Source organism: Lissotriton helveticus, chromosome 1_1 (genome assembly GCF_964261635.1).
Source record: "Lissotriton helveticus chromosome 1_1, aLisHel1.1, whole genome shotgun sequence".
Taxonomy (NCBI): domain Eukaryota; kingdom Metazoa; phylum Chordata; class Amphibia; order Caudata; family Salamandridae; genus Lissotriton; species Lissotriton helveticus.
The window spans coordinates 1742140504-1742428861 of NC_136057.1; the positions used below are offsets into that span (position 1 = coordinate 1742140504).

Sequence of the window (288358 nt, forward strand, 5' to 3'; positions counted from 1 at the left end):
CTGGATTGCAGTTACACTGCCTAATTTACCATACAATATGGGTTAGACACCACAGACTCCCTTGGCAAGACAATGGTCTTCACAGTGGCTCTTAGGCACCCTCTTCATGACATATTGTCTGAGTTGCTACTGTTCGTATTATTGTTACCCGGCAAGGCCTTGCTCTGAGCACAGTTAAGGGCTATTTGACTGCCATATTGGTGTATTTGCTTTTGCTGAATCAGCCATTTCTTTTAGTCCCCTGTTGTGTCTCCTAAAAGGTTTACATAATAGTTTCCCCCTACATGATACCCCAGTGTGGCTTGAACTTATTTTAATTTGTTTGATGTGTTCTCCTTTGAACCAATGCTTAGCTGTCCTCTCAGACTTCTGATCCTCAAGTCATTCTTTTTGATGGCCATTACATTGATCAGGAGTGTGAGCAAACAGCAGGGCATCTCGATTTATGACCGTACACGACTTTCGACGTACGTGTCTCTTTTCTGCCTAAGGTGGTGACCCCATTTAAAGTCTGTCAGAATCACCCTTCTAACGTTCTTGGCTTCCCCTCATCCTTCTAAGGAGTAGGAGAGACTTGATTGTTTGGGTCCAAAGAGAACTTTTATATTGATCATACCAAAGATCACTGACTGAACGATCAGCTTTTCATTGGATTCACTGGAGCAAAGAGGGGCAAGGCAGTGCAGAAGGGTATCATGTCTTCATCAATCATGTTCTGCATTTAAAAATGCTATGTGTTGGTGAAGAAGCAGCCCCCAGAAGGCCTAAGGGTTCACTCCACCAGAGCCACCGCCGCGATTACCACGTTGGCATGAGTGGTGGCTTTCCTTGATGCATGCCAGGCGGCTACGTGAGTGTTGCTCTATAAGTTCACTAGGCACTACTGCTTGGACTGTTGGGTCTATTGTGATGGGCATTTCGCCCTCCGTGTCCTACATGATGTTCTGGTTTAGGCCAGTTCGCAGTCCCTCTGGGAAAGGTTTTTGCTGTGGTATATATTTCAAGGTAAGGAATCTGCGGTTGGAAGTCTCTTTTGGAATAACAAGTTACGTACCTTTGGTAACGCTCTTTCTAGTAGAGAGACTATCTAACCGCAGATTTCTTACCGACTATGTCCACTTTGCAAACTGAACTCCATCCTCTGAAGGGGTCCCCACTAGGTTCAGCACACTGGTGACAATCATTCTTACGTGGCTCTGTGGGCACAGAATATGTAAAAAAAAAAGAAACTGATGACAGCGTGCTGGGTTAGCACCTATATAGGCACCACACACAGCACATCTGGTGCGGATGGCGTCTATGTGAAGCCATTGGTGCCACATACTGGTGCTCAGAGGTACTGCTGAAGAATTTCTTGATACAATCTGATGCCTGGGAATTTCTTTATGGTTAAGGAATCTGTGGTCAGACACAGTCTGTACTACAGAGTGTTACCAAAGGTTAGTAACTTGTTCTTTACCTCCTGACCACCAAGCTAATGATTGAAAAATATGTTGAATTTTTTCTACAAAAACTCTCAAGGATCGAGAGGGTAGACTTTTTATGTCCCCAAAAATAAAATTCAGGTGACAAACTTCAGAAGAGGAATGCAAGGGTACCTCATAAACTCCAGGACCAGCACAAAAAACAATTCACTCACACTTTGAGAACTCTTCAAACTCAATATCAGAAAGAAAATCTTCCACTTCTCTGAAACCTCCAATAAAATGAACTAGAAGTCTGTGGAAGAAGCTGAGGTCACTCCTGAAGTAATTGTGCTGACTGAATAAATTCCCGAAGTCAGCCCTCAAGTCATCCTGTGAGCCCCAATTCCACAAAAATCATCTCTAAGAAGGTTAGTTGCAAACAAAAAATAAATGTCTACAACATTACCATTGGCAAGACCAGCAATGCCGTAGACTGCACTGTCGACAAGATCATAGTTGGCGAAGAAGGTTATTGTCTGCTCATCACCTGACTTGTGAATCACCATTTATGTAAACTTCAACTAGACAGTAGGCGAGAAAACATTCGACCGTTTTGGCTTTAGCATAAATGACTGCTTTGACAAATATGCCATCTACGACACTGTAAAAGGCAATTCTTACAAACTTATAAACTATGACAACACTGTTGCTGATAGCTCCATTGATTAAACCAATTTTACTAAATACACACATCTTCCATAATTTCCTTAATATCTGAAAAGGGCATCGCAATACCACTTAATGTCTGAAAATGCATTGCTAACCAAGTTACATCAATGTCCACTGCAACGGCTCCTGGATGCGGAATGGTCTGATAATGATCCATTTGGGACCTGCATAAAGTCCAACATAATTGTAAAGAAAAGGCCAACACTCAGGCGAGGAGGAATGTAGGAAAATGGAAGATGTTGTATTAGTGTTCCTGGGTACTTGGAGGAACCTAATAGCAGATGTTGCTGTCAGCCCTTTGAAGACCATAAAGGTGATGATGATGATGCTTGGCAGTAAGGGTATGATCCTTGAGATTTGACTACTCAAACATAACATGAATCTAAGCTCTTGGGGCCTAAAACTTTGAGATATCCATAACTCATCCTTGCACATTCTTAGAAACGTTTCCTTAAATCAGTTAGGTAAGAAATTGGTGTATTATTTGGGGTAGGTGACTACCCACCTCAAGAAATAATTTCAGCCCTTGTCAGGGTGAACCACTATAATTACAACAAAAAAATCGGAGCTCAACCCCATGGTAGCTATGGGACAGAGTAGACCGGCCTAACTTAGAGCCAATGTGTAAAGTTTTATGCAGTACCAAACCAGTAATAAAGTTGAATTGCAAAACAAAAAAACAAAAAAAACAAATTAGAAGAATAGAGTAAAATGTATCAAACAAATGACAAAATCCGAAAAGGGGAACTGGAGACATGAGTTTTTAAATTTTTAAGTAGAAACAGTACCAACAAGCACTGGCGTTGCCAATAGGTTTCGCATTTGGAAAGTTGGAGCTATTGGTTTTGTAAATGACATTGTATATTTATATATTGTTATTGACAATGCCAATAACGATATATAAATATAAAATGTCATTTACAAAACCAATAGCTCCAACTTTCCAAATGGGAAACCTATTGGCAACGCCAGTGCTTGTTTTAATTTTTTTAACTGCAACTAAATGATACCTATATACATTTTCAATGATACAGTAGAAGAAAATAATGCAAAAGTAGCCCAAAAAGAAGCCCCCCGCCAGGCATGGATTTTTTAAAAATGTTTTAAATGAAAATAACAGAAAGACACAATGCTCGTGTATTAGCTTTAACATTTCTTGTCACGAGTGCTTGCCACTTTTGTGGTTTTAAGTAGAGGATATGTCTCTATTATTGTTGTTGTGTTCTCATTATTACGATTTGCTAAAGGTGTTGATAATGAAAATATCTTGAATGTTCAGTGGTTTCGTGCATTATTGAGGTTATATGGGGTTCTCTTTGTGGTTAGTGGATGCGGGGGCGCAGGGATCTGTGCTTGACTGTTTGCACTGCCTGGATGTATGTGTGCGTTGCTAGTTGTCGAGGCTTGTGTTTATCTCACTGCAGTGATGTTGACAATGACATAATAGCCTATACGTGTCTCCTTGCGCTTTCTGATCACCCACTCCATCCACTTTGCACGACTCCTTTCTGTGGTCGGTCGTAGAAGACATATTTTGGCATACACTTTGTACTGTATTCCTGTCAGAGGCTCTGATCAAACAGAGAACCAGCACATGACAGAGAAGCACGAATGTTGGCAAAATAATGGACCCTGCCTCGAACCAGACCCCATGTGTTTATTTGGAAAACAAGGTATGCACAAAACAGTGAAACTGAAACAAACACGATGGAACACTATCTGAACAGGACGTTTCCATCTTAACAGGCCTTGCCAAGTCAGGCTAAGGCCACCTTGCTGGTCAAGATGAATGAATTGTCCTTCCACTGCCTCCCGCTGAAGATGTGAGTGCCTTGTTGAGTGCCTTGTTGAAGAGAGGGTCTGGGTGCATGGGTTGCTGAGTTTCAGTTTGGGGCGCTGGTAACCACCGATACCCTCTGCACGGGGCACAGCAGATGTTTTATGTGCGCGGAGGGAAGCCGTATGGGGGCGGCAGAGCCTGGTGGGGGGCGTGAATGCGAGCGAGAGGAGAAGTGTGGCAGTTAAAGTGTGCGTGACATCACCCCCTAGAGTACATCGGAGCAGGATATGGGGCGGTGACATCCAGTGGAATAATTGCTGACTTTTTTATTACAGAACTATGTCTCACAGGAATGTTTTCTGTTAATCGTGTCAGCGATGGTGATATCAAATATTTTGCAAACCTGTAATTAGTTAGAAGAAAGCGTCGTTTAAAAACGTGACTTCGGTGTGACTAAAGGCACAGCAGATGTTTTATGTGCGCGGAGGAAAGCCGGATGGGGGCGGGAGAGCCTAGTGGGGGGGCGGGAATGCGAGCGAGGGGAGGAGAAGTGTGGCAGGCGGACTTCGGTGTGACTAAAGGCACAGCAGATGTTTTATGTGCGCGGAGGAAAGCCGGATGGGGGCGGGAGAGCCTGGTGGGGGGCGGGAATGCGAGCGAGGGGAGGAGAAGTGTGGCAGGCGGATTAGGGAGATGCGCGTGCTTGTGTGGTCACGTGACCCGCTTTTGTGGTCACGTGACTCACATGCACTGTGGAAAAACCGCAGTGGTTTGACGAGTCGATCGAGCCCTTGAATTTTCGCCTATTACATTCGCAAGCGAATGATAATAGGCGAAACCGAAAAAGCACTAAGCGTCAATGTCAGTCACTGTAGACCGGGACCCAGGTGCAATTTAAGGCGAACCATGAAGGAGCAGGAATTAGATACAAAGATTTTACATTATGACTTTAGTCCTTTAAGTCCCAATCCTTCACAGGAGTACATTTCTAAAAAAAACAGGATCTCAGGTAAGGCATTTCGAGTCTGTGGCAAAGTTGCATCGCTACTGTCTCTGTTATACCTATTCTGTGTACCTGAGGCTATCTCCTACTGCTACTTGTGGCATAGTTGTCCTTGTGCAGAGTTCTGCACGAGGTAACGGGAGGATGAAATGCAGGCAGTTATGATGGTTCTTATATTAACAGAATATGTTGTTGCAATTATTCGGAATCGGCTTAACGTGTTGTAATTAGTGTTTAGAGCAAGGTGATGGTTCAGGGGCTTTGTTGTGTTTAGCACTGACTGGCAAATACTTTAACTGAACACTGATTTCAAAAGTGGCCAGCATTGCTCTTTTTTGCCTGTGGAATCTTTTCTCCCATGTGTTGTTTGTCCTTCTTGAGTAAGGTACAGGATTGTGCCTAAAAACTATTCATACAATTGTTTTTCATTGTGTTTAAATAAATACCCTGTCCGGCTGGACAGAGGACCAATATAGTTTCCTATTATGGCCTATATTTCATTCACATTCTTTATTTTGATAAGCTTAGGACCTTTGTCTTCCAAAGCATAAGTCTCCTCTGTAGCATTTTAAGGGGGTACTGTTATTTAATTTGTTGGGGTGTTGGCTATTTCACTTCTTACATTATACTTTGGGTTAATATGGTTTTTTGCTGTGCATTATCCTGGAGGAGTAATTGTTCTTTACTATTTGGAGGTTTCTACATATTTCTATTTTGTTTACCCAACTAAATTTTTTTCAATGGAAGTGCATTTATTCTCTTATTCCCCACCAACATTTGAAGTGAATTATAGAATGGTAAGGACTTTGAACTAATCCGGCATTCCTGCTAAAGAGTACACCTTGAGCCGATATAAGTGCATGTCACGATATATCTACGTATAATAACGAACTCTCATCACCGTTGTTGAAGTCACCCGATATGACCTCCCCTTCTACCGCAGGTCAAAAGAACGTGGTCAGGCAGGCCCTGAGACCGAGGCCTGAAGCAACTGATGTACAGATCACAAGTGACATGACACGTTACCCATAGACAAACACGGAAACAGGAAAACCCAGATCGATCCCACAGATAGGAAGCAACACCACATTGGTCATAGAAGATTGGCCCCAATAAAACACGTTTAGCTGGAGGGGCATGCGTTCCCAAAACACCATAAAGTCAGAAGCCACACTAAGTTAGGAACACTCTACCAATCCGAACACAGCATGCGCACTACATGCAGTGATCACGTGCTTCCCATGGCGGACATCTGTCCACATACCCACTGGCCCCACATTGTGTCCACGCAAGGTTGAGACCCACCTACGCTTCTTATCAAATTACAAGATTCTTGGCCCTGTGACTATGCCCATATTTCTGTCGCCTACGGAATGTACAAATTACTTTATGACGCTTCATGTAATGTTTAAGATGACGGCTTAAACCAATGTGCTTTAAGGCCCTCTTCAGACCCCGACTCTGTTGCCTACTCTCCCGGCTGCTGCGTTTAATTAAACCAATTGTTCCTGTTTTGCCAAAGGTTAATTCACATTCGAGCAACAGAACAATTCCATACCACCTTAGTTATGAGTCAACAGAGTTTTACACTTAGTCTTCCACGGGCTTTTTGCTCTGTTGGTATAGAACCTGGAATGCGTTGGAGTAAGTTGAAGGAGCACTTTCTGAATTATATTGCTACAATTGATGAACATTGGATGATGTCTATAGAACATAAGAAATAAATCCTACTACATTCTTTGGACCTGTTGGGTCTTAAGAACTGTTTACAAATGTCTAAAATAACACCTGCTTCGGGGGAAGGGGGAGATGTAGATCGGTTTAATGCTGCTATTATTGATATGGATAACCATTATGCGCCCAAAGTATGTATTGGTATCACAAGCTACAAATGGTTTCAAAGGAAACAAAACAAAAATGAGCATATTGATGAGCATTTGAATGAATTAAAGAAATTAGCCACTGATTGTGCTTTTGGGGGATTGTTTTAGGATCTAATCAGAGATCAGGTAGTAATGCATGACATCAATTCTGTAATCTAGGAACGACTATTGGTGAATGGTGGCACTGATCTGGATACCATTTTAACCATTGTAAGAAAAGTGGAAACTTCTAGTCAGTGTGTTAGTGCATTAAAAGTTCATTAGAAGAATTTGATGTGGTCAGTATGATCAGCTCTGTACTGAATAAAAAAAATTGTATGAGTAACCAATTGAAAGAAAAACCTTAGGATCAACATAGATGTCACCGGTGTGGTAGTTTGAAATAATTTAATTTCTTTAAAGGGTGTCCTGCTAAAAAAAAGTCAGATGCAGTGCTTCTGGTGTGTTGGGACGCTATACCAAAGTATGCCGTCCGTGAACCAAAAGTTTGAAATATGTGGAAGTGCCAGATTCAGAAGAGAAACATTTGGATGGAGAGGATGACATGAGTAGCTTAGTAAAACATTAAAGATGGGTGTTTTTAGGTTGGTACATATAAATCAGAATACCAAATGTCCATTGGTGGAGTACAATTGAGTATTTGTGCGGATTCTGGACCTCTTTTATGAATGTAAATGAGGAGGTGTGGAGGGACAAATTTGTTAATAGACTTGGGAATACATTCTTTCCTGCTGACATTCACCCAGAAGGGTATAGTGGAAAAAGGTCAACGTTTTGAGTTTCAGACAATTTAAATTTGAATTTATGAAAAGAACTGCTTATGGAAAATTGCATTTTCTGTTTTGGGGTAGTGGCACCAAAAATACAACATATTATTCTTGACCCCTACAGCAAAGAAAAAGTTTTAGTTTTTAATGAATGTGTTAAAACTGGAGAGATAACGTTGAACACGTTTCCCATAATTTTTTGTAAGAGAATCGGCTGTTTGCAAGCATATGAACATAAAATGCAGCAACTTCTAGGCGGTTCACCGCATTCATGGTCTACAGCGGTTATTTTGCCCATTTTTAAAAAGGCGGCTAAGGATACTATCGCCCAATCTCAGTATTAGACTTGGCTGCAAAAATTATGAGGAAGGTGATTTTACAACGCTTAACAATATGGTTAGACGCAAGTAATATAATATCTGACCTGCAATACAGTTTCAGGAGAGGGATGGAGACAATGGACCAATGCATAAATCTACTTATGATTATCGGCAAATATTCACTGGCTAAAAAGTGACATATGCCCATGGCTTTCATGGACTTAACATTCACTTTTGACCGAGTGAATAGGTTAAAATTATGGCCTTTATTATTAGAGACTGGAATGGATGCCGATCCAGTGGCTTTTCTGCATTGGTCCCACCTAAATTTAACAGCCTCTGTCAGATACAATGAAGACGGTTCCCTTACAGAATCCTGGGACGTTAAGCAAGGGGTGAGACAAAGATGTATTTTGGCCCCTGTTTTGTTGACCTAATATGTTAATAATCTGGGGGCTCCCCTACAAACAGCTAGCAAAGACATTCCTTGAGCAGGCGCTAAACTCATCCCTGCTCTTTTATATACTGATGATGCAGTTTAACTTGCAAGGACACCAATGGCGCTGCAAAGACTTGTAAATTTGTTTACTGATTTTATGGTCTCATTTGACCTCTCTATCAATATCTCGAAGTCCCATATAATGTCGTCTGGCAAAACAAAGCGTGACAAGCGTACGCTCTTATGCACAGGTTAAGAACTGACAAATGTTGCTACATTTCCCTATCTGGGTATCTTGTTTGACAAAAAGGTTCTTGGGTAGCTCAGTGAACACAAAAAAAACCCACCCTTTCTAGATCAGCAGGAGCGGCAATGGAGTTTGCCAGGGGAATGGGGAGCAGACCACTATGACCATTACTGAACGTCTATAATGAGAAATGTATACCAATGGCTACGTATGGCATCGAGGTATGGGGCTATAAGGAGGTTGATGATCTGCAGGTGACTGAACATAAATACCTGTGGAAACTATTATCTGTACCCTCCAACACCCCATCTTTTATGGTGCATGAAGAACTAGGATCGGGTCACATCTCTGACCGTATAGCAGTGGCCCCTTAAATATGGTGGCTAAAAATATGGTCTAGTCCCACACCCATGCTGAACCACACTGTTTTAGAAGATTTTCTGTGACTCAACAGGGTGGCTGACATTTCTTGGCTGTGTTACATCTCACAGCAGCTGGAGAATATAGGGCGCCCTGAGCTTTTTACACATCAGAGACAAATGCACCGTGGTGAGTTGAAACTAATTAAAAGACAATTTTAGCGAAAAGGATGGCGGAAAGGGAAATAAATTAACTTAAAAAGTTCTGGGTCTTTAAAACGACCCTTCTGGTCTTATATTAAAAAACTACACCACAGTTTTCTTTTAATCAGATTTAGGTTCCATTGTATTCACTGGTGCCTCACGGTTCCTAAGTGTTTTTCGAAGCCTGGGGCTTTGAAGCCCTGCCCTGGTGATGATTTCTCGGACCAAGATCTCCTACACTTTATGTTCTTCTGTGGATTTTATAATGATCTTCGGTCAAGATACATTTTACCACTTTTAAAACATTGTAACTTTGCACAAGTGAGGCCAGCCCTGCTATATCTGCAAATGTTGTCCTCACCTTTGATATGTTTTGGGGTTGCAAGTTTCTTAACAGGAGCTCTACTGCGAAGGAAAAAATGTGAACACGCACTGATTTGTTTCTAGAATTGTTATATTTTAGTGGGCATTGTCTTTAATCCGTTGGCCGCTGCTGCGATTTCGCGGCAGTGTGGCCGTTTTAAAAAACGGGCGTGGCTGCGTCGGCCGTTGAACTTGCGCAGCACCAGCCAGGTAGTGCTCCGAACGTTCAGCGGCCGACGGCAGCTCTTAACGGGTTAATCATTTGTTAGTACTGTAACAGAATGCACTTTATCCAGGTCTAAGAAGGCACAGTAGTTTTGACACGTAGTAGTTTTTTATGTTTTTATTAAAACTAATATACACTAGCTTTATCATTTACACATGGAAATTTGTACATGAATTATCGGTTTCGCTCTTTTATCAAGTATTGTATACATTTTTACTATTTTAATCTTGGGCTGTGCAATTGTGCTTTTATGGTCATTATTAGCTGAATAACATTGTATTTCACTTGACTTGAACATAAAATCATTTTAAAGGATGGGGCTTGTCCTAAAATACATAGGGTTAGAAGCATTCAATTTGTGTTAATGAATGGATGAGGTTATGAAGGAATTAGAAAAGTTAAGTGGATATGGACATTATTGGAGGCATCCTTTTGGATTTCTCCATTGGTGGTCGTGCATTGCAGCAACTGCAAATTAAGATGCTGCGTAGACCTACATCATCTTAACAGTATAGTCGTTGGTCAGTTTGCATTGCCAAGAATCAACGAGATGTTAATGTTGCTTAATGGTACTAAGTAGCTTTCCATGGGTGAATTTTCATTAGCATCTCATCACATTCGTTTTATTGCTGAATTTAATTCTTTGACTGTTTTTTGTAACTCCTATTTGCTATTTTCAATATATACGCATACTTATTTATTTATAATGAGTTTTATATAGCGCTGGCTAGACCCATAGGTATCGGATCGCTTTACATGAGGATCAGCGAGTTACATATTACAAAATTACAACAGTTACAGGAGCCAAGAATAAACAAAAGGAGAAAAACAGTGATTAGATAATAACAAGAGATAATAACGCATAAGCTGGAAAGGGGGGATAGCCATGGGATCGCGGAGGGAGGAGGTGGGAGAGGGAAGTAAACACAAGAGGGAGACTAGGAAAAAACTATGTCCAATGCCCGGCTGGGTAGGTGACGGCCGAGGGGGTGAACCAAAGCCTAACTCCTCTATAGCTGCCTAAACAGTTCCACCGGGCATCGCCATGTTGTTCGGTCTCCGTGGGGAGTCCAATCTTAATGGTTTCCGCCCGGGAGGCATAGTCATAGATCCATCTGCAGCACCATTTCCAGTGACCCTGAGCGTAATTCAAACATCAAGGCAGTACTTGTTCCGTGGCGCTTTTCCAGCTGGTTCCTCAGACCGTGCTGCAGCGCGTTCCGTGTCTCCCTCAGTAGTTCCTGTACTCCAATGCGGACCATCCATGAGGATGGGAGATGTTTAGCAGCCATCTTAAGGTCAGTCAGACAGAATATGCATGCATGTGGCTGTTGGACACTTCGCTGATTCCCCCTGTAATTTTCTCGGTGTGAGTGAATCTGCAGCAGGACTGAGTAGAAAAAAAGTCCCATTACTAATCTTTTGCACTGTGGAGACCTTGAAATAAGCACTGAAACCTTGCTCCGTCACCATTTTAGGGTCAGACATTGCCTTTGATTGGCCCACCATCAAGCCTCTCAGCATGTGTTGCAGGTCCCGCAACACTCCGATCCGGTCGACTGAGGCTCAATTTCGGTGGCTCAGTCCTTCATACCGGGGATTCATCTGTGGCTGCTGCAATGAGAGCACCAGCAGAGCGGTCACCACAAGGCCCGTCGTGCTCCGACGGCATGCCCACAACAGGCACCACTTCTGGGGCTCATGCTAGATGTCTCCTCCAGTCCGACGGGGACTACACCTCAATCCTCCTGCGACTCGGACACTGGAGATCCAGCACGTCACCCGCTGTCACCGGATTATTTGTTCCTGCTCTGAGTGCCAGCCACAGCCCCCTCTTGGGTCTGCCGCCCTCCGGGATCTAAACACGCGGGGGAGGCCTTCTGCCCACAGGACTGGACGCGGGCGGCACGCCGTCCCAGCCGATCCCATCTCTTCTCGGCATCCCACAGTGCAGCGGGGGCCGCAATGCTTTGCCGGGAGCTGCGCGCAACACTCTCAGACACCCCGATGTTCCCAGATTACCGGGATCGGGCGGATGGCAGCTGGAGCAGGTCCGGATCAGGAAGGCCGCTGCGGAGCTTCTCTACCACGCTGCCATACCGCATAGCCCTTAGCCTGGCTTCATCTGCTGACGTCTTTCAAAGACTAATGTTTCAACTATTTGGTAAGATTGAAGGTGTAAAAGTTTTCCCGAATTACATTTTTATTTCAGGTTGTATAAAATCTGAACATGATTCAGGACTAAAAAAAGTTTTGAGCATGTTTGAATCTAAGGTGTGGACAGTAGCATTTTCTAAATGTTTTGCTGAAGACAATGTTCTTTAGGCTGCGTCCGAAAAGCAGATGGTGTAAAACTTAAACAATCCTTGAATTATGCCATTCAGTATGCTCCTGTACCTTGTAACAAAGACCACCTTAGACCTTTCATTGGTTTAGCTGAGTTTTGGTCAAAATGCATTCCTAATTTTGCTCAAAAAACATATCACTTTAGACAGCTTCTTAACAATAAAAATACGTTTGTGTTGTCCGCTGATTGTGAATTGGAGTAATAAAAAAATCTACTGAGACCATTGCTTCTTTAAAAGGATTTAACTAAGGAGTGTGTTATTGATTATGCTTTAATATCTATTTCTCCTACTAAATCAAAAATATTCCATAGTTGAGAAGGAAACTTAAGCATATGCATGGGCATCTAACCATTTCAGAGCTTGCATTTGGAGTAAACCTTTTACAATCTGGTCTGACCACAAACCTTTGGTGAAGATACTTAACACAGAAGGTACTGTGAAAATGTCTTCCAGATTGGGAAGGTTATCTGTCAAATTGCAAGATTATAATTACAAGATTGTTTATATCCCTGGGAAGCTAAACGCTATTGCTGATATTTTTTTATTTTTTTATTATTATCAAGGATGCCAAAACAATTGGAGTAGTGTGAAGGTGATATTTGGAATGGATTTCAAGTAGCTCATGTTCTTGATTCTGGTTATGCTGCAATTGATAAGAAAAAGTGCCCTAGTGAGTATAAAACTGAACCCAAGAGAGGAGTAAGGCCCTTTTGGACAGGACTTTGGCAGGGCGGTAAAGTAAATATTAAGGAAAAAGTTTACCAAAGGTCCTATTTTTTGTTTAGAAAAATCACACCATATACCTTTTGTGATTTGGGTTGTTTATTTACCAATTATTATTTCTTTCGTTTTTTTTGAGAAATACAAAAAGATTCCCTCCTGTTCTTTGGAGAATCTCACATAAACTTTTACACAAACATTAAACATTTCCTACGAATTACATAAACACAATTGCTAGCCATGAAACAATCACAAAATGACCACATAAAACATACGATATGTCAATAGACTATTCAACATTGACGTTACACCAATAAACAAGTAAGCCATTGAGTCAATGTTTGATGTTAAATAATATTTTTCTAAATTAGCCAAAACTGACGGTTGATTGCATATGCTTAAATAGGTTTTGGCATAGGCAAGGATCAGTATACATTACTTGTTTATTGGTGTAACGTCAATGTTGAATAGTCTATTGACATATCGTATGTTTTATGTGGTCATTTTGTGATTGTTTCATGGCTATCAATTGTGTTTATGTAATTCGTAGGAAATGTTTAATGTTTGTGTAAAAGTTTATGTGAGATTCTCCAAAGAACAGGAGGGAATCTTTTTGTATTTCTCAAAAAAAACGAAAGCAATAATAATGGGTAAATAAACAACCCAAATCACAAAAGGTATATGGTGTGATTTTTCTAAACAAGAAATAGGACCTTTGGTAAACTTTTTCCTTACTAGTGAGTATAAAAATCATAATATTTTACAGGCAGTTTTGGATTACATACATAATGGATGGCCCAATAAAAGTACATTGCATTCTCTTGTTAAGTCTTTTTAGGAAGGGAAATCTGAAGTGTCCATTATGGATGATATTTTGAGAAGGGAAAGGGTTGTATCTCCGAACTCTCTATGCCATGACATTGTTAGTTTGTGCTATGAAGGCTATTTTGGTAATTTAAGGACAAAACAAGTTGTCTAATAGCAGCATTGGTGGCCAGGTATGGACATAGAAATGGAAAGGTTTGTAAGCTCTTGCTAACCTTGTACAAGGCTTGATAAAACTAAAAAAAACTTTTATACCACCTGTATAGGTCTATTCCCAAGTGTCAGCGGGATTCTATTGCAGTCAACATTGAGTCCAGGGGGATTCCCAAAGATACATCATTAAATTTATTTATTGATCATCTCCCTGGCCTGGGTTTAAGGTAGTAAATAAGCAAGATAGCCACCATCTACAACTACTTTTATCCCCAACCCACCAACTTTGACCTCAACAACCTTCTCCAACCCACGGACTCCAGCCACTCAATCGCTACATGGAATCCTTTCACCATAGAGCTCTCCACAGCCATAATGTCTTCCATACACTCTGGAGCACCCACAGACCCCTGCCCCCACCATTTCTTCAACCTTGAAACCAAAGAAATCAGCGCAGAACTCACCAACATTCTCAATGCCTCCATCACCACGCCGGCCTTCCCAGACAATTGGAAACACCGAGGTCAGACCCCTCCTGAAGAAACCCTCAGATGACCCACGCAAACTAAAAAATTACCGGCCCATCTCACTGCGTCCGTTCCCCGCCAAAGTTCCCAAGAAGGCCAGAAACCACAAGCTCACCAAACACCAAGAAAAAAACAACCTGCTCGATGCCTGGCTTCCGTACCGACCACAGCGCCAAGATGCCCTAATAGCTGCCACTGATGACATCAGATCCATCCTCAACCAGGTTGAAATAGCAGCCCTCATCCTCCTTGACCTTTCATCTGCAATCAACACTGAAGCCCAACGCACCCTCATCAACAGACTCAACTACATCGGAGTCCAGGGAGATGGGCTCAAATGGATCGCATTCTTCCTAACAGGACAAGAGAATCACATACCACCCTTCACCTCGTAACACAGGAGCATCATCTATGGCATACCCGTAAGGATCTTTTCTCATCCCACCCTGTTCAACACCTACATGAAACCCTCGCCGACATCGTCAGAACCCACGGACTCAACATCCAATACTACGCAGATGACACCCAACTCATCCTCTCTCACTGAAGTCCTCTCCACCACTAGAACAAACCTCAGCAACGCCATGGCCGGTGTCGCCGATTGGATGACGGCCAACTGCCTTGAAGCTCAACATGGACAAGACGGAAGTGCTGATCTTCAGGAAAAACACCTCCCCATGGGACAACACCTGGTGGCCCCCTGATAGCTCAGACCCACACCAATACCTACAGACCACGCCTGCAACCTCAGCATCATCCTAGACAGAACACTCACCATGAAGGGCCAAATCAACACAGTTGCCACCTCCTCCTTCCACACCCTCCACATGCTGCGAAAAATCTTAAGTAGATTCCACGTCAACATCAGAAAGACTGTCACTCAGGCCCTCATCACCAGTCGGCTAGACCACAGAAACGCGCACTACACCGGTACTACCACCTAACTCCTACAGAGAATCCGACCATACAGAACACGGCAGCCAGACTCATCCTCAACCTCCCCAAGTGGACCTCTGAAACCTCCATTGGCACCCCGTCCAGAAGAGACACCAGTTCAAGATACTTTTTAACGAAGAGTGGGAAACCCACTAAACCCTTGATGGCTTCGGCAACAAATATTGGCGGGTAAATGAGCCTACAATGGCTTTATTTAATCACGCAAGCGTGACTAAATTTGGGATCTATGCATGGGCGTCCGCAGAAATTTTTCTAGGGGGGGGCAAAATGTTAACGTCATTACCATCCTCCGACATGATGTGTGCCAGGTAGGGCAGAAGAAACACTGGGGCGCAGGAGGGGCCATGGGGGGCAGAAAGCAGGCCATATATGATCTCATACACCATAGGGTTGTTGTGCCACAGCCATCTTTCTTTTGTGGCACCCCAAAATCCATACCCACCCTGGTCTCTAAAATTACCCCCTAGCACCCCAAAACCCATACCCACTCTGCACCCTAAACTTACCCCCAGAAACCCAAAACCCATGCCCACCCTGAACCCTAAAATTACCCCCCCTGGCACCCATAACCCATACCCGCCCTGACCCCTAAAATTGACCCCTGGCACCCCAAAACCCTTACCCACCCTGAAGCCTAGAATTACCCCCCTGGCCCCCCCTAACTCATACCCGCCCTGGCCCCTAAAATTTACCCCCTTGTACCCCAAAACCCATACCCACCCTGAACCCTAAAATGACCCCCTAGTACCCCAAAACCCATACCCACCCTGATCCCTAAAATTGGCACCCATAACCCATACCCGCCCTGAGCCCTAATACTGTCCCCCTGGCACCCCAAAACCCATACCCACCCTGAACCCTAAAATTACCCCCCTGCCCCCTATAACTCATACCCGCCCTGGCCCCTAAAATTTACCCCCTTGTACCCCAAAACCCATACCCAACCTGAACCCTAAAATGACCCCCTAGTACCCCAAAACCCATACCCACCCTGAACCCTAAAATGACCCCCTAGCACCCCAAAACCCATACTCATCCTGAACCCTTCAATTTCCCCTGCCCCCAAAACTCATACCTGCCCTGAACCCTAAAATTCCCCCCTGGTAGCCATAACCCATACCCACCCTGACCCCTAAAATTGTTCCCCTAGCACCCCAAAACCCATACCCACCCTGAACCCTAAAATTACCCCTAGCACCCGAAAACCCATACCTACCCTGAACCCAAAAATTACCCCTGCTCCCCCAAAACTCATTACCACCCTGAACCCTAAAATTACCCCCTAGCACCCCAAAACCCATACCCACCCTGAACCCTTAAATTACCCCTGCCCGCCCAAACTCATTACCACCCTGAACCCTAAAATTACCCCCGGCACCTCAAAACCCATACCCACCCTGAACTCTAAAATTACCCCTGCCCCCCCAAAACTCATACCCGCCCTGAAACCTAACATTAACCTCTGGTACCCCAAAACTCATTACCACCCTGAAACTTAGAATTACCCCCTGGCAACCCAACACCCATACCCGCCCTGAACTCTAAAATTACCCCTCTGGCCCCTTAAAACCCATACATTACCTGAACCCTAAAATTACCCCCTAGCACCCCAAAACCCATACCCACTCTGAACCCTAAAATTACCCCCTGGCATCCCAACTCCCGTACCCACCCTGAACCACAAATGACCCCGACGCTTCAAAACCCATACCCACCCTGAACCCTAAAATTATCCCTGGCACCCCAAAACCCATACCCACCCTGAACCCTAAAATTACCTCACTTGCACCCCAAAAGCTGAACACTACGGGGCAGATTTTCAAGCCCCTTGTGCCACTTTTGCATCACTTTTAACATAGGAAAAGTGACGCAAAAGTGGCCCAAGGGGCTTGTAAATCTGCCCCTACAAGCTTACACTACATTTGCATATTCAGAGGGGACTGTCTTCCTTGACGTTTCCATCCATGTAAGTCTACAACACCGTTCACTTAGAGTAACCTAGATATGCAGCCAGTAGTCAATGCCGGTGATGCTGTAGAATGCATTAAAGTTACTGGAACTTACTTAAAAACTGCTGCCTGCTCTTCTGATACTATTTGGTGGAGTCGGGCTAATCAGCAGCACTGTCGTCCTGGCATCCAGCCCCCCTGAAGGTCTCACTGTGTAGATAGATGAGGGTCAATGTCTCCTGGTTTTTCCTTGCCTGGGCCTCCTCTGCTTCTTTGTCGGTGCACTTGGATGCAAAAAGAGACAGATCCATGGCCCTGTTCACCATTCATCTGGTGAGCAGCGCCATGGATGTGTATTCCATACAAGTGCACAGACAGCAGGGGGAAAGGGTTGGCAGTTCAGGCGACGCTTTTCCTTTGTAAAGTAATTCCTGCTGGCGTCATAGCCAGGGTTTGCTGTCTGTGCACTTGTATGGAATACACATCTTTACAAGTGCACAGACAGCAAACCCTGGGCTATGACGCCAGCAAAAAATTCCTATACAAAAGAAAAGCGTCACCTGCCCTGGCCGTCCCTTACCCCCTGCTGTGCACATCTTCCTACTCCCACCCCATGATGAGGCAGCTAGAAGTCCGGTTGAGGCTTCCTGGGCACACAGACAGCAGCACTGATTACTTCACAGGTCTTTAAAAGACCATTTACTTGTTAATGAGGCTTTGTTGTGTTTTCACCCCTTCTTGGAGTTGGCGTTAGGTTTAAAAGAGGAGGTGAACGAGGGATTGAAGACGCCGCGTGGTGATATGGATTGGTGTTTGGATTGGATGGAAGAGATAAGCAAGTTCCTCTGGGGAGGGCCGTAATGACTTGCTTGAGTGCCTTAATGACTTGCTTCGCTTGCTTGGTGCCATTAGAGCTTTGGCTCACAGTAGGGGGTATTTTAATTATCTGGTTACTCCCTTGGTACACACTCTCTCTTATAGGGCAGTACAACGCTGCTTTGTTTACATTTGGTCAATTAATGCTCACACGTTAACTTAGTAACAAACTGTGAGGCACTAGTAACAATAAGGCGTTGCCTGTAGTCCCTGACTCCGGTGGTTTCAGTGACAATGGCAGTACTTGATACAGGGATTGCTTAGTTACCCCTTAAAGCAAGGAGGTAAACGGTAATTCAGTGAGTTCGCAGCAGTACCTGGCTCTAGTAGTGTTAGTGACCATGTCAGTACTTGTCACTTTGATTCCCTTGGTACCCCTGAGATCCAGAGGCCCTGAAGAGCTAGTGTGACTGAGGCCTCTGCTGTTTTCTGGGACTGTGGCCCTGTCTGAGCTCAGGGTGTAAGTTCCAGCAGAGGTGGGAGGGCGGTGCAGTGAGTGTCTGTGTAGTCAGGTTTGCACCAGACACCAATGCTTAGTGTGATACTTCAAGGTACTTTAACGCTGCCCTGCTGGGTCAGGGTTGTGAAGGGATCTGACTCAGTACTGGTGAGTGGCGGTGCAGGGACATAGTAGGTCCTGCAGACAAGTGACCAACGCATTGTCTCACAGCATGTCACATTTAGGGTGTTAACTGAGTGACTGACCAACGCACCAGGGTGGGAAAAGTCCATCTCAACCCTGCCCTGCTGCAAAACCTTACACTGCCCTGTAAGTATGTGTCTAGCTGAAGCAACAGGCCACCGTGTTTACTGAATCACTCATCCCCAGTGGGGCATCAACCTCTCCATGGATGTGGGGGGCGGGCTGTCACTCAGCGTTTTCTCAACCACAGCTTCGCCTCTGTGGTGAAAGTGTTACCCAGATGAAAGTTGGGCGGTCGTAGTGACACTTTGTGCCAATTATGCCCGTGGCTAAATTAGCCCAGTGGCAGCCCAGCCACCTTCCATGGTTTAGGCCACAGAACAAGGGGTCTGGCGGTGAGCACCGGCATGGGGGCAAGCTGGCACTGGTGCCAAATACACCCGTCGGGTGTGTAAGGGCCTGCGCCAGGCTTTTGTTCATAGCTATATGGCGAAGACACGCGTTTGGGCTGAGAAGTAGTCCTTTATAAAGTCTGTCTGCCTCGTGGAGACCTTACTACTACAGGCGCTATTCTTTAAGGTTCGCGTTTCATTGTCCCTGGAAGACTGACGGGCTGGGTCGTCCCTGCTGGGATTCTACCCCGTGCACTGCATCCGCTCAAGAACCAGTGCAGTGGTGCTTGAGAACCTCCTGAGCTATCTAACCAGACACAATAATGCATTTAAAACAGCAATCCCTATTGAAAGCTGGCCAGTCAGACGCTACAGATAAACTCTTCTGGAAAAGAGCTCGGAAAAGCCCCCCACCCACCACCTTCAAGAGCAGTAACATATAAATCCTTTTCTGTCTTTGCTCGTGAAAGGCTACCCCATGGCAGAGGGCTTTGTATACCTAAGAAAAGCAGTGCTTTAAGCTCCACTAGAACATGCAGTTCACTCTCCAAACACCCAGAAAGAGCAAGTGTGATGATTCTCTCATGCACCTCTCTACATTGGTCACCTGACCCCAGAGTCACACGTGTAGACATTAATTTTTTAACCCCGGCCTGCCGATCTACCCATTTCCGTAGGCGTCTGCAGTGGGGGCAAGGAGGGGCACTCCAGGGGGGGGGCAAGCGCCCCTCCTTGCCCCCCACTGCGGACGCCCAAGGATATATTTCGAATCAATACAGATATATCGGTTCCCGATAAGCTCATAAATTGAAGAGTATATCCAGGTTTTAAGTAATATCTAACCTTGATTGCTGAAAAGTTGTAGGCTTTTAAGCCACTTCATATTGGTCTAGATGCACCAATAATCACTTTCAACATTGTTGAAGGGTCATTCATCTGCACATTTTTTTTTTAAAGTCCTGAAGATGGTCTAGTGGATGCAAACAGTGATAGACCGAAACGTCGACAACTACAGCATTTTAATTGAACATTGTATCAAAGGCAAAGTTGTTTGAATAAGTTAGCCATATTGCCTTATAATTGTGGGTGAAAAGGTGTCCACATATGTAGAAAGAAAGATATATACATTTGTGACTTCTGGTTACTTTGTGTCTTGTATGATTCTGTACCCTTTTTAAATTTTGAAATTTGATGAATATAAAATACAATTTTTTAAATATATATACCTGTGTGACAAACTACTTTGATAGAGCTTGCCAACATTGAATGCAATAAGTATACACATATCTGATTAAATATATCCCTTGTAAGTTCAAGATACTGATACACGTCTACAAGGCCCTATTCAACCAGCATACATCAACCACCGCCTTGACTTCCACCAACCTGCCAGACTCCTGTGCTCTACCTCCTTAGCTCTCTCACACTCCTGCAATTGCCGAAGCCACAATGGAAGTCGTTCCTTCTCCTACCTTGCCCCAAAGGCCTAAAACGACCTACCCCTCCACCTACGAACATCACCCTTCATGGCGAAATACAGAAGTTGACTCAAGACCTGGATTTTTGACTGAGATCAGCGAAACCTCAGTGCCCGGATACCATCTGGGGTAAAGAGCAGGTCTTTATAAATAACTGATTGATTGATCCAGTGACGTACACAGGGAAGATATTCCTATGGATTCTTCACAGGGACTTGTTATTTGTGTTCGGGAATAGGCAAGCCAAGTGCAAGTTATATGTGGTTGAGTATGAACCTTGATTTTTTGGTTTTGCCAGCACAGCTCCTGCGCTGTGCTTGAGAAATCTATTGTTTTTAATATAAACTTAAAAGGGACTTAAATCCCGCCTCCTCTCTTTCCTGGCTTCTCATTGGTTACTGTGTGTGCCACTTACCATTCCTTCATTTCTATTGGCTGTAGCATACTTTTCTGCATTTACCAATGCTTGTTCCTCGTCTGCTTCTCTTATCAGTTTCCCGCTGCCGAAATACTGTTAACATCCGCTTTGGTGTAACTATATTTTCATAAAGTTTTGCCTTTTACTCTTGCAGCATATTTATGTAACAATTTATCACCGAGAGAGATTAAGGGCCAGATGTAGGTGAAATAGATTTACCGATTTTAAATTACCGAATTTTACCGATTCGGTAATTAAAAATCGGTAAATCTATGGGGTCGACATGTAGGTATTCCAGATGTGCTGGAATACCGAATCGGATGATTTCGGTATTTACCGATTCGGTAAATACCGAATCGGTAATGCCCATTCATTCCTATGGGCTATGAAGCCCATAGGAATGAATAGGCATTACCGAATCAGTATTTACCGAATCGGTAAATACCGATTTCCACAAGGGTGCAGGGGGTGTCACTTTGACACCCTCTGGCACCCCCAAAACAGGCTCGGGTGCCATGTGGCAGGCATACATGCCCTAAGGGCAGATCTGCCTGTCACATGGCATAGGTGTGCATGCACACATGTGCATGCACACCGGAATCGGTATTTTACCATCAAATTTATTTGATGGTAAAATACCGATTTGGTAAGGCTCCTGGGACTCTGAAGAGTCCCACCTACATATGGGTAATTTTACCGATTCGGTAAAATAAAGCCCCCTACATGCCAATCACCTATTTACCGATCGGTAACGGCCGAAAATACCGATTTTCGGCTGTTACCGACCGACCTACATCGGGCCCTAAGGGCCCAATGTAGGTAGGACTCATTTACCGAATTTTACCGATTCGGTAAATAAGAATCGGTAAATGAGAAGGGGGGACATGTAGGAGCATCCAGATGTTCCTTTTACCGAATCGGTAAAAATCTGTATTTACCGATTCGGTAAATACGGACCGGTAATGCCCATTCATTCCTATGGGCTTTGAAGCCCATAGGAATGAATGGGCATTACCGATTTGGTATTTACCGAATCGGTAAATACCGACTGACACAAGGGTGCAGGGGGTGTCACTTTGACACCCTCTGGCACCCCCAAAAGAGGCTCGGTGCCATGTGGCAGGCATACCTGCCCTAAGGGCAGGTCTGCCTGTCATATGGCACAGGTGTTCATGCACACATGTGCATGCACACCGGAATCGGTATTTTACCATCAAATAAATTTGATGGTAAAATACCGATTCTGTAAGGCTTGTGGGACTCAGAAGAGTTCCACCTACATATCAAATTTACCGAATCGGTAAATATACTGATTCGGTATTTTACAGAATCGGTAAATTAACCGATCGGTAAATTTACCGATTCTGTAAAATATGTGGCCCTACATACCATTTCTCAAATACCGGTCGGTAACGGCCGAAAATACCGATTTTCGGCCGTTACCGACCGACCTACATCTCTGGCCCTAAGTCATTTGCTTAGAATCACAGGATGTTGTGCAGCAGACTCAAACCAGGATCCCCAGCTCTTGAGTCAGCAGCTCTTGCCGCTAAGTCACATCCCCTCAACTCTCGGGTTATCTGTCAGTGTGTTCTTGCCTTCTCCGGGACGATAATTGATGAAAAGCGCTCTTTATTGATTACGTAGGCAAAACTGATGTATTACCGATGCTTGATAGTATTCTTTCTTTTGTCATGGCTCTTTACACATTAGCACCTTTATGAGCACTTTTTCATGCACCATATGGAGCAACGGCAATAATATTTTTTGAATGTATGCATCATTGATGAAAAAGTACATAAAATGAATTGATTTAACATTTCTTTGAGTAGTGGATTTATTTTCTTTCTCTCTCTCTCTCATAAATCGATTTGTGATGATTTAAATACTAGATATGATATCGTATTTTTGTTTCATTTTTATTCTTTTTCAACAGGACCAATTGTTGCTTTTAGTGAACCTTGGCAAACTTTATACAATACAGAAGCCAAAACTATTGCCGTTTTCAGTGTTTCTGTTGGCTTCGTTCAGCCATAAGTGTGTGGGGAATGTGAAGGCTCCAACTTGATGAGAAATATTTAAGCTTCTGTACTGGACTAGGGCAACATTTCCACAGCCCAGTGTTAACTAGTTTTGGTGAATGCGAGCCAAAGGCGGAGCTGTGTGATATATCAAATATATGTTTTTCACCCACAGTATTTCCACTTGGAAATGTGCTCTTCGGGCCCCAATGAAGACCGGAAAATCTACTTTGAAAATTACCCTGTTTGTCGAGAAAATACACACAAATCACAGCCTTTATGTTTTTTAAAAGTTTATTTTCTCCAACACAATCTGAAATGAGGCGTTTGCCGTTGTTTGCCTTACATCAGCAGAGACACCAAAAGCGACAAAAGGGTGGGAGCGGGTCGAGGAGAGGGTGACAAAGAATGAGCTATGGGCACCAAGCCATATGTATCTGCAGACCCTCGGTTAACTGGCATCTCAGTGGGCATCTTTATGTTGACTGAAAGGCGTGAAGTGGGCACAGAGAACATTGGCTGAAATAGACAAGAATGTCACCATGTGTATTGGCAGCTAAGGAACCTGAGGCAGGTGTGTGGGTAACAACATAGAGAGCACAAAGTCAGTGACTGGGCAGGATGGCTCAAGGGGACACATTTGTGGTTGTGACTAACAGGGGATTATATAGTATTGTGGATAGAGCGGGCACAATAAAGTATTTCGGCTGTTTTCGTCCTGAAGGACAACTGTTAGTGGAGTAAGAAGGGACTGGCAGAACCGATTTACCTCCCACATTTATGTCAGTCAATCCCTTATTGGAATCCCACTGCTTCAGTCCATCCTTCGTGGACGTCTTCAGTCACCGCCGGCCATATGCTCGGTTTCCCTTCTTAAACACTTTTCTCACCCATCACTCTTTCTAAAGTACCTTGAATACCTTGACTCTGCTCTACTGCCTACTCAGCTTCCTTGCACTCTATGTGATACCCTTTTGCCCGCTCCTTGGACGGTCTTCGATGGCTCACCCATGACCATATGGACTAACCAGGGCTTTAAGTGGGCCGGGTCTTGCCTGTGCTCAAAGTAAGTGCTGAAACGGGTCCCTATTGGGCTCTCTATTTTTGCCCTCACCCTCTGAGTGAAAAAAACCCTTAACTCTGCAGCAGTGCCACCCTTCACTGCCTTTGATGTAACTTCAAAGAGACCCGGTATAGTTCTTTCACTGTCTCATCCTTTCAGAACTGAAGCATTTACAATTTTCTATTCAACGAAGCCATAGTTGTTGCTTATTTCTCTTATGCACCCAACAACCATTGGCAAAGCCAATAGTCCTGGCTTGTGGTAGGTGTGATGTTACTTTCTGTATTATGTATCTAGTTGCAATAAAGCAGCAAACTACCACTTGGAAGCCCCCTATGCTATGAAGAGACTTTAAACTTACTGTGTTTTTAAGCCACGCCCTAAATTGCATCTGCCACGCCCCTTTGAGAGACCCCCCCCCCGCCCAGTTTATTCGTCCCACTTAAAACCTTTTCCCCTAGGAATTTATGATCATCTGGCCTATCAGAAACTCTGCAAGCGTGCGCTGCGAGTCTTAAAGGAGTTGTAAAATGCGAGGATTTCACTTAACCCCTCCCCCTTATGACCAGGTGGTGGTGTTTGGAAAATGTGACAGAGCATACCAGCAAATAAGTTATTTTCTGAGTATTGTCCTTAAGGTTTAAATCCTGCATTCAAAGTCCCCCTTTGGTTAAGGCTTTTCCACAGCTTGCTTCTTTTTTTTGTATAAATGGATCAGAGGCTACCACCCCAAAACTGTGAGGTTTAGATAAACAGCTCCGGCTGAAATTAGGGGGTGGGATGGCAACAATGAACATCCGAAGAGCAACACAGTCCGAAGAGCAACACAGTCCAAAGAGGCACAGGTTTTGGGAAGATATTCTGTACAGAAACTGATCTCTTTAGAAGAAAGAAGGTCACAGGATGAGGCACAGAAGTGGGAAAGCTTAGAGGTAGAACTTAGATTACTGGCACCAGGCAGAAGTGATGGGCGCAAAAGATAACCATAGGTTCAAATAGACCTTTCATGCCACATGGGGAAATCACGCTCTCGGGCCAGAACAAAACTGAAGATGAAATAACCTTGTAATCCATGACCAGGCGAATCAAACGTTAGGCTAGAAGTGCCTGGCATGTCTCATCTGTTGTCAGCATCTGTTTTTCTTATCCTAAGCTTTGCCTTAGAGGCACCGGGATATTAGCCACCCATCAGTGGCAGAGAAAGGGACCCTGTCAGTGAGGGACTAGCAAATATCCTTCAACCTTAAAGTTCTTTTCCAGTAACCTGTTCCTGTCGGCATTCAGGGAGTGAGGTGAAGACCTGTGATGCCCTGGCGTCGGCCATCTTGGAGGCTGACATGTACCGGAAGTGGCTGTGACACTATCACTCGGTGACCTTGTGCCATGCACGCAGTTACATGAGGTAGATGTGCCTTTCATTGACGATGGGTTTTTGGGTGGAGAGGTTAGGGGAATTGTATACTTCTGGGGCCACATCTAGTGTCGGATGGACGCAGTTACCTTCCAAGGTGTGGTATCACACTAACTCGTCATTAATCTGCAGGCTACAGGACTGGCGCTGACTGCAGGGGAGCTGCAGAGGCAAGGCTGCTGGGTAATGGGCATGGGGGATTGCATAGTTCAGAAGCAGTTTATACGAGGCTGGGGAGTATTCCCCTCCATGAGGGAAAAGCAGGTAAGAAAAGGAGCTAAATAGGGGGTCTTGCCGCATGTGGACTTTAAGTTAGAACCCACTCCCGCTGCCCTCGACGTCTTCGATGAACACAGAACGCTTGTGCCTGGAGCCGACCAGCTTCTCGAGGAACGGGGAAGGGGTACCCTGGCAGGGCCCGGGCTCTCCTGACGTGCCCTCCTTGGTGACGTCTGGCTCTTCCGCACTCTCCCCTTCTTCTGAGGCGGCCTCGCGGGGGGCCAGGTCAGACTTGGTCAGCGTCAAGCATTGGCAGGGCTCTTGCACAGCTGTGAAGGAGTCTCCCCAGATGGTCTCGCATAGTTCCCGCCCGTTGGCATACATCTTTGAGAGAGACGAACACGCAAGGGTTAATTTAAACATAAATCAATGTATTGCATAACAAAAAACACAAAGGAAATGCTGCATCATCCTGTGGCAAATCCGTTGCATGCACACAGCAAAAAAACATTGACACCACATCTTCACCAAATCTGTGCTGTTCTGTACTGCTCACACATATATCAAATTGGAATCCAGTGTTCCTGAGTCAGAGCATTAAGAAATGACAGGAGGCCTAATCCAATGTCAGCATATGTGAATCGGCTGGCTCAGGATATACCAGCACTTACTGCTTACTCTTTAAAGAGTTTACAAGTACAGGTAGCACAACGCCGTGCATCTATCTGGCTTTATTTTAATTACCAGCTCCATCGAGTTCACATACTTTAGTGAGTCATTTTTAATTTGCTTGTCTTATTGCAGGCTGACGCGGAGACATACATGGGTGGGCCAAGCCAGGATGAGGAACTCTTACATGAGATTAGACAGGTTTGATCTACTCAACAGATTCTATTATCAATTTTACATCTCTCAAAAATCCATCACTTTTACCAATTATAAAAAGCACTGGTTAAGAAGAAAAACCAACATTTGCCTAGAAGAGCTCCAATCGTTTTTAGGTCTGGCTTGGCAGTCTTGGTTACTGTGAGAAACCGGGTTGCTGGTTGAGTGGTATGTGAGCCCCGGTCAAGCAGCAACCACAGTCCTTGTCAGAGTAAGACACAAGCAAACCCCAAATTAACCTGTGCTCAACCCCCTGGTAGCTTGGCACAGAGCAGTCAAGCTTAACTTAGAGGCAAACATTACATATATCTCCTAAATGCATTGAATAAAGAAATCAATCTTTTATTTCTTTTTTTCACTGCAGCAGATGTTTTCAATGTTTATTGTTTGCAACACATAAAAGACTATTTTAATTCTGAAAAGAATTCTAACTTTCCACACTTTAATTTCTTGATCTTACACGGTATACACAGAAAACAATACTATATTTTTTTTTAAATCACTACAATAGGTTTTTTTCAGTGTTCCATTGAGGGCTCAGAGTGCAAGTCAGGCCCATGGGTTTTGCCAATACTTGTTTTAAAAAATCTAAGTCTCCACCAATGCAGATAGATCTTGGCTGTTATGGGCTGTGCACTTGATCATGGCCCTTACTGAGGCGTCATTAGGCATTTCTGCTGTTTCTTTTGCTTTAGAAAGCATCTTGAAAGTACCTTAGTACTGATTGACACTTCCTTTTATCTTGCAGCCCAGCATCTCTGTCCGGTTAGGGGTACACACTCAGCATTACAGGGTGGGCCATGTTAAAGCGCACAACAGGGGATGACGCATTTTAAGTGCTTGTTGAATCAATAATCTGCTCCTTCCTTCCTGAACCTCTTTCCTATTTTTCATTCTTAAATTGTATTATGGGCTACAATTTGTCCAGTGTTTCATTTTGGATCATGTAAATCACAAAGTGCTAAATGCTGAAGTCTGCTAAACTTTTCTTCATTAGGAGGTAGACATTACTTCACTCCTCGTGCTAGTACATAGTCTACTGGTGGGCCTTGAGGAGTCCTGCCTGTGAGGGTAGCAAGTGTTTGCTTATGTTATGAAGCAAGCTCTAAACTCTTGCTGAATTATGTGCCTGCTGTAGTCTGTTGCATTAGCTCAAATAAAATCCTGTCATTCCCCTCTCAGGCATCAGTCTTTGATCAGCCAATAACTGCGCTGGCCTTTAGCAACACTTTTATTATGGTAAATATTTGCTTTCATAATAAGGTGCATCATTAGTGCAGGGTAATTCTCTGTTTCACTATGCACACACATTTTAATATTTATGTTGTATTTATACATGGGAGAGACAGATGCACTCTTTCCATCTTGCCTTTTCAACTGAAACCACCTGCTGGCTTGTTTCTAGATTGCTAAAGTGCTAGCTTGCTTCTTTCCTGCTTGTGGCTTTATACTGCTTGACCCATCTGATGGTGGAGTGACTTCTTAGGAAGACTCTCACCTCTGACACCTTTTCCTCTTCACAAACTTTTGCTTAAATGCTAAATTAGGGATGCCACTTCTAGAATTAGAGTAGGGATAGACGGAACTAAATGAATTTCAGGAAGGTTAGTATGCCAGGGCTGATTCTGAGTTCTTCTGTTAGGTTGGTGGTAAGTAGGAGAAAGCTTTATATGGTGTTTTATATCACTCCAAAGATCCATTGAAGGGCATGTCCTTCAGCGATGTTTACACATTGCCAGCAGCATATCCTGTCAACCTTCACAAAGCGTGCCTTCGAAGCACGACACTGGTGCCAATGGCTCTGCCAAATGCAGTTCTTGATGCCAAACTGACAGAATAATTAATTGGTTAGCCAAAGGCTTCAATCCATTTGGATACTGGTTGAAGCCCGTTCAATAAGATTTATTGGGGTAAGATACTTGGGAAGGAAATTTGCTTTCGCAAGGGTTCTGATATCGCCAGCCCAGGTTAGAGAATCTTCAACAGACTATTTGTTTTACTATCAATAATGTGCAACTGCAATTCTAGTACCTCAGCTGTCCTCCGCACCACCACTGTAAATGATTGCAGTTTCAACTGTCTGAGGCCCATGTGGCAAGTCAAGCTCTCTTTCAGGGGAGGTGTCAAGCCCACTGACATTTTGTAAGTCAAGGTATGAGCATCATCAGCATAGTGAGGGCGAGCAAGCCGTCCCCCACCCCATCATTATCAGTATCCTCTAATGCTTCCTGTTCTGGTACGGGATGAGAGCCAGATCTAAAAAGAGAATGGAGCCTCCGTATTAGTGGTGTTTTGTTAGAAGCGTGGGGTAGAAATAGGTAGCATGACAACCAGTTGCACTTTCGTTGTTTTGCAACCCAACATTGGGCAAGTTTGGACTGATACTGGGTCGGAGTCTGACATGGGTGTCGGCATCGATTGGCACTGGTTGCTCTGGCAATGGCATCAGTGTAGCAGAAACCCACGCCGACCATGGGGTTGTTGTGGAAACTTTTACTGGCGTGGTATGTGCCCAGTAACAGCAATGACTGCCTAACCAAGGCTCACATCACTTTTTTGGTTGTATTCAAATCACATTCAGGAAAACAAGAAGGGTCGGGCAGAAATTTAGGAATTATGAATATCATCTCCATCCTTTTTATATCTTTTCACACTTTGGCTCATGCGCCTTAAATATCATAAGCATTTTCATCTGAGCTTCCAAGTGGGCAGAATGAGCTAAACCGATTTTAGCTACAGCCTCATAGGGGTTTCCTTTGTGATGTTTTTGAAATTTTACTAGAGGGAGGAAAACAATTCCCATTTCTGTTTAGATTCAGTGCACTCACTAAGTCGTTTTTCATTGAGATGCTTTTGGCCATGTTCCATTGGTGCACATACTGCCGCCTTCCATATCAAAATTGCTGTGGATCGCTGTATTTAGCGATTACGCCCCTTCCGATGGTAGCTGCTGCATTGTGGTTGTCTGCAATGTGGTTGTCTCCAGGAGTTTTCTTGATTTTGCACACATTATGGCCACCCATCCTAGTGCCCCACTATACCTAGAAGAAAGGGACCCAGGGCTTATCTGCCGTATGAAAGAATCCTTACCGAAATTGCCTTCCTGGTCGAGAAGTGGAATAACCATTGCTGAACAGGAATAATCACACAATCGTAAGGTGAAAGTTCGAAGTCCTGTTCTCCCTGACCCAAATCATATTTGTACCTGGTCCCTCACATCTGCTCTCGTGGAGGAGATTCTTACTGAAAACTAAAATGCACCTTGGCATACACCAGGCCATAAATGGATGCACTGTATTTGAAAACCTGTCCATAGGCAAGGCCCATGGGGATGATTGTTCAGGACTGATTGATAGTCCCTCTGCTCTGGGAGAAGGGCTACTAGTTTTTAGTTTAAAATGAAAGGAGCTGGCAACTAGGGCGGTGTACATAGCAGAGCGAATACCTGCTTTTCATTTGTGGTTACAGAGTGAGTGGGAGAATGTTAACATAGCTCAGGGAGAAGATGAAGGAATTATATTTTTAGGATTTGGGGAGCTTGCCAGGCAGTATTATTGTAAGAACATATTTAGGCTGTCCTATTTTCAATGTTTATTTTTGGTGGATTTCGGTGGTGTTTTCTCAGTATTTTACAAACCTTTTTAGTGTTTATTGGTGTTTATTCATCTGCCTCATCCCCCCCATAGACAAAACCTGTGTTTTTTCAGTGTTTACAAAGCAAGTTGCTTTCTAGCAGTGATTGTTTTAAAGCACATATTCGATTTAATGGAGAAGTAATACGGAATATGTAGTATCTTCCCATTGACAATGTGTCCAAAGGTCTTACTTTAGATTGTTTGAAGCATAGAAAGTCTGTGTATTGCACTCTCACTCACATCTCATTACCTAGCCTGCTCAAATCACATTACCTCACACGTTCAGTCTGAATGTACTTTGTCTAGTTTACAGAATGGTTAACGCATTAAAAAAGTAAAAGTGCTATCTTCAGAAGTTTTAATACACAAATTCCTGCACACAGCAGAGAGTCATTTACCTACGCCTTTCTACATGTTATGAAATAGTAGGGGTAGTCAACCCTGTCAACAGCATAGTACCTTGTGAAATCTTTACAATTTTGAATTATTCCAGACCAGTTTGTAGTCCTAATTCTAAGGCACCTGAACCTTAATTTTTAAAGCATGTTCATCCCTGCTTTTCTGCACTCTTTGCCCAAAGGTGATGCTGCCTTTGTTTCAACAGGCATAGCTGCCCAATGTCCCCATGGCAACTGTCTCAATTGAAGTAAATCCTGACCTTTTAATAAATATCACATTATACTTTGAGACTTGACAATTTCGTGTTAACATTTTAACTATGTACTCGAAAACTCCAGCAGTAAAGTGCAGCTGGGTATAAAGTCAGTATTAGCTGAAGGTATCACCCTTAACAACGGTAAACCTTGCAGATAGAAATGTTGTTGATATATGGGAATTCTTGTCATGTTTTCACTATTATCCCATGTGCATGGTGACAATGCTCCTTTCACAGGTGCCTGACATTACAGCTAACATTAAAATGATAAAACCTGGGCTGTTTGGTAGTTGATCTGTTATCAATAGTGACCTGTTAGAAAAGGGGTCTGATATATCAAAGGGCTTCTAACCATTTTGTGTTTGTGGGCATATGTCATAGTATATATTGGCCAAGATTCTTATTAACCTGCTATTTCACCAAACAGTGAACGGATTAAACACTGCCAACACATCAAATATGATTTTAATATTGTCAGATTTGCTACAGTGTATAAATAAATAGATTAGACCTAAAAACTGCTTTTAAACCCAGTATCTTTAATACAAACACAAAAACTGGAAGAAACATAAGGAAGACAGATCATTAATTTAGTGGCAGCCCTAGACAACAGAACTCAATCAGTATATTACTAGACCCTTATTTCATACTGATATCTTGTATAATAAAGTTACATCGTATTGGCCCCATCAGAAGAATTAAATATCACCCCTTCACTCTCACTTTCCTTTTCTTTAATGGCATTTTAGCTTGTGGTTGTCCAGGTGTTTAACAGTGTTCATATGTTTACATTGATGATGGTTGGTTCCCTATCGGTGGGGTTTTATCAATTATAGGGTTGGACCTAAAACAGGATAGCCTAAACACATTTTATCTTGGCACTGCATCAAGATCATCCTTTACTATGCCTCTTTACTTTGGAAATAAAATGTATCCTGATACTGTATCAGGCACATCTTCATCTGTGTACTGAAACTGAGATATCATGTTTAGGTCGAAGCCTATCAGACAGCGCAGCTGTCTGGTTGCAAAGACATTGGGGTCATGCTGAAATCTCCGCTAGGTATGCATTCAGCCCATTGCTTACCATCGGCTTTGGGTTTTGTAACTCACAATTGCTTGATTTCTATATGTTGGTTGTATTTGTTTTAGGCTGTCTGTCTCATGGCACTTAGCCTGTTTACCACCTTTCTGACATGCTTCTTGTATTCTCCCACAAGTACTCGCTTTCCGGGAACAATTTTTTTTACCGTCAGGCACTCCACTAGAGAATATGTGTTTTTTAGTTGTCTACCTTGTATGCTATTTCAGGAAGCAGGAAACCTTCTGTATTTCTTTGAAATGATTTTCTTCCTCTTATCTTTCTCCATGACTGATTCTACGTATCTCTACCACTAACAGTTCATCAATCTTGCATGCCTGTGAGGAACAATGTTCTGTGTACCTGTGTCTACACCTTATTGCAGTGTACGACACTCAACTCAACACCTACTCCATTCCACGACCTTCCAGTCTAGTCCACTCTACATCACTCATGACACTAATCCATTTTACTCCACACTACACCACTCTGCTCCACTCTACGCCATTTCACAGCACCCTATGTCCCTTTACTCCAATCTGATGTTCCACTCTATAACACTCTCCTTTAGGCCACAATACTCTACGGCACTACACTGTACAACACTCTCTGCCACTCCACTCTACTACACTCTGCAGCACTCCAGTCTACTGCACTCTGAAAAACTCTACTCAACAATACTCCACTCTACTCTTCTCTATTCCATCCTACCCCACTCCATGCCACCCCATTCTACGCCCCTCTCTCTACTCCACTCTGCTTTACCCTATGCCACCCCACTCTATCCCACTCCACTGTATGCACGCTATGCCACTCCACTCTCCTCTAAGCCACTCTAATCTACGCCTCCTGACATTCTACTCCACGCCAAAGTAGTCCCCTCTAATCCACTACACACCAATCTACGCCATGCCACTCTACTGCATGCCACTCTACTGCATGCCACTCTACTGCATGACACTCTACTGCATGCCATTTTATTGTATGCCACTCTACTCTGTGCTAGTCTACTCTATGTTGTAGCATGCAAGAGACTCGTCCATGCAGACAATATTTCGCATGGAGCATTTTTTGCTTGAACCAGTCTCCTCATTGGTCTCTCGTGAGCTTTTTTACCCAAAGTCACACAAGATACCAGCAAATCACATTCCGCCTTAAGAGACATTTTGCTAATATGATTTCGCCCAGCCTTAGCCTAGTCAACAATCTCTAATGACTCCCTAATGTGCCTCGAGACAAGTTCTAAGCCTGAACTGATGTGACCACACCACTCCTGTCTTAAAGGCCTGGCACCTGTTGCAAGAAAAAATATTCTTTAAAGCACTCTTCATCACCCACAGGGCGCATCACAACACTGGACCAGTTTTTGTCTAATTCATATGTAAGTGCTGCACACAAACGGGAAACAATAGAACATGAATGGCATCGTAATTAGTCATTCCTCTTTGCAGAAGAAACAACATATGTAGAAGATCATTCTAGTTACAAACTTACAAGCAGTGGAACACCCTGCCCAGAAAAAATATGGACAATCAGTAACCATCTAGAAACTAAATAAAAGCTTGGGTTCATGACTCAACCTCTAGCAGACAGCTAGGCACTACTAACTGCTCATAACGGTTTGGCCGTCTTAGGCCAGCCAAACCGACATGTGTACTTAGCATTTCTCCACCAGGCTGTGTTGTACAGCTGAGTGGAGAAAAGCCACAGGCTCCCACTCACTGTCGAAGTGGCAAACCAGGCCGCCCAGAGTAATCCCATCACTTTTTTCATGCTGGGAATACAGAAGCACTGGGATTGGCATCTGGGAGTCTGCGCAGTGTGCACTGGTCAAGGATCGAGAGAGGAGCAAGACGGACCGGACTCAGTGTCAGGTAAGTCTATTTAAAAAAAATAAAAAATAAAAAATAATATATATATATATATATATATATATATATATATATATATATATATATATATATATATATATATATATCTTATTTTATGTATTTACACTCTGCCGCCCTACTATGTTGCATCAGGAACAGCCACCACTGTTTATATCAAAGTGCTAGAGAGTTAAGTCAACAACACCCTGGATGAAGTAGAAAACAATGGGATGGCTCCAAGTTCTTTCCCACAACAGTGCGGAGCCCAATCAAGTGACGCCTAACGGTCAAATATAGAGAAACTTTAATGGTTCTACGGCTGTGTATGACAACAATGTGTAGACGGCAACTGCGTTCATGCAGGATGTATCCATCTCTTACACTCTGCAACGTAAATGCTTTACTGCTGTTGAGTCCCTACGCGGCATCCCTGTTCTGTCTCTAGTCCTTACTCATTGCACTATTTTGTTTCACACAAAAGCCAGTCTGCGACCAACATGCTTTCAATTATATACCGTGGGGGACAGCCAGGAAACTGACAACATTCAGGGCGCTTCTGTGGCCTAGCCACAGGCATAAAGTATTCTATGTGGCGCCGCGGCCAGGGCGACTGACGCTGGAATCTGGGGACCGCGGTTCGATCCCCGGCTCCGGCGGCAGGTTAGCCCAGCACCATGTGACTCTGGGCAATAGCTCGCTTAATCTTCCCGACGGCCCCCAGCGCCTAGAGACCCTTACGGGTGATTGTGCGCTTTACAAATGTGGACTTTACTTTACTTATAAACTGGCCCTATAAGTACCTACTTTGTCAACAATCAAGAAAGTGCTTTAGGCCTCACAAGGTTTATGGACAACGCTATATTGATATCAGTACAGTACATTAGAATCAGAGGACCAGGCATCTTCATCCACTTCCTTCTTAATGGTTGACCTTTGCACCTCACCTGTCCATAGCTGATGCAGTCCCCAGTACAATTGTTTCCATCTGGTCCCCACTGCCAGTCAGAGACCCAGTTGCGCGCACAGGTCAGATCCTCCTTGCATGCGTCATACCTGCAATTTGAAAGAGCAAGATTTAATGATACGTGCATGGATGTGGATAACAACCTTCTCTAGAAAGAAGGTCCAGACAATTATTGACTTCAAAAGAACCCAGAATGGTGTACTTTCTTTTAATCTTTTGTCCTCATTCTGCAATAGATTGTGTAAGGAGTTGTCTGGGACCCTTACATTTCTGGTTCCGACCCTTCACTGCCCCGTGTTTTCGGATCTGTTTGGGACCAGAATGTTGTACTGCACATTAGTTGCTACCACCTACATCATCTGTTATTTTGTTTTTTATAGCCCACCGTGTTGGGCTCCTACTCTAGGCGTGTGTGTGTCTAACCTACAGATCAGACTCCTAGTTCATAAAGACTGACTCAGTCTTTCATCATCCATAAATCAATGAAATTAGTGCAAATGAGGTACGTAGTTTAAGGATGTTACTTAACAGTAACACTCGTTTTATAGCACAAAGCCCTGGAAACCAACCAACCTGCTTTTAACATGTGCAGAACTCTGCTGCTTCTTCGTAGCTCTCTCAGGAAAACAAGATACTAAGATTTCTTTCAGTTCTTACATTGACTCTCTATTTTTGGTGATATTACTTTTGCTATTCTGTTCCTCCCCTATAACTGTCTCTTTAGCAGAGTGTCCCTTGTTGCCCAAGACAAATGTGATCTGTATATTTCCTCTGCATAGCCATTCTTCCACACATACCAACTATATAGTAAGCAGAATTTAAAAAACACAACTCGCAAATTATGTAGCCTTTGTCTTTAGGAACAAGTTTTGCCTCCACTGATTTTTTTTTCTGTAAAGCATCATAAACCTGATATTCAATTGACTGTTCTGTGGAATTTGCTGTTTGTTTATACTGTTTTTTTTAGATCTTGCCTAGACAGCGCTTGCCTTGTCTCTTCGAGACATGCTGTATTCAGGTATGGACTTCGAGGTCTGCCCATCTTTTCAATGGGCTCCTGTTACTGTCCATTGTAAATAGTGGCTTTTGATTCGTCAATAGGTTTACTAGTCCCTCATTAGTACCTTCTTTTATCCTGTTGTAACCTCCCATGAGGACTACCAAAGCAGGACTAGGAACCAAAACTGGGAGCGGCTGAGCAAAAAATGGCCCTGTAACAAAAACGTCCCCAGCCCTAGCGCCTCACCGGGGAAAGGCCCGTGCCCACTATGACCAGTCCGGCCCTGAGAACTACCCTGTTACATGTGTTATTAATCTACATGTTTTAATTACTATTTCCTTAAAGCACTAAAAGGCAGGACACGATCTCCCTCAATGCTTTTTTATTTTGTTAACGAGTTCGGCACACCTCAGCTGCAGTAATGGTGGGCGTGCCTTTTTTTTCATATTTGCCGCTCGCTGAACTCAGCCACATTTCTTTTTTTCTATTTCTTTACTTTTGGTACAATCGCGGCTTGCCCGGCTTTAGCTTTAAACATCTTAAGCTAAAGTATGGGTGCCGCGATTGCGTCAAAAGTAAATAAATAGGAAAAAAAGCCATCTGCACACCTTTTTTTTCTATTTATTTACTTTTCATGCAAGCGCGGCACCCGCGCTTTAGCTTAAGATTTTTAAAGCTAAAGCGGGGTGTGCTGCGATTGTAACAAAAGTAAATAAATAGAAGAAATAAAAGTGCGTCTGTCATTTCTTTTCCATTTGTTTACTTTTGTAGCAACTGTGGCACCTGCGCTTTAGCTTTAAAGATCTTAAGCTAAAGCACGTATGCTGCGATTGCTTCAAAAGTCAATACATAGAAGAAAAAAATGTGGACACATGCCTTTTTTTCTATTTCTTTACTTTTGTTACAATCGAGGCATCCGCGGCCACACACCTTTTTTTTCCACCATGTCTAGTTTATTGTTCTTAATTTATTTACTTTTTATAAAAAATATGTCCAATTCATATTGTAGCAGGCCTCAAATAGTGGATATTTCTCAGTTCATGAAATCACAACAATCATTCCATCTCTACTCTATACTTTTTGTACTTTTAACAATCATTACTATTGAATAAAATCATTTGTCCTAAAAGCATATTCTGTACCATAGTTTTGACATCCTCATTATCCTCTAGCACAAAAGAACTGCATCATTGTCACCGGTTCACAGCACATCTACCATGTGTTTTGGTGGCTTTCTACAGCCTTTGACTACCTTCCTCAGGATGTCTTTTTCATTCACAACCTGATATACATGTACAGATATGGGTCTCGTTCATCCAAGACTAGATTCAGACTTCAAATCGAATCACCCCCATCATTTGTTTAGTTGTCATTCTTGCATTCTCTTCCCCAACAACAAGAAACACCTCACAAGAGGCCTTCTAATTGGTGAAAGCTTGGTAGCATCTTGGATGAATCATTGTTTATTGTCTTCTGCACTGGTGGATGTTTAGAAATCTAATGCTTTCTTGCAGGATGGCATAGTTTTTAAATCACAAGAGGTATCTTTCCTGTATCTTTTGCTTTTAGTGTCACGGATAGTAGCCTATAGCATGTAGGGTTACGGATTAACTCTTTGGTATAGGAAGCAGAAACAGTGCGTTGGAACATTAAATACAAAGCTGACTTTAAAAAACAATATATTTGTATTTGAGTTTGAGAATGACACAAAGTTGTCACATAAACATATAAAACAGAAAAAAAGAAGCAATATTCCCCCCCACGCACTTCCTCTTCCCACCCATCTGAGATTCCATGAAACAAACATATTATATTGGATTAATCTTTTAATTACTGTCCCAGCATCCAGGATAGGCTTCCTTGGTGTCTGTGTTCACCTCTTTACCTTGGGAGTGTCACACCACTTTCAGATTCTATTTTATAATTTCCTAATTCCTACATCTCTAATCTCCTGCCGGCCATCCTTCTCACATTTTTTGAATTTTTGGGGGCATCTTCTCCCTTGTTCTGCGTATGTTCATGCCCAGTATCCAGTCTCGGATTCTGCGGCATGTCATGCTACCCCAGTTTTCGCAATTTCCCTTCTTGCCAGCAAACTCCCTAGATTAATCTGCAGTCTTTTATGGGATGTTACCTTGAATTCCCTCCATATTGACAATAGTACTAATTGTACTGAAAGCATGTGCTTCAGTAGACACTCCTGTGGCATCCTCCAATGTTGTCCCCCCCGGAAAGTTTGGAGTTTGAGGCAGTCCCATAGTGTATGGAAAAAGGTACCCTTTTGTCCAAAGTTTTAAACACATGTCCTCCGTACTCTACATATTTGAACAACAGTGAACTGGTGCATTCAATTCTATGTAGTATATTTTAAGCTGGATGAGGCGAAAATTGCCTTAATAGCCACTTCTTTAGGGAATTGTAACACGTTTCTCCAGTTGACGCTGGCTTTTTAAGATCGGCTTATCTGGTTATGCAATATTTTTACACACGAACAAGCATACAAAAGAATAGGCAATCACCACTTGGACGCCTAGCTGTCTTAAGTAACAGCTCAATTTGGAACCTCTGTCACATTTTTGCAATCATTCTTACATCCTGTTGTAGAACAAATGCCATCATACCTTAATGATACCGAGAACGTGCTGAATCAAATTAAGGATTTAGCTTTTAATTCAACTAAGGAAATCCTGATAATCCTCACTGTAGAAACAATCCGCAGTAACAGCCTCACAAGGCCACGCTAATTGAAGAGTTAGTAAGATCAGCTGATTGAAGGCACATTACAAAAATTAGCTTTGTCATGAACATAAAAGAACTTAGTTTAAGAAGGAGTATTACTAGAACAGGGGCACAACCTTTGACAGTTCGAGGGTCTTAATCTACCTAATCTTTTCCCACTGTTTTGTGACAAAACATTGTCTAATCAGGCTCAGGTCCCTTCATGAAAGACATAGATTTGTGTTAAATTGTGTTAAACTGATGATGTGATGGTAATTTGGACAGGCAACGTGCAGATGCCCGGCACTTAATCAAATTCCTGAACACCATAGATCTGCATCTCGACTCTACTGTTACCATTAGAAGAGTTTGACATTTTTGGATCTGTGAATTACAGCAATGAATGGGTACTTTAGATTGAGTTTTATAATAAACCAACAAGTACGAATTCTTTACTCAGATTTTGTAGCTAACATTCTAGAGCCATATAGGAAAATCTGCCCTTGTTGCAACTGTGGTATCTCAATCGCCTGGACGTCCGAGTATCGTGGTACCATATGTGGTTCCACGGTTCCTGGGTCCCCAGAAACACCACATTAAGCCGCCCGCATGGGTGGGCTGTGAGCTTCACTCACCTGGGGCTCCCTTCCCTTGTGCTTCTGGGCTCCATCTCCAAAATTGAAACCACCTGCCAGAGCTGCCTCTTAAAGCTGCCCAAAAACATGTCAGATTCAGGTTTTTGATATTGTTTCTTTCCCTTGTCCATGATAGCTGGTTTTTTTTTTTTGCAGAGTTTTATATAGCGCGAACTAGACCCGAACCGAATCAGGTATCAGAGCGTGTTTCCAGTTACGTTACATGAGGACACACTTTCATTTTTTAGGCACGGGGAGATTAAGTGATTTGCCCAGAATCACAGGAGGTTTTGGCGTCGTTACCGAGACTCGAACCCAGATCCCCAGGTCCGAGGTCGAGCGCCCTAGCCGTTAGGCCAACTCCTCTCCCTTGATGCCTTTCTGGTTTTCCCATTCCTTTGTGTTTCTTGTCGTGTGACGTTGACTTTTTCCTTTAGAGAAGGTGGAAGCGTCTCGAAGGCACTTGCCTACCACGTATGTGTTTTCACACGTGGGCTTCCGGAAACAGTCATCTTTACAATGAACAGCAGAAGACCCGGGTGGGATTATAGGTAAGCTTGCAGACTTGAACAGGTTAGGACGCCTAAAGAATGGAACTGTTTCCGGCATGGATCCTGGTATAGACCGGGCCGCTGTCTTTCATCTACAAACTCTGGAATTGGACCAGTTAAGGACTGAGAATGGTGCATGCCACGAAGCAGTCTGTTCCAGGTTTTGTGACCTTCCTGCCATCATTGTTCAACTTCTAAGTATTCTAGGGATCCTTGGAGATAATGGGGTTTGGATGGCCTGGTGGTTTTATTTGCCTTTTGTCCTGGACAATTTTCCTCTGACAGAGCCAAAGTGGGGTGTCTGTTTGGTTCCTTGACCGGTGCAGTTCTCGAATGGACAATTCCTTTAGTTGTCACAGAACACCCTTGTTTAAACAATTATGGCAATTTCTTGGCAAACTTCAAGATGATGTCAGAGAAACCAACCGTGAAACTTATGCAGTGGACGCCTTATGTGGACTGTCCGAGGAGAAATTCTGAGGTACTGTCATAGTGTAGAAAGTGTCATGATCTTGCTGCTAATAAAAACCTGGATGGAACGCACTTGGATGGCCTTATTCTGGAGAGGGTTAAAAGAGGAGTTAAAGGATGAGCTGACAAGAGTTCCCAAGGCTTTCTCATTTGCTGAACTACTGAATCAAGTTCTGATTGAACGCAGACTTAAAGAAAGGAGAATGTAAAAAACAGAGTTTCACTTCTACTCATCTTCCCCCAGATTTTAGGCGGACTGAGCCTACCAACCCTTCATCTGACGAACCAGTTCAGCGTGGGTCAACTAGAAGACCATTGTCCAACACCGAGAGGGGTCAACGACATAAGTGAAGCATGTAATGTCTGTTGGGTAAGCCCAAATCACCTTCTGCGTGACTGTACTGTTCAACTTCCAGGCCACAGGGAGAATGACAGATTCTGTTATTTGTAAAGGAAAAGGGGGCAGAAGATTCTACTCTCCTTAAAGTTTTAACTCCTCCAGTGGGTCCAGTTCACACTTGTTCATATTGGATTACATTCAAGCCAATCTCAGGCAGTCCATCTCTGCTCCAGCTTTTTAGATTTGGGGTCTCCAGAATGTACATGATTTTGGGACTTGAGCTGCGCCCAGCGACTCGAAATTCCAGTCAGGAAGAAGTTACCTTTGGATCATGTACAAACAAATGATGGATTTCCATTGATGTTGGATCTGGTGACCTCCATCACTGTTCTCCTTTTAGTGTATTTGGTCAATCATAAAGAAATGGTTGTCTTTGATCTAATCATGTCTCTGAACTATGCCACAGAGCTTCAAATAAACTGACATTGTCTCTCTTTTCTCCCAGTTTTGTAGAGGCAATTGCTATTCAGATGGGGGCTATTGGGCTCCACTGGTACAAGTACTTTCTGAAAAACAATCTTATTCCACCCTGGCCCAGACCTTGTCCATTCCTATGGCTTATTAAGATTTCTTGATTTGCTTCAGAAGCCTTCTTCTGTTACACTCCCTCCACATTGTGTCACTGCCTCCACATAGGGATTTGAATTGTGCTATCGCTACAGTTCCAGGAGCCATAATTCCCTATGGCAGAATCTATTCTATTTTTCCAGCTCGAGAAGCGCGTTCTGAGAAAAGATTTGGATGACAACCTTTGGAATGGCCTAATTGTCCGGTCGACATCCCCTCCTGGAACTCCTCTGTTGTTCTTCCCAGAGATGTCCTAAGACCTAAGAACTTTGAGGACAGTTACCTGTTTCTATTCATCAAGGACATCCTTGAGTCCGTTCAGAGTGATAAATATTTCACAAAGTTAGTCCTCTATGGAGCTTACCATCTGCTCCAGATAAAGAAAGGTGATGAGTGAAAGACTGCCTTTTGGACATGAATATTGATTCATGCCCTTTGAGCTTACACATGCTCAAGTAGTTTTTTAGAGATTGATTAATATCATATTCTCCTTCAAATTAATATTCTGCAATTGGGTCACAATATTGGAGTAGCAGGTCATCACAGTGTTAAGTCAGCCTTGGAACTAGTCCTGCATTGCTCCTAGTGGCCTGCTGTTCACAGTGATGTATAGCTTCATGTTAAATCCTGTCAAATGTGTGGCCGATCTGAAGCAGTTAACGATGAGCCTTTTAGGTTTTGGCACTAAATTTGCTCTATCTGTGGTATCCATCAACTTCTGTCCTTACGTTACCATCTGCAATCTAATGGACCGATGGGAGGGTCAACCAGAGTGTTTAACAGTATCTGAGGTGTTTGTGCAATGCCACTGAAAACAACTGGGCAAAATATTTAACCGTAGCACAGTTTTCGCATAACAACTCTGTTTAGTCTGCTACAAAACTTCTACATTCTATTGTCTCCCGGGTTCCCATCCTCTTTCCTTTCCATCTTCTCCATCGCCCACTCCTCTTGTACCCATTGCTACTGATTTCCTATAGACAGTTGCCACTCCTCTACTGAGATGGAGGAGTGTCGCCCCACTGCTTTTAGAAGTAGAAATGAAGGAAAAATAAAATGAAAAAAACTGGATATTATTATAATTTTATTTGTTCCAGCGTCTTTGTGGGGAGGGGCTGCTCTGTTCTCAGAGTAGGGGAAGGAGTGGTGGCCCGCTCGGGCTGGACAAACAGTCATGCTCACTTTGCATGTTCTCCATGCAGGTTGCCCAGGCCCCCATTTCTGATCTGAGCACCGAACCATGGCGCTCAGACCAATCACAACGCTGCATTGCAGCGTTGTGATTGGTCAGGGGAGCCTGTCTGCCTCCTCTTCCGGCGACGACTACGAGGGACGATGCGGAGAGATGTGAGGAGGTAAGTTTCCTTTTTTCATCTCCCCCCTTCCCGCCCCGCCAGCCGCTACTGCCTATAGAGTCTTGACTCTGATAAGAAAAGTGTATGCCCAGAATTTACAAGATTGTAAAACTGCTATGAAGGCTAGAATCAATAGATTAAGAAGACCGATACCAAACCTTAAGGTGGGAGAGAAGGTTTGGATGTATTCCAGATTCTTGCCCACTAGAAAATTACCAGTCCGGGTTTACCCTTGATTTCTTTTTTGGTCCCTTTGTAATAACCAAAAAATCATTCCTGTTGCCTTTTAGCTTTGTCTTCCTAACATTGGAAGATTCACCCTCCTTTTAATTTCTCCCACATGAAGCATTTTGTGACATATACTTTTCATCTGCGTTCTCCTCCCATCTCCGGTATCAGTAGATGAAAAACTAGGGTACAAAGTTAAAGAGATCTGTGTTTCCTATTTTCAGATTCTGCTTATAGTTCTTTATTCACCAGAAGGGCTGTCCTGCTAGTCAGTGTCTTTGGGTTCCTGCTTTTTCAATCCATGCCTCTAGGTTGGTTTGTCAATGTTTCTGACCTTTCCTTCTAAGCCTGGGGCCCCAGAGGGTGTATACTGTTGCAATCAGGTTGTCTCAGCCACCTAGGTGTCCCAAGAATCGTAGTCCCATGCGTAGTCCCGTCTGTTACTGGGTCCCAGGAAAGACTGCATAAAGCCCTCAGCTGCGGTCTGGGAGTTTCACTCACCTGGGGCTCCCTTTACTTGTGCACCTGGGCTCCATTCTGTTGCTCTTTGCTCCAAAATACCAATCATCTGCCTGAGGATTTGCAACTGCCTAATAAAGCTGCTATGCACCTAGTCCTGTTCAGGTATTTGTTCCTGTTTTTTCTCTTTTCCACTATGGCTGTTTTTTCCTTGATTCCTTTCTGGTTTTGTTATTCCTGTGTGTTTCCTGTCGTGCGATGTTGGATGTAATTTCCTTTTCCTGTTTTCTTACTATAGACAGGCTTTTGTAGTAACAAAGCGGTGTTCCTCCTCTTGTTTCCTCTGAGGATGAGCTGTATTATATGTTCTAGTTGTGAGACCTCACCGTGTAATACACTCACAAAACTGTCTGTGGTCCAGTCACGCTCATTTGTAAACCTCTTGCTCAAACCTGGGCAGCTGTGGCTTCGAGCAACAAGGTTTAAACAAAGGAACTAGTGTAAAGTATTTGGAAGCATCAAACAACAGAATAAGAAAGTAATATAACACAAATGAAATCTGACATTAATTTATAAAGATAGAGTATATTTTTATGAATTTTTAGTTACCAGGATTAACAAAATCCACCGAAGGGTTCTAGAGATATAGATTTTGAGGCAACAAAAAAAATCTCAGCTTTTAAATCCAAAGCGCAACCAAGCACTGGTAACTGTAAAGTTTGGAAACTTTCGAAAATTTTTAAAGAGTTGTGTTTGACTACTCTGGTCTGGAATGAGCGACCAATTTCGACAAGGAGAAATTCAGGGGAGGCAATGAGGAGTATTTGGACACAGTTACCTGGTCACTCAAGCAGTCTCAAGACTGGGATCTGAGGTTCAATGTGCTATATTTATGCCCAGAAAGTGCCTTGGGAGTGATGCGGTCACTAGCCAATGGGCTACCAGGATCGCTACGGCCTTATGACGACTTTCGGCTATGTGTGGCATCTAGCAATCCCAGAGTGCACTATTCTGCCCACTATTTCTGAACCATTCCTTAGCTTTGAAGAGTTTGGCAGCCCACCCTAGAGGTGGGGCTACCTGGGATCTACACAGCCATGGAAAAACACGGTTTTGCAACTAGTTTCCTCTCTCTGTTCCAGTCGCCAGCCCGTCTACCTAAACAAAGTGAAGGAGTTCATTGTACGATGTTGATCAGGCCAATGCAATAGCCTAAAAAAACACAAGTGTCCCTGCATCTGCTGCTTCAAGGCAAGTAGCAAGTGCCAGGAAGATAAATGGGCTATAATAGGGCCATATCATCTGAGTGTATGCGATGCTGCTCTTTCCATTCGTGGTCCATGAGGAACTCCTTCACTTACACACAAGTGGTATGTGGGCTTTTTTGACACATCAGTTTTTACCTGACTAATAAAGACCATTTGTCTGACAGTATCCACTACCCATATTTTTTCCAAGCACTGTGCTTTTGGACCCAATTTTATTATTGAAAATCATAGGTGTGAATTCAGACATGTTCGACAAAGGCCTTGAAAAAGTCCATTAGAACCAAACACGTGTTAACTGTAGGAAAAACGTACTCCTCTTTTGGTTTCCCTGCGCACCAAAATATAGCTTTATGATAAGCCTAACTACATTTGTCTACTGAACTTTAGTGCAATACTGTTATTCTGTGTGCTTCGTTGCCATATTTTGCTCAGTGTTGGAACTCTAGGTGCACACGAAAGAGGCCTGATTGATGAGGTGGAATGGGGACAAGTAACTAATGGCTAAAGACTTTCACCTCACAGCTTTTATGAGCTATTTGTATTGTGTCTAGGATAGAAGATTGAAAGTGCACCTTTATGACCTTGAGTATCTAGAAATATCAGAGCAATTGTTGCATCTCCTCCATAGTGCATTTTTACTTTTTGTCGAGTGTTATCAAATATTAATGTAGTACATATCCATGTTATATCAGACAGAGGATTGTTATCTGAACATTTAACCATTAGACTGAGACCACAAATTGCATATTCCAGGATTCCCAAGGAGAGCTTCCATATGCAACACTAAGGAAAGTTTACATTTGCACCATGCACCATGCACCTAGAAGTCAGTCCTTCCTCCACAGCTACCACCCAAAAGATGCAGGAACTACAATAAAAAAGACGAGGCAGACGACTTGCTCTTAATTGTTTGGGAAGGAGCCAGGGATATAGAACTGGAGTATTAAAGTGTTTACATTTGTGGCACAGTGATGTTATGAGCTGCATATGCAATTGGCAGAATAATGTGAGCTGCATATTTATTTGGCACAATGGTGGCGTGCCGGGCTCTCTATGTATTTGTATTGTAATGAGGTTAGCTTCATGTTCAGTTGACACAATAATGTCTGGAGCTGTCTATGGTTTAGTATCGAGCACCAGAGGTTAAAGATTTTGACCTTAGGTTCTGGGCCATCCCAGAAACCCCTCTTGAAACTCCCTTTTTGGATGGCCTCTGCCTTCCTAGGTACTCACCACTCATCACAGAAGTGCAGGCACAGTGGTACACCCATGATGGCTGTCGGGCGTTGTGGGTGTGGCCAGCGGGCCGCCTGGGGTGAGCAACGATAGAAGCATTCGACGCGCCTTAGGAAACCTTCGCACCTGTGTAGTAGAGAGAAGATCTGGGTATATAAATAGGGCACAGCTTCAGTAATCCAAATGGGCATATAACTGATCCCCCAACAGGGTGATAAAGAATTGGCAGCCACCATGAAGTCTATAACAATGCATACATCAAGCCATTGTAGTCCCATAGCATATACCCAAGACACCTGAACTGTACACACTAAGCTACAATAGACTTGCAGAAATCGGACACCACTTGACCCATGCCAACTTCGACCTGAAGAAACCTGATACTGCATACACGTTGCCTACTTAGACCACTAAAAGCTGACACTGCATGCACGGTGGCAACTTAAAACTTGAGAAAAGGTACACTGCACACACCATGCCAGATTTGACTCCCAGAAACTTGACATTTTTTACACCAGGACAGTGTAGACCAACAAAACGTGAAGCTGCATAAACCTTGGCAACTTGGACCAACAGATACCGTACACTCACCTTAAGTAAGGCTAGGAAGATAGGAGAACTCATCCTATAGGACCTAGGATTACTACACGCTCACAGACTTTGTTGCATTTATCTTTCCTTTAGGTCTTCGGTCCGCCCTGGTTGTCACTGTTTGCGGGGAGGGAGCTAAAGGCTTTACTTTATTCAATATTAGGTTGGAATGCAGCGATCTCCATTTCAGGTCGATTAGAGGTCCAGTGGTACTCTGGTCAGTGTCGGCTCCCTATATAATGGCAGCCAGGCGCGGACGTGCGCCAAAAGTGTGCCAAAGGCAAGACTGTCTGTGCCCAAAAGTCGCCAGGCCGCAGGGACCCTGCACCTTTGACCATTGAGTATGACCCCCTCTATGATTTGCTACACTAATAATGAGCTTAAAAAGCTTAACGACCTGGTGGTCCCGCATATAGGGCCATATGCATGACCACATTTTTCCATAGACACAGAATGGGCTAAACCCTGATGCATCTGGCCCATACTATCTTCAATGTGCTCCCCAGTTTCATGTCATGAATGTGGATTCTCTTCCATTACCAACTTTGGGACCTGGACATCTAGTGATAGGGAAGGCCCTAACCTAGAATCTGGGCGGGCATGTGAAGTAAAGACCTCTCTTCCCAGGACTCAAGATTTCCTGAACGAATCATATGTAGAACTCCCTAGTGAACATCTTACACTAAAAGGACTTTACTGTAACACAAGGTCCATCCCTAAGCATGCGGCAGAGATGTGGTATTTTTGCACTTCTTTGCAACCTGACATTGGATTTGTCACGGACTCCTGGCTGCACCGATTGGCTCTTACTTGTATTCCTATTGCGTTTCCTGACAAATATAAGTTGGTTACACTTGATAGAGAAACCATGAGGGAGGATGAGTTGCTATATCTCAGGGGCGTAACAAAGGCCCCCGGGGTGTGGGGGTCCCCCAGGCTTATCCATACTGAGGGGTGTGAGGAGCCCCCTCAGCATATCTTGGACGGGAGCACCCTCAGTTTTGGTAACGCCACTGTTACAGCTTTCCTGGACTCTTTGAAGGTGATTGTCGATTCTTATCTTCTTGATCGAATGGAGTTATGTGTTTTCAAGTTAGAAACCACTCACGGTGATCTCTGGAAGGGTGCTCTAGTGTGCTGCCCTTCTGGCTCTAAGAAGGACTTTAGCCACAAACTAGCAGAACATTTAGCACATCATGTGCTTGCCGTGGACAATTTCCTCTTGGTGAGAGACTTTAATTATCACACAGAAATTGTCTCTGACACTAAAATTTCCCTCCTATTGACTAATCTCGAAATGATAGCTTCACATCAGAAGGTTGTTGGTCCTACCCGAATTGCTGGCCATACATTGGGCCTCGTCTTTACTAACTCCCAGCACCTCCACATTGACTCCCCAGAGCTCTTCATCTGGACTGATCAGTAGTCCATCAGTTTTCAGATTCTGGTTATGGGTAGTCACCTAAAGCCAAAAAGATTGGCTGTATTATGATGAGACCCTGGAAGCAGTTCCTTCCAGTGTTTTTGAACCAGCCTTTTGTGCTCCAAATCTAGAAAACACTCCAGATATAAATTCTGCTTTAACCATTTTATATAGGTATCCCTTTTAAACAGAGTTCTCCTAAGACCATCAGACATAATGCCACATGGTACTCAGTTGAATTGAGGCATGAAAAGACGAGCTGTAGAAGATTAGAACGAGGATGTTGTGCCTCGAAATCCACCGCTGATAAAAAGAGATATAAATTAGCCTTAGGGGCAAACCATAGTAACATCAGGGAGTGTGTATGCTAAGACTTTACACCATTAGCAGGATTAACCAAGCTGGAAATTCTGCTAAAGAACCGTTGAAGGTACAAAATGAATTTACCAAGCCACTTTTTTGCACCTTATTTATTCCAGCTTCTCACATTTTATGTGATACCCTGGTGAATCATTTTGAGGCGAAAATATATCAGAATTTTTTTTACCACCTAATTACCCTTCACTGATCTGTGCATTAAAAAAATTCTCTCCCCTAGGATTCTTTTGCAGTTCTTAATAAGTTTGAGCATATCAATCACGTGCATGTGTCAGAACTATTTATCAAAGTTAAATCAGGTTCACCTGCAGATCTCTGTCCTCCTTATATAATGGCTGCTCTGTGTACTCTACCCACCCCTACCATCACGTCCTTATTTAATAAATTGTTAACCTCAGCTGTTGTGCCACTTGAGTGATAATCTGCACAAGTCACACTCATTCTAGAGAAACCTGACGTTGACTCAAAAGAGCCTGCAAAAGTTCTGCCTTTTTCACTCTTTCCTGTCTTGTGCCAGGTTCTTGAATTCTATGTGAATAAACAACTTTCATCCTACTTGGAGGACCATCATCTTCTGGACCCCTTAAAGCCTGGCCTTAGAGCTTTTCATAGTACTCAACCAGCCCTGGTGACAGTAGTTGTCTCTAGCAGTCTATCTCTAGATGCTGGAATGCCATCTGTAGGAAAGGGCCCTTTTGTATAGTCACCCTCCCACTTTTTACTCCAATAGTGATGGTAATGACTCTGAAAGTGCACTTAATCCTCCTTCCAAGGCCCCAGTGTCAGTGCTCTCGCCCTAAAACTGATACAAGTGAATTGGCAACCCCAGTTGGATAGGACTTTAACGCTCCCACAAGTCCCTAGTATAAAGTACCAGGGGTACCCTGGGCAAGGGTGTTACAGGAGTCACTGCATTGTTTGTGTGACCCAATTAAACTGATGATAGCAGGACTGCCATTGCAGACTGCAGGAGTAGTGCAAACTGCTAGATCTCAACTTTTCCACCCACCATGTGTGGCAAAGTCAATGCACTATTTTTAATATATGTCAGTCACCCCTAAGGGAGGCCTCCTAAGCCCAGGAGGCAGGGTGCGTAATATTAAAGGCGAGGACATATCAGTTCAAGCTTACATGTCCTTATAGTGGTCTTTACCATTTAAGGCTACTATAAGTGATAATCAGTGGATAGGATAACATGGGCTGGCACCAGTGCATACTGGAGGTCACCAGCTCAATTATGGTTAAGCCGAAATATGTAATATTTGGTATCAAACAACGTGTCTCAACATTCCTAACACAAATCATGTTTCGAATATGATATTTCAAGCACCCAGATGGCTACCTTAGAGGTTGCCCACCTGGTTGCCAGCCCACAGCTGCTGCCGCCAAGACAGGAATCTGTCCCCCTGACAGGAGGTTTGAACTAGCCCAGGAGTCAAACAATAGCTTGGACGGGAAGGAGGTCAAACCTCCCTCCCTGACAGTGGAACATCAAGGCGGTGCGCTTCAAAGCCTTCACCACCTGTTATAAGCAACCAGACTGTCTCCCAAAGGAGGAAACAGCCTTCCCCCAGACACATTTGCACCCAGGCAGGCAGGGAAATTAGGTATTCAGGAGATGCATATCCCCAGGGGCCTAGCCACACATCTAGGGTGGCTACCTGGTCTATACAGCTAAGAAAGGTTTCTGCCATTTTTTAAGTAGCACAATAGAGGATTTTGGGGTAGAAACGGTAACCCACAACTCTGGATGTGGTCAGCTTAGGGGTGGATTAGCTGCTGGGTCTGGTAGCCCATTGGCACCTGTACCCACAACCCTAATGCCCATAAATCTAGGATTTAAAGGCTAACCCTGACACCAGATCCTCAGTTCTGATCTGACTTGCAACAAAGGTCACAAGAAGAGACCTGAGTCTGCGAGAACAGGAGCTGCACAAACAAAAGGTGTGATACTCTGCACCTGTGGCAACCTTCCTGGTACTGCACGACTGTGACTCGTCCTGGACCAAAGATTGGGTCTCCTAGACAGAGGGACCCCTTTGAGAGCCAAAGGCAACTTCAATATCCTCTGGACTTATGACACTAGTCCCCTGCACCCCACAGGTAAAAACAACATACCAGAACCAATAAATTGCTGGCCTTCAGGCCCTTTGAGGGATCGCCCCCAAGAGTAGATAGTTCAATGCATTGTGGGAAACGTAGTCGTGAATTCCAGCAAGTTTCAGGCAGCTACCGGTTTCCTCTGAACGTCAAAATGACTTTCTGCTGACCTTAACTACTGCTTCCAAGACTTAATGCTCATCAAGCCAGCAACCACGCCCTTTACTTGACGCTGCACATCAGGGGAATCCTGCAAAACCTTCATCCGACATCAGCAGTGGCTTGGTTATAGACTTTTTGCACCCGGTTCCCAACCAGCACTGTGTAAGCGGTAAAACAGGCTCCCCCTTGGCTCCTGCTTCAGCTACAAGGACAGCCAGGATAACTCTGCACCCGGGCTTCTTGAAACACATAAAATCGAACTGACTGTCATGGCTTGTTCCTGGGACCCGCATCACATTTACCCTCCTTGGGCTCCATGCAACTCGACCTGCAAGTGATGGATTGTCACTAGTGCTTTTTCCCATTGACCGCAATGATAACAGTTTGCGCTGATTAAATTTTGCTTCTAAAATCCACAACTCCTATTACAGTTATCCAATTGACTTCATTTTGATGTCCACATTTTTATAAAAATCTCCTTTATTTTTCTAAATTCATGTTGGATTTCTTTCGAGCTCTGTCAGTTACTTATTGTCCATGTTGGTACTCTGAAATGCTTAACACATTTTCCTCTAGTAACGCCTGACTTCTCTTTGCCACTTTACCAGGACTGAGCTAAGGATTTATTATTGTGCATCCAAGGGCCATCTGTGGAGTATTGTGAGTATTGCATGGTGAAGCCTAACCAGCATCACCACATAATACTCCACCTTCCTACATAGGCTATGTTGGTCCATCTTGACTTGTCTGCAGCGTTGGATACCGTCTCGGATTCCATCTTTATTCAACTTTATGATAGGTATCCAGGGGACATCCTTAGACTAGCTTAAAGACTTTCTGAACAACAGGACCCAAATGGTCTCCTTTGACACCTTCCATTCAGAGATATTACCTCTGGGTAAGGGGTGACCTAAGGATCGTCCTTGAGCCCCACTCTTTTTAACATCTATGTGGCGTCCCTTGCCCAGATAGTTGTCTTTTTTTTTAATGCTCTCCTAGGCAGATGTTACCCCATTAATCATCTCCTTTGGGCAAAACCCAGATGATGTTAAATAGGTTTATCGACTGCATGAAAAAATTTGCCACATGGCTAACCCATAACTCTCTACAGCTAAGTGGCGACAAGACGGAGATCTTGTTGTTCGGAAAAGCTCAAACTTATTGGTTGGATGATTGATGGCCCACTGAGCTATGATCAGCGCTGTCTCCCAGGAAGACGGCTAAAAATGTTGGTGTCCTCCTTGACGAGGACCTGCCCATGAAGGGTATGTCCATTTGTGGTGCATGCTTTGACACCATGCTCTTACTCAGGAAAGTATTTCAGTGGTTCCCGTTAAGATCCAGACCTCTTACTCAAGCTTCAATAAACAGTTGTCTTGTCTTGACTATGGGAATCCCTTACGGTTAACATCCAATGAGTCACTTCTCTCTAAACTGTGGGCCGTTCAGAATACAGCTGCCTGGTTAGCAAACTTCCTCCAGGCTTACCATCAGCCTCCTCGCTTATTGCTCTCCATTGGCTCCCAGATAGGAAAAGATGCCTGTTCAAACTTCTTTGTCTGAGACATAAATCTTTGGCCGGTTAGGGTCCAGTATGTCGATGGGAGAAACTTACTTACTACTGCTCAGTAGAAACCTGAGGTCAAAAGACAAACTGCTATTGTGCTCCTGCTGTATCTGTACGTCCAGATACGGCGGTCGATCCTTTTCATACTTTGCCCCTTACCACTGAAGCAGGCTTCCCTTATATATTCGCTCCCGTACTGACTTCACAAGTTTAAAAAAACATCTGAAAACCTGGTTGTTCTGACCGGCTGTTCTGTCCTGACTCTGTTAAGCGCAAAGATACTCCTTCAGAAGTGAGTCGTTGCGCTATACTAAATGCCCATAACACTGTACACACCATGCCAACGTAGACTCAGAGAAGCCTTAGACTGTACACATCATTCCTTTGGAGACCCTCAGAAACCTGGCACTGTGTTCATCATGCTAACTTAGATCAACAAGAACGTAACCCTGCATAAACCATGTCATCATAGGCCCACAACAACCTGATACTGCCAGCAACATACCAGTGTAGACCCACAGAAACCTGACATTGCACACGCCATGCCAACACAGAGTTAAAGAAACGTGAAACCAAATGCGCCATTACCAACAGACACCCAAACAAATCAGGCACTGCATGCAGCTTACCAACATCGACTAACAGAAATCTGTCAGTGTGCACACACATCATGCCGGTACAGACTCAGATAAACCTGACACTACACACACTCTGCCAACTTAAACCTAAATGACATTGAGATTACGCACATCATGCTAAACGTGATCTAGAGTGTCTTCACGTGCATACACCCTGCCCACGAAGACATGCGGAAGATTGACACACGATACACCATTTTGCAGTCCCACACATCCCTAACTACCTCAAACACCACTCCAACTTAAACCCACAGATGTTGGACAACACTTTCCATAAGTCAACAGAGACCCCAGAAACCTAACCATTTGCCAAGTCACCAGACTGCTATGACACCAAGCATGGCTTTAAGTGGGATGAAAATATTGGGGGGGGGGGTCTCTTAAAGGGGCGTGGCTGATGCACTTAAGGGCGTGGCTTAAAACATGTAAGCTAAAAATCTGTGCTGAGCATAGTGAGTCGCCCAACTGTTTTCTGTCACTGCATCTAGACATAGATATAATACAAGTAACATTACACCTACAAGCCAGGACTATTGGCTTAGTCAATGGTTATTAGTTGCATAAGATAAGGAACAACTGTGGCTTTGTTGTATATAATATTGAAAATGCTGCTCTTCTGAAATGATGAGCCTGTGAAAATACTATAACAAGTCTCTTTGAAGTTACATCAAAGGCTGTGAAGGGGGGCACTGCTGCAGTTAAGATTTTTTTTCCACCCTGGGGGTGCGGGCAAAAATGAAGAGCCCGATAGGGACCATCTCAGCTCCTGCTTTTTAACGGGCCCACTTAGAGCCCTGACACCATGACAACAAGGGGCCAAAGGTGCAACTGATGTGCAGCCAACATCTTTCCAGGGATCCTTCCGCTCTGCGTCGCTCTTCTCTTACGCAGTCTTCAGTGCGCCAGTTCTAATGGCCCCACTAGAGTTACTGCAATCGCATCATTTCCAGAATCCCACCTGACGCTAGAGGTCGCGACCCCACTGACCCCGCCTCCGTCGGGCTACTTACGAGGCGCTGAGGCTCCGGCAGCGGTTCCAATGGATGTCGTTGACGCTGGACACCGGAAGGCTGGACAGCTCTCGAGCCACGTCCGCTGAGCAGCAGGCGCCTACCGAGGACACAAAGAGGCGGGAGGTTAGACACAACATACCAGGCCAAACAGTCAGCAGAGTTTTAGAAGACCCCTGCCTCTGTACCATATAATCCAGATTAAACCAGCTGCCGCTAAAGAGATTTTGGGCACAGAATGCCATAGCCACCTTTCTATGCTCTGTTTCTGCTCATCTCAGTCGATTTAACAGTGTGTTACTTGGACAGAAAGGCCCCATTTTTATTTAATACACGAAAATTACTGTGCACTCGGCATTAATGACACCTGTGCATTAGCTTCAAAACCACGAATTTCCTTCCCTTGTTGGAATGTGAGCTGAACAGCAAGAAAAGGCGCTTTTAAAGAAGCTTGTTTCAAATCAGAGTGCCTTCTCGGTTGTACCTGCTCACACCCCAGGTTACTGCAGTACGCCAGGGTTGTATATCAATTGAAACTTCCTTTTTTAATTTCGGTTTATAAAAAATCATTCAAAAATAGATATCTTAAACCATTACAAAACAACAGTACTTGTCTTTAATTGGTAAACAATGTAAAAAGTGTTCTGTTGTAACACTGAAAGCATTAAGAGGTCCAGTTTCCTCTAAATTAAATAATGTCTGCGTCTCTTTGATGGTTCATTGTTCTGCTCCTTGTGTCTACTTTCCCATTTTTGATTTAGAATAAACATTAACACTTCTCATCGACCACTCTTTCTCTTGTATCGAAGCGTTGTGAGTAACACTTTGAGACAGCTCTAGGCACTGACTACTTCCTTTCTCCACTTTAACGGATACCATACTAACAAGCATTGGCAAAGCCAATAGGGCTTGCCTTTAGGGGGGGGGGTATTGACTTTTTTCGGGGATGTAGGACAGCATGGCTTAAAAAAAAAAACCTAGAACACGACTAGTCGTCATTTTCTAGATGTTCGCATACCTCAACGACAAAATGACAATTGCTTTTTTCTCATTTTGCTTGCTGATCCGAGTTGTATAGAGGGAAAACAAAAGGTGCCTGGGTGGGGGAACAACACGAATGGAAGGGAAATCAAAACAGAGGGTGGGTGGGGGTCAAGCAAGATGTTGGGTGGGGGGTAGGAGGTCAAGCAACACAGGAGACGCAAGTAGGGGAATCAGCAGTGAGGGCAGGGTTGGGGAGAAGCAACACAGAGCCTGCTGGTGGGAGAAAGATCGAGGGCGCGGGTGGGTCGGGAACAAATGGATGAGTGTGTGCAGTGTGGAATTGGGGGGGGAAAACCACATTAGCTAAAAAGTACTGCGGGAGGAGTATAAGCACAAGCAAGGGTGTGCGAGAAGCACGCAGGTATGGCAATATCAACACAACCGCGGCGGAGGAGAAAGAGTACATGCGGGAGACAGCTGGAAAAGACATGCACTCTAGTCAACCGCTCAAACAAAAAGAAAATAGTTGTGCCCAGAAAGAAAGCAGTGGAAGGACACAAGTAAAGCGTCCATGCTGCACTGGAAGATAGACACACAAAGTGGAAATGAAGGCCGCACGCACTAATAAATGTGAAGCATGCAAATGAGAGACTATGAAGCCAGCCAATGATAAGCCGTGGGTGGGCATTCGGTCCGTTGTAAGCAAACAATATGTCTCACAAGTGACAGTGCATGTGCTGTTTCAGATGAGACCTAAAAAGTAGAGCAGTAGTTCCCTAAATGTAAGCGGCGAAAGTCATCCAATAAAAAGGATGGTAAAAAAGCTATTCTCGATGGGGTGAACGCAAGAAAGCCACTGAATAAGAAGCAAGCAAATGAGATAGAAGAGAAAGCCAACCAACACTTAGCAGCAAGTAAACATGCCTGGGACGGTACACGTGCACCACTGCAGAGGTGTATGAAGAGTGGCTAGTATGACGTGTGCTTTTACTTCCTTCTGGTCTGGTGTTGCCCAGGCAACCTTTGCTCAACATTGCATTGGTGTGCATGATATCTTCATCCCGAATATACTACGTCCGATATAACACAATGCCCGAATGATTGGCTCCATCAATGCTTATTTGACTTAGATGGCAAAGTAAATGACTAGTAAAGAACTGAAGAAGTACTTAGGAAAATTAAATCTGAAATATCTTCTTAGAATATGATGGGGTATTTAAAAACAATATTTGTATATAAAGTCATAACAGCCTGTTTCTAACCACTAGCCACTATCTTGTTTATTGGCTGGGTCGCTAATCAAGAAATTAATCTTTATAAAATGAGCATGATAAAGTCTGGGCAGACGCAAATTTAAATACTAATAGACAATGAAAATACATAACTGACTTGCCTGAAGGAAGAAGGTGGTACAACCTTTAAGTGTCAGTAAACGTGTCAAACTCTTCAACTAGGCACGGTTTGATCCAGATCGTAGTTTCATCACCATATGAATTGAAGACTGTTTACCTAGTGACTTCTATTGTAATGTAACTGGAATCAAACGAGAGTGGAACAGAAATCAGACACAACGAACATGCCACTTAGAGCACGACGTCATGTAAACCCGGAAAGCACCTCATAATCCCGCTGACCAGAGGTAAGGCGGCATCAAGACTATCAGTCATACTCGATTTCTAAATATTGATGCTTCATTTATGTCTATGATACAGACCTGAGTTATCCTGCTCGGAAAATCTGTCAATGTTAATCTTTCATAAACTCGGGCTGTACAGAATTATCAGGGTGCATCTCAAGAAGACAGACTTGCCATACTCGACTAAAAAAGGCACCTTTCTAGAGATGCTTTCAACAACTCTGCCTTTAGCCTATGGGTGGCTCTTGTAGCCAGAATCTTGGAGTCCTCCGAGCCAGAGGGTAATACATAAAGCAGGTTTATTAGACTAAGAGAGGCATCCAAAACCTAATGCAGTCAGAACACAACTAAAATAATAACGTTTTTGTTTACTTCCTGTCTAAAAGAAAATAATGAATGTTTCAAATGGAGCTGGGAAGGCCATTCCTTATCAGATGAGCACACGTGAGCAGCAGAACTACAAATCAAATAATTGTAAAAAAATATTTTCCCTTTAGCGCTTTGGTGTGTGTGTGTCGAATCCAAGGTGGTGATACCAAAATCCTTCTTAAGCAATCTGTAGCGAGACCGGCAAAATAAATCCAGCTGCTGCGGACCAATGAAAGGAAAAGTAATAAGGGCAGTAAAGCTAACCATTGCTGTAATTGGGGGGCTCAAAGCCCTTTTTAGGTCGAGCCTGGGCAGCGCATGCGCTGCTCTGCTAGCATGCTGTATTCAGGTATGGACTTGAAGCTATACCCATTTCCCGCCCATCTTTTCCATTGGCTCCTGTTACTGTTCTTTCTAAGTCTTTGCTTTTCATTCATGAATAGGTTTAGTAGTCCCTCCTTGGTATCGCCTTGTCTGAATTTGTAACATCCCATGAGGACTGAACTTTTTACTTGTGTTTTTACACAGTCTGCTTTGTCTAGTCTGTGAACACTATTTTCTTAAATGATTTTCTCCTATTCCACCCACGACGTGCTTTCCTACAACGCTGCCCGCTGCCCGTTTTTATATTTGAATTAGGAATGGCTGTCCAATATAACTATAGCGGCCGCGCTTCTTTATTTATTTATTTTGGTAGCACGAGCCGCTTTTAGTATAGCGGCTGCGCTTCTTTATTTAATTTGCCAGCATAGTCCGCTGTAACTATGACGGCCACGCATCTTTATTTATGTAAGTTTTCAGAGCGATCCGCTTTAACTTTAGCATCATGAGTAATAAAGGGGTGGGCCCTTAAAAACTCGGGGACCTGGGTCCATAAAGCATTACAAAAAAAGGAATGGGTCCGAGTTGTGGTCTTATTGGTGACAGGAATCACTTCAATATTTGTTTTTGTAGACAATCACCACAAACTTTATACCAAATGAAAAGGAAATTTTTAAAGAAGTTTGCATTATTCAAAACCTCAAGTGGCATTTATTTATGCAAGATTATTATTTCAATTTTTTCAATTTTTTGCAACAGTTTCATCACGTGCATATAGAATACTTCAATGCAATTGTAAGGTCATTACATTCAAAGTGCTCTCTGTGAAGAAGGGAAAGGGAGTGAAAAAGTAGTGAGGGACTCGGTAAAGGTGCTGTGACTTTTTAAGAACATCGCGTTAAAATCTGAAACGCCTTTACATTCAAATTCATGCAACAAGGTTCCCAAATTACATCACACATAGGTATAAATCAATTCCTTTTTTAATTCCTATGGTGTGTCGGATTGGCGTAGTTCTACGTTTCGACCCCCATGTACTCTAAAGGGTTATTCGGGCCTCATGTTGGGGTCTTCGTCAGGACAGTGGTAAGAGAGCATCGAAGGACGGTCGCCGTCTGTACCGTCTGTTAGTGGGCCTTGGTAAGCTCCTATAATTTTTGGACAGTGTTCCTTAGTGCGGGGTACACGTCATCGGGTCAGGTGTAAACACAGGGATCGCTCCTCGCGTCCCAAAGAGCAGGTCGCGTCTTTCTATTCATGAAAAGGGCAGCTGCCGTCTGTCTCCCTGGCTGTCTCGCTGCAGCTGATTAACTTTAGCAGCTGCAATACAACACCCTTTTTTTTGGGATTGAAAGCTCCCCATAACATGCTTTCAGTTTAATAGTGGCCACGCCCCTTTCTTTAGACGCTGCTTGCCGTATTTTGATTACAGCGAGCCACGCCTAAACAAAGAGGTGCTGCCGCCATTTACTGAAAGCACGGCATGGGGCGCTCTTACCAAAAAAAAACATTTGTTTTCACTTTAATGGTAGCTGTACCCCTTTCTTTAGACATGTGCTTTCACTTTAATGTTAGGCACCCCCCTTTTTTTAGACATGGCTCACTGCAACCTGAATACAGCGAGCAGCATCTAAGGAAAGGGGCGCGGCCACCATTAAAGTGGTCTCATATTTCCGAGAGTTTAAGCTATTGGCATTAGAAATGACTATACCTTTTATATATGTGTTGGTTTACAAAATACATAAATAAAAGACATTGTCGTTTACAATGCCAATAGCTTAAATTCTTGCGAGACCTATTGCATTGCAAATACTTGTGACTGTTGCTAAAAAATCTTACAAGCGACCGTTGTCTCAGGCAAGACCTAAAAATATCAGAATACATAATTAAGTAACAAAACATTTCATGGCTCCAAAACAAAGCTCCCAATATACTGGTCTTCGGAAATGACGTACCTTCCACAATAGGAATGCTGGATCTTTTTATCTTATCGTACACAGCTATGGGCACCTCTGGGAGTACCCCCGCTTGTGCTGCATACCAAAGTACTCCTGGCCGTGTTTTCCTATGAGAAGCCAAGCCTTAAGCCTGCTCATCTGAGGAGACAAGCCCATCTGACCATTCTGAACCTCATTTTCTTCTCTGAGAAGCCTGGAGAGATGGCTGGGCGCCATGTTTTAAATCGAGCGAGGCTTTGATTGACCATGTTGAGTTTATTTTGAATTCAAAGTGAGCCATTACATCAGGAACACACATCGTGAACCCCAAGATCTGGCAGAATGCCTTGTCAAGCAGAGGGTGTCCTCGCTGATGATGTTGAAGCTGAATGGATAATAAAGCTCAGAAGGCCCCCAATTGGTAAACTATCCTGATTTTATGACTTGCATCGCATTCAGGTCAATATTTCTCGAAGTCAAATGTTGTATAAAATTTCTCAAGTGCTGCTAAAAAGAGCCAAGTTCCGCAACTTGCTTACCTTGGCCTTTTATTGCGATTGAAACAGCAAAGCGCAAGGCATAGCAACAATCCTTGCAGTCCAGGGCGCAGCAAGAGGAGGCCAGCATTGTGAATGCGTAGGCTTGTTATCTGTGTTTGAGCATTTTTACTACAAGTCCTCTTTTGTGGGTATTTTAAATGTATTGACAAAAGAAAGCGATTTCATGGGTTTCAGACTCTGATAATGAAACGAATCAGCGCAACCTGGATTTTAATCTGCTTTGAAATCTGATCGAAAATTGTGTGATTTTAAGTTAATCACTATATCTCCTCATTCCCCAAATGTAAATGTGTGGGATGTAACACACATATTTGTAGTTGTTTAGGGTATTTAAAAGACTGTGGTCCATTACTGTCAGACGTTTGTTCTAAGTGAAGTACCTCAACCCCTTTGACAACATATTAGGGCAGATTTACAAGCCGCTTGTGACACTTTTACACCCCCGTTGTGTCTGTGTTTGTGACTCGGCGGCGGCATACACAATGCGCAACGTTGTGGCCCATTAACAATGTTACGCACCTGCGTCAAATTATACCTGCATCAGGTATAATGTATGCAGGGTGGGCGTTCCAGTGCAAAATAGCCTTGTATAAGTGACGCAGTCAAATCTACAAGATTTCAGTGCGCCAGTTCTAGGACGCTACTGTGTCAAAACCCTATGCCTGTTTAGAGCAGGCATAAGGAGTGACGCAGTGTATTGGTAATAGGCCTCCCTGTGCATTGCTGGAGTTGCCTCATGCTTGCAACAGGACTCCAGCAATGCGCGACCTTTGCGGCAACAGATGCGTTCCAATTTGGGACGCATCTGTCAATCCATGCACCATGGTGTGCCGTATTGTAAATATGGCACATCCATGGTGGCGGAAGAGTCTCACATGGAGGCGCAGGCAAACTGACGCATCTGTTGAGATGAGTCAGTTTCTTGTAAATCTGACCCATAATCTCTAAAGGCCACTAATGGTCTTTGAAGGTAGGTAAATGCCTCCACTGAAGTATAAAATGAAGTTATTGAAAACAAATGTGAAAGTTGTATTAATTGGATTTACATGAAAATGATGTTGATTTCCAGCCAGGAGGGGGGATTGAGAGCTCACCATACCCGTAATAAGAATAGCAACCCACGCTTAGGGGTTTATTTGCAAGCCCCTTGTGCCGCCAGTGCGTTCCTTTTTATATGGGAAAAAGTGACGTACCGGTGGCGCAATCGGCTTGTAAATAAGCTCATTAGTTCCAAGAGTATTGGGGCTTTAATAATGCCAAATCATGTTTGCATTATCCAGCAACATAGATCAGGGAGTTAAACCTTTGTGTCCGAAATCTGCTGAGATCTTGATGTCAGAGCAGGACAAGCTTAGCCATATGTACTGTCATTGCGAACAAAATGATTACGGTGAAACTGGTTAATATATCAGTGCTTTGACAAAGCAAAAGTGTGGTACAAAGTGCTGTATAAAATGACTCTTATATTAGATAGTGACATAACGTGGATTAAAGTGCAAAATTAGTTTCATGATAGAGTAGAATACACAAGGAGGTTTTTTTAACGTGTTAGCTAGATAAACTTTCAGATACATTTATGCCGAGCCTCAAGAAAGTGAAGTCTGCGATGTCTTCGGATTCTGTACAGCAAGAAGGAATTTGAAACTGTTCTTTTATCTTTTTTTCCTGAAGCCCATGATTTTGGTCTTTATATCTCCTTTGATATAGGACATTGCCAGTTATAGGCATTGATAGAGGTTGATGTTTATGTGGAGTTGGAGCAGCTCTGCTCTGGTGGGTGCTGGCATGGCCAAGCTATCTACACATAAAAACGTTTTCTTCTGACCAGTTCGGCAGGAGGCTTAGGACCCGGGTGCCCAGAGCGAGCTCACTAGTCTCATTCTAGCATCAGGTCACCACGGATCCATGTGAATTGGTACTGTAGAGGCCACTTTATATAACTATCTCTAAGATCTGCTTGATTGCAATTGATATTGAGTTGACTGAAACCCCCTGAACTGAACTCCAATGTTGGACTTGACAAGGATTTGCACTGGCAGTGTCTTCGTCCCCCAACCATCTTTGGCGAGGTGCTATTAGGCTACCTTCTCAAAGCAAATGGGCCACAGTTTTGAAATACATTCTAGGGCCACATGCAGGTAGTAGCACAGCCAACCGCCAATTATTGCTTGTCCCTGAATCGGCTCTGTTTAGAAGTAAAAATACTTGACAGTTGAATTAAGTGCCAGTTTTTAACAGTTAAGTGTATATCAAAAATATGTACCCTCGCCTACCTCAAGATGATCAAATGACTACAGTTGATGTTTTATCATCCCTCCCATGGTGCAGCCATAGACACCTAGCCAGTGAATGCGACTTCTGGGCTTTGAATTGCCTTTGTGGTGCAAAGCATACCCAGCGCTTGTGTGCAACAGATATACCCCTCAAAGGCCATGGCCCTGTTATTTTATGAATAAGTATGCCCCACACCTCCATTTAGGACCCTTGTTATCGGCTCAGCAGGACCCTCTGTTGATTTCTTTGTCTGATAGACCCGAAGAGGTGGGAGCCTTTTGTGTTTTATTTCCCTGGTGGTTGTCCTCTCTCCCTTGGTTTTCGAGATACATTGAGAACCATCTGATCAGTATAAAGAAAGGGTATACAAAACAGTGATGGATGGAATGTTTGAATTAGTCTTAGCCACTGGTAATCACCCAGACGGCATCACACTCTATTAGTATTTTGCACACCATGCCGCCTCAGTTTGGACTCAGCTATATGCAAATCATTCTTGACCCAGTTCCATTAGGAACAGTCCAGCCTGAACTGCCAAGCCAGGTCCTGCCTGAACCGGAACACCAGCAACCCAGGAACGGTTTCACCCCAGTTATGGGGTCATCAGCTGGCTACAGCTTGGTTCCAGTGACGCAGTGTCCACGGGCCCCCTTCTGGGCATACACGTCCCACTTAGGGCAACACAATAAGTATACAAAACACTTCTGGACAGAATACACTGGAGTGGCTAGTCCAGGATACTCAGGCTATCATACCAATGTTTCAGCCTCTATCCTGGATTTCGGTGAGACTGACTCTGAGACTGCTGGGCCTCATGGTCTCCTGCAACCTGCTGGTAAAACATGCCCATTGGCATATGTGGGCTCTGCGGTGGGACCTGAAGTCCCAGTGGGTTCAGCATCAGGGGATTCTCCCCAACCTGGTACAGGAATGGGTAAGTGGCGGAACCCTCTTCTTTCCCCATCCAGATCTCACAGTGGTAACAGATGCTTCACTTCTGGTTTATGATGGCCACCTGCGAGAGGTGTAGATCAGAGGACTCTGGTCTCTAGTGGAATCCATGCTCCACATCAGGCTGTAGGAGTTGAGAGGTATCTATCTGGCACCGAAAGCCTTCCTACCGACCATCAAAGGGAGGTTGGTTCAGGTGTCCACTGACAACACCACTGTGGAAATGTACCCCTTTTTTAGGGGTACACTGGTGCAGGGTCACCCTTTTGTCCACAGGTTCAAAAACCAAAAAGTAGAGATCAGCACTGGAGAAGGAATAAATAACAAGTTTATTAATCACTCATGAGTGGGACCACGTCCACACAGCACTCTCATGTGCTGGAGGAGGTAGTACACTAAAGTCACATAACACAGGGCTTTTATACAGGTTTTCTGCAGTGCAAGCATATGAACATAAATAGGAAGGACACGTTTTTTAAATACTTTTCAGCAAACAAGAGCAGATGAATAACCACTTGGGAGTAGGAGTGCTTATGGCAGCAGTAAATGATTGACAGACAACAGATGTACTGGCAGCTACAAACTATCAGTATGTATATTGCTTTTAGCATAGTCAGGAAGTCTACTAAAATAGATAGCACAGGCGAAGTGAAAAGACGAAATAATTAGGAAGGACACTTAAATGGACACCTCAGCCACAATGGCTGCTGCTTATGCCAAATATAATATTACACGTTTTCCATACCACCTCCATGTGGTATTGTGACAAACAAGGCGGGATGGCAGTCGTGGACCCTGTGCCAAGAGACTCTGCCTCTTTGGAACTGGGTGGAGTGCCAGGCCATTTTCCTGGTTGTTCAGCACCTGGCAGACTCTTTAAACACCAGGGTGGACAAGCTCAGTCAGAGGTGCCTGGCAGACCACAAATTGTGTCTGCATCCGGAGATGGAACGCACTCTTATTCAAAAGTGGGGCATGTATTGACTTGATGTGTTCGCTGCCACCGAGAATGCGCAATGTCATCACTGGAGCTGGGGTTTCCAAGGTGACTCTCCCTCTGAGATGCATTTCGTCTTGAGTGGAGTTCAGGACTTCCATACGGCTTTCCGCCAATACCACTACTGCCCGAGTCCTCAAGAAGATTGCCACTGACTAGGCCCAAGTCATCCTTGTGGCCCTGGCCTAGGAATGTAGGGTGCGGTACCCAAATCACCTGAGCTAGAGTGCTGCTCCTCCGATTACCCTGCCTCTTCAGGAAGACCTCCTGTCGCAACAACAACCTGTTCACTTCATGTGTGGAGATTTAGCTACAACAGTTGAGTGTTTGACTTTTCTCCTGAAGTCTGTTATGTCATCTTTCCAGTCAGGGGTCCTTCCACTAAGTCCATCTACGCCTGCTGTTGGGAGAAGTTTGTGGCATTGTGTTCCACACGCCAGGTGGATCCCCTTTCGGCACCTGTGTCAGAGGTTTTGCTATGTGGTTTTTCCTTTGCCGGCAAGCCCTTCCCTTGAACACTGTAAAAGGTTGTTTGTCTGCCATCTCGACCTTCCTGCGGCTGCCTGATCAACCTACTCTCTTTGAGTCACTGCTTGTGACTTGTTTCCATAAAGGTTTACAGAATATTTTTACTTGTGCCCCAATGGGATCTAAACCTTATGTTGATGATTCTGATGTGTACTGCTTTCGAGCTGCTCCATTCTTGTCTTTTACAGCTCCATACCATCAAGACTGTTTTTCTGTTGGCCGTTACATCGGCCAGGAGAGTCACCGAGCTTCAGACTCTTTCTGTAAACCCTCAATGCACCACATTATTTCCAGACAATGTGGTCCTCAGAACACTTGCCTCTTTCCTTTTCCTCTCGAAAGTGGTCACCCCCTTCCATGTTGGTCAGAGTGTCATTCTGCATGCTTTCTATGCCTGCCTCACCTTTCTAAGGAAGAGTCGAGACTCCATCACCTAGACCCTAAACGAGCTCTCTCCTTTTACATTGATCATACAAACCCCCACAGGATGGGCAATCAGCTCTTTACTGAGTTTGCTGAAGCAAAGAAGCGCAAGGCTGTTCAAAAGCGCACCGTTTCCCAGTGGATTGTACTGTGTATCATAATCTGCTATGCACTGGCGAAGAAACAACCACCAGAAGGGCTGTGTGACCATTGCACCAGATCAAAGGCTGCCACTACTACATTAGCTTGCGGGTTCCCTGTCTTGGACATCTATCAGGCAGCCATGTGGTTGTCTCTGCATGCATTTACCAGACACTGCTGCCCAGACCTTGACAGCCAGGTCCGGTGTGATGGACATTTTGCCAGTTTGGTCCTCCAGGTCTTTTTGGTCTAGCCAGTTCGCAGTCCCACCTCCAGGGACATATTGCAGGGGTATATATTCTAAGGTAAGGACTCTGCAGTTAGAAGTTTCTATCAGATGAACAAGTTACTTACCTTTAGTAACGCCTTATCTGGTAGAGACTCTTATCTAATCACAGATTCCTCACTGGCACTGTTACCCTTCCCGCTCGGCAAACTGGGCTCTGCCCCAAAAGACCCTTCTAGATTCTGCCCATTGGTCACAACAGATACATTGGTTTTCATGTACGTTTTTGGCAAGGAAACAGTTACAAAAGAAACTGGTGTCAGCTCGCCGGATTGGCGCTTATGAAGGCACCAGAACATCACTTCCGACGCAGAGTCAACTGACACCACCTACCGGAGTGGCGATATACTGCTCAAGATTTTCAGGGCCCATCTGAGACCCGGGGAATATTCTAAGATGAGGAATATGCACTTAGATAGTCTCTACCAGAGAAGTCGGTAACCAGAGGTAAGTAACTCGTTCTTTATGTTCATCGCCAGTGCCAAAAGGTGGCTAGCCGTTCAAGGACGACTTAGAAAAGGGCAGGTCAATTTGCTATGGATGAGCTATAGTATTACCTCGCCTTATGGATACATTTAAATCCGGAGACCAACTGTGTCAGTGGTAACCTAGCACCCACTCTAACATGAAATCTGATGTGGAATCCAGCGTTCTGTTCTCACCTCAACGTTTTGTAGCTCTATAAACTTCTTGAATAAACAAATCATAGGCAGATATTCACCCGTTGGCATTGCAGGGTTGGTTGTCAAACTCCAGGAGGCCCTGGGTCCCTGGCAGTCCGTCCCTTCTGCCACATACAGATCGAAGTTGACCGTTCTGAGTCTATTTCCATCCGATTTGCTTCATTTGAATCGCTTAATCAGCAGAACTAGAAACTAAAGCAGCTTATACGAGTTTAGGAGCCATTACAGCTCCCTCCCCACCACCCCACGAGCGTATGCTCTTGCATCTTAGCCTAGTTGGCATCTCTGCCAGCTGGAGCTCGGCCCAGAGCCCGTGTGTGGGTCCAGCAGGAGCCGCAGAGGGCGCTGCTGGGCAAGACAGCGGTCCCGGGAGCGCTCTGTAGGGCCCAGTGCTGGAGGGCGAAAACAGCTGCATTGGCAGAGCCGTGAGGGGACAGGAGCCGAAAAATGGCGGCGGTGTTGAATGATGGAACTGGGGTGCCGGAGCTTTGTGGGTTTTCTATTACTAAATGAGTAGGATATACTGGGGGCGGGGGATTGGGTGCCCCAGCAGTGCTCTGTGAGGGTGCAGCACAGGATATCCGGGGGCACGTTTGTGGTGATCAGACAGAGCTGGGTGTGGATCCAAGCAATGGACCAGCAGAGGGTCGTCAGTGCTTTAAATGGGCTGGTACTGTCCGGTACTGAGTACATTTACTATCTTAATTTGAAAGGGAGAGTACCAGCCCTTCTCGGCACTGCTGCAATACATTTAATGGGGGAGTACCGGCACTTTACTCAGAAGCAAAGGGCTACTCCAAATAGTGAGCACCTGCACTTCTATATGTACCATTTACATCACCGAGTGCTGTAGGGCAGGATCGGTGATAGAGCTGCCTGTTGCTTCAGGAGGGACTGGGTTGATCCATTCCAACTCTTGCTGCGGGGTGTGCGGGATGCCCCATTAGTGGCGGGGAGCGGTTTGGCGGATGTGAATAGGATGGGGTGCACTGATAGAGGGGTGTATGTGCTCTGGCACTAGAATAGCAGAGGGCGATGCAAGTCTGGAGTGAGACACATATGTGGTTCACAGTGATGCAGTGGCAGAGGGCGCTGGGGTTAGGCTCGGGCACTAGGGTGGGGTCGAATCAAAGGATGTGCATCGGAGTGAGGTGCCTGGTGCATCGAGAGGGTGCAGTTTGTATACATTGTCGTTCTTGTCAGTGATTGGCTTGTGAGGCCCCGGGAGAGGAGGGTTTAGAAGATGTGATTAGGATTGAGATTACAAGGCAGTTGGCTTCAGTCTGGACAGGTGCTGACCCTTGGCCCCCTGGCCGGCTGTCCATCGGACCCAGGCCCCTCCGATCCCTTGCAGGGATTTGCCTGGTTGGCCCGGTGACAGATGGGACTGTCAAATACGTACTATACCTTGTTTATTCTGGGTCAAGAATCCCAGACCTGTGACTGGATTAATTTTTCAAAGCTGTGCTAAATAAAGACCCTGGGCTCGTTCCTGCCTGATTAATGTCTCTATTTATTTTGCCAACCAAATAGGTGATTCCAGAGACAGTGACCATTAAAATGCCCCTTTGCCCTGGCGAATGACCAGCAGTTTGCACATTGGTAAAAAATATATGGCATTTTATTTTTTGAGTTTTATATAGCGTGAACTAGACCCGAAGATAACATATATTTGAGCGCTTTACAAAGCACCAGTTTCATTACATAAGGACACATTCATTTTTGTTAGGCACAGGGAGATTAAGTGATTTGCCCAGAATCACAGGATGTTGAACGTCGTTGCCGAGACTCAAACCCAGTTCCCATCCCCAGCTTCGATGTTGACCGCTCTAGCCGTAAGGCTACATCCTCTCCCCTTAGGGGCCATGTTTCTTAGGCTAACCAACAAGGAAGATTCTGCATGAGGATTCCTGCTGTCCTCTGTGTAAGTCCTAAGTCCTCTCGGGTGTTGTGTCTAACTAACTGGTATGTACATAAAGTTGTTTCTTTTTTATTAAACGTTCTCGCTTAAAAAATGAGTGGTGTGTGTGAGCTAGCGGCTACTTCGCAATATTGGGTAATGTTCAATGTTGTGCTGTTTAGATTTGTTTGTTTTACTTTGTCCACCCAGTTTTTGACATTGTATTGTTCACTGTCAGCACGAGGCTGCGCACATGCCTAATGGTTATATATCCAATAACAGTGACTGCTAGGTAAAAAAATATAAATCGCTATCTCTCAGGTGGTAGCTATATCTTTATGAAACACGAAGAGCATATATCAATATTGGTACATATATTACATCTGCAAATCATCTGGTGACATGGTGTTTCTACGCGCTTGACTAAGATGTTAGTCAGCTAGAAACAATTGTTCACAAGGAACTCATTTGAAAGAAATGTTTATCATTTGTTGCAGATATATGAATTTTTGCAAAGTCTCCCATGAGCCTAAAGAAAGAGTGGTACCATATAGAGGGTTTAATTAATATTGACCTTATGGTTTTTTCTTTGATGTTTGTTAATGAAATAGCCCAAAGATGTATTAGTTGGGCTATGTATTGCGACTTATATAGCGCACGTATCACCCGAAGGCATCAAGGCGCTTGCTTAGGGAACCCGTCCTGGTATTCCCCTGTGAGATACCCCGGCAGGGTATCCACAAGGTGAAAGCCAGGCATCCCGCCACGAGGGGCCGTAGTGGAGATTAAGCAAGCTATTGCCCAGAGTCGCAGAGTGTGATCCCGTGAGTCGAGTAGGCACCGAAGCGAGAATTGTTGAGTCCGTGGAATTTTTGAGCCCGAGTCCCGCCGAGGCGGGGAATCGAACCCTGGTCCACGGCCGATCTCAGCTTCCGGGTCTGCCGCCTCTAACCACTGAGCCACGCTTCTCCTACTACAGACCCTTGTCCCACTAACGACTTGGAGCCGCTATGAGCGTGGGCAGATGACCCACTACCCACCAGCTTCCCTCTAACGCTTGGTACGGCCTTAGGCAGGGAAAGCTCTACCACCCACCATCTTCTCGCGGACACTGTATGATCTTGGCCATGATCAGTGGAAAACTCAGTATGACCTCGGGCAAGATGTTTTTTGCTGCTGTTACGCGACAGGAGAGGTGCCCTGAGCACAAAGATTAAATGATGACTCAGAGGCTCAGAGAACCGCATACGGAACAGACCCCGGACTGTGGTAACGAAGAGGCCTCACGGCAGTAGCGAAGGCTCCGTGACAGTTACGAAAATGTACTTCGATGCAAGATGTGATTACAGGGAAGTGGGGAGCAGCAAAGATAGGCAAATGATCGGCCACTTCCGCTGACGTCTTCAACTATGAAATCATGTAGAACTTAATTTTATGAAATGCTTCCAGGAAGTGCGTGCAACCGTGCACGCTCCTTCAGAAGCCCGTGTGAATTTAGTCAGCGGAACGCAAATAGATTAAATGTTTCACCAAAGCTGATGATTCAAAACGGTGATAGCACTGTGTGCAATACCAGCTCTTTCTAACAAGCATTGGCAAAGTCACAAGGTGTCGCCTATTTGAAATCCATTGGCTGTGTCATTGTTTTTTAGACATGTTTTACAGCAGTGTGGCTGAAAGTAAAAACAAATAAAGCTCTAAGATGCAGTCAACGCTGGCCGCGTCATAGTGCTTTTTTTTTTAAATTTCAGCCATGTGGAAAAAGCATTGGCAAAGCCAGATAGCTCCACTGTTTCACTTTGCCCATGTTTTTTAAGTCATAGGCGAGATTTATTGGCTTTTTGCCAATGCTGTTCTTTTCTTGACAAGGCATTGCTATCTGGGCTGTTGTATCCATGCACAATCCCAATGCGAGGAGAGTTAGTCCCCATTGGTCAAGGGAACAGAAACCTTGTCACGAAGTTCCTGACAAGGTGCATTCCTGCAATAATTCACGTACTGGGCCAGGATTGTGTTTACCAAGGTGGCCTTTTTATGCACAACTAGAAAAATAGATTGTCTTGCATCATAATTTCACATAATAAAATCTACAGTATACCTGAAGTACTTCTTTAATCCCGGCGGTTTCTTCATATGCAAACAGTTTAAAGATTGCATTAGGACAGCGTAGATCTCAGAGAGGCGCCACCCTTTTCTGTCAGACACATTGTTAATTTCATTTTACCCTGCATCCCATAGGTGTTTTTCAAACAAGAGGATGGTTTGTAAGTCAGGTTTTGTGACGTTGCCTCAGTTCTTAGCGGATGATGGGGGTTATGATAAGCTTCTCTATGCACTGGGCTGGGGAGTTTATGTAGAAATGAAAAGATGAGCTTTCTTTGATAAGCGTAAGTTTGTGTGATTCACGAGCGTGGTGCGAGATTTGTAATACCAGAGACAAAATTAACGCAAGGAGCTGAGAGAAAACTTTTCAAAATTTAATGTAAGAATAAATGTACATCAGTGATTTCTGTGTTGATAAAGATTTATTGTGGAAAATACTTATAGTTATACTGAACTTTGGGCAAGTGCATGGCTTACTATTGCTTGGCGTATTTGTCACTCTTTACTTGCGTTTTGTTCAGTAGCTTTCTTTCCTTTTTTTTGAAGTAACTGTTCTTTACCATCCTTTTGATTGGATGACTTGTATCCATCTACTCCTCATGTTCAGTGAACTATTTTTTAGGTCAAGCCTAGCTGTCAAACTGTCAGGGTGGAAAGAAAAAATATTGTGGGCTTACTAAGAAAGTACAGGGGAGTATAGCCACCGCCCCACCATACCTACCATTGGTGGGTTTTATTGTCCCTCTCGTTTATTTGTTTCTTATCCAATGGTTTTCCTTGTTCCAGCTTGTCCATTTTGTGTATGTCCCTCCCCTGGTGCATTGCCGCTTTGCCTTCTCTCTGACTGGCTGGCTCCTAATCTTCCATTGTTCGCTTATAGGGAACTGCATTTTTCTTTGTGATTAACCACTCCTTGAGAGTGCATGTGTTTCCCAGCTCTCTCCCTCATGTGCTTCTCCCCCATGTCAAATACATGTTCCCACCCTCCGTGTTGCGATCTGCCTCGTATTACCAGCTTTCGCTCTCTCGTGCTTCTCCCCATCAAACTTCCTTTCTATCCCACACAGTGTTGCTAGCTCACCCGTGTGCTTCGCCAATATCGCGTAGCTCTCCCACATGTGCTGATTCATCCAATTTGCAAATCCATTGCCCCCATGCCCACAGTCTTTTTTTTGTTATTTATCTTGTGGGGCAGGTGGAAGGACCAGGCAGCAAATTGTTGCCTGCCCCTCTGCCTAAAAAAAAGTGCTTTTCTGCTACTTCTTTTTTTTCATTTATTTTATTTACCAATCCAACTAGGCTTGGTAAAGAAGCAAAACTGGTACACGCTTCATTTTGTAGGCTGTTGCCTAAAAAATGAAGCATCTGCTACAGCTGCGCTATTGCACCTTTTTTTATTTTGGTCATACTGCACAGCATTTTGTTGTAGCGGTACAATGTCTTCAAAGGTATTGCCGAAGGCAGAAGGTTACAAATAGAAACCCTAGTGCCGTTGCCAATGCTTGTTACTTTTGCCTTTAGCACTCCATGACAGTGGATTTATTTTCTTACTCTGCTTTCTCCTTGCATCCCTCTGTCACCTTGCTTTCTTCGTGTTGAATCTTGCCCATTGCTTCCTTCCCACCCCTTTACCCGCTGGGCTTTTTGTTTCTGTCTTTTTTTTAAAAACACAGTTCACTTTTTCATTAATTTAAGCTCCTCAGCTCCCTCTATTGCTCCCCCACCCCAAACCCTGTTATTGTCGCCGCTCAACAGCATTTACTTTCCACTGCCTACCCCACTCTCCACTATTTCTCCCTACTTCTTCCTGGTGTGTCATCTTTTTAGGTTTCGCCTGTCGAAAGCTGCGCAGCAGCCTTTCGCGCAGGGTGAAATCTTATGTCTTTACACTGTGTGGCTTTGTTCCGCCTCTCTGTTCCATTGGCTAGCTCCATAAATGGAGGCTAGCCATTGGAACAGACATCTGTCCGTCATTGTTCGAGGCGATTGGTGGGCGTTCCGTAGAATTTTTCTCTTTTTGCCCAAGTCATGCGGCGGTGGGCGGTGCTTTTTTTTTTGTCTCGGCATCCTTCGTCACACCAGCCTGCTCGCTCTCCCTGTGAGGACGCAGACCCGACCCGCTCCCTACTCCGAGCAGGGGTGGGCTGCGCGATTTCACTTTCCTTGCAGGTAATCGGCATTTTCACAATTTTTTTTTATCCCGTTTCCGCCCCCCCCCTCCCACTGTCCGTGTGCCCGTTCCCGCCCCCCCTCCCGCTGTCCGTGTTCCCGTTAGCTTGAGCAAATAATTGTTTTTATATATCTTAATCTGCACTGTTACAATTTAAAGTACCGAGGCTCAATCCGGACGTGCCATGCACAGTAAAAGTAAAGCTACGGTACAAATTATCCCTGTCATGACGTTTTTTTAAACAAATCATTGCGTTGATGTGAGTAAATTCGTCGAAGAGAACCAAGACTAAAAGTCCCACAGCGCCTGCAGTTGTTAAGTGCATCCCAAGGGCTGGCGCAGTACGTCATCGATGGCATTGAATCATATTGTAACCTTGCATATCATCAAACCCCATGGAGGAGTTGCATTATTTTTTTGGCCAGCGAAACAGTAACCAAACAATTAATTTGTCAAGTTACTCTTCTTTTTACTGTCCTTTTTTATCTGAACGCACCCAAAGCCCCTTTTATGGTGTAGTATCATCACAACTTCATAGCTGCAGTGTGGCGATAGCAGTTTGTTTCCAAATTGAGGGGCTGGTCACATCCTGCACGTACTGCAAGCTTGAGGTCAAACACCTCTGACCCTCCCCCCCACCGAACTGCATCAGTATTCACGGCTTGTAGCCCCACCCCCCCCCTCCCACCACTCTAGTTCTCCGCCCAGCCTGCGTCACATGGCCAAACAAAGGCCTGACTCAAACCAACACCCGGACATGAACGACAACCGTATATGCTGGCTGTAGTAGGTCTTGAGAAATGTAGCACCAGAGACTAAGTAGCAGGCGCACAACACCCATTGGAAGATTCAAAGCAAAGGCCAAACTGTTGGAAGCTCCATGTTATACAAATCTTGGTTTCATACATCTGTAGGTCTGTGAAAAACCCGAAGATGAAAGTTTTCTTATAAAATCCCACCTGTTCCTTTTGACTGCAACGTGTAGGCAAATTCCATATGAATTTTGAATGTACTCTGGGTCACGCAATTTGTGCCTGAAAAACTTCATAGGAGAGCAAAATGAATTCACCGGCTGTATATTGTTAGTCTAGATGACGTAAGCAGTACTGGATACATCAAAGTCCAAATAAAATAATGTAGTTGAGCACGGCACTCATGGGCTAGGGCCGTAAGATGTGAAGATTGCGCTGTCATTTTCGATCGTACCTAGTGCATTTTGGGTGCTGTAGTTTTGATTCTGATAACGATTTACAGCAGAAAGGCACGGGTCGGAAACACTGTCCTGGTGGATAAAGTCAAGTCTTAAGGAGCTAACCTAAGTGTTTTTAGAACTGTAGGTGGCGCTAGAGACTCACAGCCCCAGTCCCCCATAAGGAAGAAGCCACAAGGGTCCGGCAGCTGTAGTCCCGAGGCGCGTCTTTCTAGGTCACAAAGGACAGGCTGGTCCTGTTTTAGATTTCTCGAGTGCCTTTCAGGAGGGACAAGTTGCACCTTTTCTGTGGGTGCAGTGCTCCAGGCCTCTAGGGGAAGGCTGGGGAATAGAGCTAAAGGTCCCCAGAGGCATGCTGTCCTGTCAAGGGGGCCTTACTTCTCAAGGCTCGGAGAGAAGATAACGCACATAGTTTGCTTGTATCTGACAAGCCATACGTTTAGTCTGTATTAAATCTGTCCCAGAATCCTCCGGTGGCCTGGCTGTGCTTGCTTACCTGCCCCCTGGCTGTGCTTGCTTCCTTGCCCCCTGGCTGTGCTTGCTTCCCTGCCCCCTGGCTGTGCTTGCTTCCCTGCCCCCTGGCTGTGCTTTCTTCCCTGCCCCCTGGCTGTGCTTGCTTCCCTGCCCCCTTTCTGTGCTTGCTTCCCTGCCCCCTGGCTGTGCTTGCTTCCCTGCCCCCTGCCTGTGCTTGCTTCCCTGGCCCCTGCCTGGGCTTGCTTCCCTGCCCCCTCGCTGTGCTTGCTTACCTGCCACCTCGCTGTGCTTGCTTCCCTGCCCCCTCGCTGTGCTTGCTCTCCTGGGTGTGCGTGTGTGGCTCTGGGTGGGTGTGTCTGTGGCTCTGGGTGGGTGTGTGTGGCTCTGGGTGTGTGTGGCTCTGGGTGTGTGTGTGTGGTAGTAATTGCTGTCTGCTGAGCTCGTCCAGTAGGGCACAATAGGTCTCACATTTGCGATAGATTAAGCTATTGGCAATGTAAATGACAATGCCATTTATTTATCTGTTTTCAAAACCAACAACTAAATAAAAAAAAATGTCATTTACAATGCAAATAGCTCTAACTTTTGCAAAGGCGAAACCATTGCATTGTAAATGCTTGTTTAGTTTACTATTATTTCCTTTTGGGAAGGCCTGGCAGATGGAATTTGCTGCTGGGACGCTCCTTTTTGAAACTGCGGTTTTCGCCCACATTTAACATATGTTAGTTATTAGTATTCATTTTGGGGGAATAACGTGTATTTTGGTGCTTTCTGCACAAAAATCCATATGTCACAGTAAATATAGTACTCATATCCCATGTTAAATTCATCTTCCAAAATTTAAGAAAGGATCCGGCCTTCATTGTACCAGGTGTGGTAAACAGCACAATCACTGCGCAATCAAGAGTTTGTGCAGGGGTCGGAAACCTCTGGCCCACTCATAATGAGGGCCACAGATTTCTTTTTATCTCCATGACTGTAGGATTTATTAATATTGTTAGACATTTTTTCACTGCATTACTTTTCTGTGTCAAGAGCCTATCAGCGCCCGGTCTGTATCCAGGGGTGCGAGCGCCACGCCAGATGTTCAGATTAACCACTGAGTTATGCAAGTAGGATGACTCAAACCACCGACAAATGTGGTGTTCTGGAGGCCATATATCCGAGTTCGAGTCCAGGCTTTCCCAGACCAAGCCTTCTATCCTTCCATGGCGGGTGAACGCTATGCCTTAAATTTGGCATTAGGAACATCTGTTTATTCCAGATTTGGTAATTGGGAAATGCAATATGTTGCACTCTTAAAATGTGTTACTCTTATTCACAATAACATTGTGTGCGTCTTCTTTATGAAAATCCGTTTTACAACATTATCCTGAAAATCTGGCATGCATTTGGGCCTCTCAGACCTGTGCTGCGCACCCTTATTATTTTTTCTTGATCTTCCATTGACTTTCCATTGAAATCAATGGAAAGTCCATGACGAGTTACCCTTGTCATTAGCGCTGAAGTGGTTAAGATTATCTTCTCTGACCATGGTGCATTTTCGGGGGTTGCATTTAACATACATTCCTATCTTTCTTGAGGGGTAAATGCCGAATTATTTGTCCTCAAAACACGCAGGGCCATATTATCAAGAAAGGGCGATACATTATCGCCGCTTTTAACGGCAGGAAACTGCTGCTAAAGCGGGGATAATGGGCTTGATAATATGCCCTTGTGAATTCCCGTAGAAGCCCAGGTTAACACCAGAACCTGAGCGTCTATGGGAATTCACAAGGGCATATTATCAAGCCCATTATCACTGCTTTAGCGGCAGTTTCCTGTCGATAAAAGCGGTGATAATGTATCGCCCTTTCTTGATAATATGGCCCCCAGTTCTGTTGCATTAGGTCCACGCAAATTACTGTCTCTGGTAAGTACGAGGTAGGAAAGTTGCATGCATAAGCAAGATAACAGCCAATCATTTAAAACTTTCAAGATCAGTATGCAGAGGGTATGATAAATAATCCATCTGTTGGAAATGTTTATAGAGCCAAGAGAGATTGCCCCACTTATTTTTTGTCAGAAGTTGTTACCTAGGCTAAGGAAACCCATGATTTGAAATATTTCCGCCCACTGCCAGGACTCTAATCCAAAATTGAATCTTCACCCCGTTAAAACTCGAAGTCGACCATGTCTCATATAGAGATATCCCTGTATGTACACCATTCAGCTCCAAAGGAAGTTTTCTCTATGTTTCCTTCAGAAAAATTGGAAATCTTTGCAATTGAACCAGAGGGTAAATACCCTCTCTTCATCCCTACGAGGTTTGATGGTTCAGAATGAAACCCCCACCTCCTTTTTTGCCTCCCTAAAACTTGTGTCCAGGCATAACTTTTGATTTTTGCTTTGAGGGGGCAAGGTCTACCCTTCTTCCACTTGAATCCCAACAGTTACTGACAATGATGAATGTTGAGACACCACTGAGATACGTCTCCATTGTCCTCAGCACAGAAACATCATTGGGTCCCTGAATGTACTGGTGCGTTGATTACTAATAGATTGTGGAGGTGTCAGTCTATGTGTGAAGAAATCTGAAGTTGTTGGCCAATCAAAACCTGTTCAGATTGCAGGATCCCTCCTCTTTGAAGCTACCACGTATTAGACCTGTACCACCTGCTGACTTCAATGTCTTTTCTGGAGAGATGCAGAGAGGAGGAAGAGATTACGATTGTCTCTTTCTTTAACGCTTTCTTAGTTCAATTGCTTTAACCCTGCCAAGACAAAAAAACCTACCCAAACTATGTCCAAGTTGAAGATATAACTGTTTAGCCCCTTCGCTGCAGGGGTTATACCCCCGCTGTGCTGGGGGGAGGGGGGCGCGCACAGCGCCCGCATGCTCATGACGAGCTCAGCTCGCCATGAGCTACGGCGCTCTGGTGCTCATGACGAAAGGAGCTCGTCACAGGTGCATTGGCTCCCGTGGAATGCTCAGCACAGCGGGGGAATTCTCCCCGCACCTGAGCGTTCCACGACTCATGACGAGCTCAGCTCGTCATGAGCACCGAAGGTGTTAAAAACACTACATCACAATGCTGCAACTATCCAATAACCAGCTACCCTTTCTATCGCTTGTTGACTTTATGTTTGCCTTTGACCGTGCATGGTACTCCGCTGCCTTTTGACTAGATTCGCACACTACAAATTTCACCTACATACAAATTTTTGGAAAAGAAGTAGGAAGGCTCGTCTAATAACCCCTTCTTTATCAGCCAGCACAGCTCTGTGAAGGTTACTACTGCCAGGAATAGGTCCTGGAGTCCTCCATTCTTGCACATTGTGCTCCGGGAGTCGACAGATCATTGAATAACAAGGGGAGAAAAGTTTGTTCCACCAACATTTTACCATATCTTGAGGATGACCATTGTTGCTAAATAGTTGAGGAATGGTCTAGTATAAAGTAGATATCTGGGAATTCATGGAACATAAACTCACACGTGTCCTCGCTCTGTATCAAATATATCCTTTTGCATAGCTCAAAGAAATAGTCAAGACCTCACAGAATGACACTGTCATTTAATCTTGCCACTCCTAGATATGGGATTTTAGATTTTGCCAGGATGTTCTAGCAACCATATGTCAAATATCACTTGATGGGATCCTGTGATTTAGGAGTAGGACAGATTAAGCAATGCATCATATACTGACCATATAAACTGCTAATCTGGTGGAAACACCATCATAGGGCACTCTTTAAGTCATACAGCAATTTAGAAGTTCTGTAGCAATGGAGTTGTGATTATAAGGGTTTCACCATGTTCTTAAACTTGAGTAGTGACCAGTCTGATCCAGAGTCTAAACTGACAGCAATTCGTAAAAGTGCTCCAGGATCATATTGAATTTGAAGCTGAGAGAATGTACACATGCTTGGTCCAACAGCTATGCAGACTACTAACCCTTTACAAATTAGTGCTCCTATACCTTTCTACAAGTTGCCTGTGGCTGGCTTCCCAGAACCATGCCCGGACTGGCCATAGCGGGCACCGGGCAAAACCCCGGTGCGCCGCACGGATGGGGGCCGGTTTTGGGCCCCTGGGGGCCATTTTTGTTACAGGGCCGTTTTGCAGCATAGCTGCAAAATCGGCCCTGTAACAAAATTGTCCGAAAACCGGCCTCGGCAAAGTGCTCGACCGGCCCCCCTTCCCCCCCTCCGAGTGGGGAGGGGGGGGGGGCGGCCGAGCACTTTGCCAGGGCCGGTTGTGGTTCCCAGTCCGGCCCTGCCCAGAACTACCTACTGATGATGCCAATGAAATACAAGTGGTACAGAGAATGGGGTTTGCACTTTCTAGGTGCCACCATTTGGACCTCCCTTTTGAAGTCCCTTCGCCTCAGACAGGTGACACAAAGTAGTGTCAACCAGTGGCGGCTGGCAGGGAAGTGGAGTGGCATGGCTTGAACCCCCTAAAAAAAAACACGTACCTTTTCACAGTTGCTGTCTAGCCTCCATCGTTGCTTCTCTTTTTGGTAAGTCCCGGAAGTGGGAAGCATACAATGCAGTGTTGAGATTGGTCTGAGCTCTGTGGTTCGGTGCTCAGAGGGGACAGCGAGCCTGTGCATGTTCTCCACCCAAGCGGTGTATCACAGCCGGTGGAGAACATGCAAAGTGCACCATGATGTTTGGCTGTCCCAAGACGGCCGACCAAACCGTCATGCGCACTTAGAGAGTGCCCACCAATCCTAACACCAGCCCACCCTGCCCTGCCCTAACACAGCCCAGCAGCTACGAAAAAGAAAAATGATAATAGCCATGTTATCAATTTATTTTGTAATTTTCCACTGCTCTGAGAGCAGTGGGGCGATTCTCCTTCACCTTAGTGGAGGAGCCGCCCCTGTTGTAAACGCATGATTTCCCACCCTTTCTGGCAAGAGTGGGGATTTGCCTCATTGTAAGTCTCTGGTTTACTGTGCCATATCCCTTACCCCACCTAATGTATGACCACAGGGAATAATGGGAATGAAGTAGCTGTGGGAATTCTTAAAGATGCAGTCAGGTTTCTATTAACTTTTCAGTTTAAAAAACGTGGAAAATTGTGCCTGCATTTTGTAATACAAAAAGATAGAAAGTGTTGCCTCCTATTGGCATGTTGTATGGAATCTCTGGGGTCTTAACCCCCAATAACTTTCTAATATGGCATCCCTTAGGAGACTGCAACCTTGCATCCCGGCAAGCATTACTTCCCACCCACCAGCGAAAATGGGGAATTAGAAAAGGGGCGAGGTGTAAAAGAGACAACATACTCCACAATATCAAAGCACAGCTTAGCATAACAAAAACAACACCCCCAAACCCGTCAGCAGCGGATGAGGTAGGAATCACGTGGATCATTAAAAACCCTCTAAAGTAGTCTGTTGAGGACAAACAGCTGATGAGACAAAGAATGCGTTTTCCGTCTTCTCGCTAGCAAATCTTACTTGGACTGCACTTGTGTGAATATGAGGAGGACGTGTATCTTTCGCTGATACATAATGTGTCAGAACTCCCAAGTAATGTAGCATAAGTCATGTAGATAAGTGTCTTTTTTGATAACTTGCAGTTCTTATAACTGCAGAGTCATCACCCTTAGCGCCAGACTGGGCCTGGTAACTTTCATACAGCAGTGCTCCTGAGTCCTGTGTACCAGTAGGCCCCACTGTGTGGGTTCACATGGATTTCGTTCCCTCCAGAAGTGATGAACGGAGCCGCGTATAATCGCAACCCCTGCCCGCTGACATCAGTTACTTTCTTTCTGCACCTTTGAAAGCAGATCCGAAGTGTCACACCCTGTTTTCCTTGCTGGTTTGTCAAGGTTACTTCTTCACAAAAGTTTCAGAGGAAATGTGATCCCTCCAAGAACTGCAGGATTTCAACCATGTCAGGACTGTCACAAACAATTGTATGTGAAAGACCCGCTTGAAGCATTCCTTTATTGTTTCAACTGGGGACATAACCCAAAGTCCTATGAAGACTCCTTCAGCAGATGATGGGGGTGGTGTGCCCCCTAATATCATGATGCCAATCTCTACGTTGGCTTGCAGGAGGCCTGCGGGCTGGATACTTACTATGTTTTGGGTGGATTCTCATTGCCCCTTCTTTTGTCAGCCCAGCGGAGGAAAGGGCTTCCTTTGTTGTTGCGATTAGATGTGCAGCTGAGGTTTTACACTCTGGGACATAGTTGGTGAGATCATGGAGGCAGTCCTTCAATACTTACGGGCATCCCTGGTGCAAACAATTCAGGATGGTCAAGAGGCAGCAACACACGTCATTAGGTTTGGCCTGTATACTCCGGATTGTATGGGTTGAGCAGACTGCACCAGTGTGGTGCTCCTTCACCATACTTGGATGAGATTTAGAACTTCTCTGGGGATGTCCAATCATCCCTTATGAATAAGCCTTTTGACAGGTCTAGCTTGTTTGGGGTGAAGGCAAATTCGGCCATGGAAAGATGTAAGGGAGAGTCGAGTCACAATACATTCCTTGGGACTTTTGTCACCTGTAAGGCAGTTTCCCCCAGCAATTTCGTTCCTTTTGTGGATACTCTATTGGGTTGGTGTACAGACAGTGCTAAGCCGCCTGCCCCTGCAGCAGGCATCCCAGTGCTTTCAGGGTTGGGATGTGGTTCGAACATATAGCGCCTAGTTCACCAGGTATAATGAGCTTTCCTGGCCCCTGAACTCTCTAGCATCAGCCTCCAAACCGCTTTAGTTTGATCTTGGTGACACATGACCACCCTATAGGAGGCCTGGCCCAACACCTTCTCCAAGGGTGGCAAAGGATCACAACCGATAGTCCTCTGCATCACGACCTGCTACGCAGTAGCCATAAAACAGTCCTCAAAAGGACTAAAGGATCATTCCACCAGGGCTAGGACTCTGTTGGCACAGGAAGTGCCTGTTATTTACATTTGTAGGCTATGACACAGGTGTCCACAGACACAGTCGCAAATCACCACGTTCTTGACAACCAGGTCTAATGGGAAGGGCATTTCGGCCATTTGGTCCTGCAGGACTTTTAGGTCTGAGCCCATTCCACAGGCCCTTCAGCTTCGGTATCTTTTCTAAAGTTGAGACATCTGCGGTTAGAAGTATTGATTCGATGAAAAAGCTACTTACCTTCAGGAGCACTCTTTCTGGTGGGTACTCCATCTAATCGCTGATTCCTCACTGCACTCTCGGCTCACGGTTCTGTGGAATGGTCTCTTTTTCCATCTAAAAAGGTCCAGGGGAAGAAATCTGTATACTAATACTCTGATTGGCTTTTTGGCTCCTCGCTTAAGTGCACAAACAGAGTAAAGAAAGAAACTGACAGCAATTTCCATGTACTGGAACACTGCTGTGTAAAAGTTTCCGATCAAATCTGGGGCCAGGGTATATTCTAAAGGTGAGGAATGTGCGGTTTGATAGAGTATCCAGCATCAAGAGCATAACCAAAAGTAAGTAACTTGTTCATCTTGCCGTCTCCCCGGCTCCTTCTGCTCAGATTGGGAAAGATCTGAAAATTAAACCACTCTGTATGGAACCTCCAGGGGTTACAGACTTTCTTGGTAAAACATAGATAGCATGACATACAATACAATAATATATACACCACACTATCCAATTTAAACATGGAACAAACAATTGCAATTAATCAAGAACAAAGAAAGAAATTGACAATTCAAGTGGTAAAACCACAAGTGGCTGACATGTAGTAGATGTTTGAAACATGTTTATGGCAGATTTTTAACTTTTATATGAATAAAATGATACTTTTTTAACTGTTCTGTGTGGTACACTGAGTTTATGTAGTTATTAACTTTTTCATGTATAGGACTTGTTTTTCATATGGTCCCGAGTTGCCTAGGAATGTTACTTCAGTTATAATTGTTTCCCTGTCCTAGGACCTCCTAGAGTTTTCAGGGGGTCCCTTATTTTTTTAGGTCTCGCCTGTCGATGCGCATGCGCATCGAGCAAGCGAGACTATAGGGGCTCATCGACTCTTTATCTAACTTGCAAGGAATCGTGGCGATTCCTTGCAGTGCCCGTGACTTTTAAGCTCAATGCGCATGTGCATTGAGCTTAAAAGCGCGTGCACAGCCGCCCGCATTCCTCCGACACCTTTGAAGTGAAGCTTAGCTTCACTTCAAAGGCCCGGCTTCTTCACACCCACATGCCGCTCTGCCCCGCTCCGCCCCCTCCCCTGAGTCATCCTGCCTGCCCAGACTTCTCCTCCCCCCCTCCGACGTTCCCCCCGCCCCCTCCCGCCACGCAATGCCGAGCTTGTTAGAAGATTCTCCCCCAGGTGAGTTTGCTATCTGGATCATGTAATGTATGGATATTTTTCTTTTACAAAAAGTTCTGCTTTAAATGTTTTGCTGGACCGTTTTTTTCTGCTAGAAAGATCTTTGCCGTTCTCTGCCCCCCCCCTATTTAAAAGTGCTGTTTCTTAAAATTCTTGAGTAAGTTTACGGACCCTCCGACTTTCTAATTTAACTTTTCTTTTGCGGGTAAACGTGTGTGCTAATAAAAACTGATGACTGTTCTAGTGTACGCAGTTCTAGCATTATATTCCCGAACCTATACATTTGCTTGCTGCGAGTGTCTCAGTATCTTGTAAGGGTACAGCAGGTGTTCGATACTGCCAAACCACGATGTGTTTGTTGGCTCGTGATGCCAAGTTGACATGCACCATATAATCTTATATATTACGGTGCGTTCATCCTATAAAACCGTTCTGAACCGAAGCTTTCACCTCAGTAAGGTCCGTTGAGCACTCCGGCGGTCCTCGTATTAATATGTTCATTCTCCTGAGGTCATATAGTTATTGCTGACTGCGTTAAGAGCCAAAGGCCAATGTGAGCGTTAATAGAGTTCTACTTTTCAGTAAGTTTTCAAAGGTGGAGATTCATTTCCACTGCGAAGGTGAGTTACCGAGTCACTCGCCTCGGCCTTTATTTTGCTTTGCATTCTGGAACTTGTAGTACTCATGTCATAAGATTATAGGGAAAACCAGATGTAGAGCGTAAATAAAAAAAAAATACGGACTGGATGAGGCCGGCAGGCGTGGATCCGGGAAACTGGAGCAGGTAATGCCTGACCCTTTATTGCTTGGCAGGAAGTGTAGAGACGCCTCTACTTGGTCGCTACTTCCAGCAACGCGCACAATCGGCCACGGGGTAACCCCAAGCTTCAGCATGCCCTGCACAGGTTCGTACCTTATACGAAGCAGTCCTCGAGTTTCACCAAATCAGGCGTAAGTAGGTCATTAGAACTGTCGCCCCCCCCCCCCTTATTCAGGTGCGCGCAGTGCCGTAAACAAAATGGAGTAGCAGGATTCGAGTACAAGAATACATTTGTTAACTTTTTTGTTAGGTATATTTCACTCTCATTTTATATCCATGAGAACAATTTAAACTATTACACTAGGCCAGTCCAAATTGTCTGCAGAACATGAACAATAATAGAAATTGAAAGCAATTTTCACCGCTTTCAGCTCGTTTCTGCTGTAAACTGATCGCAAACCCTAGTCAGTTCGTCATCTTCTGTTCACCCTGTAAAAGTGTAGGTGCTCATGTTTTTTTGCGAAATGCAGGACGCTAGCCTCGCCCCCGTCTCAATGAAAGCTAGAGTGCTCGCAGTAGGGCTAAGGGCCCAAATGCTGTGCACATGAATACATAGGTCCAGGTGTCTAACGTTTCTCGAAAGGAGCTCGGCGCAGGCGTTGCCGAACACCGGGGTGTCCGAGTCACCGTTTTTTTCTACTATGTTTCTCCGCCTCGTTATTTCCCATTCTCTGGCTTTCTCTCGCTTGCTCTGGGCCAAAGTCTGACGAGATAAAATATAGCCCGGCTCTGCAACCACCGGTACAAATTAAGAACTCATTAGAAGTGTTCGTTGCATGTCTGGCTTAAGAACTGAATTGGCGAGGTCTGGGTAATGAGTCTGTGGGGCTATGTGTGTACACTTTAAAATAAACTTCTCCTAAAATCCTGCACTACGCACAGAGAGGTAAGTTCCAGTTTGAGTATGCATGAGAAGGAATTGGAAACAGTGGGGTCATTTGGTAACATGGTGTTACCAGGCCCTGCAGCCAGGTGGTACCCTCTGAATAACCAGGCACCCAGGGGTCTAGTTTGGCATTCCGGATGCAGGCTCGGGACGTGAACATTGGGAATTGTTGGATGGGATACATGGTATTTAGTTAAGTGAGCAATGTCCGTCCTACAGCTTGTTAGGTCTCGCCTCTCAATCCACTCCTGCTGCCATATGAACCATCGCGCTGGGGGCAATGCAGTCCTCCATGCGCACTGCTGCTAGGCCCGCAAGGTGGTACCTGGGCTAAACATTGGGTGTAGCCACACCCTATTGTAATTGTATACCACTCTTCACCCTCACTCACCCTCACTCACCCTCACTCACCCTCACTCACCCTCAACCCCTCACTCACCCTCACTCATCCTCACTCACCCTCAACCCCTCACCCTCACCCACCCTCAACCCCTCACCCTAACTCACTCACACTCACCCACCCTCACTCACCCTCACTCACCCTCACTCACCCTCACTCTCACTCACCCTCACTCACCCTCACTCACCCTCAACCCCTCACTCACCCTCACTCACCCTCACCCTCACTCACCCTCAACCCCTCACCCTCACACAGTGCAATAGGTCTCGGAGCATTTGAGTTAGAGCTTTTAGATTTGTTTATGGCTTTTTTTATTTATAATTCTTTAGCATTGGCTACAGGAAACAAAAATGCTAAAGATTTACAAAAAAACCCATAAACAATTCTAAAAGCACTAACTCTAATGCTGCGAGACCTATTGCATTTCCAATGCTTGTTTAATTTATGAATTCCCTAGTCACAGATACTACTCATGATAGATTAGATTATGAATACGTACCATTTCCTAATGATCAAACCATCTACATCACATGTGTGTGCCTGTGTAAGCGCTCGCTGGTATCAAAGGGGTTAAAAGGTCTGGAGGGCAGCGCGCACGGCCACGATTAGTAGCTCTCAGCATATGTGCGTGGTGAGGCTTAATCGGACTTGGCATATATAGGACAGATGGTCATACTTTGCTCAGTAATCCAAGCTCGCCATTTCCCGTCTCCTTCGCGCGAGGCTTGATGCACCCAGGTGCCACCCGACCCCCTCCCTCCCACACACACACACGCACACACACCCCAAACAGACCGAGTTGACTTACTGTCGGAGTAGAGCTGGCACTCCCAGAGCTGGGGCTCGGGCCCGGGGGCCACTTTGTGCTTCCCGCCGGCCAGGCAGCTGTCCTCGGCCCGTGAGGTCCCGCAGAGCAAGGTGGAGATCCAGGCGGCGGCCAGAGCGGCTTGGAGGGGGCTCATGGTGACCTGCAGGACAGAAAGATGGAGAGGGTGAGCTCTGGATGCCGGGACACCCCATGCATCCACCCGCCGGCCGGCGCGCTCTTCGCGCGCTCTCTTTCATTGCCCCCAGTCTGAACCACCTGAGAGCTTTGCCCTTAAATTGCACCTGAGCCCACACGTGCCCATGGAATCCGCTGAAATGTAGGAAGGTGCAGAAAACATGGCCGCGCCCACCCACGCGCCAGTTCTGTACACATACAAACATCTTCTTCAACTCTAAGGTGTACCCCAGGCGAGCGGTGGACATTAGAAAAACCAAAATGCATTCATACTGTTTACTCACACACTGCTGGCGCCCTGTCAGGTGCCTGCCATGTATGTGGCCAAATCCAGAATACTTCAGAAGTTATCAACGACTGCCTGTTCACCGATGTCCCATTAATTTGTGATAGCGTTGCATTTTTCAAATGGCCACCCACAATTTTAGCCTGCCTGCTTTGTCTGTGGACCTTACTTTACTCCGAGTGTAGTCTTACTCGCCACATGAGTTCCCATCCCTGTTTGACTATCGGCTTCATGGTTTGTGGGTGCTGAGGTTTAGTAATTGAACAGGAAGTGGGGTGAGTCGTGCCTCCTCTTAAAATAGGTCAGGGGTGAAGGAGGTCGGCCATGTTAGGAAGGGATGGGAGGCCTAGAGCGCTAATTTGCTTAGAAGGTTCTGTTAGGGAGCTGAAGCTCACTATGTTACTCATGTGGTGAGGAAGAGTTATGAGGAGGTAATGTACCTGTTCTGTGTGTGTGATGGATGCCGCTAGTTCAGCACCCTGTGCTGTACATTTTCCGTGTGAGTGAAACTTGCTCTGCTACTTCCTGTACTGTACCCTTTCCGTGGCGTGTGTCTAATGAGTGAGAGAGACTTGACACTGCTGCTTCCTTGCTGTACGTTTTACACAGCTGTTTGTGTGATGGTTGCCTGCGGTACCGTGCTCTATGCCTCTGTGGAGTAACCGGTTTGTGTGTGCCTATGCATGATGGAAACTTGCACTGCACCTCCCTGTAGTTTGACTGTTCTGGGCAAGAGGAGGTTGTACTGTTTCATGTGCTGTGCTGCTGTCTGTCCTGTGTGTGAAGAGTGGATTACTAACACAAACTCGTTTCTTAGATTTTCAGTACCCTGTAATTCATCTCTATGATGCTTTTTTTAATCCACGCTTTCATAGAGTAGACACACTTTCTGTATTTGCTTTGAATATATAGGAGTTCAGTTTCCTGGATGTATTGGTCTGTAGTTATTCTGCTACCCCACCCAGGGATGACAATTTTGCTAGTTTTGTAATGACACTATTAGTGGCTCTGAGGCAGATGTGAATACCCCATATTATCCCATACTGGAGGACGAGGAGCAGTGCAACAGGAACTGGTGGACAGATTGACTACACTTGTGTAGTGCGTTCAACCAATATCAATCTCAATGCGTTGATCTAATTATAACTCGCATACCACCAAGTGTTAGACTAAATTGAAACTAAAGGTGAGCGGGTAGGCCTAGATGAAGAACGGTTTTGTCTATTGGTTATACCCAACCACAAGGCCATTCTTAGATCAAGGAGTCGGCTTGTCCACACTCATAGTGAAGACTGGAAAACAGTGCTGACCTTAGAAGCAACTTTGTAAACAGGGATAGATATTTTGTCAGGCCCGCTTTGCATCCATGTTTAATAGAAAATATTATGAATTAAGCTGGAGCCAAGCCATGAACCATTTGAAAACCAGATCTCAGCAACTGAATACAAAAGTTTTGTTTAATGTTTTTATTTTTTTTGCTGTAGTTTAGAAAACCCAACGTATCCCCTAGATGGATAAGTGTACAAAAGTATTTAAAACCCGTGCACCCAGTAGTCCACTTGTAAACAGCTCCTCTAGGACACTCACCAATGGGAACAATAAAGCATGGTGATAGAGTACGGCCTAATAGTTTGCATTCCCTGATGCGGCCACCAGCCAGTGAATGGGAAATAAATCTGAGCAGGTTACACAAAGATGGGTGGGACAGGGACCCTCCTGACAACTACTAGAGAGTGAGACCTAACCTGACCTCGGGGGTGGGTGGGGGATTGTGTTGTTACATTTCAATGTTGCAGTTCATTGCCTGAGTAGAGTTAGAAATAAAATAGTACTTTTTCTTATAAAAACAAGTATTTAGCTAGACGTTGATTTATTGTTCGTACTGTTTGCACTTTGAGTTATGAGTCATGTTTACTAACCTGTATCTACATTCCCCCACACTCTTCACTTTTCCCCCTACCCCCGCCTCCACGGAGGAGCCCTGACTGCTCAACCACATCTACCAATGAGAGTCAAGTGTAGAAGGGTACTTGGCCCAGTTGAGCTTGAGCTATAGTAGGTCGAGCCCTGGGACATCAGGAGTAAAAGGCCTCAGACACTATGGTTGGGCCCAGTCCCTGCATGCCGTGTGACCCTCTGAAAGGAGTTCTGATAGTGCATTACCCCAGTTTTTAGCAATATCTCTCTTGCAAGCATCCAACCCATATTGCTCATCATTTTCTTATTTTTTAGCCACTTTAATGTCTTCCGGCATTTCAAGTAGGGGTAAGCTAGTTCCCAGCTTAAACTGTAAACCAGTAGTTATCCAGTCTGCGGGGACACCTCCCCCGCCTCCCGCCCCACACACATTATTCCCGCTCCTAAAGACAGGATCCTGGGGCACTGAGCTCTGCCTTTTTGGCTTACAAACATTGGAAAATCTTTCTAAAACATTTACTTTGTCAGTCATATGACATTTTTGCAGCGCTTAGAGTGCAGTTACATCTTTTTCTTGTCAAGAGTGTCTTCATTTTTGTGACGCGCCCTTCCTGTGGAAAGAGAAGGTTCAGACAGTTCCTCACTCTATCTGTATTGTTTGGCTACCGAAAAATCTCCACCCAGAGACATGTATCCACTGTCAGAAGTTTTCAAGAACTCCTCTCCAGGACAGTGAAAAAATCAAGCTACACAAGAGAAGGCAATATATAACAGTTGGTTCAGCAAAAGACTTTGGGGAAGTTCAGCCTTTCTCTAAAGAGCCATCCTCTCGCTCCAAGGACTCCCATAAATGATGATCAAGAGAGAGACATCAACAAAGGAATAGGAGATGCTCCTGATCGACGTCGAGAAGCATGGTGTCGAGGACAGAAGAGCTACTGGTGTACTTGCCATCATTGGGTCTATACCTCACATCACACCAAGAGCTATCTCCCAATCAACCTTAATATATCACCACCCTGGCTTCAGAGTTTTTGACACAGGAGTGTGCCACATACATCTAGCTGAGAGTGTTCCCGCACCTATTCACCATCGTGGGACACACCTGAGTTTCAGAACTCAAAGACTACATCTCAAATGAGATCAATGTCAACTTATTTTTCTCCATGCACACTGTCTGTGCCACCGACTCCTCCCTACTACTCCTGAAGGGCCCCGGAGAAGCTGACAACATCTCTGTAAAGATCTAGGAGTCCAAGAAGTCATCGTTCCAGATCTAGGTGAACCTCAAAACCCAGATCCACATTCAGCCACTCTAGAAGATCAAGCAGAGGTCAATATCTTGGCACAGAAGATTTCCATCTTGGACAACTACTACTTGCTCATCAGTCATAGGCTATTCATGCACTCTGACAGATACACCTCCATCAAGAGGTTCTCCAATAAATGATCATCTAACTTTTAACAAGGTTTTCATGAGAGGGGCAGAAAAAGTAAATATTGATATACCTATCCCCTAGTACGTCATCATCTGTTATCTTTGAGACGTTCCATCACAGAGCAGCAACAAGGTCATTACTACCTCTAGTTGCCGGCCTCTTGGAATCTGCGATGCAGTTATTTCCTGTGCCTGCATCAATGAAGTCTGCTCCATCTAAACTTCTTAAAAAATATAGGCCTCCTGACCAGGACCTACTGTTCCATTAGAGCAGACCATCCTCCAGATTCGGGCATTGTAGTAAGAGAAAAAAAGTCTCACACTGTTGCTCCTGCCTCTTCCATACCACTGGATAAAGAAAGCAAACTAATAGATGCGCTGGGGTAAAAAGATGTGTGGCACATCAGCATCTACGATGAAGTTGCCAGTGCTTCTGTTCTGTTGGGAAGATATGATCGATCTCTGTAGGATTCGCTACAATGATTTACAGAAAAACTCCCAAAAGAAGGCAGGCAAGACTTTCAGATTTTAAATGAAGACGGCCTGGTATCAAACCAGATAATAGGTGCAGTGGCTGACATTTCAAATCTGGCTGCTTATGGATATTGTCAAGGGATCTGTGCGGATGTATGACGTTACAACGCATACATTTACAACGCCTACCTTTACATCGCAAGTTTTACAACGCATACCATTACAACGCATAATGCTTTTGGGCGCTGGATAGTGAATAGTTTAATTTATTATTCCAACTCCAGTCCCCGTGAATAGTAGGGAAGGTGTTGGATAGTACATTAAATCTATTCCCTATCCTAGAGCGCCCCCCAGCGCAATGCGTTGTAATGGTTTGCGTTGTAAAAGTTGCGTCGTGAAGGCACTGCGTGGTAAAAGTTGCGTTGTAAAGGTTGTTCACCGATCTGTGCACGTAGAACAGCTTGGCTCAGACTAACTGGACTCAAACTAGAAGCACCACATTTCATTTTGAATTTTCCATTTTCTGGAAACACACTCTTTGAGTATTTGTCGGTAACAAGATGTCCAGAATGAAGATAGAGATGGACACGTAAAGGCTCTTGATCTAGAGAAGCAAAAGGAATTCCGTAGTAGGTATAGGCCCTACGATAGGAGATATTTCTGTGAGAGGGTTCAAACCTCTCAGTGGTCTCTCCAGCAGCACCAACCACAGCAGAGACAACCCTACCATCCTCATAAATCCTCCAGAGGTATGGGAAACCAGGCAGCAATAATCTTCATCTGCTGGAAAACCCCTGGCCAAACAATGAGAAAATACTTCCTTCTTCTCTGTCAGTCACTCATATGGGGGGTGGGGGGGGGGGGAGTATTGTCAAACATCTGGAAGAGTTGCGTTTAATCACAGAAAAATGGGTCTTGAATAGTGTTCAGAATAGATATTCTATTTGCTTCAAATCCCATCACGCTCCACCATCCAAAACATCGGCATATCAATAAGACCTACTGCAGAAGGAAGTCAACAATCTATTGCAGAAACATGCTGTGGAGGAGGTTCCTCACCACCGCAGTGGATTGCCAATTTATTCCTGGTATTTTTTGGTGTGAAAAGAAATACCAGAAGAAGATTTTACACCTGTTCTTGATCTTCGAGTACTATGTTATGTTATGTTATGTTAAAGTGGCTTGTATAGCACGCAGCTGCCCCAGCGAAGGGGCGTCCCGGCACTTTCAGCTACAGATTGTAAGGCACACAGTAACCAGAAACATAGTAACACCCAGAAGTACCATAAGTTAGGCTAACAGGAAGAGGAAAGTCTTGACAGCTTTCCTAAAAGCGAGTAAACAGTCCATACCATGGATCTGTTCCGGCAGGGAGTTCCACAGCCTAGCTGCCAGGTAGTGGAAAGAGCGCCCTCTAAACAAGTACATCAAGAAATACGAATTCCTAATGTTGGCATTACACCAGATCTATCCTCACCTACACCAAGGAGACTGGATGTGTTTAGTAGACCTCCAAGATGCCTACTTTCACATTCCGATAATAGCAAAACATTGAACGTTTCTTTGATTTAGAGTAGGCTCATAACAGTACCAATACATAGTTCTACCTCTCAGACTAAAATTAGCTCCTCGAAAATTTGCAAAATGTATGGCAGTCCCATCTAAGAAAACCAAAAATATTCATCCATCCATACCAAGATGACTGACTACTAATAGGTATATCATCAACGGAGACATGCGAGCACTTCCAACTTTGTCGCAAAATGCTAAAGTGTGTGGGTCTTTGAGTACATTTCTGAAAATCTACAGTTTACCCAGTACAAATAATACAACCTTGCAGCAATACTGGACACAGTGTTGCAAAAGTTTATCCTTTGGAGGACAGCTTATCATCAGACGGTCTGCAGAGCCACAATCTCTTACACAGTCTTCATCCAACAATAAGACAGATCTCCTCCCTGCTGGGATCGATGGTATCTTACATTTTTCTGGTCCCACATGTAAGACTTCACATGAGTCCCTTGCAACAATGTCTGGGGGACCAGTGGAATCAGTTCTCTGACCACTAAGAAAGAAACGGACCCTCTCATAGAATGTCCTTCGATCTCTCCCATGGTGTAAACAATCAAAGAATATTTTGATGGTATTACATCAGGATCTCCCAGTTCAAACATTGATCACAGACGCATCTCTCCAAGGATGCGGAACTCATATGGGACACTTGCAAACCCAAGTGATATGGTCAGACAAAGAAAAGAACTATCATATCAATCTTTTAGAATTGAGAGCTGCTTATCTGGCTGTGAAGTCTTTTCTTCCATCAATAGAAAAAAACTTGCTTCTTGTTTAGACTGACAATACAACAATGTATTATCTGAACAAGCAGGGAGGAACTCACTCGAGACCTTTGTCCCTCAAAGCTCAAATCACATGGAAATGGTTAAAAGGCAGGAATTTAACAATAATTGCTGTCCACCTTCCAGGTGTTCAGAACAACCACGCAGATTCACTCAGCCAAGTATTTTAAGAAAAACACAACTGGGTTCTATACAATGAGGTATTGAAAGATGTTTTTCAAGACTAAGGCTATCCACAAACCGATGTATTTGCGGGATGCAAACAACAAAAAATGCCAAGATTATGCAGCTAGATTCTACCAACCAGGGTAGAAAGGGAATGCCATTTTGAAAGAATGGTCAAGGAAATTTCTTCACGCATTTTCCCCAATTACTCCCATACCAACCAAATGATATATGTCCAAAACCAGGATGATAATAATGGCAGTGGAATGGCCTCGTTAGTGGTGGGTCACAGACCACCTTCACCTGTCAGAGATTAGTATCACAGGAGATTGACTTGCAGACAGGATCTCCTATACAAGTTTGGGGGCCAAAACCTGCACCCCAACCTTCCATAACTGGACTGGACTGCTTGGCTCCTGGATTCCTTCAATATGGTCATCTAGGTCTTCCACAAGACTCCATGGACATACTACGAGAGGCTAAAAGACCTTCCTCAGGAACATTGTATTCCTTTGGGTGGAAGAGATTTTGCTTATGGTGCATCCAGGACAGCCACAATCCATCCTTCTGTCAGGAAAAAGTAATTATAATTTATATACTTCATCTGGCAATGCATGGGTTACAATTTTTGTCTTTTTAAGTACATCTTGAGGCTATAACTGCCTATAGCAAATTTCCATTACAAACCTCTTTCTTTAGATTACTTGTAATTAAAGACTTCCTAGAAGGAATTATGAAGGTCGTTTTTAACCCTGTAAAGCTTTGTGGTATAACAATAATTTGCCGATTGATATGCTAATGTATAGGTTCAATTATGTCAATGTCTAGTTTCTTTTATAATGTTGTCTTTTATGATTTCTAAATTGAAATAAAGACTTGTGAAATGAAAAATGATTATGAAGGTATTCCCTAGGATTAAATCACAGTCTACACCGTGGGTGGGACTATTCAGTGTTTTTGACTTTCATGAGGATTCCACTTGAAGAGAACTTGTATTACAGGTGAGTAAATTTTCCTTATCTCCCAAGAGCCCCACTGGGGTTCTGTGCAATTATCATTATGCAAGTTTTAGAGCCTCAGAACAGGCGTAACCTTAATTATTGTAATAAGAACATGTGAAGAGAACCATCATAAAAGATATCACCTTCATTGAAACATCCCTGGACTCCCTTCCATTTAGTCGAAGGAGAAGAGGAACAATCAGAGGTGAGAAGAGAGGAGAAAGAACGGAACCAACTAGCCCGAAGATATCTTCTTAAGATTCCACTCCTCCGCCCTCCCCCAAAGAAATTCGCTTGGAGGCACAAAATGAGACAGAGGCTAGAAATGCTGCTCCAAGACCACTCAATAATGTCTGCTGTTGTGGGGGTGACAGACAGTCCCTTCATCCTGTGATCCAAGTAGTCATCAGACCCCTCCCCCAATCTGACAGAATGACTCTCCTGCAAATTAATTAAAATGATCAGAATCTTCAGAAACCCTTATTTTCTTTCAAAAGGGGCTCCAACCTGAGGGACAGACTAGTACACACTAGACCCCTTGAGGTTCAACCTAGAGCAGTTGGAACAATATGGAACCTCCCTCCAGTCACGGGACATCATCCCTGTGGAACGTGCCAAGCATGTCAACAGACAAGAAAAACAACAGAAGTGGACATTGGAACATCAAGACCCTGGAGGCAATTAAGATTCACTAATTGCAACAGTGACCGTCTGGTTTATCTGATTACTTGTCCCTGTGGACTCAAGTATGTTGGGATGACCACTCGTAAGATACGCATAAGAATATCTGAACATAAAAGCACCATCCGGTGCAAACGACAAGCCACCAAACTGACGGCACATTTTCTGGAAGTCAATCATCTGTCCACTGATTTTATTTGGACAGTGCTTGAACAACCTTTTATTCCTTCTTACACTGCAGATGTGGCTAAATTCCTTTTGATAAAAGAACAGAAATGGGTGTTGAAGCTTAATACCCATAATCAGGGATTAAATGACGATATTCCGTGGTCTGCCCTTAATTAGAACATCTCTCAGAGGGTTGGATTGAGGGGTATATCACATGATTACTATGACAGCATGATCCTATCTATCCAATGTTAATTAAATCCTGGCATTCTTTCACATATTTATATATCATTTATATATAATCTACCAGAACCCTATTTATCTAGTGAGAGAAACTTTATCAGCCAATAGTTCCCTGGATTTAATTTATCATGTTGATGCAGAGAAGGGTTGATTGTGGACTCCCTGGTCTGCTTTTGCTGGGCGCCTACATCGTTGACATACAATTTATAATAAAAAGACAATGTGCTGTGATAACATTCAACAGCAATACAGGAATCTATAAACCTTTTTTTCTAGGTGTAATAGTTTTCTATATAACCCGATCGTTTCTTTCTTCACTTTCCTTTACCTCCGTTTGCTTTACAAAATTTGATCGGACTTTTTTGTAAATACAAAACGGGTAACCAATGAGGAGAGCGCTTTCAGTAGCCGGCCAGGCCAATGACGAGACAGAAGGTGCCGGTCACGTGTACAGATGACCTATCGGCTGCCTCCTCTTAACCACGTACTCACTATCCGTTCGGTGCCTCCCCAGTCGGTTCAGATGCCGGCTACGGAGTACCGACGGATAGGTGAGTTTGTGAGGCGGCCAATTTCGTGGTTTCTTTCCCGACTTGTTTACGAGCAGACTTGCACATATGCAGCAGGCCCGTTCCGTTATTCTTCTGGAAAGACGTGCACTCTCGATTATTTCTAGTGAGGCACAGAACTATGCTAGTCTCTTCGTTTTGGGCCACTTGGTACATATTGAGAGCTCTTTTTATGTGTTAGGCGATGGTTGCCCCAGACTTACTGTTCTCATACCATTGACTAACTTGATCATAACGAAAGCAGCAGGGAAGGGACAGTCAATAAAACTATCTTTCGTTTTGTGCCGAGGGATACACTAAGGCCCGGTGGGTTTGTGACCTCAAGGGTAAATGTACATTAAGGCGAACATGTTTTCTTTTTACATGTTTCCTAGAGCGGTGCTTCACGTTGCCCCTGAGCCACTGCCAGGTGAGGTGAGGCTTGCACATCTCACAGACTACGGTAAGATGTGTTATTGGTATTGGGCATATGAATTTTATATCCTAAATACTGAACAATTAATTATACCACTTGATGGGTGCATTTTAGTCATTTTTTGTGACTATTTCTAAGGCCTGAATGATGGTTGCCTAGTACTAATGATTCGCGGAGAGCATAAAGTTGGTTGTACTACTGCCTTTTGTTTCTTCTGACCCTACAGTGAATGACACGAGCTGTGAGCGAGGACAAGACAGCTTCACCTGGATACTGCAGGTGATTCTTAGTGATTGTCCAGTTATATTCACTTTTGTTTTATTATTTGTTGCAGTAGCAATTTAGTGTAAATAGGTCCTGAAGAAAGCAAGGATCACTATGTCCGAGAATTGCTGAAACATGTTGACCTGACTCTAATTCAGACAGTATATTTTTCAAACTGTCTTTACACATTTAAATTGTTTTTAATTTGGAGAGGCGAGCATCACCCTAATAAACATGTATTATGTGCTCCCTGACCCAATTTTAGACACCTTTTTCTAATTATTTTCACCTTCATTTTAGTTTTTGCACTGCACTTCCCCAGTCATACCACACTTGCATCACTTATCAGTCTCACTAAGTGATTAAACCATACTGTTGCTATATAGGAAGGGAGAACTATTAACCATCTAGTCTCCCTCTTCCTTTATATTCACAACTTGCATCAATGGTTCCATGAATATTCCCAAATGATGAAGGGCGGTCTCGTGTGGTGACTGATGGATACTCTTTGAACATCGAACGAGTTGTCACTGCGTACCTTTTTTTAGGGTCATCTTCTGGTTTGCTGTTCAACTAATGTTTGCCGACCGCGCACCCAGCCTTTGGCTTTTTTAGACCCTCTTGAACGCTTTAGTTTGTTGCATTATCTTGGGGATTGTTCACAGAGCTGGTCTTTAAATATTCTCCCGGGTCCTACCTCACCGTTTTGTTGTTGTTGCCTTCATCCTGTGATCCAAGTAGTCCTCAGACCCCTCCCCCAATCTGACAGAATGACTCTCCCGCAAATTAATTAAAATGTGCTTCTATGAGATCTAGCTTCACTAACCGACCTCCCCCCTGAAGGACATTCCTTTGAGGGAAAATACTAACCCCAGGCAAAATTTCCATTATAGAAGTGCAATCTCAATTAATTTTGATAATTTCATGTTATGCCTGTTCTGTGAAGTTCCCTGAAATATGCGATTATGCCACATCACATAATTATTCGTCGTTTCGCCTCAAAAATGTAGGATGTAACCACAAGAAAAACGATAACCACCATAATATGAGCAGTAGTTGTTTGAGGCACTAGTGTTTTTTGGCCTATTTATTTAGCTTGAAATGTGTTCTTGCGTGGGGTCCATTTTGCCTTTCATGCTAAAATATAGTGTCAAATGCTGGTTTTGCAACTACCCGTTTTTCACGCATTTTCATACAATTTTCCTGAAATTTTATGTAACTACGCAAATTTCACACATCCCTGGTGAAAACTCTTCATTTAAAAATGCCTGGAAGCAACAAATGTGTTCAACTGCCTCAAATGTATTATGCGATGCTACATTTTGTCCTTCTTTTTCACTAAGAGCACTATGCTTACAAACCTTTTGCATCTGTACTCCACTATCACCAATTGAACTTCTCAAAAATTTGAGCTATCTCGTCCTCCATGAGTCTCAAATCCTCCTGGGAATTTTAACTCTACAAGCTCCTTTATTTGTGCAGGTTCTCTCTCGAATTCTGTCCTGTTAACTTGAAATGTCTCTAGCAAATGAGGAACTCCTGTGAATTGAAGTCAATTCAACAGAAAGCCCTTCAACCTGCTTCCCACTTTTCCATGTGAAGAACCAATAGAAACCTCAGCACTCACCTTGTGCAGAGCCTGTTTGCTGGCCTCTGCCTCTGGAGGCTGTACTCGTTCCACCACAGCCATTCAAGGGAAAGAATCCTGATGGGCACTGGGAGACACAATATGCTCTTCTTCGCCGAGAATACTGCGACTTAAAGAAGCCGTGGCTGAGAAATTGCCATCTCCTCCTGTCCGTGCAATATAAATGACCTCCTCTGAAAATCATGCTCATGAACATTTGTGCCTCTGGTGGTTAGAGTTGCCGCACATACCCCTAAACGTTTACCCATTCCATCGAAAAAAAGAAATCTCGTCTCCTCACCCACTTCTTTCCTTACCAAATCCTGCAACGTGGGTCTAATTTTCATGAGAACCACCATATACTACTTAGAAATCATACCAGCATTTGCTTTTCCTAAAATGCAAATTGCCTTTTTCTAAAAGAGTCATATCAGTCTGCTTGTCTTTGAAATATGCATTTTCCTTTGTACCAAATATATATATAAATATATATATATATACAAACACACACACACACTTCACTCTCACTCACTCACTCACACACTCAATCACTCACTCCCCTGACATCAAAGAATGTATCTTAGCACTGCTTGAGTGACCTCTCCAAACATTTCCTTTGATCTCTGCCAAGTTTAAATATGGTAAGAGCTCTGGACCTAAGCCATTGCAGATGCATAGTAGATGTAATACATCCTCATTGATGTCTCCGCATAATCTGCAATGGTTTGAAGTATCTGTGTGTTTCCACGGTGGAAGATGACACTATGCGGGTAGAATTCCTAACCTCAGAAGCAAGAATCTTTCTTTTGTGATTCTCGAGAAACCTGTTCCTAGATATGGTTGGGGCTTTGCCCTCCCATAGCTCTGAATTACAAACCAGCCGTTACCCCTCCTGCTAAGGGCAGCTTTGTCCTCTACGAGGGATACTCTCTTTGCTGATTTATTTACCAGGGCCTTGAAACATTTTAAAGATGTACTAGTTTCCCATAGATCCTGTAGAGCAAGCAGCCTAATTGCTGATTGAAGGTAAATCATGGCTGGGCTGTCATTTTTCCTTGTGATTTCCTTCCACAAGCATGAATTCAGTGTGCCTGGCTCAGCTCCCTTTATTGTGAACCAGCATTTGGCATAGGCGCCCTTCCGTGAAATTTGCTGCTTTTGAAGCCCACACTCTAGCCTTATTTGAGCTGGCGAAGTGAACTGCGGGAGTTTGAATATTATTCTTATTGCCTTGGCGACTACATTGTCCAAGGTAACCTCATCTCTCCCTCTCATTGGTTCACTGCCGAAAGTGATAGAAGGAAAGAGTCTCGCTCGGAGCACTTCTAGTAGTGGAAGAAGACTGGGACCAGTTATTTTTTGCTTGATATTTTTTAATGCAACTGCCAATGCGGTCCCTCTACCTTTGATGGTTGCTTTCTGTTTGATGAACGATCCAATCCTGTCAAATATTACTCCCAAGTACTAGTATTCCTCAGCCGTCTCGAGCAACCTGCCCCCATCGTCCATCTGGGATGGCGTTTGATGTTCCGTTGGTTTAATACCATAATTTTGGATTTTTCAAGGTTTATACTCAACCCATTCTTGTCAGCAAGCCTCATGTTTTATTTGCCACAACATTGTTGGTGTCCCAAGAGAGCCACTGATGCCCCAAGTGTTTCAGGCTTGATAACTTATTTTCTAATTACAAATTGAATCATATATTAGTGCAGAATATTCAGCGAACAGAACTGATAGTCCACGCATAGTTTACAAAATATGAGATTACAGAGATGTGCTGCTCAGCCGAGTGCAATGTCCCTGCTAGATGCAATGGAAAAATGTAGTTACCCAAACCAAAAAATATACATGACAACCCCTGCTCCCTTTTGAGAGACCGGATTGAATCAAACCCTTGGCTTTCACCTGCCGTAGAAGAGCCTGGAAATTTTCCAAATGCTTTGAATATGGGTTAAATAATCTGCGTTTCTCTGTTCCTGACGGGCATATACTGGGATTACAAACTCAGCCACCATTTTAGAATACTTGCAAACCACCCGAAATTGAGAACGCCTCACTAAAAATAATATGTAGAATTATAGATGGGTGGGAGTGAATTACGGAAATGTTTTTCACCGAGGGCTTTTAGAACCTTGAGGTGAAAAACATACCCACAATTTTCTTTTTACTCATCTATAATGTTATGTATGTTCCCCAAAATTGTCTACCCCTGCTTTCAACTGCTACTCGGTGGCAGAGGAGAAATGGGGGAGCCATATATAACATGGCCTCTGTTATGTATCCTTGTCCCAAAAGTTGAAAAAAAGGAGCCATCTATAACATGGCCTCTGTTATTTATCCTTGTCCCAAAAGTTGAAAAAAAGGAGCCATCTATAACATGGCCTCTGTTATGTATCCTTGTCCCAAAAGTTGAAAAAAAGGAGCCATCTATAACATGGCCTCTGTTATGTATCCTTGTCCCTAAAGTTGAAAAAAAGGAGCCATCTATAACATGGCCTCTGTTATGTATCCTTGTCCCAAAAGTTGAAAAAAAGGAGCCATCTATAACATGGCCTCTGTTATGTATCCTTGTCCCAAAAGTTAAAAAAAATTACCTGCCATCCATGACCAACCCCCATGACCTTGCCTTCTCCCTCCTGCAGCTGAGCTTTCTGCTGTCAGTCGAAGTAGGTAAGCAGCACTGCGCTGACAGACTCTCAGGGAGGGGAGTAGCCAGTTTTGTTATCAACTATTGATATGTCATAGCAGTGTGTTATGACATTTAGAAACTGAAATACATGATAGAGGCATCTGCGAGAGCCATACATAACAATTTGATTTTATAGAGAGTTTCAACTAACATTTTATTTTTGAAGATTATTGTTGTTGTTAACATGTTCCTATTAGCATATTTATTGGTCTCAATTTACCTACCTCTGGGGATAAATAGGTGCTTCAAACTTGTGACTTGCAGATCACAGCATGCCTCAGTAGGGATTGGGTAACTCACGAGCCATCCTGCTACGTAAAGAGGGCAAAATATTGCTGCCATCTTACAATTTGTTTTGGTATGACCCTGTGGTACGGGAGCACCCGTCCTGCGGCCTGGCGAGGGTCCAGGTGCCCGTGATGGGGTTCATCGGGCCAAGGGAGGCTCGCCAACCTGGCAGGGATTAAAAGCAGGGACCGGGCCAGGTAGGTGGGTGGCTGGCTAAGTCCTTTCCACTGCATAGTAAGAGTGGAACGGACTTAGCCAGCCACCAACCCACTTGGCCTGGTCCCTGCTTCTGATCCCAGTCAGGTTGCAGAGCCTCCCTTGGCCCGATGGACCGCCATCACGGGCATCCGGACCCTCGCCAGGCCGCAGGACGGGGCCTCCCGCACCACAGGGTCCTAATTCAAGATGGTCACTAAGCACACCAAATTGGCCGAGCTATTATACTCTCCACAAACTCCTCTACACATTTTTATGTTTTGGAGGATTTGAACTATATTTGACCTCCAGATTAAATATCATTTTTAGGATAGTTGGCAGGAAACTCCAGAAGAGTTTGCATAGAGGTGGCAATCAAGTCACAGGTCCTGACAACATTTCATTTTCCCTAAGGCCAGCTGACTGGGCTTTACCACTGAGCAGTGGAGCAGACCATGTAAAGCATGTCTGTGGTATTAGGTGTGCAGGTATGATCCGTGCTCCGGGGGATTGGTGAGGGTGTTTCTGTTCTGGAGAATTTCGGTGGCTTTTGGGGTTTGGATTATAACCTGGGTCACTGGAATTATGTGGCAGAGAGGACCAAATCATGCAACATTTTTGACTAAATTAGGTGTCAATAAAAAGTAAATTATGCTGCGGAATGCTGCACATTTTGTGATCTTACTTCATTATTTTATCATTTTACACATGTTAACACTGTCTGCGCAAAGGTTAAGTCTCATTAATACCAGTTTTAATAAGCCAATTAATTCTAAATTTCAGACCTTGTAGTTTTTTGTCATAGCATCTACAGAATAGATAACTGGTTCCTCTACGAGTTTACCATAGAAAGATCCAGCAGGTATAATTGCTTGGCCATATAGATGGAAAAAAGTAGAAGCCATAAGACACATTTATTAGACCTACTGCAAGCTAAATTCATGCCCTCTCTTATCTGTGGCTACACAGCGTTCCCAGATAAACTATCTTCCTGCTATGATAAGGCCCCTTGTAATGGGTTTCAGCTGTTTTTCCCTTCCACAGCTACCAAAAGGTGCCAAATTATCCCCGAGCTCAGATTAGTAACTCTGAGAATGCACTTTTGAAGCTATGTCTCAGGGTTCAATTGGTTATTTAAGATTTCCTAGAGCCTGCAATTTGGCTGCAGGTAGAAAAGAACTAAACAAACCAGTGAGCCTGCAATGCAAGCTCAGGATCAGCATCCTAATTTCAGTCTGAAATTAAGGCCTTGCTAGATAACTTCAATGAATTTGAGACTGGACAGTTTTTATGAAGGCTGTGATGGCAGTTATATTACATGCAATTCCACATTGGGCCCGGAACCAGATTATTTAACTCATCTTCTCTCATAGGGAAAGGGAAAAGTTTTTGAGATTTAATTGTCTTTAACTCAACATTTTTGAGTAGAGACCTTTTTAGGACGTTAGCAAAGGCCGATCATTCAAAGCAAAGTTGACTACCTCTGCCATCACGGTTTTGAGTCGTTAACCCATTGGCTTCGTGGTTTATTTCTCGAAATGAACATTCGTACCTTTTGTGGTGCCTGCGCCCTGTGCTGCTGCTTTCCGTGGTAATACTTTAAGAATGGTAGGTTGTTTTGTGAAATGTATTGACTACTTGATGAATTCTGATTTATTTTCTTAATTAATCAGCTGGTAGTTATCCTTACAGCCTTTTTTGTGTTGGTAAGCTGATTCTCGACATTTGTGCTCTTTTTTCATTGTATGATTTATAAACACCGAGCACATAAAAAGCATGAATTAAATCAAATGCTGAAATGTAAAGTGTTTCAGTAGTTGATGCTACGACTGCTAAATGTTTTATTATAAAGATTCACTCTGAGTGGAAGCTTTTTTCGGTGTTATTCTGTTGGCACCGCGTTTCAATAATCACACACTGTTCTTAATTATTTTATAGTTAATATGTTTACTATTTTAATTACCAGGCAGTAAACAAATCATCTCCAGTGTAAGCCTAGCACCACAGTAGGCTCATTAAGCTACACATTCATCCTCACGCTGTCTTTCTGTCGATTCCTGAAGCAGGCACACTTTCAATTTGGGACGGGAACAAAGCTTAAAAGTTCTCTTTTTCTCACATTCAGTCAACAGTGTAGTAATTGAACCCACCCTTTAAAACTGTTGTTCAGTCTTCCCACATAAAACAATAGCCCAAGATGGCAGAGTGTTCCCTCTGCCTCAAATCTGTCTTCAGCATCAAAGTATGTATGTTTTCGGGGTTGTGTTTACCTCTTTTTCACAGTTTTTTAAAGCTTTCTTTTGGAAGCAGACTAAGAACTCTTAGCCGGGAATATGTTTTTTTAAAAAATATGTTGAAATTGATGTTTTTAAAATACATTTTTTTTGTGTTAAACACCCATAGTGCAGTAACCGCATACTGGTAAGCAGCAAGGAGTTTGACGCATAGGAAATTGAAGACACGTCACAGATGAACAAACCGAGATGTGCCTCACTGCCACAAATGTTCGGCGGCCTTATTTGTGGTATGCGAGCACAGGACATCAGATGAATGAAGTTGGAGGCAAGTGATAGGGAAAACGTTATTTCAAGATGCGTAAATACTATAACATAGGTAGTGTAAACAGAAAATCTATGGACTCCAGTTCCATGGGCGGTTCTAGGATTTGTGGGGCCCTGGGTCAAAAGGGAATGTGCGGGGCCCCTCTAATTTACACGAGTGACACATTCAGGGCTCCAGAAGCTGCTTTGTGCTGACTCCTCCTGGCTGCAGCTCCTCCTCTCTGCCACCTACAAGCACCTCTTTTACAGCTCTTATGGGCTGAAGGTGTGAGAATTGCTTGTGGCTGAAAGTTAAAACTGTGTGGGCGCTAAAATGCTGGACAATTGGCGTCCCACAGTGTCTCTGAATGGTCTCATTGCAATTGTCTCCCTCCCCAAGGCCTCCCGGCACCATCCCTGTGAAGTCCGGGCTCCCGGAACCATACCAGAGAAGCCTGGGGATGGAGGGCCCTCCCATGGACCCTAATTGCAAGGAGATATATTTCTTTCTTTCAGTTGGATCGGCAGGGAAACAAGAGGGCTGGTGCTGTGTTGCACTAGTGCGGGCCCCATGCTGGTCGGCTGAGTGCGAGGCCATGGGCAGCTGCCCACACTGCCCATGCCTAGCGCCGGCCCTTGCTCTGTTCCAACAAGGCTCAGCACGAAAGAGAAACTCAGTCTAGCGGCCATTCATGTGGGGAAACTGCGTCCGGAAGACAGTTAGTACTGATTTCTGGAGAAACGCTTCCGGTATGTTCTGGGCACCAATGTTTAGGACATTACTGGGAGGGATAGTGAATGGCTGAGGCTGAATGCACTAGTGAAGGAAAGTAAAAATGTAAAGGAGGCAAAGCAGCATCACCATTTTAGACAGGACGACCCAGCCTGCAATGGCCAACGGAAGGGTTGTCCAAAAAGAGACGTGGGAGTGCAGAGATCTTATGGCCTTACCAAGGTTGCCCTTAAGGATGTCCTCCACCCCTGCAGTAGATTTGAATTCCCAGATACTTAAACATGTTTCGGGCCCAGGTTAGTGCATCACCCAACAGTATGTCTTTCGGGAAGGTGTTAACCTTGAGGCCAGATAGACTGTGTAACAAATCCAGTATTGATGTTATAAATGTTAGCGGTTTCAGGTGTCCATAGACGTCCCTGATTTAGAGAATCATGCTGTTGTTGTAGAGGGAGATACAAATAATGTGTCTGGTTGCCCAACTGGATCCCCCACACCCAGCCCAGTGCTCGTAGTTGTGCCCTGAGCGGTTCCAATGCCCGAATTAATAATAAAAAAGGGGTGTTCCTGACGAGTGACCGAAGATACTGAGTAAGGATCCAAGTTTTAGAGGCTAGTCTTGATCCTAGCCAAGGGCTTAGTGTAAAGGAGACAAATTCAGTTCAATAACTGGGGACCAATGTTGAAAGGGCCAAGAATATATACTCCCAATTTTCTGAATCAAAGGCTTGTTCTAGGTCAAATGAGAGGCAGACCACATTGGGCCAATTCTGGGAAGCCTACTCCATGACCGAATAGAGACGTCTAATGTTCAGGGAGGTATTCCAGTGCAGGACAAATTCATTCTGGTCTGAATCGATCATTTCTGGCAAGATGGGTAGGATTTGGTTTGCTATGATTTTACCAAGGATCTTGTAGTCCGTGGAGAGAAAAGAAATTGGTCTAAATGATGAGGGGAAGGTACGGTTTCAGCTGGGTTTCAGAATTGGCACCACCAAGTACTCACACAGCATATGCCAGAGCAATCCTAGTTCCATTTGGTCTAGTGAAACAATTGTAGGAGTCACAGCATCTCAGAAGGCTCATATGCTGCATAGAATTCAAGTGGTAGTTCATCACTCCTGGTGGAGCGGCCCCTCAGGAGGGAATGGATCACCCCCCCTAATGTTGTGTCTGTAATGGAGGCTGCCTGGGCAGCCCTATGTCCCACTGGTACTCGATGCAGAGTAACATCCCCTAAGAATGAGCAATGTGTGTCAATAATCAAAGGCTCTCCCTCCCGATACAGCGCAGTGTACAAGGAGCATAAAGGAAACTTAATCTCTTCCTCTGTAGAAGGTGCTACACCTCCCTGGGTGTGGTGTGACTAGTCGAGTTAACAGTCTCCCTGGTCTATCAGCCTCTGTATGAGTCTGAGCCAGATGTGCTGTCCAGTCTAAACATTGGAGCCGTTCCATTAGTGCTGCATGACGGTCCATCCCCCATCTAATTCTTCCCTAAGGGTATTGTCGGTGCATGCTCTCACCTCAAGAGTTCCCAGGGATATCTCAATATCTTAGAGCTGTGAGTCCAGGAGCTAACTGGCCCCGTGACTGTTTTTATGCAAACTCCACCATTACAGCTTTAAAGTGTTCCCATTTCATTAGGAGGCAGGATGATGTGTTTACACTATCTGAAAAGTAATTAGTGATTGTGTCCTGGATAGTAGATTTAAAGGCCACGTCGGGACTGGGGGGTCAGTACTTTCCCCCAATTGTGTATTGCCCTGCAGTGGGCTATTGTCTGAAAAGGTCCTACACTGGCAGGACTTATGCAGGACCAGGATGAGGAAGTTTGTCGAGCTTACTTTAGAGTCTAATCGTGCATATAGTTTGTGAGGCGTAGAAGAGTATTCCTTGAGCTCTACCTAGGACCAATGTTGCAGCTATTTGAATAAAACTCTGGCATTCCGGGTAACCGGTGTACCTGGTAGGATGGGGCTGGGATCTCTCTAGGATGAATCCAGTACACAGTTAGTCACCTCTCAGCAGCCATAGAATGTCGACCCATTGAGCATGTTTGGCAGAGAGTGTATCCAAGAACTGTGGCTGGTCAAAGTTAAGTGCATTGTGGCTCCCCAAGAATACAGGCAGACCTTCAAGTAGTCCTTGCAACAGATGTATCGACTTTACTGGTCGATCAAGGAGTCCTTGTTTACAAAGGGCACCCCAGAGCACCTCCCGATTGGTGCACCCTTAGAGAATGAGTATGAAGTATGAAAGAGCTGGCCCTGCCATCCTCAATGAAGGCGGTTGCCTTTGCATCGGTCAAGGTGAGTTTCTTAGAAGAAAATGATGTGGACTCCTGTCTTCTTCAGCCGTGATTTAATCTTGTAGCATTCAATTTCAGGCCCCAGGCCCCTGACCTTCCATGTTAAGTATTTGTAAGCCTCTTTAGGTTTGCTGTGTGTGTCATTACACATATAAAGAAGGGTAACCGGGACGTTGCACAACGAGTGGCTCTAAGTAGTAGAGGTAGGAGTCTCCTGTAAAGCAATGAACAAATCCGCAAAACTTGTGGGGCAAAGGCCAACAGGGCATGTGACCAAACATAATTGCAGTACAACTAAAGGAAATTCCGTAATTCAAACAACTGTATGGCAGTTGCCAGGGGGAAACGTTTACCGAGCAGGGCTGTCAGCTCAATAAGCCAGCCGGCCAAGCAAATATAGAGGGACAACATAGGCCATCTGGCATAAAAAAAATCAGCTAAGTGCTCTAACAGACAGGATGTGTAGGCAATATAGTTCTAAGAATTTTGCTCGCTGATATAGGTGTAGTTTGAAAGCGAACCTGGGAGGTCCTGACAGTGTGTCACAGAACATTATCAGCCATCTGAAGAATCACCCGCAGGTCCCCTGAGGGCAATAGTGTTGAGTCGGAGTCCGAAGAAACCACACAAGGCCCCCCACTGAAGGGCAAGGCTGATATGGATCTCAGAGAGGCTGCCAATCTTAGTGCCCCTTTCGACCCTCCAAGCTTGGTACTTAGTAGGAGCCGCAGTCACCACCCGCAGTCTTGGTACCCACGGTCCAGGTGGGTCCCACATGGGGGCATAGGGGGTACCAAGATGATCCTACCCCTCTCCCTTCGAACACATACAGCCATGATGTTGCTCCAGCCAGAACATCGCATCTTTGTGGTCGTCCAAGAAGTGTGTTCGGCCGTCAGCCACCACTCTCCGCTTCACAGGGAAAAGTAGAACATATTTGAGGTTACCTCTTCACACTAAGAAAGGCAACCCTGCGACGCTGGACAGCAAGGGTAAAGTCAAGGAAGAGCATAACGCTAGAAGAGTCCACTGTTATTGGGTCTCTAAATCTGGCCTTCCATAGCATGTAGTCCCTGTCATGGAAATTCAGGAGCCTGGCATCTATCGGCCGAGTTGGCGATCCAGGAGAAGTTTTCCTGTTTGGGAAATGGTGGGCATGATCCACCATTTACATCGAGGAGAGCCCATCTGGAGCAATTTCTGTTCGCCGCTAGGACTCTATGAAGGCTGTTGTGCCCTCTCCCTCCATGCCCTCCGGTAGTCCCTATATGCATATGTTGTTCCGTCTGGCCCTTCCCTCAGCATCCTTGGCTCGGCTAGGCTCTTCAGTAATTGGACGCAATCTGTGAGGTCTCCTAGGTAAGTCGTATGGCCCTCCACAATTGGGGCACTGTCCTTCAGAGACAACATATTTTGTTGCACCTTCTCAGGCAATTTGCGTTGGTCTTCTCTCAGTTCCCCTAGATCATGAGCCCAATGTCTATTTTGAGTTCAAGGGTGGTTTGCAAATTCCATATCTTCGCCAGGTTAAGTCCAGTTTGACAGAGGTGTCCGCGTTGGTACTAGCTGGTTGGGAGGAGGCATTTGAGTACCTGGATGAGCCCTCCAGTGCCATTATCTCCTCAAGTGCGTCTTGACGTGAGGCAACTGAGCTGGCAGTCTTCATCCTACTCATCATGGAGAATCGAGTCAGCCCGCAGGGCTCATGCTGCCAGGAGGATACCAAATATGGGAGGCCCTGTTTTCCAGTCCCAGATAGGCTGCAAGGCAGATTAGTGTGGGCGCAGCAGAGTAGCTGGTGTTGAAGTGCCCCAGAGGTTACCGTCTTTTAACAGAGCCATTACAGTGGCACGACCAGCCCCATTCTCGGCATAGACTGACTGCAGTCCCAAAGGCACCCTCTCAGGTATTAGTGGAGCATATGAAGTCAGGTGGTTTCTAGGGGTGGCAGCCTTTCTCCATTCCCTCAACGTGAGTAAGAACCCCTTGTGGACTTGCAAGATTCTTGAAGTGAGGAGGAGTGCAAAAGGCACTGGATTTATGTGTGATACTGTGAGTGGCAGTGTAGTTGTGTGAGAGCCCCTCCTAGTAAGAGTTAGGGGCTCTTATACCCACACCGGACAAGCACCCGAATGTTGGGGCACCATCTCCCAGGGCCCCAGGTACCGACTCTGTTGCACCTACTGGATCAGTAAGGCTGCAGAGCATGTTTTGTAATGCTCCTGCAGCAGTAATTTGGGGTGGAACGCACCCCTCCATGACTGGCCACGTTTACTCCAGGTGGCGAAGTCAGAGGTGCCTCTCCTCTCCCGAGCGGGAAGACAGTCAGGGTACCCCTGGATTCTGCAGGAGGGAAGTTGCCGGGGCCGGAGAGCAAGCAGACATGGCTGTTGTGGCACCCGCTGAGGGAAGCTCCTCCTTGCCGCTCCGGCCTCAGACATGGTGTTGCACAGCCCGCTGCTTCAAACGAGCCATGGTGCTCTACCGGGCCACCAGACTGCTAGCTCCGTCCTCTTTGCTCCGTCATTCTCCATGGGTGTCAATATGTCGGCATTTGGGGCTAAAGAATGAATGTTGCCGGCCCAAATCTCCTCTTGGCTGGAGACGCTATCTTGAGCGGCTAGCCATGCCCCCTTCTTTGCCAGGAAAGATGCCTTGCGTTGGTGATGTTGACTTGGTCCTCACTGAAACGAAAATGATTCATGGCCTTGCTGATATGTTCCATAGATCAGAGAATCATTTTTAACTTTACTCTTGAGCACGGAATTGGGTTGGACCACAGTGCAAAAGTATGATATTTCCTCTAAATAATCTGAAAACCATTAATTTATATGATAATGTAGAGGACTCTTTAGGCAGACTCTTTGTAAAAGTGCTTGTTGAGTTGTTGTTGGTCAGATCACCAGCAGTCACGACACCCACATTGGAGTTAAGATGCTCCCTGAGTGCACATCTCTATTCAAGATTGGTGTGGGGCTAGGGGGCTTGACTAAGTTGCACTGTGAACAAAGGCCAGTCTGCATGAGTCTGTAGTGGTGGAAGCACAACCATACTTTAACCTGTCCCATGCCAGTCCTCCAGTACAGTATCTATAGCAATTTAATACTCCTTGGGCCATATTACCAATGTGAAGTATTGCCGCTTTTTCGGCGAATTGTGCCGAGAAAGCGGCGATACTTCTAGCGCCCTATTATCAAGGGCATGCAAACGCCTGCCTCAAGCCCACTTTGCATGTCAGCGAGAAACATCGCTAATGACATGCAAAGTGGGCGTTCCCACGTCCAACCACATGTAAAATGTGGTTGGAGGTGGTAACACCCTATTACCAAGGCAGGCGTTGGGAGAAGGAGACCTGCGATAAACTCGTTTATCGCAGGTCTCCCAACGCCTGCTCTGATCAGGTGTTAGGCATTGATAACATGGGGGTGTGGATCATAAAGCTGAATCCACCCCCCATATTATCAAGGCACACATTAGCGCGTGAAAACAACGCTTGTTTTCACGCGCTAATGTTCCCTATCGCCGGCTATCGCCGGATTTAATATCGCCTACGTGTTGCGCGTTGATAATGATGCGCTAACACGGCGATAAAATCCGGCGATAGCCGGTGATAGGGAAATGTGCGATGTGCGTTTTTTAACGCACATCTTGGTAATATGGCCCTGAGAGTTTTCCAATAGAATCAACCTGTTAAACAAAACAACTCTGCAGAGCCATTGGTACTGCTGAGTAACTTTTTCAAACCTGTCTGTTACTCACAGAAACCACAAGTCAGTGTTTTAGCTGTACTGCATGCTCTCAGAATTAAAGGAGAGTTACTTGGGTGTGCAGCATGTTCAAGCACTCCTAACCCGACCCTTCTTGTCCATGTCCAGAACGAGAGGAAGCCGAGTGTGATCGGATTATCCAAAGGATGAATCCAAGTGGATAAAGGGAGTGCCCCGGCTGTGGCACTCTCGTGGAAGGATGAGCGCAATGGGGCAAATATTTCAAGTTGATATTTTGGAGAATTTAGAAAAAAAAACATTTTTTAAAGTAATTTAGGGACATTTATTTAATGCAACTTTGGAGAATTTTTGTTTCATTTTTCGGGGATATTTATTACATACTGATTGTCTTTTCGCATATACTGCTAGTTTTGAAAATGGTTGGTGGCGATAATAGAGCCAATTTTGTAACTTTGGGTTCCCACTGGTATTTTAGGGTTATTTCATGAGGATCATGGAAGATTTTAAATAGATGTTTTGTGAGTATTTCTTGCTGCCAAATTAGGATAATTTATTAGTTACTTTGGAAATCCTTCTTTCTGACTTTTGGACATGTACACTGATTATAAGTGGATCTCTCCGGTGAAGAAACGTGATTAGGTTTCTCCATGCACAGCACTTGCGAAATCTCTTGTAAATAAAAACATATGTTAGAGTCAACCCATTAATTACCTTTACCTGCCATTTGTTGACTCCCACATTACTCTTGTTTCACTGCTTCCTATGTGTCAGAGGCTCCTCCTGGCCTACGACGTCCTCCTGTGCTTCGGAGCACTCATCCAATGCTGTGGAGCGTGAACCAAGTACTGCTTCCTGTGGCCAGTGTCCTTCCACTGGCCAGCAGGCTCCCACAGGTACTCTTTTTTTACTTACTGTTATGCACTTTTAGAGAGTGCATGCGTCTGCAGTCCCTCTCCTTCACCCACCCTCCTCCCTATCTCCATGGTGTCACTCTCCCTGTGTAATCTGCCGCTGGGCTTTGTTTGAAACAAACTACCCCCGGCACCTGCCCTCCCCAGCTCTCCATGAAGGGTAAACAACCTTTACAACGCGGTCAAAACACCGCAGTGCCATTACGACGCATCTTTTACAACGCAAGTCGTTACCACGACTTGCGCTGGAGGGCGCTGTAGACTAAGGAATAGTAGATTTACTATTCCAACACCTTCCCTACTGTACATAGGCTGGAGTTGGAATAGTAAATCTTACTATTCCTAAGTCCAGCACCCTACAGCGCAAGGCGTGGTAACGACTTGCGTTGTAAAAGATGCGTTGTGATGTACCGCGATCATTTTGATCGCGTTGTAACATCATACATCCACATGAAGTCACCCTCCCCGTGCCACCTTTTGCTGACCATTGTTTCTAACAAACGCTCCCCTACTCTCTGAGGTTCCGCCCTTCCCGTGTCACCTCCCGCAGAAGTTATTAAAAAAAAAAACATCCCGCCCCCACCCTCCTCCTGCTTTCCATTGTGTTACCCTCCTCACTTGTGTTGCTTGAACCCCCACTTCCCTCCCCAGCCTCCTACACTGTGTTTGTTAAAGGTTGCACAATATGGCTTAAAGCAGATAACAGACTGGTCATTGCTGGCCATTTCATAGTGCTTTTTTTCTTTTCTTTAAGTTACGTTGCACATCAGCTGGTGCTGCTGTGCAACTATGTAAACAAAATTGACAAAGCCAATAGATTTCGCATAGGAGAAACCTATTGACTATGCCCCTGCCTGTTTTTAAATAGACATTACATTGCATGTGTGTTGGTGTTTTACAGGGGGCATAAAAATCCAAATTGCAGCATTTTCATGATTTTGGTGGGGGGAGCTTTGTTTCTAAACAAATCTTCTGATCTGCAATTTCTTCAAGAATGTAATATTTTATATATTTTTTTCATGTTGGTGGTCTTGTGCGGCAATCAGAACATTTTAACAACTACCTGTAAAAACGAATATGTTGCAATAAATACACAAGACAAAGTGCTTTCTAGTGGTACATTTATTTTTGTATACATTCTATTATTTATTGACTTATATGAAGGGGCCTGCTTTTTAAGCTGTTTTGATGAACTTGACTGATTTATTTGCATATCTATTTTTGCATTTTGTAACCCAGGTTCTCCTTTCTTGTAAGGATGACATGGTGAGACACAATCCTTTCTCCCGACCTAAGCCTGGCTTCGACCCGCCCACATGAACATTCATGCATTTCAACTGTAATATGTTTTCACCAATCAGCTGAGCAAAACATGTCTTTCAGAGGCACATACTGGCTTTCTTAAACATCCATGGAGATGGGCTGACAACCTTCAGCTCGGAATGTTTTCTAGGTTACTTTTAACTACTTGCAAGGCCGATTCTTTGTCCCAAAATATATTCTTGTATTTTACCGAGGTGTGAGCCCCATGAGCTAACTATTTAAAATAATTAAGGTTGGTGACGGGGAATGTGCATTTGCAAGTCACCAAGTAGCTCATAAGTTCATTGGGTGCACCAAAATATTTCTCTTACAAATCCGCGTGGAGGTGTTAGCTAACTCCATTGCATTCAACATGGGCTAGGGCGCTAGTCCTAGCAGCCCAAGGTGCTCTGGGCTGATCTCCATTGAAGCGTCCTGTGATAGGTTGGAGCTGCACCCCAGAGAGACAGTGCAGAATTCCAGACAATTACATTCTGACTATTGCTAACCAATAGGAACACTGAGCAAGATGATGCAAGCATATTCAATGTCATGCTAGATGTAATGGACAGGTTACTGTGGCAGCCATCTTAACAATGACATAACATTCGACCAAGCGCGTGCGGTCTGTTGTCTACCAGATGCACCTGAGTGGGGCTGCTCAGGCCAGGTCCCCGGATGCCCTCAGCAGAGTGTACTAGGAGCTGTGACTGAGCTGAGGCTGAACAGATGGTCCTTTATAGATATAGGTAAAGACAGGGATGTAAACCAAGGTTGAAGGTGACCAAGGACAGTTACACCAGCCAGGCTGGTGACGTAGGATCCTGGTAGAAGTAAACAAGCTTTGAAGGATGCTGTGCTGTCATTAAGCATATCAGGACCGGCTGTACCGGAGATTAGCCCTACACAGTTCAAGTGATTGGATCTGTGCCAGCTCTAATCTGTTGTGCATTGTATCCAAGGGACTGTAAATTCACAAAGCCCTGGGCGCTTAAAAAGGTCTTTCTCAGATCCACAGAGTTTTATTGTGAAACACAGCAGCTAGCCGCCCCTTCCCTCGTCCCGCAAAGCCTTTCCTGAATTTCTGCCTAAAAATAGTCAACTTATCGAATCCCAGTTTCGGAAGGGGCAAGCCGGTGTTGGCATCCACTGATAGCCGTGAGTTGCTGCTACTTCTAGTTGCCGTTGGTGGCTAAGGCATTTCATGTTTATTTGGCCCTATGCTACTATATGTTTGTATGCAAGGGTGGTGGTCGATGAGAGGACAGAGAGTAGTTTCCGAGCTAACAAGGGCGAGGTGCTTCTTGACAGAGCTGCAGGAGTTTCAGGAAGGGGGTGTGTCTCACATCTGTGGTTGTGATGGTAAGCTACTAGAATCTAAAAAGTTAGACGAGCTGATAAATACTTAACACGCATTGGCAAAGCCAGCAGATCTTGGCAATCTGGGAGTTATTGGTGGCGTCAATGTTGCTATCTAGGTGAGAGCTATACTTGTATTTTTAAAAAGTGCATGGCTATTCACAGTGAGCTTTTAGCAACAACTCACCCACACATCTAATTGAGACAATAAAAAATCAAAAAAGGGAATTCATGAAAAACTGTGTTTGGGGGATGGCTAAACACAAGAAGAGGCATGAAGCATCCATGCCATGGACAAATGGGTAAAAAGGATTTCAGAGCGACGATGGAGCGAGCAATTGGTAAGCCTATGGGCGGGCTGAAGCCCACAGATTGAAAACAACATGTCTCTTTGAGACTGTGCTTGTGCTGTCTAGCCAAGATGTAAAAAGTATTTGACGTTACTGGATCTGAGCTGGTGCATTATTCGTCACGCTCTTTTGCAGTGCTTTCATCTGCAGTGTGCCTCATCCCACGTGGCCACTTTATCTAAACCAGGAGACCATTATGGAATGCTCAAGATGGTCAACACGTTTCTTAGTGTGGCGGTCATGCTGGAACTTTAAAACAACAATAGACTATTTTTGTTACCTCTGCAAAAGTGGACGCCCACATCTGTGTTTATTTTTGATATTGTATGGATTATGCATACCAAGTTTAGACAGCAGTCTGGACATACGCTGAACTATGATCTGATACAGGCAGGGTCAAGAATATCATGGGACACTTATGGTAGAGAATCCCCTACTCCTCTGTTCCCCCCATCTTACTTATTCATTGTATTATCTCAACTAATTGACTGTGATTTATGGATTCTTGAATGCAAAGCCTGCTTAGTTTTCTGTTTGCTTTTTTTCACCACAGGGTAACCAATCTTGCAGCAGAACATCTGGAAGAAAAATCCTCACCTGGATCCAACACTTCTCTCTGGATCCAACACTGCTCAGATAAATGTATCGTAGGTTATTGCAGTTCTCCCTGCAACACCCAAAACCAAGAAATAATATTCACAATTCCTACAGAACAATCAATCAATCAACACATCATGCAGCATGTCACACATATTCCCAACAGCATTCACCATCAAACATGGCACCTCAGTAACTTCGGCCCAGACATATGCATGCAGTGCATTACACCTTTAGAATGGACCCGATGCATATCCTGGCACTATTACATGCACACTACTGCACCAAAGATATATCGATGGCTCGGCATTGCCAAATCAGCTGCGAACTCCTACGCTCACAGACCTTTTGGAACAAGTTGGCTTACATACTGTAGCCGGGCAATAGACAGGGTGCATCCACTGAACTGAAATAAACTGTAAAGTCCTTCAGTACATCCATCCATCTAGATTAGGCATAAAAAAAATCACTGAAAGGATGAGATACATCCCATATGGTCCACTGCCCAATATGAACCAATACTACCTCCTTCTCTGGACAGCCAGATACTTGCTGACTAAACACAATGACCGCAAACCATCTTGGCTCTGGTCAACGAGAATCCCCAAACCATTAATCGTACCTAGACTCTGAAAGTGCAGTGGAGCCATACAACTGGGCGAAGAGTTCGATGCAAATTCTGGTAACATGCCATAAAACCCCGGGCGGTTATAGACACATTTGAAAATCTGGAAAATTTCAACGTTCATTCTGTCACTTTAACAAAAAAAGAAATAGCCATTCTGAGTTCCAATTGCATGTGTTTGGGAATTCTTTATGCACCAACTGCTCGCTGTTTTAGCTGTATCACAACATATGTTAGAGTATTAATAACCAGTACACATTAAGCTCAGTAGGAGAACAGAACCACACCCGTCTGATCATATGTGTACCTGGATGGTGTGATTGAGATATGGGACATTGCTTCCCGCAGCCACCGCCTCATGATGTTGTTGTGTTGCACATAGAACGGAGAGGGCTTTGTCCCACACATTCTTCTTACAGCATCCCTTACCTAATCACTTACACCTTTCTTTACTTTAAATCTAAGGTAAATAACTCCTAAACCTGACATCACACCTTTCCTTACTGCAACAGACCCTCCCACCAACCCTAACATGAACCCTTGATCCAGGCTGACCATACCAATTTCCCTTCATGCCTGTACTTAAATCATTCTTTAACCGTTAACTAAATTTAAACTAATCCTAACCCTGTCACTTGATCCATCAACCCTGTCACTTGATCCATTCCTAACTCTTACCCTAATACTAACTCTTACTCCTTGCCCTTATTCCAGTGTGTAACCTTACACCATCCCTCCCATCATACCTTACTCTAACCCAGTAATCCTAACCCCTAAACGTGAGCTAAATCTACAAATACATTTGTCCCTCACCCCATCCCTTATGCCAACAAGCTAAACATTTTTTACTACATTTTCTTTCAAACTGTCAACGACGTTTAAGAGCCACTGATAACTTTAACAAGGCACTGTAGGACCTTATACTGGGCTGCCCTGGAGAAAACCTTGTTGGGCCCTTGGCCTCTTCAATCTGTTCATTTGGCAGAACAAAGTCAAATACTAATCCTTAGACAGGTTTTGAGCCAGGTTTTAGAATCCCTCAACGCGAGTGACCGGCTGGCATTCCTTGATCTCCAGCACATCTACTTTCATCTACCAATCGAACCCGCTTATGCACGTTCCCTGAGGTTCACCACGGAATCTCAGATCTGTCAGTTTATGGGTACTGCTATTTAGGTTGACCACTGCACCATGGGGTTTTGCAAAGGTCACGAGCCATGTGTTTCCATCGTTGGATGCCTGGCTGATGATGGTGGGGTCTCCTGCACTGGTCATGGAATATATTCATTAACCTTCTCTGTGACTTGGGTTTCACTATCAGTGCCCAAAAGTCCCATCGCCCCCCACCCCACCCTACATAAAGGCGGCTGTGCTGGACACAACCTTACATGAAGGCTTTTTCTACACGTTAGAGATATTTTGACATTCAGGATATAATTCCAGTGTCTCTGGCTCAGTCTCCGATCCCAATTCTATAAGTCCTTTGCCTCGTGCACCCTGTTGTTGCCACATGCCAGATGGCGGATGAGGGTCCTTCGCTGGCGCCCCAGGAAGCAATGGCTCCATCCTCAGGGGTGTCTCTAGGCTCGAGTGCAGATTTGAAAGTCTAGCCTCCCAGATCTGCACTAGGCAAAGCTGCAGTCCAATTAGTGATTGTATGGCCCGACAGCCAGGTGTGAAAATTCAGGGTCACAATCCAGCTATGGGATTTCCAGCTCTGAGAGCCTCTGTAGGGATTTCAGGCTCTAAAAGCCAAGAAACATGCATCCAGCTCTTCCTACCACAGTAGGGCATTCAGGCCATATCGGAAGGTGTTTACGGCTCCGCAGCCATGGTATGATTTTGATGCACATGCAGCTGGGGCCAGGACAGCATGTTCTTGGTCTTCCCCAGGCAGCCAATGAGAGGATTTCAGACATTACTAACCATAGTAGTCATTTACACTCTGCGGAATCCAGGGCTGAAATTTCAGGGTTTTTTAGCAACTGAGTCTGTTTCAAGCTCTGGTTGGCTATCTTGAAATAGTGGGCCCATTGCTAGGGCAGGTATTTCAGGCTTTGCATCTCAGATGTTTATTTCAGGACTGGAACACAATACACCCCAATCCACTAATGTGGGGTTCTTTTAGTCGAACAGCTCAACCCTGCTTCCAATTTCATAAATAAAACCTTGCTGAAAGACTGGTTAGGCGGATAACTAAAGTATTTCAGTCAGTAGACAAGATTGTATCCTAGAATTCCTTCCTGTCAGATCTACAAAGTGGAAAAAGGAATTACTTTTGTAATGGTCAAAGACAGTTCCTCAATTCCCTACAAAAGAACGTGGGTCTGATGTATATTATAATCTCTGTGAAGCACCAGAGTTTGTGTACGCTTTAGAAGTAATTCAACCTTAAAGAAAGCCCCTTACAACCTTATTGGTTCAAATAACTAAATTTTACAAAGTGATAAGGGCTGTGAACTGGAATTTTAGGTTCCTCGTGATGGTTTAAGACTCTGCCATCTGCGTGGACGAATCTGCCATCTGCATGGACGAATTTGTGTGTTGCAGTAGTCCACTTGGGATTGGCAGTGCTGTTTTGAAGTTATGGACAATCAAGCCCACAGATCATCATCAGGGCTTATAGAGAACACAGCACATTTGTGCTACAGGGAGCTCATGAAAGGCCAAACAGTTCCTAATTATTCAGATGACTGAGTCAAATAAGTTGGCTACAAAGGATTTAGAAATAAACCATTGCCAAAACTAGGAAGAGGAAAGTGTGTGTGCAATGATTATGTGCAATAGAGTACATTTTGCATTACAGTTGTTAATGATAATTTCTTCAGCATGACATGCACTCATTGTGAGCCTCTGAACAAAACAATTTTCAGGGTTTATTCCACAGACTACTGGCAGTCAAGCGCGTATCTGATTGAAACGTGGGGATTCATTCCACCGTTGTGCACATTGAACATTAAAGACTCTGCCAACAGGAGTTGAACCTATGTAGTGAAGGCTATGAAAGGTTGCAAGATCAGAAGGTATCCCTGAGCCTATATTTAGAGAATATCTTTCCTAAAACCACAAGACCTGGTGGCCGGCTACCCTCGGAAGCCCAAATATCCCCTCAGACCACGCCAAAAACAACTCATCACTCACCATGAACCGACAGGATAACGCCATCACCTCCAGCTGCTTCAACACCCTCCGCATCCTCTGCAAGACCTTCATATATACCCCCCCGAGTCAAGGAAGACAGTCACCCATGCACTCATCACCAACAGACTGAACTATGGAAATGCACTCTACGCCGGCATCAACAAAACCCTACTCCGCAAACTACAGACAATGCAGAATACAGCCGCCAGACTCATCCTTGGCATCCCCCGACACGCACACATCAGCCAACACCTATGAAGACTCTACTGGCTCCCGGTGAAGAAAAGAGTCTCCTTCAAAATCCTCACCCATGCCTACAAATGCCTACACAATAACCAACCCAAATACATCAACAACAGAATCAACTTCCAAGTACCCAAAAGAAACCTCCGATCTTCCAACCTCACTCTGGCTGAAACCCCGTGCATCCACAGAGCCAGAGCAGGCAGAAGATCATTCTCTCACATTGCAGCCAAGACCTGGAACGACCTACCAGCATACATCAGGCGCACTCCCCCCCCAGAACATCTTGAGGAAGACCCTCAAGACCTGGCTCTTCAGCTAACCAGATCTGCGGACCCTCCCCTCGGGAAACATCCTTTACAACGCAACTTTTACCACGCAGTGCCTTTACGATGCAACTATTACAACGAAAACCATTACAACGCATTGCGCTGGGGGGCGCTCTAGGATAGGGAATAGATTTAATTTACTATCCAACACCTTCCCTACTATCCACGGGGACTGGAGTTGGAATAGTAAATTAAACTATCCACTATGCAGCACCCCGAAGCGCTATGCGTTGTAATGGTTTGCGTTGTAAAAGTTGCATCCTAAAGGCATGCGTGGTAAAAGCATGCATTGTAACGACGTACATCCCTCCCCTCAGCACCTTGAGACCCTCACTGGTGAGTAGCGTGCGTACAAATTCCCCCCCTGAAGAAGAAGCAAAGGAAACATAAGAAACAAGGTAAGTCTCCTGGCCCAACCCAATCTTCAACGGGATCTTCATCCTTGGAGTCTGAGTTGGTCCTGGTAGAGCCATCTGACCACTCTCCAGGTGACTCAGCTCCTGTTCCACAGTGGGACCTATCCCCGGAGTCGGATCTCCTGGTGCCAACTTCTCTGGCAGTGATGCCCCTGGATCTATTGATGCTGGATTTGCCAATGTCTATCTTTCCAATGTTGTCTACATCCTTACAAGAATTCCCTGCACCAGGTACGGATCCTGCGATGTTTCTTAACACCATGTTTGGCATCTTTACTAGGGTCTTGAACCAATCACAGCTGGGGCGCCATTTGAATTCCCCATGTTTGAGCGGTTCAAAGTTTGCTAGCTGCTGAAGAGACTACAGAGGAAAATTTCTGCAAGGGACAGGAGGAGTGTCCTATGCTTGTGGGACTTTGGAAGGTAGCCCAAGAACAGGCCAACAGAGGATTGGCCATGAAACACTGTGTTTGCTGGGAGGATGGCCTACTTTGTAGTGAGCCAGGGAATCTTGAGCCGGGTACTAGAACGAAGCTATTGGTTCCATTAGTGCACAGGAACTTCCTGTTGCCAGTGTTCCATGAAGTGCCCTTAACAGGAGACTTAGGGATTACAAATTCCCAGGATAGGTTGAACCCTCTGTTCTACTGGCCAGGGATGCGCTGAGACACAGAAAGGTTCTGTAGAATCTTCCACTTGCCAGGTGAATGGTATGACAGGAGCACAGTTAGGGCCTCTGCCATTGTAGGTGTTCTCTATGAGCGGGTGGAAATAGACATCATCAGTTCATTTGACCCCCCAGCCTCACAGTCAAGTAACAAATATATCTTGGTTCTGGTGGATCTTTCCAAGCTTCTAAGGAGCATGACTGCACTAGTAATAGCATGAGCTCACCAGGAAATCTTTTCTAGTGTTGGATTTCCAAGGATGGTAATGTTTGAACGGCTGATATATTGATTGCTTGACTTTAGCCTGAATTATTTCTATTCACACACTGTCTTGTCCTGATGAGGCTGTAAGTTGTGAGGCTGAAGCACGTCTGACTTTATGCAAGTCCACCCTGGAAGGCTAAAGAAGGAATTCATTATTTGAATGTCATTAAATACTACGAGGATTAATCACTCACATACAACCTGGCAATCTGTTATGTGGTGGACTATCTAAAGGCGGACCACGCTTACTTATGTTGTAAGACTGAAATACCTATTGTTCAAATTGTGATAATAACAAAGACAGTGTGGCAACATATTGATAGTTTTGAATTTGGGAACTGAACATAATGCAGAATAATGTTCATTAGATGAAATACATAGAATTATTTTTGCCTTGACTCTTACATATGGGGATTTGAAAGGAGTATATGTGGTTAGGTAATATAAGCAGGGAATATAAAAGAAGAGTTTAGTCTACTAATAACATGTATTATTGTTGACTAAGTACCCCAGATTTATCTGTCCCGCTAGAGTTTCTATGTTTTGCAAATAAACTGGTAGGCAGATACTATTGCTCCGCTCTTGGAGATCCTGTGTTCCTCTCCACGCACTCTTCTTCTGAGAGTTTGGTCATACAAGACTCCTTCTACGTGGGCCAGATGGTAGGCAAATTTCCTACAACTCCTTCGGACAGTGACTCTAAAAGATTGTGAGCCTGGAGGAAGAACATTTTCTTAGCTGGCACTATGACACTGAAACATTGAACGCTAATTGCTTTTTAGCATGATATACACATGATTTATGGGACATTGCCCTGCACGTTTCACTGCATGTGCAGGAGGACTTATGCCAGTACTCTCAAGTAGTGTTATGTGACAGATAAAGTGCTTCTAGGCATATCATCGTCGTGCCTTGATACTGCCGACTCGAAGGTGAGAGCTATCAGTACCTCAATCTCTCTTCGATCCTGGATCAGAAATTTGGATTCGTCTAATAATATGCAGGCAACCTTAATGTATCCTGCATTTTATGGTGCCTGTTTATTTGGGTAAACAACTATGAAACAACCTCTTATCAGACCTTTCTTATTTCAACATTGGTAATCACTCAAAAAATGACATTTCCCCAAAACAAAATCTCATCACATAAACTTTTTTCTTAGTTTTATTATTTATCAAAACATTTGTGTTTTTTTTTATTTTTTTATATGTTTTAAACTCATGTGATCACAAAAAACATTTACAAATGAATACAAATTCATTTAAACATTTAATTTAATTGAAAATTAGAGAATTAAATCTCTCAATTGTGGAAACCCCCATATAAAACCATCATACCTCCATTCTCACCTTTCAAACATACTATCAACCATACCACACAAAAACTGACAATAAAATACACATCTGTAGGTGGGATCCTACTCGCTGTTACTGTCCAACATGATTGTAGAAGTCAAAATTAGCATTCAAAAGTCTGTTCAGTTATTACTGATTAGTTCTTCTTTTGTCTGGTTCTTGGGTAGGATTCCCTGATGTGTAATAACTGGTCTACGCACTTTTCGGTGAAAAAAACAATTTTATATCACCTTCTTCAGCACCAAAAAAACATTTCGTTACATCTGTGTAGTGACCAGGGGGTTCTATGCGTTGTTTAACGTAGAATTATTTCAAGTTCAAAAAGGGATACTTAATTGTCCAGATAGAGGTCATCAGTTAGGTATACTTTATTGTCCAGATAGAGGTCATCAATTAGGTATACTGTCAGGAAGTCAAATTTCCCTAATGGTATATTCGTATCTTGGGGAGAGATTCTCTAATTGATCAAGGTCCAGTCTAATCATGTACTCGGATTGTTATATATCCACCATCTCTGTGGAGATGTTATAGTTCCATCTATATAGTGGTAATGTGAGTGGTTTCCCAATGTCTCAAAGCAGGCCCTTTATCCTGTACTTCGAGGAATTATGTTTACTTGGTGGTTAGTTCAAAAAGTTTCAATCCGTATTATTTCACAGGTGCAACCGTCCACTCCAGAATGCGCAACAGCAGGGAAAATATAGGGGTAACACTTACTATTACCACTCCAGTCTGTGGAACAGTAGGAAACCCGCTGGATTTCAGAGAGATGAAATGTACTATTCCCACGCCAGAAAGTGCAACAATAGGGAAAGTGTTACCTGCGAAGAGGTTCATTTTACTCCTCCTACTGCATTCTAAGCAAGAGTAGGGAAAATGCTTCACTTCAAACACATTACATATAGGTATAAAAAATAATAAACTCTTAATTAAAAAAGTAATTAACATAAAACATCGGTATACTGAAAAACAAAAACACAAATTACATAACTAGTAATCAATAAAAATGATCAATTAATAAATAATTGCTATTCAATTATTCATTTATGTATTAACTTCACGCCTTATTCGCCTACAAACCTAGCAGCCGGGACCTAAAACATAACTAAAAAAATAGTTATTCATTAGCTTACATATTTAAAATAAATGTAATAATCAATTGAAAATTAATATTAATTGTTTATTAATACTTAACTTCTCATCTTAGACCCCTACAAACCTAAAATCCTGAAACTAAAATAAAATGACATTAAAAACGTATTTCACAATTTAGATATTTAAAATGTAATTAAGTAATTGATTTACAAATAATAATGAATAGCTCATTATACCTTAACAGTCCACCCTGTACCCCTACAAACCTAGCATCCCTCAAAATAATAAATAAAATAAATCAGTATTCATATTTTACATAATAAAAAATCTATTAAATAATTAATTAACACTTAGTAATTATTTGCTAATTAATTAATACTTAAGTAACATCCCACCCTAAACCTCTACACATCTAGCAGTCCACAACTAAAATAAATAAGTATTCCATAAATAACAGTTAAAAATCAATGAATTAAGATTTAATAGTTAATTGTTAATTAATTAATACTTAACTACCCACCTTATACCCCTACAAACGGAACAGTCCTCAAATAACAAAAATAAATCAGTATTAAACAAATTACGTAATAAATATCAATCATACCATTAAATAAAAGGTATTAAATAATCCTTAATTATTACATAATTAACTTTCCACCCTCTCCCCCTACAAACCCAACAACCCACTACGATGCTATAAATTATTATTAAAAATGTATAAAAAATTCGAAATCACTTAAAATTACAATCTATATCTTAAAAACATTTAATACCTTTTACATAAACAATATTAACATAAAATTAATACATCAACTGAAACGCATTAAATTAATTTTAAAACAATATTCTTACCACTATATTAGTGAAAATTATATTAATAGTAGCAATATTATTTACAATGATATTGCTTACTTCAAAAAACAATATTCTTGTCAACGATATTTGTGCTCCACAATATTTGTGGGTCAAGATATTTAATATCTGATATTTCTGTATCCCAATATTTTTAGATCAATATTTTGTCCTCGCTTCATTCACTAGAAGAGGAGCAGTACCGATAAACAAAGGCTATAAGACTGTAGACCGAGCTGTTAGGTTGGTTATGGATAAATGTAATTTCTTTTTTGTGTGGGTTCTACTTCATGAAGTATTTTAACATCCATGACTGAACTGCTTCAAGTGCTTGGGGTGACTCTCGGGCAGTCAAACTAATTTTCTTGAAGGCAGAACAGTATCTGTGTGTCAAGTAGAAGACAAACAAATAAACACAGGTAGAAAAAATTTATGGGGACATACGAAGAACCTGTAGTAGCCCCCAAACAATGGGGCTGATTAGGGTGGCGGCAGGCTTACGTCCGCCTGCCACCCTATCAAAACGAGACCACCCGACAGGCTGTCAGCAGTCCCGATAGAGACATTACGATGCGACCGCCATCACACTGTCGCAATGCCTATCCTTTGCATTGCGGCGGGTGGTGCTGGCTGCAGCACATGCCGCAATGCATAAAGGGGACACCTGACATATCCCTGCACTATGTGGCAGGCAACATGCGGTGCCTGCCACATGGTGCAGGGATATGTAGTGGGGCAAAGCCCACAGTTTAGGGCCAGGGGGTAAGGGGGGCCCACTAAGGGCTCCCAAAGTCCCTTTCCCCCTGCTTTTTCTAAGGCTGGCGGAAAGGGACATCATAATCCCTATGGCGGTGCCTGGTAGGCACCGCCACCGTTGTAGGGATATGATTCCCCTCCAATGCACCGGCGGGCTCTAGGAGCCCGTTGGATGCATGGCGGTCAGACCACCAACTACCGGCCCGCCATGGTAATATGGCAGGTGGATAACATAGTCCCGATGGTGGTGGGACCGCCACTGACGGGCTGTCGGTGGCGGTCCCACCGTCATCATAATCGGCCCCAGTGTTTTAATCTCACTGAAATACGACCCAAGTTGAACTCCTGGAGTCCTCTAATAAAGAACAAACTGTATCCACTGTAAGGATGTACCTTGGATGGCACGATAAACCTTGAATGAACAGGCAATGTCAGAAGCAGGAGACTGTTCCAATAGGATTACCGTACTGACACCACTACCATTTTCAAGTACTTAGATCAACAACGACAGACATTACCATTGATTCTGTACTCACTTGTTGCCCACAACTAGCCTTGATGTCATCCAGAGTTGGTCAGCATATAGGATCAGTGATGCAAGTCTAAAATCTAGTGACTTGTTTGCATCTAATTGGGGTTTCTTAAACAATGGCTGGGCTATTACAGCTTTAAATCCAGTTGGAACAATGCCAGAACTGAGAGATCAATTTAGTGTCATAAATAGAATCAATACTTTCTTAATTTTTTTTAACAGAATCAAGAATCCTTCCCGGGCCAATATCCAGTAGCAAATTAGATATTTTACTTTTAATTATAATACCATTCATATTTTTTATGACAAGAGACTCGAATTTGCAATGGTCCTTGTTGCACCTTTAATAATTCCTCCTGAATTTTATCGGTCTAGTCATGGTTGTGAAAAAACTGGAACATATTGTTCACCAAAGACTGAGTAGGAATAACTACTTTGGAAGAGGCCAGAGTAGTAGAAAGAGATTGCAGATTTTTAAAAATTGCACTGAAAATAATTTCAACTGCAGATATTGTCTTGGATTAGTAAGCATTTTTTTTTTAGAAACTCTACTTAAATATTTGTATTCCTTCATTTGATGAGTCACGTTTTTTTTGTCTTGTTAAATTATAGTTTTTAAGTCACAATTTTTTAAAAATACATTTTGTTCAGCTTTCTTCAAAACCTTTTATCTGCTTTTAATTAAGAGGTGGACCACTCACAATTGAGGATTTTCATTTTTCTTGTCGGTGCACAATAGCAGTTAAGCTGACATGAATATTAAACTTACTGTGGTCTCTGGATAATCTGTAGCTTTAATTGCTCCTTAAGTAGATAGTACGTCCTCTAAACTTAAGCTTAGTGTATTAAGAGAACCTTATTCCACTTAAGAGCAACGTGAACAACATGAGGGGATTAGGGTGAGGTGAGCAGGGTAAGGATTTTAACTGCTGGCGGTCAGAGTGGGGATTTAAAGACTTCTGTGTTTCGAATTCAAGGGTTTGCCCTCATGCTGCACTTTTTTTAGAGTGCCGGGGTATTACTTTGAGCTTGTGGAGCCAGGGTAGAGGTGGTGATGGGTAGACATTGTAAGCCCTACCATTATAAGAGCCAATTTAAGACTTCCAGTTTTGAATTATGTGCAGTCAGTACATGAATGTAATGCTCGTTCACCTTGGGTCGAGGTTTTTCAAGTCTGGTGGTCAGGAAATTGATTTCTCAGTCTCCATGCAGAGTGGGGAACTGCAGACGCTGGCAAGAGATAGGACTTCCAGGCTCAGCCGAAAGGGTAAGACTGCCATGCTGCCTCCATATGTGCCCTGTTTCTGGCCATGCTGCCTCCATATGTGCCCTGTTTCAGGCTCTGGGGCTGGGGTAGGTGTTTCAGGCTCTGGGGCTGGGGCAGGTGTTTCAGGCTCTGGGGTTGGGGCAGGTGTTTCAGGCTCTGGGGCTGGGGCAGGTGTTTCAGGCTCTGGGGCTGGGGTAGGTGTTTCAGGCTCTGGGGCTGGGGCAGGTGTTTCAGGCTCTGGGGCTGGGGCAGGTGTTTCAGGCTCTGGGGCTGGGGCAGGTGTTTCAGGCTCTGGGGCTGGGGCAGGTGTTTCAGGCTCTGGGGCTGGGGTAGGTGTTTCAGCGACTGCGCCTCGGTTAGGGTTTTTGGGGTCGGCAGTCAAGTAACATTTAAGGCCCTGCCTCAGGGTAGGTGTTTCAGGTTGTGTCCACACCTTAGATTTATTTGGGGCTGCAACCAGGATGAGGATTTGAAGTTCTGTATTCAATTTGATTTTAGACTCTCGTCAGAGCCAGTGGAAGGTTTTTAATGCACGTTTGACGTGGTTAGACGTCATTAGGTTCAGATATACAAGTGTGAGAACTCGTTCTATCACTTACTCAGCACCAATCCTCCGAACTAACCTCAATTTCACGATCTACTTTGATGACCTCCCTTCATCGCATCTCACCAGCAGGCAAGGGACCGTGTAACTAGCGAACGAGAGCTATATAAAACCGCATTATATACAATATATTACACGCCCTTCTGGTTCGTGCTTTCTCCAAGGTCTTAACCTTACAAAAACTCGTGCTAGCTGCATTCTGGGGGGTTTGAGCAGACACTCTGCATCCCCCAATCCTCGTGTTTGGTTGCACTCAGTACTTTAGGAAACCACACGTTTCATCATTGGCTAGGTATCTCCAGGAGCCTTCGACACGTCTGAGGCCACTGAATAGATTCGGTCAGCTGCATGGCTCGAGGCAGGGGACACTGATGTAGCCCCGCCTTTCTTTCCACCCCCTGCCCCTCTAGAAAGCTCCTCTGCCCCCGCCTGGCCTCACCTGCTTGTGGTGGTCTGTGGATGCTGCTGGGGGCCCGGTGGGCCAGTCACCCTCTCTGTCGGTGGATTCTGCGCGGATGCGGTTCCGTCAATACTGTTCTAGTGGGCCGACGGTCAAACACGGACACCGCTGTGGCTGGACCGCGGCTGCAGACGGGGAAACGGCCACTGGTCTGCGGACAGCGGACAGTCCGAGGACGGATACAGACAGCGCTGGGTGCCGCAGTCGATGGACCAGGGATGTTGCGTCGCTGGGCAGCGGGTACCGTTGCTGGGCTGCAGATGCCGCCTGATAGATGCTATTGGTGGTGGGCTCCGGGGGCTGCTGGAGTTGCACACCCCTACTTTGCTGGTCCGCTTGGGTCGGTCTGTGGCGCGGCGCTGGGGGACAGACAGACCTGCGGCTGGGTGCTCTCGCCTCCTCTGCTCGTGTCACTCTGCGGGCCGAGGGATCACGGAGGAGCTGTCACCCCACCTAATGCCCCCCCCCCTCCTGCATCACTCCACCCCACCCTCTCCCTGACACTCTGCAGCATCCAGCAGCGGCTGACTCTTAAAAGGGCAACGTCAGCCGCGGAGAAAGGCGTTCTCATGACCGGTGCGCACCCATCATGCCTGTCCCGGACTGGGGCGTGAGGAGGCAGCCTGTCTGTCTGTCCTCGTCATGCTGGGATAGTAATAGGCAGGCACTTTTTCAGGATACCAGGCGGCCGTGATAGGCTGCCATCTAGGGCTCGAGTCGGGGGTACACCCAGGTACACGGCGTCCGCCCTCTCTTTTTACAGGGTGGACGCCGTCCCCCCTGCCAAGAAGCTGGGCCCCACAGAAATATGCTGAACGTGTCCCGGTGTAATTTTCATATACCAAGACACGTTCAGCATGTGACGTCATGAGGTCATGTGCATATTGACAGTCCCCCCACTTCCTTTCATAGGACTTGTGCCCTGCTGGCATCCCTCCTGTCTGACCTGGGTATACGGGGGTACCAGCGAGGAGGTACCCCATTAAGGCTCATCTGGTGTGTGAAGGGGGCACTCTGCCTTTCTCTTCTGGGTATATGGAGGGAAATAGGGGCAACTCTGCATTCTTTCTAAGACATGTGGTGGGAGCTGCCTGCCCTGGGTATGTGAATGGGGTGAGTGGCACTCGCCTCCCCTGTCTGTTCCGGATGTGTGGCTGCAGCTATGAGCCACCGCGTGCCCTTGCCCTGGGCTTGTCAAGGCAGCATGGGGTAGCTCCGTCCCTCTGTCCCTGGCTAAGTGCAGGCATCGAGGGGGCACCCACGGGCCTGGCCGGAGTATGGTGTGGCAGTAACATGTTGAGGGAGCTGACGGAACCCCGCCTGTCTTTGCTGGGTATGTGGAGGTAGCGAGGGGAAGTGTGTCCGGGGTGTGAAGGAAGCGATGTCCAGTCTACTGTTGACTCGGGCCTGGGTGATCGTCCTTCTAGTCTCGGTGGGGATCCACTTGATGAGTCTGGAGCATGCGGAGGGTGTTGAAGCAGGAGGAGGAGACGGCGTTGACCTGCTTCGTCATGGACAGGGTGGAGTCGAGGATGACCCCTAGTTTGCGTGCGTGGTCGGTGGGTGTAGGGGGTGCTCCTAGTGCAGTTGGCCACCAGGAGTCTTCCCAGGCTGTGGTGGTGGATCCGAGGATGAGGACCTCCGTCTTGTCCGAGTTCAGCTTCAGTCGGCTGTTTCTCATCCAGTAGGCGGCGTGGACGTGGGCGTCCAGTTGTGGAGGTTGGTTTTGGCGGTGTGGGGGTCTTTGGTGAGGGAGAAGATCAGCTGGGTGTCGTCAACGTAGGAGATGATGTTGAGGTTGTGCCTATGTGCTATGTGGGCGAGAGGTGCCATGTAGCACAGGAAATGACAGGCAGGGACTCCACCTATTTGCCTTATGTATGCGGGGGCAGCAATGATGAGGAACATCAGTTGCCGGTCCGGGGTTTGTGGAGGGAACTTGGAGGCACCCCAGCTGTTTGTCCTCCGTATGTGCATGAAACAAAAGATCAACCCAGCTGTCTGTCCTGGGATAGTGGCGGCAGCGAGGAGGAGCAACTCACTGGTCTGTTCGATTTATGTAGCGTGGAGGGGGCGGCGGCAGGATTCATGGACCTCTCATTACCCCTACAAACAAAGCTTCAAATAGCTATTGACATCCCTTTACTAAGCACCAGACAGAGTCCATGGTGTTCAATGCAGGAATCACCTTCTGAAATCATTGCGCCCTCTGGACAGTTCCCTCAGAAGATATTTCTCCAATATTGAATCCTTCATAGATTCACATGCTTGAATCATCCCTGTTGTTGTGCTGGTAGTTCTAGAGTAGACCTAGAGATCAGTACAATATTAAACACAGACAGAAAGACTTCAACATAGTCACAACAGTAGCCTTCTCATATCATTTGAACAGATTCGAAACTCAGGCAATCAAAGCAAAGCACTGTATCACCCATCCCCACACAGGCCACCTTAGTTCAGATTTCTATTGTAGGTCATGTGTGAAGGGAGTTTCCCTGAGCTCTACTCAGTCTGTCAGATAAGTTGACTTTTCCATAATGTTTCTCTATATTTCCAAGAGACTTGACATCACATCTGCAAGCTACTAAGCTTACACAAGTTCAACCATCTCTGAATCCTCAAAAAAGACTGTCTTAGACTATGCAGTGGCAATAAATTACACAAAAAGGGGGCACCTGAACAATAAATAAACAGGCAGAAGAATCAGGGAAGCAAATGCATGTACCAAAAAAACACAAACTGCCTGGAAAGGTTCAATTGGTGGAGTATCTCGCCATATTTCAAAGATGCTTACTAAGTCATCTCGGAGGCATTGTGTGTGTTGTGTGTGTGTGTATATATATATATATATATATATATATATATATATATATTCTTGTAGATTCTGCCTCAGCGTGCTTACACCACAGAATGACGGACCACCACGCAGCAAGTAAATATTCCAGGAAGTTTTATTCTCTCCTCTCACATTCTTTCTTAAGCATGACGCATTTTGGTTAACAAGTAACCTTGATCACATAGCGATTATGCAGTAACCTTCCCATTAAATACTTGTTTTTTTACACCCATTTGTACCACGTGATAATAAAAAGTGAGAAAATACTGATGTGGATAATACATTGTTTTCTCTTTCTGGCATGCTTTACAACCTTTCAATATTGTAAATTGCGATGATGATAAATATATATTCTTTTGACAAGCCATATCATCCGAGATGTGCAAAATATATGCCATAAATATTAAATAATTAATACATATGAACAGATATGCTATTTCATAACAATTTAAAAACATCTAAAATTCATTTCATTTTAGAGCATTAAATATAGCAGTGTCAAATACTGTGTGCAAACTTCGCAATTTAGTTTTAAAATTCTAAAACACCAATGTTATTAAAGAATATCAGCATAAAATGCTTTAAAACCAAAGTAGTGTAAAAAATTACGCAAATACAGTACCTCGAGGAATCGCCTCGTGTATGTGCAAATGATTTTTTTGCCTGTCAATTATCATCCTCAACGTTGTTATATTGATATAGCATACTCAATATCTTGTGAATTTATATGATTCTGAGTTCGAGCCCGGGCCCAGAAATCATATGTGTTATATGTATTAATCCAAAAAGTGCTCTGTTTTTGTACAAAATAATGGATACAATATAAATATATTTAAAATATCTTAGGACTAAGAGATCGGCTTCTGCGTTTGCATAAAATGACTTTTTTTACTGTTACCGTATTATATCTTCTGTTTTCATAGAAATGTGTGCAAGTCTTCCGTGTTATTCAGACCATTTGGAGATTTGCTGTTTATATTTAAAATATACCTCGTCTCCAACTGTCTTAAAAGTTTTTCCCTGTCCCCACCTCTCTTAGGTACCGGTACTGCATCAATAACAAAGTAGCTCAAGCAATTGATATTTTTGTCATGTATTGCTTTAAAATGCCTTGCCACGGGATAGGTGGGGTCACTATTAATGATTGCGCGTATATGCTGTAGTATTCTTACATGCACTGGTTTAATGGTGCTGCCCACATATCTGAGCCCACACGTGCAGGTAAGTATATACACAGCAAATTCTGTGCGACAATCATAATTGCCTTTGATCTTATAGTCTTCGTCACAAAAGGGGGTATTATACTTAGTAGTATTTTTACCAAAATTACAGGCCCGACATGTTGTGCACTTAAAAAATCCATGTTTGGGTGGCAACCACATGGATGCAGGGGCCCCTGCTATCTGTGTTTGTGACACATACGCGGCCATGTTTTTACATTTTCTGAAGGTAACCTGCAGTTTTTCTGAAAGGTTTTCTTTTAAAATGTTGTCAGTTAAGACAATTGGCCAATTTTTGTTTAAGATAGCTCTTATCTTACGTTCTTGTCTACTAAATGTAGTGATTACTCTTGGTGCCTCTTTGTTAGTTCCAATCTCATCTTCTTCCTCGATGTCAGGGGGCAAAAGATCTATTCGGGGTTTTGCATCAGCTTTACTAGTGGCTTTCTTAAGCATGTCCTCTGCATAACCCCTAGCTCGCAGTCTTTCTAGACTTGAGGCTTTACATTTTTCGTATTCTTCGGAGGTACTGCATATTCGTTTTAAACGCAATACTTCCCCGTAGGGTATACTGGCGATTAGGTGCTTTGGGTGCGCACTGGATGAGTGGAGGGTCGCATTGCCTGCAGTTGGTTTTCTGTATGCGGTAGTAATTAATGTGTTTTCAACCACCTGCACTTGAACATCTAAAAATTCAATTGTGTTCTTACTGCAGTGTGACGTGAAGTACAAGTTATAATCATTCACATTTAGTTTTTCAACAAACTCTTTTGCACTTTGACCATCTCCCCTCCACACAATAAAAACATCATCTATGAAACGCATCCAAAGACAGACTTTTGATTCCATTTCCAGTTGGTATTTTTTCCACAGGACCTGCTTTTCCCAAAACCCAACGTGCAAGCACGCGTAGCTCGGAGAAAAGCAGGCCCCCATTGCCACCCCTCGTTTCTGTCTGAATACATCCTTGCCAAAGGTAAAGAAATTGTTATTTAGACACCAAGTGATCAATGATATGAGCATCTTATTATGAAGGACATATTCTGCAGGACGTGTATTTAAAAAGTGTTTTACACCCTTTAGACCTTGTTCATGATCAATGCTGGTATACAGCAATTCAATGTCTAATGTTAGTAACATTAAATCGTCAGTCCATAACATCTTGTCAATCCGTTTTAGGAAATCGCCAGTGTCTTTTATGTACGACGGCAAACTTTTTACCAGTTCTTGTAGATAAAAGTCTATATATTGTCCTATTTGCTCCGTCATACCATTGATGGCTGATATTATAGGGCGACCTGGTATGGGTGTTTGTCCTTTATGTAACTTTGGCAGCAGGTATAAAAAGGGCATTGCTGGATGAGTATTATACATGAACTTAAATTCTTCACTGGTTATTAAGCCTTCATTTTTCTATTTTTGCAGTTCCCTTTTAATACTGTCCTTTGCTTTGTTGTACATTTTCATTGATGTTTTTTCATAGCAGTCTATATTATCTAGCTGCCGCTTTGCCTCTGCCTCATAGTCTGTTTTGCACCAAAGGACAATATTACCTCCTTTGTCTGATTTTTTCACCACTACTTCTGGATTTTTATTTATTTTTTCCATTAATTTGGTGAATTCAATCTGTTGCTGATTAGGTCTACTTTTGTTGCGATTAATTTGGCAATTTAATTTCTTCATTTCTTCAATAACACGGTCATGGAATACATCGATTGCATCTTTTGGCATGAGCGGAATGAATGTCGATTTGGGCTTAAAGGGGCTTTCTCCCGCTCCTTTCTGAAGTAAATTCATCTCACGTAACTTTATTTGCGTGGATAATTGTGAATCACTTTCTTCTTCGTTGTCTAGTTCCTGTAACGCCCATAGCGTGGGTACTTCAGAGGCCCGTAGGTTTGAACCTGTTGTGTTGAGTGTTTCTGATTTTTTCTCATCCCAAGCACTTCTCATTGCAAAGAATTTTCTCAATTTCAATTTTCTTATAAATTTGAAGATGTCAATCCGGATAGTGGCATAGTTAAAATCAGTGTTAGGGCAGTAGTTAAGGCCTAATGCTAGCAGTTGTTCCTCCGCTTTTGTAAGGACCATTGTCGTCAAATTAACCACTGTATGTGCGTCAACCCTCACTTCTTGCGCCAGAAGTTTTTCTTGTTTTTGGGTTTCCCGCTTGCGTTTCCTCCTGATTGTGCGTCTGATTGTGTTCCGCCTTTGCCGACCTGATTTTGCTTGTTTCGTTGCCTCAAGCTTCTCATCCTGGCAGACGCTAAAAAATCCAATTCTTCCTCCATGCTTAGTGCCACAAATTCAGTATTTCGGCTACCGTTACTGCCCGCTCCATCACTTGAACCACTTGTCAATGATTCTGCATCAGTGTTGGTGTCATCTTCAATTACATTAGAAGCCCCAGTTTGCAAAGTATTCGGTTTCATGGTCTGCTTCTCTTTCAGTTTTCGAAGATTATCATATTTTTTTGAGAAAGTATAAATTTGCCCTTTTTGGTAGTCTTCCAGATCTCTAGCAAATTTATGTATTTTCCTCGCAATTATTATTTTTTCTTCATATTTTTTCAAACGATCTTTAATTTCATTCCTTTTCAATATAATCCAATCTTGTTTATCTGACTTGCCCAATTCATTTTCAATGTCCTCAATTTCAGCCACTATTACCAAGCGATCGATCTCAGCATATTTAATCAATATATGTATGAGATTCATAGATGCTTGTAAGTTGCTCTCCCCCCATTCACGAAGCATCGCTGGGTTAGGCTTTTCAAAACTAGGAGCCAGTAATATGCGTAGTCCACGTGGGACTCTTCCTGCATCTGCATATTTTGTAAGGGACTTATGCTCCCACCATTTCGTAATTTCAGTTTTCATTTTCTTTTCTAAATCTTTAAGAAGCGAATTGAGGTCTTTATTAGCACCCTCCTTGGGGTTATTCGTCGTTGTATTCATGGTGTTTGATGTTTTCACGGCGTCAAAATATGCATCCGCATTAGCCTCTCTCTCTCGTACTGCGTCGTTAAGCATGTTTATAGCTTTTCTGTGTTATGTGTTTTTAATTATGCCAGCATGTACATCTGCAATCTGGCAGTGTCATCTTCCAGGATTTTATCAAAAATATACATTGTTTATTGTAGTCATCATCATATAAAATACATATATCTATAGTATATTTTAGTTTAGTTTAGTTTATTAAATTAGCACAGTTAATTAAAACCATTGCAATAAGATGTATATCTATACGTATCACAATACAACACATTCCTAAAGTCCATAAATAATAACTGAATGATGTACCATACATTTAGGCACTATAGCGCAAAATTCACTGATACTCGAATTCAACGCCCATACAACTCTCAATACATTCATTCAACAGATATCCTCACACATCTCAACAACCCACAACTAAACAAGACTGCAATAAACTAAGACCAATACTAACAAAACACACTAGTGAGAAACAAATATGACAACAAAAAATGACAACAAAAAGGAGAGAGAAATATTCAAAAATTCCATTATTTTCCATACAAAAATGTAGAGACTCGTTTCTTTAACACACAATTGCTTGAAATGTCATACTTTAGGTGTCCTTCAACAGTGAAGTTTGTTGCGTAGAAATGTGCAGACGCGCGTTTCGGTGAAGACCTGCAACCTTGGTAACACCATCTTCGGGTTGCTAACATAATCAATAATAGGGCGACAGTGGGTACATCCAATGCGGAATCTAAAAATACACAATAGTATCAAAAGCACATATATATGAGGCTAATCAATGTCCGAGGCTAATTACAGCTTATAGCGAGAATGAACGTAAGATAAGATCTATCATCAATAAGAATTGGGCAATAGTTCTTACTGACCCCGTTCTTAGAATGAACTTGCCATCCAACCCTACTATCACCTTCAGTAGAGCAAGGAACATGGGAGCAGTATTAGATCCTACGAGTCCTGAAATTAAAAGTAAACCTAACTGGCTGAAAACTAAAGACGGATTCTTTAAATGCTCCACATGTCGTGCGTGCAAGTTTGGAATAAATACAACAGAATACCACACTCCATTCAGTCCTATACCACATAAGATATTGGGGAACTTCAATTGTAAAACTGAATTCGCAGTTTACGTTCTCACCTGTACCTGTGGGCTTAACTACATTGGTAGTACTAAGCTGCAGGTTCATGAGAGAATCCTTCAACATCTACGTGCCATCTTGCATAGTGATCCCAATTATCCAGTGGCACGCCACTTCAAACAGGTACATGGAAATAATTTATCTTGTTTGAAGTATTATGTGGTATCTTCCGTCCCTAAACCACGCAGAGGAGGGAATAGAGAGGCCTTGCTTAGAAGATTAGAAACCAAATTCATTCTTAACTTCGATAGCAAATGCCCAAATGGACTGAACAATACCGAAGACATGTACACGTGCCTGTAATAAATGTATTCTGATTGTTCTGAGTGGGATATATCGTATATCCCAGAATTTGTTGCTGGTCTGAATGCAGATAACTCTATATATTTTTTATTACGCACATATTGTTATTTTGAGACATAGATAGGAATAATTGGTAACTACCGATATATGATGTATGTGGACTGCCAATTCCTAATTTCACTTTGTCACACTTTGGCTGAGACAAATTGATTAGATGTAGGGCATCATTAGTATAAGAGAAGTAATCTCTTCAACCACAGTTGAAGATGATTAGAATTGCCTCCCAATAGTTAAGCTGTTACCATCTTGCTACACATCTTTTCTGGAAGTCATGTCCCAGCCTTGGTTTGGTTGCAAGACGCATTTTTGTCTTGCAATCATTTTATCTATGCACACAATAATGCACTTTTTGCACATGGTTTATTGCACATTTGCTAGAAAAAATTATAGTAAAAAAAGTTATAGATATTGCTGCTATGCTCTGCATTAATTTGCACATTCTTCTTTTCAGTGTCATGCATCAGCGAGTAAAATCATGCATTTATGCAGTTATGTTAAATTGCACTATTGCACTTTATATTTCTTATGTATACATGGATTTATCCAGGGATTCTAAATTGTCAATCGGACTCTTTTTTTGTGATTAGATTATGGTTACAATCAAATGCTTTCATGATGCTAGTTTAATAACTAATTAAAAATTTTCGTGCTATCTGATTACATAGTCGGAAATGTTATAGTAGGTCATGATAAATTGTCCTGATGTTATAAGGAACCGAATACATGAGCAATATTCCATTGACTGTTTTGTTAAAAATCACGCAGTCTGTTTGCTATGTTTATTACTAACCTGCTGAACATGTGACCTGAGTGGGAAGGGCATATTATTTAAAAATGGCTTCAATCATTTACAGCCTTTATGTGATCAAGGGCGCCTGAGCCCGAAACGCGTCATCTGTCGAAATGCTGCTGAAAAGGTTGAATTAAAACATCTTGCCTAAACAAAGAAGTGGTTCGTTTCTCCTTCTTCGCCGCCGAGGTTTTGGTGGAAGTGGACGGAGTTGTATACTTACGATATATATATATATATATATATATATATATATATATATATATATATATATATATCCAAAAATTAGCAGGGTAGCACAAGTTGGAGGAAGCCACTCGAGAAAGGAATCTTTTCACAAATTTATTCAGCAGTCTGCAAACACGAACAACTCAGGCGCTGTCATCAAACTATTCTTGCTGGACCGGTTTCGGGAGCAAAACTCCCTTCTTCTGCAGCATGTAGGGCAGAAAGTGAGCACAGTTCACGTGCACACACCACCTAATGTATACCCGCCCATGGGCGTGGTTAAACACACGGTATCCTGGCTCTTGTAGTGTTGCGCGAATGTCTTTCCCAAGTGGGCTTGCCTCACTATTCCAACTTAGCCCAATGTTCCCCATGTGGGTAGATGCAAGCCACGTGAGCTTTCATGCCCCGCTCTATGGCTGCCAAATGGAAACAGGGCAAGCGTTTCCTGCACACGCCAGCCCGCTTCTCGACCATTTTTCAAGCACTGTTGTGTCCGAAAGGCTCCGCTCATTGAAATGGGCGGTGGGCGTCACTCCACGACCGTGACCAGCCGTTAACATCCAAAAATTTGCAGGGTAGCACAAGTTGGAGGAAGCCACTCGAGAAAGGAATCTTTTCACAAATTTATTCAGCAGTCTGCAAACACGAACAACTCAGGCGCTGTCATCAAACTATTCTTGCTGGACCGGTTTCGGGAGCCAAACTCCCTTCTTCTGCAGCATGTAGGGCAGAAAGTGAGCACAGTTCACGCGCACATACCACCTAATGTATACCCGCCCATGGGCGTGGTTAAACACACGGCATCCTGGCTCTTGTAGTGTTGCGCGAATGTCTTTCCCAAGTGGGCTTGCCTCACTATTCCAACTTAGCCCAATGTTCCCCATGTGGGTAGATGCAAGCCACGTGAGCTTTCATGCCCCGCTCTATGGCTGCCAAATGGAAAAAGGGCAAGCGTTTCCCGCACACGCCAGCCCGCTTCTCGACCATTTTTCAAGCACTGTTGTGTCCGAAAGGCTCCGCTCATTGAAATGGGCGGTGGGCGTCACTCCACGACCGTGACCAGCCGTTAACATCCAAAAATTTGCAGGGTAGCACAAGTTGGAGGAAGCCACTCGAGAAAGGAATATTTTCACAAATTTATTCAGCAGTCTGCAAACACGAACAACTCAGGCGCTGTCATCAAACTATTCTTGCTGGACCGGTTTCGGGAGCCAAACTCCCTTCTTCTGCAGCATGTAGGGCAGAAAGTGAGCACAGTTCACGCGCACACACCACCTAATGTATACCCGCCCATGGGCGTGGTTAAACACACGGCATCCTGGCTCTTGTAGTGTTGCGCGAATGTCTTTCCCAAGTGGGCTTGCCTCACTATTCCAACTTAGCCCAATGTTCCCCATGTGGGTAGATGCAAGCCACGTGAGCTTTCATGCCCCGCTCTATGGCTGCCAAATGGAAAAAGGGCAAGCGTTTCCTGCACACGCCAGCCCGCTTCTCGACCATTTTTCAAACACTGTTGTGTCCGAAAGGCTCCGCTCATTGAAATGGGCGGTGGGCGTCACTCCATGACCGTGACCAGCCGTTAACATCCAAAAATTTGCAGGGTAGCACAAGTTGGAGGAAGCCACTCGAGAAAGGAATCTTTTCACAAATTTATTCAGCAGTCTGCAAACACGAACAACTCAGGCGCTGTCATCAAACTATTCTTGCTGGACCGGTTTCGGGAGCCAAACTCCCTTCTTCTGCAGCATGTAGGGCATGTAGGGCAGAAAGTGAGCACAGTTCACGCGCACTTTTTGGATATATATATATATATATATATATATATACCTATCTATCTATCTATCTATCTATCTATCTATCTATCTATCTATCTATCTATCTATCTATCTATCTATCTATATATATATATCTAGATCAAGTCCGGTTTTCCGGACGAAACGCGTCATGCCGCCATCCCCATTGATGGAATAAAGCACACTATTTTTTTGTAATTCCTTGGTTTGTGGTCTGTACCTGGCTGCGTCCGTTGCTGTTGGTGTTCGGCGCCTCAGGATTGTGGATTTCTATATATATATATATATATATATATATATATATATATATATATATCTATATTTATCGATACAATTCCAACCACTTCCAGAAGAGCCCCTGGCGAAGCAGGAAACTCAGGCCTCTGCAGCAAAGTTTTTCAGGCAAGAAATACTTTATTTATCACCCCTCACGACATATATATATATATATATCCACAAAGAAAACTCCACACAACCTCCAGCAAGCAATGCAGCCACGCCGGCGAAGAAGGAGACGGACCACGAGGCTCAGGTACGATGTTTTTATTTTACCACAACAGCGAGCAGCTACGCGTTTCAGGCTTAGAAGCCCTTGTTCACACTGCAAATGTCTGAATGTTTGTTGCGTTTTTTTATATACATGCTAAGTGCTACACACCCTTTTCCCCCCATAGCGTCACGGATCACATGATCATGGTAAGTGAAAACATACTTGTTGTTAAAATTATTACTGAATAATTCCTTTTATACGATATAAAAACAGATACCAATCATGGATATATATATATATATATATATATATATATATATATATATATATATATATATATATATATACACACACATTAGATCACAACTGATTAGAGAATATATATATATATATATATATATATATATATATATATATATGTTGTACAGAAAGAAATATATGGACTTAACCTTATAGCCCCTTCATTAGATGATCTGAGGATCCAAAGGGAACGAAAAAAAGGGAAATAGAAAAAGGAAATCAAAAATAGGCATACAATGCCCGAGAGTTTGTCCATGTGAACAGAGGTAATCTGTAAAGATCGCCAAACCTAATCCCAAGAAAGACTGAAATAGCGCCTATAGGGGTTATAGGATAGCCTGAGGAAACAGCTGCAAAATTATGTTCCAATAAGGGCATGTACCTGGCTCCTGGCATACCACTCCAGGTAAAAGCGGTGCTTCCCTCTACCCTAGTGGATGAGGAGGGTGCTAGGTTAAACAACTATGTCCACTACTCCAGTTTACAACTTGATTAGGAATAAAACAACAATTAAAAAAACAAGACTGAGTAAGTGTTTAGTCTATAAGCCACCAAAGAGTATAATTATAATAATCCACATTTGTAAAGCGCACAACACCGGTAAGGGTCTCTAGGCGCTGGGGGCCGTCGGGAAGATTAAGCAAGCTATTGCCCAGAGTCACATGGTGCTGGACTAATCTGCCGCCGGAGCCGGGGACCGCACCGTGATCCCCAGATTTCGGAGTCAGTCACCCTAGCCGCAGCGCCACACCTTTTCCTATGTGGTGTGTAGCTAAGGGGTTAATAATACCTTCATTAGGTGTAAACGTGAACAATCCAAACCTATGGCGCGAAAAGAGAAGCTGGAGCAACTTCAAGTGACTGCTACTCATGCCGTACAAGTACACATCAAGACTGAATCCATCTTGATACCTCTAGGGCAGCAAATAAAATAATGCACCATCTGTAGCAACACCAAGTAAACATAAAAAATAAGCAGTTGGTACATAATAGTATATATGCAGAAATATGAAAATGAACAGAAATATAGTAAACGGAGACCAATCGGCCGAGTCAATGTAAATGGCTACGGAAGAAACCCTGGGGACAGACGGCGCATAAACTGCAGTGGCAATAAAACGGGCGTGGTCCATTATTAAGGGTTCGGAGGCCCTATCCCACTCCCTTTTTTCCAAGCACGATGAGTGTTTGTCAGGCTGAACAAAGGTGAACTTGACACGTACTCATCATGTTCGGGTCAGGTATCCAGATGCTTTCAATGAGCAAATGGGCAGGCTCCTGGCAGCCTGAGCCAAGCTTGCTGGCCTGAAGATTTGTGGGTGTGAGTATGTGTGCGCTCTTGTAAGTGGATTGGTGGAAGTGAGTGTGCACATGTGTGCCCGCCCCACTGCTCAGACACATTACGGACCACCACTGCAAGAAAAGGCTTCACACTGGAGATCCCCACGAGGAGTGTGTGGAAAGCCTTCATCCAGTCCACAGGGTACAGCACAGGAAGATCTACAGGATATTCTCTACTAAGGTTCTTAATGACAGAGAGGAGAGACTGTTATTAAGGCTACAAAAGTCAAAGTCTGGAGAAGTCCATACTTCTGAGGAAAAAGGTGAGGTTATCTCCAAAACATCAGGTAAATTGCAAACAGGGCACACATGCACTCTGTATGCTCTTCAAAAATAACACCTGAGGAAAAAATCTTCAACCTCTGTAGAACCACCTAAAAGGATTTAAAAAGTCCACAAGAGAAGACAGTCCAGCCTCGAATGTAGTGCTTCTGACAGGAATGATGCCATCTAAAGCGACCCAAAAGTCTTCTTCTGAACCATCTACTACTTAGAAGAACGTATTTGTAGAGCTATCAGCAAAACACAAATATTGACATCCTTACTGTTAACAAAGCCATTGCGAGCATCACCATAAGTTACACCATCATTGACAAAGAAGGCACAGTTGACAACACTAGTAACTACTCTAAGAAAGCATATTCAAAGACAGAGCAGTCAAAGAAAACACACACTTCAACATAGTCGATGAACATGCCAACATCAATGGGACCACAGACGACATCGTCAATGGGAATCTCTATTGATGAGAACACTGTTGACAACAGCGTTCGGTACAATGCCATCAATAAAAATTATCCAAGGCCATGTCATTTACCACTGCACTGACGACACTATTGACAACTACAACATAATTAACAAGAACAGATATTAACCACACCAAAACCCACAAAAATAACCCTAATTTCGAAAAAAGTATTCCAATTACATGAATACCAGAGCCCACTTCACCAAGTAGGTTTCACCTTATCTGCCACACTATCAACCTGATATGGAGGACTCAGATGATGAAGGACCCTTTGGACCTGCATACAGTCCTACACAGTTGATGGGGAAGTACCAAGTCTCCAAACAAATAGGGGGAAGGAGAGGAATTTTATTTGGTCCAGCATGTGTCCTCCCCAGATGTATTGGAATCACAAAAAATGAATTAGTGTGCTGTTTTGCTGGGCCACTTCATCTTAATTAGAGAGAGTGAGAATTGTAAGGTCATTGGGGCATCTCATTTAAGATGCACAAGTCCTCTCCAACGTCAGTGCCATGCTTCATCATCAGGCTGTGCTGCTCGCTGGGTGGTGCAGCAATATCCTGTGGACCCCATTTCAGGGCTCTTTACCAGAGATCTTTCTGATCTTTTTGCCTGGTGTAGTACCAAGACCAGGAAGAAAAACAACGTGAGGAGGTGGGGAACGTATTTTTAATGGACCCTGATCACACATACAACTCAGACACCATAGGGTCTTGCTAATATTTTGAGGAGCATCATGATGATAAGGGTGGATACAGGAGGCATCACAAGGGTCTTCTGGCCTTTTTTGCCTAGTGATGGAGTTGGGGGGGGGAAGGGGCGGACCGATCCAAAGAAGCTTTTTTGGGCCAAAACAGAAACCAATAGAATGTGAGGGCACGATAGAAATGTAACACTTGGGTGAATCGGCAAGTTAAGAATAGCCTCTATTAATATATGTGGCCTAAATAACCCACAGAAAAACACGCAGAATCAATGTAGATGTTCAATTTTTGAAGGCTGATATTGTATGCCTTCAGGAGACTCATGTTGAAGCAGACAGACGGGAGGTTGAGGAGCTGGCAGGTTTTCAACGTATTTCTAGTACTTCACAGAGGACGCGTACAAGAGGGGGGCAGTCATGGCACGAAAAGGGATAGTCAGATTTCCGCGGTCTAGCTCAGATAATATGGGTAGATGGGTGATTACCCAATGTTCTATGGAACATAGTATGTTCACTTTGTGTCCCATGTATGACTCATTGCTTGATGACCCGGCGCTTTTTGAATGGTTGAATATCAAATTACTGGGGTGGCTGCTCCCCTTAATAATTTGTGGAGATTTTAATATTAATATTAATTTTCAAAAGGATAAACAAGGGAGAGAGGGGTATCATGGCCGCAAACCTGAAGTTTTTAAATCTTTATCTCAGTTATGTGCGCTTCATGGGCTGTCAGACGTTTGAGCGATTCAAGAGCCCGGGGATCCGGGCTATACCTACTTCTCTGCTCCCCACCAAGTACATGCTAGTTTGGATTATTTTTATGTTTCCCAGGAGCTGGTACAGTCCTGCAAGATATATTAATACCCAAGAGTCATCTCTGATCATAACCCCCTTGTACTGGAATTGAATATCAAAGCAAATCCTTCCCTGGTGGTGCGCGATGGACATTTGATAGGGCTATGATCTGTGAAGAGGAATTTATTCAACATATAAAAATTTGGATCCCTAGGTTGAGGGAGGAGAATAAGGGGAGTGCTAGTATTGACGGAGTCTGGGATGCCCTCAAATCTCGGATAAGAGGGGAGACATCTAGGTATGGGTGGGCAACCAACCCAGAGGAAGGAGAAGGAAGCTTCTGAAAGATCTATACAAATAATTGGCAGCGTCAGAAACACAATTAATAGAGATGATTGTAGGAGGTGGAGACACGGTTAAAGCGTAATCTAGAGTCTTAGTTGGGAAATCCGCTGTTATTGATATTTCAGCAAACAAAATCTGAAGGGAGATATATGGCCTGGTGTAGTAAAGTATACGAAAACAACGAAAGGGTGGGTCATTTACTGGCTGTACACACCAGGGAAAACAGTTCAGGGGGGCATTGCTGAAATTAGAGACCCGATTGATGGTCTAATCTCTGCGCCTGCTGCAGTGCGCTCCTCGTTTCAGAGGTTCTACCAGCTGCTATTAGACCGAAGACACTCACTGTGAGGACAAAGCAATAGAGGAATATTTATTGGGCCTGCCAGGGGAACGATTGTCTCTCAAGGAGAAGGAGTTCTTAGAGGCACCTATAATAGAGGATGAGTTAAGGAGGGCAATTGATTCACTTCCAGCAGGGAAAGCTGTTGGAACGGACTCAATCCCGGGTGAATTTTATAAAACATTTGCTCCCTGCCTACATGAATTTATGAGGGAGATATGTTTAAGTGCACAATCAGGGGGTTCGCCCCTGAATCATGGAAGTCAGACAATATAGTAGTGTTCCCAAAGAAGGGCAAACCCATTAACGACTGGGATCTTATCACCCGCTTACGCTGGTTAACAGCGATATTAAGATATATGCTAAAAAATGTAGCTAGTCGATTGTCTACAGTAATTAACAGTTTGGTTTCCCCGGTCCAACATGGATTTGTCCCTGGCACGGTTGACCATATTCAGAGAACCATTGCTTTATTTGACTCCTCAAAGATTGCTGGCGACCCTATGGCATTACTCCTATTGAAAGCAGAAAAGGCCTTTGATAGGGCTCCTGGCCTTTTTTGTGGACAATTTTGGAGAGGAAAAGTTTCGGTAGGAGTTTTATCAGCGCAGTACAAACCATGTACAGGAATTCAGTAGCTTGAGTAGCGGCAATGGGCGGTATGCCTGATTTAATCAAGATCACTCGAGGTATAAGTCAAGGTTGTCCCTGCTCCCCCTTGTTGTTTGCATTCTATATCGATCCCTTAATTTTGAAGATCGAGGGAAACATCTGCATTCTGGCCAAGCATAATATTGGAGGGAACACAAAGATCTTAGCTTATGCAGATGACTTGGAAATTACTACCCCTAACCCGAGGAATGCCCATATAAAAATCGAAAGGGAAGCTACCAACTTTGGATATATCTCAGGTTACCAGCTTAATCAAAGTAAGATGCAAATTGTGATGAATGCCACGATACAATTATATGATTATCGAGTAGTCCCGAATGCCAGATATCTTGGCGTGGAGATCACAGCAAACGTGGAGAAAATTGTTGAGCTAAATGTGGACCCAGTGCTCCGGAAATTCAAAACCGACTTTGCCAGACTGAACAATTTGAGACCTACATTGATGGGGAGAAGCTATGCTATTAAGATGATCTTCCTACCAAAAATCTTATACTTCTTCAGAGCTATTCCCTTAGAGATTGACAACTCGTGGTTCGAAGTCTTGAACCAGTTGATCTCTTGGTTTTTTTGGTCCGGCCAAAGCCCTCGAAAAGCCCTAAAATTCCTGCCCCTCCCAAGAGATGGGGGAGGATGGGTCGTTCCTAACTTTCAATTATATTATTGGGCAGCAATGCTGCAGCAGATGGCAGGCCTATTAACAGGGGACAGAGCAGAACTAAAGGAAGAGCCTTCTGTCTCCATATATGAATTAATATTAGGAACAGAGGTTAGAGTGTGTCTAATGCGCCATATTGACTTTGCTTATTTTAAGAGGGTTAGGTTTAAGATATTGATAGGCGCATTTAAGGTATGGACAGCAATCCGGAAGAAGCTTGGATTGGGCCAGGTTCACAGATACACTCCCATATATAACAATGACTTACTCCCAGCTATCTTTCATGATGGGTGTATGAAATATTGGGACGGGAGAGGATTGAAGAAAATTAGGGACCTAGTTGCAGAGGCAGGGATACTTCCTTTCGATGTAATCAAGGATAAATACGGGATAGGGAACAACACATTTTAAAAATATCTACATATAAGAGATTTCTCGAATAAAAAGTCTGGGGGAGTGGCTGGTTTTCCACGGTCACTCTGATAGATATATTGCTGAGGTCTCCACCTACACTGACAACTATATATAAATTGTTAAATAAGGAAATGGTCGACGATCTTACAAAACACATGGACCGCTGGTAGGACCTTTTACAAGCTGGGACTGGAGAGTGTGAAGACTTGCTCCACTTAGCTCAAACAGCATTCTTTGAAGCCAATTTGCAGGTGCAGTGTTTTAAAACCTGGTTTAACCTATATTTCACCCCGGCACGGATATCCAAATGGTGGGGGGACTTCTGGTCTTCACTGTCCATGTTGTGGGTACTTTGCCGCTGACAGCATCCATTTGTTTGCAAACTCTTCCAAGCTTAATATTCTTAAAACAGGGATTTCTAAACATCTGGGAGATCAGCTGGGATTAGCGATTGATCTGACCTCCAGTTGATAGTCTTAGGTGTGACCGATATGGAAGTGCCTTGGCCGACCCAAATATTCTTATTCACAGCTATGACTGTACTAAGACTCTGTCTGGCTAGACCCTGAGCCACCTTCTGGGCACCAATGGTTGGATAGACCCCTCACGGTATACCGATGAGAGATGGCAGTATATGAGCGAAGGGGACATAGAGTTCAGAAGAGAGTTTCTAAAATCTGAGCCCCTATCAGTCTGTGGATTAACGAGATTGAGGGAGCTACCGAACCCAGCTCGGGATAAGAAGAATGGGTGCTCTTTCACTGCTATCTTTTTATATTTCTTGTTTGATTATTAGTGAGTCATGTTTTAAGTGTAGGCATGTTTTCTTTTTTTTCTTCTATTGCCCAAATATGTATGTTACCAAAAACAGATCTCAACAACAATTTTGATACGGATCGAGGGTGGGGAGTGGGGTGGGACAGGCTAGGAAGGGCGAGAAGTTCTTATTGTTTTTGGATTGCGAAATGTATATGAAAAGTACAAATATCACATAAAGGCCCTACCAATAATAAACCGTATTTTTTTTTAAAGATTAAAAGAGGTGAAAACTTCAGCCACATAGGTGGCAGTAATTCCAGAATTCAAAAAGAAATATGAACCACCAGAAAATACACCTGCATGTGTAATTGGTCTCTCCTGTGCAAACTCCGTGGTCATGCAACCTGCCCAAAGATGCTCCAGAAACATTACTTTGCCTTGTACAGCACCACCTGACCGAGAAGGCAGGAGAATGAACTACACTGGCGTACCTTTTCCAGCTACAGCAGCTACCTCCATCAGAGCCTCCAATGCCTTGGCAATTCTTGCCTCAATCAACCATCCAATGTGGTTGGACATTCGGACCAAATCTACAACACCTACCCGAGGACACCAAATCTGCAGTGAAAGCTATTCTACAGTAAGGTGAGACGACGTCTTCAGCAATGACAGACACTGCAAAAAATATCGCTTTCACTGGTTTTAGGCACCTTGCTGGAGCAGCTGTGTGGCAAAGGCATGGCTAGTTATGCTTCTTTCAGGCTCAAAGTACATAGTAAAATTTTGGACACGCCATACAATAAAGAGCTTTTATTTTGGCGGCATGTGGATGAGGCTCTCTAGTCCAGAAAATTAGATACTTAAGATTAATTGGGGGAGTTCAACACAGGCCTATACCGTCCTTTTGAGGAGCACAGGGTAGAGGCTTTTACTCCTATCAAGGGGGATAACTGTTATATATATATATCATCAATATAATGTCTGTCATCAACCCTATTGCAAGACCTACCAACAGCAATATAGGACTCCACCATCTATGTTCTACCATAAACAGGCTGCCAGTAAAAGGATTACAAACCAGCCTCATGGCAATGAAGGGTCAAGAAGTCAGTGGCAGCATATTAGTGATGGCCACAGAACATCTGACTACACCTGTAGGAGGTAAGATCCTTCTTCATTACTATTAATGGGCAGCAGAACATCGGACCATTAGGTGGTGGATCTTGTAAAATATGGTCACACTCTGGAGTTTATCCATGAGCTTCCAATGCCACCAGCGCCATTCAAAATACCCAAATTGACATCTTCATCTAGTGCGGAAGAAAGTCAGCACCATGGTACAAAAAGGGGCGATAGAGATGGTCCAGTAAGCCCAGCAAAAAATGTGTCTTTACTTCTCATTTCTTCCTAATAAGGAAAAAATCAAGCAGGTGCAGACCAATGTTAGATCTTCGGAATCTAAGCGACTCTCTTAAAAAACAAAACTTCTTTAGGGTTATCATACAGGAGCTTCCTCAACTTCTCCAAAAGTAGATTACATAAATGATATCTTTAGGTGTACAAGATGTGTATTTACATATCCCTACTTACCCCGCTCATCAAATATACTAAAGATTCCAAGGGGCTGATCCCCATTATCAGCAGAGACTCTTTCCCTTTGGCCTCATTCTGAGGTTCTGTGAATTCCGAACCCGTGGGTTCCATTTTGTGTATGGCAGCCATTTTGTGGTTGCCCTCACATAGGCCATGATTGTGGCTGAAACAAGTCTTTTAAGGACATGTAGACCTTAGCTTGAGTTTGTGCTGACTCCTGTTTGACCTGAGTGAACTGACCCTGTTGCCTGAAGCTGACCTTGTTAAGCCAGTTCCTGCCCTTTAGTTGATCAAGATTGAGGATCAAATACAGGACATTGTAGAGTTTGGTATGCACACACACACCCCCCTTATCTGTTTTCTGTTCCTTCTTTTATGGTCTGTTTATGATATGGGTTGTGGTCCTTTTATTATGGGTTTGTCCGGCTTGTGTAAGAAGGAATGTTAGGTATTTTGCATGCTTGCAAAAGCTAGGACTGCCCTTTACTTATATGCTGAAGTTTGTAACCCTGAGAGCATATAAAAGGCCTCTGTTTTCTGTATTCCTCAGACTACCTCATTCAGTTGCTACGGCTTCTGTGTGACGTGGCTTCACTTATTAAATTTAATAAAGATGTCTTTTCATATTTTCAGCTTCTGTGCCAAGTTCTTTTTTTATTAGTAAGTATTCCCTGAGAATGAAGACTACAGTTCTTCAATATCTGCCCTGAGGATATGCACAAAGTGAATGGCACCAGCATCTATTCATCTCTGAAAACAAGGTCGAGAGGCTTTTCCCTATCTAACGGATGAGCTGATCAAGGAAAATTCTTTAGAGTGCCCCCTGAATATCAAATCAACAGTATCAATGAAACTGAATATTGAGGACAGAATATCGTAAATAAAATGTTGATGGGTAATTAAGTCTAGATTTTCTGTACCTTAATCCACAAATATGTAGCTACGGGCTACATATATCTTCAAGGTATGTAGATGTAGATTTAGGAATAGTACATTTATGAACTTACCTTTCAGTATTTTGTCCCTAGATATTCTGGCCTCCATATTAATATGACATAATATTGTTGGCATCGATTTTCAGTAGTACAATCTTTCAAGTCTGCCTTATAATCCACCAGGGAGTGTCTGCAGCTCTTTGCCAAGTTAGGGCTTCCACTAAACTTTTATGGTCTGTTTATGATATGGGTTGTGGTCCTTTTATTATGGGTTTGTCCGGCTTGTGTAAGAAGGAATGTTAGGTATTTTGCATGCTTGCAAAAGCTAGGACTGCCCCTTACTTGTATGCTGAAGTTTGTAACCCTGAGAGCATATAAAAGACCTCTGTTCTCTGTATTCCTCAGACTACCTCATTCAGTTGCTACGGCTTCTGTGTGACGTGGCCTCACTTATTAAATTTAATAAAGATGTCTTTTCATATTTTCAGCTTCTGTGCCAAGTTCTTTTTTTATTAGTAAGTATTCCCTGAGAATGAAGACTACAGTTCTTCAAATGGCGCGGCCAACGTGGTCTTCATCAGAGAAGTGACTTTCTGTGGGAGTGATCTTGTCAGAGGACTGAAATCTACTGAGGAGGACAGAACAGGATTCTACTAAGGAGGTACTCTGTGCACAGGGATTCTGGAGATTCTTTGATTCTGCAGCCCAGTATATTTCTGATCTTTCTGATTTTGATCCTCCACATGATGTCACTCCTGACAGAGAACCTTTTTGGCGTGAGTATTCTAAAAAAGACCGTTAGGTCATGTAGAACTTGACAGTTAGAATTTGGATAACCTTTTGATAAGTAAAAATAAGAAGTACAAGTGGTTCGCTCCCACAACTTTGTTTGGTTTCTTGGTTTTGATTTGGTTATTGCAATTACCAAAGCCGAGGGGTTTGGTTTCTTGGTTTTTGATTTGGTTATTGCAAATTACCAAAGCCGAGGGGCTTGTATATTTGCGAGTGTATTGGTAGAGATAACCCCTTGAAGTTTGAAGCTAGATTAGTGAGCTATAAAATGCCTAATCTTAGCAAATTTGGGACTGTAGCTTTGGAACTTTGGAATTTGTGTTGGCCAACTTTGGATTTGTATAGGTTTGGATATGCGAATTGCAATTTGTGTAGGCAGGAATGAGGAGATATTTCTCCATTTGGTTTAGTTGAACGGTGCACGTACGAAAAGTACCTTAAGCACCACTTTGATTATAATACTTGCGTATTCCGCAGTATTTTTGGCATGCCTGTTTGTAAGCTCACATGGAAAAATGTGTTGCTTTTTTGGAAGGTACCATAGTGTGATGTGAAGTAAATTAGCCGGCCCCCCTAAAGGGATATCTAAATAGGTTTAGATTTACAAACATATTTCTTCCTTGGTGATTTTGTATCCCCAGGGAATTAAAATATGACATAATACATATAAGGATCCTTTGTTCTGCGCAGTTTTATGAATGAAGATATGCAGAACGATTTTGTTTGGTGTTCTGCTAGCCAAAGCTAGTGAATTGAGTGTATTTTCGCTTCTTGGACATACATCAGTCTGTTGGGCTGTTTTTGCCAGTCTTTTGAAACACAATTGAGAAGCGTTTCTTGTAAATATGACTTACAACTAGTATTTGCAAATGGTTTGGTTTAAGTACAGTCTGTGGGCTGTCCTTGGTTTCTGTCCTGAGTATTGATTTTTGGGTTAAATGTGTGTTTAAATGTCTTTGTGGGTTTCCCATTAGTGCAACTTCAGTAAGTACATAGCGATGGCGCTATTCACGAAATGCATGGCTAAAGAGCGCTGTATTGTGTGTCCTGAGTGTTTGACCCCCTTTCTGTTTATGTCTGAAACAAGCTCAATGTCTGTTCGTGGTTTTTCTTGATGTTTTCAGTCTATTGAGCAACATTTTTTAAGCATATTCTTGGGTCTGTTGTTAAATAAAATGGTCCTTTTTAGAAAGAAAAAAATGGCGCAAACATCTTGTCATGTTTCAAGTTAGGCGTCTGTGCTTGGGCTTATAAATAAATGCGTCTAAAAATGATAGGCAAGGGATGCAGCTTGCTCTTATATGTGGAATTATAAAAAATAATTGGGTTTATTAATTTTTTTTATTAATTATGAAAAATAATTATTAAAAATAAGTGCTATAAAATTCGTTTTTTACTATTCATGAAGCTTAATGCTCATACCATGACATCCTAGCATTAAAATTTATTTTAAGTTGTGCTATACCGCATAAGGAGAACATTAGAATATGGAATTTCACTTAGCGCAGGCGTACAAAACTCATTTTTCTAAAGATTTACATGGGATATGTCTGATTAAAAATCTCTGTAATTTGTAAAGAACATTCTGAGGATGATTAACATGTCTCACAAGTATAGGATATTTATTTTTAAGTGCCCCAAACATCAAAGTCGAATTTGGGTAAAATAGACCATTTAAAACAGCATTCTTGCCATTTATGATAGCTTTAAAGTGCTTTAGGCTTTAGTAAATGCATACATTTAGGTGTAAAACAAATTTACAGACTGTCCCCATTTGGGGTTTGCTTTTAAATGGCCCAGTGAGATTCATTTAATGTTGCTGAAATGAGTACCATTGCATAGGGTAATAGCAAACATCTGTTCTAAAGATGGTATGTGATGTTATTATGTTTTACGAATTAGTCACAGTAACTGATTTAATAATCTAAGTATAGAAATAAATTGTAGCCCCTAACAGGAGTAATATATATATCATGTGTTTTAAATAGGGTTGGTTATTGCAGGTTAGAAAGAGTTGGGAAGGTTTTTTGTCTTTTTTCAGCCTTAAGAGTGAGGAAGAGATAGAGGGCTGAGGAGCCCGCAAGGCAGATTGTGACCTTAAGGTCAGTAAGGTGGGAGTTAGGAGTAAGTGTAAACAGATGGAGAAATGATTGCTTGGAAAAGCAGGGCCTCAAAGGGTGTTGGCGCACGGGACACGCAGAGTGTCAGTGAAAGAATTTTACTTTTGGAAAGTTAAAAGGGCTTCATGTTGCAAGCTGCCTGACAAGATGGTAACAGTTAAGTAATGGAAATTAATTTTTGTGTCTGTTAATGTGTATTATGTTTTGTCTTCTGATTAAAAGTTATAATTGATGTCTGTTTGTCATGAGAAATGTCTCTCTTTTGTGTGTTGCGTATTTTTTCTTTTTGCTTCTGCACACAGATCATTCATGGATTGTTCTGGGTGATTTTAAGGCTGACAAGACACGTGAGTTTGGTTGATTGAAAAGAGATGTGTTTTTGCGTAATTTCTTTGAAAAGAAATGTTTGTGCATTTTACATATTCTTGCATTTTATCCTTTTATGAATTGTTCCTGCTGGTCCTATGTGTCAGAAGTGACACACAGTAAGTTGCATTTGACAGCCAAATCTCCACTACCTGGTGATTTGCTGTCAAAAGGAGGGCGAGGATTTTAAACCTGACAAATTAAGCAGGCCCGAATATTGTTAGTACATGACCTGGTGTTGTGCGTCACCGCTCATTTATATATGCTATTGTTTTGTCTATGCTTTTTGTGCTTGATATACAGTGAGTATATCTGATGGCTTGACATGTCCGTTTTGTGCGTTTATTTTGCATGTTTTTGTTTTATGTTGCTGCTTATAATACTATTACAAGTTTACCTGTGTTGTGAAGGGATATACATGACGATGTGTATCCTGCACAACAGTTGGGTAGATTTGCTCTGACACTAAATTTCACAGAAAGACAGACAACACTTCATCAGTGTATGTCAAATTTGGCTTTAATGGTATTTGAAGGAAAATAAAAAAGAGATATACAGAATCAAAGTGTGTCACATGCTGTTAGTCACGTACTGCCCCTCCCCTTAAGGAACAGGCAGCCCTAAAATTATGTATCCTGAATTGGACGTAAGGATAAATTATAGATCTGTGACTTTTGTGCATGGTGACCTAATTTTTATATTACATTATTCAGTTTTGTTCTGCGTCCTAAGTAGTGTATGGCTTTGTACCATAAAGGAAACAAGGTTTCATTTTCCCTGAAGAAGGAACTGGAACATTAGCTGAGATTACCGCATATGGTGTAGCGGCCAGCGGTAGAGTTTAAATTTGTGTATTATTTTGACCTTTTGTGTATCACCCATACTCTTGGTATTGTGTCACAAGCCTGACTATCACCCAAGCACATCATGCCTAGTTATTGGGATTTTAGCTGTGTCCTAGTTCCATTTCCCTTTTCCATATTCTTTTCACCAGTTAGCCCATTTCTTTATTGTTGGTGAATTATTCAGGTTCACACTTTCAAATTGCAGTAATGTACCATGGACCCCCATCTTATGTATAATTCCCTTTTGTATAACCAGACTGTTTTCCCTGATAATCTGTATTATGCGATTTTTCTTTTGAGATGTTCTAGATAAGGAATTTAGGAACACCTATATGTAATCATTGATATAAAATGTGTTTACCCCATTAGACGATGCCACTATGTGTGAGGACATCCATTCAGATAGAATTCCCATGTCGCTATCTACCCTTAGATGGTGAAGGATATGCTCTCACACGGAAACCCAATTGAAGAGCCTAGAGGCACTGTTTTGCCTACTGCCTTTGTTTTTGTATTGCCTTTAAGAATGACAGTGTATTTCAACGCAGAATTGTCCCATGGCGTATGGCCACTCCTTTGAAGATTGCAGGCCACCTGTTTTCAGTCCCCTTGTTATACAATGAACTGTTTAAAGCATCGCACTTGCTCCATCAGACGGCATTGGACATCACAGAACCAGAATTTCAGTGCAAAAGAGCGCCTGTCATGTACTGGTAACCTCTGACAGTGTGCAGTCCCTTGGCCTGAGTTTTGCCCCCCCCCCTTTTTCCTTTGCTCCAACGGAAGTGCAGTGCACCGGAGGATCCAAGATTGGCAAAAGGCACTCCATTCTGGTGCCCATGAAAGAGCAGCCTGAGCGTCCTCTGACACTGAATGATGAGTGTTGGAGTCTGAGAATGGTCCCGGGTCTGCACGAGATGATTTGTGCTCATGATCAATTAAGATCATGCTATTTGTAGTGTCTGCCGCAGAGGAGAGATACTGGTGCACTGTCTTAAGACATTGAGACTTTCGAATGAGCTATGAGTGTTTGCCAGGAGGGCACTCCAACGGATACTGAGAAGCACCATTTACATGAAAGGCCTGAATGAAGAAGCCCATGCGGAAGAAAACAACAAAAGAAGATTTGATGGACAATAGAAGCCTGCCAGAGAGGCTTTTGAACGGTCTCTGGGCATAGTTGGTTTCACAAGTGGTTTCCGTGCGATTGCATATAATGGGTGTTAGGAGACTAATTTTTGCTGTTTTGCTGGCATTGTTTTAAAGTAGTATTCTGTTTAGTAAAAGCAGAATAAAGTCCATTCTCTGTGGAAGAGTATTCCCTTTTCACCTCTCGCCACTGTTTCACCTGAACATATAATAAGTTACTGAAATGCATAGGAGCCATAGAGCCATAAAAATGTTACTAGATAATTTTAGTATTTGCTTTCTGCTTAGGGTTGTGAAAAATGATACATTTTGTTTGTAATAGTGGTCATTACTTTCTCCTGTTGTCTATATGATCTTAAAACGTGTTTTCTAGTGTTTTTAAGCATGATGTTGTCTCTGATGGGTGGGATTGTTTTCACTACCCAATTGACTTCTGCACCCACCTCCCAACCTATGTCTTTTCCTACTACTACTTCTTTGCATTCTTTTCATATCTTACCTGAACACGAGCAGATTAGAAGGTCGCAATTTGTGAATAATTCCTTTGTACAGCTTCTGCATCAACACCAGTTAGTAATGAACACCACACATTGTTTGGTGTGTGGTTTGGTTTTATGCCACATACTATAGATAGAGGTATTCCCTATTTGGTTCTGTCATTTAGTTACAATGGGTCTGTATGGGCATATCAGACGATATTTATTTATGCCAACGAAGTCTATCCCTTGCGTTCCATGAAAGATAATTCGAGTAATAATGCCTTAGTGAAGGGAATAACGGATAATATTGACATCGATTCAGATACAGACTGAGTGATTGCCTATGTAAGGGCAAAAGGAGGGTCTGAGGTTCTGTGAATTCTAAACCCGTGGGTTCCATTTTGTGTATGGCAGCCATTTTGTGGTTGCCCTCACATAGGCCATGATTGTGGCTGAAACAAGTCTTTTAAGGACATGTAGACCTTAGCTTGAGTTTGTGCTGACTCCTGTTTGACCTGAGTGAACTGACCCTGTTGCCTGAAGCTGACCTTGTTAAACCAGTTCCTGCCCTTTAGCTGATCAAGATTGAGGATCAAAGCACAGGACATTGTAGAGTTTGGTATGCACACACACACCCCTTATCTGTTTTCTGTTCCTTCTTTTATGGTCTGTTTATGATATGGGTTGTGGTCCTTTTATTATGGGTTTGTCCGGCTTGTGTAAGAAGGAATGTTAGGTATTTTGCATGCTTGCAAAAGCTAGGACTGCCCCTTACTTGTATGCTGAAGTTTGTAACCCTGAGAGCATATAACAGGCCTCTGTTTTCTGTATTCCTCAGACTACCTCATTCAGTTGCTACGGCTTCTGTGTGACGTGGCCTCACTTATTAAATTTAATAAAGATGTCTTTTCATATTTTCAGCTTCTGTGCCAAGTTCTTTTTTTATTAGTAAGTATTCCCTGAGAATGAAGACTACAGTTCTTCAATATCTGCCCTGAGGATATGCACAAAGTGAATGGCACCAGCATCTACTCATCTCTGAAAACAAGGTCGAGAGGCTTTTCCCTATCTAACGGATGAGCTGATCAAGGAAAATTCTTTAGAGTGCCCCCTGAATATCAAATCAACAGTATCAATGAAACTGAATATTGAGGACAGAATATCGTAAATAAAATGTTGATGGGTAATTAAGTCTAGATTTTCTGTACCTAAGTCCACAAATATGTAGCTACGGGCTACATATATCTTCAAGGTATGTAAATGTAGATTTAGGAATAGTACATTTATGAACTTACCTTTCAGTATTTTGTCCCTAGATATTCTGGCCTCCATATTAATATGACATAATATTGTTGGCATCGATTTTCAGTAGTACAATCTTTCAAGTCTGCCTTATAATCCACCAGGGAGTGTCTGCAGCTCTTTGCCAAGTTAGGGCTTCCACTAAACGGTGACAAACCTATATGGTTCCACACAGGAAGATCCAGTTTCTGGTTGCCATTTTAGAAACAGATGGAAACAAAACATTCCCATCCAAGAGGAGAGTAACATGTCTCACTGCCTTAGTCATACAACTGCTGCAATAAAGTTTGGCCGCTCCTCTGTGCCGCTTTTCAGGTCCTTTTTATGGGTGTTGTCATTCTGCATCACTTTGATCTCACATTGCCGTCATCACATAAGGCCATTTCTAGAGACATTAGAAAGGCAGTGACTGCTGAAGGTGGGTTTATTTGATGACCTGATACAAGAAATGTGTTGGATGAAACAGGCTGTAACCTGGTGGGTTCAACACAAGAACACCAATGCCCGTTTCTTAATGAAAACGGATGCTGCACTAGAAGATTGGGGTGCGCACTTGTAAGAGTTACAAGTCAATAGTAATTGGTCTCTAAAGGAAGCTCAACTTCACATCAATGTACTCCCACTGGGAGCAGTTGTTGAAGGATTGCACTCTTTCTTCCAAGAATAAGCAATTCTCAATGTTGATATATACAGGCAACACAAAAAGTATGTATTATATCAACAAACAAGGAGAAACACTATCCAAGGATATTACTATCAATACAAGATCAGAACATATGCGATTAGGCGATACAACATCATATTCAGATGCAGGCAGAGCATGTCCTAGGCATAACAAACTCCTGAGCAGACAGTCTCAGCAGAACAACAAGGGAATGACATGGGTAGGAGCTACACCAAACTTAACTGTACAGCATATTTCCACCCCAGGTCCAATGAAAGCTGGATCTGTTTGCTACCAGTGAGAACCAAAAATGGCAGTACTTTGTCAGCAGGCACTTCCAGGGTTACAGGGGGAATGCGTTTTTTATAAATTGGTCAGGGACTTATGTAGTCTTAGCTATTCAACCAAGCTCCACTGCTGGATATCAAGAAAAACTCAGTCTTCAAGGCTCTCTGTTGTCTCTGCCACAAGTTTCTTTATAACTCTGTTTGTAATAGATATATATCCACCATTTCTTTTGTTCTATCAACTTACTAGGTTCCTTTGCTCCAGCTTCCTTCACTTGGTAAATATTCCAAAGTTCAAGGAAGCTTGTATCGGAGGTGTCTTATGATTGGTCCCCAGTTCTAAGATCTGGAATGCTCTTCCAGTGCAATTTTAGCCAAAACGAATCTGTTAAAGTTCAGTGAATTGCTGAAAACAAGGTAGACCCTATGAGGCACTCCCTCTGCAGTTCTCTTTTTAGTGCCAGGACACTCTTTTTACGTGTACCCACTGCTCTTTACAAATCCCTTAATCAATGAATCAGTCATACCTAAGCATTTCCTCCACTTCCTCTGATTCCAAAAGTATTAACAAAGATGGAGATATTACCGTGCCATCTCATTATAATCATGCCATGGTGGCCCAGACAGTACTCGGTAACTGAACGGTTCTCCTCTTGTAAAAACCTTTAAATTGAGTTGAAGACAATTCAGAACCTGCTCTCTCAATGCAATGAGTATATTCTTTATCTGGATCTACATTCTTTGAATGTGTCGGCCTTTCTCTTGAATACAGTGAATATCATCTCATTGACATTCCAGATGACTGCAAGGAAATTCTGTCTAGAGCATTATCTATCATTAAATGTATTCAGCAAAATGGAAACATGTCTGCATCTGGTATGCTGGTCACACTTGTGCACAGGATATCTTTTCTTTCTAAAAAAGATATTACTATACTTTCTACATTTGGCAAGATCAGGTATGAGTCACGCCTCAGTCAGGGTAAATTTGGCTGTCATTTCATGTTTCAGAAGAACATGAACCATCACTTTGGTCTAATTGACTCATTAAAGAGTTTCTTAAGATTCTTTTGTAGTTTTTCAGCAAATAATACATCCTCTACCCTCACGGCAGTTGAATATGGTATTATCCCAGTTGATGAATAGACCTTTCGAGCAAATACATGGGGGAGAACTAAAGTATCTCTACTAGAAGATAGCTTTTTTAGCACTAATATCAGCTAGCAGAGTCACTGAAATAAAAAATGTTACAGTCAAGAAACCATTCCTCCAGTTCAGAACAGATAGAGTAATACTAAGAACAAATCTGCATTTTAAACCTAAAGTTCCACCCCCGAAACCTCAGCATCGTACTTGACTCATCCCTCTCCATGAGCAGACAGGTCAACGCCGTCGCCTCCACCTGCTTCAACACCCTCCGCATCCTACAAAAGACCTTCAATTGGATCCCCCAAATCAAGGAAGAGCATCACCCATGCACTCATAACCAGCAGACTGGACTACGGTAACGCCCTCTATGCCGGGATCAACAAGTCTCTACTCCGCAAACTCCAGACCATACAGATCACCACAGCCAGACTTGTCCTCGGCATCCCTCGACACGAAAACATCACCTAGCACCTGCACAACCTCCATTGGCTCTCCGTCGAGAAAAGAGTAACCTTCAAGATACTCACCCACGCCTACAAATGCCTCAACACAGGACTCCAATATCTCAACAACAGAATCTCCTTCCACGTACCCAACAGGAACCTCCGATCCGCCGACCTCGAACTCACTGAACCCCCGTGCATCCGCAGAGCAAGAACGGGTGGAAGAACCTTCTCCCACATCTCAGCCAAGACCTGGAACGAGTTGTCGATCAACATCAGCTGCGCCCCCATCCTGCACATCTTCAGACAGACCCTCAAGACCTGGCTCTTCGATTGACCAGAGCTTCTTCTACCCACCCCCTCCCCCCTTCCAGCACCTGGAAACCTTCACGGGTGAGTAGCGTGCTTATAATTCCCCTGATTGATTGCTCTGATTTTCATGTGAATGAACAAGTGATTTTAAAAACATAATTTTCAAAGCCAAGTGCTGCAGCAACATCCATCATTTTACGCTCATCCATTCATCCATCCACCCTCTCATCCATCCATTCATCCATCCATACTCCCTTTTAATCATCCATCCTTACATCCAGCCTTTTACTCATTCATCCATGCATCTATCCATCCACCCTTCACTCCCCCACCCAGCCACCATTTTACTCTTACATCCATCCTTTCATTCAGTCACCTTCCCACCCTTCTTGCGTTAATAATGAGCCTTGCCTTCAGACAGAAGAGGCCCATCAAAAACCCCATCCCTCAGAAGTTGTTAAATGGGGGGGGGGGGTGGGGGGGGGTGACTACTCAATCCTGCTGATCCCTAACTCAACGCTCTGTGGGGGTCTCGCTCTTTGGCAGTAACAAAGAGGGCTCAGCTTTTCCTCAAGTTATTTCTCTCTCAGGGACGGCCTTAGCACTGGTGGCACCCAGTGCAACTATGTTTGTTGGTGCCCCCCTCAAGACCACCTCTGCCACGGATTCCCTCACTACCACCATTGGATAGTGCCCCTCAACTCTCCATAACCACTGTCTCTTAGATTCATTTAGTTTTATAGCTCCACTCATACCAGTTTCAGATGTCCGAACACTTTACACCACACACGCATTGCACAGAGACATCACACATGCATTGCACATGAGACAATCAATCATCGCTGTGTAAATCACTGTATAGGAAATGTTACATATGACAGAGGCCTTCAAGGAGTAGTAGTTGCATTTCATCCATACTGGTAGGCAGTATTGTTTAAGAGGCCTTGGACTGGCAAAGCACAAATTCAGAATTTAAAATGTAACACCATTGTTAGAGATCTTCTTTAACCCCTTCGCTGCGGCGGCAATTCAGCCGCAGCGCTAGGGGGGTGGGGGGGCCGCATGGCGCTCCCATGCTCGTGACGGAACCGCTCCGTCACGAGCCTCGGGTGCGCTGTGCTGATGACGGAGGGGTTCCGTCGCGGCCCCGCCCGCTCAACAGAACGTTCAGCGCAGGCGCAGAATCCGCGCCGCGCAGGCGCGTCGAGCGGGCCGTGATGGAACCGCTCCGTCATCAGCACAGCGCGTCCGTGGCTGGTGACGGAGCGGTTCCGTCACCAGCATGGGAGGGGTTAATAATAAGAATTGATTTCTACACAAATGAACCCCTTTTGCAATATTATGACAACGAAAAACTGCACAAAAAATGTATAGCTCTAATATTTTCCTTGCAGTTTGCAGGCAGCTGTTTGATGGCAGTTAATAGCTCACTGCTCTATATTAGGATTTTAACTTCCAAACTGCAAGTAACAAAAGGATATCTGACAAAAGTGGTAACTCATTGACCTATTTATATTATATGCACTTTGTGATGTGCCTGGGACACGTTCTTTGCAGCACGCATATTAATGCTCTGCACTATGATGAGTCAAAACTTTCACTAGACAAAGCTCAGGTCTCTCTCAAAGAAGAACATTAATCACGCAGTTGTCATTTTAATTGATGCCTGAAAATTGCTGGGACACTGTACGCGGCATCAGGTGCTTTTAAAAGAATGAACATGGCGCCTCCACCTCAAGTCAGCGCCCGGTGCGGTGGCACCGATCGCACTGCCCTAGAGCCGGCCCTCTCTCATAGGGGCCGATTACGATGTCCGCCCGCCATCGCATAGGCAAAAGGGACCGCCCACCATAGGTGCGGCAGACCCGCAATACAAATTACGATGCGCCCGCCGTACTTTTACATTATGGAGTGCGGCAGCACCCGCCACAATGTAAAAAGACATGTTTTGCATATGTATGTACAACGTGACAGGCAGCGTGCGGTGCCTGCCACCTTGTACATGCAAATGTAGGGGTGAACCATAGGTACCCCCCACGTGCAGCACCCCACCCCCTCACCCCTGGGGGGCCCACATAAGGCCCCCAAAGGCATTCAACCCCTGTCTTTTTGTGGTGGAATCTCCACCCAAAAAGACAGGCATCCAAAGGCACAGGGCTGTGCCTGCAAGGCACCACCATTATACCCCCATTGTACCATGTCCCGCAAGGCGGGCGGAAAAGGACCGCCTTGCGGCACCACGGCGGACAGTCTTTCCGTCCGCCGCGGTACCAATCCTATTCCCACCGCCATCCTGATGTGGCGGTGGGAATGTTGAGGTTGATGGCGGACCGCTCGCCATCGTAATCGGCCCCATAGTTCTGTGGAGGTCTCCCACCGCAGCATAGCAAGGGAACTTAAGCTCACAGTGGCTCACCCCTGGCTCTCAAAGTCAGTAGTCTCGCCCTTTAGCAGTAACCTGAAAGGACCAGCTTTTTACTTCCGATCTCATTAATCTGTGGAAGTTTCTCTCAACTGCAGTGATCCTCAGGCCTCAGATGCTTGGCCCTTATGAACCCCAGTTGTCAGTTCTGTGAGGGTATCGCTCACAAGATGTGAACTTGAGTCAGCACACTCGTCTTTTGCGGATGTGTGAAGGTCCTCTCCCCGGTAGTGGCCTCGACCCTCATACGTTAAATTCCCGCATCCTGACTGACAAGTCTGTTTCACTTAATAGCACAGCAGTGGCCTTACTGTGCCTGACTCCTTTCTGCAGAGCGATGAGCGGTGACATGTAGGTCTTTGGGGGTCTCGCTCGCTTGTGACCTGTCTTATTCTGGAGCCGATTGGCAGAACCTTGCCGGAACCCAGCAGACGAGCACTATGGTCTGTTAGTGAGGGCGGGCATTTTTCTGAATCTAAGGTTTACTACGGTCTGTGGGCGAATTCATGGAACTCTGCTGACCTCTAGCGGAAAAAGCGGGTACAGCTGCTCTACAACAGCATGAAAAACGGATGGATGCAGAAGAGAAGAGCCGGGGCCAGTGGGTAAAATGTCGCAGGGATTCGGTCATGCGTTCAAGACCGCTGATTAGGGCTGCTCCCTGTATTGTGGATGCCAGTCTAATGACATGGTGTTTAGCCAGATATCACCGGAGAAAGTGCTGAAGGTAATCCATTTGAGTTAGGGTGACCAGAATTTGAGAAGCAAAAACCGGGACAGGTCATACATAGAAGTAGGACTAAAGCCTTTAGTCTTATTTCTTTAGCTGGCATGTCCCGTTTTTTGCATAGTCTTTAGAAGAAGAAATGGTCTATCTATCTATTTATCTGTCTATCTATCTATCTATCTATCTATCTATCTATCTATCTATCTATCTATCTATCTATCTATCTATCTATCTATCTATCTATCTATCTATCTATCTATCTATCTATCTATCTATCTATCTATCTGCTAGATCTATAAATCTCATAAATGTGTGTATTCTGTGTATACATACACAAGCACACATTTACAAAGCTATGTTTATATAGCCTTAGCCATCGCAGGACCTCCACCCTGCGCCCCTCCTCCCCACCCTGTGTCTCTGCTGGGAGCAGGCAGCAACCTACTCCAGCGGTGCCAGGTAGAAACAAATAAATGATGTCATACTTCAGAGGCACCTGAAAGGAGAGAAATATCTATAAATTATGCTGTATAGGAAGACTTGACCTTTGTACCAAAACCAGGACTTGACCTTTGTCCCAAAAACCGGGACATGTATTTGACATTAACAAAAGTGTTGGGATACCGGGACAGTCCTCTGAAAACTGAGAGCATCCGGGGAAATCTAGGACATCTGGTCACCCTAATTTGAGTGTGATGTAGGATGGCATCATCCTGGTTGTGCTCTATTTGTTTGAGTTGTTGGAATTTTGTTTAGTTTTGTCAATCTGGTTCTTAAAGTTAATTGCTGGGTGTCTGCTTGTCCTGTCCACTGGGTGAATGTCTGATCTTTATTATTAATCCACACAAAAGAGCAAAAGGCGAAACCCCCCAAAAGAGAGCGAACTACTCCTTATCTGAAATATTATTCACATTAAGTACGTTCTCAAAGGGAGTGTGACATAATGAAAGATATTACAGACAGGATTAGGTAATTAGTGTCAAAGTTAGAAGATTAAGTGTGTTGTTGAGGATAGGGGAGATCCTATTTTGAGGAGGGTGGCATGCTTCATCAGAGTGTTCCCTTCTCACACTGGGGCTGCAAAGTCCCAAGTGTGGGCTTCAACTCTCCAAAAATGGAAGAGGCGCTGAGGTGTTTTATATAGAAGGGACCGGAAGTCACAGCGGGTGAGGGGCAGAGTGCAAATTAAGGAAATTGTTGTGTGAAAACGTTAAAACTGTCTCCAGGAGACCCTATAACTTTATTGTGCGGTGTCCTGGGACAGGATTAAAAGCAAAGAGGACTAGGGATTATAAAAAAATATACCCCTGCTGGAGGTCAACATGTTTCTTCCCTGTTATGACCTTAACCGGGGTTCATGGGCATTCGTCAGGACCAGAAATCAACCTAGTCACTCTGCATATAAACCATATCAATTGTGTACAGACAAGAAAAGACGTTTATACTGGCTGTCAAAGATTGGTAGCCAGTATATACAATTAGTGAGAAATACATAGTCTCATCTGTAAAAAGAAGAAAAGAAAAGGAAAACAAAAACCAGAATTATTCTGGCCGTCATGTATACATATGATATTTAACGAAAAGGAGAAGGAAAGGGATCCCCAACAAAACAGTAGATCCAGGTGTCAAAATGATTTAAAGCTACCTGATCAAAAGCATTAGGTTACCTCTCTTCAGCCAAAGGGCACCCCACTTGACACTCGGCTAAAGAAGAAAGCTCAGAGAAACATGGCAGTGACAATGTGGCTTGAAACTAGTCCATTTTATTACAGTTCAATGTACCTGACCATGATTTATTATCCAATTCAAGTAAAGCTGTCAAGCAATAAGGAGAACACAAGAGAGTTACACGGCTAACAGTAATGTGGCGCACTGCAACGTTATCCTCATTTATAGGTGCTCAGCTAATTCAAAAGTGTGAACGTACAGAGTGCTCAAGGTGAAAACATTAGTTTCGCATCCAGCCCGGTCTGTCTCTTTGTCAAAGGCTGGACCTCAGTGTTAAACTGCCAAATCACGGGTTAAGGTCTACAGTTATAAATACAGCAGAATTTGTATCACCAAAAGTGCCCCTACTACGAATCTCAATGCAGCCAGCAAAAAGCGTATGTTAATCTGTGCAGGAGAACTCCCCCGAGATGCAGTCTGAGCTCTCTTTTCTCGGGGTCCCAGTGATAGAAAGCAAATGCCATTACAGCAAAAGAAAAATGGGAACTGATGTCATCATCCGATGTCCTGTGTGTCACACGTCGGCTGGACTCATGGGAAACGTAGTTTCCTAAGCCACGCGTGTGCGCACCAAAGCCCTCCAATTGCGGCATATACAGAGCGGGCAGATCTGAATGTCTGTCCCTATTATAGAAAAGTAGTACACCAACATAAAATGAGTCAGAAAGTGTGGCAATGATGAAACCAGACTTGTCTTGTTGATAATCAGTGGCAGAATGGTTACACCCTCAAACCATACTGTGACAAGAAAGGGTCATAGTTATAATGGTTGCCTTTGGACAAGTCTCTCATAGATGGTAATGTCCAGGCTATATCGGTGTGTGTACCAAGTAGCTGGTTATATACCAGATCCTAATAATTAGATATCCTGTTTGCTATAGTAGGTATACCGTGTGGAGGGATGTAAGAAATATGAGAGTATGCAGAGTGCAAAAAAGTGTAAAAAAGAGGGGAAAACAGCCACACTTGATCAAGTTATCTGCCAAGGCTAGTCCAAGGAATATAATCATATAGTCCTTGGGTGTCGCTGTAAAGCCTGAAAATCCACCTCTTCTCCCTTTGAAACAGGACGGATTCCCAAGAGCCCTTTGTTCTCACGTAGTGAGGTTTATCAATGATAGTCCATCAGATATCACTCTCTGTATGGCCCGCATTAAGGAAGTGTCGTGAGAGTTTTGTGTTATCTTTTTTACACCATATAGAGCTCTGATGTTCGACTATCCTCTGTTTAGCTTTGTAGGTGTTCATACCCACCGCTTCAAATTGCAAGGACAATGCAGCATATAGATCACTCCCTCTGTATTACAGTTCGTCAGGTTGCGTCATTCCCAAAGGGTATTGAGACCCAGATCTTTAGATGTCAGGGCTGACATAAAAGGAACTGAGCATGTCCCACATGGGTAATGTCCTTTGGTAATTTGCCATGTTCTGTGTCCCTACGCCTCATCCATCATATGTTATGTGTGCATGATCAATATGCATATGTTATTCCCCATTTCTGATTAAAGACGCAATTACAGTTGTGTCCACCTCTAGTATGATAGTTTCCAGTCCTCGTGAATACTACGAATATCAGGCCTATGTAAGTAATGTTGCCACGTTTCTCAGTGTGCACGTTATTCAATTATAAAGTCTCCGTTTCCAGGCCTCAAAAGGGCCCGGACCACAGATTCAGCTCCAGTCTCCTGAAAGCCTCGCTGAGGAGCGATACAGCCCCCACCTGTATCCTCGACCCTTCACTTACTTCCTGCCTCGCAGTGCCCGGTGCACCCCGGCTCTGCCTCTGAGTCTGCCAAAAGTATGTTATAGTTCCTGCTATCAGTTCAGCCCTCCTCCTCTGCATTCCTAAGCTACTGAACTGCATCAATAGTTTCCGTCATTGTCTAGCCTATTCGGCTCCACGTTAGAGAAATACTGTATTTAATGGTCATTTAATATTCTTCACGCACTACATGTAGAATAATGCATGGTCCAGTCTTAGAAATCAGGTTAGCCTCTCCCCTCATGACTTCTAGTTTATATCAACATGTTCCCTAAACATTAGATATCAGATAGGGTTTAGGTACATGTCGCTCCGACCCTCCAGACTCTAGTCTCTGCTCCTAGCACAGAGTTCGTAGCCCCCAGCTTCTCCTAGTAGCACGTCATTGTTAGTTTTCGCGCACCATTAGGTTAGAGGTCCCGGCTCCCTAGGTAGCCCCCTCCAATGTTTCTGCCCATTCATGACATATTCTGTTACGTTTGCATCACATGTCTATGTATACTCCCAGTTACACCTCTTATTTCTGTTATCTCTCGCGACTGCTACGCGTCACGCCTTCTGCTCCACCTACTGTTACGCCTACTGCAATGTAATGCTATGTGTTTGCGCTATGTATATAAGTCAATGTTTTGTTATTAAATGTTAGCGCGCTCATCCCAGACCCAGCCCCAGCAGCTGCTGGGATCCTTTTGTTCTGCTGGGTCACCCTATGCAGGTTGTCCTGATCCTGTCCTTATGCTGTAATAAACCTGCAGAAACTCCTACTACCTCGAATCTTGACTCTTATTTATTGAGCTATCTGTTATGCTATAAGTCTAGTCAAAAATAGGGTATTATTTATTTATTTACCACATAATGGCGCCCGAACAGGGACTTGCCCTTTCCCCACGCGTCGGTGAAGCCACGCCGACCCCCTGACCCTCTGCAGTCGTGACGGAACTCTTCTGCGCAGTGGCAGATATTTCTGCTCAAGTATCCCTCAGGCCCACGGAGGAGACGGAGGAGGCGGTCCAGCATCCGAACGAGACGGTGGAGGAACGCGGCGAGTCCCGACCAGAGCCCAAGCCGAGAGTCCAAGGTCCGAGGTATCCGGAGGTCCACCCGTAATTGAAGTCCGAAGTCCGAAGTTCGTCGTCGTAGTCCAGTCCCGTCCGAGGCCTTCCGTTCCGTGCTGCCCGGTGAGTACCATTGCTGGGGTAGTGTCTAGACAGGGTCAGTCTAAATTGACTCTGGTCCGTGGGTTGGTGGTACCCAAGCCCACAAACGAAGTGTTCACCTAGGTGGATACGGGTCTTGATGTGTTCCTTTATGGGACCGGTATGTTCCGTACTGTTACAGCAGTGCATCCAGTAACTCTAGTCTGTTCCGTTCTCGAAAATTCTGTTCTGTTTCTGTTTTCAGTTTTTTCAGGTAGTATTCTGTTCGAACTGTTATTTATAATGTTGTTTAATGTATTTCCAATGTCGTGGTATGCCTGAATTGTTTTCCCAATTGTTATTGTTTTTCGTGTATTGTATTGTGTTCCGATTCAAGTTTAGAATGCCGCTCTTTTCCAAGTTACGTCAGTTAAAAACTAGAAAGGGTCTGCTGGAAGCAGCAGTTCCTGTTCCGCCTAGGGACAGTCCAGGTCACTTTATGTATCAGAAACATGGCATAAGCGCCATATTGTATCTAGATTTATGGGTAGAGTATACCAAACAGTTAGAAGAAAAGTATAGATGGCCCGTATCGGGTACATGGGATGCCGAATGTATCATGCGAGTAGAAGAAGCATTATGGAAAAAGAAAGCCAGACGGTCACAGAAAGATGCCATCGAGTTATGGCGTAAGGAAGCGCATAGAAGAACGGAAAAGGAAGTCAGAAAGTCAGAGTTAAGTAGAGAATCCCAAGAACGAGCCCAAGAAAGAGAATTAATCGAGATAGGTGAACAAGTCAAAGCCGAACAGTCAGACAGACAGAGGCATGCCCTTATTAAGGGTATGTATCCTCTCCTTGCCGAAGGCTTGCCAAAAGCGACCCCAGAGGCACCCAGTAATTTCCCGCCACCATTAGTTCCGACCAAGCTACGTCACAAACCGACCGCAGCTGATATTTTTATTTCGTCCTATTTGGACGACACAGTTCCAGAATATGCAAATCCAGTTCGCGCTCCACCTGTCCCTGTAAATCAGGCACTTCCCGTTCCTCCAGACACCGGAGTACCTGTTACGGTACCCCCGGGTCAGCCTGCCATACAAGTTCAGCCCACGTTACAATTACCGACCCTGCAAGCACGAAGAATGTCAGTCGACGATTCTAGTATAGGGGCCGCAGGAGGAGGTCCTCCTCAAACCCCGCCGCCACACAAGCGTTTATCAGCACTCGAATTACATGCTCAAGCATCACAGCGTACTCCTAAAAGTAATAAGTCTGTTACAGAAATCAGACAAGCCCTTGCCGAATGTGTTTATGACACAGTCCCAGGCGAGTATAATATGGTTTTATATTCCGTACGGGTAAGAAGGGTGACCGAGTATCTAGTCACCTTACCTAATATGAAAGAAGATCTAGACAGAATATATCGTTTCATCCGTACAGGGGATGATCCAGAAAGTATTGGCGAGATTATGTCTCAAAGGAAAGCCGAGATTCAGCTCATGATATTAAAGTTCCTGATCAATTGTCTAATAAGAGAACAAGATTACCCGTCTAAAGATCCCGCCGAAATGAGAATCCTAACAAGGTGGAGTGATAATATAGCCGAGGGTAAGCACAAGACCATTAGTGCCATGGAAAGTATGTACAAGAAAATTCGTAAAGAAATAATAAGGTTACACGAACAGCGTAAAACAGCACAAGTAAGCGAGAAAGAAAGTATCTCTGATCCTGAAGAGGAAGACGAGAATCCCGCCAGAATAGCGTATGTAGGAAAATCCAGATTTCCAGATCGCCATTTACGTCCAGAACCTAAGTCTATTTTTCATCATCCAGCACGAGAGCCTCGCTCTCTAGAACAAGTATTTCAAGCTACCGATCACATTCTGAAATCACGAGTCGGTTACAGTGAATTAAGTACCATGCACGAACAAGAACTAGCCCGATCAGCAGTCCGATGGATTACTGATTCTACCACTTTTCCAGACGAAATAGTGGCACAAGTGTTTCTGAAATTGCCCCCAGCCGAGCAACGACTGGTGGGTATGTATATGATCCAGCACCTCATTACCCTGTATGAGGGTCAACATTCTGATCCAGGCCCGTTACATGATATCCTGAACGAGTTACTCCAGTACAGATGGAGAGGTCTAGGTACCGATTTAATTAGTGTCATTCTAGAACAGCGCCACAAGTATAGAACGTTCTTGAACCCGCATTTTGTTCATGTCTCACCCCCAGAAAGTAAACCATTCTACATAGACAGACAGAATCCGCTACGAGAAGTCCACCCAGTCCAAGGGGCGGGTGGCGTAATGCAACGAGTGTTTGTATACACTCCGATATCAAAGATGGAACTCCTTGAAATGAAGAAATTAATTCCCTGTCATGACAAAGATCCAGCGGGGTTCCATAGAGAATTAAAAGACATGCTCCGTATGGGAGAATACACCTACCCAGATATCATTAAAATGTTAAAGGTTCTGCTACCCGCAGGGGTGTATGAAAAGTTAAAAGAAAAAGAATGGGAGGTGGGAGAGAAAAAGATCGATTGGACAGCTCTAGAAGCTGAAGACAAGGCACGAGTACCAGGTACCGGTCTTGGAGATAAATGTAAAGAATTACCAGAATTATTGATTCAAGTTTTACCCAGATTATTGACAACTAGGAAAGAAGACTGGGATGCAATCTCAGCCTGTAAACAGAAACAAGATGAGGATATTAGTGATTTTTATTCTAGATTTGAGAAATGTTTCAGTATTAACAGTGGTCTCAAGACAAGTAGTGAGTCATACCCTCATCTTTTCGTTACTAAATTAGTCGAGAATTCAAGTCCACAAATTAAAAACCGAGTTTTGAAAGTCGAAAGCACCTGGCAAGCAAATAGTCCGTCCCAGATGCTCCAGATGCTCCAGTATCACCAGAATAGAATCAGAGAAGAGCAAGAACACGAAAGAAAACGTATGAAAGACACGAAAATGAAAGTGCTAGTTGCACAATCTATTCCTCAAGACAGTCAGAAGAGGGGTCCGAATCAAGCCAGTCATCCTACGGCTCCCGTTAAAGGGAACTGCAATTATTGTAAACAGCCAGGTCATTTTATAAACGAGTGTGCAGTTCTGAAACACAACATAGCTACTGGTAAGACTAAAGAAAGACCACGTCCGCCAAGACAAGAACAAGTTTCACAGACTCCTCAGTCACAGAATGCACCACAGACAGTTACAGTACAGCAGCCTATTGCTGCAACACAGCACGTTACATCGCAGATGTACCAGTATGCACAGTCCGAGTATCCAGAGTACCAGTCATATTCATGAAACAGCCTAGAGAGGGAGGTAGGCTTGCCTCTCATCGAGATACCTGTAGACCAAGAAGGTCCCTATGTTCATAGTCAAGTATTAGGGAAAGACAGAAAGTTTTTGATCGATACAGGGGCAAGTAGGACCACAATTAGTCACGCCGAAGTTCCAGGGGCTCCGCTCTCAGGCTCAAGAAATGTTTCCCTTGGATTTTCAGGAAAACCCATAGTTAATGAGATATCAAAGCCAGTTACTCTAGAAGTAGGTCCATTGTCCCGTACTACTGATCTGTTACTTACTAAGTCATGTCCAGAAAATCTATTAGGCATTAAGACATTGAAAGAATTAGGTGCAGTTATTTGCTGTTCCCCAGAGGGAATACGTCTGTTCCTACGTGACTTTAAGGGTCACTATGTATTACGAGATTTTGATTCAAGATTGTCTAATGTTCCACAGCATTTATGGGCGCAAGGTCCAACTGATGTAGGTTACATGCAAATCACACCCCATCGTGTGACTCTCAAACCAGGTGTAGTGTTACCACGAATCAGGCAGTACAGATTGCCACCTGAGGCTGTAGCAGCCTTATCCAAAATTATTGACGAGCTCATGGCTCAAGGAGTAGTTGTAGAAACTGACTCCAATGTATGCAATTCTCCGATCATTCCAGTCATGAAACGTACTGATCCAAATGCACCCCCAGTATATCGATTAGTGATTGATTTACGAGAGCTTAATAAATGTATTATTCCTCAGTACCCAGTTGTCCCAGACATTTCTTCCCTGTTAACTGCTATTGATTCCGAAGCCATGTTTTTCACTGTTATTGACCTCAAAAATGCATTTTTTAGTGTTCCAATTCATCCAGACAGCCAGTTTCTTTTCGGATTTTGTTTAAATGGAAGGAGCTATATGTTTACACGCGCTCCTCAAGGTTTCACAGAAAGCCCTAGTATTTACAGTCAAGCACTCAAGAGACAACTAGACAACATTCACATGCCAACTGACACTGCCCTGCTCCAGTATGTCGATGATCTACTGATCACAGCCCGTTCTGAACGTGACTGCGAGCGTGCATCACTTACAGTTCTGTATTTTCTTGCCGAGATGGGGCACAAGGTGTCACCTTCGAAGCTTCAATTCTGTGTCCAGCAAGTGGTATACTTAGGACACTTGCTGTCCAAGAGGGGTAGGCAGTTGACACCCGACCGTATCCAGTTAATAGCGAGTCTTCCCCGGCCCAGAACCCAGAAGGAGGTACGTGCCTTTATCGGCCTTACTTCTTATTGTAGACAATGGATTCCCCAGTATGCATTTCTAGCCAAGCCACTGATACAGTTAACGACACAGGAGGCAGCCGTATCGACTGTCCTCCCTTGGACATCTGACCATACACTTAGTTTCAACGAGTTAAAGAAAGCCCTATGTCAAGCTCCAGTTCTAGCTACACCGAACTACAGTAAGCCTTTTACACTTTTCGTTACAGAACGCAAAGGTACAGCATTATCTGTTCTCACACAAGATCAAGCAGGTCAATACAAGCCCTGTGCTTATTTTTCGAGCACATTAGATCCAGTCGCCCAGGCGTTGCCTGCGTGCCTCAAGTCAGTTGCAGCCACAGCACTAGCTATCAGACAAAGTGATTCTATAGTTTTAGGACATTCCTTGACAGTACAGGTCCCACATTCAGTAGAAGTTCTTTTAAACCGAACACAAACTCAGCACTTGACAATTGCACGTTTAACAGGTTATGAATTGACACTGTTCCAGCCACACATAGAAATTAGACGCTGCAACGTCCTGAATCCTGCTACACTGTTACCATCAGTTAGTTCAAATCCAGACACACATGACTGTGTGGAAGTAGTTAACATTACGACAAAGCCAAGACAAGACCTGACAGATATTCCGTTACCAGATCCTGACCTGACACTTTATGTGGATGGTTCATGTATGAGAACTAGTACAGGAGAACTAGTCGCCGCGTATGCAGTGACTACTGACACTGAAGTTATTGAAACACACCGTATTGATACTCGGTCCGCTCAAGCAGCAGAGCTAGTCGCTCTGACACAAGCCTGTATACATGCCAAGAACCTGAAAGTTAATGTTTACACAGATTCACGTTACGCATTCGGAGTTGTACACGACTTCGGAGTGCTCTGGCAGGAGAGAGGTTTTATGACTTCTCATGGAACCAAGATTCAGCATGGTCTCCTTATTCAAGCCCTGTTAGATGCCATACATTTACCGACATCTATTGCTATCATGAAGTGCAAAGCACATACGAAAGTTACAGACATTATTTCCCAAGGTAATGATTTAGCAGACCGCACAGCCAAGCTTACAGCACGGACTCCAGACATTCCAGTTAATCAGACACATACTCCAGATCTGACTACATGCATGATAGTTAAGGACCCTACTCAAGATGTCATAGATATCCAGTCACATGCTACTCCCGATGAAATCAAGAAATGGTCTGTACAAGGAGGGATCCAGACAGATCAAGGATGGTTAACGAAGGGTAGAGCCACATGGTTTCTCCCCGATTCTATGGTTCAAGTCATTATCAATACCGCACATAGTCCAGCACATTTAGGAGAAAAAGCCATGTTAGACAGTATCCAGAACATTTGGTTCAACAAGCATTTACGAGCTGCAGCCAAGCAGAAAGTCCGTACCTGTATGATATGTTGTCAGTTTAATCCAGGTAAAAGTGTCCCGGTGGAACAAGGTGGTTTCCAGCCCCCTGACCACCCTTTTGAGGTCCTCCAGATGGATTATATTCAAATGGAGCGATGTCGAGGTTTCAAGTATGTCCTTGTAGTTGTATGCGCTTTGACCAGATGGACAGAAGCATATCCAGTCCCAGATTACACAGCCGCGACCACTGCCAAGCAGTTGGTTCGTGAATTCTTCCCTAGATATGGACTCCCTAGAGTCGTATATTCTGATAACGGCCAACCATTCTCATCCGAACTCATGAAACATGTTTCCCTGTTGTTAGGGTACCAGTGGAAGTTCCATTGTGTACGCCATCCAGAAGCAGCTGGACTAGTCGAAAGGCATAATCAGACTCTGAAAATTCGAATTGCTAAAATCTGTAAAGACAAGGGTGTGGACTGGTTAGTAGCTTTGCCAGTCGCTCTGTTTTACATGCGTATGGTCGCACATTCCAGATCAGGTCTGTCCCCGTATGAGGTCGTTTTCGGCCGCCCCCCTAACATGTGGGGTACTCCTAGACCCCGAAGTATTACCGATGTTTCATGTAATATGCTGACAGATTACCTAGCTTCCTTGATGTCTGCCCTCAACTCATGTCGTTCACAGGTTGCCGCCGCATTTCCAGACAATACCGAGGTGGCACCGCACGAGATCGTTCCAGGGTCCCTTGTGATGATCAGAAATTTCGACAGATCAAGTCCGCTGGAACCACGTTGGAAGGAGCCACGTCAGGTCCTCTTGACCACCCGAACTGCCGTCAAGTTGGAAGGCAGGAAGGGGTGGGTCCACCTTTCTCATGTAAAACTTTTCAAAGGACCGAAACCAGTCTTCAAAAACATTTCCAAGAACATTTCCCAGGATTCGAAGGATTGCCAGAACATTGTTTTAAAGGACTGTCCCGCACAAGACATTATTACAACCCCTCCCTTGTTAGAGAAAACTCCGCAACAGGAGTATAAGTTAAAGCTCAGGTCTAATAAGTCAGCCAGTTTGATTGTATAAGTCCTCCCCTAGGTGAAACGGTTAGACTGTTTCTGACATGTATAAAATAGACCCCCATAGTGAGAGAGTCAGTCAAAGCTCAATCAAATGTATCGTTTTTCTGAGTTTCATATTATTTCTCAGCATAATGATTTCCTGCACCAGCTACGCACTTTTCCTGTGTTTTCCAGTTCCTCATGTAAATATGTCTGCTCATGCTACAGTAGAGCACACGTTTAGTGATCTGCCTCCTCACGAATATTCATACCGCCTCGCCATGCGTAATAACACATTTATCCGTATGTTACATTATTCACACCAGACCAGCAATGCCACTAATTGTTGGGTGTGTGGTCGACTCCCCCCTTTCCAGACACCGAAGGGAGTTCTGCCACTCTTTCCTTATCCATTCTCACACAATGGTTCGTGTGGAGCATGGTCCACGTTAACGTCATCCTCAACAGATATGTCTTTTCTTAACAGTACATGTTTCCCAGACAAGCAAGGTCTCCCCCACAGAACAGGTTTAGATTTAGAAAACGAAGTATATAATTTAGGAAATTATTCGTCGAATTTCATGGTTCTGAATGTTCAGTCTGATACTACTCCAGACTCACCCGCTATTTCAGTACTACCAGTCAAAGGCGAATTATGTGTCCGTAGTTATGGTTCTGTACATATAGGTCATAGTGAATGTACTACTGTTATCAAGTATAGTGACAGTGGGAAATCTATTTTCAAAGCTTCACGTCATTCTTATTTTATTTGTGGTCAAACTGCATATGTCCGTCTGCCCCTCGATTGGGAGGGAACCTGTTACATTGCTTTCCTACTGCCATCTGTTTTTCTAGCCCCACCTGACTATCATAGGAATTCTTTCTTAGTACACACTAGACACAAGAGAAATCTCCCGATTGTCGATTATACTGAAACCGCCGCAGAGCAATTCATTGATATAGATAAAGGTGTTTTCCCTTATTTAGGTACAGTTGTAAATAGTAAGCTAATCCGTAGGTTAACAAGAACCCTTGAAGCAGTAGTAGATGAGACAGCCTCCGCTCTAGGTAACTTAACTGAAGAACAATCCTTTATGAGAATTGTCGTTTTACAGAATCGTCTCGTCCTTGACGTCATACTGGCCGATAGAGGCGGGGCCTGTAGAGTTCTCGGATCCAGTTGTTGTATTTTCATTCCAAATAACGCGCCGTCTGTTTATTCAGCTATAACCAGACTCCATAAAATTGCCCATCTGTTACACCAAGATCCAGGCACCTGGACATGGTCCGGTTGGTTCTGGAATATAATTTCCGCATGGGGTTGGAAAGTCCTGTCCTTTCTAGGTATTGCAGTAGCGATCATATTTAGCTGCTGCCTCTGTATACAATGTGGCCCTGCGATTTGCAGCATGTGTGCTACCTCTTGTATTCCCAGTTCCAAGCCCCGTTCTAAATCCCGTTCCAAGACAATTCGAGACGAGCAAATGGTACTGTATGAAATGATAGACGGTATCATGAATATTGATGTTTCCTGATGGAAACGTAGTGACAAGGAGGGAATGTGGAAAAGTAAATTTTGCCATGTTCTGTGTCCCTACGCCTCATCCATCATATGTTATGTGTGCATGATCAATATGCATATGTTATTCCCCATTTCTGATTAAAGACGCAATTACAGTTGTGTCCACCTCTAGTATGATAGTTTCCAGTCCTCGTGAATACTACGAATATCAGGCCTATGTAAGTAATGTTGCCACGTTTCTCAGTGTGCACGTTATTCAATTATAAAGTCTCCGTTTCCAGGCCTCAAAAGGGCCCGGACCACAGATTCAGCTCCAGTCTCCTGAAAGCCTCGCTGAGGAGCGATACAGCCCCCACCTGTATCCTCGACCCTTCACTTACTTCCTGCCTCGCAGTGCCCGGTGCACCCCGGCTCTGCCTCTGAGTCTGCCAAAAGTATGTTATAGTTCCTGCTATCAGTTCAGCCCTCCTCCTCTGCATTCCTAAGCTACTGAACTGCATCAATAGTTTCCGTCATTGTCTAGCCTATTCGGCTCCACGTTAGAGAAATACTGTATTTAATGGTCATTTAATATTCTTCACGCACTACATGTAGAATAATGCATGGTCCAGTCTTAGAAATCAGGTTAGCCTCTCCCCTCATGACTTCTAGTTTATATCAACATGTTCCCTAAACATTAGATATCAGATAGGGTTTAGGTACATGTCGCTCCGACCCTCCAGACTCTAGTCTCTGCTCCTAGCACAGAGTTCGTAGCCCCCAGCTTCTCCTAGTAGCACGTCATTGTTAGTTTTCGCGCACCATTAGGTTAGAGGTCCCGGCTCCCTAGGTAGCCCCCTCCAATGTTTCTGCCCATTCATGACATATTCTGTTACGTTTGCATCACATGTCTATGTATACTCCCAGTTACACCTCTTATTTCTGTTATCTCTCGCGACTGCTACGCGTCACGCCTTCTGCTCCACCTACTGTTACGCCTACTGCAATGTAATGCTATGTGTTTGCGCTATGTATATAAGTCAATGTTTTGTTATTAAATGTTAGCGCGCTCATCCCAGACCCAGCCCCAGCAGCTGCTGGGATCCTTTTGTTCTGCTGGGTCACCCTATGCAGGTTGTCCTGATCCTGTCCTTATGCTGTAATAAACCTGCAGAAACTCCTACTACCTCGAATCTTGACTCTTATTTATTGAGCTATCTGTTATGCTATAAGTCTAGTCAAAAATAGGGTATTATTTATTTATTTACCACACTCTGGACCATAAGATGTTTTGGCCTATCTGAATAGAGGGAATGCAGGGACGAGTATGAACCAGCATATCGCCAATGTTTCTACTCTGCTTCAGGGCAAAGAGAGTTTTCGGTAGTTGGTTCTCACCATTGTTCAAGATGGCCCAATTTCTGTTGATAGATTTCTTCACTGTGTCAGTTAGATGACTATAAGTGCTTACATACACCAGGCGGTCCTTCGGACTTCTTGTATATGTATCAAATAAGGCTTCTCGATTATTGTTCGTAGCCCTTTTGCATGCTCTCGGTATCAAGTTCATGGAGTATGCGCGCTGTGACAAGTGGGAACTTTTTGTGTTCTCATGTTGCTTAAATTTAGTAACCTCTGTGCAATTCCTACGTAATCTAAGGAATTGACCTACCAATAGGTTGTGTCTGAGTGCATGGTGATGGAAACTGGTAAAACTCAATAAGGAGTTGCAGGCCATTGGCTTTTTATACAATTCCGAGTATATTCTGCCATCTTTAGGGTACAGTTGTAAATCCAAGAAGGGCAAAGAGACCTTACTAAATTTCAGGTGTGGATTTCTCAAATTGAGCCAGGTCTCAAAAGTCTCAAGGGAGTTCGAAGAGCCCTCCCACACTACTAGATTATCATTGATATACCTCTTCCAAACTTTGAGGTTCGATGCAAACAGATTGTCTAATGGATAGATGTTTTTGATCTCAAAATTATGCATGTACAGATTGGCACTACTTGGGGAAAAAGTGCTGCCAATCGATGTTCCTGTTGCCTGCCAATAAAGTTGTTCTTCAAACTGAAAAAAATTCTCTTTCAGGGGCAGGGTGGCACATCTCATCATAAATAAAGTAGGAGTCAAATCCTCCTGCTGTTGTTGATTCAGTAATAGTCTCACTGTTTCTAGGGAAAGATCCTGCGGAACATTGTGTAAAACGATTTAACATTGAAAGACTAGGAAGTCTGTGGGGTTTATCTAATCTAAGTGCGCATGTATGTTTTGGTTGGCCTTAAGGAGTGGAGTGCGCTAGCACTCCTCCTCCCCCTTCCATGCCCCGGCCCGCCCCTCCCAATACTGCTGGCTGAGAGCCGGCTAATGTCAACTAAAACGATGCAAGAACATCGTTTTATTTTACATTTGCTGGCTCTGAGGTGGGTAGTGGGGCGACACTCCTCCGCCATTGCGGAAGAGCCACCACTGTTATGTAGGCTAATATTTATGCATTTTAAAGGGGTTTTCTGGCTGTTTTTCTGATTGGTGAGTTAGAAAAATCTCATTGGCTTGGTTCTAGTGGTGTATTTCAAGAACCCAGATCCTCTTATTACCAGGAGGGTTCTGTTGCTCGCTCATTCTGTTTGCAAGGATGGAGGGGAAGAGGTCTACAAAGCGGAGGCATGTATTATCAACTACCTCTTCATCTGATGAGGAGAGTTCAATTTTGGCTAAAATACCAGCTAGGGTCAGGAGCCCTGGCCCTAGAGTTCCACCTCATGTCTAAAGAGGAGATTCAATACATGATTGAGGTTGCTGTATTCAGAGCAATGGAACTGCATTAATCAAGACCTGTAAAGCCTGTCATATCTACAGCTGTGGTGTCAGACAATGAGTCTGCAGCCTCAGACCTGGATGCTCCATCTCTATTTTTAGGCAAATATGTGGATCGTGAGGAAATATGGGACATTCTTGCTAGTGATTGTGAGAACCTGGGTTGCCCTTCATCCCAGTGAGGAGAGGAAGGCAAATCTCTCTTTCCACAATTTGTTAAATCATCCAGGTTAACAAAGCCTTTTCATGGTCCAGTCAGAGATATGGTGATGGGGGGGGGGGGGGGGGTGTGTGGAAAGAAGTTGATAAAGTCCTTGTTCCACTTTTCTTGCAAATGTTGTACCTGTTGGAAGGTGAGGGCGTTCTCCCACATACGGTGAAGCTGGATACGATATTAGCCACTTTGATTGGCAAAGCTGCCACCAACCCAGAGGACTGAACACCCAGATATGCTGTTGATAAAAGGGTGGATTTGAGCCTCTAAAGGCATTATCGGCAGATAACCTGGATCCTAAAAGACGTACTTATTTGGCCTGCTCTTTTTTTAATTCAGTATTCTGATAAGCTCCCTGTGGCAGTTCAAGGTGGTCTAAAGTGTTTGGACCTATTGGCTGCAATGCAACAGCAGGTGAGACTGCTAGCAGGCATGTCTTGTGACGTTATACACTCATCCACTATGTTAATGGAGGTCTTGATTGTAGACAGAAGTTATCACTGGTTGAAACAATGGAAGGCAGATTTGGGGGAGAAGTCCTCCCTTCTGAAATTCCATTTGAAGGACAGTCTCGTTTTGGGGATCAGTTGAATGCGATGATATCTAAGGCATTCAAGGATCGCAAGTACGCTATGCCCTACACAAGAGATTCTTCTGCTGGGAAAAGTTGGAATAGTTCTTCTACATCTTCCCTGAATCATGATTCTTGCTCTTCATCATTTTGGATAAGGAGATTCCAACCTAGCTTCTCACCTAAATGCAATGTCCCTAACCAGAAGGGGACAGCAAAGAAGAATTCCTGACAATCAACCTGCTCCCAGCTCTCTGCCTGTAGGGGGAAGGATACATCATTTACTGCAGGTTTGGAAGCAGGATTTTACAGATCAGTGGGTCCTTAAAATTGTGAGAACAGGCTATGCAATAGATTTTGTGCAGAGGCTCCCGGATATGGGCGTTCTTCATACCCAGGTGCCTGTTGCTAAGGTAAAGCGAAGGGCTCTGCTGGATGGAGCCAGAGTTTAATTCCAACGGGAGCAATCTGCAGGGTGCTTCCTTCATAAAGGGATCTTACTCAATCCTTCTCTTGGTGCAGAAGGCTTCAGGAGTATTTCGCCCTGTTTTGGACCTGAATCGCATGAATTCATGGATCAAAATGGTTCATTTCCGAATGGTGATGCTTCAGTTTATCCTTCTAATGATAAGTTCACAAGGTTTTTTGCATCTCTGGATCTGCTAGACGCCTTGCTTCCCAGTCACATTTTCCCACCAGAAATATCTTTGGTTTTCTATAGGAGAAGAACAATTCCAGTTCTGTGTTCTTCCGTTTGGTCTCAAAACATCTCTGAGGAACTACACAATGGTCATGGCCCCATTTATTGCCAATCTCCACTCAGAAGGGGTGTAAATGTATCCTTACCTAGACGACCTACTGGTGCAGTCTCCAGGAAGGTCCCAGCTGTTGAGTCATATGGAACAGGTTCTACTGGTGTTTCAAGACCACAGGTTCCAAGTAAATTGGGGAAAATCTTTCCTGGTTCCATCCCAGGGTATAATGTTCATCAAAGCCCTTTTCCAGACTCACATGGGAATGGTGGGGCTGTCAGAAAGAAAGTCCTGAAGAAAGAATGTGTGCAGTCTGCAGACATATGTTCAGAGCTTATTAAGTCAGGCATAACCAAAGGTCTTACAGCGGTTAAGGGTTTAGGGACACTTGGCCTCAATAGTTTTTCTGGTCCCCTAGGCCAGATATCACCTGCACAAGCTTCTCAGGTGGATTCATTCCAATTGGCATCTGATATCCCACAATCTATCAGATCACATCAGAATGACAGAACAGACTCAGACTTATCTGTTATAGTGGCTGGATCGGGATAATCTCCTGAAGGGTGTTTCCCTGTCTCCTGCTGTTACAGTGGAGCTGACAACAGTCACCAGTCTTTCAGGTTGTGGGGCCTGGTTGGACACTCAGCAGATTCAGGGCTTTTGATCTCTCGAGGACACTCAGCCTCAAACTGGAGAGAAATTAAAGTCATTCGTCTACCTTCCTACTCTTCCGTCCCTTCCACTGACAATATGCTGGATCTTTTTGCTTCTTCAGGGAATGCCAAAGTTCAGACTTTCTACACAAGGGGGAGGTATCCACAGGCTTGGGCAATAGACAGAGTGACGTGTCCTTGGCCTCACACTCTGATTTATGAAGTTCCTCCCTTCCCTTTGAACAGGTCATTTTTGGTGAGGGTCAGAGGAGACAGTGCGCAGGTGGTATTGGTTGCTCCCCTAGCGTGAATTGGTTTCCGCTGTGTTGGGAGTGCCTGAGGAATTGGCTGTTACTTTACACAACAATCCTGTTCTCTCAGCTTATGCGCTGGACATTGGAGAGTTTTTTTAGCTGGTGTCTGTGCAGGGAGTTTGAACCTGCCTCCGCTATTCTATTCCTGCCATTCTTGCAGGATGGGTCTAGTCTAGGTTTGACAGTAGCGACAGTGAAAGTTCACTGGGCAGCTATTAGAGCCTTTATGGGTTTATGGCGGAATTTGAAAATGAGGAGGGTCTGATGCCCAGATTTTTCCAAGGTTTATTAAATCTCTTTCCTAAGCCTTCACAACATTTTCTGAGTTGGAATCTTCAGTTGGTGCTGGATGCCTTAGCTGGTCCTCCTTTTGAGGTGCTTGAACTAGTGTATTTGAAAACACTGCCCTTCAAGACATGTTTTTGGGTGGAAATATCTGCTGGAAGACTAGGGGAGCTGAGGGCTTTGTCTTGCTGGTATCCATTCTGTAAAATGTTCCAGGATAGAGTAGTTTTGGTCTCGGTTTCTTCTTTCTCTCCCAAGATTAATTCCACTTTTTATTCTCAGTATGAGACGGTTCTTTCAGCATCATGTCCATCTCCAAGCTAGAATGAGGATTGTATCTTGCATTGCCTAGATGTTGGGAGGTCTCATCCTGAGTACTTGCAGAAAGTGGAATCCATTCAGAAGGGTGAATCTTTGGGGCATATTCTCAAGGAACCATCACCGAGTTTACAGCAGTTTATCACAGCCAAAGCCGCGATAAATGTATCTCTCCATTCACAAGCTGGTGCTAACAGCCCATATCACCAGTTTACCTGCGATAGTAGCCGGCATCTATTGCTAATGAGATGCAGAGTAGGCATTCCCGTGCCAAAAGCAGCGACAACACCACTCCGCAACATTCTCAACGATCAGCCAGATCGGCGATAAGATCACAAAACATGCTATAAGGTGCGTTAGCTTTAAGAAAAAACAATGGCTCCTGTGGAAAAATAGGAACTATTTCTGATGAAGGTAACGCACAATGGCAAATGAGGGTGATTAGTATGGATGTCAAAAAAAGGAAGCTGTATATACACAATGCAAATGCTATAGTCATTTATGTAATTCTATAAATCAACAGTATACATACAAATTCTGTAGCATTATAAACACATATGCAATCCAAGAAGTGATGTTGTGTCCCAAGTGAATTCTATCAAAAAAGAACCTAAGCTGCTAAAGTCAAACATAATAACGTGTAGATAACATAAGGTTTCAAGTATATATTTCAGTTGGAAGAAGACGACCTAGTTATAGGTATTAACAATTGAAGTGTAACAGTTGGAGTGTATAGACAACTGTTGGGCAAGGTCTGTCTCTTTATCTTTGTCGACAGCGTTCCGACCTGAATAGGGTGTCAGGTCTCTTCAGGACTGTTCAATGAGGGGCATCTGTTGCGCGGTTGCCTTGCTTGAGGACTGTGCGAGTGTGGCACCGTGAAGTGAAAAATGAATTACAAGGACTTACAGGGATCCCGTCCGGCACCCCTGTTGAGGGTGTGCAGTGAGCAAGCAACCGAGATGAAGTATCGGTCTGTGGATCCGTTAGGAATAATTAAAGATGTATCAGAGGAGAGGCACGACACAGGAACCACACGAGGGCGCTCCTGCTATTAATATGGCTGGCGAAGTGATGCTTTGCAATCAATGGAGTAAGGCTCAGACGATGCTGGCTCTTCGTGAAGTGTCAAAAAAGTCCGGACGATCCCGGCGATGTGTCCTCTCCTCACTGCGTGGTAACAACAATAAGGTGCGTTAGCAGCAGTTAATTAACACCTGCTCTGACCTAGTGTAAAGTCGGATGACAGCCTGCACCAGAAAAGGGAGCCCAGCCCAGAGCCACACCTAAAGGGCAACAGATGCCGTGGAGCCAACGATCATGCAGGCCGGACACCCAAGAGGGCCACAACACCCACCGCCACCACCCCCAACCCCCCCCCCGGCCCTACCACGGGTACCCCTCACCTCCCCGGGCCAAGATATTGCACATCAACGTCACAAAATCATGTACAAAATCATTCGCCTGATTTCGCACATTTACAACAATCAACATACATGTGAGTACAGAAAATCTGATTTATTCATTCACCATTGAAAGTCCAAACAAAATATCACATTCAAATCTGTCTCCAAACAACTATTCTGAAGAGTCATGGTGGGGCATCCCTGGACAATCTGTGAGTCACAGCCTGCAAGACAATATCCAAGATAAGAAGGTGTGTCAGGCACTCATCAAAGAGCAGAGAGAGAGAGAGAAAGAGAGAGACTGAACAAGGAGCGCAAGGCCAATTGGGCCCTTGACTCATTCATACATGCAAACTGCTGCGTGTGTTTCACAATTGGTGCACCCCAAATCTAAGGCCTATCATCAGAGTCAGCGTGAAGGCCACATCACATTTAAGAAATGCAAGCAGTACTCAGACTAAAATTAGGTATGAAAGCTCCTTTGCCTCAATACACAAGGCGGAAGGGCAATCAAACCTTCGACCTTGGTCCTGAATGCAGCTGGCACAACCAGCGTTAGATACCATACCAGCCTCCGATGACTCCCACACCACGAACTGTGCTAATAATAGACCAATGTGTCCACACCCCACACACACATGTCCCTGCTCTAGCTACACCCACAAGTGATACCCTTGACACATTAGTTAAAAACAACCCATATGTCCAAACGTTGCACACACATACAACTCATTGCCCAGAGCTGTGGCATATCTTCCACCGAACTGCCACCGGTCTGAGGATTGCCAGTGCTACGAGACCAACAAACGCAATGGCAGGCCATCCCGGGCACATGCACAACCCCTGTCATATTGAACTGTACCTTTTAAGATTGCTGCATCTATTGGGATCACTGCCAATGCCAGTGTTATGAATCAGTTTCCGTCTGAGTTTCCATCTTGCCTACGTCACCTGCGTCCAGCCCTGGTTCCACTGTTGATCATGCACATTCGAGTATCCCATGGAGGTCTGCCTATCTAACGCAACAGTAGAAGAATTGGATTATGACTTGACAGTGCGGCCCCTGTTGGCCCACAAACAGGAGTGTCACCGGGATACCCGTGCATGGGATGCCTTAATCTTTGGTGTATGTGCTGGCAGTTGTGCATGGGAGATTGCACAACTCCCCGTGTGCAGTGACCACATCGAGGCGCTCCCCTATTGGTCTGTGTTGCGGATTGGTGAAACTGCGCGGACTCAGTACATCAGGACGAATTGAAAAAGCTAAGAACAATAGTAAGGAAATATTTACTATCATAGATAGATTCTTATCACCATGTGCCGCGCAACCTCTGCTGCCCCTATCCGAGCAGTGGTGCAAAGAGCTCTCTTCCTTCTTTATCGATAAAATTGCTAAAATCCAAGAAGACCTGCGTGCCGCTTGTGACGGCTTTTGGTCCCCCCCAGTACCCCCTCCTCTACTATGCCAAAGCTGGTTGAGCAGTTTGCTATTTTTTCTCCCTCAACTGAGTCCGACATTACTACAGTCCTTGCGACCTTGAAGTCAGGGTCGCCCTCCGACCCCTGCCCAGCCAGGGTCCTCGGGGAGGTTGCTGAAACAGTTGGCAAGGAGGTTACCCAGATTGTTAATCTTTCTTTCTCCTCTGCCACTGTCCCACTCTGTTGGAAGCAAGCCAAACTGTTGCCGCTTCTAAAAAAGACTGGTGCCTTCTAATTATCGACCCATCTCATTACTGCCTGCTTTAGCAAAGGTCTGTGAGAAGATCGCCTTTAAACAGCTGGATAACTTTATCGAATCTTCCCAGGCACTACACCCAGCCCATTCTGGGTTTCGGGCTGCCTACAGCATCGAAACGGCGCTGGTCGAAGTGTCGGAGGCTATCCGGGAGTGCCTTGACGGAGGTGGCAGAGCAGTTCTGATTTTATTGGACCTCTCTGCCGCCTTTGATACGGTGCCCCATTCTCTTCTCCTCACTAGACTCGCGGCCATCGGCATTACTGTCCCTGCACTAGATTGGCTGACGTCCTTTTTGGATAATAGGTCACAACAGGTCTGGATGCCTCCTTATGCCTCTCTTCCTAAAAACCTCACTACAGGAGTCCCTCAGGGGTCTACTTTGAGCCCCCTGCTTTTTAATGTTTATTTAACGCCCCTGATCTATCTCGCGGAACAGATGGGGGCCAAAATAATGGTTTACGCCGACGATACCCAACTCTTGTTCACTTGGCCAAAGGACAACTTGGATTCGTCGGCGGTCCAACTCTGCCTTTCATCCGTCTTCCACTGGCTAGCGCTTGCCCAGCTCAAGTGCAATGAAGACAAGTCGGAGGTTCTCCTTTATGGCTCCTTTCCTGATAAATTCAGTGACCTTCTATGGCCTTGCGACCTGCCCTGTCCAAAATCCATTGGTGGCCCAGCAAAAAACCTTGGAGTTTGGTTTGGGAATGACCTTAAATTTGAAGTCCATATTAAAAAACTTACGGGGTTTGTTTTGCCACTCCCAAAGCCCTACGCAGGTTTTTTCCCCTCCTTCCGAGAGAGGCAAAAGAGACGGTTTCGCGAGCCTTAATACTTTCCAGGCTCGACTATGCGAACGGTCTGTTTTGCGGTCTTCCAGCCTATCTGATCCAATGTCTCCAGGTCATCCAAAATGCGGCCGCAAGGCTTTTGTTCAATCTGCCCAAGAGGTCTAGTGTTCGCTCGTGTCTCTGTAACCTCCACTGGCTTCCGGTTGCGCACCGGATTATGTTTAAAACTCTTGTCCTTGCTTTTCGCGCGGTCCATCTGACCGGTCCTATCTATCTGAGAAAAAGATTTGCCCTGTACACCCCTAATCGAAGTCTCCGCTCGGCCAATCAGTGTCAAATGACGGAGCCTAGATTTAAGTACTCCCGATTAGGTGGCCAGTCCATTTCAGTCAGGGCCTCTAGGGCTTGGAATGCTCTCCCTTTTCACCTCAGGGTCGCTCCTACCATTACGGCCTTTAAGAAGGGGATGAGAACTCACCTGTTTAGTATCACTCTGTAATTAGGCTATTCTTTTCCTGCCCTCTGAATCTGTCTCACTGCCCGCGCCAGGATACTATTTTTTTAGTAATAGAGCACGTTACAAAACCCTTTATATCATATCATATCATATCTGCCCGGACCAGTTAATGGATTGGCTCTCCCTGGTGTTCCTTGAACTCGACAACGACGTACTCTTGGAACAGATTGCACATGAAACTGCGCTTGTATTCATGGACGAGTAACTACGTTCCTGCAGCCACATCTGATTGTCAGCCACAGCACAGGTCCCCACACCTTGTTGTATCTTGGATAACGCACACATATCCCACCACAACAGTGCACATGTCTGCCTTCGCCTGGACTCAGATAGCATGTGAGTAGAACTACACGTGTGCACACACACCTGTGCAAGGTGATGCAGTCCCATAGGCGGAGCAGCACAGCAACGTTTGGCGAAGGTTATTGGGCTGCATCACTGTGTGCTACTGACACATCAGGGGTCGGAGATGTGTGTGTCAAAGTTCCCGCTGCAGTTATCTGGGAAAGTGTCAGCAATGACAAGAAGAGGAACGGCAAGGCATGGAAGATCCCAGCTACATCTCGCTAGTGTTCAGCCGTGGCAGCCATACTTCCAGCCAGCATCAGCTCCATGGTCCTGTGCATCTGAGCCAACTCTGTGCTGTCTTCACTGGTGCCTGTCTGACTAGACAGTTCTTGTATCCGAGAAATGGGCCCAGCTATGTCAGCCAAGGTTTGATGGGGAGCATGGTGCAGACAGTGGGTGTCCGTTAGGGACTGTAAGTGGTCCCTGATGGGACTCTGATACCCACGTATGGCATTGAGTTTGGCTGCCACAAACTCGAAACCCACCCGCAGCTGATCAGCTATCTCCTCCAGGCAACCAAACACATGGCGTTGGAATTCCATGTATTGGTCGGGGGTCCTGGTTGGACGGCTGTGGTGATGTGTGTTTTCTGCTGTGTGGTCTGTGCAGGGGGTGGGGTCACCTTGAGGCAGCTAGGCTGCCCAGCTCCTGGGGGTGGGATATGGAGGCTGTCCATTAGCCGTTGGAGGCTGTCTGAGCATATGTGCAGGTTTTCCTCTTCATCATCACTGATGAGAAATGTTCTCTTCTTTGCAGTAGGTGTAGAATGTCCCTCTGCAATGTAAAAGGGAGATGAAGGTTAACTGAGTGTCCCATGCATGTTGACGCTTTGTAGATGTTTACATACAGACTGCATGACAATGTACATTGTGACTGTTTTGGTGGAGCTGGCTATTTGATGGTAGACAGTGCAAATTTTGACTACATGACGGATGTGTGGTCATACTCCTACATTATCATCTCACATTGTCATGCAATGCCAGATGTGAGTGGCCAGTTACTACGCACAAGCAGAACCTGTTGTGTCCTCTGTCCTGTGTTGTAGGTGTTGCACTTTGTACCACATTTCCGTCAATGTTGAATTGCTGTGATTGCTATATGTGTGTTCTGCATTGTGGGACAGTCGCCCATACAGCTCAGATTTTGTGGACCTTTATCCCTTTGAGGCGGAGTGCCTTTGACTTGTGTGCTTTTCGGGGGCTGGGATGTTTGCGACCTGGGTAATTTGTGCTCTTGGACAGGTTTTGTGATCTTGTGCATTGTTTGTCTGCTGATGTGTTATGAACGTCATGGGTTGTAGGTGCACGTGGATGTGTCAGAGTGTGATCTGCTCCTTCATGGATGTGGTCCACACTGGGCCGCCTCAATGTCGACTTGTGCACCATGTCAATTATTGTGACTGCAGCCATGCTACCGGTCATGCAGTGTCACTTGCATAGTCAGTGTGGCTCACAGAGCTGCTGCTTTTCAGGATTCTGCACATGTGGACGGGGCCCTACTTGGTGTTTCTATGTGTGCTGCAGTGTGCCCTGGGTATCAGGGACATGTTCCACTATCATTGTGCCTGTGCAGTGTGCTACACATGTTTGTGCATGTGTGCCATTGTGCCCATCTCCCCCATCCCCCAGTCCCTGGTGGTTACTCACCCTGTTGCTGTTGGGTCAGGTCATATTGAGCTGTGTCAAGATGCCCAACTTCCTGCACCATCTCCACACTGGTGACTGTGGCCACCATTTCCTCCGGCTCATCCAGCTCCTCCTGTGGCGCAGCTCTCCCACCTCCAGTCGTCTTTGCTGCCTTCCTCTTGGCGGCGAGTTTCTGTTTGGTCTGGCTTTGCACGTCATGCCAGCACCTTTTGACTGCCTCCATTGACCTCCTCGACACCCCGACTGCATTGACGTTGTTGACGATGGACTGCCATATTTCGTTTTTGTTGCCAATGAGGCAGTGGAGGTGAGGAAGAGTTGTTGGTAGTGTTCCGTCACCTCTGTGACGATGATCAGGTCTTCCTGCGGATTGAACCCTGTCTTCCTCTTCTCGTTGCCCTTCCCCGAACACGGGGTTCCTGGCTGGTCCTCCGTGGGGATTTTGGGGTTTGGGGTTTGGGTTGTCCTCTGCACTCGGTCTCGGTCCATCCATGGTGCTACGCACTTTGCTTTTGTTTTGGTATTTTTTTGTTGTTGCTTATATAGTGCATTTTCCCGCACGATGCATGGGAATTGCAGGCCTTTCGCTGGTTGTCGCTGATTTTTGTATTGCGATTTGGGGCATCGATACTTTTTTGCTGTTCGTGTTTCGCATTTTTTGTGCATCGCGTTGATTTTTCACGGTCATTTGTCACGTTATCCTGCTGCTATCGCATGGTGCCGCCAGGTTGGGAATCAAACTTTAAGACAGTGTTATTTTATTGAGATAGGCTGGATATGTTACGTTACGCTAAATTTGCGATGTTCATCACACGTTCTTGAGAATATGCCCCTCTGTTTGTTTTGGCCTGCGAGGAAAGGGGAGAAAGCAACTACATGCAGTTTGAGTAGATGGATTTGTTATCTCATTTTCCTGGCATGTGAGGAAGAAGGTGAAGTTCCTCTTCCTGGGTTCAGGGAAGGTTCACACAGCATGGCCACATTGATGGCTGAATTGCAGGGGGCATCAATTTGGGAGATTTGTATGGCTGCTACATGACCTACTCCTTCCACCTTTCTTACACATTATAGGACTCCTGAATTGGAACTTCTTAATAATGTCCTTGGTCACAGAGTGCTGCCCTCTATGAAGTAATGGAACAGGTTTGTGTTGTTATGATGCAATAAATAGTATTTCTGTGGTTTTGCAACTCAGTTGTCCTACTGTGTGCTTGCTATGTCTCGCTCATTCTGAAGAAAGACAAGGGAGGGACGTGGAGGTAATGCTTCTATTACTTACCGGTAATGGCATTCTTCCTAGTCCTTCGCCCTCCCCTTCTTTCAGAATCCCTCCAGATACGGAACAACTGAGTGTTTCTCATTAAGCTTGTTTACGTAGAGGGGGAAGGGGAGGAGAGGGAGGCGTTTTTATATTGGGAGGTGGTGCCTGATTAGAGGCAAGGAATCCTTGCTCGTTCTGAATGAAGGCGAGGGAGAAGGACTAGGAGTAGTGCCATTATCAGTAAGTAATAGAAGCATATACACTGAGACACTGCTCAGTCGTACTAAGTAGAGGGCAAGACGGCTTCTTTTCCAAATCTCAAAGTACGCTCTCCAAGCAGCATATCTTCAAAATTGCATTTAACTTGTTCATTTTAACATGTACCAACTACGCTGGTGACCTCCAGGCTTAACACCTTGGGTCAGATTTACAAGGCTCATTGTGCCGCAATTGCATCACATTTTTTTATGCAACGGTGGCACGAACAATGCAGCCTATTTACAACGTGACGCATATAGGGAGATGCATCACATTGTAAAGCCCTGTGCCACATTATACCTGTGTCAGGTATAATGTATGCACGATGAGGGCTCCCACGCAGGAAGGCCTCGTAAAAGTGACTCAGTGAAATCTACAAGTTTCACTGCGCGACTTTTAGGACGCCAGTGCGTCAAAACCTTACCCCTGCTTGAAGGCGGAGAAGGCTTGCCTTCTGTTGTTTTCCACCTCACAATGTTTTGTATCCAGTTTGGTGATATCCAGGCTCCTTTTCAGGATTTGCCCCTCTGAGGTGGCTAGTTTATTTGTCAGATAAGATTGTGCCTTGCATTAAAAATTGAGCTGGTCTTGAAGAGGATCTGGGCTGGAAGGGGGGAGGCAGTGACGTCTTTTAACATGGCGATACAAAAGGGGATGATGGACGGAGCGCTTAAGCAAATCAAACACTCACCCCCAGTCAACTGATCTGGGTTTAATCCATCACCATTCTTTAGCCCACTCAGCCACCCCATTTCAGACATGGCTATATGCAAATCAGTCTGACCCTGTGCCTCATGGGAACAGTCCAGCCCGAACTGCCAAGCCATGTCTTCCATGGACCGGAAACAAGCATCCTGGGACCGGTTTCGGATTCATAAGCCTCATCAGCCAGGCTATCTTGAATCCAGTGGCCAAGTGAGCAAGGGACTCACGTCTGAGCATACCCTGCCACACTTAGGACGAACAAAGCGATACAAAAGGGGATGATGGACGGAGCGCTTGAGCAAATCAAACACTCACCCCCAGTCAACTGATCTAGGTTTAATCCATCACCATTCTTTAGCCCACTCAGCCACCCCATTTCAGACATGGCTATATGCAAATCAGTCTGACCCTGTGCCTCATGGGAACAGTCCAGCCCGAACTGCCAAGCCATGTCTTCCATGGACCGGAAACAAGCATCCTGGGACCGGTTTCGGATTCATAATCCTCATCAGCCAGGCTATCTTGAATCCAGTGGCCAAGTGAGCAAGGGACTCACGTCTGAGCATACCCTGCCACACTTAGGGCGAACAAAGCGATACAAAAGGGGATGATGGACGGAGCGCTTGAGCAAATCAAACACTCACCCCCAGTCAACTGATCTGGGTTTAATCCATCACCATTCTTTAGCCCACTCAGCCACCCCATTTCAGACATGGCTATATGCAAATCAGTCTGACCCTGTGCCTCATGGGAACAGTCCAGCCCAAACTGCTAAGCCATGTCTTCCATGGACTGGAAACAAGCATCCTGGGACGGGTGTCGGATTCATAATCCTCATCAGCCAGGCTATCTTGAATCCAGTGGCCAAGTGAGCAAGGGACTCACGTCTGAGCATACCCTGCAACACTTAGGGCGAACAAGGCGATACAAAAGGGGATGATGGACGGAGCGCTTGAGCAAATCAAACACTCACCCCCAGTCAACTGATCTGGGTTTAATCCATCACCATTCTTTAGCCCACTCAGCCACCCCATTTCAGACATGGCTATATGCAAATTAGTCTGACCCTGTGCCTCATGGGAACAGTCCAGCCCGAACTGCCAAGCCATGTCTTCCATGGACCGGAAACAAGTATCCTGGGACCGGTTTCGGATTCATAATCCTCATCAGCCAGGCTATCTTGAATCCAGTGGCCAAGTGAGCAAGGGACTCACGTCTGAGCATACCCTGCCACACTTAGGGCGAACAAAGCGATACAAAAGGGGATGATGGACGGAGCGCTTGAGCAAATCAAACACTCACCCCCAGTCAACTGATCTGGGTTAAATCCATCACCATTCTTTAGCCCACTCAGCCACCCCATTTCAGACATGGCTATATGCAAATCAGTCTGACCCTGTGCCTCATGGGAACAGTCCAGCCCAAACTGCCAAGCCATGTCTTCCATGGACTGGAAACAAGCATCCTGGGACGGGTGTCGGATTCATAATCCTCATCAGCCAGGCTATCTTGAATCCAGTGGCCAAGTGAGCAAGGGACTCACATCTGAGCATACCCTGCAACACTTAGGGCGAACAAGGCGATACAAAAGGGGATGATGGATGGAGCGCTTGAGCAAATCAAACACTCACCCCCAGTCAACTGATCTGGGTTTAATCCATCACCATTCTTTAGCCCACTCAGCCACCCCATTTCAGACATGGCTATATGCAAATCAGTCTGACCCTGTGCCTCATGGGAACAGTCCAGCCCAAACTGCCAAGCCATGTCTTCCATGGACTGGAAACAAGCATCCTGGGACGGGTGTCGGATTCATAATCCTCATCAGCCAGGCTATCTTGAATCCAGTGGCCAAGTGAGCAAGGGACTCACGTCTGAGCATACCCTGCCACACTTAGGGCGAACAAGGCGATACAAAAGGGGATGATGGACGGAGCGCTTGAGCAAATCAAACACTCACCCCCAGTCAACTGATCTGGGTTTAATCCATCACCATTCTTTAGCCCACTCAGCCACCCCATTTCAGACATGGCTATATGCAAATTAGTCTGACCCTGTGCCTCATGGGAACAGTCCAGCCCGAACTGCCGAGCCATGTCTTCCATGGACCGGAAACAAGTATCCTGGGACCGGTTTCGGATTCATAATCCTCATCAGCCAGGCTATCTTGAATCCAGTGGCCAAGTGAGCAAGGGACTCACGTCTGAGCATACCCTGCCACACTTAGGGCGAACAAAGCGATACAAAAGGGGATGATGGACGGAGCGCTTGAGCAAATCAAACACTCACCCCCAGTCAACTGATCTGGGTTTAATCACTTTGCCACTGGATTCAAGCAAGCCGGGCTGAAGATGGTTGTAATGCCAGAAACCGGTCCTCGGAAGCTTGTTTCCGGTCCAGGGAAGGCATGGCTTGGCGGTTCGGGCTGGACTGTTCCCATGAGGCACAGGGTCAGACTGATTTGCATATAGCCATGTCTGAACTGGGGTGGCAGAGTGGGCTAAAGAACGGTGATGGATTAAACCCAGATCTTTTGACTGGGTGTGAGTGTTTGATTGGTTCAGATGCACCGTCCATCACCACCCCCTTTTGTACCGCTTTTGGCCGCCATAAGTGTGGCAGGGTATGCTCAGACGTGAGTCCCTTGCTCACTTTGCCACTGGATTCAAGCAAGCCGGGCTGAAGACGGCTGTAATGCCAGAAACCGGTCCTCGGAAGCTCGTTTCCGGTCCAGGGAAGGCATGGCTTGGCAGTTCGGGCTGGACTGTTCCCATGAGGCACAGGGTCAGACTGATTTGCATATAGCCATGTCTGAACTGAGGTGGCAGAGTGGGCTAAAGAACGGTGATGGATTAATCCCAGATCTTTTGACTGGGTGTGAGTGTTTGATTGGTTCAAATGCTCCGTCCATCACCACCCCCTTTTGTACCACGTCTTTTAACATGGAGTTGATGTGGCTGAAATTCGTTGAGCACAATGTATGTAGAATACCTTTTAGGGGTGCTAGGGTTGACTGCCACGCAGGGCATTGTCTTCCAGATGGGGAGGATTACGACTTGTACAGTTGTTCTGAACGCTTCTTCCGAAAGAAACAGCTTCACTTTGTTCAAAACGTACAGTTGTAGCCAAGCTGTCTAGGTCGCTGTTTCAGACTCCTGCCTGCTGACTGGTGTTCGGGGGCTTCGCTCATTTATACTGACCTGGCTCGTTCTGGACCCGGTTGGCACAACCTGACCTGAACCTGACAGGCGATCATTTTGATCAGTCAGCAAGAGCTGCTCATTTTCTGTAGTTTTCTGCATTTCCTGAGTTATTTGTGGATCTCTGCGGACCTCTAGTGCCCAAGACGGGTAGCGCTGCTTTATACAGCTTTAAAAACGTGCAAACGAGAGGAAGTGGAGCTGAAAGGAGCCAGCCTTCTCCTTAGCACTGGGTCTGATCCTTATTACAACAGGCCACTGACAAGAAGATGCTCTTGGCCTCTGGGGACAGAATGGGCCAGAACCAGAGAGCACTGGGTCCCAGGCCACAAGCAGCAGGCTGACTGATTTCTGTGGAGGTGCAGAGCTCACGGTCAGGCTTCCAGCCCTGGCTGCACTGAGATCCAGGATACTAGGGACAAGTCAGTCCAGGCCTGGGGACAAAAGCTTTCCTGGCTCAGATTGCCCCCATCCTGTGTAGCACAAGCTTCCACAGCACGAGGGCATACATGCCAGTAGACCCGATTCAGGAGGGAGACTCTCGATTTCTAAAGCTAATAAAAATAGCTTTATATTGTCTGTCTCTTGCCCAAAATTTCTCCAGGCGTCAGATTAGATCCGGAAATTTTTCGTGAGCAGTAACCCTGCACACTGGTAGGTGGCGTCGTTTGGCTCAGCGTGGCATTTATTTAGCCTTTATAAGCGCCAACTAGGCATGCTGATGGCAGTTCTTTTTTTTCCGTGCCAGCCTTCGCAGATCTGGGAAGAGATACCCCTTAGTCACTTTTTGACTAAGATTTTTTTGCTATTTTGTCGAAAAAAATGTTGAGGCCCTACCTTCTGGTGTGGTAGGAATGTTATCAAAGAAGGCCGGTTTTAAGCCATGCGGTACCTGTCACGGACAGATGTCGATAACGGCCTTGCACCTTGTTTGCCTATTGTGTCTCGAATGAGACCATGACCCGAAAGCCTGCCCTGACTGCTGTGCCATGGATCCAAAGTCCTTGAGGGAACAATCCTTCAAGCTCCTGATGGCTTGACACACAACACCACAACTTTCAAGGTTCCAGTTGAGAGGAAGGTCCCGGGAGCAGTCGCGGAGTCCAAGGTCATTGTTACACTCCAAGTCATCGAGCCGTTTGGGTATGTCTCGATACCACAAGAAGAAAAATAATTCAAAGTGTGCTTTGATTTCACTGATTCCATCAGCCAATGAGACAAGGGAGCGTCCCTCGAAGCCTGGCTCAGCAGTTGAGCCAACACCTGGGTTGACTCCGTTTCTCCCCGCATTTCCAGGAGCCAGAGTGAACCCCGCTCAAATACAAGATTTTATGAGGCCACGCGCCTCATATATCAGCGGCCCTTTCCCTCTGGCATGCAGCCAGGCACCAAGGATTCTCATATGGACTGGATTGGCACCAGTTGTGCCATGTTTACCCTTTCCTGGCACTGGTCCCGAAACCGATGCTCCCAGTGTCCACCGGCAGCGCCATATCCATTCTCATTCCCGACTTCTACACTGAGCCGGGCGCGGTGTCGTCCAGTGTTGGGTTCGGCGATGACTGGATCCATGCCTTCCAGGGCAGACCCTGACTGCTAATCCTATGGGTAAGGACTCTGGGAAGAATACCTGCCTTATGACTCATTGGACTGATGTGAGGCTCTGGTGAAACAAGCGGACTGAATACTTCTCCAGATACTGGCATGCTGTCTCCTCCTACCATGGCTATGGAAGAGGGAACATCATCCTGGAGCTTAGCTTGCCCTTGGTGGCAGTCAAGACTAATGTCTTGAGGAAGTGCCTCAGCAAGGAGTGTCCCCTTTTGAACTGCTTCTTCCCTTTAATGAGGCACTTACTGATGTCCTGCTTGGGACCTGGTCCAAACCCAGCACAGGGGCTCCTGTTAACAGGACTATTGCCTTTTGGGCCGCTATTCTCATGCCCTGTGGGATATGGTTGCGGAGGTGCTCCAATGGTTCTATAGGAAGCCTGGGCTGTGCTCTCCCACCAGGCTGTTGCCAATGGGAAAAATGCAGCTAGTTTCACCATTAGATGTGGATTAGACACCATCATCTCACTAGGCGGAGCGGTTTCGTCGACAGTGTTCTAGCAACCCCATACCTGGTTGAGGACTCCTGGTTTTTCTGAGGATGTCCAGACATCACTCATGTACATGACCTTTAATGGCTCCCGTCTATTCCGGATCAAGGCGGATTCGGCGTTGGAGTGTGTGAAGGACAGCATGGCTACCTCATCATCCTCAATCTGCCTTTCGCTCCTTTTTTGGACACTGAAGGGGTGTACAGCCATGTCCATCCCTGCTTAGTCACTGTTACACACAAGCTATCCAGCCTCTGCATAGATGTGTATGCAGTACATACTGACCCCATGCGTCGGGTGGCCAGCGGTGGGGTCATTCCACCACCCGCCAGTGGCTGCAGCCTCCAAACCCTCATCGTCTACCCATTTACCACCATGGGCACCCAGTGGGTGGCAGGATTCGCCATCACCTGCCTTGCTGACATTCCATAACATCGGACAGGTGGGTTTGGCAGATAGTCCAAAGGGGCTACTGAAGAACCGGGCCTTTGGGCCTGGCGGCGCAGGGCACGCCTAAAATCTTCGAGTTCACCTGCCTTGTTGCACAGAGACACGGAAAAATTATTAGCTGCAGCTAAGCACAGTTGTCCCAAAAGTACACCAAGTAGGTTCTCAGGAGACTGCCACTTTACTCCCTGGCTCACAAGCTTTTATCGCCAAAATACATCTGTACAAACATACACCCAATGCACAAAGTTTTAGCCAATCAGAAGAGTTTGAAAACAAGGTGTTGTGCAACTAGAATGCTCTCTGCTTAAATGTTGTGTGTTATCCAGCCCCCAAAGTTAATCAATACTGGTACCCATGGTTCAGTGTAGCAATGACAGGACATGTCTGTATGCTTCAAAAGAAAGGTTGTGAAATAGGAAAACACAGGGAGAGAATAGCGAAGGCCAGAAGATAAGATATGGCGAGAGAAGAATACTAAAGGCTAACAGATAGTTGATACAGGGATTAGGTAGTCCAGACAAGGATTAGTTAGGCCGGCTGGTGTCTGAGATTGGTTTAATAAACAAGGACAGAGTTTTTTTTTTGACACGTTGCAGTCCAAAGGGCAGAGACACTTCGTTCATCGAGCAGCCTGTGTAAAGGCAACACAAAATGGCCGCGAATGTAAGATGGAGTCTAAATTAAAGAACCTCACTACTCTCTCTCCTTTGAGGCTATCCCCCCCTCTATGCCACCTATTTATGACAGGCTGATGGAGGACCACCTTTCTCTACTCTGCCAGTATAAAATGGCTCTTTTGGCCAAAGGAGCACTAGAGAGAGCGTGGATGCCAGAAGTGGTTCGTGGTTGCTATTCCTGCTACATTCTGGTGCCCAGGAAGGACGGAGGCCTTTGTCCTATCCTAGTTTTGTACTCTCTCAACTTCTTCCTCAAAAAGGAGCAGTTCAAAATGCTCACTCTAGCTCAGGTCCTATCTGCCCTGGACCCAGGAGACTGGATGGAAGCGTAGTACTTGCAGTACACATATTTTCAAATTCCCGTCCTGCCTGCCCACAGGTGTTACTTGTGGTTCACAGTGTGCCACAAGCACTTCCAGTTAGCTGAGTTCCCCTTTGGCCTCACCCCTACCCCTCGGGTGGTCACCAAGGTGATAGTGGTGGTTGCAGCAGAGATCAGGGGTAACAGTCTTCTCCTATCTCGATGAATGGCTGTTGAAGGCAGGCTCGCCCCAGACTGTTGTCTCCCACCTCCAGACTATGACAGACCTCCTGCATTCGCTAGGGTTCACTATCAACGTGCCCAAGTCACACCCTCTCAGACTCCTAATTTCATCGGAGCTGTTCTGTACATGGTGTAGTTTCAGGCCTATCCTCCTGAATGGCGAGTCCAGGATATTCAGGTTATGATACGGATGTTTCAGCCTCTGACCTGGATTTCAGTGAGACTGACTCAGCGGCTGCTTGTCTTCTTGCATCCTGCTGGTGACACATACTCAGTGGCATATGCAGATTCTGCAGTCAGCCTGAAGTTCCAGTGGATGCAGAGTCCAGGGAATCTCTCCGACAGGATCCAGATCTCAGAGCGAACTGCGAAAGATCTGCAGGGCTGGTTAACCAGCCGCAATTGGGTCAGCAGCAGGCCTCTCTCCCTTCCCCAACTAGATCTCATAGTAGTGACATGTGCGTCACTCCAGGTATGGTACAACCATCTCGGAGAGGTGGAGTTCTGAGGACTCTGGTCTCTGCTGGAATCCACATACGCCTATTGGAGCTCTGAGCCATTTGGCTGTCATTGAAAGCCTTTCTATTCTCCATCCACGGAAGACTAGATCAGGTGTTCAAGTAGGGTGGTGTGGGGTTGTAAACCCTTTTTCTAGAGGCCCTGTGTCTCTGGACATAGCTGGAACAGCAGGACATATCCCTGGTGGTTGAACACCTGGCTGGTTCTCTGAACGCCAGAGCAGACAAACTTAGCTAAAGATGCCTTGCAGATCACAAATGGCGTCTCCATCCAGAGTTGGTGCAAGGTGTCTTACAGCATTGGGGAGAGCCTTGGTTAAATCTGTTCACCACCACTGAGAATGTGCAATGTCAGCAGTTCTATGCACTGGAGTTTCCAAGACTGCTTTTGCTCAGAGAAATGTTTTGTCTTGAGTGGAGCTCAGGCCTACTGTAAACCTTTATGCCCATATCACTCCTGCCCTGAGTTCTCAAGAAGATCAAGAATGACCAGGCCTTGTGACTTTGGATTGGGCATGGAGAGCTGAGCATGGACACCAGTCCTGCGATCAGGTTGCCTCTTTGGATCTTCTATTGCAGCAGCAGGGGATGGTTCTCCACCTGAACATGTCAATGCTCCTCCTTCTTGAGTGGAGAATGAGCAGCAACATTTGACAGCTTTTGCCAAGGTTTGCAATGTTATCTTGGCAACCAGGTGTCCCTCCATCAAGATGGTTTACACCTGATATTTCTACAAAATGTGTGGCATGGTGTACAGAAAGACAAATCGATCCCCTTTCTGCCCCCCTTTCTCAGGTTCTCCTGTTCTCCCTCTCCCTTGCCAGAAGGGCTTTGCTCTGGGCACTGTTAAGGGATATCTTCCTGAAATCTCTGCTTTTCTTTGCTTGCCTGACCAATTTTTCCTTTTGCAATCCCTATTGTACATAGGTTTTTGAAAGGTTTACAACATATGTTCCCTCCCTCCCTTTCATTATGCCTCAGTGAGACCTTATTTTGGTCCTGATGTTCTCCGTTTGAGCCCTTACATAACTGTCCTCTCAGGCTCTTTACCATCAAGACGGCCTTCCTGGTGGCAATAAGATGTGCTCGAAGGGTCAGTGAGCTTTTGGCCTTGTCATCCAAGCCTCCTTATCTTAACATCTACCCAGGCAAACTCGTGCTTCATACGAGAACCTCCTTTATTCAGAAAGTGGCCACTCCATTCCACGTAGGCCAAACCATCACTCTGCCTTCTTTTTACACTCTGCCTCATCCCTCCAGGGAAGAGGAGTGACTTCATTATCTGGACCAAAAAGAGCGCTGTTGTTTTACCTTGACTGCAAATAAAAGTTCCGGGTGGACAACCAACTCTTTATGGGGTATGTCGGAGTGAAGAAAGGACAGGTTGCACAGAAGAGGACTATTTCACAATGGATCCTTCTCTGTATCAAAATCTGCTGTGCACTGGCTAAAATGTAACCCCTGGAGGATTTATGTGCTCATTCCTCCAGAGCTAAAGCTGCCACAACTGTGTTAGGTCACAGAGTTTCGGTCCTAGGCATCTTCCAGGAAACAATATGGGCTTCCCTGCACACATGTTTACCTAGCACTACTGTCTGGACAGTCAGGTCTGTAGTGATGGGCACTTGCCCATTTGGTCCTGCAGGACTTCCTTGTGTGAAATTGGTCTTCAGACCCACCTCGGGAGGTATTGCTTGGGTATCTATTCTAAGGTAAGGAATCTGCGGCTAGAAGTCTCTATCAGATGAACACGTTACTTATCTTCAGTAATGCCTTATCTGGTCGAGACTCTAGCCACAGATTCCTTACCAAAGACCCATCCTTGTTTAGCATACCTTCCAGCTCAGGGGCATCTAATGAGCTGTGAAAATCTGAGGCAACATTTCAAATTCCCATATGCCCCCTCAGCATTCCATTGATGCTCCAGCATTGTTTGTCCATGCACATAACTCTGAAATGAGACCTCTGAGACCATCAAATATCTCTAGGTTCTGATGAACACTTGCTGAATCTCCTCAAATGCCAGGCTGGATACCCAAAACATTGAAATGGCTTTAGTGTCTTGATAGGTGGTGCCATGCCTCCCCCTCTGAACTGGTGCTTACACGGATGTGATAGGGGAAGGCGACAGGAGTATAACCCGTAGACCAGATTGAGATCTGGGTGTACATATGTATTTAACAACAATATCTCAATCGGATTCAGTAAAACAACAGGTATATATGTACGTACAAGACATTACAAAAATGCAGGTAAAGGAATAGAGACTCAGAATTTCAGTTTTTAGAAAGTGCATATAGCATCATATATTTTAGGAGCACATTGGAGCTGATGGCCTTCTCAATGACCTTAGCTGGGAAGGGACGCAAGGTTATGGGTCTGAAGTTCATGATGTCTGTCAGGTTGGCGGATGGTTTCTTTGGCAGGGAGTTGATCTTGGCTTGTTTCAAGTCATTGGGGGAGGTGGCAGTTTCGATGGAGCATTTGATGGTGCAGTGAAGCTGGGGGGTGATGGAGGCGGCTGCTGTATGTAAGATATGGAATGGACAGGAATCCAATGGGGCTCCTGAGTGGATACTCTTCATAGTCTTGAGTGTGTCGTCTGTAGTGGGCAGAGTCCAGTTGAGCACGATCTGTTGCAGTGTGGCGTGGTTGCATGCAGTGATGATGGACATTGTGGCAGGGTGTCAAAGCTGTCGTAGATCTGCCTGATCTTGTGGTGGAAGAAGGTGCCGAGTTTGTTGCAGAGGTCTTGGGATGGTGGGACGTCTGTGGTGTTACTGTTGGGCCTGGCGAACTCCTTGATGATGGCGAAGAGTTCTTTGCTGTTGTGTGCGTTGGTATTGATTCTGTATGGAAGGCCGTTTTCTTTGTGATTTTGATGAGAAGGTGGTGTGCCTTGATGGTGCATTTAAAGGTTGAGTGGGTTTCTGGGGTTTTGTTGTTCCTCCAGCTCTTCTTGAGTCGTCTGCAAATGCGTCTGGACTCGTGGAGGGCGAGAATAAACCAGCTGGCTTTCTTGGAGTTTGGCTTGCCTGGTGTCTTCTTTTTATTTAAATCTTTTTATTGACATTTTCATTTTCATCTTTAACAATGCATTACAACAATAGATCAGCGACACTGTTTAGCAGGAGAAAATACTTTGGTTTATCAATTAATGAGGACACAGCAGTGATAGTATATGCTCAATGAGTTCTGCATGTGGGATTAGCAAGACCACAGCTTTAGGACACATAAGTGGAGGTGTAACCGCATAATTGTCATCATGATGTGTAGTTTATTGCTGATCTGTGTGCGGGGCTATGCATCTCTGAACAATGGGCGTAGGGTTAAAAAAAAAATGAGGACAAAATAACTCAACAAAGGTGTGAGGAAACCGCCCGTGACCTATAGCCGCAAAATGTTACCTCAGGTGTTTGTCTGCTTGTAGTGTGCATTAGGTTCCTATAATATGTCTGGCTGAGTAGGGATTAAGGGATGTTGCCCCATCAGGGACGCTGCGGTAATGATAGCAGAATGTGGCATTAGACCTGTTTAGGCTTTCGCCTCCTCTTGTGTAACCTCAGCATCCATCTTCTGTAGAACATTCACAATATCCCCCCCCAACCACTAGCTAGGGGAAACTTGTGAAGTCCCAGCAGATCTTCCCTCTGCAGGGCCACGCCCTCCGCCTTGGCCCAGTTGAGCAAAGAACGGTGTCAGGCTTCTGCATGAGGTGCTACCAGTGCCTTCCATCTTTTAGTGATCAGGCGTTTTGCTGTGACTAGGCCCAGATCCAAGAATCATGAGGTATTCCTGTATTTCCTGCTCCTCTTAAAAAGGTGCAAAATATATGCCTCACAGAGAAAAGGGATGTCGTGCAGGGTGCAGTGGGCTAAAGTGGTCGCTATGTCGGTCCAGTACTCTCCCAGGGTGGGACACTGCCAAAGCATGTGCAGTAAGTCCAGATTGGGCAAATTACATCTGGGACATTCTGTATCAGTGCAGTGGGAATACTTATTTATCTGGGCAGGGGAGAGGTATGCACGGTGTAGAATGAAGTATTGTATCTGCCGAAAGAGTTGGTTGCGGGGAATACGAGTCAGGCCTTCCAGTACTGCCGCCCATTCCTTCGCCGAAAAGGCACGCCCTAAGTCTTCTTCCCAATGTTTTTTTAGGGGGTCAGTGAGATCGCTGTGTGTTGACGGAGGGACGAAGCGAACTAGCGTATTAAATGCCCCCCTTCGCCCATTATATGCAAGTACTGAATCAGGTGATGTATGGGAGGTTCTGTTGCTAAAATACCCCTCAAGTTATGAGCACATAGTGTAATAGGAAATGCCCCGGGGAGAGGCCTTCAGAAATTAGATCTGCATATGGTATTAAAGTGCCATCCCTAAAGAGGTCCACTGTGTCGCGAATCTCCGCCGCGTCCCAGTTGGGCAGCTCCGCTGACGTTATAGGCAAGCCTCCCCTTGGTGTTCCCAGTAGAGGAATAGCCGTGGCATATGGTATGGTGTTGCGAGTAATGTAAAGGCTTCTGCGGTAACATTTGTACACTATGGATAGTAGCCAAGAGCTTGTCTTCCTAGGCCTCACGCATGGGTGGAACATGTAAATTAGGGTGTGGAGTGACATTGGTGGTTGCAATGTGGCTGTATCTGAAAGGTGACGTGAAGCTAGCAATCTGGCTACCCATTGCAGCTGTGCAGCTAGGTAACAGTGCTCGAGATTAGGCACAGCGAGCCCGCCCTGTCCCGCTGGAAGGTAAAGCTTCCTGATGGAGACCCTGTGTCTAGATGTCCCCCAGAGAAAATCCCTGATCGTAGTCTCCAACTTGTTGAAGTAGGAGGGGGGATGTAAAGAGGCAGGGTGGTGAAATAGTGAAGAAGTCATGGAAGGATCACCATCTTCATAAGGGCCACTCTGCCTGAGATAGACAGTGGAAGAGTTATCCAGAAATTCATCTGCGAGTGGATAGCGGAAGTGGCCCTGGTAATGTTTCCTTCGAATAGATCGGCATTATTCCGATATACTCAGACACCCAGGTAGCGGAAGGCATCAATATACCACTTCACTGGGACTCCGCTCAGTGAATATCTAGGGTCTGAAGTGGCCAGTGAGAATGGGAAGAGGATGGACTTTGCCACGTTGACCCTCAGCCCTGATACTGTGGCAAAGTGCTGAGTTTAGCGAGGATGGGATGGAGTACAGATCTCTTACATATAACAAGATATCATCAGTGTACAAGGAGATTGTATGAGTGCCATCACCCAGGGGAATGCCCATGTCTACTCGAGCATGGATGTACGCCCCTCAGGGTTCCTCAGCCAGGGAGAAAAGGAGTGGGGAGAACGGGTCATCCTTGACGAATCTCACAGCCCACTCAAATAGGGTCCGAAATATAGGGCCCAGTTTTCACTTGGATCATTTGGCGTTCATATAGTAGTTTGACCATGTTACTAAAGGAAGAGCCTATACCGAACCTGGGCAGCACCATAAAGAGATAGTCACCGGCTCCCGTCCCCTGAAGAGACCCGGGGGGCCAGGGAAGGAGAGAGTGGGGCAGTCATGCTTTACACTATAAAGCCAGGCGGAGCCCTGACGGAGCGACCCTCTGGGAAAGGGGGCACAGCAGTGACGGCCTCATCGACCGCTGCACCGCACACATGAAGCCAGAGGGCCCCTGTGCGCACGCCGAGCCCGGTGTCCTGCACAGACCGAAAGCGTGGGTGCCCTCTGCAAAAAGTGATATAGCTTGAGCAGAGAGCCCGGGTGCAGAGGTACAGAAAGAGCCCCATGCCCTGGGCAGCCAGCGAGCTTGGTGTGCCATACGCAGAGACCAAGTGACCTATGCGCACATGGAGCACAGGCGGCCATATACGCATGCAGAGCCTGGGTGCCCTGTGCAATAAGGTAAGCTGCACATGTAAAGCCTGTGTGCCACACGGACATTTACAATCTAAGGTGCCCGTGCACATTTGCACCTGAGTGCCCAGTGCGCGCACACAGTCTGAGGCGCCCTGCTCATAGGCACGGCTTGATGCGCCCAGCCAGGACGGCTCTGTGCCCTGCGCTCCCATAGATCGCGCTTTGCCCGGCTCATGAGGCAGGGGCGCGGAGTCCTCTCAGCAAATCTCTCCCCTTGCCTGCTTTTTCCCTTACATATATGTTTTTAATGCATGCAACTACGCTCCAGCAACTTGTAACTATGCTCTGAAACTGTGTAACTTGTAACTATGTAACTTGCGACTATGCTCTGAACCAATGCTTGTCCTCATGTAAAGCGCTCTGATACCTCCGGGTCTAGCCAACGATATATACAACTTTTCAAATAAAAAAATAAAATAAAAATAAACTCAAGAGAGTCGAAGGCTCTCTCGAGGTCGAGAACCAGGCAGCCTGGAGGAGGCCAGTCCAGAGGAGCATACGCTGCTGCTCTGAAGTAGTGGCGGAGGTTGAGTGAGGTGTTCCGGGCCGGAACAAATCCATTCTGGTCCATGAGTACTAAGGAGGGCACATTGGGGGCCAGTCGGTTAGCGAGGGCTTTCACCAGAATTTTTTTAATCCGTGTTTAGGATTTGCCTGGTGTCTTCTTGAGTGGTGCTAGAGTGTCATCGCAGTTGGAGATCCATTGATAAAGGTTGCGCGCTGAGTTGTTGGTGTTGGCAGAGTGGTTATAGTGAGGGAGTTTACAAGACGTTCTTCGGTGGTCTTGTTCCAGCTCTGATAGGGGGGTGATGAGGGCACTGGTGTGCGGTAGGCATGGCGAATGCGAAATTTACACAGTGGTGGTCGTTCCAGAGGAGTTGGGCGGTGTGACTGTAGGTGAAGTTCCCGCTGGTGGAGATAACAGGGTTGCGCTTGTGCCCGGCTGTGTCGGTCGGTGTGGTGACTAGCTGCTTGAGTCCGATATTGTCGAGATTCTCCAGTAGGGATGCAGCGTTCTGGTCACTGGGGTGAGGGTTGCTGACCTATGCTGAACTTAGTCGTGGCTGCTCCATTCTGCATTCCGGTTGTTGTTGTTTTCCTTAGAGGTGTATTTGTAAGCTCTTTTTGCTGCTAGATTCTTAAAAGTGACAGTGGGCTGACTAGCGTGAATTGTTTTGCCACTAACTGGCCAGCCCTCACATTTTTCATGCTAACGTGTATTTTATTATTGCCCTGACTGTAGTTTTAGCGATATTTTTTGTGGCTGCTAGCCGATTCTAACGCCACGTGGCGGCATATTGAAAATACGCCGCAAACATAGCGTTAGGATTTGGCGATCGCAGCGGTAAAATAATTGCCAATAAGCAGCATGAAAACTGCTTAGTGGAAATCCTTGTAAATATGCCCCTTTGTATCCAAAGGTCGAAAGTGAAGCAGACTGACTCCATTCCTATTCAGACTCGGAAGTTGTCCTTCTTTCTTGTTCCGGAACATCAACAACGTCCCTACTTCTTCTAGGACGCATTCTACAGGATGCATTTTATTGTTCCTGTTTCAGTACTTTTGACAAGTCTTCGGCAACTTGTCATATTAGGCCCCCCTCTGCCTCGACTCTCATGTCGGTTACCTTGAAAGAATCGGGTTTTCTTATTAACACGAGATCCTTAGTGAAAAATAATATCGCTTTTTGCGACTTTGTTTTGGTCCAAAAGCCCACATGGGTTTTTCTGACCGAAACCTGGGCAACTGAGTCTTCAGGACCAGATCTGGTTGAGGCTGTGCCGGATGGATACTCATTGGCTAGATTGGATAGAGTAGGGCGCAGAGGAGGTGGCCTTGGAATTCTTTATAAGACTTCACACACCTGTCACACTACTCAACTTTCCAGGCCTTCTGATCTCTTTCAAGCCCTGCACTTTCTTATCAAATCTCCGGAGGCTACGCCTTTTGCAGGTATCTTGGTATACAGACCTCCTGGGTCTAGAGCAGACTTCAGCCAGTCCCTCCTTAACATCCTGGAGCCCTACTTTGGAGCAGCCAACCTAACAGTCTTGGGTGACCTAAACTTTCATTTAGACAACTCCGATTCGAAAGATTCTTTGGATCTCCTAGACTCACTATCCGCATGTGACTTGGTGCAACTGGTCAAACAACCTACGCATCAGGCTGGCCATATACTGGATGCAGTTTTTTCTAATGATGATAGGCTTAAAACCAAAGCCTCTATTCCACTGTCCTGGTCGGACCATTTTGCTGTCCCCTTGGAGCTTTTGGTCGCCTCTACACCTACTAAGTCAGGTGTTTCCAGCCACATCAAGCTTAAGAGGAAAATCAAGAATATCACAAGCACCTCGCTGGCTCCACTCCTGCAAAACTATAAATCTAACCTCTATGAGTACATCAATCTAGCGGCTTCGGAACTATCCAAAGCCTTTAGTGCAGCAGTCGATGTGCTTGCTCCTCTCGCCTCTTGCTACTCTGCAAGAAAGAAACCTTCTGCACCCAGGTTTTCAGAGCCTCTTAGGCTCTTGAAACAAGGGTGTAGGAAACAAGAAAGGCTTTGGCGTTCAAGCTGGAACCTAAAGGAGAGAGATAAACACAAGCTGCTCCTTAGGGAGTACAAGCTGGAGATCATCAGAGTTAAGCAAGAGTACTTTGCTAACCTGACGATGACTCTTTCCTCTCCCAGAGAGCTTTTTAAAATAGTGGACTCGCTCTGTGCATTACAGATACCGGACCCTGTTGCAGGTACCCAGGAATTCTGTGATAAAATCGCCAGATTCTTCCACTCGAAGATCGCGGATATATACCTGAATCTGGAAGTACAAAGATCTGTTACACCTCCCCCACCTGCTCCCCTCTCTCCACTCTCGAAGGAGATCTCTCTAACTTCCCCCAAGAGCTTGGTAGAGTTTCTGCCTTTATCCTATCAGGAGCTTGAGCTGCTTCTAAGCAAGACAAGGTCGGGATCCCCTTTGGACCCATGTCCCCTTAAAGTCCTGAAGGATTGCAGAGACTCCCTGCTCCCCTCTCTGCTTGACATCATGAATAGGGCTATGAGAGAGGGTAGTTTTCCATCTGAATGGAAGAACGCAGTGGTCAAGCCCCTCCTAAAAAAGCCCACACTTGATCCTGAGGTGCTCAAGAATTACCGCCCCATCGCTTTGCTCCCTGCACCCGCAAAGATGCTGGAGTTGTATCTTAATCAACATCTGGCGGCCTTTCTTGACTCCTCAGATCTCCTGGACCAATCCCAGCACGGCTTCAGGAAACACCATAGCACCGAGTCAGCCATCTTGGTCGTATTGAACAACATCCGTTTGGAGGTAGACCGGGGTCATTCCACCATCCTGGTCCTTCTAGACCTCACGGCCGCCTTTGATACCCTGTCCCCCTCGGTGCTAACATCTCGCCTGAGGGAGATAGGGGTGGAAGGGTCGGCCTTGAGTCTGTTGGCCTCCTTTCTCGACCTGAGGGTTCAGAGGGTTAAGCTGGGAGACTTTTTATCTCCATCCCTACCTGTGCAATGTGGGGTCCCTCAGGGGTCGGCATTAAGTCCGACCCTGTTTAACATCTACGTGACCCCACTTGCCAAGTTGGTTAGATCTTTTGGGATGGAAGTAGTCTCCTATGCAGATGACACGCAGATTCTGGTGTCCCTTTCTCACCTCGATGGCTCGTCCCCGCTCAACTTTAGGAACTGCATGGAAGCAGTGTCACAATGGATGATCTACAATTCATTAAAGTTGAACGGGGAAAAAACTGAGATTCTGGTGTTTGGTCCTAATAATAACATCTGGTCACCTGAATGGTGGCTGACCTCGTTGGGAGCTTGCCCTGTCCCCACGGAGTCAGCGCGGAATCTGGGAGTTCTGATTGAACCTGCCCTTTCCATGACTCTGCAGGTAAACAGAACTGTCGCTACCTGCTGGGGGATTATCAAAATACTCAGGAAAATAAAACATTACCTGTCCCCCCAGGCGCGGAAGCAAGTGGTGGTAGCACTTGTCACTTCGCGACTTGACTATTGTAACGCCCTATACATCGGCATGAACAAGGGCCTAATACAGCGTCTTCAGACCGCGCAAAATGCGGCCGCCAAATTTGTCCTTGACGCTCCCAAGAAATAGCTGACTTAAGGAGGGAAATCACTGAAGACACTGCCCTAAAAAACGCAAAGGAAACCTTAGAAAAACTGGACAAAACTTTAAAAGAATTTGACACGGTCACACAATCTTTCAAACTAGATAAATTAGCGAATGACATAAAAGTCTTTGACAAAAAGAAGGTCTATCCTTACCTAGCAGAGGGGTATTATAATCAGGAATCAAAGGGTACCTACGCAACTAGAGGCAGAGGGGGATACCGTAGATACAACACCTTCTCTAATTCCTCAGTTAGCAGTGGCTCAGAGACAGATCAACCATCAACCAGTACTGCGGGACAAGAAGGGGATCAGCCTTTTTTAGATCAGGACACATGGCCGGACCAACGAGGACGGGGACGCCCCTGGGGCCGACCCGGGGGTCGTGGACGAGCCTCTTGGAAACAGAACAGGGGACAACAAACTTGGAATCGAGGGAGAGGGAAACAAGTACACTTTGGACAGGAATCCCACGGCGACATACGAACACGCTCACAACATTACAGATGGTAGGTACAAATACAACATCGACACAAAGCAGCCCCTTGGTTAATTTGTCGAATTATAACCTGACACATGAGGAAAAACAAGTTTTGGAAAAAGGTTTGTCTTTTGTCCCGACCAATCTACCTAACAGCTTCAATCTGAAATTGGAGCTTTTCCAATTCTTTCGAAAGGTTCGCCTCAAATACCACTTCAACAAAATACCTAATAGCAACCTAATCAGCAGTACAGGCTTGAGACCACCCTCAACTTTCACCCCTCCAACACACATGATGCCACCAAGGATTTTAGCCTATGAACAAATGGTTATGGGTGACATCGCTAACTTACTGAGAGACAGAAAATATGTCAAATATAACATCTCAAAGACTGAACGACAGGCACTAAACAATCTAAACAACAACAGAGAAATAGTCATTAAGCCCGCAGACAAGGGTGGGGCCATAGTAATACAAGGGAGAGACACATACAAGGCTGAGATTCTATCCCAACTATCAAAAGAAGGCAACTACAGGAGATTACCCAATGACCCCACAAAAGAGATAGCTAGAACGATAAGAGACTTAACGGATACAGCCTAACAGGAGGGCATAATTACCAAACTAGAATGCGAATTTTTGAACAATCCACACCCTCTGGTTCCCACAATATATACAGTCCCGAAAATACATAAGGATTTGACTGCACCACCAGGGAGGCCAATCATTTCAGGGTGCGGCTCGATCCTGGAACCATTGTGTAAATTCATAGATATCTTTTTAAAGCCCATAGCAGAATCTACCAGCTGCTATCTACGAGACACCATGCAGGTAATCCAATTGATAGATGCCAAACCCTTTGATCCAGCTTGTGAACTACTCGTAACAATGGACATTTCGTCCTTATATACGAGTATTCCACAACAAGCAGCAATGACCACGATAGAAATGACACTAGACAGTCGAACATGTCCACATAGGGTCCCCACCAACTTTATTCTATCACTGTTGGAAATAGCTATGAGACGCAATTATTTCATCTTTGATGGCAAGTTCTATGAACAAACAAGCGGAGTAGCTATGGGGGCTAGCTTTGCTCCCAATCTTGCGATTATCTTTATGGATGCCTTTGAGCATCAATGGATCCTACATGACAGTAACCCTTACAGAACCAAAATCACAGAATGGCGTCGATACATAGACGATGTGCTCCTCATTTGGAGGGGCACAGTGGATGATTTAATGCTTTTCCACTGTTGGTTGAACCAAAGAGATACCAACATACAGTTCACTGTCGAGAAAAGCAATAACACCATAAACTTCCTTGATCTAACCATCAAGGAAGAAAATTGTGTTTTATGTACCACACTGTTTAGGAAACCCTCGGAAAAGAATACCCTCCTCAGATATTCCAGCCACCACCCCCGCAACCTCAGGGATAACTTGCCCTTTGGGCAATTCCTGAGGTTGAGGCGGAATTGCACAAAAAAACATGACTACTTCAAGGAATCTGATGTCCTAATGAAAAGACTAATGGAAAGAGGTTATCCGAGGAGTTTGGTCAGAAAGGCTCGAAAAAGAGCATGGTTCAACGACAGAGAGTCATTACTACAACCCAAACAGAAATCGGACACCACTGATAACAGACTCATATGTGTCACGACATTCAATACACGTAGTTCAGAGATCAAGCAATCCATTAACACACACTGGCACCTAGTAGCTGATGAGATAGGTATAACTGAACCCCCAATGCATGCGTTCCGCAAGGGCAGGAGTGTGAAAGATTATGTAGTGCACTCATTATTGGCGCAGAATAAGATTGAAAGTCAAACATCACTGTGGAACATCCCCCCAATATCGGGCCACTACAAATGCGGAAGCTGCAAGGCATGCATAATGACAACCGAATTAACAACATGCACCTATAATGACTATACCCATACAATTCAACAACACACCAACTGTAACACAATGGGTGCCATTTATGCCATAATGTGCCCCTGTGGATTCATGTATATAGGGCAAACCACACAAAAAACTAAAACCCGTATCTTACAACACTGCAGTAAAATACGCTGCAAGGTATTAGGTGCACCACTAGTGGATCACTTCCTACAATTCAACCACCATCCTGAAAGCCTCAAATGGTGGGTAATAGAAAAGGTGACTAAAAACCCTCGTGGTGGCAACTATGCCAAGCTTCTAAGCATTCGTGAGTGTCGCTGGATGCACCTTTTTGATACAGTAAACCGTGGCCCCAATGACCGTGAGGAGGTCCTGAGACAGATGGTGGCGATTAGGAATGGATAAAATCATTATGAACACCAATTGTAACCACCAGACCTACATTATACTGTACCAAGATGATATTTGATCACAAGAACCTTACCCCAAGTACATCTTTTTCTCAAGTGTCATAGTCCTCTTCAGCTGTTGCATCAATTGTTTGTTGTACAAATTGGCAAATGAATGGTAGTTACGGGGAATAAAAACGAACTCTGTTTATTAACAGTGACTATCAGACCCGGCATTTCCATCGTTTTTTAATCAATCTGACCACCCAGCGCTACCCTAAAATATGACTTTTGCCAATTTTGAATAATTGTCCAATTATATGTCATTATTGTTTGTATGTACAGACTGTGTAAAATGGAAGGTATAAGTTCGTGGTTGAATCGTGAATAACTTTTGATACAAGTGAAGATAAACACATTTTAGCTTTTTCGATACCAAGGGTACGAAGGGTTTATATGCATTTAGAAATCGCCACATTGTTGGATGATTCACAAGATAGATATATGTTTATTAACCAATGAGTCCTCTCTCGTTTTCCTCCGTACTAAAAGTTTGCCCCACGACAACCACGTTAACTATACAGTCCTTCCTCTATGTCCGAACTCTAGGCAAAGTCGAATGCCATTGGTTGCAAAACTCACATGTGACTACAACCGCAACGCGGAAGTAGGAGCTGCAGCCGGACGCTTTCTTCGTCCCGCATTGTAAACGGTGAATAATTGCCCGTTCCTTTTCGAAAGATTCATTCGAAGAAGCCCAGGTGAGACACGGCCAGGTTATGCTAGCTTATCGACGCTAGCCTCTCATGCACTACTTAAACTGGTTTTAAATCACGGACAGAGGCAGGTTCTAATGGAATGCCTCTGCCTTACATTTTTTACTTAGGTAATACGTATACCGGCTCCATTTTAATACAAAGCTGAGGGAACCCAACCAGCACGCCAACATCTGTACTAATTGACAGAAGTGGCGCACTAAACCACCAACACCACCGGAGTGCCCGTGGGGGCTCCGGTAGGCTACGACCCTTGACCCACCATACATTGGTAAGTGTATTTTAATACTTACCTTGGAACTTTAAGCATCATAGGTTTCACCTCTGTTTGGGACTAATTAGTTGTGTCCATCCTTTACAGATCCTATCATCTGGTAAACAAGCCAACTCACCTTAGATCAATCGACTTACAGATAGGTGAGTTGATGAACACCCCATATAGGGAGTGGATTTTACATTTGAAGCCAGCAACCCTTGGGAGAAGGGCGCTGACCTATGTCCCACTTTGTACCCAGTAGGTAAAATTCCACAAAGCTTGGAGGAATTTGGACCAAACAAGATCCATTGGTAATGTACCCCTCTAACTTCCTACAATAACAACACAGTTAAATTGCACCTTGGCTAAAACCCACCTTGTCTTTATATCATAGGTGGTTGATCCAGAAACTCAGTGGATTTGCGGCCAAGCCCCGCCCCCCCCCCTTCCCACGCACCCCTCCTGTACGTCCTGAAGAAGACCCGCAGCCGAGGAAACAAATTTCCCGAGAGCATTAGGGTCGAAACGTCGACGCCCCTTATTTTTTGAGTGCCTGTATCTTAATTTACCCCCTCTCCACCCCTCCTCCCATTACTTGCCCTGGAAGGATTTGGACAGGCTTTTTTCAACTTGAGGGAGGTTTACCGCTTTGTTGTATTGTTGTAAATATTGTAAACGTATTTTAGGATGATTTTTCTATTCTTTCTTATCACTTGAGCACCCCTTTCTCTTTACCTCTGTAGTACTTGCGCCGTGTATAAATAGTATTGCCATGTTTTCGAGATTGTAAATAAATGTGACTGTTTTTTTGATAAAATTTGAAATGTGGATACTGTGTTTACCTTGCATTTGTTCTTGAGAGCACAATTGTCTCCCCTTGGGTACTGTCTCTGTATGTCACACACAGAGTATAATAACCAGACATTTCTTTCTCCCATATAGATTGATTCCAAAAATTGCAGATTCATTCGCATTTTTCCTCATTTAAAATTGTTTTATTGATAGTATCAATCTAATCAATAGTCTAGGACCATTGTTCTTATATCATTTATACCCAGGTCCTTTTGATTTTGCGGGTGACACCCCATTAATCTAATGCTCCCAGATTAGCATCATCAACAGCAGCTAGGAAGGCCTTACATTGGCTTCCTATTGAAGCGAGGATCACCTTTAAGGTGCTCTGCCTGACTCATAGTGCACTTTCTGGTAATGGTGCAGGTGGGGTCAAGAAACTGCTGGCCCCCTATCTTTCGGGCAGACTCTTATGTTCTTCTTCGAAGAACTTGTTGGTGGTACCGCGCTTTGGTAAGTGTAGATGGGGCGGTAGGGCCTTTTCCTCAATCGCCCCTAAGCTATGGAATACTCTTCCATGCAAAATTAAAGCCCAGCCTTCAGTCCCGCGCTTCCGTAAAGCTTTAAAAACCTGGCTGTTTGCAAAGGCGTACTTGTAGTTACTGTTTTATTGCTTTTGATCTTTTTGTTAGGCGCCTTGATGCCTTCGGGCTAAGTCGCGCGTTTACAAGACTCTTTTCATTTCATTTCAGGACTTCCCCTGATTGTCCTTTTAGCCAGTATCTATAAAAGAGTTTGTTGATTTTAAGATGGTTGGCCCAGGGCAAGGTGGGTGAGGTCCTCCATATTGCTTTGTCATTTCTAGAAATTAAGGCTAATATTTTTACATAAATGTTGAAGAATGGTCCCTTTATGTTGAAACCCTTTTTACCTGTTCATGTAATGTTGCAAGAATCTGTTTTGTTCATGTGGAGTGCGCCATCTCCTGTTCATGCTTTCTACTGCGAGGCTGCTCGATGTTCTTGACCAGCACCAGCCGCCTACACTGTTGTCCTCTCATCAGTCAATCAAAGGGTCTAGGGCTACATCTCTTGGGTTACATGTTTTGGTGCTGGGTCCTCTTTCTCCTCCTTGTCTGACAGAGACATTTTGTGGGTTGAGTTTATAGGAAAGAAATGATCTTCTATGGGAAGCCTGGCTGTTCACTCCTTTAACACCACATGCCTTTTTCAACGTTACTCTATGTGCTTTGGGAAATGGCCCAGTTGATGGGTTTATTAAATCTCAGAAATACCCGCTGTTCTCCAACACTTTTAGATGTTTTCTCTTTGATTCACTTTTGTGCTGTCGTGGCTCCGCCCATCTGCACACACATTAATGACAATATGATTGCTACTCTATACCACTGCTACTCAGCAATGCTGAGAAGGCTCCTACAAAGTAACGTAGTGCAATGCAATAACTGCACATTGCAATAATATTATGGAAGGTAATGTAGCGACACACCCTATGACAGGATAACATATTATTTTGAAATACTCTGTTACATGTATCCCTAAAAGTTGAATATACTCTGTGGAATGCCCCCGTGGGCTGTTGTACATTGGCAAAACGGAAAGAAAAATAAAGACTCGTATTTCTGAACATAAAAGTGACATTGAAAATAACAACTTGAAATCTAGTGTAGCCATGCATTGACATGAGTACAACAGTAACATCCGCCAATTATGCTTTCCATTCTTAGAAGTCATCATGAAGTCATCTTAGAAAGACAATAATAATTATTTACTGCAAAGAGAGTTTATGTGAATGAAACGATTGAACACTTTACAACCGAATGAAATGAATGACAGGATTTAAATTTCCCGTTTTTTGTTTTTTTAGAAATTCATGAGATCTTATATTGCCTTAGATTGTTTTTTGTCTACGCAAAGCTTACAAATTATGTAAGCATGCATTATTGATAACACCTTATTTGCATAAATTCAGTGCATTTAAAAGTACCCAAGAGATGGGTTTTATGTTTATTTTCATGATATTACTCCATTTGTACAACTGTTTTGCACTCTCACGTGCTCATAATAACATTCTAATATGGCCTCCAAATAACATCACATATCTATAATCGCTATGTATACATCAGCACAAAACAGATGGGGTTTTCATGTTCCTTTTACATTTTTTTTGTTGGTAAAGAGTTTTATGTTATCTCTGTATTTATAATATCGCTATATTGGTATATCTGTTATGCATATTCACGTACTCATAACATCAATCTAACATGGTCACCACAGTAATACATCATGTGACCATGGCTTCATTGGGGGAGGGAGTCCCATGTCCGTTGAAATTAGGCAAACGTCGAGGGCGGGTGTTCACATTGGTTCAACTGCATGATCAGAGCTATAGATTGTGTTACATTGACGATGGATTCTTGTAGGTTATGAATACAGGTTTATTTAACTTGGATACAGGTTACGGGTAAAGCCCCACCAGGAGCAGCACCCTTGCTGCTCAGCCCATCCACTCCTACTGAACTCATCCAAACACAAACACTCTCAACATTCTAATGGCCCCACACACTCGCTAAGCAGCAGGGACGAGAACAACAATGATCATCAATGGGTAGGATGCAACATACTAGCAGGAAGAGGTGTGGCGCAGCGGCTAGAGTGGCTGTCTCCGGAGCACGGGGCTCGCGGTTCAATCCCCGGTGGCAGCCAAGCTCAGCATCATGTGACTCTGGGCAATAGCTCCCTTAATCTCCCCAACAGCCCCCAGCGCATGGATACCCTTAGGGGTGATCGGTTGCGCTTTACAAATCTGGAATTATTACTATTATTATTATACTCAACAGTAGATTGCAACAAATTGCATTTCACGAATAAGTCTCGATTTGTCAACGGGGATCGGGACAATTTATTGAAATTGTGTACTACTGAACATGTTTGTTGAGGGTCCGTTGTGCTAAAGTAGTAGAGCACGGTACACCATTTTTGACGCGGTCACAGACAGAAATAGAAAATCCTGATAAATCAGTTCACATGACCACAGGGCATCCAGATATTTTGAGCACAGTTAACTGTTGATCACAGCTGTTTAAAACAGGGCATTTTTAGGTGTTTGTATAATGCACAGTTGGTGTGACTTGCACAGTAGTTGGTGCATGAAGAGGAGTAATGTTCTGTGGTACATAATTCATACCATTGGGGAACTTTGTACGAGCCTCCTTGGTTTTCTTCATATCAGTGATATTTATTAGCTTTAGGAGTCCCCCTGCAGAAGTAATTGAGGCAGTAAATGTATAATACTCGCATGCAGGGCAGTATGATATGCTAAATGATGAAAAGGATGTTGCAATAAATTGCATCAGGATAATGAAACTTTGAAAAATAAAAATTTTGTTTAACACATGGCCCATCTCGATGAATTGAATATCGAAGGAGTTTGACAAATAAACCTGTGAAAGGGAAAGCATGATGTGAAGTTTGAGACAGGCTGTTACCATCATTCTTTAAGCACATTTTTTTTTTTTTACTTTTTATTATATAAAACAAAAGGAAACAACACATCAAACATACAATCAAGGCAATACAGCAATAATACAGCCATTAGGCCTGCGCTCAAGGAGGACGGGAGATATATGACAACAGGAGAAAAGATTTTTTGAATACAGATGAGGGGAGGGTGCCAGAGGCAGAATTGCATATGAACAGCACAATATACCACAGCTAGAAGGAATGTAGGTCAGGGCAATTGGGAAGGACTAGGAATCGCAGTGAGTGGGGGCGTTCCACTGGTTCCAAATCTTCCCCCATTTTTTGGGTCTGCCTCTTGCCATATACACTGTCTTCTCTCTGAACATGCACCAGTCTAGACTCTCTTTCCAAGCAGTCACTGTAGGCGGCCTCGGGGACCCCCACAACTGTGCAATATCCCTCTTCGCAACCATATTGACAAGAGTCCCCCACCGAAGCTGCGACACGTCATAATCATTCGGACCACACACATTCAATAAACATTGTCGGGCTTCCGGCATCATCACAACACCCGTTACTTCATCCATCACTTCATGTATACGTTTCCAAAATCGCACCACTTCAGGGCATTCCCATATGATATGGAGATAGGTGCCAAGGAGACCACACCCACGCCTACACATGCCATCCGTGGAGTAGCCCATGTGGATCAGACGGGGACCGGTAACATAGATTCTGTGGAGGATCTTGAGTTGGACCAGACGGAGGCGGGCCGGAATCGCCACTTCCCTGGGAGAGGAGATCGCGGACTGCCAGTCCTTATCATCCAGTTCAATACCATCAGCAATCCAAGCTTCACAAAGGCGATCAAGCAGACTTGATCGTTCATTAATCATTTTCTTATAGAACAATGAGATAGTACTGTTTGGCACATAACCGTCTAGTATACGATCTTCGAGGGGGGAGGATTCCGGAATATCACTACCCACTGGCAACAGACAGTTCAGAGCATGGTGTACCTGGACATAACGAAATTTTTCCCTGTCACTCAGCTTATACTCTACTTGCAGATCCGAGAAGGTCTTCACCTCTCCTTTAACCCAGAGATCACGCACTTTACTAATACCGATCGTGTCCCATTTATCAAATCCCTTAGTCTTCCATAGGCCACCCAACTTCGCAGAGGCATAGAGCGGAGTTGCACCAGTTAGTTTATCACTCCAGCCCATAGCCGCCGTTGCGCTATGCCATACCCGCACGGCTATAGCGGTAGGTCCCGGGAGTTGTGAGCGCGAGGGTCCCGAATAAAGCGCCCTGTAGTAATCACCACCCGGGAGCAGCCACTTATCCATTTCAAATGCTGGATTCAACGCCGGGCCATACATCCCGTGGTTGATGGCAGCAAGGTGGGAGGCCCAATAATACCTACGAATATCCGGGAGCGCTATACCGCCATCATACCAGGGAAGTGTCAATTTTGGAAGAGCGATGCATGAACGTCCGTCCCATATTAATTGCCTCTGCAACGATTCTACTTCCCGAAAATATTTCGACGGGATGACATCAAAACTATTCTGAAGTGCGTATAGGAACCGCGGTAAGGACATCATTTTAAAAAGGGCCGCACGCCCTAGGGGAGATAACGGTAATTTACACCAACGCACTACATCGGAGCGCAACCTTTGGAGCGGGGGGAGTAAATTGCGTTCATAGCGAACCGCCAGATCCAACGAGATAAACACACCCAAGTACTTAAAGCCAGACTGCGACAACTGGATGGGACAGCCCCGCGGCAAACGAGGGACATCACCCTCAAGTACATAAATGTAGGATTTCGACCAATTAATGATAAGGCCCGAGTTCTTCCCGAAGGAGTTAAGTATGTCAAACAATACGTTGAGCGATTTTTGGGGAGATGTGAGGTACAATAAAATATCATCTGCGTATAAGGAAATGCGATCTTCAAATTCCGGCGTCCAGTGTATACCCTTCATCGAAGGTTCCCTCCGTAGCCAAGCGGCGAGTGGCTCCAACGCCAAAGCAAAGAGGAGCGGGGACAACGGACAACCCTGCTGCGTGCCCCTCCCAAGAGTAAAAGGCACGGAGACACGGCCATTAACAACCACCTGTGCCAGTGGCGTTTCATACAGGAGTTTGACCCAACCAATAAAACCAGCGCCAAATCCAAATTTGTCGAGTACCGCCCAGAGATAAGACTATTCGATTGTATCAAAGGCCATCGTGGCGTCCAAGGACGCCAAGATGGCCGGCTCACGCAGCGTCGGGGCCCTCGCGAGAACACCATGCAAACGTCGCAAGTTTAATGCCGTGCAACCCGATTGATCCAGATGAATCAGGTCGCTAATAACCGTAATCAGACGATTAGCAAGCAGTTTGGCGAGGATCTTAGGCTCCGCATTTAAGAGCGAAATGGGTCTATAAGACGAGCAGCGATCCCGTGGTTTACCCTCCTTATGGATCACCACAATGGTAGCGAGACGCTGATCTCTGGGCAGGGAGCCACTGTCTCGCGCAGCCAAAAACATATCACGGAGATAGGGAGCTAGAGCATCAGGGCGTAATTTATACAGTTCAACAGGAAGGCCATTGGGACCCAGAGCCTTGCCGGAACGAATGGAGCGTAGCCCGAGAGCCACCTCATCCACCGAGGGCGTGCCATCCAAACAGTCCCGATCCGATTCCGACAAACATGGAAGTGCTATATCTCGAAGCAACAACTGCAAATCCTCCTCGGGCCTGTCGGACACCGAGGTATAGACCTCTCGAAAATAATCAGCAAAGCATTCAACAATTTCAACAGGGTCCGTTACACGCACACCATCACATGTCTCAATCACCGGAACCACTCGACTCGCTCTCTCCCTTCTGTCCAGCCAGGCAATCAATTTTCCTGCTTTATCACCCACATCATATAGCCGTCCCTGCTGTTCCCTACTCATCATCTTTGCCGCATCAGTAACCAAAGTTTTATATTCTAATTGTTTAAGGCGGAGGACATGTAATGCTTCTCGAGATACCTCTCGTTCCAATGCAGTCTCCAGGTCTGTGATTTCAGTCTCAAGCTGAACAATTGCCTCATTCTTACATTTCTTAGCACACCCCACCAAAGACAATGCCTGTCCCCTGATCACAGTCTTAAAAGCTTCCCATAACGAAACAGGCGAGGATACAGAACCAGCATTCTCAGTAAAATACAGATCAAATGATGTAATCAATTCAGTGCGAGTCTTAGGGTTAAGAAGATACCAGGGGTTAATCGGGGCCACCCTCCCTTCGGCGCCGATGCTAAGATTAAAATGAAACCAAATAGGGGAATGGTCTGATATACCCCGTGCCAAGTGTCTAATCTCTCCAATCGAAGGGGACAGGGCAGCCGGTATAAGGATAAAATCCAATCTAGAAAGACTACCATGAGCTCCCGAATGGAAAGTAAACTGTGTTCGCTCTGGATGCATTAGTCTCCAACAATCTATAAGTCCCAATGTTTCCAGGAAGTCACCCAACCAGGATTGCGCAGCAGGAAGATCTCGGGGCGGATAGCGGTCTATTCTGCCAGAAATTACGGAGTTAAAATCACCACCCAGTATCAAAACACCCTCCGGGAGACCCAGAACCATCCGCCCCAGGTCCGTAAATGTCGTGGATTGTAAGCCCGGAGGGACATACACCGAAACCAACGAAATTGGTTTTCCCTCCCACCGCCCGACAAGTGCAACATATCGACCCCTGGCATCAAGGATCACATCGTCAACCTCGAGGGGGAGGGAAACCCTAAGCAAAATACCCACTCCTCTAGAACTAGATGTAAATCCAGAATGGGCAGCAAGACGATGACCCCGTCTATTAAGAGCGTGACAAGTATTTCCTATCAAGTGTGTCTCTTGTAGCAAAACGACATCAGGCGAAAGGCGCCGCAACAGCTGCATAACCACCCCTCTCTTTATCCGATCACCCAACCCATTCACATTCCAGCATAATACCCTCAACCCTCTACCCCCCATCCAGATCCACAATGAACTCCCATCGCAAAACGAGCATCACACCAATGTCAAAGATAATGAAAGTACCTTGCCCTGAAAAAGAAAAAACAAACAATCCCATAACATGGCCCTCCCTCCCCCCAAGGTTCCCAACACAACTCCCCCCCACCCTGCACCCTTGCACCGACTCAAAAGCCACCCCAATTTGCAGTGTGCCTGTCGCCCTAACAATTACAAACAAGAACTAATCTACACAAAGAAAACCCCAGAGGAGGAAAGGGGTCCCGCCATCCCCACTACCTCCCAGGATACGAATGGAATGATCAAGGAAGTCAGCGAGCCTCAGCTGGACACGTTGAATAGCGTTCCGGACACAGGCACCATAATCATTCTTGGTCCATCAGTCCCCCCTCAGCACCACCAGCATGTTCCTGGCCAGCACGGCGAGCCGGCAAAGTGTCCAACCAGTCACTCGCTTCCTCAGGCCTGACAAAAAAGAATGTTCGATTGTCATATGCAACACGCAGTCGGGCCGGGAATAACATAGCGTATTTTAGTTCCATGTCTCTTAGTTGCCGTTTCACCCCTTGAAATCCCATTCGTTGTTTCTGGACCGATTGAGAGAAGTCCGGATAAAAGTTCACAGCAGCGTTCTCGAACTGCGTAGGGCCGCTTGTCCGTACCGCCTGCAGAATGGCGTCGCGATCTCTGAAGTTGAAGATCCGTGCAATAATCGGACGGGGGGGAAAACCGAGCTTTGCCTGTCTCCCTGGCACTCTGTGCGCACGTTCGCTGGCAAAGAATTTGCTCAGGCCCTTGTGTGCAAGATGATTAAGAATGAGGTCTTCCACTCGAAGATCAGTGGTGAGTGAACTAGAATCTTCCGGGACCCCAATAATACGCACGTTGTTGCGCCGTGCACGGCCTTTAAAATCCTCCAAGCGACGAGCAAAAAAGTCATTAGCAGATCTAAGGTTGCGCACTTCTGTTTGCAAGTCGGACACAGCCGTGGTAAGGCTGGATGTTTTTAGGTCCAATGACTTCACCTTCTCATTCGTCTTGGGCAAATCAGTTCGAATGAGGTTGACATCAATAGCCACCGTGTCCAACTTCAGAGCCAGGGCTTCATACTGTTGGCCAATAGAAGACTGAATACCAGCAATGGCGCCCATCACGTCCTGTAACGTTAATTCCGCCAATACAGCAGGATCGTCGACAGCCTCCTCCCGGGCCTTAGGTGCGCCACCAGGGGATCCTTTAGAAAGTGTGTAGCGATCCATGACATTCGTCTGGGTTGAACCTCCACGGATAGTGGTCTTGACTTTCTGTTTTTCACCCTTGGGCTTGCCCGTCATGGCGAGCCGGGTGCCCCGGAGGGAGGCTTGGGATCTGGTCCAAATGGCTCCTTAAAATTCACACACAAGAATACAGGAGGCGAAGTTGGGCCAATTTGAGTCCACAGCCAAACAGTCGCTAGCTCGAAGCTCACTGAGCTGGCATCGGAGTTCGTCCGAGCAACAGACACACCGCAGATAGGAGACAGTGCGCTGGAGAAACGAAACCGAAAGTGAAGTGAGGCTGTGGTCTGATCCCCTCAAGCCGTTGTTGTTAAATTACGACCTGGGCACTGCTACAACTCAAGGTCCAGGCTGTTCCATGGAGAAGGCCACAAATTTCAAGACGGCAGAACTCGGGGACCCTGCGTCCGATTCCGACCCAAAAACCTGCTGGTACATCAGCCGGGTTGTGTCTTCAATGACCTTCCATCAAATCAGGATATTATCCAGGATAAATGCGGTAGGCAGCGAGGGTCCTCGGGAGCCCTGTGCTCACGCGGCCATCTCGGATGCGCGCGTAGCTCCTCCTCCTTCTTTAAGCACAGTTGATGGTTTCCCTTTTGCAAGAGCACATGACAGATCACTTTGCGGAAGTGGTTCAGGATAGTTTTGGGGCCACTAGGCAACCCTTAGATCCAGTCTACGCACTGTCAAGTTTATTAGCGATTTAGATCTGCAATGAGATCAACAATAAAAAATATAAACATTTCATCTACTAATACATTTAAGAAGAAGAAAAAAATCTAACATTTTACAGTACCCCAGTTACTTTCAAGACTCATTTCCCCTCTTAATACATACTTTTTTAAAGTTAATGTTTTTAAAACAATTTGCAGCACATCATTTCATTTACTGGATAATACAATAGCTGGCTCGCTTCTTTTGTTATTTTTATCCCGTTTACAAAAAACAAAATGGTTTTAGAATGTTAAATCAGGGTTTTTAAGGGCTGGACACAAATAAAACATGCTCTATTATTTGTACAACTTTGTTACATAAAGTGCATACTCTGTCCTCTTATTTTACAAACCGCCAAGCGTCAGTTACACTAGCAAGAGGCAAACAGTTTAGCCTGCACAATAATATACATCTCTGAACTCTGATTAAATTCCAACAAGTAAGCTTGAGGTACAGCTACTCGGTGGACCTGACTATTTCATTAAACCTCTGCTTCTTCTCACATAGTGTAATATAATTTTCCAATGAGCTATCTTTCATAAATACTTTCAGGTAATTTTTAAGTTGGAGATAAGTCAAATTTTGAAGATCTTCCTGATTGAGGCTAAAGTGCTTCCGTGCATAGCGAAAATTTGTCAATAGTGTACCATCCCCTCTTAAAGGAATAAAACATTCTGCAGCTAAGAGCTTCCTAAGAGTGTCTTCATTTAAGCTTATCAGATGAGATAGCACTGACAAATTACAGCTGCAAACCCCTTATAAAGGTGTTAATTCAACCCATTTCTAGTCATAATGCCTCAATTGGTGCCATCATGTTTAAGGTGCAAATGGAATGCAGTCTTCCCATCCACCTAATGCATAAAGTGCCAGTGATCTATTTTTACTATCTCTATACCGTATAACAGGGTCGGAAGAATTTTATTTTTATGAAGATGGTAAAAATTTCTTCAGCCTTGCTTCATCAAGTGCTTTTAATGCATTAGCATGGGCCATCACTCTATTTATCAAATGTGCTATATGCTCGGTATTTATTCATTTATTTATATAATTTACAAAGCGCAACTACTGCCGATAGACGTCTTGGTGCTGTAGGAACAGATAAAGTCGCTGAAATAGATGTCTGCAGCTAGTTTGGCCAGGGCCGGGTCCTTTGTGTCTCCTGTGGGAACAACCAGGTCTTTAAGGCTTTTCTGAAAGTAAGTAGGGAGGGAGCAGCTTTGAGTGACATTGGGAGGCTGTTCCAGAGCACCGCTGTGACCCTGAAGAAGCTCTTTCCACCCCAGTTAGTTCTCCTGAAAGAAGGAACTATCAGGTTCATGGCAGAGCCTTAGCGTAGTGTCCTAGCTGGATGTACCAATTGAGTTTCTCTCTGAAATGGGCTGGCCATGCTTTATAGGCCAGGCAGAGAACCTTAAACCTATCAGTTAAGAGGCAGTAAACATGTTCCCTAGGTTGGGGTACGATTTATATACTTTCAGTGCAATACTACCTAGATGCTAGTTGTATTTAATGGGTGCACGACAGCCTCTTGCACAAAACATCATGATCTTACTTTCACCTATATTCATCTTTTAAAAATAGGTTTTAGCACAGGAAAATAAAACATTTAGATGATTCTGTAATATTTTTGGAGTCAGATCTAATATGATGATATCGTCCGCACGACTATTCTCCACTGACATAGAACTGAAGGGAGAAAGGATCACGCTCACCGCTGGGGGCTTTGATCTGATATTGAAAGTTTTTCCTCTTGGATGGTATGAGAGAAAAACTGGCCAAAAGGCACTTAAAGCACAGAGTTTTTGGCAGTGGCAGCTCATTATTTTGCCCTGAAGAAATTGCCTGATAAAGACCAAGGCAATGAAACATGTCGGCTGTAAGCAGAGTGTGAATCGATAGGTAGTATTCACATCTCTCTTTTTTATGTATATGTGTTTACTGTTTGCAACAAGGGAATGCGAGTAAAAGTTTTTGTGTCCTGTTTGCACAGTAACTTTTTTGTTATATGTTGAACGTTGTTAGTCCTTGTCACATATAAGTTTGTGTTCACTGCACCATTCACTGTCTCCTTCCTTTTGGGTTTCGGACACGTTTACGTTAAGCTAGGTGGCAGCGATGATGAGAACAGGGCCATCCTGGTGAGTACCAACCAGGGGTCCCATTGGTGGTGCGCCCGTGAGGTGCTACCTAGCTATTCACACATTTTTTGTTGTCCTTCTGGTGAATGTGAGTCCTGTGTTGTTTGTAATGTGTTGATCAGAGTATGGCTACCTTTTATTATGGCAATAGACTGGGACATGGTAACAATCTCTAGAGTTAGAGGTGTTGCTGGGGTGATTATTTGACGATCCATTTGTGTTCACAGATTTGTATTTAAATTGCCTGAAGAACTAGGTCATTTGGTTTTGTTGGCTTACTGAGTGGAGGGCGCCCTAGTTCTGTTTTTCCCTCTTGACTCCTACTGTATGTGCCCCTCGGTCGGTAAGACATGCTCCCGATCCGATTTAAAAGGAGCAAATGCCGTTAGGAGGCCTTCCTAACTGCATCAGAATCAGGCCCTAGGTGGGAATGCTTTCCTAACCGCATCAGAATCAGACCCTAAGTAGATCTTTCACCGGTGACCTGGTTGGACTTTCTATATCCAGGGCCCAATATTAGGACAAGCCATATCCATGAAATTATTTTCCACATTATTTGAAGGATAAAAGGTCGAAATTTAGGCACACCATTCTGATGAGGTTTTTTTCCACTTTGGATTTAGTGGTGCTGAAATAACATTCCCCAATTATCTTCCAAACGAGACTACAGTTCTTTTGTTTCACTGTTTCTGTTATGCTAACCCAAGTTCTGTCTGCCTTATCATTTGTCTGTGCCAACGTTGACCTTGTTTTCCTTCTTTTTAATAAGCTCAATAGCGTATATCTTTCTCTTGAGGGGTATATAAATTGCTATCTTTGCAATTTATTTATCAATTTATTAAAAATTAAAGCTTTATTAAAATGTTCTACCTGGTTCCTAACTCCATCCATGCATTCCCTGGATTAATAAGGGTTTTTTAAACATATTTTCCCATGTCTTTTATATATGTATCTACAGATATCCATTCACGGGCAGCATTCCCCCTAGGGCATTTCTCAGCTTGTCCAATAGGGTCTCCCTGCTTTGCATATTCCGGGATACCCTTCAATTAGAAGTGTTGAGATGAACTTCATCCTCTGGTGACCATTAATAGTGAGCGATATACTATTATGATCACTCCCCTGATGTTATCAATTACTTTAATTGCCCTGAGATAAGGAAGTACCATATATGAGCCTCTCACATAGCCAATTATTGTAGTAGAAGGAACCTGCAATATGAGTAGAGTGGGGCGGAATATCAATGTCAAGCCTACCGTTAACGATGATGATCTCGTTTTCCCTACAAGCCTCCAACAATAGCACCCCTCTTTTGTTTACACTAGCACCTGCTCAGAGACCGTGTTTTATCTTGATGACCTCAGTTTCTCCTGTCAGAGCACTTTGGATGTCTCCTTGTATAGAGTTGATGCCTGAGAAGAAGGTGGTCCCCTTTTTGACATTATGTGGCCCTTTAGCCTGTGAGGGTAGATTTGTATCCTCTTTTAAGTCCTGTTTGATCAACTTCTTTCTTCATTTCTGTTTGCTGGTGCTTCACAGTTTATATGCAGGGTGGTGTATCTACTTTTCATTATTACAAGGGAGCCATTCCTTCTTCGAGATCATCATCCCATGCCTTGCCATGTGTTATGTACTTTGGCCTTGCAGACTCATTTATTCTTGCTTCTTTGGTCCTCTCAGCGCAGGAATGATATTATGTTATTTTCTACGTTCAATTTGCAGTTTTTTTTTTAAAAATACATTTGTAACGCGCCCAGATACTCATGAGTGTCCCGGCGCGAAGCCTAGTGCGGTATGGAAAGAGACTATCAGGCAAAGAAGTGTGTCTTTAGTTTCCTTTTAAAAGCTACTGAGTCCTGAATGGACCACAGGACGAGAGGAAGGGCATTCCAAGCAGCGGCAGACTTCACAGGCCCCGTAGCCACTGATACTTGAAGCGAGGGACCTCGTCAAAGCGTAGGGATATGGTACGAAGGGCCCGCGAAGGACCATAAAAAGAGAACCGTCTCTGCAGATAGAGAGGGCCGCACCCTTGAAGATCACAATGGGCCAGAACCAATGATTTAAATGTAACTCTGTCCACCACGGGAAGCCAATGGAGGGATCACAGCTGATGGTGAACACTGTTCCTAGCCTAAATGCCCAATAGCAGTCTGGCTGCCGTATTCTGGATCACCTGTAGCCTTTTCAACAGGTAGCCCGGAACACCAGCATAAAGGGCGTTGGCATAATCGAGCCGCGACAGAATCAGTGCGCACGTAACCGTTTGGCAATTAAGCAGCTGGGAAATGTTATCCTAACTCCTCTACCATTGTAACCATAACATTAATTACTGAAAGGTCGTCTTTTCTGGCAGTCTATTTACACGAAGCAATTTTCCGCAGTTAAGTTGAATAAAAGAAATGAACTTTCTACTATCCAAGAAAAATGTCGCCTGCCTGTAAGGTCTTGGTGGCTGTGTAATATACATAATATCATTTCTTTGCACTAACCTTTTGTAATTGCTTACCAAGGCCGTGTTAGGCTACTATTTTAAAACTGTACAGGTCATTTGCAATACGAAATTCGTTGTAAATGCATGAATGGTAAAAGCATGGTTTTTTTTCAATGTTTGGATAAGGTAAGTATATGTATAGGGGTATATGTTTTGGGGTACTGAGGTATATGTTTTGGGGTGTTTGGGTATTTTAAGGGTTCAGATATAGTTTTGGGTTATGGGGTACAGGGGTAGTTCTAGGGTTTAGGGATAGGTATGGGTTTTGGGGTACAGGGGTATTTTTAGGGTTCAGGGCTAGGTTTGGGTTTTGGGGTACAGGGATATTTTAGGGTTCAGGGGTAGGTTTGGGTTTTGGGGTACAGGGTTATTTTTATTGTTCAGGGCTAGGTTTGGGTTTTGGGGTACAGGGGTATTTTTAGGGTTCAGGGGTAGGTTTGGGTTTTGGGGTACAGGGGTATTGTAAGGGTTCAGGGCTATGTTTTGGTTTTGTGATACAGGGGTATTTTAGGGTTCAGGGGTAGGTTTGGGTTTTGGGGTACAGGGTTATTTTTTATGGTTCAGGGCTAGGTTTGGGTTTTGGGGTACAGGGGTGTTTTTTGGGTTCAGGGGTAGGTTTGGGTTTTGGGGTACAGGGGTATTTTAAGGGTTCAGGGCTAGGTTTTGGGGTACAGGGGTATTTTAGGGTTCAGGGGTAGGTTTGGGTTTTGGGGTACAGGGGTATTTTTAGGGTTCAGGGCTAGGTTTGGGTTTTGGGGTACAGGGGTATTTTTAAGGTTCAGGGATAGGTTTGGGTTTTGGGGTACAGGGTATATTTATAGGGTTAAGATGGGTTAGTGTTTAAGGGTGTTGGGGTATTTTAAGGAGTAAGGGTGGGTTATGATTAAGGGGGCAGGGGTATTTAAAGGGAGCAGGGTGGACACCCGGAGCTGGAATGTACAGAACCTGGGAAGAAAAAACAATGAAATATTGGGCACAACGCTCGCTTTTTTTTCTGTAATCCCATGCCCCGCACACGCCCACAGCACACGCCCCCAGCACACGCCCCCAGCACAGGATATGAGACATGGCATGAAGGGCGGAACGTACCACACGCCCCCAGCGTTTGTCACGCTCCCAGCACACGCCTACAGGACAACGCAGACACGCCCACAAGGGACTACTTTGCTAGCAAGGTTCTTTTACCTTTTAAATGTATATGGTGGGCGTCTGCATAGCCTATGTCCTTCTGCTGCAACTGCCCTTTCCAACGCTGTATTGGGTGTTGTGATTGGTGCTGTGGTTCCTGAGATTACCCGCCTCAAACGTTTGGGCTCTCTCTTTATTATATTAGTACTAGCAGCCTGTCCCGACGTTGTCCGGGTATGAATTGCTCCCGGCCAGTAGTATATTGTTTTGTAGGATTTCGTTTTGATAGCATATCTTATCTGTGACAGGCCTGTGAAACGCTCCGATTCACAGTGCACTGCTGATGCACTAAAGAGTGCGCATTCAGTAGTGTGTGAACTCGAGTTTCCCTACTTTATTTTTCCTTGCATTATTATATAGCGTGAACTCGATAACATGGCAGGAGCACAATTTACATTACAGAAGAACACATTCATTTGTGGTAAGCACGGGGAGACAAAGCGATTTGCCTGGAATCACAGGATGTTGAGCTGATGCCGAGATTCGAACGTAGCTCCCCAGCTCTAAAGTTCGCAATTCTAGAACTTGTGGCGGGAGGTGTGTCTAAAAGTGTATGCCGGTGCTGGCCATCAATGAGAGAGACATGTGCATTTTTCAAATCGGTGGTGAAAAAATATGAGTATGTTGCTGGAGATGTGGGCCGCCGTGCCACCAATGTACTTACCGGGGGAGGGTAAACACCCATTATTCCGCAACTTTCTTTCCGCATACCATCACTCCGCATACTTTCAATACGAAAGTACCATGACTCCGCAATGCCATTATAACACATGGCATTACATTTTATATGCTTTTACCACGCATACATTTACAACGAAATTCTTTGTAAATGCATGAATGGTAAAAGCATGTTTTTTAATGTTTTGATAAGGTAAGTATGGGTATAGGGGTATATGTTTTGGGGTACTGAGGTATATGTTTTGGGGTGTTTGGGTATTTTGTTTTAACGTCTGTTTTTACATACGCATACGGAAAGGGTGATATGCACACAGCGATAAGCCTACAACCCCCAAGGGGCCGGCCGCGTCAGGAAAAAAAAAAGCAATAACATACTGTGCCTGCATGGCCTGCGGTTTCGTCAATCTTACACACAGCGTTCTGCCTACAACCCCTTTGGGCCGGCCGCGTCAAGGAAATAGCGAAAACTGTTACCATGCCTACTGACCACCGCACATGTAACCGAGCCCTTAGGGCCGGGCACAGACCAAAGGTCAGAAACAGTAAAACTACCGGACCATAGCGGTCCAATTTACAACCAGAAGCCTAGAGAGAGGCAACAGAACAACAGGGATAGTGAAGAGAGAGAGGAGAGAAAAGGTCAAAGAAGTGAGAATCGGGAGAGGAGGAGAGACAGGATCCAGAGAGGAGCACCAGCAGGGACAGACGGCACCAGGCACATTGCGGGTTCCAGAGCCATTACACCATGAGCCTGCGCGGGGTAAAGGGGAGCACAGCATCGTCTACTAAATGCAGCGCCCTCAGCCTAGGGGGCATGTTTCTTGCATGTTCAGTTTTGCACAGATAGGTCACCAAGGGCTGCCACACCGCCTTAAAGCGTGTATTGCGGGACTGCAGTCTCGCGGAGAGCAACTCCATAGTGATGACGTGCCAGAGTTTCCCAAACCATGCAGCAATAGGGGGCGCCTCCTTTTTCTTCCAGTACAGGGCAACGAGTTGTCTGGCAGCACCCAGCATTTGCAACGACATAGTCCAGTCACTGCGGGTCAGAGCGAGCAGATTCTCAGGTTTGATTCCCAGCAACACTGTACTAGCGGCATCAGGCAAAGGAAACCCCAGGACCCCCTTTATGTGGCTCAGGACCTCTTTCCAGAAGGTAGTGATTGAAGGGCAGGTCCACCAAATGTGTAGAAAATCCCCCGGCACGTGTTGGCATCTCCAGCAGCTGGGAGAGGAGGATGGAAACATTTTATGCAAGCGCTGAGGTGTGTAGTACCACTGCGTCATTACTTTATACGCGTTTTCCTGCTGTGGCACGCTGCGGTACACTTTAGGGATATCCCTCCACAGCCGAAGCCACTGTGTCGGTGCGATATCAGCCCCCAGCGTCGCATGCCATCGTGGCTGATATGTCTGCGAAGGCGGTGTCTGAGGGTGCTGCAGTATCTGGTATATCTTGGAGATCAAGCCCTTCGTGTCGGTGCAGGAACGGGTCAGACGCTCGAACGGGGTAAAGTCTCGAGTAGCCCCAGGGTATACCGCGTCCGTCAAGGCCCAGTGGCGTAGTTGGAGATATTGCAGCTCAGCCTCAGGTGGAAGCCGAAATTCCTCCCTACAGTGGGCAAAAGATTTAAATGTGCCCCCATCGAAGAGATCCGTAAGGACTCTACAGTCACCCTGTGGCCATCTATGAAAGGCTCTAGTACGATAAGCCGGTGGAAACCACGGGTTGCCCTCAATAGGGGTATGCGGGGAGGGGAAAGATGTGAGACCTCTACGTACCGCTATTCTGTCCCATATTTCCAATACTGTCTTCGTGGGCACCGCAAGATATGCGCTCGGGGACCGCCCTGCTTTATGAGTCCATGCTAGGTCCCAGACAGTGCGACCGGTTACGGCTCTGTCCATGTGGAGCCACCCTTTCTCGCTTTCTCTGGTGCCCCATTCAACTACAAATCGCAGGTGGGCAGCCCAGTAATAATCCACCAAATTAGGGCACGCCAACCCTCCACGATCTCTTGGAGCCATAAGGAGTGCTTGTGAAAAACGGGGTCTCTTACCCCCCCATATGAAGTTGGTGCATTCCGTCTGCAAGGCGCGAATATTTTGTAAGGGGATAGGCGTGGGCAGACATTGAAACAGGTAGAGGAGTTTGGGCAGAATAGACATTTTGATGGCGTTGTGTCTTCCCAACCACGAAGGGATAAGTGACTTCCACCTTCGCAAATCATCAAGTACCGATCTGCGACAGTCTTTCCAATTAAGGGACGACCAGCCATCTAGCGAGGGGGTCAAGTGTAGGCCAAGGTACCGGATATGGCGATCAGTCCACTGGTATGGGCACAGCTGTTCCAGCGGGGGAACCTCAGATTGAGGGATGGTAAGGTTAAGTACCCAGGACTTACTGTGGTTGATTTTCAAACCAGAGGCGCTTTCAAAGGTGTAAAGCGCGGTGTGGAGCGCCAGTAGAGACTGTCGGGGCTCCGTGAGTGTGAGGATGAGATCGTCCGCGTAGAGCGCCACTTTATGGTCTTGCCCACCCATCGGGATGCCGTGGATGAATCACGACGAATCATATCTGCCAGAGGCTCTATCCCTAGGGCAAACAGTAAGGGCGAGAGAGGGCAGCCCTGCCTAGTCCCTCTCCCGATGTTGATCGGGTCCGTTAACTGTCCGTTCACGCGAATCCTAGCCCTGGGCGTAGCGTAAGGTGCCATGATTCTAGCAACCATCTTCGGACCAAGTCCCATTTTGCAAAGGACCGCCCGGAGGAAGTACCAGTCGACCCGGTCAAACGCTTTCTCAGCGTCCAATGATAGGAGGCAGGCCGGGATCTGCCAGTGGCGTACTTTCCCCACCAAGTGCGCAATCTTCCGCACATTATCCGCTCCTTGGCGGCCACGGATAAAGCCCACCTGGTCCGGGTCGACTAGGTCAGGCATAAGGGGGTCCAGCCGCTTAGCCAGCACCTTGGTATACATTTTAAAGTCGGTATTCAGCAGTGCTATCGGGCGGTACGACGATCAGAGTGTGGTGTCCTTCCCCGACTTCGGAATTAAGGCTATTTCCGCCATGCCCATATCCGGAGAGGGGCCCTGTCCGTCAGCGAAAGAATTGAAGAGTCGGAGAAGATAGGGATTCAGCTGAGCCTGAAACAGGCGATAAAAGGAGAGTGGCAGTCCATCGGGACCCGGCGTCTTCCCCAGATGGAGCTCGTTAAGAGCCGAGGCTATCTCTTCTTGCGTTATCTGTTCCTCCAGGAGCCCAGCCGTGTGGGGGTCCAACGTTGTCCCACCGTCCTGCTCCAATACCTCTGCCGCCAAGGCAGGAGTCGGCGGGTCCGCAGTGTAGAGCGAAGCATAATAATCCTTGAACGCCTGCAATTTATCCCTAGCCGCCATTGCCTTAGACCCGTTAGGAAGCCCCACATTCGCTATATGGGACCTGGCTGCTTTGACCCTCAGTCTCCGTGCTAAGAGCTTCCCGACCTTATCCCCTCCATCGAAGTGTAATTGTTTCAAAGCCAGAAGGGAGCCTTCAGCCCTATTCGTACGCAGCAGCCGTAGTTGTCCCCGAAGATTCCCCAGATGGCGTCTCGTCTTTAAGGTAGAGGCACCCTGATCTTGTGCCTCCGCCACCTTCAGGTCCCTCACCAGGCCGTCCTCCACAGCCCTCCTTTCTCGCGCCCTCGCGATCCCGAGGGAGGTAATATGACCCCGGATTGTGGCCTTAAAGGCATCCCAGACCACCGGGAAAGGCGTCTCGGGCAGGTCGTTGGCCACAAAATAGGAGGTAATGGCGGTACCAACGTCCTCAACATTTGTCGCGTCTCGAAGGATGTGCGACGGTAGATACCATTTCCGCTCTCGAGGGGGGCAGTCCCGCGGATCCCGAAGGAGCAGTTCCACATGTGCATGGTCCGAAATTGATATATCGGACATCTCCACTTCCACTACATCCCTGAGAAGGTCATAGGATAGGAACATACAGTCGATGCGACAGTAGGAGCGGTGGGCGCTCGAGTAAAAGGAGTACTCTCGCTTGTCCGGGGAAAAATACCGCCACGCGTCGAACAGCCCCAGGTCACCAACCTGTTTGCGAAGCGCCAGGGACATCGCCCCAGCCCGGTTGAAGGAGCCCTCGCTTCGGTCGATCTTTCACACCATACCATATTAAAATCGCCCCCAAGAATGAGCGAGGGGCTACCCTGAGGTATCTGATCTCGCAAGAGGTCCCATGGGAAGCGATCCTGCGCCTGATTGGGGGCATACACATTGCACAATGTCAGACGGCGAAGTCCCACCTTGACAGCCACCTTGAGAAAATGGCCATCACCACTCCGGAAGGGCCTGCTCTCCCCCCGCCTGATGCCAGCCTTGCACAGAATCGCCACCCCTGCCGTTTTCGTATCCGCCGCCGCCCAGTACTGGAGAGGGTATCTAGGATGGGCCATGCGCCCAACGTCAGCCTGCAGAAGGTGGGTCTCCTGCATAAAAACGATGTCCGGGTTATGCCTCAGAAGATAGTGCCAGATCTGCCTGCGCTTATTGGGCGAATTAAGGCCCTTAACATTAAGGGACAGAATCTTTAGGGGGCCCTTCACACTACCAGCCATGGCAGGGATTGTCAGAAATCGCCATCAAAACCATCCGCACCCATCCACACACCATCCAAACTCCCCACGCAAGGGCCCTCCCGCTCCTCTCTCCACCCGCCACCCCCCGCACCCCCCCAGGTCCCGCATAGAAAGAAAGAGAGGCAAGAAGGAAGAAAGAAAGGAAGAGCAAAGGAGGGAGATATGAAAGACAAAAACCGAACATCCGGACAGGCTGGATGAACGAACCAGGTAAATATGGCCAACAGGGCCAGAGTTCACTGTCCCCAGGATAGAGCATCCTACACCCGCAGGTTCGAACGCTCTTCGGGATGTCACTCCCCAGGGGGCAGTTCAAAGGGGACATGGCCATCAGAACGCACCAGGAGGTACGGAGCTCCCACTGCCCCAGGCAGCATGTTGAGCTCCGTCGTCAAGGCGTTAGAGGGCTCGGCGCGGGGGAGTGCCCCCCGGAGGCAGCCACGGTCTCCTCAAGAGCTCGAATGTGGGCAATAACGTCCTGCCTGGCTGTGCGTGGGCTCCGCAGCAGGCGGAGTGCGACGTCTCCTCGGCACCGTGGTCCAATCAGGTCCAGTCGGTGCCCTCTTACGGGGCGAAGATCGAGAAGGGCTTTCCGGAGGAGAAGATGAAATGCCGAGCAGCCTCGCCGCCTCATTGTAGGATCTCAAAGCTTTGCGCCTACCCTCCCACTGGAAAATTAGTGCGAAAGAGTGGCCCCACTGGTAGGGAATGTTCATACTCCGCAGCTTCTCCGTCACCGGGCGGAAGGCACGTCTGCGCTTCAACGTATTAGGTGCTAAGTCCTGAAAGATTTGGATCTTGTGGCCCTTGTATTGGAGGTCAGGCTTGTCTGGCGCGCACCTCCAAATCTCCTCTTTTTCCACAAAAAACTGCACCCTGGTTAGGATGTCCGGCAGGAGGCCCGACCTCCCCGCAGGGGCCGCAACACGGTGCGCCCGATCCAGAGTGGGAGGCGAGACGTCTTCATCCCCGCGGACCTCATGGAGAAGCTGCGCCACGTAGTCCATCACGTCCTTCCCTTCTTCTCCGAGTGGCACACCACGGATACGGAGGTTGTTGCGCCGACCTCTGTTTTCCAAATCTTCCTGCTTGACCTGGAGCTCAATGTTTTGTTCCTCAAGGGCTATCAAGCGCTGCCACAGATGCTCCTGGTCTTCTGTGCGTGTGTCCATGGTCCTCTCCAGGCCATCAACTCGGTCTCCCAACTCCGTGACCTCTTTCTTAAGCTCGGTAACACAGGAATGCACCTCAGTTCTCAGGGATCCTATCTCTGCCTTAAGGTCAGTCATAAAGGCGGCCATAAACGCCTGGGTAACCGGCGGGGAGTCCGTAGCCCCTCGAGAGGGGCCCTCCCCGGCCACCGGTGCCCCCGTCTTGCCCCACATGGCCACAACAGTGTTATCTTTAGGGGCCGCCACTGGATCGGCCCTGACGCCTTTGTTGGTGCGTGTCATCGTTCCCTGTGACCGGAGAGAACCCCTGGAGGCCAGTGTCCACTGCTCCACCGTGAGCCCACAGCGCGAAAGCAGTACCATGGGGGGGGGAGGCCCACAGGGATGGCACACGAGCGTGGGGTATAGGGAGCAGGTCTACACCCCGGCCACCTGAGGGCCCAAAGTCCAGAACACTCGGCACCCGCAGCAATAGGACAGCAGTGGGCCCCCGCACCCCCCGGAGCAGTCCAGGTAGTTTTAAGCCCACTGAGCAATGGTACCTTGAAATGGGCCGGTCAGCCACAGGGCGCCCCCTCCACTCCGGTCTCGCCGTCAGCGCTCACTTCAGGGGCCCCACGTACCGTAGCTGCGCCTCCTCAACAGAGCCTCGAACCACCAGGTCTCAGCGGCCCGCCTCCACCAGCTCTCCGTGTGCGCCGCCGGGAGATTCCCGTCAGGGTCCGGTCAGCACCGATGGTCCACAGATGGAGGAGCGCACCAGGTTGCGGTCCTCTCTCCTCCGCGCCCCTTCGCCGTGAGACAGCACGCCAACCGCTGAGGATGCCAAGATGGCGGGCGCCGTCCGCTCCAACTAGTGCCCCCCGGGCACTGCACGCAGTACGCCGCTTTCGGGCCCCCCAACCACGGCGTTTCCTCCTCTCGCCAGCGGAGCCGGGGTGGAAGCGCCCGGCGTTCAGTCCCCCGCCCGGTCTTCAAGCGGCAAACCTCCGCCTCGGGACTGCTGGTTGATTGGCTCCGTTCCCGCTGGGTGCCCGGCCGGCCAGGAAGGTACAGGTAAGCGTCCTCCGCCGCACGTTGGCCCGCAGGCAGGCAAGCCAGGTATCCCCGCCTCTCTGCGGGGTCAGAGGAGCAGGCAGATGTCCTCCGGCTCTCACCGCTCCTCTCCTTCAGCCGTTAGTGAGCCGCCGCTGCAGGGCACCAAGATGGCGGAATGGCGGGCTCTGTCCGCACCAAGCCCTCCGTCCACACCGAGCGTCTCCCAGGGCACCGCGGCGCCAGCACAGCCGGTGGACACTGGAGCACAGCCGTCCCCCACTCAGAGGCACAGAGGGGAGAGGTCAGGCACCCCCTAATCCGCAGTAATAGCTTATTATTAGGCCCTCGGCAGCGGGAGCTCCTCAGGAATACGTCCGCTCACATCGCCGCCTAAGCCACGCCCCCGTGTTTGGATATTTTAAGGGTTCAGATATAGTTTTGGGTTATGGGGTACAGGGGTAGTTTTAGGGTTTTGGGATAGGTATGGGTTTTGGGGTACAGGGGTATTTTTAGGGTTCAGGGCTAGGTTTGGGTTTTGGGGTACAGGGGTATTTTTAGGGTTCAGGGCTAGGTTTTGGTTTTGGGGTACAGGGGTATTTTAGGGTTCAGGGGTAGGTTTGGGTTTTGGTGTACAGTGTTATTTTTATGGTTCAGGGCTAGGTTTGGGTTTTGGGGTACAGGGGTATTTTTAGGGTTCAGGGCTAGGTTTGGGTTTTGGGGTACAGGGGTATTTTAAGGGTTCAGGGCTAGGTTTGGGTTTGGGGTACAGGGGTATTTTAGGGTTCAGGGGTAGGTTTGGGTTTTGGGGTACAGGGGTATTTTTAGGGTTCAGGGCTAGGTTTGGGTTTTGGGGTACAGGGGTATTTTAGGGTTCAGGGGTAGGTTTGGGGTACAGGGTTATTTTTATGGTTCAGGGCTAGGTTTGGGTTTTGGGGTACAGGGGTATTTTTAGGGTAAAGGGGTAGGTTTGGGTTTTGGGGTACAGGGGTATTTTAAGGGTTATGGGCTAGGTTTGGGGGTACAGGGGGTATTTTAGGGTCAGGGGTAGGTTTGGGTTTTGGGGTACAGGGGTATTTTTAGGGTTCAGGGGTAGGTTTGGGTTTTGAGGTACATGGGTATTTATAGGGTTCAGGGCTAGGTTTGGGTTTTGGGCTACAGGGGTATTTTTAGGGTTTATGGATAGGTTTGGATTTTGGGGTACAGGGTATATGTATAGGGTTAAGATGGGGTAGTGTTTAAGGGTGTTGGGATATTTTAAGGAGTAAGGGTGGGTTATGATTATGGGGTGCAGGGGTATTTAAAGGGAGCAGGGTGGACACCCGGAGCTGGAATGTACAGAACCTGGGAAGAAAAAACAATGAAATATTGGGCACAACGCTCGCTTTATTTTCTGTAATCCCGTGCCCCGCACACGCCCACGCCCACAGCACACGCCCCCAGCACACAATATGAGACATGGCATGAAGGGCGGAACGTACCACACGCCCCCAGCGTTTGTCACGCCCCCAGCACACGCCCACAGCACAACGCAGACACGCCCACAAGGGACTACTTTGCTGGCATGGTTCTTTTACCTTTTGAATGTATATGGTGGGCGTCTGCATAGCCTATGTCCTTCTGCTGCAACTGCCCTTTCCAACGCTGTATTGGGTGTTGTGATTGGTGCTGTGGTTCCTGAGATTACCCGCCTCAAAGGTTTGGGCTCTCTCTTTATTATATTAGTATAGATCAGAGGTCTTCAATCTGTGGGGCGCGACCCCCAGGGGGGTCGTGGAGTCCTGGGAAGGGGGTCGCAGATTCAGCCAGAGTGCAGTTCCTGGCGTCGGGCTGATCGAGGGTGCTCAAGGCGGAGGCCGCCTAATTCACACCGAGGTGTGAAAAACATCAAAGCCTCGTTAACAAGTAAAGGTCTTTTAAAGACCTGTGATAGTACTCTGGTGTGCCTTTGTGTGTGTCCAAGCTGTTTCAGCCAGGCTGACATACAGGAGCTGGGGGTGGGGGGGGAGGGGGGTGGGGGAGGAGGCTGTAGCCCTTTGAGTTCAATGGACTTAGCTGTGGGTTTATTTTTACTTTTAACGTTTTATATAGCGCTAGTTTAACCCGTAGGTATCGGAGCGCTTTACAAATACACAGTAAACAGCAGAAGGACAGCAGAAGGACATTACAATCATATCATTGGTTCAAGTCCCACGAGCCCTCATACCTGGCGCCTGTGCAGGAGAAATGTGGCTGAGAGTCTGTTCTTCATGGTGAGATGTTTTCACAGCCCCCCCCCCCCCCCAAGCAGGGAGACACAGAGATGCCCTCCCATGAGAGAGGAAGACGAAGCAGAGAGATACTGACCCCCCATGAGAGAGGCACAGACAAGGGGGGTGAATGAATGATGGGTGGATGGATGGATGAAAGGGTGGATGGATGAAGGATGTATGGATGGATGGATGGATGAAAGGGTGGATGGCTGTATGGATGGACAGATGGAAGGATGAAAGGGTGGACGGATGTGTGAAAAGGTGGGTGGATGAATGATGAGTGGATGGATGTAAAGATGAAAGGGTGGATGGATGGATGAAGGATGGATGGATGTGTGAAAAGGTGGGTGGATGGAGGATGGATGGATGAAAGGGTGGATGGCAGGATGAAAGGGTAGATGGATGAGGGATGGATGTACGGATGGATAAAAGGTTGCATGGATGAATGATGGATGGATTTGTGAAAAGGTGGGTGGATGAGTGATGGGTGAATGGATGATGTAAGGGTGGATGGATGAAGGATGGATGGAAGGATGGAAGGATGGAAGGATGAAAGTGTGGATGGATGGATGTATGGATGGATAAAAGGTTGCATGGATGAATGATGGATGCATGGATGGATGTGTGAAAAGGTGGGGGTTGAATGATGGATGGGTGGGTGGATGGATGGATGAAAGGGTGGGTGGATGAAGGATGGATGTATAGATGAAAGGGTGGATGGATATATGGATGGAATAATGAAAGGGTGGATGGATTAATGAAAGGTTGGATGGATGAAGGATGGATGTATGAATGGAAGGATGAAAGGGTGGATGGATGAAGGATGGATGTATGGATAGATGGATGGATAGAAGGTTGCATGGATGAATGATGGATGGATGTGTGAAAAGGTGGGTGGAAGAATGATGGGTGGATGGATGGACGGGTGGATAGGTAAAGGATGGATGTATGGATGGAAGGATGAAAAGGTGGATGGATGTATGGATGGATAAAAGGTTGCATGGATGAATGATGGATGGATGGATGTGTGAAAAGGTGGGGGATGGATGGGTGGATGGATGGATGAAAGGGTGGGTGGATGAAGGATGGATGTATGGATGAAAGGGTGGATGGATATATGGATGGAATAATGAAAGGGTGGATGGATGAAGGGTGGATGTATGGATGGATGGATGGATAAAAGGTTGCATGGATGAATGATGGATGGATGTGTGAAAAGGTGGGTGGAAGAATGATGGGTGGATGGATGGACGGGTGGATAGGTAAAGGATGGATGTATGGATGGAAGGATGAAAGGGTGGATGGATGATGGATGTATGGATGGATAAAAGGTTGCATGGATGAATGATGGATGGATGGATGTGTGAAAAGGTGGGGGATGGATGGGTGGATGGATGGATGAAAGGGTGGGTGGATGAAGGATGGATGTATGGATGAAAGGGTGGATGGATATATGGATGGAATAATGAAAGGGAGGATGGATGAAGGATGGATGTATGGATGGAAGGATGACAGGGTGGATGGATGAAGGATGGATGTATGGGTGGATGGATAAAAGGTTGCATGGATGAATGATGGATGGATGTGTGAAAAGGTGGGTGGAAGAATGATGGATGGATGGACGGGTGGATAGGTAAAGGATGGATGTATGGATGGAAGGATGAAAGGGTGGATGGATGATGGATGTGTGGATGGATAAAAGGTTGCATGGATGAATGATGGATGGATGGATGGATGTGTGAAAAGGTGGGTGTGTGGATGGACGGGTGGATAGGTAAAGGATGGATGTATGGATGGAAGGATGAAAGGGTGGATGGATGAAGGATGGATGGATGTGTGGAAGTGTGGGTGGATGAATGATGGATGGATGGATGTGATGATGAGGTCTAACAGGCGCATTTATGGTTGTCGATAGTTGTTTATGATGAGGAGTACCAGTTTCTAGAATCTTTTGTCGGAAGGGGGTCCTTACGCCTAAAAAGGTTTTACAAGGGGGTCTCGGCATCAAAAAGTTTGAAGACCTCTGGTATAGATAGATATAGATGACGGTGAAAAATCTGCAGGAAGGGTATTCATCAGAGGAATAAGTTATTTACCTTCGGTAAAGATGTTTCTGGGGAGTACTTGAGCCTCCTGTAGATTCACCACTGAATTCCCCATCCTGAGGAGTCTTTCTGAGAAGGTTCGACTACGTTTTTCAGCACTGTATTATGTTACTTTTCTCAATTTTGTCTCTGCCTCCAAGGGTATGGAAAAAAGGACCAGAATTCGCCGGGGTAGTATTGCAAAATGTGCATACTCTTTTGTGATGACGTCCGTGTGGAGCGATTTCTGCCTTTTCTGATTTTTCCAGCTCTAGTCTGGCACCTTGGTCGATTGGTGAGGTGAGGGGTATGGAGGTAGTTCTTGAGTTAGAGTAGCCATCAGAAATCTCATCAGGAGTGGGCCCCTGGCGATATATATATTTTTTTAGTATTCCTTTTTTTAGGTTTCTCCAGTTGCCCTAACCATTGAGAGTCCGGGGACCTTAGAACTCTAGAGACAAAGAAAAACAGTGACCGCGTCCGCCCATTTCTGAAATATGGGCCCCTGAAGTTATCCTGGCCCAACTACTTGACTTAATTAGGTGACCATATTTGTATCAGTTATGCTGACCCCAGGTTAAACTAATAAAACGAACTGTGAGATGCCAGTTTGGATTTTCTGGCCCCTCTAGTCTATCTGGTTGCCCCGAACTACCCCATGACAGATACACCAAGCAATGTCCTTAAATGAACATGCATCAAAAACCAACAATCACAGACGAAATCGCCCAGCTGACTTGAACCCATATCCGCTAACACCCTCCCGCCCTGAAGCACCCGTCGTTTCAAGACTTCCCGCACCCCGGGGCAGATTTACAAGCCCCTTGCGCCACTTTTGCGTCAATTTTCCCATGTTAAAATGGATGCAAAAGTGGTGCAAGGGTCTTGTAAACGCACCCCCCACCCTCCCTGCCCCCCCCCCCCATGTGTATTGTTACTGTTACAGCAGGCACAGCGGGATTCAAAGGGTGAGAGAGAGAGGCGGGGTTTACCTGGCCGGTTTGCATTTTTTCCCCCTGGGCTTTTTGATTTCTACTCCGGACCCGCATAGCTGATTATTCAACACACGACACTCTCTTTCTCTGATTCAGGCCTTTACCTTTAAGGTTTCACTCTCTGCATCGGCATTCGAAAACCTTGTAGACATTTCTATCTGTCTTTAAAAAACATGGCCCGCTCGGCGCCACCTCGGCAGGTGTCGGTGTCAGCACGCCCGCTCTGCCGTGGGTGTAATTATCGCTCTGCACGGAGCAGGAATCCGTCACAGCCAGACAGGCGTGCGTGTAATGTTTTATACATCAAGGCCTGTAATTATATCCAACACATCAACGCGTGTTACTTATTAAATTACATTTTCGTGTGCCGCCCACCCCGTGGCGTACTTTTTGTCGACTTCGCAGGGCAGCCTGGAATCGGTACAAATTCCTCCACGCGGAACTTGCGCCTCCTCGTGGACACTTTAGGAGCGACTACTGCGTGGCAACTCCCGCGTAGGCCCTCAAGTCACCCAGTACCAGGGTTGGATTGGGATGTAAAATGGGCCTGGGCACCCTAAAAAAAGAAAGTGGCCCACATTTGCGGATTGCGCCTTTTCGCAAAGAAAGGGGGAGAGGGGCCAGGGCCGTTTCTAAGTGTTTTGCCACCCTAGGCGAGAATTGGAAAATGCCGCCCCCTCCCTTTTACTACCATCGCTCTCTCCTCCTGCCACCCAGGTGTTGGGGAATAGAGGCCTGCTTTGGTGCCTCTCTATTTAGTCTGGACTGTCAAATCTGTATTAAAGTAAGTCATCGGTGTCAATTGTTCGGTTGTGTAAGTATTATTGCCCTCTTCTGAGGGTATTAACTCAGTTATGATATCATGAGCTTGAGTTGGGAGAAAAGTAGGGCTACTGGCCTCTTCCACCTCCAATCACACCCAACACAGGCATATACACAGACCCACGCAGAATCAAACCAACCCATAGAATGCTGCTTTATGGGCGAGAAGGACTGGGCCGACCATAGAGGGATTCTAATAGAACCCTGCATGCCCAGGACTTCTCATTGACAGAGTTGCATTCCTATGAGCTCGTCTCAGATTGAGTTTTGGAAGACGGATGCCCTATATCTTCGTTTCACAGTGGCCTCTTTGTTTGCTGTGGCCAATGAAAATACGTTTTCTGACCTATGGGACATGAGTAAGTCGCTACAGGTGGATGTATGGGTGGCATTGCCAATGTGCTTTTATCTCTTGTAAGCTGTACCCTTGGCTTGGCTTTTGTTTTGCTTTCTTCCAAGCAAAATCTAACAAAATGTTGTTATAATAAAAACGGAGGGGTCTGAACACAAGCACCAGGCGAGTGTCTGAACTCCCAATGCCATTACTACTGAGGGCTCCGAGCACAGGAATCAGGCTCCATGAAGTTAAAGAATAAGTTTATCTGAGCTCCCACTGCCATTAATTCTAAGGGTACCAGACACGGCCAGCATGCCAGAACCATGCTATTAAGCTTCGGGCCTCAGACACTGTCAGTAGGTCAGAATCTCCCCCGTCATTTAATCTGAAGATCCCAGACACAGGCAGGAGTCCAAAATCTCACTGCCATTAAAATTGAATATTACATGGGGAATCATCCCTAGCACTCGTCTCCATGTCCCCTTCCGTTCCCCAGTCAGGTCTGCATCCCCCTCCCCTACACCACCCTTCTCTCTCTCTCCGTCTCTCAGTGAGCTGCTCCTCTCTCCCATTCATGATCATCACCGTCCTCCACCGCCCCGCTCAATTCAGTATAATGACCATTTGCCCGCTCCCTCCTCCTTTCCTGTTCAGCTCTGTCCCTCGCACTTTCACCTCCCCGCCCATCAATCCTCGCTGCCTTCACCCTCCTCCCAGTTCTCCCTCATCATTCTCCCCATCTCTCTTCGCTTTCATTCTCGGAGATCACACGTTCTCCATATCAAGTGTGAGGGGGGCGTGCGGGAGCAAACTACAAGTCCCAGGATGCAAAGCCAGGATCCCACGCGGAAGACGACGGACCGCACACCCCAGCACCTGCTGGGTCCAGTTCTACACGGGCCTCTTTGGATGGCTCTTGGTCCTGCAATGTAATGGGCCAAGCTCGAGACAGGGCGACCCCCGATATGAGGCACACTAACTGTGACTTTAGTGCTGTGCTGTGTGCAGTGGAGATGCAACTGTCAGTGTCAGGAGATGTCTGTAGATGAGATGCGCCAGACTGTCTAGGCTCCAGCTCTGCATGGAATACTTCCAAGACTGTTTCTAGAGCTGTATGCAGATGAGATCGCAGAGGCGAACCCCCGAAGGGGCTCAGGAGCCGGCGCCATAACCCGGCGGTGCCCCCGGAAGAGAAGGTGAGGGGGACACGAATTGGCGCGAAAAGGCCGGCACCGGGCAAGGTGTCCCCCTCTCAGCCCCTCAGCCCCCCCCGCCCCCCTCCTGGCGGGGCAATGACCAATCGGGAGGGTGCGCGGGGTTCAAACCCCCCAATCAGCAATGTGGCGCGAACTCCGAAGGGCTGCGGGGGGGCTTAAAAGCGCGACTCCCCCAGGTAAGCTCCTAGCATCCAGGAGCAGGGGAGCAGCGCGACGGAGGACCGAAGAACTTGTGTGGACGACGGGGTGGGCCTCGACGGAGCACCTGGCGGGAGCCTATCTTTGGAACACTTTCCCCCTGGGGACAACGTGCCGCGCTGCCAGCTGCCTTGACCGGAGCCCACCTGGTGAACAAAGGACCTGAACCGTGCCGTCCCGCCCGGTGCCCACCCGGGGAAACCTACAGCGAGTGCCCCAGGGCAGCGCAAGACTGATCGAGGGAAAAAGCCAACGCGACCGGAGCCCACCCGGGTCAGCGCGGGACAGCCAGGGAGAAGCCCGACTCAACCGGAGTCCACCCGGCGAGTGGGGCGTGGGGACGACTACTGCTGCATGGCCTGATGCGACCGGAGCCCACCTGGGTCAGCGCGGGACAGCCGGGGAGAAGCCCGACTCAACCGGAGTCCACCCGGTGAGGGGGGCGTGGGGACGACTGCTGCTGCACGGCCTGACGCGACCGGAGCCCACCCGGTAAGCGAGGGAGAAGCCTGACTCGACGGGACGGCCAGGAAGAAAAGCCCGACTCGACCGGAGGCCACCCGGCGAGCGGACAACTGCAGCGGCGCAGCCTGACGCAACCGGAGCCCACCCGGTCAGCGTGAGGACGGCAGCAGGCCTTGCCGGCCAAAGAAACACCCCCGCAGCAAGCTTACCGGCCAGGGAACGCTGCCGGCTCCATCGAATCCCCGCAGGCAACGAGGGGGAGGCGGCAACGAGCGCTCGCGAACCAGAGCGAGAGAGAGGAGAGCCCTTGGCAAGTGAACCGGGAACAGCTCCAGGCGCCCCCAAGCGGCGGGAGGGCGCATAGCAGCACCGGGCTAGGCACTGAGGACAACAAGCACGGGCTGCTGCAAAGGAGTTGCTTGGGGGTAATAGTCAAGTTTTGGTGCAGGGATATTGGCGGCAGCACCCCGCCCCACCACAAGTTACTTGGTGCATAATACCGCGGCAGCACCCCGCGCAGAGCACATGGCAAGAAAAGGGGGCAAACAACGAGAGCAGGATGACCTGCACGACCTAATAGGGAGGATGCGAGCAGCCGCGGCAGTGCATGGTGAGGAATGGGTGCAGCAACAACTCAACCGCGACCCAGGGGAGGGGACCAGCAGACAGCAACGCGGCGTGGACGCACCACCGGCGGAAAAAAGAAGGAGGAAGATGCCAGCCAAATTCGCAGACGCGGCAAAGGTCACTAAAGCACCTGGCAGACGGATCCAGCCACCTGCAGCCACCACGGCGGCGGAGGGACCGATCCAGGGGCCCAAGGACACAGCTACTAACGGTGAGCAGATTAGCGCGATAATTCAGGAATGTTGTAGGGCCATGGCGCCAATGTTACTGAAAGAATTGGGTGTGCAAGGCACGGTGGCACAAGGGGCGCAAACAAACGCAGGGCAGGGAACGGGGCTGACAGGAGCGACCACAATCCCATAGGTGGGGTAGACCACTGGGTTACCCTGGCACTTGGCCAACCCCGGGGCAGCGCGGCAACACCACTTAGGGCTAGCGCCCCAGAGGGAGGGACAGGGTCACCCACGGCAGCCTGGGGCATCACCCCACCCACAGTCCTACCCCCGGGATTAGGTCCATTACCTGAAACATACGCACGGCCCTCGCCAGGTCCGGCATCATTGACCACCAAAGCCACGGGGCTGGCCAGCCTAATACCCATAGCAGTAAAAAAAAGGATCTGGAAGAAAGAGTTTATAGACATTCTCATTGCTAGAGATTCAGTTAGACGGGCTGGATTTAACGACATGTGATAAGAAGGAGGAAGATAGGAGGGAAAGAAGGAAGGAGCGCAAAGAGCGGACATTTGATAATTGGTTGGACGCATTCAGGGTCATGGCGTGCATTATAGTCGAAAAGTTCCCGCACTATGCGGCCGATCTATGGCTGTACGAAGCCAACATACATAACGCACAGCGGCAATTCCCAGGCGACGCATGGTTAGAATATGACAAAGGCTTCAGGCTAAAAATGCAGGCGCACCCTGAGATAGAATGGAACGAGGAAGACGTGTCCGGTTTCATCCATAAGATGATGGCAGCTAAAGAGGCTAGGACATGGGGGGGGAGGAGCGATCACTCCTTTCGGACCCCCTTTCAGAAGGGGAAAGGGAGGCCTTTTCAGCCCTTTCAGAAGCATAAGTACACCAGCGCGGGCAGAGGGGCACACGCCAACGGGCCACCGGCGATATGCTGGAAATTTGAGTCAGGGGAATGTACATACGGGACGGCATGTAAATTCCAGCACGCATGTTCCACGTGCGGGGGAGGGCATCCCGCAGCGAGCTGTAGGCGCAAGGAGGATCCTAAACGCGACAAAGGAGGGAAAAAGACGCAATGAGGCAGGAGAGGTGGGCCGAGAGGGGGCGGAGGAACAGGTCCCCCCCCGCTAGCGTGGTCCCCCATTAACACTCAGAAATTAAGGACGCTAGCCAATAGATACCACAACAAAGCAGACGCAGAGACACTAGTACACGGCTTTGAGAAAGGCTTTCCCATCCCCTTCAACGGCACTCTCCCTCCGCTTGCGAGAAAAACCTGAAGTCAGCATTGCAACACCCAGGGGTGGTGGCCAAGAAAATAGAGAAAGAGAGACAATTAGGCAGGATTGAGGGCCCCCTCATGGCCGAACAGGGGATGGGACTGATCATATCACCGCTGGGGGTGGTACCAAAAAAGGAGCAAGGGCAATTCCGGTTGATCCACCACCTCTCGTACCCAGAAGGCAGATCAGTGAACGATGGAATTGAAGCTGAGGCGTGCTCAGTAACGTATTCCACGATCGACGACGCAATAGACCTGATAAAATCCACAGGCAGCGGTACCCTCATGGCAAAGGCAGATATCGAGTCAGCGTTCCGCCTGCTCCCAGTCCACCCAGATAGCTTCCACTTGCTAGGTTTCCAGTGGGAGGGACAATACTATCACGACAAGGCAATGCCCATGGGATGCTTAGTGTCCTGCGCTTACTTTGAGCTGTTCAGCACATTTATAGAGTGGGCACTGCACGACAGGCACCCGGCTGGCGGGAAACTACATTACCTAGACGACTTCCTGTTTACCGGCCCAGCGGGGTCCTCAGTATGCGAAGATACACTGGGGGCGTTCACTCAGCTCGCTAGAGAACTAGGGATACCTCTGTCCAAAGACAAAACCGAGGGGCCTACCACGAAGATCGGGTTCCTAGGCATCGAGCTTGACTCAGTCACAGGGACGTCCAGGCTACCCCCGAGAAAGTAGAGGAATTCAGACAGGCCATAAGGAAGCTATGCGGGCGAGACAAGGCCACATTGAGGGACATACAGCAGCTCATAGGGAAACTGAATTTTGCAACAAGGGTCATACCGGCAGGCAAGGTGTTTGCAAGGCGTTTGACACAGCTGACACAGGGCCTTACGCACAGGCATCACCACGTGCGACTCGGGCCCCAAGTGAAGAGGGACCTGCAGATGTGGGACACCTTCTTGGCGCATTTCAAAGGGGTACTGATTTGGAGGGAAGGCTGGCTGACCAGCAAACAAATTGAGCTATACACTGATGCATCAGGAAGCACAGGGTTTGGGGCTATTCTGAGGAAACAATGGTGCGCAGGCCAGTGGCCCAGTGACTGGCACAGGCAAGGCATAACAGGCAACATAACATTTTTAGAGCTCTTCCCTATCGTAGTGGCGCTGGTGATTTGGAAAAGGGAACTACAGGACAAGAAACTGACACTGTGGTCAGACAACAAGGGCGTAGTACAGGCTATTAACAGAGGGTCAGCCAGGTGTCCAGACACACTGAGACTAATGCGGCGTCTGGTTACATTGCAGCTGGAGGGCAACATAGAACTGCGAGCAAGGCACGTCCCAGGGGTGGAGAACGACGTAGCAGATGCACTCTCAAGAAACATGATGGGCAAATTCAGGGAGCTGGCACCCAAACCAGAGAGGAACATGACCCCCTTCCGGGTCCAGCTGTGGGAGCTGGCAAAACAGACCTGTCAGAACTGATCACGCACGCCCTTGCCCCCGCGGCGGCCAAGCGCTACAGTAAATACATAAAGACGGTGATGAGAGTGGGGGGCATCCAATCCCTGGCGGACAACGACGACACCATGGGGGCAGTGGAACAGTTCATTGGATGGGCCTACAGGGAAGGGAAATCGAGGTCATGGGCACAGGCCCACTTAGCAGCCGTGTCACACCACGCAAAACTAGCAGCAGGACACAACCCTTGTGCATCCCCTTACATCAAGGCAGCAATGAAGGGGTGGAGAAGGAAAGAAGGAAAGGCGGTGGACACAAGACGCCCAATAGACTTTGAAAGGCTGGGAGTGCTACTAGAGGCGCTACAGGGCATAACAACAGACGGGTACGAGCGGCTGCTCTTCCGGGCCGCGTTCGCCACGGCCTTCTTCGGGGCTTTTCGCATCAGCGAGTTAGTAGCACCAGCCAGAGAAGGGCTGGCCGAGCACTGCATTCAGGCCAGCGACGTGACACCCAGGGTAAAGGAAGTTGAATTGGTCCTAAGGCGGTCAAAAACAGACCAGGCAGGTAAAGGGGCCCTAATCAGATTACAGTGTATCCAGGATCAGAGACACTGCGCCGTGTGCTGCCTGCGGGCATTCATGGCAGTGCGCCCAGCGGGTGAGGGGCCTTTGTTCAAGCACAGGGATGGCACGCACCTCAGCAAATTCCAGTTCACAGCAGTAATGCGCTTGGCGATCAGCAAGGCGGGCCTGCCGCCAAGGAGCTTTGGGTCCCACTCTTTCCGGATAGGGGCAGCCACGACCGCGGCACAGCATGGGATGTCCGAGTCCGGGATACAAGCGGTAGGAAGATGGCGCTCGCAGGCATACAAAACATACGTTCGCCCCCAACTGCTATGACCAATGGACACGCAAGATAGCCTTGTTAGTGACCGGCCGTGTTTTCATTGCTCCAACAGGCAGCAGACCACACCTAGTCTGGGTGGTGGGCCACTCATTTGTCAGACGAATGGAGGCGTGGTGGAAAACAGCTGGACGATCACTAGGGGACAGACCGACATACACGTGCATCCGGTGGTTCGGTCGGTCGGGCATGCGTTGGGAACAATTGGCGGCAGCCCTCACAGACTTACGCAAAGACGCAGGCCGGCACCCAGACATCTTAATCGTACACTTGGGAGGGAACGACCTGGCCGGTATGGGGCGGAGAGCGCTGCTCCTCGGAATACAGAAAGACCTAATCGAGACGTCCAGGGTTTTTGGGCGCACAACAATAGTATGGTCCGAGATAATCAGTAGAAAGGAATGGAGAGGAGCGGAATCATACAGAGGGGTGGAAAATTCAAGAAAAAAGCTGAACCTTACAGTGAGCAAGTTTTGCAGGTTAAACAGCCTGGGATCAATCAGGCACGGGTTGATACACACAGGCCGCCCAGAGTACTACGCCAGCGATGGGGTGCACCTCTCTGAGGAGGGCATGAGAATCTTCTGGGCCAACCTGTGGGGCGCCATGGTACTGGCGGGATGTCAGTAAAAAGCGAAACTTAGAGGGGGGAGCCGCAGGAAGACGGCAGCCTCCCTGGCGGCGTGGCGAAGGGCTACACTGAGAACGGTTGGTACGGAGGCACACCGGAGGGCGGTGCGCCAGAATAGGTCCACTCACCTTCAGATGCCGCACGGCTGGGTGAGGTGGACTAAGGAAAGCGACCTTGGGATGCCTCACGGCTGGGATTCGTTGCTACAAAAAGGAAGGGGTAGCAAGCAGAGACGGCGCTCGCAGCCCAGCCCCCGCCGGATGGCAGGGCACAACAAAGTCGGACAGGGTAGCGAGGCGGCCTAACTCTGGGGACAAAGGCTACCCCCTTCCCCGCGCAAAGGAGGCGCAAAGAAAATAATCCAACCTACCAAAGAACCGGCCCAAAGGGGCCAAGAGATGATCACAAGGAAATGTATAATTCTATAGCATGCAAAATACACGTATAACTGTTTCCTTGTAACCCTAATAAACTGCGGCCAACAAATGACCACCACAAGACAAGAAGTGTAGTGGCTTTTCTTGGCGGGAGGGGAAACAACCGAAGGGGTAAAGATGATGCATGCATGTGGAGTGGTGGCAGAGTGCAAGGGTTATCGCAGAGGCGAACCCCCGAAGGGGCTCAGGAGCCGGCGCCATAACCCGGCGGCGCCCCCGGAAGAGAAGGTGAGGGGGACACGAATTGGCGCGAAAAGGCCGGCACCGGGCAAGGTGTCCCCCTCTCAGCCCCTCAGCCCCCCCGCCGCCCCCCCCCCCCGGCGGGGCAATGACCAATCGGGAGGGCGCGCGGGGTTCAAACCCCCCAATCAGCAATGTGGCGCGAACTCCGAAGGGCTGCGGGGGGCTTAAAAGCGCGACTCCCCCAGGTAAGCTCCTAGCATCCAGGAGCAGGGGAGCAGCGCGACGGAGGACCGAAGAACTTGTCCCACCCACCCACACCAAAGGAACAGCGATGTCGCAGGGCTGTAAAGGGCAAACGGCGTGGCAAAGGGCTACGCTGAGAACGGTTGGTACGGAGGCACACCGGAGGGCGGTGCGCCAGAATAGGTCCACTCACCTTCAGATGCCGCACGGCTGGGTGAGGTGGACTAAGGAAAGCGACCTTGGGATGCCTCACGGCTGGGATTCGTTGCTACAAAAAGGAAGGGGTAGCAAGCAGAGACGGCGCTCGCAGCCCAGCCCCCGCCGGATGGCAGGGCACAACAAAGTCGGACAAGGTAGCGAGGTGGCCTAACTCTGGGGACAAAGGCTACCCCCTTCCCCGCGCAAAGGAGGCGCAAAGAAAATCCAACCTACCAAAGAACCGGCCCAAAGGGGCCAAGAGATGATCACAAGGAAATGTATAATTCTATAACATGCAAAATACACGTATAACTGTTTCCTTGTAACCCTAATAAACTGCGGCCAACAAATGACCACCACAAGACAAGAAGTGTAGTGGCTTTTCTTGGCGGGAGGGGAAACAACCGAAGGGGTAAAGATGATGCATGCATGTGGAGTGGGGGCAGAGTGCAAGGGTTATGAGGGATTCTTTAGAGTTGTATATGCAACATTCCGTGACTGTCTCAAGCAGTGTATACAGATGTGACATGACTGTCAGGAACTGTCTCTAGATGGGATGCCAGACTGTCTAAAGCTCTGTATGGAGTAAGACTGTTTCAAGAGCTGTATGGGGATGAGATGGTAGATTGTTTAGAGCTGTCGATGCAATACTGCGTGACTGCCTTCAGAGATGTATACAGAAAATATGTAAGATTGACTAGAGAGTTCTTAGTAAAAGATTTGTGAGAGTGTTTCTAGAGCTGCATACAGATTAGATGCAATAATATCGCTAGCGCTGTCTATGCAGGGATGTCATTGTCTAGAGCTGTAAATGGAATAATTGTTGGACTGTTTCCAGTGCTGTTTACAGATGGTGTGAAAGCATAACAATTATGAAAAAACCGACGAGATGCGCTAAATGCGTTTTGCCAATGGTAGCCGCCAAATTTCACTCTAATCACAGGCTCTCCGGTATGCTGTATTCTAACAAGTAGAGCACAAATAAAAGCGGCACATTGATTTAACAAACGTCCACGTAACCATGTTTTTTTTCCGCCCTCCCTCTTTTGCCGCCCTAGGCAGCCGCCTAGTCTCGCCTAATGGTAGAAACGGCCCTGAGAGGGGCGTCGCTAAAAAAGGCATGTTTTCTTAACTTCACTGACATAAAAAAATGCAAATGCTGTCAGGACTCTTTGTGCACGATTAGTTCACAATGGCGAACCACACCTGAATATAAGTGAGGTCACTTCTTCTCAGGCCCCCCTGCACAATCTGGGTACATTAATGAGCCGGCCCAGAGAAAAACTGGGAGTAACACCTCGGCCGTGTTGGTAAAAGGGAGGTAATAGAGGCCCACCTGCCTACGGTGAGACCGCTCGGCCCCCCACTGGGCTGCTGGGCGATCTGAACAGCACAGACGCATCCTACATTGGCCACTGTGCTCCCCAGAAAAGCGGCCCACAGCTGCAACTCATATACCGGCCCCTCACCCATTGCCCGTCTTACCAATCTAACCCTGCCCAGGACAGACCATGGGCGACCTGTAACCCTTTATTTATGCATACCTGCCAACTTGAAGAACAATCGCACCGTGTGAGGAGGGGACTGGGCCTCCTGTCGAGAAGTACCTACGAGGCACTTTTGAACCAGCTCCCAAGCCCCCTCCTCCCAAAAATAAAAAAAAGCTTGTTGAGGCTAGTGCCGATGTACTGGGGTGTTTTCACACCCCTTAATGCATGTTGGCAATCCGAGGCATCGGTAAATGAGCTGGAAAACCACTATTTACAGCAGTGGTCGAAGTGGGGGAAAAAAGTAGGGGAACTGTGGGCGGAGAATCAGAGGGCGGGACTAACCTGTGTGTTGGGTCAGTGGGCGGAGTCAGAGGTGTGGTAGAAAGAGCAAAATATCCCTATTTTTAGTATTTGTTTCCCATTTCACTAACCGGTTACAGCTTATTACGTTATTTAATTTAACCAATGGTTACACATGTTTATTTAAGGTGTAATATGAGTTATTGATATTAAATACATTCACAAAATGGGATTAGTTTCCAATCAGAAAATGTCCCACATTTTAACTACATTTGTCTTTCGTTAGGTTGGCTTAGCACCCAGTATAATGTGTTGCATGGCTAAAAACGTTTAAGGTCCCAAAAGCGAGACCTATTGGCTATGCCAATGCTTGTTTGGGGTCTGTCCTGACACAGTCCCTGGCCTTGAGCCTATCGCTGGTCCTTTCTCTGGCCCCGTTATTGGTTCTGTCTGAGATTCTGTCTCTTCTCGTGTCACCGGTCCTTGACAGAATCTAAGATTGCGCCTCGAGCCCTCGGCCCGTCCATGGTTCCCTCAATGGCTCATCATTTGCTTATGTTCCAGTTAGGCTCTGTGACTGGCCCTATTTCTAGCTTGTTCAGACTTCCATTTGGGGGTACTCTGAGAAATTGTGAGGGGAGATAGGGGTGAGGGAGGCAGGAATAAGCAGGCTAGGGATGGACGAGAGTAGGAAGGGTGGGTTGGGAGGAGGGATAGAGAGAACAGCACGGGATTAACGGAAAAAGATGAGACATATCGGATAAAACCACGAACGTTTCAAAAAGCAAGACAAGCACCCAGGGTGTCTACTGAAATCAGGACTAATGTTCGGAAACACACTCTTGTGCCCAAATGATAAACTGAAAGGGGCAGTATGCCTGGGTCTGATATTGTTAACTTCCACCCAATTATAACCTTCACCCGGGTTTCCCAGGTGTGAGAACAACGGAACTGATTTTACTTGCCGTTAAAATCACACCAGGGTTAGGCTGCAAGCACATTCTGGCCTTGGCTCCTGGTCCCCGCCCGCCTGTCCCTCCCCCACCCTCTTTTCATGTCACAGGGCACCAAGGAACGCTCAACACTGCCAGCATACAGGCCCTGTTGTGTCCTTACACCATCCCCACCTCAGCTTCTCGGAGCAGTTGGTTAAAGTAAGCACATTTGTCCACTGCCCATCCCCCCCCCCCCATCCTGTGTGTCAGCCCGGGCTGAGACAGGTTCGGGGCTGGCTGGCGACGTCTAATTGCAGCCGCACCCGAGTACTTCACAGGTCTTTAAAAGACTGAGTACTTGAAAATGAGGCTTTTGTTGTATTTTCATTCACTTTTTTAACGTTTTGTTGTGTGGGGGAACAAAGGGGCAACTACCAGCCGCAGGAGAACTTTACACTGTCCTGGTCTTCTACGGGCACGGAGGAAAAGACAGAGCCATTTCCTTCTCTGCCTCTTCCGCGCTTTCCCAAAAGCCGAGCGTTAACTATCGGCCTTGGCATTTCTGCAGTCCGGCTGTCCGGGACGCATGTTTAAAAGAAGAAAGTATGGGAACGGAATCCATATAATTCAAGAAGTAGGGGCACGCCGTGCCCTCCCGACCCCGTCCACTTCCACCACTGATTTACAGTTGTTTTCAGCTCATTTTCCCTGCCACCTTTTCATATCGACTCCTCACTGGAAGACCGTGTGGTGGGAGTCGATATTGTGTGCCGCATGGTGGCACCATGTGAGTAGGCAGGTATGTTTATGCCCTTGGCCAAGCATGGCTTTTGTGGTGCGTGTGACATCACAGAGACCATTCGAAAGAGTCGAGTGGCTCACTATAGCGCTGAAAGTCTCCCTGTTAATGAGTTGGTGCCGCTTTAACGCTGGTGTCGCCCGGTACAACAGACTCTTTTGCCGACCCCCCGCCTCAAGAAACTCCCTCTCCACCATTTCCTCACTACCACCCTCCAACAGGGCCTTCCATCTCTCCATAGCTCCTGTCTCACATTCATTTAATTTGATTTATAGTGCTAATCACACCAGTGTAGAGCGTATCAGAGCACTTTACATCACACACACACATTATACAAACACAATGCAAATCAGTATATGGGAAATGTCACATAAAGCAATGAAGATTACATTGTGTAGGAATCACGTCATCTGTACCAGAAGGCAGTATATTTTAAGTGTTTGGTCTAAAAAGCACAAACTCAGGATTTAAAATGTACCACAGCGACTGGGGTTTGCTTTCCTATTAAGAATGCATTTCTACCCACATGAACCCTTTTTTAGCAACATTAGTTTGAGAGACTAGGGAAAAAATAACGTTCTAACGTATACCATGCAGTCTAAATGCACCTGAGCTCTTTGTTGACAGCTCATAGGTCTCTGTGCTATACTAGGATTGCAACTTATGAACAGCGAGTAGCAAAAGGATCTCTCTGACACATGCGATAACCCACTGAGGATTGCAAATAAAATACAGTTCTGTGATCTGCAGGGTAGCCGTTCTTTTCAGCAGGTGTATTAAAACTCTGCGCCAGTTTATGGTGAATGAAAGCTGTCTCTAGAAAAAACTCAGATCTTTCCAGCATTTACATTAACATCTGTAAATAATAAGTCAGCTGGCTCAAACTTAAAGTGTGACAAGAGCATTTGACATTCATTAGTCATATCTGTGATTTCTATCCATTTTTATGAGGGTTATTTTGTATTTAACTGTTTGAGGATAGTAAAAACAAACTCCAGGAAGCAGATTTTATTGGCGTTTGGGAGGTCACATTTTATTAAATGTTTTCTAAATCAAGGAAGGTCAACACTTGGGGCAGATTTACAAGCCCCTTGCGCCTCTTTTGCGCTGCTGTTTCGTCACTTTTGTGACGCAGCGGAGGCGCAAAAGATGCGCCATGGTACGGGGTATTTACAACGTGACGCTTCTGGGAGATGCGTCATGTTGTAAAGCCCTGCGCCAAAAGGAGGTGTTCCTGGGCAGGGGGGGCATTCCGGGGCAGGAACGCCTCCTAAAAGTGGCTGAGTGAAATCTACAAGATTTCACTCAGTCACTTTTGAGCCCATGCTGCGTCAAAACACTGCGCCTGATTGAAGCAGGCGTAAGGCTTGAGGTAGCATTGAAAGAATAGACCCCCCCCAGAGCATTGCTGGAGCTGCGTCGCGCTTGCGACGCAACTCCAGCAGTGCGCCGCTTTTACGGCAAAGATGCGTTTTGGCCCCCTGGTGCGCCGCATTGTAAATGCGGCGCATCATGGGTGACGGAGCTGCGGCGCACAATTACTGGCGCATCCCTGCTAATTTGAAGGGATGCGATAGCAATTGCAAATCTGTCCCTACATGTCACCCTTACACTCCATTCATCGAAAAATAATATGTTAACGTTTTTTGTACAAATGTGCAATTAAAATCTGACTGTTTTTCGTGGCTTTAATGCACAGCCTTAACATTTTACAGCATGTGTAACATCTGAAACGCTGCGCTGACTAACACATTACTTTCAAGAAAGTTTTTTCAAGCTTCTATTTGCGAATTATTAAAATGGAATCCAAAAAGAAGGAGATGGATGTCACATAAACACCCTGCTGGAAGTAGGGACACTTTATGGGCCCAAACTGACCTTTAATGCACGGCAGAGAGCGGAGCTGCCTGTGAGTGCCACTGCTAATCTTATCACGGAAAGGAACACAGCTTTTCTTTGTCTCCCAGATGGCTCCAATTAAGCAGGTGTTTTGTGATTTTGTAAGGACCCACCAGTTACTGCATGTGCGCCGTCACTATGGTTCGTTATACCCAATGGCGTGAACACTTTTGTCCATCTTTTATTTCCTTGAGCATCAATGTTGTGGAAATAAAAGAGGGACAATAGTGACCAGTGCAGGGTTTTTGACCTCCTCCTGGCACCTGGTCCAGTGGCACCCGTCGCACTGCCCCGAAAGCCAGCCCTGTTAAAGAGTTGGGATTGGATTCTGTCTGGATCATTACCACCACCAAGTTGTTGATCATCAGCCATGCTTTCTCCATCTTGTGATTTAGCTGGTCTTGTGACCTTAACTGACTCTGTCGCCAGGCCAGTTTGTCTTGTATCGCTGTGTGTCCCCTCAATGAGCCAGTGTTGTGATCACAGGTGATATGAAGTCACCTACGTTCTGTCTTTAATGTTCGTTTTATATGCAATGAATGTTCCTCTTTGCCTTCGTTTGCGAACTCAACCAAGAGGTTGTGGTGGGTGTGGTGATGGGAGTTCAAGAGGTTGTGGTGATGGGCGTCTTGGTAAGAAGCACATAGCTTCCAGACTGCCTCTGTGCAGGTGGTGGGCTACAGCCCATGCACTCCTCTCCTCAGCATGCACCAGCTCATCAGTCCAGCTGCGCTCTTCTTCGGCACTCGCACCCAGCCATAAGTGTCTTCCGTCAGCGTGTAATGATCTTTCTGGGGGTTGTTCACCATAAGTTGGCAGGGTATGCTCAGACGTGAGTCCCTTGCTCACTTTGCCACTGGAGTCAAGCAAGCCCGGCTGAAGACGGCTGGAATGCCAGAAACCGGTCCTTGGAAGCTTGTTTCCGATCCAGGGAAGGCATGGCTTGGCAGTTCGGGCTGGACTGTTCCCATGAGGCACAGGGTCAGACTGATTTGCATATGACCATGTCTGAACTGGGGTGGCAGAGTGGGCTAAAGAAAGTTGATGGATTAAACCCAGATCTGTTGACTGGGTGTGAGTGTTTGATTGGTTCAGATGCTCCGTCCATCACCACCCCCTTTTGTACCGCTATCTGGGGGCAGGGCATCTCACTTTTCTTGCAGATGATGACAGTGCCGCTTTGATTCAAAGCTCCTCCTGCCAGCTTTACTTTGACCATACGCAGACTGTCCTCTTACACCGTCCCCAACGTGGCAACCTAGGTGTAGGTCTAAAATTAAATTCCCTTCGGGATTCCTCAATAGCATAGCACAATATTCACATACACCATTGAGTCAAAACAACCGATCACCAAAAGATTATAGCAGAAGCCAAAAAACAAATATAGAAATGTTTATTTAACCAATCTATGCAATGAAGTTAAAAACAATTAAAACAAGTTTTTAAGAAGGCACCACACTCAATGTTAGAATTACAAGTTCATCAAGAATTTCAAATTACTGGACAAAGTATAAGACAACATCCATGGAAAAGTTACAATGCAAATCAGTTTATACAGCGACAAAACCAACAGTCATAAGTGGTTTAACGTTTAGGGATATTGTTCTGTTATTCTATCCGAAAGAACCCTTGTGGTTAAATGATTTATAAAGACCAAGAAGTGGCGCGTTTCGGTGGTATAAACAGGTCCAACCACCTTCTTCAGGCATAACAGACAAGTGTTTCCCAGCAGTTTTTTGTCGATATAACAGATACATTACATTTCAATTTTTGTAAACATCATATTCCCTTCTAAAAATGATAATCTTTATATATATTCTTTACAATACATTTCATCAACTAAATTAATTTAAAAAAGACAAACATGCCCATATTAGACTCCTGGCTCTGTCCAGGTGATTTTCTGCAATCCCACAACTCATACACATACATATTGAGACAGTTGGTCACTCAGGAGCCACTCAGTACCGGTAATTTAAAATATAAAGTTTTGTGATTGGCCGAACAGACTTTTTCTCCTGCTGGTCATGTTGATTCTGCAGGACCGAGATCAGTTCCCCAGGAACGAGCACTCTGAAATTCAGGCATCAACATCAGAAGAAATGTTGCAGTCGCCATAACTGGACACGGGGACTCCGAAAAAGCCTAGAAAATACCTTATAGGGGCAGGGTAGAGGCACCTTGACTCCTTATTCCTTGTAGGGGGGCCCCAGAGGAACTCCGCCTAAGCCCAAAATTGAAATATATGGGTTGTCCTGATCCTAAGTGATGAGTGAGGCTAGCAGAATCAGAAAAATGAATTACAAGGAGAAAATGTGGTGTAGGTGTCCATGGGTGCGGGGTGTTGAGTGCAGTGCCTATTGTCATCCGACGTCGCTCATGACCTATTGCTGGGAGTTGGGCACCCATGGGTCGGGGGCAAGGGTTCACAGACCTTGCTCCTAACCACTTGTCATGCATAGCTGAAGGTTGTAAATGGTGGGGATGCTGGCCACCTACAGGGCAGAGGACATGGGTTCAGAATCCCTGCACCGAATTACTTGCCATGCACTGCCGAAGGCTGTTAGCCACAGGGGCGTTGGCTGCCTGCACCCAACTCCACTCCGTGCACGGCCAAAGGCATGTAGGGTGGTGGATTGGCCACCTATGGGGGGGGTTAGGTATAGTAATAAGATCTCAATTTCGGTTAGAAAAACTCTAGAAATTCACTGCAAAATCAATGACTTAAAGATATATTATATTAAGGTACTGTAATACTCTCTTCCTTTATATTAAAAAGTATAATGTCACCTTAACCTTTGTTTTTTTCAGTTAAAAAAACCTGCAGTCTTTCTTATACTACTGCCCCACTGATTGTGACTGTACTTCGAGCGGGACAGATTGAGGCAGGCTTGCAGCATGTACTTTTTATAAGTACACCAGAAGGCATTATTGTAAACAGTTAATTTTCAACAACAGATATTGGCATATTGTGTACTCATGCATTTGTTCTGGGATGACATTGCTGGATAAATGGCTACACTGGGTGTTGGCCTCTACCCTGGAGCATATCCTCTTTACCATCCTTTTGACTGGATAGCTTGTATTCTTCCACTGCTCACATTTAGGGAACTACTTTTCTTCCTTTTTTCCAGCACTTTATTAGAGTGCCTGTGTCTTCTAGCTCTCTCACTCATATGCTGTTTCTCTCCATTAGATATCCACCCCACCCGTGCTCTACATTTTGCTCTCTCATTCCTCACACCAAGGTCTTCCATTGCTTTCTCCGCCCCACTTGGCTTTTCTATTAACTTTTCAGGCCTCTCAAAGCCCAGACTCAAGTGCTTCTGCTGCTTCCTCACCTCTGCTCATTCCCCATTGCTTTCTCAGCACTTACCCCACTGTGCATCCCGCCCCGCAGTTCTTTTTTTATTTTTCACTTTTTTTAGGGTCTGAAAGCAAACTGCTGCTGAACCACTCCTCCTTATAAAAATCTCTTTCTTGCTACTCATATTTAATAGTTTTATTTAGCAGTCCACCTTACATCAGTAAATAAAGAAAATAGTGCCCATTTCATTTCGTGGATGCGCACATGCGTGGTGACGCACGTGCAAGCTTATGAAGTGACACAGCCGCCAGCACTGCTGCATCATCTCATTTTTTTCTTTTTGTTTAAATGTTGACCTATTTTGCACAGCATTAGCAAAATGCTATATGCTGCACAAAATTGATAAATAGCTTTGTCAAATTCAATAGGTCCGAAAGACAAGTCCTATCAGCTTTGCTAGTGCTTGTTTTAAGATTGAAAGGTCTGAAGGTAATACATATAACTGAATTGTTCCGAATTAATGCATTACACGCAGATAGCAAAAGTAAGAAATAGTGAGCAGGGGTTGCCTCTCTCTGTGTCGCACTTGCACTATCTGCAGTTCATGCATTAACTTGGAGAATGTCTGAGTTATTTGTATGCACTTTAGACACCTCAAACGCAAAAAAACAGGGGCACAATGTTGCGCTGAGCCAGCACAGCTCTTCATATAGGCACATAGGGTGCACTTTCCCTGTTTGTATCACGAGCCTACAAGGGATTTAATTCACAATTGTCTCAAGTTTTTCAAAGATAAATCAGGGAGTTAGTCCTAATGGAACAAACGTCAAAGTGTCATTAGATAACAATAAACACAAGAAAAAAATCTTGACGTAAGTAACACGGGAGAACCTAGTAATTTGAAAAATATATCTTATTTTATATATAGTGCAATTTTACAATTTTTCTCGTCCTGAAGGTGGTCTGAGGGACTACTGCCGAACAGACCGAAACGTCGACCTTTTCCTCTATTCCCAAGAAACTTTGTCATTCTGAAGCAATACACATTCTCATCAAGAGATTTGTTGCTTATAATGTATTTGGAATAAATGTATAGTCATGTATTGTTAGGACAATTTCATGTTCGCTTCTCTCCATGACTTTGTGCTGAAAGCTTTTATTTACATGTACTCCATTTTTCTACAAAAGATATAAAATAAGATATATTTTTTAAATTACTAGGTTCTCCCGTGTTACTTATGTCAAGATTTCTTTCTTGTGTTTATTGGCGTTTGTTCCATTAGGACTAACTCCCTGATTTATCTTTGAACAATTTGAGACTATTGTGAATGAAATCCCTTGTAGGCTCCTTTTACCATTTACATTGTCGCCCCAGCCTCCAAGGGTACATTGGGTTCCCCAAACTATTGACTGTTTGTATCACGGCGCACCTTACAACAGGTGTGCCAGGGGCAATTGAATGTGCTGCCCTGAGGGCAGCTGCAAAGTTGTGCTGCCCTGGGGGCAGCGCGTTCAAGTTAAAAACGGAGCAGCTTTGAAGCAGCCGCTCCATGTTTAAATGTGCAGGTACAGCCCACTTGCACTTTTAAGAGGGGAGAGAGATCCCCTTGCAGGCGGGTGCAGTGAGTGACTGTACCTGCCTGCAAGGGGGTCTGCCCCCTTTCCGCCCTCCAGGGGGCTGCCATCAAAGGGTGCCCTGACATTGAGCCCCCTTTTAGGTGGAAAAAGTTCAGTGCGCCTCCTGACAGCTTCTTTGCCTCTACACCCGCATCTTTAATAAGGCATGGGCTCAGAAGCAAGGGGATTCCCTCATTTGCATGGGGCCCGCCCCCTTGCAAATGAGGGAACAACCTATATGTGCGCTAGCGCTATCTGTATTACAGAAAGGGCTGCACAAGTGTCTGTGGCCTTTTCTAAAATACCAAAGTACACTTTCCTTAATACAGACCCAGGTTGGGCTGTGTCTCTACCACGAACAGAAGCGTAAACTTTGTTTTTCAGACACTGCCATCTGAACTACCTCCGCCAAATCAATTATTGGTAGCGTCAGCAGACCAGCTCTACTCACCATTCGGGGTCGGATATCTATTCAGCATAATTGCTTGACATGCTACAATACTGCACCATCACTGGTGCACAGAACCAGTAGAGATGCTCCATGTACCAGCATTGCACCAGTGGTGAACCCTTATGTGCCAATGTGCCAGCACTGCATTAGCAAACCGCTGTCTTGTGCCAGCACTGTCTTAGTGAACAGCGCATATGTGCCAGCAGGTCATCAGTGGACAGCTCCCTGCTGCTCGCGATTCACCAGTGACCACAGTTATTTTTCCAGAACTACAAGAGTGGACAGCTCCCCTGTGGCATCGCTACAGCAGTGGACTTCGCTCTTTTGGTTGCACTGCGCAGATAGACATCTGACACTGCTCTTTTCTGCCTGTGCTGCATGAGGGAACATATACGGGAGAGGATGTAGCCTTATGGCTAGAGCGGTCAACCTCGGACCTGGGGAACCAGGTTCGAGTCTTGGCAACGACGCTCAACATCCTGTGATTCTGGACAAATCACTTGGGGCCAGATGTAGGTAATCCCAGTTTACCGATTCTTAAATACCGAATAATACCGATTCGGTATTTCTGAATCGTAAAACAGGATGTAGCTAAAAAATCGGGAAAAATTACAGATTCGGTAACATTCGGATATCCCAATCGGTATTTACCAAATCGGTAAATACCGATTTGGTAATACCCATTCAACCCTATGGTCCTCCAGGCCCACAGGAGTGAATGGGATATACCGAATCGCTATTTACCGAATCGGTAAATACCGATTCGGTAAATACCGATTCGGTAAAACAAAAAGAACCCATGTGAGCCAGTCAACCAATCAGGAACACCCACCACACCCCACAACAAAGCAACAGAGGAACTAACCAATCAGATGCCACTACCCCTCCCCTGTACCTGGAAGTGGCCACACCCATGCAGGTACAGAGCAACTGAACTGTTTGGAGAGCTGGAGGAAACAGAGGAGCAGGCTGCCCTGAGCATAGCTGAGCTGCATGATGGAGTGACAGGATAGCCAGAAGGATGGAGTTGAGTGTAAGAGGAAGATGAAATTCAGCCCAGCAGAACTGCAGGTGCTGGTGGAGGAAGTGGTCAAACACCACACCCAGCTCTTTGGCAAGCAGTCTCTGCATGTTGCAGAGTCTGTAAAACGTAACACCTGGCTGGAGATCCAGTCCAAGGTCAATGCATTGGGGTCATACACAGATTACCTAAAGAAAAGGTGGTATGATCTGCCGATCATTACCAAAAAAAAACTTGCCACACAGAGGAAAGAAGCCGGAGCCAAAGGGGGAGGGAGGAGCCGTGCACCAAAACGGACAGACCTGGAGCAACTGATGGAATCCACCCTGGAGACAGTATCCATGGGATCGGGGATGCTGACAGCTCAACCAGAGCTGCAAGAAAACAAGGTAAGATGCATGTTCAAGAATTCCCACCCTTTTCCCAGACCCCTTCCCCAATGTGAGTGTCTGCATCACACTCCAGAACTGGTTTCTAGTTTTTAACAGCAATGCATCATGGGAGATGCAGTCATAGGAACATACATCAATGCAGTCAACATAGAAATCAGCATGGCATGCCACACACTACATCCTTAAGCAGTTGAGGACGAGGCAATTGTGTGATAGGAATTTGATTGAATAATGTCACACAGGTGAACAACACCGCTGACCCATTGTCCATATCTGCACACAGGAGAGTCAATGCGCAGTACAGCGCAGGAGAGGGAGGTGAGGGCACCGGCAACGGAGATGAGGGAGAAAACATCCGACAGATCAGGACCAAGCACTGTTCTTGAAAAAAACATCCACAGCGCAGGCAACCACTACACCGGAGCGACCCACCACAGCACAGCCACTGTCACCTCTGCTGTTTGGGTCACAACATTCTGAAGCACCTGTACTTTCCCCAACACCAACCTCAGAGTCATCTGTGCTGGGAAGGCCAAGGAGGCATGATGTGCCCTCTCTCAGGATCCTCGAAACATCGGATGAGGAAGATGTGGTGGCTCCCACACCAACTAATCCACCTCTGGCTGACAACGCTGGGCAGCAGAGTTCATCTAGAGCTGTGCGTGCTGGTGTCTGAGGCTGTAGGGTACGGGAGAGAGGTGGAGGCCAGGATGGAGAGGGGGTCTTCTGTGGCCTTGAGGCCACCATGGTGAAGGTCCAGCGCCTGCAGGCAAAGAGCATTTTAGCGGTGCATAGACAGGTGCGCATATTAAACAGCGGGATGTCCAACATTGACAGGGGGATTGGCTCCATGACAGAAAGCATGCACTCCATGGCAGAGGGCATGAGGAAAATGACACAGTGCATGAGTGCCCTCTGTGAGAAACTAGAGCGTGACCACTCCAAGAGGCGTAGGGATCGTCAGTGCATGCGGCAACAAACAAAAGCCATGAACCGGCTTGCCACTGCAACATACCTGCTTTGCCGGCGCTCTGTCGCCATGCAGGATGACATTGTGCACTGCTGCACTGATTTGTCGAGGGGGATGGGGAGAGTCACCTCTGCCATGGAGGTTTTGCTGACACACCAGGCAGCCACTGCTGGAGACACAGGTGTCGGGGACACAGAAGACTCCACCAGCAGGAGTTGGTCTGGCACTCCTGTTCCTGACATTCGTAGGAGCAGCAGGTGCCAATCTGCTGACCCAGGCACCACTGCGCCTGTTGACACCCAGCCTCAGACATCCCGTACTGTAGTGCGTGGGCGCAAACATTGACGATGCCCTCAACCCACAGGACAGGTCACGGTGAGGTCAACTGTGGCCACCCAGTGTGGAATACAGACATTGTAGTACCATGGTGTGGCATCAATAAAGTGCCGCAGTGACTATTAAACTACGTACTTCAAATACTAAGCATGCCTGTGTCTTCTTACTTACTTAGAAATAGCTGTGTGTGATCTCTGCCCGTCTCAGTCTACCATCGGTTGCTGACGCTGCTCCTGCTAAATAGGGCTCTGCCTGTTCTGTTCCATCATCAATGTCCTCATGATGTGTGATCTCAACCTCTGTGCCTTCCTTGGTGGCAAGATTGTGCAGCATGGCACAGGTCGCTATTATTTTGCAGCAGATGATTGGAGTGTACTGCCGTGCACCTCCACTCTTATGGAGGCAGTGGAACCCGCTTTTTAGTAGTCCAAATGTGCGTGCTACAACACTGCGTGTTGCTCTGTGTGCCACATTGTAACGCCTCTCACTCCTGGTAGATGGATTCATGTAGGGGGTGAGAACAAGGGACCGCAGAGCATATGCACTATCACCTAGGTGGAAAAGAGAATGCCATTAGTTACATACTCATGATTGATCCATCTGCATTGACTATCAGGGTGTGTCACAGTTCTTTACCTAGCAGGTATTCATCCCTGAAATCACCAGCAACAAGGCGTGTGTATATCCCACTGTTCTGGAAGATGTACGAGTCATGGGATTTTGGCCACAATGTCTGTTATGATGTTGCCAGCGTTGCATATCACCTGCACATTGATTGAGTGCGTTGACTTCCGGTTCCTGTAAATGCGTTCTGTGGCTGAAGTTGGGCAGAGTGGGATGTGGGTGCCATCTATACAGGCAATCACGTGAGGGAAGTGTGCCAGTTCATAGAAATCTGTTTTAGTCTTAGCAAGTTCCGCAGGTGTGTCAGGGAACCTAATATAATGATGCATTCTCTGCATCATGGCCTCAAGGAACTTCCTGAAGAAACGGGACAGGCAGCTCTGAGACACACCACCTACTGCAGCAATCACACTCTGGTAACTCCCAGAGGCAAGCAGGTGTAGGCTACACAGCACCTGCACATGGGGTGGAATGGCGTACGCCCTTGGTGTTGGGTGATCCAGGAGTGGGTGGAGGTTACTGATCAAGTGTAGGATGGTTTGGGGTGTAGCCTGTACCTTTGCAGTATCTCTGGCTCAGTCAGTTGGAAGAGCGTTATCCTCTGCCTGTAGACTTGCTTCTCCCTTCTCCATTCCCTCTCTCCTGCTGCCTGTAGCCGTAGCCGCCTTGCTATGACGTAGAATGCCGCCATTCTTGTTGCACTGTTGCATTTTGGGACCTTATTTTATAGCCTGCACCTGGTTACCACCTGCTTTCAATCCATGGTATTTACCGACTCTTAAATACCGAATTTCATGAAATTCAGTATTTTTTATGTTTCCTACATCTCGAAAGTAATTTTTTACCATTTCTTAATTACCGATTCGGTAATTAAGAATTCGGTAAATAAGGATTCGGAATATTCCGATTTAGTATTTACCGACTCGTATTTACCGATTCGGTAGTATTTTGACTCCTACATCTCATTTTTCAAATACCGGTCGGTAACGGCCGAAATGACCAAATTTCGGCCGTTAACGACCATCTACCTACATCTGGCCCTTAATCTCCCCGTGCCAACAAAAATGAATGTGTTAATCTGTAACGAAACTGGTGCTCATGTAAAGTGCTCTGATACCCGATGCCCCGGGTCTAGTATGCGCTATATGAAATTCTAAAAAAAAAACCCCAAAAAAACCAATAAAAAAAATGTATATATAATAATATATATATATATATATATATATATATATATATATATATATATATATACATGACCAAAACTACAATACTGGACAGCTCCCATGTGCCAACACAGCACAAGTGGACGACTCTCTTCTACCAACTGTCCAGTGGTGGACAGCTCCCTTGTGTCAGCACTGCACCTAGTGGACAGCTTCCCAGCTCCCTTGTGTCAGCACCGCACCTAGTGGACAGCTCCCCTGTGTCAGCACCGCACCTAGTGGACAGCTCCCCTGTGTCAGCACCACACCTAGTGGACAGCTCCCTTGGGTCAGCATCGCGCCTAGAGGACAGCTCCCTTCGGTCAGCACCGCACCTAGTGGACAGCTCCCTTGTGTCGGCAACACACCTGGTGGACAGCTCCCTTGGCTCAGCACTGCACCTAGTGGACAGCTCCCTTGTGTCAGCACCACACCTGGTGGACAGCTCCCTTGTGTCAGCACCACACCTGGTTGACAGCTCCCTTGGCTCAGCACTGCACCTAGTGGACTGCTCCCTTGTGTCAGCACTGCACCTAGTGGACAGCTCCCTTGTGTCAGCACTGCACCTAGTGGACAGCTAACTTTGCTGCTGCTGCACCTCCAGCGAGTAGGAGCTCTTAGCACAGCGCCTTATCTCACTTCAAGCTCCTTAGAAGTAGCCACCATGCCTGCCAAAATGGACAGTTTCTTTGGCGCTCCCTTGTACCAGGATTATAGTTCGTGTGTACCTCCCCTTTGGAATAGAACACCTCCTTGTGCCAGCACATCCCTGGTGGACAGCATCTTTGTACCAGTACATTTATTGTGGACGTATACGTGAAAAGCTCCAGTAAAGGAGCAATGCAGCTTTTTGAAAGCCCCCTGTGCTAAATATGAAGCATCTTTGCTCCAGCACTGCGTCAGTTCCTTGCGTCAGAAGTGCACCAGGTTCCATCTCCGTTGCACTTGCGACTCGCTAGTGCCCAGGCACCTTGTTTTTCAGAACACTGTTGAAAAACTCCGGTAAGCCATAAATGAACACGTCCACTGTACCAACCCCGTCCCGAATGCGAAAAGTTTGTGCCAGCACTACAATAGTGAGCAGTTTTCTCTCACCCCAGGACAACAGTTGACAGCTTCTTTTACCGGCATTTATCATCGGATGGCTCTAGCCTGCCGCATCTGCAGTCGCTGACAGCTCCAGGTAGCCAACTTCGCATCAACGGAGATCGCCTTGCACTAACATAGTGCCATAGTGCATTGTACCTGCTTTGTACTGTGTGATACTCTCGGTCTTAAAGTCCCACTGTGCCAGCGCGGCACTAACACACAGTTCCTTCGAAGCGCTCTTGACTAACACCATTGAACCGCACCGGAAAGCTGTTCTGTGTTCGACCCGGCCTAGTCGTCAGGAACCAGTGGCCACGAGCGAGGATGTTTTACGGCTAGAACGTCCGACCTTGAAGCTGTAGAACCAGGTTCGAGTCTGGCGGGGGAGCCACAAGCATAACGTGATTCTGGGCAAATCACTTAATATACCGGGCCTAAACAAAAAAAATGAATGTGTCCGACTGTGATAGAACTGGTGCTCTTGTAGACGGCTGTAATGCCAGAAACCAGTCCTGGGAAGCTTGATTCCGGTCCAGGGAAGACATGGCTTGGCAGTTCGGGCTGGACTGTTCCCAGAAGGCACAGGGTCAGACTGATTTGCATATAGCCATGTCTGAACTGGGGTGGCGGAGTGAGCTAAAGAACGGTGATGGATTAAACCCAGATCAGTTGACTGGGGGTGAGTGATTGTATTGTCAACGCTCCGTCCATCATCACCTTTGGTTTTTCTTTGTTTGCCCTAAGTTGGCAGGGTATGCTCAGACGTGAGTCCCTTGCTCACTTTGCCACTGGAGTCAAGCAAGCCCGGCTGAAGACGGCTGTAATGCCAGAAACCGGTCCTGGGAAGCTTGATTCCGGTCCAGGGAAGACATGGCTTGGCAGTTCGGGCTGGACTGTTCCCAGAAGGCACAGGGTCAGACTGATTTGCATATAGCCATGTCTGAACTGGGGTGGCGGAGTGAGCTAAAGAACGGTGATGGATTAAACCCAGATCAGTTGACTGGGGGTGAGTGATTGTATTGTCAACGCTCCGTCCATCATCACCTTTGGTTTTTCTTTGTTCGCCCTAAGTTGGCAGGGTATGCTCAGACGTGAGTCCCTTGCTCACTTTGCCACTGGAGTCAAGAAAGCCCGGCTGAAGACGGCTGTAATGCCAGAAACCGGTCCTGGGAAGCTTGATTCCGGTCCAGGGAAGACATGGCTTGGCAGTTCGGGCTGGACTGTTCCCAGAAGGCACAGGGTCAGACTGATTTGCATATAGCCATGTCTGAACTGGGGTGGCGGAGTGAGCTAAAGAACGGTGATGGATTAAACCCAGATCAGTTGACTGGGGGTGAGTGATTGTATTGTCAACACTCCGTCCATCATCACCTTTGGTTTTTCTTTGTTCGCCCTAAGTTGGCAGGGTATGCTCAGACGTGAGTCCCTTGCTCACTTTGCCACTGGAGTCAAGCAAGCCCGGCTGAAGACGGCTGTAATGCCAGAAACCGGTCCTGGGAAGCTTGATTCCGGTCCAGGGAAGACATGGCTTGGCAGTTCGGGCTGGACTGTTCCCAGAAGGCACAGGGTCAGACTGATTTGCATATAGCCATGTCTGAACTGGGGTGGCGGAGTGAGCTAAAGACCGGTGATGGATTAAACCCAGATCAGTTGACTGGGGGTGAGTGATTGTATTGTCAACGCTCCGTCCATCATCACCTTTGGTTTTCCTTTGTTCGCCCTAAGTTGGCAGGGTATGCTCAGACGTGAGTCCCTTGCTCACTTTGCCACTGGAGTCAAGCAAGCCCGGCTGAAGACGGCTGTAATGCCAGAAACCGGTCCTGGGAAGCTTGATTCCGGTCCAGGGAAGACATGGTTTGGCAGTTCGGGCTGGACTGTTCCCAGAAGGCACAGGGTCAGACTGATTTGCATATAGCCATGTCTGAACTGGGGTGGCGGAGTGAGCTAAAGAACGGTGATAAATTAAACCCAGATCAGTTGACTAGGGCTGAGTGATTGTATTGTCAACGCTCCGTCCATCATCACCTTTGGTTTTTCTTTGTTCGCCCTAAGTTGGCAGGGTATGCTCAGACGTGAGTCCCTTGCTCACTTTGCCACTGGAGTCAAGCAAGCCCGGCTGAAGACGGCTGTAATGCCAGAAACCGGTCCTGGGAAGCTTGATTCCGGTCCAGGGAAGACATGGCTTGGCAGTTCGGGCTGGACTGTTCCCAGAAGGCACAGGGTCAGACTGATTTGCATATAGCCATGTCTGAACTGGGGTGGCGGAGTGAGCTAAAGAACAGTGGTGGATTAAACCCAGATCAGTTGACTGGGGTGAGTGATTGTATTGTCAACGCTCCGTCCATCATCACCTTTGGTTTTTCTTTGTTCGCCCTAAGTTGGCAGGGTATGCTCAGACGTGAGTCTCTTGCTCACTTTGCCACTGGATTCAAGAAAGCCCGGCTGAAGACGGCTGTAATGCCAGAAACCGGTCCTGGGAAGCTTGATTCCGGTCCAGGGAAGACATGGCTTGGCAGTTCGGGCTGGACTGTTCCCAGAAGGCACAGGGTCAGACTGATTTGCATATAGCCATGTCTGAACTGGGGTGGCGGAGTGAGCTAAAGAACGGTGATAAATTAAACCCAGATCAGTTGACTAGGGCTGAGTGATTGTATTGTCAACGCTCCGTCCATCATCACCTTTGGTTTTTCTTTGTTCGCCCTAAGTTGGCAGGGTATGCTCAGACGTGAGTCCCTTGCTCACTTTGCCACTGGAGTCAAGCAAGCCCGGCTGAAGACGGCTGTAATGCCAGAAACCGGTCCTGGGAAGCTTGATTCCGGTCCAGGGAAGACATGGCTTGGCAGTTCGGGCTGGACTGTTCCCAGAAGGCACAGGGTCAGACTGATTTGCATATAGCCATGTCTGAACTGGGGTGGCGGAGTGAGCTAAAGAACGGTGATGGATTAAACCCAGATCAGTTGACTGGGGTGAGTGATTGTATTGTCAACGCTCCGTCCATCATCACCTTTGGTTTTTCTTTGTTCGCCCTAAGTTGGCAGGGTATGCTCAGACGTGAGTCCCTTGCTCACTTTGCCACTGGAGTCAAGCAAGCCCGGCTGAAGACGGCTGTAATGCCAGAAACCGGTCCTGGGAAGCTTGATTCCGGTCCAGGGAAGACATGGCTTGGCAGTTCGGGCTGGACTGTTCCCAGAAGGCACAGGGTCAGACTGATTTGCATATAGCCATGTCTGAACTGGGGTGGCGGAGTGAGCTAAAGAACGGTCATGGATTAAACCCAGATCAGTTGACTGGGGGTGAGTGATTGTATTGTCAACGCTCCGTCCATCATCACCTTTGGTTTTGCTCTTGTAAGTGCTCTGATATCTTCGGGTCGAGTTCGCGCTATAAAATACAGCAAGAAAAAGAAAACGCTACACGACCGCACTGCACAAGTGGACCATTGTTATCACAGCTATGATGAATACCGTCCTACGGTCAGTGCTTTAAATGGGAAAAAATAAGTGCAGGTACTCACCAAAAGGAGCAGTGGGCGGAGTTTAGGGCGGGGCTAAGGGGAACAAGGGGCGGGATTCGCTTTTTGACCGTGCCAAGGTTGTATGCACGAAATCTGCATGCATTTTATCAACCGCCTAAGGATTACATGCTGCTTCAGCCTGCCTTAAATCGAACCGGTGGCCTACAGCCCACTGAGCCATCTGTCCAGTACTGGTACTCTTTTGTAACATGCACACGTCATTTTTCTCTTGTAACATACTGTTTGCTACCTCTTACATTTCGTTTGCTTTAGATACTTGCGCAAGTGCCACCATTGCGTCATGTAACGTTTGTTCTTGTGCTGGAGTGTCTGCCATTTATTGCAGTACTATACCTCTACTTGTACTTTGTATGCTTTTGTAACCTGCACACATATCACTTTTTCCTCCTGTAATGTATCGTTTGCTACCTCTTGTATTTTGTTTGCTCACAATTGTCACTTTTGCCTCATGTAACTTAACGTTTGCTTTTGTAATTTGTTCACTTGTAATTTTCTCCTCATGTATCAGTACTGTTCCTATTGTGAAGCACTCTGACACCGTCGGGTAAGGTCAGCGCTATATAAAAACGCATAAAATAAATAAGTCTCTCCTGGAACATTTGTAAACCGGAGTTAGGGCCAGAGCTGACAACGTCTGTACTGGGGAACCAGGTGCCAATCTCCACATTTTTTGATTGGTCTTAAGGTCTGTCCAAAGTCGATGAAATAGGAATCAGCAAGTGTGGAAGTGGAAGTGTGTAAGAAAGCAATTCAGATGCGTGGCGACTGTAAAAGCCTTCCCATACGTTCTTTTGTTATGTCCTGAATAGTGCCTCCCACCGCCACCCATTAGATTTTACAGCCCCCTCTTAGCGCCCACTGTGAAAGATCTTTGGATAAGCAAATGACTCAGCAGGCACACCCCTGCTCTGATTTACAAAGCAGCTCAAGCTGCGTCCTGGTGACGAGCTCCATTGATTGATTCTGTGTAGTGCTTGAAAGGTGCTGCCGTAGTATAACTTGAGGGATAAAGGGAGCGCGCTGCCTCGGTTAAAGTCAGATCCCCATGAGTACTGGTACTCTCTTTCTTCTAGAAAAAAGTGCCGGTACTCAAGGGGAGAAAATGAAGAAGTGCCGGTACTCAGTACCGGTGAGTACCGGCCCATTTAAAGCACTGCCTACGGTAAAAGCTGCGTCAGTACACAACTCCTTTTACGAGCACAGCAACAGTTGTCAGCTCAAGTACGCAGCCCCATTGTGCTGGTACTGCAACTCCTGACAGCTCTATTGTGTTGGAGTTATACAAATTGAAATCTCTTTTGTGTCAGCCCTCCTACTGTGGACGTTTCCATATTGTCAACACGGCACCGATATGTACTTTACCAAGTCTGTAAGGGCGGATCTTTGGAATTGCAGAAAGTCAGGTATAAACATCAAAGTGATGGAATCGGACCTTTCTTGAAGAAGCAAGGTTGAATGAAGAGAGGAGCATGCCAGTGTATTGTCTGGGGACAGGTACATACCAATTTAAAATCATTTCTGCTGACCATAGACAGGGTTACCAGAATGATGCGATTGTGTGGTCGTGGCGTATCACAAAAATTATGTGACGTAGTTTCCATATAATCTTTCACACGCTGCATAATTGAACAACATTTTTTTCTAGCTCAGACAGATCAAAACTTACAAAAATGCAACAACACGTGTTTCTGTGGAGTAGAAGGCTCTTGACAAGGGGTGATTGCTCATCTTTCTGTTGCTTATTGCTGCTATCGGATGACAGACTGGTACTAATAAGGTGAAATCTTTGTCCAAATAGTGTTAACATATGTAAAAACAAGCATTTACAATGCAATGGTTTTGCCTTTGTTAAAGTTAGAGCTATTGGCATTGCTCTTGACATTATTTTTATTTATGTTTTTTTTTTAACATAAATAAATGGCATTGTCATTTACAATGCCACTAGCTTTATCTCTCACAAATGACACACACAAACTCACACAGAGCCCCCCCACACAGAGCCCCCCACACACACAGCCACACAGAGCCCCCAAACACACAGCCACACAAAGCCCCCCACACACACAGCCACACAGAGCCCCCCACACACACAGCCACACAAAGCCCCCCACACACACAGCCACACAGAGCCCTCCACACACCCACACATAGCCTTCCACACACACCCACACAGCACAAGCAGGCAACAGGGGCACACGGAGGCACAAGCAGGCAACAGGGGCACACGGAGGCACAAGCAGGCAACAGGGGCACACGGAGGCACAAGCAGGCAACAGGGGCACGAAAACGGAGGCACAAGCAGGCAACAGGGGCACACGGAGGCACAAGCAGGCAACAGGGGCACACGGAGGCACAAGCAGGCGACAGGGGCACGAAAACTGAGGCACAAGCAGGCGACAGGGGCACGAAAACGGAGGCACAAGCAGGCAACAGGGGCACGAAAATGGAGGCACAAGCAGGCAACAGGGGCACACGGAGGCACAAGCAGGCAACAGGGGCACACGGAGGCACAAGCAGGCAACAGGGTCACGAAAACAAGCACAAGCAGGCAAAAGGGTCACAAGCAGGAATTGTAATTTAGACGGGGCTGAAGTGGAGAACGGTCAGTAGGGAAGTAGTGCGGCTGGTGCAGTGGTACCAGGCCGAAAGGTGAGAGGGGCTGTCTGCACCTCAGTTTGGACAGTTTCCACTACCTAACAGGGATTGGTGGGAGGGGGGCGTACTTCTTGCTTGCTTTAGGGCTGTTACTTCGGGGACGCAGTGCACGCTCTTGCCTGCTGCCTGCTGCCGCCGGGACACGACAACAGGCAGGGAGAGGACAGGCTGGGAGAGGGCAGGGAGGGGACAGGCTGGGAGAGGGCAGGCTGGGAGAGGGCAGGGAGGGGACAGGCTGGGAGAGGGCAGGTTGGGAGAGGGCAGGCTGGAAGTGGACAAGCTGGGAGAGGACAGGCTGGGAAAGGTCATGGAGGGGACAGGCTGGGAGAGGGCAGGCTGGAAGTGGACAGGCTGGAAGAGGACAGGCTGGGAAAGGGCAGGGAGGGGACAGGCTGGGAGGGGACAGGCTGGGAGAGGGCAGGCTGGGAGTGGGCAGGTCGGAAGAGGACAGGCTGCGAGAGGACAGGCTGCGAGAGGACAGGCTGCGAGAGGACAGGCTGCGAGAGGACAGGCTGCGAGAGGACAGGCTGCGAGAGGGCAGGCTGGGAGTGGGCAGGCTGGGAGAGGACAGGCTGGGAGAGGACAGGCTGGGACAGGACAGGCTGGGAGAGGACAGGCTGGGAGAGGACAGGCTGGGAGAGGGCAGGCTGGGAGAGGGCAGGCTGGGAGTGGGCAGGCTGGGAGTGGGCAGGGTAGGAGAGGACATGATGCGAGAGGACAGGCTGCGAGAGGGCAGGCTGGGAGAGGGCAGGCTGGGAGAGGGCAGGCTGGGAGAGGACAGGGCAGTAAGGGGAAAGGACTGGGGGTGGGCAGTAAGATAAGATTGGGACAGGGGAAACAAGGTAGTGGGGGTGGTGCAGTAGGACTGGGAGTGGCGGCAGCCGGGACGGAATGGGGGTGGCTTGGTGCTGCATAGGTAGGGACCTGTGGCAGTCGGTATTAGCGTCCACCCCACCCCTCCCCCCAGAATAGGCCTTGGGTGTGAGACAGGCTCCCAGCCTGCCCGCGGGAGACAAGTCACTGCGGCTGTAATGTGAGCCACACACCTGGCAGGCAAACAAACACCAGGCCAGACCTGCAGAGCTATCAGAGGGCGGGGAGGGGTCACTACATCAACCCCCTCCCCACCCAACCCCGGTTTGAAAAAAAAACAACATGCCAGGCTGCCTGGGTTATCAGAGGGGGCGGGGAGGTACCTCTACATCTCCCCCCACCCCCCCCCCGCCAAGTTTACACCACACATGCCCGGGATGTCTGGGTGATCACAGGGGGCTGATCACTACGCCCCCATCCCTACACGCACAGTTTACCATTCTCCACTCCCGCAGGAGCCACTTCCGTGCATTGTCACCACAGCAATACACCTGGGAAGTGAGGCCACGCCCACCCTGGTGCCCTGGTGCGTGCAGGCCCGGGTGGGGCGCAGTGCCACGTTCATTACAGCTCAATGAAGCATCACCGGCGGGACTGGGCACCCCCGGATCACCACAGCCTGGCAGGGACCCCTCCCCCGAGGGCACCCCTGCCGAGGATGGAGGGGCGGGCAGGTAGAGTGCACCGCGTGGAGCGGGAGGGCACAGAAGGAGGGGCAAGGGGAGGTGTGTGTAAAGAAGGGGGGGGGAGCAGGGACTCAAAAAAGTAAAGAAAACATGGTGAAGAGAAAATTACTACAGTGGGTAAAGAAGGCGGAAGCAGGTGGTGAAGGTGGGCTGGCCGGGGTAAGGAAGGATTAAGAAAACAATTTAGGAATTATGGAAAGAAAGGCGAAAGAATGAGAAAGCAGAAAGGGGGGGCTAAGGAGCGTCGGGAGGAACTAAAAGCAGAAGACATAGGAGCAGAGGGAGTAGTAAGGGAAAATAAAAAGAAAGAGTGGATCTAGCAGACAGAGTAAAGGAACGAGTCAGAGGAGACGGTTCAAGGAGGGGTAAAGGGGTGTGAGCTTGGAGGGGATGGGTCGAGGTCAGACATTGGGTTAGGAGAGTACAGAAGATATAAACACAATGAGGGTGTAAGAGGTGGGTGTAAAGTGTGCTTCATAAGTTGACTGATTGAATGCTGGGGATAGAAAAGAAGCGTATCAAAGGGGTGAGTGTGAGTAATATTGTAGGGGCAGGGAGGAGTAAAGGTAACATTTGTAAAGCACATGTTCACCCCTGGGTATCTTGGCGCTGCCTAACAGATGCTTATTCTAATCCCACTCAACGGCGCTCATTGTAAGAATGTATTTGTATTTACTATACCACTGACATCACTGCGGGTATTCGAAGCGCTTTATATAGGCAGGTATGAAAAAAACACCAGGTGCAAGTCGACCATGAGTTGACTTAAGACATAAAAAGCACGTTTCCAATACATGGTCTTATACGAACACACGGGATTTGAGTTCAGTGATGTGTGTGTTGAGCAGTGAGGGCGGTGCAGTGTCTGATGAATTATAGAGGATGTATCGACATTGGGCGGCTGATAAGCCGAGCGGCCCCGCACGGATTTCAGCCTGTGGCCATGGGGTCTAACACAGATCCCCGCAGTCGGTACACGCATGACTTCGCCGAGCCATCAACCACGTGGGGGGGGGGGGGGGGGTTAGAAGAAAGCATTAAAAAAAGGGTGATTGGATCGAGGGGGGGGCAGCAGAAAGGGGGGTGGGGTGCAGACGGCTGGGCAGAGGAAGAAGAGACGGGAGGGAGGAGAGGTGAGAGAGGTGCTGTAGTGGAAGGAAGCACGAAGAGAGATAGTTATTAGCCACGGGGGGGGGGGGAATGACGGAGCTAAGAGAAGGGGATGGGGGAAGTCACAGTAATGACTGAAGGCGAGGAGTGACTGCCCTGGCATGAGAGGGGCAGTGTTAACCCCAGTTCACCCCATACCACCCAGGCATGGGGGTCTCTCCTGAGCCCACTCCCCAAAGTGACCCACTCTTTGGGGGAATTGTCACTTCCCCTGATCCCATTAACACTGTTGAACTACTCCAAGCACCCTGGCGCCTTCTTCCCTTATGATTGGAGGGCTGGCAGGAGTGAGTGATTGAGTGAGTGAGTGATTGAGTGAGTGATTGAGTGAGTGAGTGTGTGACTGACTGAGTGTGTGTGTGTGTGTGAGTGAGTGTGTGAGTATGGGAGTGAATGAGTGAGTGAGAGTGTGTGTGAGTGAGTGAGTACTTTGCACCATAGCACGGCTCAAAATGAAATCACTAAAATAATGCGTTTTCTGCTTTTACACCCCGCCATTCCCTTAAACAACACACTGCAGCTTTATAGATAGGCCAGTGCAGCATAGTTTTCATTGAAAGGCATCAGTGCACATTACTTGAGCACCAGTTACAGTCATTGGGGTAGACAGATTCAGTTTAGGCACGAGAAGAGTCGGTGATGGTGCTTGAGCCTCCCGCCATACTCGAACCTGTTTCCTCAGCTTCGCGGTCGGCCGCTCTAGCCGTTGTGCCACATCCTCATTTTCAAGAGCAGCGGGCACACAGAACATGCTGCCTCTCCAGAAACTGTCAGTCTCAGCGTTCACCTGTCCAAAAATAACGCATTATTGTTCCTGAGGTTATGCCTCATTTCTGCCTGCTTCCGTTGTGGAGAGTAGTAAGCCTCTCATAGGGAGGAGGAGGGAATTTCAGTAGAGTTGCGAGAGAGAGTTGGAGAGCCTGAGGTGCTTTCTTTTGTACATTTGTAATGGAGAGTTTACATCTAGTAGTGGAGAGGGAAGAGTCCTTCTCGTGCCGGACAGAGGAGGGTGCACTTTCCGTCGAGGAGAGAGACGCACGCTGCTGGTGGGTGACAGAAAAATGCCCCTCCTGTAGGGGAATTAAATGCTTTGCTTATTGAGGAGAGGGGAGCTTAGGGAGGGAGGGGGGAGAGTTGCTTCTGGGTGGAGAAGAGAGAAGTGTGCTGCTGGAACGAGAGGCTCGGCACCTCTTGGGAAGGAGCGGGTATTTGTAGTGACAGAGTGGGGAGTGCACATTCCAGTTCAGGGAGCGTGCTTCTCTCTCAGCAGAGGGTGCTGCTAGTGGAGGGGGAGAGGTAGCATGTCTAACGGCGGGAGGGCGCTCCCTTAAACAACACACTGCAGCTTTATAGATAGGCCAGTGCAGCATAGTTTTCATTGAAAGGCATCAGTGCACATTACTTGAGCACCAGTTACAGTCATTGGGGTAGACAGATTCAGTTTAGGCACGAGAAGAGTCGGTGATGGTGCTTGAGCCTCCCGCCATACTCGAACCTGTTTCCTCAGCTTCGCGGTCGGCCGCTCTAGCCGTTGTGCCACATCCTCATTTTCTACAGCAGCGGGCACACAGAACATGCTGCCTCTCCAGAAACTGTCAGTCTCAGCGTTCACCTGTCCAAAAATAACGCATTATTGTTCCTGAGGTTATGCCTCATTTTGCCTGCTTCCGTTGTGGAGAGTAGTAAGCCTCTCATGGGGAGGAGGAGGGAATTTCAGTAGAGTTGCGAGAGAGAGTTGGAGAGCCTGAGGTGCTTTCTTTTGTACATTTGTAATGGAGAGTTTACATCTAGTAGTGGAGAGGGAAGAGTCCTTCTCGTGCCGGACAGAGGAGGGTGCACTTTCCGTCGAGGAGAGAGACGCACGCTGCTGGTGGGTGACAGAAAAATGCCCCTCCTGTAAGGGAATTAAATGCTTTGCTTATTGAGGAGAGGGGAGCTTAGGGAGGGAGGGGGGAGAGTTGCTTCTGGGTGGAGAAGAGAGAAGTGTGCTGCTGGAACGAGAGGCTCGGCACCTCTTGGGAAGGAGCGGGTATTTGTAGTGACAGAGTGGGGAGTGCACATTCCAGTTCAGGGAGCGTGCTTCTCTCTCAGCAGAGGGTGCTGCTAGTGGAGGGGGAGAGGTAGCATGTCTAACGGCGGGAGGGCGGCTCCTGCCAGCGGTTGAGAGAGGGGTGTGCCCGTCGCTCCTGCACGTGTGGAAGTTGTGGTGAGTTTCTTGTCAGCGCTGCGGCTCACTTGCAAACACTGTCTGGGCAAGGAATACTCGCAGGTATTCTGGAAGTGATAGGGAGTAGGGAACACAAAGAAAGGCTCCATGACAGCAAAGGAACCATGCACGGAGGCCAAATGTACACATCTGCCCACAACCCCGAGCAGGAAGGCGGGTGCCGGCAATGCCGGACCAGACTCGGGGGCGTTCCCGAGAACAGGCTTTCGGCTGACGTCACCAAAAGGGAAAAATTCTCGGGAACGCCCCCGAATCTGGTCCGAGATTGACGGACAGAGCCTTCTCCCAATGGCTAGACTCCATTTATGGAGCTAGCCAATGGGAGGAGGGGGCGGATACCCGACCCCACAGAGAAATTACATTAGATTTTGCTAGCGCATGCGTACTTTGTACGCATTGCCAAGCAAAACCTAATGATCCACCCCTGCTGCATAATTCCAGTGACCCTGACTATAGTAGAGCAGGAAGATACATCTGGACTGAAACTCTGCCATGTAACCTTAGCAAGAGGTTTACAAGAACAATCTGGATAATGTATTCTCATTAAAGACTATTTTTGAAGGCCTAACTATGATATAACTTTCATATACAATATGTATGCTCATTTATTCAGGTGCATGTTTTTAAATGGCCAATCTCAGTTATCAATGTCTCTGAGGCATTTGATTCATTGGAATATGATAACACAGTTTGCTCGAATATATTATGGTTAGCATGGCTTGATATTTTGATTTACTAGTTATTAATTATGTGCAATGAACAAGGTTTCCTAGAATATATCTTGAATATTCCTTATTGTTCTTAAACAGCAAATAATAGTTCACATATATAGGTAGTTTAAAGATTAATAGGACTTTTTATTGAGTGTCTATTTAAAAAATATTCAACAAAGTACATAAACTGGAAGGAAGAATTATTAGATAGAGAGGAGCTTCGATCCAGGGACTCCAAGCTGAGGGGCATGCAACAGCTGTAAACCCCTTTTCTTTTTGTCACATATGGATGCATATATCAAATTTGATTAGATATCTACTACTAATCCTCGTTGTAAGAAATTGGATTATTAGTTGAGAGGGGCGGAAGACCCGCTAAAGTAATGCATTCAATCCTTGCCAGAGTAAACTACAAAAGTTACTAAATAAATATGCTTAACCCTTTGGTAGCTTGACACCAAAACCATTAGGCTTTACTTGGAGGCAATGTGTAAAGTATTTATGCAACACTCAAACGGTAATCACGTGAAAAAAACACCACAAGAAAAATCCCACACCAATTTAGAAAAATAGAATAAAATTGAATTTAAAAACATAACACCAAAAGGACAAAAATCCAATCCGTGAAAGCGGAGATATGAGTTTTTAAAGTTTTAGGTGACAACAGCGCCAAAAAGCACAAAGCACCAATCACAGTTACCTGGTCGCGATAGACCAGATGAAGTCACAAGTTCGGGCTGACTGTGATGGAGGAAATTAAATACATTACTCAAAGGGTCTTCTGATAAAGCAGAGACTGTTTTATAAAAGGATGCTGTGGAGCCATCCGGTCCAGGGTCCTTGTTGCTACGCATGGCCTTATTCGCCTCCCTCACTCCTCTGTTGTTATTGGTGAAGTCCGATTGTAAGTCTAGGGAAGAGAAATCTCACAGGTAATCGTCCTACTGTTTAGTGTCCAGTTGCTCTCCGGTGAACATGGCTGAGTAGAATGTTGTGAAAGTGCCTAAGTAAGTCACTTGTGGTCATATGTTTGCTGCTGTCATCGGCTGCTATTTCTCTAATGTGATTGCAAGTTTAGGCTTGTTTCAGTTTATAATCCAGTAGTCTATTTTCTTTTCTTTCCCTTTTCATAATTGTTTTGTTAGATGTAAAGCAGTTTTTGAGCTGCCTCCCTCATTGACAATTGGTGTTAACTCTCCCCTAGTCCTGCAAAGTTCTTGGGTGTATGCTTCTGCTCTTCCTGGGCAAGCTGACCTTCTGGAGCTTCCATTTTAGGTCGAAGACTACCAGACAGCTCTACTGTCTGGTTTGCTAAAGACATCTTGGGGACATTCAGAAAGCTGACCTCGGAATGCATTCCGCCTATTGCTGACCATTGGCTTTGAGGTTTGTAACTCATATTTTCTGGCTTTCTATTTGCTGCCTTTATTTGTTTTAGGCTGTCCAGCTTGAGTTTGTCACTCCCATTGCTCAAACCTTGTTTACTGTGTTCTTACACAAACTCGCTTTCTGTTAACAGACTTTTAAATCTTGGTCTTGTCACATTTGCTGTGCATTCGAAGACAGAGGTCCAGTGTCAAGCTGTCTTTCAAGGGAGCTTGGTGATTGCTTTTCTTTCTCTGCCGTCAAGGTGAGAGAATTTATGTGGCATTCCTGCTGAGTACCCATGTAAGAGGAGAGAGTGTAGGTTTTTTTTCTAGCACGAAACAAAAACAAGCATTTACAATGCAATGGTCTCGGCATTATTAAAGGTAGAGCTATTGGCATTGCTCATTATTTATTTTTAATTTTAATCATAAATAAATGGCATTGTCATTTACATTGCCAATAGCTTAATCGTTAAATAAATGGCATTGTCATTTACAATGCCAATAGCTTACTAGCTCGCAAATGCGTGACCTATTGCATTTACACCCACACAGAGCCACACACACAAAGCCACCCACACACACAGAGCCACACACACACACACAGAGCCACACACACACAGCCCCACAGACACACCCAGAGCCACACACACACCCAGAGCTACACACACAGGAGAGCAAGCACAGCGAGGGGGTAGGGAAGCAAACACAGTGAGGGGGCAGGGAAGCAAGCACAGCCAGGGGGCAGGGAAGCAAGCACAGACAGGGGGCAGGGAAGCAAGCACAGCGAGGGGGCAGGGAAGCACGCCCAGCCAGGGGGCAGGGAAGTAAGCACAGCCAGGGGGCAGGGAAGCAAGCACAGCCAGGGGGCAGGGAAGCAAGCACAGCCAGGGGGCAGGGGAGCAAGCACAGCCAGGGGGCAGGGGAGCAAGCACAGCCAGGGGGCAGGGGAGCAAGCACAGCCAGGGGGCAGGGGAGCAAGCACAGCCAGGGGGCAGGGGAGCAAGTACAGCCAGGGGGCAGGAGAGCAAGCACAGCCAGGGGGCAGGAGAGCAAGCACGGGCAGGAGAGCAAGCACAGCCAGGAGAGCAAGCACAGCCAGGAGAGCAAGCACAGCCAGGAGAGCAAGCACATCCAGGGGAGCAAGCACAACGAGGAACAGCGTGGGTGGGGACACCAGCACAACGAGGAACAGCGTGATTTATAATTTGATTTCAGGTCAAAAAACAAACCTCAATGAAACCACTACATAACGCGGCAGAGAGAGGATGGGTTTACCTGGATTTGGTCCTCGTCCAAATCTAGCCTTTCGGCCAGCTCCTCTCGGATGTCAATGCCGGGATACGAGTTCAGCCTGAAAATGTTCTCCAGAGTTTCAATCTGCGGAAGAGGAATCAATGTGTTACCTTCAATTCTACCGCTTAATGTAATTTCGAATTACAAAAGCCGCAGCGATGAAAGGCTCTTGTGACCCAAAAGATAGAGTGCAGCTCAAGGCATCTGTTACCACCAAGTTATAAACATCTGTAAACACTGCACATGGTAAACGGTTTAGGATGTTTTTAAACGATGTCCAGATTTTAAACTACAGTTACATGGACTCTGATATGTCACTGGCTTTGGAATCTAGTGGGCCGAAGTTATGATCAAGCGGCTACATTTCAGACTGCATGCTAGGGGACTCCTTTTTGTTCCTCATCTGACCACATCACTTTGTATCCTTGTGAATCAACTTCAGTCAACATCCGGTAGTGTCTAGCGACAATACAGTTTACGTGCACGCTATTCAAGAGCGTTAACACATCCTTTGAAAGGTTAAAACGGGACCCATTTTATTATGCAATCCACTTTTGGGTATATTATTTACGCGCCTTATGCTGTACACTATGCACGTTCAGTTTACTGTAATAAATATTCCCACCCTTTGCTCCTGGCGGACACCGTCACCCACCTGGCTTCTGCTGAAGGCTGTCCGCGGCCTCCGGCCTCAGTACCAGCTGAGATCCCGGCGGCAAGACCCCCTCTCTGTGGCTGGACTCTGCATCTCTTCCCCCGCACTCCTTTCTTTGAGCTGCGGGCGATCCCCGCCCTGCAGGGGGCTTTTACACGACATCTCGAGAAGGCGGATGTAGGGACTGCCCAATGCCACTGAGGAAACAGAACAAGACAGCCAATGTAAGTAACAGAGCAACAACGCCGAGGAGGAAGGGGACTGAAATACTCCCGGGAAGTCAGACAACATAACGATAATAACACGCACCACACATCGAATACAGAGTATGGAGCTAGGTAACACCATACCAACATACCAATAAAACAGCTCAACAGATAATTCTGATAATCATTTTCAATTCACTGTTTTGAAGCAATCTCCCCCTCCTCTTCTGGTGCATTAGATGTAATGGGATTGGTGTAATCTGAACTATTGGCACATCGACCACAAACGCACTTATTCCATAAACAGAGTCTTTTATATAGGCCCTACCACAGTGTGTATCGCCTTCTGGTGCACAGAGAACAGAAGTCATGTTTTCCCAGCACAATGTGTTATCAAATACGAGGAAACATCAAGGCCTCACTTTAGAACTTTCCTATCTCAAGTTCTGGCATTCATACACAAGACACACTGCACTTTGGTTCTGTGCTTCCCGTATTGCCCCTTTTCCAGGTCAGATGCTAAGAGTGACGCCGGAAGTGTCTGGGAGATGGAACCTCTGTTAATAGGACCTGCAGCCTTGCACACAACTCAGGGCCACAGTTTCAACGCCCAACCTGAAAAAGTACCCATGTCTGTTGGGTTACCATTTGTGTAATCACGTTGTAATGGCAGGCTCTCCGGATAAAAAACACACACACACACACACACACACACTGCATGGGGCACATTAATAGCCAAACCTGATAATTATTCGGGCCGATGAGGCTTGAGGACAGCCGCTGGCTCCTTGTCCAGTCCCAGAATCCTCTCGATGGTGAAGGTGCAACCGGATGGCTTGGGACCCTCTGTGCCCTTTTGCAGCGCAGGACGGAAGCCGCCAGCAGGATCAGTCAGCTGTCTTCTCGGCGGCGTCGGGCAGCTCCAGGGCTCCAAATCTCGCCCAACGCTAACATAAGTGATTAAAACGTGATTTTCCCATGCGCCTATCTTCTCTGGGTGTGAGGGTGTTTGCTGGGGGAGGAGGGGGATAACCGTTCCCTTGTAGTGGGATCAGTAAATTAGCGAGGGGGAGGCGGGTGTTGAACGAGTTTCTTTAGCCATAAAGGGAATCCCTGAGATGAAAGCCTCGCCAGACACACAAAACACAAAGCGATCGCATACGGCAAACGTGTACATCCCCGGCAATGAATGGGTTAATTGGTTGTGCTTGTGGTGTGAAAAGAAAAGAAAAAAGTGTCTGAGAAAGATTTGTTTTTTATTATTATTCGAGCATCTGGAAAAGTGGTGGTTAATGAAGACTTGCTGGGCTGTACGCTTCCTTGTAATAAAGCATCGGCCTACACGTTCTGTGCACACACCGGCGCCTCTGTGCACTCGACACTGTGCACTGCGAGACCACACTTACGAATGCAGACTCATGGCTGATGTCAAAACTGAAACGCTTTTTAACAGGTCACTGCAGCTTTTAAAACTCATTTTTACCCAGACCCGAAAGAAACTGCCGTGCAGGTGCTAAATTGTACCTGCACTGACACCCAGTCTGTCATGTTGCGCATTTTGGGCAGTCGCTGTGTAGTGTCCTAGCGGATCTCCGGTTCGAAATATACATTTTAGATAGTTGACAGAATAACTAGGCCGGCTCATGGGCCCGGAGCAGAGATATCTGTGTGCGAAGTGCGTTCACTCATCCTTTTTCCCGTTATGAAGTCAGTGTTGGCGAATTAAAAATACAGTGCATAGTTACAAATGATGCATGCACTTTCACATAGCGTTATATATTTGCATTATTCGCGTGCCTGCTGCAGAATGCCGCGCACAAGGAGCAGACGGATTCCACCTTTCATCTTTCGAAGAAAATAAAATGAGTATACAGCAAAACAGTTCCAGGCGCTAATATTGTACTGTTTGATAAGGACTACGGGGCAGATTTACAAGCCCCTTGCGCCACTTTTGCATCACCTCTACCATGTTAAAAGTAACGCAAAAGTGGCGCAAGAGGCTTGTAAATCCGTCCATACGTCTTGAGAAGTACATGCAGCGCGCGATTCATTAAATACTGGAATGGGGCGCGTGGATGGTGCTTGTGAGATGCAAGGTTGTGGGCTTCCTGCGAAGGCAGCGATGTACCCGGCGAACAATAACCCGCAATGCATATTTGATGAAATGTGCACTTGTACTAGCTTCAGAAATGTGTTTGTACCCTTAATTGCAGATGCTTCTATGGCCGGGACTGGGTGAAATGTGATTGTGTGCAGCTCGCCCACGCTAAAGTGCTCTTGGGCTTCGAAAACACTGCCTGTTTGGCTCTTAGAAGCAACTTGGGGTTTCTGCTGTGCTGTGCTAGGCCCGAGTCTTGTGCATAGCACGATCATGCCAAGGCGCAGTAAAGCGCCTGCGCTGGGTGGAAGTCCAGGCGCGAGGGCGCCCGTTCCTTCATACATGCGATGCGGGTCACTGGAGCCTGTGGAGCGCCAGCACCGCTCCTGGGAGGAGCGCCAGTGACAGGCACACAGACCCTGGCCTGTTCACACGTGCGGGCGGAGTGTGGCGCTGGCTGCTGGAGGCGTGAATGGGGGTGATAGCCGGCGTGCCTGCTGGCTGGGCGCTGCGTGTCAGTGGCGGGCAGGTGCTGGCACGTTTCTTCATGTTGTGGGGTTGTTCCGGTGGCCGGCGCGGTCCGCCTGTGCTGCAGCGTGCCCCCCCGGGATTCGATATCTGCCATCAGACCCCCGGTGTCTGATCTCTAATCCTATGTGCCAGCGATTGCTCCCTTGCCCTCCTCAGGCTTTTTGGCAGTGCGACCGAGCGGCCGGGGCAGTTTCAGCAACTCCAGCGCCCCAGCCCCAGATGCAGACGGCCGCGGTTCACTCTATTTTTTTCCGCTGCACTGAATCGGGTCCCGTGACGCCGCCCGATCCCGTGCAAAGCGGGGGCTGTCTGCGGCGGCCCGATCTCTGCGCCGCACCGTACCACAAAAATGGCCCTCTTCCTTCAACACAGTCCGGGGATCCAGACCACTCGCCGGTACCTCAAAGCCCAGAGCTGGACCACGGCGTCAATACCCCTTAGCTGCGGTACTATGTCCGACCGCCCTCTCCACCAGCTCAGGTCTCCACGGCTGCCGGACCCAGCCAGGCCCACAGCGTAACACGGTCCCAGGGCCTCGGGTCCCCACAGTACAAACGGGACAAAAAAAAAATGGCGGCCGCAAACATTGAAAATTTTCGGATTCGGGGGCGTGTTTAGGCTTCTGAGTGACGGGTGACATCACAGGGCGAAAGAACGCCAAAAACACGCCCCCGAATCCGAAAGAGACTCCCCTCTCCTCCAATGCGCAGCCTTTAGGTCCTCGACCTAAAAACGAAGTCTGCTGATGTTTCAGAATATATCAGAATTAGTACAATAGGAGCACTTTTTTGTAATTCTGAAGTGTGGTGGAACCAATTATTTAAATACAATGAAAACACATCAATACACTAGGTGATGACATTTGCACAAATTATTGTTTGTGTGCCGTAAACCTGTATTTCGGTGCAAATTTAATGGTAATTTCAATTGAAAATGTGTTGCCTGTAAAGGTGGGGAGCTACCACAACATGCATACTCCACACAACGCGGATTTACTCTACCCTATTCTACCAAACTCCATTTCACTCTACCCAATCTACCCCACTTCAGTCTAATCTACCACAGGCCACTCAAATCTATCCCACTTCAGTTCAATTAGCCAAGCCCACCCCAGTCCACCCTACTCCACCCCACTCAACCCAAAGTACCCTATTCAAATCTACCCCACTCCAGTCCACCCCACTCCAGTCTACTCCACCCCACTCCACTCTACCCCACTCCACTCCAATCTACCCCAATCCAAAACTCTACTCTTCCCCAATGTACTTCACTCCCCTCAAACCTACCCGAATATATCCCACTTCCCTCTACCGCAATCTACCACGATTTAACCTACCCCCTTCTACCCCTCTCCAATCTACCCCACTCTAATCTACCCCAATCTATGTCACTCTAATCTAACTTATTCCAATCAATCACAATCTACCACCCTTGACCTCACGCAAGTCTACACCAATCTACCCCAATTCATCCCACTCCATTCTACCCCACTCTACTCCATGCCAATCTACCCCACTCCACAACTCTACACTTCCCCAATGTACTTCACTCCCCTCAAACCTACCCAAATATATCCCACTTCCCTCTACCGCAATCTACCATGATTTAACCTACCCCCTTCTACCCCTCTCCAATCTACCCCACTTTAATCTACCCCAATCTACGTCACTCCAGACTACCACACTCCAAGCAAATCTACCCCCTCCACCCCAATCTGCCCATCTTCAGTCTGGGCCGCTCCAATCTACCAAGCTAATCTACCCAACTCCCCCACTCTAATCTACTTTATTCCAATCTATCACAAACTACCCCACTTGACCCCACTCAAGTCTACCCCAATTCGTCCCACTCCATTCTATCCCACTCTACTCTATACCAATCTACCCCACTCTACCCGAATCCACCCCATTCCACTCTACCCCACTCTACCCCAACATGTGCCACTAACATTTTTTAGCCATGCTGAAGAGCAGCCACAATAGTGTACAACATGGTTAAAACACCTTGCTAAAGCCATTAGATCTTGCATAGGTGAGACCTCTTGGATTGCCAATGCTTGTTTTGTTTTGCAAGATGCTCAAAGGTTGCCAAGTGAGAGATTAATTTGCAGCAGTTCACTGCTTTGACTGCATCCCGCAAGGTAGCAGTGTAAAGATGATGTCCAGGCAAATTGTGGAAACAATTTGTTTATTGTAGATTAAGCAGAGAGACCTCCAGCTCCATCCTCCACCAGCCTCACAGCTCAGTTACACATATCTCTAATCATGACATTCCAAACTGCCTAGCAACATATGTACATTCTAATTAAGATAACTCTACAAACAGGTCCCCCCCACTCATTATCATTTTCTTCACACTCCCTCTTTTCATGTTTTCATGTACTTGTGGGGGGTAAAAGGCTATTTCATTCAGGTTCTAGGAACATGTTCTTCTGCTTAAGCAAGTTTGATGTGGCGCATCCTCCAGCTCTCACTCGCAACATCCAATGCTTCCAGTGCTTTGTCTGTAGAAAATGAAGTGCCAGGGTCTTGTCAAGAGGCCACTGCAGCCTTTACCACACCATTCCTCGTGCTGGTGCTGTTAATAACCGCACCAGCACAGCTAGTAACCATGACAATCCTTCAAGTGTGACAATTCAGATTATTCCACACCCCTAAAGCTGTAAGAATGGCTTGCATGGCACATATTAGTCTTTTTAAATGTTTACTGAATTAATAACTAACTCTTATTGTACTTGTCTCTAAATTAGACAGACAGTGCCCACATGTGTCAGACTGTCATAAGTGCCGGTAATGACAATAAAGTGCGTGTGCCGAGCACCAGAAACCATGGCTCAAATTAAGCACTGAGGGACTAATTTACAAGCCCCTTGCGCCACTTTTGCATAATTTTTAGGTCGAGCCTAGAGCAGCCAATGCGCTGCTTGCTCGACTTTTAGTAAAGGGTAAAAAAAAGTGCTACCTACAAGAGGCTTGCTTTCCCCTCTGCCTCCGTCCGATCACTTTAACTTTCACTTTCGTGGCTTGGCTTGTTTTTTTTTCTTTTGCTTTCAGCACTCAGCCTTCAGCTTCATTTGTGTCTTCTATCACTGTGAATGCTCTTGCTTCCACCAGGCACACACACCATCAGTCATCAGTGCACTCTTTCACCAGGCACACACACCACCAGCCGCCAGTGCACGCTTCCACCAGGCACACACACCACCAGCCGTCAGTGCATGCTTCCATTAGGCACACACACCTGATAAGCGTGGCTCAAATCCACCTGAGCAACTTACCTCACTCATCTATCATTCTCATATAATAAGCCAGCCGGACAGTGGAGAAGAATTAGTAATATATTTATTTGGCCATAAGATTCATCTGCAGATGGGCCCCGTCAGGTCTACACCCCAGGGAGTGCGCCGAGAGGACTGACCCATACCATCATGACAATACATGATAACATAGCATGGCAGGGTAAAGCCACGCCCAGACTGGAAAAGTACTGGGCTCAGCAGAGGGCGAACAATAGCCTCACACAAGAAGCATCTGCACCTGCAAAAGCAACATTTTCTCTCAAGGCCACGGAGCCGAGACTCGGCTTCTCCAGAGCATGGAAACATTTCTGCAAGAAAAATACCCAAGGCAAGAAATGCTGAAACTAGGGATTTTCTGCTCATAAGGGAGGGGGAAAACTGTACCATGAGACATTGGAGCTGCAGAGCAAATGTCAGCATCAGAAGTCTCTCTGCCATAGACAAACCTCTCTCTCTTATGAGAGACGTTGAAGCTTGCATATTACAAAAATAGCTTAGTGGGTTGCAGCACATGAATAATAAGCTGTAACTGCATATTGGTTAGACACATTAGGCTAACACATTCACAACACCATTAGAACATTCTGCAACAGGAAAATTACTATCTATCAGGCCCTCCTTTTAGCCTATTGTGGCTAACATAAGTGCAGCCTTTATTGCTTAACAGTAAGGACTATACAATTCTAAAGGCATCACTCATCAATCAAAGGGAAACAAAAAAAAAAACCACAAGAATAACCAATAGTATATCATCATAAAAGATATCTGGTATCGGGAAATGAAATACTAGGATGAGCATGATCACAGAAGTAGTGCAGCATACTATAGGGCAGGAAATGCAGAGGCAACAAGTAAAAGAACAACCCCTGCAATACCTACTAAGACAATAATTATTCTCTGGGTGTGAGGCACCCTCCTTTTTGACTAATCTAAGCATATGTTCTCGGTGTACCATTGCTCTATAACACCATGTCATGATCGGACTACTGAAAAATGCATCACAGTTCAAGTCATGAGCAGGAATTAATGCAAATAAGATCAAACGGTCATTATCAGGGAAAACACCCTATTGAATTCTATACTGATGGGCTCACTTGCATTATCAGCGAGGACCTATATCTAACATCCATGAAGTAGATCTTTATCGGGCTGAGAAATGTTTTTTACTAAACTACTCAAAGTATACTAACCCTCACAGCTACTTCCATAGGGCAAGAATACAAGCAACAGTTTTTCACCCTTGTGTGTGTATGAAGACAATGACCCACACACCCAATAATTTGCAGTACTATAAATAACATGTGTCTGGTGCAACATTTGAATACTACATCATCCTAATGAACTTCCCAGTGCTCCTCTTCGTGAGGAGCTAGGGTACCAATGACATTCTCAGGCGGTATGGGGAAAGTAGTCATGAGGGTATGCACAAAACCAAAAGAATAATGTTCTGAAAACAAATATGAAAGCAATTAGTTAGCATATAAACAAGCACAATTTTGTATTTGTAGACCATGAGGACCAAATGTGGGCAGGGGCATCTGGACAAGGAGCCGCAAAGGCGGCTCCTCCTGGGAAATAGGAACATTCAAAAGGACTCATTTTCCTAGCTAAAAGTCCAAAGTAAACTAAAGGAAACAATCTGCAACACAGACAGCCAGAGGGGAGTCTTCTCCCTGAGTCCGTCTGAGCCTCACAGGCAGGCTCCTATTGTCCATCAAAAATTCAAAAATCATCTCCATCTACCCGTGTGCGCTTGTGTGGCCCGTCCATCCGCTACCTCTCCCCGCTCTACTCTTCTCCACTTTCCTGCTAATGACCTCTGCCCTCACCTGTCCTAACCCCCTCCCTGTTTATCTACGAATTTTCCCTCGTCAATTGAGATCTAGCTATTTTGTTCTGATGCCCGATGGAGCTACCTAGTTTAGCTATAGGGGAGACAGGTCGGGGATTTCCCTCCTTGGACGTCACCTACCCAGTCGGTTTTTAGCCAGACTTCCTTGCATCTCTCCTGTCGTCGTCTCTTTCCACATCCTCCCTCCATTTATGTCCCTCCTTCCCCCCTCTCTCTAAGTATTGAGACTGAACTATTTTGTCTGATGCCCGATGGAGCTACATAGCTTAGCTATAGGGAAGATGGACCGTGGATTCCCTCCTTGGCCGTCACTTACCCAGTCGGTCTTTAGACAGCATTCTGCTTGTCTCTCCTTGTTGTCTTTTCTTTCTTTCCTCCCTTTCACACCTCCCCCGCCCCCTCCAATGCTTTTCTCTCTCCTTTCTTTCCTCTCCTAATGTATTGCCTATTATTTTTGATGTATTGTGTAATTGTTGATCTTGTCTGATACATTGTTGATCCTCATGTATAGTGCTCTGATACCTTTGGGTCTAGCCAACCTCACTTTCCCTCCTCCCCTCCCCCCACTACTTTCTCGCTCCTCTTTCTCCTCCCCTAATGTATTGCTGACTGTTTGATATAATGTTTTCTTGTTTGATCTTTTCCTATATATTGTTGAACACATTGTTGCATTTCCTTTCGTGTCTCCTGCAGTCTCCTACCGCATCCGCCCTCCATTTATGTCTCTCCTTCCCTCCTCTCTTAATGTATTGAGACTGAACTATTTTGTCTGACGCCCGATGGAGCTACTTAGTTTAGCTATAGGAGAGATGGGCCGTGGATTCCCGCCTTGGTCGTCACCTACCCAGTCGGTCTTTAGACAGACTTCTTTTCGTCTCTCCTCATTGTCTCGTCCCT

General features: G+C 45.9%; 1 protein-coding gene and 1 long non-coding RNA gene across 2 annotated transcripts; both read right to left on the reverse strand.

The window, feature by feature from the left end:
* Nucleotides 1-23309: 23309 nt before the first annotated feature.
* Nucleotides 23310-126573, reverse strand: RTBDN (retbindin). Its single transcript, XM_078689233.1, has 6 exons — nucleotides 126120-126573; nucleotides 84732-84891; nucleotides 53575-53674; nucleotides 45703-45831; nucleotides 34798-34906; nucleotides 23310-26110 (listed from the first exon to the last, which is right to left on the reverse strand). Exons 2-6 carry the CDS (start codon nucleotides 84883-84885, stop codon nucleotides 25820-25822), a joined length of 783 nt encoding a protein of 260 aa, XP_078545359.1. The 5' UTR covers nucleotides 84886-84891; nucleotides 126120-126573; the 3' UTR covers nucleotides 23310-25819.
* Nucleotides 126574-278810: 152237 nt separating this feature from the next.
* On the reverse strand, nucleotides 278811-280660 carry LOC144774328 (uncharacterized). Its single transcript, XR_013600190.1, has 3 exons — nucleotides 280424-280660; nucleotides 279477-279673; nucleotides 278811-278905 (listed from the first exon to the last, which is right to left on the reverse strand). It is a non-coding gene; the product is annotated as an uncharacterized LOC144774328 (long non-coding RNA).
* Nucleotides 280661-288358: the final 7698 nt, after the last annotated feature.

Excerpts from the sequence above, each read along its gene's own strand:
- RTBDN (XM_078689233.1), bottom strand. The coding sequence starts at position 84,885 with ATGAGCCCCCTCCAAGCCGCTCTGGCCGCCGCCTGGATCTCCACCTTG. Across the intron at positions 53,675-84,731 it reads GTGCCAGCTCTACTCCGACA|GCGCCTGCTGCTCAGCGGAC; the intron begins GTAAGTCAACTC and ends TGTCCTCGGTAG. Across the intron at positions 34,907-45,702 it reads CTGCACTTCTGTGATGAGTG|GTATGACGCATGCAAGGAGG; the intron begins GTGAGTACCTAG and ends TTCAAATTGCAG.